The sequence below is a fragment of the Zalophus californianus genome, chromosome 17 (assembly GCF_009762305.2).
Source record: "Zalophus californianus isolate mZalCal1 chromosome 17, mZalCal1.pri.v2, whole genome shotgun sequence".
In the NCBI taxonomy this organism is placed as follows: Eukaryota; Metazoa; Chordata; class Mammalia; order Carnivora; family Otariidae; genus Zalophus; species Zalophus californianus.
Window position 1 is genome coordinate 47,328,269 of NC_045611.1, and position 272,930 is coordinate 47,601,198.

A 272,930-nucleotide genomic window follows, 5' to 3' on the forward strand; every position below is an offset into this window, starting at 1 on the left:
TAGTGCCCCACCCCCACAAGTTTCACCAAGAGGAGTGGGGAGGCAGATTTCTGCAGGCGACCCCTGGGAAGGGAGGTTAAAGTTCTTCAGACCCGTTCTCATTGGTTGGAACTTGCCACCAGTCATCCCTGCTTGCAGAAGCAATATAGGAATGGAATGGATTTTTTTGGGGGGGAGGGGAAAGTTAAAGGTGTTGGGTGGGTAGGTCGGGGAAGCTGGAAGTAGGAAGAGAGGAGGGGCTCACCCAGACCTGGGAAAGGTGTCTCTGGGGAACATGGGCAGGGGACAGTAGATTATCAAAGAGGAACATGATTAGGAAGGGACCATTCTTCCCCCTTCCCCCTCCCGAACCTGCCCCTCTTCCAGGGCCCCCATCTCAGACTGGCCCCACCATAACCCCATCTCCAGGTTCTAGCTCTATGCTTCTTCCTGGATGCCTCTCCCGCTGCCCGCCCCCCCCCCATCATGGACTGTCCACTCCGCTCACACCCACTCTCTTGCCCCGCTTAAGGCCTCTGTCTTGGTACCCTGGGGCTCCAGGGCCTGCTCTTGCAGGACTTTGATCCACATTCACCCAGCAGCCAAGGGCAGCTTCATAAAATACAAACCTGACTGTGCCCCCTCCCCGCCTCTCTCCTGCTCCGCTCCGTGCACAGAACCTCAGAATAAAGCTCAAGCTTTTTACAATGATTCTGCACAGTTTAGCTTCCATGTAACAGCCTCTTGGGGCTGATCACTTCTCCCCTCCGACTTGTTTGCTCCCCAAGCTGGGTCAGGTCGTTCTGTCAGCCCTCTGGGCTTCCTCCTTCAGAGCTACAGTCACTCTGCGTTGTCACTCTCACGGGCCGGGGTGTCTTCCTCGTTGGACTGTGAGATCTGCGAAGCCAAGGTCACCCCTTATAGTCCTCACAGTCCTCACCTGGTCTCTAGCACAGGGCCAGACAAGGACATGAATGAAAACCTTCCACAGAGGCAGAGAGAGACCCTGAACCACCCAGACAAAGCCAGACAGAGGAAGTCACAGAGTTGGGTCTTCTAGAATAATTTGAAGCTCTTGGCTCAAGATTTATTTACTCCTTTCCTCTGTTCTCCATTTCCCAGAATGCTGTCCTCCCGGACAGGATCAGAGCCCTAGTCTCTAGTCGTACTGGTGGGAGGGGTAGGTGTTGTGGCCATCGTACTTATCGGTGGTAAGGCAGCTCAGCATGAAGTGGCCCAGGTCATGTTTGGAGATGACCCTGGAGGGCCCTCGTCCATCCAGGGTCACTGTGTAGGCCCCTGTCAGCGGCTGGTCTCCTGCAAGGTAAGGACACAGGGGATGGGTGAAGCCCATGTCCTTTCCCCTTCCCACAGCGTGTGACCACTCCAGGGTGCTTACAGTGTACCCAGCCCAGAGGGTATAAGAATCAATGATGTATGAAACCCTTACAAATGCAAAGGATGTCAATCTATACCCCTTACTTCATTCATTCGACAAATCCTTACTGATGGCCTATTAGGTGTCAGGTGCTGGGCACCCAACAAGGGACAAAACAGCCAAGAACCCCCTGCCCTTTGCAAGCAGACGTTCCCTGGGAGAAGGCAACAAATAAGAGAGTAAAAGAGACAATATGTTATAGGGAGAGAAATAAAGCAGGGACTAGGCTAGGAATGATTAAATAACTCAATGTTACCCATGGGCAAACTGAATCTGCAAGAAAGTCACTTCCCAGGGTTGCAAAGGGTGACTTCCCAGTGGCAAAGGCTACATTTGCTCTGGGTCCTTCCGTCTGGAGGCATACCTTGGCCATTAGGAGGGCACCTGTTGGCTGCATTATGATAATTAAAAATCTCTGACAGGGATCAACTTAACTGAGGGATCGAATGCAGCCGACCGGTACAGGGGCAACCTGGAATAGTGTGCAGTAAGAAACATACACCCCTCACCCAAGTGACATTCCTGCCAACAATGTTTCATCTGGGCCTGAGAGAAAACAAGCAGAGAAATCCAGAACGTGAGACATGAGATATTCAGAAAGACACCTGGTTTGGTTAATTTTATGAGACATTTTAAAGAAGAGAGATGGAGGATTGTTTCAGATTCAAGGTGACATAGCAACTAAACACAGCCCATGATCCTTGGTCAGATCCTGATTTTGTAGGGAGGGGACATTGAAAAAAAAAATATATATATTTTTAAGGATTTTATTTTTAAGTAACCCAGTGTGGGGCTTGAACCCACAGCCCTGAGATCAAGAGTTGCAGCTCTTCCAACTGAGCCAGGCAGGCACCCCACTATTTCTTGACAATTGAAGAAATCTGAATATTGAATATGGAATAGACACTAAATGATGTGATCGAGTTAACCTCCATTCCCTTGGTGCATTAATGGTACACTGGGCCATTCCCAAAGATTTTTCTTCTTGGGAGACACCTATCAAGGTTCTAGGAGTGGAGTGTGATGATGTCTGCACCTTACTTTCAAATGGTTCAGCCAGAAAAAAAATTTAAAAAAATATATATATATATACACACACACACACAAAGTGAAATAAGTCAAGCAGAGAAAGTCAATTATCATCTGGTTTCACTTATTTGTGGAACATGAGGAATAGCGTGGAGGACATTAGGAGAAGGAAGGGAAAACTGAAGCGGGGGAAATAGAGGGGGAGATGAACCACGAGAGACTATGGACTCTGAGAAACAAACAAGGTTTTAGAGGGGAGGGGGGTGGGGGGTGGGTATTAAGGAGGGCACGTACTGCGTGGAACACTGGTTACTATACGCAAGCAATGAATCATGGAACACTACATCACAAACTAATGATGTACTGTATGGTGACTAACATAATAAAAAAAAATAAATATATATATACACACATGCTATAAAATATATATATACACATGTATTCATATATACACATCAGAGGTATGCATGAAAGATAAAGCAAACGGCAAAATGTTAATTGAATCCAGATGAAGGGTTTATGGATATTCACAAAGCTTTAATTTCTTCAACTTTTCTGGAGGTTTCAAAATTTTTACACACATACCACCAAAAAAAGAAAAAGAAACTGAAGAAAGGTACTCTGTGTTTTTTGTTTTGGGTTTTTGTTTTTGTTTTTTTTTTAGATTTTATTTACTTATTTGAGAGAGAGAGAGCATGAGCAGAGAGGGGCAGAGGGAGAGAGAGAAACAGACTCTCCACTGAGCAGGGAGCCCAACACAGGGCTCGATCCCGGGACCCTGGGATCATGACCTGAGCTGAAGGCAGACGCTTCACTGAGCCACCCAGGCCCCCCTGCCCACCTTTTTTTTTTTTTAGAAAGGTACTTTGTGTTAAATAATTTTTAGGCATGATGTCTCTGGGCTTCACTTCAAACCCAGGAGGTCAAGATACGTACAGATGTTCTGTAATATGTGCTCTGTTCAGAGATGACAAAACCAAGGTTCAGAGGCCGCGGGCCTGAGGTCCCCACGGTGCCAGGGCTGGGATTTTCACCCAGCTCCACCCCCACAGCCTCACTGCCACCGATTCAAAGCTTAGGATTCTGGTCCCAATAGGGCCCTAAACTGAACTCAAACACTGAACCTTATTTGACCCTCTAGAAAGTGTGCAGGCCTCCTCCTGTCAGGGGCCCCAGGAGGCAGAGGGCAAAGTAGAACTGCTCAAAGCAGGGGTGACTGAGTGGCTCAGTGGGTTAAGTAAGTACCTGCCTTCAGCTCAGGTCATGATCTGGGGGTCCTGGGATCGAGCCCTGTGTCTGGTGTCCTGCTCAGCGGGGAATCTGCTTCTCCCTCTCTATTCCCCACCCCGACACCCCCGCTCATGTTCTTTCTCTCTCTCTCTACCCTCTCAAACAAATAAATAAAATCTTAAAAAAACAAAACAAACTGCTCTTTCAGTGAGCAGGCAGATATGAAGGAGATACAAGTGCCTGGCCTTTGGGCCTTTGGGCTTCTGCACCGCTGTTCCCTCATTCCAGTCCTCTCTTCCATGGACATTCATCTGCCTCCTTTCCTCCTTGCGCGAAGCCATCTCTTTAGGGAGTCTATATGAATGGCTCCCCGTTACTCCCTTCTCTGTGCTTTACAGTTTCTCCATTCCCTGCACCATACCTAACAGGAAGAGCATCTAGCTTCCTCGTCTCCCTGCCAGAAATGTGAGCCTCATGAGAGCAGACTGTGTCACCGGGCTCTATAAGGGCACACACTCCGTATGCGAGAGACGTTTGTTGAATCAATGAATGAATGTCTCCCTGTGTCTGTCTCTGTGTGTCTCTCAAGGAGAATTCTAGACCTGGGAGAAGAGGACGTAGGTGTAGTTTACTGATCCTCTCCACAACGCCCCTGGGAAGTGTGGTTCCCCTGGATTAGTTCATCCAACATTAGCTCATATTTACTGAGCATCTACTATATGCTCAGCCCTGTTCTGGGTGCTGGGAACACAGCTGTGATCAAAACACGACAAAATCCATGCCTTCAAGGAGTTGACATTCTAGTGATAGAAACCCACACTAAATAAAGGAATCGGGGCGCCTGGGTGGCTCAGTTGGTTAAGTGGCTGCCTTTGGCTCAGGTCATGATCCCAGGGTCCTGGGATTGAGCCCCGCATCGGGCTCCCTGATCGGCGGGAAACCTACTTCTCCCTCTCCTACTCCCCCTGCTTGTGTTCCCTCTCTCGCTGTCTCTCTCTCTGTGTCAAATAAATAAATAAAATCGTTAAAAAAAAAAAAAAAGAAAGGAATGATATGCTCTGTGTGGTGAAAGGTAAGTCCCCTTCCCTTGAATATGGGCTAGGCCCAGGAACTCACTAATAATAATAATAATAATAATAATAATAATAATAATAATGGTGGTTGTTTTACATTTCTAAATTTGGGGTGGTTGGTTCAACAGAGATAGCCGCAAGGGTGTTAGAAAGCAGATAAAATCAAGCAAGAGAGAGAACAGAAAGTATAAGGGGAAGGTCTGCAATTTTACACTGGCCGGGGAAGGCCTGGCAGATCTCCCCAGCAGATAGGAGGGCGCAGGCTGGTGGCGACCCTGCCGCCAGGTCCCAGCCCCACTCACCTATGTGTGGTGGCATCACGGCCACGTACTTCAGGCCCGATTCCTGCAGCACCTTGTGCATCCGGATGTGGTCATTGGTCACATCCTGCAGTCGTGGGGGCACCTTGGTCGGGTCCCACAGAAGGAAGGCTGGGGGGAGGACACAGGGCACAGTGAGCGAAAGCTTGAGGACAGACTGGCCAGGCCACACAGCCTGCTGGCCTTATGCCAGGAGAAAACCCTACAGGGGCCCTCCACGGCCTTCCAGCTGTCCCAGCCTCCTGTCTTTCTGACGGCCACACAAGGGCTGACCACTTCTCTCCCCACCTGCTCCTGTCCAGTTACCTCCTACCTGGCCCGTGGGAGCAGCCTCCTCTCTGGTCTGCCCATCTCTGTCCCCACACGCAGCCAGATGGGGCCTCTGACCCCAGAGGGTCAGAGCTCATCTGCAGCTCCGTATCACTCGGGGTGAAAGCAGAGTCCCCATCAGAGCCCACGAGGCCCCACCGCATCTGGCGCCATCAGCCCCCTGACCGCGGCGCTCAACACTCTCCCTTTCACACACTCTGCTCCAGCCACGCTCCCACCTCAGAGCCTTCGCAACTGCTGATCCCTCTGCCCTCCCTCAGGTCCCTTCCCTTCCTGGGGAGGATGGAACCCAGAGGCAAGGCATGGAGGCGGTGGAAACCAGCCATGAGCTGTGTGAACTCAGGTCAGCTGGTGGGCCTCCCTGTGCCTCCATCGCCTTGCATAAGAACAGCTACTATTAACTGAGCACCTACTATGTGCTGCTCTCAGCATAAATACTCAGAATTTGGTGAGGATTAAGTGGCATTCATCCTAAGGCACTCAGATGGTGCCTAGCAGACGGTTAAGTGCTCAGTAAATGCTGTTTGCATTAAAGGTTCCGGTTATGAACACTGTACCCTGTGTTTTGGATTATTCGAGGCAACCAGTTATTTAATGTGGCTCTCCTCAAAAATGGGGAGCTCTGTGAGGGCAGAGACCCGGTCTGTGTATGCCTGGCGCTGTCCTTTCCTGCAGGAGGCTCTCCCTGTCCCTCTCTCGGGCTGGGTCAGGTGCCACCTCGGGGCTTCTCCTGTTCTGGCCCTGATCCCTCTGTGTCCCTCCATCTTGGCCCCGACTACTCTGGCCTATCCCTGTGCAATGATGGGTCTATTCACCACTTCCCTCCCATGTACGAGACCCGTGAGTACAGAGCCCAGGGCTGTACTGGTCACCACTGCGTCCCCAGCATCACCCAGCAAGGTTCATGCATACCGTTAGTGCTCAATAAATGCACAGGAACTTGGGATGGCTCCAATGCCACCTTGCAGAAGCCCCTTGGCTGCCTGTCCAGTACCTACCCTCCACCCTTCAGCCCCATCCCTATGACCCCACCACCCACCCGAGGTGCAGGCCACGACCTTGTCCACGCCATGGGCCTTCATGGCCGCCACAATGTTCCGGGCACCCTCGGACATAACTGTGGTAGGACCTTAGAGGGGACAGAGAGTGGCTGTCACTAGCAGGCGGCGGTGGTGGCTGGGGTGGCAGGGGTGGGGCTGGGGGCGGGGGTGGCGCTGGGGGCCGAGGCCCAGGGGTGGGCCGTGGGCAGAGGGGGGGCTCAGTACTGAGGTCATTGCGGGTGCCCAGCAGCACGATGACGGCATCCTGCCCAGCCACGGTCTTGTCTACATCGGCCGCATGCAGAACGTCACCCACTACCACGTGGGCCGGCTTGGGCCCCTCTGGGGGCAGCCTGGAGGCGTCCCGCACCAGCACTGTCACCTCATAACCTGTGGGCAAAGAAAGCAGAGAGGCAGGTCAGTGGGCTTGCGGGCTGGCACCCCCAGGCTCCAGGGGCTGGGTCCTAGAGGGTGCCACGAACCCCCAAATCCACCCCCCAGGTCCCCTGCGGTGGGGCAATACCTTCATTCCAGTTTATAAACAACCTGCCTCCAATGGCCTCCCCGCCCCGTACTCCCCAGACTTCTCCACTCTCCAGCAACTAAAGGGTTAAAGCCTGGCATCACACTGGCCTATGCCCCCCATCCATGCTCCTGGAGGAAAGTGAGGTACAGAGGAAAACATGAGTTGCCCAAAGGTTGCCCAGTGCTGGGATTGGTCCCCGAGGCTTACTTCTGAAGGGCTGGGCCCGGTCTAAGTGGTCATTAAAGATTTTGAACATCATCTTGGTATGTCCCCTCCCAAAGAATTTTGAATGAGTCTGTGTCCCCACACATACACATCCATTTTAAGTTTCACAGCCAACACATTTCTTCCTTTGTTCTAAACACTGGCAAAGGATGTTAATGTTTGGGTGTATGCAAATGATGATATAAAAAAATTATTAATTGTGGTCTCTGTTATGGACTAAATGTTTATCACCGCCCCCCATCAAATTCATATGCTAAAGCCCTAACCTCCAATGTGATGGTATTTGGAGATGGGGCCTTTGGGAGGTAATTAGGTTTTGATGAGTCATGAAGGTGGGGGCCCCATGATGGGGTTAGTGTCCTTACAAGAAGAGGAAGAGGGGCACCTAGTTGGCTTGGTCAGTTAAGCATCTGACTCTTGATTTTGGCTCAGGTCGTGATCTCAGGGTCGTGGGATCGAGCCCCAAGTCGGGCTCTGCGCTCAGCATGGAGTTGACTTGAGACTTTCTCTCTCCCTCTCCCTCTGCCCCTCCCCTTCTACCCCCTCTATCTCAAATAAATAAATAAAATAAAATTTAAAAAAAAGAAGAAGAAGAGAAAGAGACCAGAGCTCTCTCTCCACCAGGTGAGGGCACAGCAAGAAGTCAGCTGTCTGCAATCCAAGAAGAGGGTCCTCACCAGAGGCCAAATCTATTGATACCTTATCTTGGACTTCTCAGTCTCCAGAACTATGAGAAATAAACATCCGTTGTTTAAGCCACCAGTCTATGGTATTTTGTTATAGCAACCCGAGCTGACTGAGACAGCCTCTAAGTATCATTCTTGGGATAAGTGAACCCGAGCTCCTTCGAGAAAGGGCTGATTGCCAGCCTGGGGCAGAGAAAGGACAAGATGAGCCTGGAATATCTTGTGCAGTTGGCTGCTAAGGTAGTGCTTAACGAATGATGCCATTCGTTATTTCGAATACAGATTTAAATGTAGATTTAAATAATGTATCTAAAGGTTTAATGTGGACAGTTGATTTTTGGCAAGTGTGCCAGGACAATTCAAGGGGGAAAGAAAAGTCTTTTCAACAAATGGTTCTGGGGCAAGTGGATATCCATCTGTAAAAAGAATGAAGTTGGATCCCTCTCCCACACCATATATGAAAATTAACTCAAAAATGATCAAAGACCTAAATGTAAGAGCTAAAACCATAAAACGTCTTAGAAAAAAACATAGGTATAAATCTTTGTGACTTTGGATTAGGCAATAGTTTCCTAGCTATGACATAAAAACACAAGCAACAAAAGAAAACATGGACACACTGACATCATCAAAATTAAAAACTTGTGTGCTTCAAGGACACTATTAAGGGGCGCCTGGGTGGCTCAGTCGTTAAGTGTCTGGCTTCGGCTCAGGTTGTGATCCCAGGGTCCTGGGATCGAGCCCCCATCGGGCTCCCTGCTCGGTGGGAAGCCTGCTTCTCCCTCTCCCACTCCCCCTGCTTGTGTTCCTGCTCTCGCTGTGTCTCTCTCTGTCAAATAAATGGAATCTTTAAAAAAAAAAAAAAGACACCATCAAGTAAGTGAAAAGATAATCCATAGAATGGGAGGAAACTTTTGTTAAGTCATACATCCGATAAGGGACTTGTATTCAGAATATATAAAGAACGCCTACAACTCAGAAATAGAAAGATAAATAACCCAATTAAAAATTGGGCAAAAAATCTGAATAGAGACTTCTCCAAGGAAGATACACAAATGGCCAATAGATATGCAAAAGGATACTCAACATCACTCGTCAACAGGGAAATGCAAATCAAAACCACCACGAGGTACAACTTGACACCCACTAGAATGGGTGATAAAAAAGACAGACATTAAATGTTGGCGCCCATGTGGAGAAATTGAAACCCTCATATACTACTGATGGGTGTGTTGAATGATGAAGCTGCTTTGGAAAACAGTCTGGTAGTTCCTCAAAAGGATAAACATGGAGTTTTCATATGACTCAAACTTTCCACTCCTAGGTATGTGACCAAGAGAAATGAAAACATATGTTCACACAAAAACTTGTACATGGAAGTCCACAGGGGCATTATTCATAATAGCCCCAAATGGAAACGATCCAATGTCCCTCAACCTCATGGATAAATAAAATGTGGTCTATCCATACAATGTACATAACAGTACCCAGCAATAGAAAAAAAGGACATATTGATACATGCTACAACACGGACACACCTTGAAAAAATGTTCTTTGCTAAGTGAAAGAAACCAGGCACAAGGAACCATATAGTGTAGGATTCCATTTATGTGAAATGGCCAGAACAGGCAAATCCGTACAAACAGAAAGTAGAGGAGTATTTGCCCCCTGGGGGAGGGGTTGAGAAGAAAAATGGGGAGGGGATGACTCCTAGGGATTTCTTTTGGGGGTGATGAAAATGTTCTAAATTAATTGGGATAATGTCTGCACAACTCTGTGATTAGGCCAAAAAGCACTAAGCTGTATACTTTAAGTGGGTGACTTATATGGGATGTGAATGAAATCTTAACAAAACAAAGCTGTTATAAAAAGTAGGAAACTAAGACAAACAAATGAAAAGTTTGGGGGAGTGCCTGGCACAGGAATGAATCATATATGGGTGCTGGCTGTTACTACTCTTTTTAATCGTCTCAGAATGTTATTTCCTGGGGGCCTGGGTGGCTCAGTTAGTTAAGAGTCTACCTTCAGCTCAGGTCATGATCCCAGGGTGCTGGGATCGAGCCCCACATCGGGCTCCCTGCTCAGTGGGGAGCCTGCTTCTCCCTCTCCCTCTGCTGCTCCCCTGTTTGCACTCTCTCTCTCCCTCTCTGTCAAAGAAATAGATAAAATCTTAAAAAAAAAAAAAAAAAAAAAGACTGTTATTTCCTGTCCTGCTTTAGGCCTCCCTGGGCTCCTGGCCCCTGTGTCAGCCCCTCCCATCCATATTCATGTGGCAGCCAGACAGAGCTTTCCACAGTTATATTGGAGTGCCCTCCTGTTCATAACCCTCCCCTCAGTGCCCTGAGATGAAGTCTATGCTCCTCACGACAGCCTTCCAGTCCCTTGGGGTCTGGCCTCTCCACCTCTCCAGGCTGTGCTGGAACCACTACCCTCTTCACCCACTGCACCTCTTTCAGTTCATCAAATGCATCATGTCGTTTCCTGCCCCCTGGCCTTTGCACGTGCTGCACCCTCTGCCAGGAGCACCCTTTATCCTTTCCCCGGGCCCCCAGGTACTTGGGTGTCCTCTGTCACGGTCCTACTGACACTGCCCTGGAATATATCAGTGGCCCTGCAGGTCTGGGGACATTGTCATATTCGCCACCGTCTCCCTGGTGTTTTATAAACACAAAAGCGCAGGCTTTACTGCTCCATGGACCTGGCTGCCAGCTGTGCCACTTACTGGCTGAGGAACCACAGGAAACACCTTCCCTAATTGGACCCCAGTCTCCTCTCTAGCGTGAAAACGATAAATCCCAGTGTCCCCATCCTGTGTGACCACCTTTCTTCAGGGAATGACACAAAACCTGTGTTGTACTCTCACACATCATGGAGCAGCGGGGGCTTCCAGGGTGCCAATGTGGGCATTGGTTAACTACCAATGGTTAAAACGGACCCTAGTAAATTCTGGGTATTCCAGGGGAGAAACATGTCCTCCTGGAGAGTGAGAGCTTCGACACAGGCTCAGTACAAGGGTGCCCATTAGTGTTCTATTTTTGCTGATTAGTGACATATATTGAGAACCTCTTATAGGCCAAGTGCTGTGCTAAGTTCTTTCTACAGACGAATGGTATTTTTTTTCCAAAAAATTTTTTTTAACACAACCCACATTTAAATGTAAATTTCAATAGCCACATGTGACTAGTAGGCTACCATACCAAACAGTAGTGTTTTAGAACTCACAGATTTTTACCTTTGGAAAAAAGAGCATTTGGAAGGTACTTCCAAACTTCTTCTGTGTTTTTTTTTTTTTTTTACAAATTCCTTACTTTATATTTTTCTCTTAATTTTTTATTTTGTTTTTTTTAAAGATTTTATTTATTTATTTGAGAGACAGAGAATGAGAGAGAGAGAGAGCACATGAGAGGAGGGAGGGTCAGAGGGAGAAGCAGACTCCCTGCTGAGCAGGGAGCCCGATGCGGGACTCGATCCTGGAACTCCAGGATCATGACCTGAGCCGAAGGCAGTCGCTTAACCAACTGAGCCACCCAGGCGCCCTTAATTTTTTATTTTGAAAAAAATTCAGACATCTAGGAAAGTTGCAAGACCGCAATTCTCATGCTTGCTTTTGCTTTATCTTTCTGTGTGTGTATATATAACATATAACATACATAATTATAGATGTGTGTATATAAATACATTTATACATATATAATTTTTTTCCTATTTGAGAGTAAGTTGCAGAGATCATGCCCTTTTTAAGTTTTTTTTATCTCAACCCTCAGTACAAAATGGATTTCAAAGCCTAACCCAGTATATACAAATCCGCACATATATAACTGAAAGAAGGTTCATTAAACCAATATACAATATGCGATACAGTCTTACACCTTTATGACCAATTAAGTATATTTCAAAACTCACTATCACCCACAGTTTGAAAAGCACCAGATTGCAACAACCATGCCCATTTTGAAGATGGAGAAATTGAGGCAATTTTAGACAACTAAGCCAGGATCACACGGCCGAGTTCGCTTAGCCTAGAGAAGGCCCACTGAGCACCAACTATATACCAGATACAATTCTGCACATTTTCCATATATTATCTCATTTAATCATTGCAAGCACCCCAGAGCAAGCGCTACTAGTTTTATTCCCACTTTGCAGGTATCTAGGCACACTGATGACAAGGCATTTGACCATGTTGGTGGTAAGTGGCAGAGCTGGGATTTGAATGTGGGCAGGCCAGCACCAGCCTATAGAATCACCGAGGTAAATAAAATCCCAGCTCAATCAAGCTCTTCTTTTTCTGATGGGGAGAGTGAGGCTCAGGGGCTCACTGTGGCTCTGGAGAAGGCAGAGCCTCCCCTAGGCCTCAGCTCTCAATTCCCTGGGGTGCAGTCCCAACTGTGACCAGCAGGGTGGACAAGCCCAGTTCAGTGGAATTCAGGATTAAGGGTAAGGTAGTCACATGGGAATCCAGATCCTCATGGTGACTCAGCACCTCTCAACTTCTCCCTCTTCCTTCCTCCCCCAGAAATGCTTATCCGCAAATTTCTTCCCCCCCCCCACCCCACAAATCAAGATCCTCACTAGGTCTTCTTGGAGAAGGGGTGAGCAGTGGGCCTGATGAGGAACTGTCAGGCAGAGTCTGCGGAGGGTGGGCTGGGCTACAGGGTATCAGAGAGTGGAATCCTAGCAGCCTCCACCCCTATGGGGCACCCAGATAGTCAATATCGTCAGAGGCACTGAGGCCAGCAAGGGTGGGGTCCTATATCTGGAAGTCCCAGGCCCCGCTGGGGGTTGGTGAAGTCTAGATGGTGGAAACAGGGAGGATGCGGGATGCTTACCCCTTTCTTGAGGCAATTGCGAATTTCCAGCTCTCACCCACTTTCCCACGACCAGCGCCCAAGCCTTCACCTATGTCTCCGCTATCCTCTTTCCATTAGGTGCTCACAGCAACAGGCCCCCCAGCCTTCTCGACTTCCAGCCTTGCCGCCCAGGCCAGGAGCCGGTGGACTTTCGGCAGTTAAGAGCACAGGCTGGGTTCAAATCCCAGCACCACCACTTTCAGCTGTCTGATATTGGGCAAGTCACTCTCTGGGCCTCAGTTTTCTCTTCTGTCAAGTGAGGTGATACTAGTTCTTACCGCACATGAAGAGCTGTAGGTGCTGGGAGGCAAGCCGCTGCCTGGCTGAGTAAGCCCTCGCTACGTGCGCTAACCACCACCACAACTACAGTAACAACGTTTCATAAGAGCACTGTATGTATTTCATAAGAGCAACCTGTCACTGGAGTCCCCCTTGCCTCCCAGGACCAATTCCTAGTCCTTGGACTCACATAAAATTGGACCTCACAGCGTCCCCCACTTCTGTCCCCGTCGCCACCTGCTTTGCCCCTAGGTCACAAACCAAAGCACTGATGGCCCAACCAGCCTCCCCCGGGTCCCAGGAGGCCCCTTCCTAATGTGCTGCATGTGCACCCCGTGACATCCCCCGCCCACCCCAGCTCATGCCTGCTTGCACCGCCTGCGCCAGGGTGGTGAGCCCGGTCCTGCCCGTGGCGCCGAAGATGGCAATCTTCTTGACGGCCATTCTGCGGAGTCGTGGGGGTGCGAGGCCACGGAGTTGCACGACGCGCGGGAACCGACTGGCTGGCTGCTGGGCCGCCCTCTCCGTCCTTCTCCGGTGGGAGGGACGGGGCGGGGCAGGCACGAAAGGCCACGCCTCAGCCTGCCTCTGGGCCCAACAGGCCACGCCTCTAGCTAGGAAGAATGCGGTGGGCGGGACAGTAGGCGGCACGCCCCTCTGCCTGCCGCCCAGCACCGCCCCCTCCGCCTGCCACTTAGACTGGGAGGCGTGGCCTATATGGCCAACTGGGAGGAGCGTGGGTGGACCCGCTTCCCCGCCCCTGCGCTCTAGCAGGGGGCGGGGAGAAACGCGGGCCACGCCCACCGACCTCTTTTGGCTCACGCCCCCTCTCCTAGTGCCTGACGCTGACCTGCGATTCACACTGTACCCCAAGGCCTTCTGGAAGCTACGAGGGAAGAAAGTGAGGGAGGGTGTGACACTGTGTGTGTATATGTGCCCGTGTGACTCTGTGGGACTGTGTGAGTAACCCCAAGGGAGAGCAAGATTGTGGATGACACCATGTGCCATCCCCTGTGTGTAGCGCTATGTTGCAGTAGGGGACTGCGTGTGACACCACGTGTGGCAAGCATTGATGCTGTTCTTTCGTGACCTTGTGGTGCCACTGTGGATGGATGACACTGTGTCCATCTGTGATGCTGTATGCATCCATGAAGCTGGGGGATATGGTGTGGGACATGTGTGAGATGTGTTTTATGGGAGTGTGTGACTGTTAGACAGTGACAGTGTAGGACACCCCACGTGTCATGTAAGGATGTGTGACTGTGACCCTATTTGAGTGTGTGGCTGTGGGTGTTAGCTATTTGTGACCTCTTGTGACTGTATGATGTATGAGTGTGTGACAGTGCAGGATGTGTGACACGTGAGTGTGTGACTGGTGTGACAAGCTTGAGCGTGTAAAAAAGTGTGTGACACTGTGTGATTGTGAAGCTGTGTGTGACCTGTGAGTGTATGACACTCCTTGTGACCCCACGGGAGTGTGCGACAGTGTATGACATACATACACTGTGTGCGTGACACAGCGTGGGTGGTGGTGGCACTATTCAAGTGTGTCACTATGTGTGAGGCTGTCGGGCACTATGCCAGTGTGGGACCCCATGTGAGCGTGTGACTGCGTCTGAGTTTGAGTGTTTGACTCTGTGTGACCCCGTGGGGGGGGTGATACTGTGTGAGTGTGTGGCTGTGGGTCATGTTTGCGAAGCTGTATGTGACCCTGTGTGTGTGTGTGTGCCAGTGTGGGAGTATGTGACCCCGTGAAGGATGCGTGGCTGTGTGTGACGCTACCTCTGGCCCCGTGAGTGCTGTGGCTCGGTGTGTGACCGCGCGTGGGCCAGCGCTGCAGGCGGCCGAGGCGGCGGGGGACGGTGGGCGGGAGGGGGTCCCGGGGGCGCGCCGAGCGCGGCGGCCGCGCGAGCGGGGGAGGCGCGGCGGCGGCGGCGGCGGCGGCGGCGGCGGCGGCGCATGCGGATCTGGTCGAGCGGCGGGGCCGGCGGGGCCCAGCGGAGCCGGGCCGGGCCGGGCCGGGCCCCCGAACGCCGACAGGGAGGGCGGTCGGGCGCCGCGAGCAGCGGGGACAGCGGCACCGGCGGCCGCGGGCCCAGGTGAGCGGCGTGGGGTGAGAGCCCCTCCCTGCAGCATCTCCCCACCTGCCCGAGCATCCCTCCCCCGCGTGCTGTGGGCATGGCCTGAGCCCCTAGGGTCTCCCGGGCTGGAGGAGGGGAAGGGTCCAGGGCGGAAGGAGCCCCCACCCCTCAGCCCAGCCAGCCTCGCGCCGTGCGTGGGTCTTCCACCCAGGCCTTGTCCTTCCCGGGCCCCCTCCTTGCGAGCAGTGACTAGACTGCAGGGACAGAGAGGTGCGGCCTTGGAAGGGTTAAAGCATCGATTCCCACCCCCAGCCTCGAGCCTTTGCTGGGGCCGCAGGACACCTCTCTCCACCTCCCCCATCTCCTTCTCCTCCCTTCCTTTTCTCCATTCAGTCGCGTAATGGCCAGTGCCCTTCCGCGGGCTGACGCTCACCAAGTGCTAAGTGCCTCCCCATCCCCAAGTATCCTCCACTGAGGAAACAGTTATGATCAGCATTTAACAGGGAGGGAAACTGAGGCAGAGAGGCCAAGTTAAAGATGGGTTAAAGACACAGCGGGAATAAAGCAGGGCTTGAACTCATGTCTGTCTGACTTGAGCACAGGCACTTTGATTTGCTACGATATGTGACCAGAGGATGAATAATAATAGCAAGGACCATGTATCAAGGGCTTGCATGTACTAGATACCATGTTCCCTGCATTATTAACTGATTTCATCCACAAACATCCCTAGGAAATGGGCACTGTTATCATTACCATTTTACAGATGAACAAACTGAGGCCTAGAGAGAGGAAGTGACTGGCCAAGGTCACACAGGTGGTAAGTAGCCATATGCCCACTTAGAGCTCTCCGTGGAAGGAGAGAAGAATAACAGTGAATTTTGGAGTGTCCACCAAAAGGGCAGTCTCCACTACACTGACCAAGACCTGGACCCTGCTTTCCTACAATCTGGTGGGTTGTCAACTGTCTGAGTCTTTGAGAAGGACATTGATCTCCCCGCAGTTCCCTCCTTTCTTAGTTTTGGAATCAGGGGGCCGGGAGGGAGGAGGAGACGCATCTGATGTCTCTCACCCCCTTAAATTTCATATTTGCAATCTGGCAGTGTTCTAGAGCCTAGCTCTGGATCAGACAACACGTCAGCTAGCTGTTACCACAATAATGCTACGTAAGGAACCACCCCCAAACTCAGTGTCTTAAAAACACTGAGCGTTTATTTAACCATCAAGTCTGAGGTCAGTGATTTAGGCTGGGCTCAGCTGGGCAGTTTTTGTGGTCTCGACTGGGTTTATTCACATGTTGGGATGTGGGGTTGGGAGCGGTGTTAGCTGATGTAGTTGGCCTTGGCTTCAGTGACTGCGGCCTTAGACGGGGACTATGCTGACAATGTTTTCCTCACCCTCACAATCAAGCACAAGCGAAAACATGCAAAGTCTCTTGAGTTTTAGGCTCAAAATTCACCAGCACTTCCACCTACTTCTGTTAGTCAGAGCTCGTCATGGGGCCAAACCCAGAGTCAGGGTTGCAAGGGGACACTCTTCCAATTTTCCCATCCCTACAGTAGAAGAACGGTCAAGAGTTACATGGCAAAGGATGCGGTTATAAGGGTGAAGAATTGGGGCTGTTTAATGCAATCATTTGATCACAGTACCTGCATTTGAACTCTGGCTACCCACTAGCTTTGTGACCTTGGGCCTCAGTTTCCTCCTCTGTAAAATAGGCCAAATACTAGCCTATCTTTAGGGAATTAAATTTGTGGGAATTAAATAAGATAACACCTATGGAAGTCCCGAGGGCAGCACAAATACTCAAGAAATGTTATTTCTTGTTCTTACTGCATTGTAGAGTTCTCCTGCTAACAGTGTCATCATTCTAACAATAATACAGGGACAGTTTGCCCAGCCCCTACCCTCTGCCAGGTGCTAAGCTGGGTGCTTCACCAACAGCCCTATGAAGTGGCCAGGACGAACATGACTTGTCAGTAGTAGTCTGTGCACTTGAAAGACAGGGAAACTGCGGGTAAGGGAGTCGACAGGACTCACAGCCTGTCCACTGTTAGAAGCGGGACCTCTGAGCTCAGGCCCTGTTTCTAGCCTAATGTGCCTCTGCTTCTCCCCAGGCCTCACCTTCCCCAATGGCGCAGGTACCGGGGGAAGTAGACAACATGGAGGGCCTACCGGCCCCTAACAACAACAATCCCACAACCCGCTGGGAGAGTCCTGATCGGGCCTGGGAACGTGAGCAGCCAGCAGCCTCCACTGCAGCCGCCTCCCTCTTTGAGTGCTCCCGGATCAAGGCCTTGGCAGGTACCTGGAGGAAGGTTGGGGTGGGAGGGGGAAGGGAGGAGGCTGCTGGGGTGGTGTCTGTGTACCTCCGCATTCCAGAACCTTGGTAGCCTGGAGGATGGGAAAGAGACTCACAGACACTTTGCAGGTGAAGCTATAGACCAGCACCGTCCAGTGGAATGTTCCACAGTGACGGGAAAACATTCTCTCTCTGGGATGTCCAATATACTAACCACTAACTACTAGTACTTCCGGCTGTAAGCGCTTGCAATGTGGCCGGTGCTTCTTGAGGGACCGAATTTTTAATTGTATTTCGTTTTAATTAATTTAAATGTAAATAGCCACATGTGGCTGGTGGATACTGGATGGGGCAGTGCTGCCTTAGAACCTTAGAAATGTAGAGTTTCAGAAATGTGGGATTTTATAAGCATATTTTCTTAGAACTGCAAGACACTGAAATATTGGATTTTTGGGCCTTGGAATGTCATGCTCAGAGATTCTTCAAACTTGAGGCCTTTAGAAATGACACTCTTAGAACATAGAACTTTATAAGCACAGACCTTAGAAATTTTAATCATTGATTTCCCCCACCCTCCGCCAGGATCTTAGACCCTTAGAAACCTAAACTCTAATACACATAGATCCTTGGGGCTTTATAACCCTAAACCTTTAGAATTTCAGATTAGAATTGTAGATCCTGAGAATTTTGAGATAGAATGACTACACCTTCCAGCTTTTAGCACTGAAACCCTCAGTCTGGGGCCAACCAGGATGGTGAGCAACCCAACTTTCATGTTTTAGAACAATATAAGCAAAGACGAGAGGGCTGTAGAACTTCAGAAGCATTTGATCATCAGCATTAAAACTATGAGCAAAGGGGCGTCTGGGTGGCCCAGTTGGTTAAGCTTCTGACTCTTGATTTCAGTTCAGGTCACGATCTCAGGGTCATGGGATCAAGCCCTGCCTCAGGCTTCTGCGCTCAGTGTGGAGTCAGCTTGGAATTGTCTCCCTCTACTCCTCCCCCCACCACCATTCGCACTCTCTCTCTCAAATAAATAAGTTTTATGGGGCGCCTGGGTGGCCCAGTCGGTAAGCGTCTGCCTTCAGCTCAGATCATGATCCTGGGGTCCTGGGATCAAGCCCCGCACTGGGCTCCAGCCCCCGCATTGGGCTCCTTGCTCAGCGGGGAGCCTGCTTCTCCCTCTGCCTGCCACTTCCCCTGCTTGTGCTCTCTTTCTCTCTCTGACAAATAAATAAATAAAATCTTTAAAAATAAATAAAATAAAATAAAAAACTTAAGAAAAAAACAACCATGAGCAAAGAGCCTGAGAACCTTCAGAGACAGGTAACTTCATAATCATTAACTTTAAGCCTTTAAAACATTAGACCCTTGGGACCTTTATTATCTTGGGAATGTGGAATGTTAGAAACATAAACTATAGATTGTAGTAATCATGAAATCTTAAAACCCTAAGGTCGGAATCAGTTCCCTGAGAATCTCAAGAATTTTAGTAACTCAACATTTGACAATCATGGGACCTTTGCTACTAAGAGTCTTGGAACTTCATAATTGTAGGATGTTGAACAGTGGTGTCCAACCCAAGGGCCTCTGGGAAGCAGGTGACATGAAGAAAAGAGTAGACTGGGGACCATGGTCAGCTGGAAAGCAGCACCCTGGTCACCAGCTCCAGCCATGGGGAAATGTGGGCCTCAAATTGCTAGCAGTGATGTTTATCCTCAATTTCCCAATTTAAAAAAAAATCTGTATGTGCCACAAAGTATGAACCAATATTAACTCCCAGACTGCCGGCTTCCTCTGATTGAGAAACTACAGCGGTATAAAAATATACTCTTGGAAACTTAAAATCATACTTTCAGACTCTTCAAGCCTTAAAACCTTGGGATCACATCAACTTAGAATTCTAGAATTTATCCACAAAATATTTATTCAGTGCCTGCCCTGTGCCTGCCCTGTGCTGGACAATATGAGGGACATAAGGGTGACTGAGCCAGCCCACGGGGCTCCCAGGCCACTGGGAGAGTTAGATCCAGCCAGAGACTGATGACCCCGAGTGGTCAGGGCCCAGATGGTGAGGCACAGGTGGAGGGCTGGGATGGGGAAGCCCAGGGACTATAGAAGCTCAGATAAGGTACCTGATTCAATCCAGAGGGTCAGGGTGCTTCCTGGAGGAGGAGGTACTGAAGCTGAGCCCAGAAGGATGAATAATAGTGAACCCTGGGGTGGAGAGTGAAAGAGAAGACCTCCAAAAGTTGCAAGTGGCTAGATTGAAGTAGTGAGTAAATGACAATGTGAAAGGAGGCAGTGAGTTAGACCCTATAAGCCACCATGAAGGGTGTGAGGGCACTGGGGAGCTATGGTAAGATTTTAAGCAGAAGTGGGATGTGGTAACATGGGGATCAAGGACTCTTCGCATCTGAGAACCACTGATTCACAGAACATCAGTGCCGAATACCACAGACAGACAAACATCTAGTCCACGGAAATGTAGGGATCCCCTATAAGAAAAAAAAATTCTCATACACTCCCTGTGTCTACTTAAATTATTATATCTATAATTTTCCTAAGTGCAACAAACCGACGATTCTGTTTATATGTCTTATGCCTACAGTTCTCTAGAACTAAAACACGTTATATTGGACTCCAGAACCAAAGTGAAAAACCAGTTAACGTTCAGGTTGGGGTGCCTGGGTGGTTCAGTTGGTTAAACGTCTGCCTTCAGCTCAGGTCATGATCCCAGGGTCCTGGGATCGAGCCCCACATTGGGCTCCCTGCTCAGCGGGGAATCTGCTTCTCTCTCTCCCCCTGCCCCTTCACCCTGCTCGTGCTCACTCTCTCTCAAATAAATAAAATCTTAAAAAAAAAAAAAGATTCCGCTTAACAGTAACTTCAGGATGCTGTTTATACTGTTTAAATGATGTTGCTGCTCGAAATCCTAATGCCGTGACGTAGATCGCTAGGGTGCATTTTCTTTTGCATCCCTTTGCTTACTTCTCTCATGGTTTTTCTTATTCAAACTATAAGGCCAAACCTTTAAGCAGAGTTCTGAGTAACACGCTTTTGTATGAACACGTTTGGGAAAATTATCTGGACTCCATGCTCAAGAGAGTTCCCTTAATCATGCTCCCCGGTTTATGGCTCGCTGTCCTCATCAGTCTGTGAGGACCCTCTCTTCCTCTTTATCTATTCACCTAGTCTCTTTGCTTTTTAACATTTTTTAAAAAGAAATCTTTACGCCCAACGTGGGGCCTGAACGTGAAATCCTGAGATCAAAAATCTCGTGCTCTACCAACTGAGCCAGCCAGGCGCCCCTATTCATTTATTCTCTTTTATTCTCACATCTCGCACCAGTGCCTTCTCTCCTATGGGCAACCATTCTAATTGTTTGTTTGTTTGTTTGTTTGTTTGAAGAACAGGCTATTTGCTTATTTATTTTTATTTTTTTAGAGAGAGAGTGTGCGTGCATGCGCTCTAGTGGGGTTGGGGGAGGGGCCGAGGGAGAGGGAGAGAGAATCCCAAGCCAGCTCCACACTCAACACAGAGACCATCATGGGGCTCGATCCCATCACCCTGTGATGAAGACCTGAGCTGAAATTAAGAGTTGGTCGCTTAATCAACTGAGCCACCCAGGCGATCCCCATTCTGATAGTTTTAATGCAAATTATTATCTTTGCATGCCGATGATTTTGCAAAATGTGCATTGTTAATTACTGTGCATGTATACATGTATTTTAACTGTTTATTAAAGTATTACATGCACACAAAAAGGCAGATAAATCGTGAGTGTCCAGCATTTCCACAGGTGAGCACCCTCTGGTAAACAATCTCCAGATAAGGAAAGAATAGGACCACCCCAGAGAAGTCCCCCTCAGGCTACCTCTCTCACTACATCCCAAGAGTAAACACTATCCTAACTTCTAACAGCACGCACTAGTTTTTTTTTTAATTTTTTATTGTTGTGTTAATCACCATACATTACATCATTCGTTCTTGATGTAGTGTTCCATGAAGCACGCACTAGTTTTGCTGGTGTTTGAACTTCATATAAATAGAATCTTGAAGGGTGTACCCCTTTGTGTCTGGCTTCATTCACTCAACACTGTGCTGATGAGATTCATCCGTGTCTACCTGTCCTTGTAGGATATTCCTGCTCGTTGCTGTATAGTATTCCACAGTGTGAGTATGCCATAGTCTATCCATTCACCTGTTGATGAGCATTTGGGTTACACCTCGTTTAGGGCTATCACAAGCTGACTATTGCAAGCCTGTAATTCCTGGTATTTCAAACTATTACAAACTGTTGCTGCTTTAAACTTTCTAATACAGGTTTTTGGTGGGCGTAAGCACTCATTTCCACCCAGGAGTGAAAGCATTGGGTCATAGTGTAGGTGTATATCTAACTTTAGTGGAAACTGCCGGTTTGTGTCATTTTATATTCCCACCACCTGTGTGTGAGGGCTTCAGTTCCTGTACATCCAACTCTTAGTACGGTCAGTCTTTTTAATTTTAGCCATTCTGTTGGGTGTGCATTCTATTGTGGTTTTAATTTACATTTTCCTGGTGACTAATAACAACTAATGAAATAGAGCACCTTTTCATATGTTTATTCACTATTTGGATAGCTTCCTGTGAAGTGCCCATTCAAGTCCTTTACCTATTTGCATATTAATTTTCTTGCCTTTTTCTGATTGTTTTGTAGGAGTTCTTATATGTCCTGGGTACAGGTCCTTTGTCAGATAGATGTGTTGTGAATATTTTCTCCCACTATGTGGCTTGTCTTCTTGTTCTTTTAGTGTTGCCTCTTGATGAGCAGTATTTCTTTTTTTTTAAGATTTTATTTATATATTTGAGAAAGAGAGAGAGCATGAGCAGGGGGAGGGGCAGAGGGAGAGGGCAGACTCCCCGTTGAGCAGGGTACCTGATGTGGGGCTCCATCCCAGGACCCCGAGATCATGACCCGAGCTGAAGGCGGAGGCTTAACTGACTGAGCCACCCAGGCACCCCAATAAACACTAGTTCTTAACTTAAATGTAGTCTAATTTGATCATTAATAATTATTTCCTGTGTCGCTAACACTTGGTGTCTGAAGAAATCTTCGCGTACTTTAAGGTCTTGGAGATTTTTTTTTTTAAAGATTTTATTTATTTATTTGGGAGAGAGAGAGAGAACATGAGAGGGGGGAGGGTCAGAGGGAGAAGCAGACTCCCTGCTGAGCAGGGAGCCCGATGTGGGACTCGATCCCGGGACTCCAGGATCATGACCTGAGCCGAAGGCAGTTGCTTAACCAACTGAGCCACCCAGGTGCCCTTGGAGATATTTTTTAATGTTTTCTTCTAAAAGTCTTATTTATTCCTTTCACATTTAGATTTATAAGCCAGCTGATATTTACTGTATTTATTACTGTGTACAGTGTGAAATGTCGGTCAGGGTTTTTTTTTTTTTTTTTTTGCCACATGGATATCCAGTTGACTCAGTTCCATTTATTGAGAAGACTTTCTTTTCCCTACTGAACTGCAATTTCACTGTTACAAAGCTGAGAGCTCTATGTATATGGGTTTGTGCATGCAAGCATTGCTCATTGGTGAAGGTTTTAGCATATTCTAGAAGGTGGGTTTTTGTTTTTAAGTAAGCTCTAGGCCCAACACGGGGCTTGAACTCACAATGCTGAGATCAAGAGTCATATGCTTTTCCCACTGAGCCAGCCAGGCGCCCCTAAGATTGCAGTTTTTGCATTGTCTTCCCATTCAGCACTATGCCTTAAGACTCAGCCATGTGGGTGCACCTGGGGGACTCAGTCGGTTAAGCGTCTCACTCTTGATTTCAGCTCGGGTCATGATCTCAGGGTCGCGGAATCGAGCCCCGGGACAGGCTCCCCTTTGGGCATGGAGTCAGCTTGGGATTCTCTCTTCCTTCTCCCTCTGCCTCTCCCCACTTGTGCCCCCCCTTTCTCTCTCAAATAAAATAAAATAACAATCTAAAAAAAAAAAAAGAAAAGAAAAGGCTCAGCCATGTGGCACTGTGCGCATCTACTATATTGCTCCTAACTGCTGCATGGAGTCTATGGTATGAACTCACCATATTCGATTTTCCCAGTGATGGACAATGAGGCTGTCTCGAAGCCCCAACCTGCCCTTATCCACTACCCCCCAACTAGGGGGTATGCCCTAACTTAATTTGACTCCGATCGCTTCCCAGATGGCTGCCCTGGTGTCTAACCCCCACCAACAGGCATGGGGGTTATGATGTACCCAGGTTTCCACCACTACTTGGTATCCACCGGCTTCCTAACTTTTCTCAGACCAGTAGCCAAACATCCTTGACATACTAAGTGTTACTATATCCTTTCCCCTTAATCAACAATGGATAAAAGAGCAGTTAGTTATTCCTCAGCTCTATGAAAGTCTCTGTGTACTAAAGGTATGAATACATTGAGGTCTTATTCTAAGGAAGTGTGTTTTGCTTCTGACTAGTGATTACCACAGCGGAGAATATATAAATGACAACTCATAAGATGCCTGGGTGGTGCAGTTGGTTAAGCGTCTGCCTTCAGCCCAGGTCATAATCCCAGGGTCCTAGGTTCAAGTCCCGAGCTGGCCTCCCTGCTCAGCGGGGAGCCTACTTCTCCCTCTGCTTGCTGTTCCTCCTGCTTGTGCTCTCTCTCTCCTTCTCTCTCTCTCTTTGACAAATAAGTAAATAAAATCTTTTTAAAAAGTCACATAAAGGGGCGCCTGGGTGGCTCAGTCGTTAAGCGTCTGCCTTCGGCTCAGGTCATGATCTCAGGGTCCTGGGATCGAGCCCCGCATCAGGCTCCCTGCTCGGCAGAAAGCCTGCTTCTCCCTCTCCCTCTCCCACTCCCCCTGCTTGTGTTCCCTCTCTCGCTGTGTCTCTCTCTGTCAAATAAATAAATAAAATCTTAAAAAAAAAATAGGCCAGAGTAGCCAACAAAATGTGAGAAATTACTAAGTGATAAGTAGACATTTCAATCAGCTGAACATACTTTCACTGATTGTAACAAGGGCAGTTTGGCTAAAACCTAGAAACTTAAATTGGAAGGTACTAATAACTGTTCATCAGATGTCTATTTTCACACCCACCATATAAGGTAAATGCTAAAAATTAGTGTTACACACATCATTACATAAACATTCTCATGTAGGGTAACTTTTCTACAAATACAAACTTGGCTTTAGCGACAACTAAAATTCAAGAGGCTTTGAATCCCATTTCATGAGAAAAACTAGGCCCCAGTTCTCAAACTGTGGCCCAGGGACTCTGGAAGGTCAAACGTTTCATACTTCAAAGAGCTTAGTCTTTTTTATTCTTCCCTTCTGAGTGTATGGTGGAGTCTTCTGGGGCTGCAATGACTTCTTCACTCTACTGGCTCATCAACTGTGTGCTTGTGTAGACTTGTATTTGAAATTTTTCTTAGTTTTAATTCCTAATATAGTAAATATCAATAAATAAAACCACTATCGAGAAAAAAAAACTTAGGGCGCCTGGGTGGCTCAGTTGGTTAAGCGACTGCCTTCGGCTCAGGTCATGATCCTGGAGTCCTGGGATCGAGTCCCATGTCGGGCTCCCTGCTCGGCGGGGAGTCTGCTTCTCCCTCTGACCCTCTCTCCTCTCATGCTCTCTCTCTCACTCTCTCTCTCAAATAAATAAAATATAAAAAAAATCAAAATATCATTAAAAAAAGAAAAAAATTAAAAAAAATAAAAAGTCACATAAAAAATGACAACTTACTATGAGCACAATGGCAGAGGTAGGACAGTTGTCATTTGGGTTGGAGTCTTGACAACCCAAAGGTATGGGTGCCAGCTAGAGTCACGGCAGGAAGCAGATGGCTCCCCTCAAGGGAGTAAAATTGAGGAGAGCTTAATGAAGGGACTAATTACAGAGGTGTGGCCAGAATTATGGGAACTTACAAGGCCAGTGGACACCCCAGGGACTGGGGCAGGGCAGGGAGTGGTGAGGGGGCAGAGGCCTCCCAAGTTGGGGGTGTAGAGGGAGGAACCAGGTGCTGATGAAAGCTTTCAGTTCAGGCAGGGAGGGAATAAATCTCTCAGCCCTTCCTTTCTCTTTTTTGTTTTTTAAATTTAATTTATTTATTTGAGAAAGAGAGAGAGCGTGCAGAGGGAGGAGCAGAGGGAGAGGGAGAGAGAATCTCAAGCCGACTCTCAGTTGAGCCCGGAGCCCAATGCGGGGCTCGGGGCTCGATCTCAGGACCCTGAGATCATGACCTGAGTGGAAATCAAGAGTCAGATGCTCAGGGCGCCTGGGTGGCTCAGTTGGTTAAGCGACTGCCTTCGGCTCAGGTCATGATCCCGGAGTCCCGGGATCGAGTCCCACATCGGGCTCCCTGCTCAGCAGGGAGTCTGCTTCTCCCTCTGACCCTCCCCCCCTCATGCTCTCTCTCTCTCATTCTCTCTCTCAAATAAATAAAATCTTTAAAATAAATAAATAAATAAATAAATAAAATCTTAAAAAAAAAAGTCAGACGCTCAACCAACTGAGCCACCCAGCACCCCCTCCTTTCTCCTCTAACCTGCTAGCCAAACCCAACCGAAAGTCTGAGGCCTTTGGGGCTTGTGGAGCCCATTCATACAGTCCACACGAGCAGTCTCCCTGGGCCCAGAGCACGTGCAGAACAGTAGGGGCGACACCCCAGGGGCAAACGGAAGGTACCCTACTGGTAGCCAAACATGCTCACCAGCACAGTAAACATTCAGTGTCATCTGAGGTCAGAAGTGGCACTCTGGGACCTATCTGGTTTCACCTCCACTGTGGTTTTTGTTTTGTTTTGTTTTGTTTTTTAAGATTTCTTTATTTAGGGGCACCTGGGTGGCTCAGTCTATGAAGCGTCTGCCTTCGGCTCAGGTCATGATCCCAGGGTCCTGGAATCGAGCCCCGCATCGGGCTCCGTGCTCAGCCGGGAGCCTGCTTCTCTGTCTGCCTCTGCTGCTCCCCCTGCTTGTGCTCTCTCTGTCAAATAAATAAATAAATAAATAAATAAATAAAATCTTAATAAAAGAAAAAGATTTATTTATTCATCTGAGAGAGAGTGCCCATTGCCCTCGAGTGGGGGAGGGGCAGGGAGAGAATCTCAAGCCGACTCCCTGCTGAGCATGGAGCCCAGGATAGGGCTGATCTCACAATTCCTGAGATCAGGACCTGAGCCGAAACCGAGTGCGAAGCTTAAGTGACTGAGCCGGCCAGGTGCCACACCCCCACTGTGTTTTGTTTGTTTGTTTCTTTTTTTTTTTTAAAGATTTTATTTATTTGAGAGAGAGAGAATGAGAGACAGAGAGCACAAGAGGGAAGAGGGTCAGAGGGAGAAGCAGACTCCCCGCTGAGCAGGGAGCCCGACATGGGACTCGATCCTGGGACTCCAGGATCATGACCTGAGCCGAAGGCAGTCGCTGAACCAACTGAGCCACCCAGGCGCCCTAAAAATAGGGAGATTTTTGTCTTTAAAAATCCAGATTTAGGGGGCGCCTGGGTAGCTCAGTCGTTAAGCGTCTGCCTTCAGCTCAGATCATGATCCCAGAGTCCTGGGATCGAGCCTGACACTGGGTTCCCTGCTTGGCAGGAAGCCTGCTTCTCCCTCTCCCACTCCCCCTGCTTGTGTTTCCTCTCTTGCTATCTGTCTCTCTGTCAAATAAATAAATAAAATCTTTTAAAGAACAATCCAGATTTGGGGCTCCTTGTGGAATATCAAATGATATGACAACATTGGGGCTCCGTTCCAAGGAGGCTCTGGTCACAGGGGCTGTGTGGCCGCTGCCCCTGTTCTAGGGCCTCGTTTTCTCAGTTTCGGAGCCTGCCTGGCCCCTGTGAGCATTTCAGTTCTGGGCCCCAATTCCATGCTAACAAGATTGTAGTCACAAAAACCAAAATCTCACGGCATCGTGCTTTATGAAGTCACCAACTGGATGGCCCTGGAGGTGTTTCTACTCATTTTCTTTGGGTATCATCAAAATGAAATTATGAAATAAAAATATATTCTCATGGATCCCTGTCTTCCAAGCATGAGTTCCATTGATCAGAATCCATTGATTTAGTCCAAACCCCTCATTTTGCAAACGGGAAAATGGAGGCCCAAAGGGGAGAAATGTCTGCTTGAAGTCAAACAGCATGTTATCAATAGAGGCAGGACCGAATGCAATTGTCCTCATTCTGGCACCACACTGGGAATGCACAGAAGTCCCACTTTGGCTTCAGCGTTGGCCAAAATCTGGTGTTTGGCTCGGGAACCCGCTATTGGAAGGCAAAATAACCAAATACTCAATTCAATGTCTATTCCGTTACCACTTCCTGGTGTGTGATTGATAATCAGGCGTTCACACAGGGCCTCATCCCTCTCCACACAGCACAAAACGCACATTTTTAAAAAAGATTTTATTTATTTATTTGAGCGTGCGCACAAGTAGGGGGGAGGGGCAGAGGGAGAGGGAGAAGCAGTTTCCCTGCTGAGCAGGGAGCCCGATGCGGGGCTCGATCTCAGGACCCTGGGATCATGACCCGAGCTGAAGGCAGACGCTTAACCGACTGAGCTACCAGGTACCCCCAAAATGCACATTTAAACAAACAAGGTATTTCATGTGGATTTACTATTAATTTCTGCATATTCACTTTCAAATTAGAAGTAAACATTCAAGATCTTGTTTAAAGTAAAAAAAAATACAGGTCAGTGGATATTTTCTAGCAATGTATATATATTTTCACTGCCAGAATCAAGTGCAATATTTAATATTACAAAAGAGGGGCGGGGGCGCCTGGGTGGCTCAGTCGTCGGGCGTCTGCCTTCGGCTCAGGTCACTGTCCCAGGGTCCTGGGATCGAGCCCTGCGTCGGGCTCCGCGGGAAGCCTGCTTCTCCCTCTCCCACTCCCCCTGCTTGTGTTCCCTCTCTCGCTGTGTCTCTCTCTGTCAAATCAATAAAATCTTTAAAAAAAAAAAAAAAGAGGGGCGCCTGGCTGGCTCAGTTGGTGCAGCATGAGACTCTTGATCTTGGGGTCATGAGTTTGAGCCCCACGTTGAGGGTAGAGTTTACTTAATAACAAAAATAATATTATGGGGCACCTGGGTGGCTCAGTCAAGCGTTTGACTCTTTTTTTAAAAAATTTTTTATTGTTATGTTAATCACCATACATCATTAGTTTTGGATGTAGTGTTCCATGATTCATTGTTTGTGCAAGCGTTTGACTCTTGATCTCAGTTCAGGTCATGATCTCGGGGTCATGTGATCGAGCGCCAAGTCTGGTTCCACACTCAGAAGGGAGTCTGCTTGGCCCTCTCCCTCTGTTCCTCCCTGGCTTGTGTTCTCTCTCTTTCTCAAATAAATAAATAGAACCTTAAAAAAAAAAAAAAAAAGACTCACCCGATTTAAAAAAGGACAAGGGATTTGCATAGACATCTCTCCAAGGAAAATACACCAATGGCCAATAAACATAGGAAGATGCTCACCATCATTAGTCACCAGGGAAACGCAAATCAGAACCACATTGGGAGACCACTTCATACCACTAGGATTGCTGTGATCAGATGGGGAATAGCAAGGAGTGGTAAGAATGTGGGGACCCCGGGACCCTTGTACAGCACTGGTGGGAATGGAAAATGGTGCGGCCACTTTGGGAAACAGTCTGGCAGTTTCTCAAAAGGTTAATCGGAGGGGCGCCTGGGTGGCTCAGTCGGTTGAGTGTCTGACTCTCGATTTCGGCTCAGGTCACCATCTCAGGGCCGTGAGATCGAGCCCCACTTGGGGCTCTGCACTGAGCCGGAAGGCTACTTGGGATTCTCTCTCCTTCTCCCTCTGCCCCTCCCCCTGCTTGTGTGCAAGCTTGCTCTCTCTCTCTCTCTCTTTCATAAATAAATTTTTTTAAGATTTTATTTATTTATTTGAGAGAGAGAGAGAATGAGAGACAGAGAGCACGAGAGGGAAGAGGGTCAGAGGGAGAAGCAGACTCCCTGCTGAGCAGGGAGCCTGATGTGGGACTCGATCCCGGGACTCCAGGATCACGACCCGAGCCGAAGGCAGTCGCTTAACCAACTGAGCCACCCAGGCACCCCCATAAATAAATATTTTTTAAAAAGTTTAGTCGTAGAGTTAACATAGAACCCAACCATTTCACTCCCAGGTATATACTCAAGATAGCTGAAAACGTGTGTCCACACAAAGACGTATGTACCCGAATGTTCATAGCTGCATTATTCATAATAGCCACAAAGTGGAAACAATCCCAATGTCCATTCGCTGGTGAATAGATGAGTAAAATGCAGGATATCCACAGAATGGATATTATTTAGCCATAAAAAAGAAAGAAAGTACTGACACATGCCACAACATGGATGAAACTTGAAAACATCATGCTAAACGACAGAAGCCAGACACCGAAAGGTCATCTATTGTATCGTTCCACTGATATGAAATATCCAGAATAGGTAAATCCATAGAGACAGAAAATAGATTAATAGTTTCCTAGGGCTGGGAGAAGGGGGAATGGGGAGTGACTGCTCATGGGCACAGGGTTTTTTCTTGGAGGGATGAAAATGTTCTGATATTAGATGGTGATGCGGGTTGCACCACCCTTGGGAAAATACCAAAAATCACTGAATTTACACTTTAAAAGGGTGAATTTTATAGTATGTGAATTATAGCTCATACTAAAGCTGTTATTTAAAAAAAAAAAAAAGGACGGGCGCCTGGGTGGCTCAGTTGGTTAAGCATCCCACCTTGATCTCAGCTCAGGTCTTGACCTCAGGGTGGTGAGTTCAAGCCCCTCTTTGGGCTTTGGTCGCAGAGCCTGCTTAACCAACTGAGCCAACCAGGCACCCCTTCACCAAGCCTATTTAAAAAAAAAAAAAGAAAGAAAAGCTAGTAGGAGAGGTTCCCAAGCAATGTCTTTGTCAGTGAGACAGCCGTTGAGCAGTTGCACACAATCTTCCGCCCCCACCTGTTGGCAGTCACGTGCCTACTCTGGGCCCCAGGGACGTGGGAAACTCGGGATCCAGCTGGCAGTCCAACTACCACAGGGTGGGGGTGGAGGGGTTCTGGTGTGTGTGTGACATGGTTCCTGCCCTCAGCGGGCATTCCTCCTAGCATATCCCTTCCTCTTCATCCCCCACACCTCGCCAGTGCCAAGTTGTATTTTTTTCACCTGTGACTAACTCTCCAGTATGTCCCCTTCTCCCATTCCCACCTTCTGTCCTGGTCCGCTTGTCATCTCTCTCCAGAGTCGCTTCCCCAGTCTCCGCCCTGAGCTGCCATTCTTGCCTTCTCTGACCTACCCTCCCCACTCTCCACGGCAGCCAGAGGTGGTCCTGAAACACGACTCTCATTCTGCCCCACCCCCTCCTTAACCTTCCAAAGCTCCCTAGTGTATTTTCTGTGCCCCCACTAAACTGAGCTCTGGGAGGGAAGGCCTCTGTCTGTCCTAAGTGCTTAAAACAGTGCGGGGCACACAATAGGTGCTCAAATATTGATAGGATGAACAAGGCCAACTGGGATGAGACTCGGGGAAGGCTTCTTGTGGGAAGTGATATCTCAGGAAAGCTTTAAAGGACCTGTCTCCAGCGGGGCAGGGAAGGGTCTGTGCAAAGCCCTGACTGTTGCAGAGCTGGGCGGAAACAGGATCTGGGCCAGGAGTGGAGGGCTGGGGAGAAAATGCAAGGGCTCCGGAGGTATTGGGGATGCGGGGTATCGTCAGAGCCTGTCTTTCAGATGAGCGCGAGGCCGTGCAGAAGAAGACCTTCACCAAGTGGGTGAACTCGCACCTCGCCCGCGTCGGCTGTCATATCGCGGACCTCTACGCCGACCTCCGCGACGGCTTTGTGCTCACACGGCTCCTGGAAGTGCTGTCCGGGGAGCAGCTGGTGAGGGGACCTGAGGGCCTGGGGGAAGGCGGCGGCCCTGGGATCCCGGGCTGGGTTATCATAGGGTCCCGCTTATGGGTGTGTGGAACGTCCTAGAAGGGCCCGGCGAGTTAGCGGGCCTTTATTCAGGTGGGTGGGGCTATGGCACAGAGGTGGGGCTTGGGTGAGCCTGGGGGCGTGGCTGGGAACGGAAGCCGGGTTCTGTGGACGGTGAGGGCCGCGGTTCCCGCGGACTCTGGGCTTGGGGTGGGGAGGAGCTCTGTTGGAGGGGGTGGGGCTATTGGAGAAGGAAGGGGCTTTATTGGAGGGGGCTGGCCTGGGTAGTGCGGTAGCAAGGCGGAGGGCTATAAAATAGGGACAGGATGCTGTTGCAGGGGGTCGATGGGTGAGGGTGCGTTTGTCATCGGAAGGGGAGGTGTAGGTCATGGAACTCTGGGGCACCAGACAGAACGCTGGTGTGAGTTTGGCTTGTGGTATGGGTTGCAGTTGTATTTCTGGGCTTGGATGAGGCTTCATGGCAAAAGGTGGGATTCTGATGGGAGTTAGAGATTTATTAAAGGAGCTCAGAAATCGTGGGTGGCATGGCTATAGCATGGAAACAAACTAGTGCTATAAACGCGGGGAGACCTGGGGGAATGGGCGTGGCTCTCCGCAAGGGCCTGAAAGGGAGGCAGGGAGGGGTGTGGCCATGGATCTAGTGGCCAGACCAAGGTGGCCTGGAGCAGACATCCAGGGGAAGGGGCGGGAGGAGTAGGGTTATTGGCGAGGTAGCTGAGGCTTCTAGATAAGAGGTGTGGCTGTCAGGTTGGAGGCGGAGCTTCAGTAAAATGGGTTGGAGACGGGAACTAGAATAAGCCAAGAAGGGAACGGGCTCTTAAAAGGGTCTCGTTACGGGAAAGGGCAGGGCTTCTTTTAAAGGAATGGGTCCTGGGCGCCTGGGGGGAAAAAAAAAAAAAGAGGGATTGGGTCCTTGGTCTTTGAAAAGACCGAAGGGGCGTGGCCTGGGCTTGGACATCCAGGGGGCGTGGCTATGGGGGCCGGTCTTCTTTGGAAGGGGTGAGGCCGAGGGCACAGTGTTCTCGGCCAGGCCACCCCCCCAACGCCCCTGCCACCCTAGCCAAAGCCCACGCGCGGTCGCATGAGGATCCACTCGCTGGAAAACGTGGACAAGGCGCTGCAGTTCCTGAAGGAGCAGCGCGTGCACCTGGAAAACGTGGGCTCGCATGACATTGTGGACGGGAACCACCGGCTGACTTTGGGGCTAGTGTGGACCATCATCCTGCGCTTCCAGGTGATCCCCAAGTGACCCCTGCCCGGCCCACCCCCCCAACGTGCGGCCTTAGGAGGGCATCCCCCGCTCACTCCCCGACTTATTCATTCATTCATTCATTCCAAACATTTCCCCAATAGGATCCAGGAAACCTAATCCTGGTGGTGGGGGTAAAAATTAAGATAAAAATCATCATCATCATCACCACCATCACTATGATCATTTACATATTTTTTACTCTGTTCTAGGCACTGTTCTAAGCATTTGGCATTTAATAGCCCAACAACCCCATAAATTTGATACCATTCATTACATTTTACCATAAGGAAAGTGAAGCCCAGAGAGGCAAAGTAATATGTTCAAGGTCACACAGCTGGGGAGTGGAGCTGGAATTCAAATCCAGGCATTTTTGCTCCAGTTCAGAAACAAAATCGACAAATTTTCTGCCTCTATGGAGCTTACATTGTGGTGGGGGAGACAGACAGTAAACAAACCCTTAAATACATAGACAGGAGATGGACGAGAAAAGGATCGGCTCTAGGTAAGAGCTATGCAGAAGAGAATAGATTATGATAAAACAGTAAAAAATACAAAATATCAGGTTGATAGTGTTGAGATTTTAGACTCGGTGGTCAGAGAAGGGCCCTCTGAGAAGCTGATGGCTGCATGACATGAAGATGAAGGGAGAAAGCATTCCAGGCCAGAGACACAGCATCTCCAAAGGCCCTGACTAAGGTGGGAAGGAGCTGGAATGTCGAAGGTATAGAAAGGCCAGTGTGGCTGGAGAATGGGAGGCAAGGGGGAAGCAGGGAGGAGATGAGGTCAGAAGGGTTGACAGGGCCTAGGTGATCTGCAATTAGCGGTTTTGATTTTATTCTGTTTGAGATGGGGAGAAATTAGAGAGTTTTATCAAGAGGGTAGACATAGGGACGCCTGGTTGGCTCAGTTGGTTAAGCATCTGCCTTCGGCTCTGGTCATGATCCCAGGGTCCTGGAATCGAGCCCCACATTGGGCTAAAATCTTAAAAAAAAAAAAAAAAAATCAAGTGGGTTGTTGAAGGCCTCACTGAGAGGTGACAAATGAATCAAGACTTCAAGTTGGGGTGGAGCCATGTGGGCCCCTGAGGGAAGGAACAGGCAGTGCAAAGGCCCTGAGGTGGGAGCACACTGGTGATTTAATGAAGAGGACAGCAGGTCTCTGTGGAGCAGAGTAGGCTGTTGAAGATGAGGTCAGAGACATAACAAGGGGAAGTTTACTTTTGCCCTGAGAGATGGACCCACTGAGGGTCTCAGGGATGGGAGGGAGGCATGCGATCTGATCCGGGTGCTCACAGGGTCCCTCTCTGCTGTGAGAACAGACTAGGGGGGCAGGAGCAGGGAGACCAGCATGCACGTGACTGAGCTAGCCCAGGCCAGAAATGATGGTGGCTTGGATCAGGGAAGTGGGCCAGACTCCCAAGTATGGAGGCTTCCCTGGAAACTGAGACCCTAGTCCACAACCGCCTCCCCCAATTGTAGATGTCCCGGCCCACTCCAGATCCCACTCTCACGCTCCTGAACCCCCAGCCCCAGCCTGAAGCTGCCTCTCCCATCTCTTCTGTCACCTACCACCCTCCCTGGCCATGGGGGACGCCGGTATCTCCCAGGCTCAAGCCTTCCGGGTCCCAGCAGCCATGTTTGGTATCCTCACAGATTCAAGTAATCAAAATCGAGACTGAGGACAACAGAGAGACCCGCTCAGCCAAGGACGCACTGCTTTTGTGGTGTCAGATGAAGACAGCTGGGTAAGCACACCCCCTACCTGGCGCCCCCACCCGGCCAGCGGGGCCCTAACCTAATCTGGAGGGTTCCTTCTGGGACAGGAGTGCAAGGGGCAGCCCAAGTCCTCAGTGTCCAAAGTTACATCTGAAGTTAATGAACTGATAAATAAAGTACGTCCACTCTTCTGACCTTGACAAATAAACCCGTGTAACGATCTGGAAGGCCGGGTTCAAATTCAGAACTCGGGCTCATCAGAGAGCAGTGTTGGAGAGTAGTGGACAGTCCCCTCTGTCCCTGCACCTCGAGAGGCCTCACATGCACCTGTGTGGACATCCCAGTCCTATTCCTGAGCTGTGGCCACCCTGCCACCCTGAAAGCAGCCACCCCTCAGCCTAAGAGGGCCCACCCTGGGGCTCGGGTGGTCCCGAGGAGAAGTTCAGGCTTCTGGGTACCTTCAGTGGGGCTGAGAACGGAGCTGTGCAGGCTCTGCTGGGAAGTCCTCAGGACCCCCAGGGCTCTGCCCTGCGGGAGGGGCGTGGCCTGGACCTCCGGTGCCCTCTGGAGAGCTGCCCCTGGGAGGCAGGGGAGGCATGGATGGAGACTGGGCTTTCTCTGACGCTCAGCCTTCTGGGACTGGCTGCCTGTCTTCCACTGCTGTCTTTCCTGGTGTCTTGGGTTTACCTCCATGTCTGCTTTTCCTTGTTTTCTATCTCTCCCTCCCTCTTCTCTCTCCCCTCCTGTCTCCTCCCCTCCCTCCTTTCTTTCCCCATCTCTGTATCTTGTTTTCTCTCCATCTCTCTCTCTTTCCATCTCCCTGCCTCAATTGATCTATCTAATATCTGTCCACCCACCCATCCAACCATCTCTGTCGATCTCTCTCTCCCTCCCTCCCGACTGTCTCCATCTCTGCCTCTGTCTCTCCGTTCCATGCCGCCAGTTACCCTGAGGTAAACATCCAGAATTTCACCACCAGCTGGCGGGATGGCTTGGCCTTCAATGCGCTCATTCACCGGCACAGGTACCACCCGGCCTGGGGCAGCCTGGCCCCACCCCGCCCCACCCCCTACCTTGCGTCCCGTGGGTACCCGCCTGCACACGTGTGCATGTAGATGGCACATGTAGACTTGAGGACCCATCCCTTCACACGCAAGCCCTTCACACTTACACAAGGCACACACCCCGACGGAACCCTGTCCAGGCCACGTACTCTGTACACACGTGCCCTGACATGGATGTGTATACACACTCACGCTCATGCGCATACACAGCCTGTGTTTGCTGCTTCATTGCCCCCAGGGTGGAGAGCTCACTTCCCCATGGACTGTCCTCTGTGGTGTGTGCACGGCCGCCTCCCCCTCATTAGCAAGTCCTTCCTCTAGGCGAGCCCCAGAGCCCCCCTTCTGCCTCCCTGCACACTCACCTTTCACACCCCTGCGCCTGGCACTGAATTGGCTGAGGGGTGGGCATCCAGACAAAGTCCATGCACATCATGTTTGTACACATGGTAGATTAGGGAAATTGAGGCCCGGAGCCTGGGAAGGACTTGCTCTGGTGTGGTGGGAGCGGAACCCAGCCTCTTCTGCTGTAGACACGTGTTCACTCACAAGCCTTGCCTGTCACACATACACACTCATACACATGGGGAGACCCAGCCCCACCCCCACAGCTAGAAACCCACCAGCTCTACCCAATGGCAACATTTACTGAGTGCTTCCCGTATACACAGCATTGTTCTCAGTGCTTTCCAATAAGTCACTTAATATTCAGTGAGCCCGCGAGGCGGATGCTAGTATTATCCCCATTTTACAGAGGAGAAAACCGAGGCACAGAGACAAAATAGCGAGACAGCCAGGAAGTAGCCAAGCGGGGGTGTGGGCCCGGTGGGCTGGCTGTGTGATACTGTTTAGAAACACACCCAAGTAGACACGTATGCCTAGTGAATTCAGTCGCACACATGCCCTCACGCCATTCTCACAGCCACAGATAAATGCATGGACACGTACCAGCACACACAGCTCTCCCTGGGCCCGGTGGCGCCCCTCCTGCCCCTCGCCGTGGGTGGGGCTCCGACAAGGACGTCTTTCTGCCCCCTTGCACACTGGCCCGGGAGCCTGCCTGCTGCCTGCCCGCTCTGTGCCCCTGCCCAGGCCCGATCTCGTGGACTTCAGCAAACTCACCAAGTCCAATGCCAACTACAACCTGCAGAGAGCCTTCCGCACGGCTGAGCAGCACCTGGGGCTGACGCGTCTGCTGGACCCTGAGGGTGAGCCCTGCACAGCCCCTGCCGGACTTCCTCTTGGGGGGACTTCCGACCCCGATGCCACCCCAAACTCCACTCCATCCTGCTGCAACACCATCCCAAACCCAAGGCCTTCCAAGTCCCAGCTCCCTCCCAGCCCCTCCCCTTCCTCATCTCCAATCCCTCCTCCTCCCTGTCTTCCTGTCCCTTCCTTTGGCATCTCCATCTCCAACCGCAGCCTCATCCCCCTTCCTGTCTCCAGCTGAACCCCCTCTCCTCCCCAACTGCATCCTGAGTCAGCTCCCCCCAAGCCCAGCTCCCTCTCCCTCCCTAACTCCGGTCTCAGCCCCAAAGCCAAGCCCACCCCCAACATGATCCCCATCCCCATGCCCTGACTTCAGCCTCACTCCTAATCCATGATCATGCCAACACCAATCCCCCAATCTCTGGAATAACAGCTGTTCCTTTCCTCTGGTCATCTACTCTGTGCCCAGCACAGGGCTGGGAATTTTATGGAAACTTCTCCCCTTCATCCTCACACTGACCTGGTTGGATAGAACTTACCCATCGTGTTTTAAAGTGATAGAAACGAAGGCTGAGAGATGTGGGGTCACTTGCCCAGCGTCACACGGCAAACCAGCAAACGGGACTCGTGATAGCTGTATTCTTGATCAGTGCCTGGCACATAGTAGGTGTTTAGTGGCTGTCAGTTTCATGAGCTGGTGAAGCGTAAAGGCCAAGTATAATATTGTGCACTCAGTGGGCAAATCAAAATAACAATCGGAATTCGTTGAGTTTCTCCTTTCTGCCAGGCTATTTTTTCTAATACTTACAGTGCTCCCAGGTGGCAGGCACTGTGATTATCCTTCCTGTTACACTGGGGAAACTGAGGCTCAGAGAAGTTAGGTCTATTTCCTAAGGATATACAGTGAATAAGTGGTTGAACAGGGATTTAAGCACATGCTGCCTACAAAGTCCATGTCCTCAGCCTCCAACCTCACATCATTTATGTACTTCATAAATATTTATTGAGTTCCTACTGTATGCTGAGACAGTGGTGAAAAAAGACAGGCATAGGGGCGCCTGGGTGGCTCAGTCAGTCGAGGATCCAACTCTTGATTTCAGCTCAGGTCATGATCTCAGGGTCATGGGACCAAGGCCCACCTAGGGCTCTGCGATCAGCGGGGAGTTTGCGTGAGGATTCTCTTTCCCTCTCCCTCTGCCCCTCTGCCCCTCCCCCCACTCACATTCACTTGCACACATGCTCTTTCTCTCTCTCTCAAATAAATAAATACATCTTAAAAAAAAAAAAAGACAGGCATAGCCTTCGTCTTCATGGAGCTTAAACTCAAGCTAAGGACGTGATCACATAAATGAATATTTAATTGCAAATTGTAAGTTCCAGGAGGCAAGATAAGATGCCGTGAGGAAGACTAACAGGCTGAACAGGGAGGCTTATCTGAGGCAATGTAAGTTGAGTTGAGCCCTGAAGGATGTGTGGGAGTTAGGCCCACATAAGAGGGAACATTGTCCTACATAGTGAAAACAGCACGTGCAAAGGCCCTGAGGTGGAAGGCAGAATGGTGTGAGATAATTATGGTCGTTTCTCCATGGTGGTTTGCATGTGTCAGGTAGTATTTAATCCCATGAGGCAGATCCCCATTTGGCAGATACAAAAATTAAGGAACAGAGAGGTTAGTTATCTTGCCTGAGGTCACACAACTAGTACGAGTGGGTTCTCTCTCCCTCTGCCCAATCCCTGTCAGAATGCTCACCGTCGTGCTCCCCCACTCTCCTTTCCCCCCAGATGTGAACATGGAGGCTCCAGATGAGAAGTCCATCATCACCTATGTGGTTTCGTTCTACCACTATTTCTCCAAGATGAAGGCTCTGGCTGTGGAGGGGAAGAGGATCGGGAAGGTTTGGGGAGCCGAGGGATGGGGTGGGTGGGAGCTTGGGAACCACCTGGAGGCACATCTGGGACGAGGCTGACCCCAGCTTCCTTTGCCGGCTCAGGTCCTGGACCAGGTGTTGGAGGTGGGGAAGATCATTGAGCGCTATGAGGAGCTGGCGGCCGAGCTGCTGGCCTGGATCCACCGCACCGTGGGCCTCATCAGCAACCAGAAGTTTGCCAACTCCTTGAGTGGGGTGCAGCAGCAGCTTCAGGCTTTCACGGCCTATTGCACCCTGGAGAAGCCAGTCAAGTGAGGCCCAGCTCGGGGTGGGGGGCAAGGGGAAGTGTGGAGGCGGGGTTCCTGAGCTCCAGCCCCTTCAGGTTTCAGGAGAAGGGGAACCTGGAGGTGCTGCTCTTCAGCATCCAGAGCAAACTGCGTGCCTGTAATCGTCGCCTCTTTGTGCCTCGGGAGGGCTGTGGCATCTGGGATATCGACAAGGTGAGGTTGAGAATGTTGGGGAGAGGCAAGGTTACTCTGTGCGGGTGTATAGGTTGTGCACCGCTCAAGGGAGCCATCTACATTGTAGACATCATGGACTGGATATTCATCCTGACGGTTTTCCATCAGGGAGGTGCCATGAAAGAGCAATTTTTTTTTTCCCAGTTTACACAAAGGTGCTCTAAATGCTAGGAGTCACCTCAGACAGAGAAGCCAGGGCCATTAAAGTGTGGGGCGTTGTTGGGGTCTGACTGCCGCCTCCTGTCTCCCTAGGCCTGGGGCCAGCTGGAGAAGGCAGAGCACGAACGGGAGGCTGCTCTGCGGGCTGAGCTGATCCGGCAAGAGAAGCTGGAACTACTGGCCCAGAGGTTTGACCATAAGGTGGCCATGAGGGAGAGCTGGCTGAATGAGAACCAGCGCCTGGTCTCCCAGGTACCGCATTCAGAGCTTGGCTCTGGGGGAGATGGAGGGAGGGCGGGGCTGCTGGCCCTGGGACCAGAGAGGGAGACTCGATCTCCTAAGCAACAGAGAAGTGTCGGATTAGTCTCCCAGGTGGCCAATGACGGTGGGAAGGGAGAACTGGTCTCCTAAGTGAGCAGTGGGGGAGGGGAGTGGGCCTGATCTCCAAGGTAACAGGAGAGTGAGGTTGGTCTCCAGGGTAACTAGAGAGGACGGAATTAGTCTCTTCAGAAATAGGGAGAGTATTTAATTAGACTCTTAAGTGACAGAGGAGGTTGTATCTCGTGTCCAGGGTAACTCGGGAGGATAGAATCAGTCTCCTAAGTAACGGTAGGGTAGGCCTCGTCCCCAGTCTCTAGGGCAATGGTAGGATGGGGACTGTTTCCTGAGTGACAAGCTTCAGGCTAGATATGTGATGGAGAAGTGTGGGGCTGGTCTCCAGGGTAACAGAGGAAGATGGGGCTGGTCTCCAGGGTAAGTGGGGATGGTGGGGGCAGGGGCAGGGTGACAAGTGGACAGCTGGGGCAACATGGGTGAGTGTCTGCGGCCTGCCCTGCCCTGCCCTGCCCTGCCCCAGGACAACTTCGGGTATGAGCTGCCGGCAGTGGAGGCCGCCATGAAGAAGCATGAGGCCATCGAGGCTGACATTGCAGCCTACGAGGAGCGGGTGCAGGGCGTGGCCGAGCTGGCCCAAGCACTGGCGGCCGAAGGTTACCACGATGCCCGGCGCGTGGCGGCCCAGCGTGACAGCGTCCTGCGCCAGTGGGCCTTGCTGACCGGGCTGGTGGGGGCACGGCGGACACGGCTCGAGCAGAACCTGGCCCTGCAGAAGGTCTTCCAGGAGATGGTGTACATGGTGGACTGGATGGAGGAGATGCAGGTGGGGCCAGCCCCAGGGCCAAGGGTGGGCACGGTGGGCCGGGAGGGCCAGGGAGGGCTGTCGACACTGAAAGGGTTGTCAGGGAGCTGGAGAAGGATGAAGGGAGAGAGAGACGTTGACAGGGACAAGGAGATTGAGACAGAGATCAGAGGTCAAGAGATGGCTTGGAGGAGCAGAAGAGTAATCCAGGATAGTGCCGGGTGGGGCCGGCCTGAGGGCCAATGCCAAGCATGTGCTCAGTGCTGCCCCCTCTGGTAGGCTCAGCTGCTGTCCCGCGAGTGCGGGCAGCACCTGGTGGAGGCCGAGGACCTGCTGCAGAAGCATGGACTGCTGGAAGGGGACATCGCCGCCCAGAGTGAGCGGGTGGAGGCGCTCAACGCTGCTGCCCTGCGTTTCTCTCAGCTGCAGGGTGAGTTTGGGTTTGGGGTTTGGGGTGGAGACCGTCAGGGCTGGTGCTCACAGAAACTCCTAAGAGACAGTAGGAAGGAGTGAGCTCCCTGTCTTTGGAGGGATCCAAGCACCAAATAGGATCACACTCCACTGGGCATATCATGGGGGAAATTATTGCCTGGAGTGGAGGTTAGACCACATGACTTCTTCCTGCTTTGAGATTCTGCAGTCGTTTTTATCGAGCACTTTTTTTTTTTTTTAAGATTTTTATTTATTTGTTTGACAGAGATAGACATAGCGAGAGAGGGAACACAAGCAGGGGGAGTGGGAGAGGGAGAAGCAGGCTCCCCGCAGAGCAGGGAGTCTGATGCGGGGCTCGATCCCAGGACCCCGGGATCATGACCTGAGCCGAAGGCAGGGGCTTAGCAACTGAGCCACCCAGGCGCCCCTATCGAGCACTTGTTTTATGCTAAGCCCTTCACAGCCAAATGTCAATGAATACCATAAAAAGACTGTGTAAGGTAATATATAGTCAGGGCCTGTTCGGCAGCAAATGAAAGAAATACCAGTTAGCTTAAGGAGAAAAGGGGAGTCACTAAAATGTCCAGAGAGGGGCAAGTTTGGCTTCAGGCACGGCTGGATCCAGGGATTGTCCCATGATGCTTTTAAGACTCCATTTCTCTGACTGTGGTCTCTGTGTTTGTGTCACTGTTGGGCCGTCCCTCCCCTTGCGGTATAAATCTGGGATCATTCAGCCCTGTGTTTACATCCTAGCCACTTAGACCCAGCAGGAGACAAGCCCCTCTCCTCCAATATTTCTGACAAAAGGTTGAAGGAAAGCTTTCATTAGCCCACTGTGGGTTCCCTCCCCTCTGCTCAGCCAAGCATTGTAACCCCCGGCTCTCCAGTGAGCTAACTGGCCACATCTATGTGACATGGCCACCCCAGGGCCAAGTGTAGGGTCAAGCTCTTTCCAAAGACATGAACCAAAGAAGAGGAGGGTGGGAAGCCATTACCAGCAGTAGGGGCGTGGATGCTGATAGGCAAAACCAAGACTGGCTCTGATAAGGTTCTCATTGTACTGATGCCAATTCCCTCCAGTCACAGACCAGCAGGAATCCCCCTGTGGTCAAACCCAGTTGGGTTTGTCGGCTCGTTGCACACACCCTGGGGAACCCTGGGGCCTCTCAGTAGGAGGGTGTCAGGATGGGCTTGTTATAGGATGTAGGCTTGCATTAGGGGATTTGGGCATGATTTGTGCAGTGTGTGTTGCTGCGGGTTGCATACTGTCAGGAGGCAGGAGTAACTAGGTGATCGCTCATCTTAATCATTTGTATCCAGGCTGTGGGAGGAACCGGAAGTGGCAGTGGTCATTCACCTGAGCTGGGTGAGGGGGATGGCTGGCAGTTTCTGTGGCTTGCACAGTGACCTCTATTCTGTGTGCGCTCTGACACGATCATGGAAGGGCCTTGTGTCCATCCCACTCCCTCGTGGTCGCAGAGTGGCCTTGTCTGAAGCTGGTGTCCTGAGAAACGGTATGCTAGTCGCCGATGCTGCCAAGGCTGCTTTTTGCTTTCTTGCAAAAGAAAAGGAAAGGAAAGGAAAGGAAGGCCCAGAGCTGTAGAGCTAAGAGGGTTCCAGGCTGGCCTTTCTCACTCCTGTGTCTGGAACCTCAGCTCTTGGGAATCTTGAAACATCAGTAGAAAATGCAGGGCCTGTCTGGCTTGCAGGATGGTGCGGCGGGGCGGTTCTCACCCTCATGGGCTGGGGCCAATGGGGAAGTCTTCTTCCAAGCCCCATCGGGACCTGGCCGCCCTGGCTCAGCCCCTCTCGCCCACATTCCCACCCCAGGAGACGCTGTTGGGACCCTCTCCTTCCCCTTATGGATGTTTGCCCCAGGAGCCTCCCTCTGTCTTCTCTTTGCGAGATCTTGGCGCCAGGTGGCAGCCGGCGGGCACCACACAAACAGCAAAGAGGCTGGTGTGGGGTCTGTGTTGTCATGGTGACGGGAGGCTGCGCTGCCTGATACGTGGTCCAGAGGTTGGGCCTCCCGGTCTGCCACTTCTTAGCTGATCCTGGGCAAGTGGCTTCCTTCCCCGAACCTCAGTTTCTTCATCTGTAAGATGGGGCTAATAACGATACTGCCCCACAGGGTGGTTGTGAGGATGAAGCGACACTGTGCCAGAGTCAGGTCTGGATACACGGATGCCTGTTGCTGTTGATTATTCAGTTGGATGCCGTGGTATTTGGGTCAATTTCAGCAAATGTCCAGAATTCCAGAAATGGCTCATTCCATCTAGGGCAGCGTCTCTCACAGGGTTTTGACCCAGTAAGAAATACGTTTACCTCCTGACCCAGAGTTCACACGCACGCATGCACACACACACACACACAGGCACAAAGGTTTTATGAAACAATGCCTCCCCTTGCCCCATGTGTTGTGTCCTGATATTTTCTATTCTATTCGTTCTATTCTATTCCATTAAAGAAATGCTGAGCCATTAAGTTAATTTCACAATTCTCTCGTCACAAACCAGAGGCCTAGGAGGAAGGCGAACGAACTATTTGAAGAAAAAGGGAGTTCAGGTCATCCCTGGAGTTAAGAGATAAGGCAACAGAGGATGAGAGGGGGAACCCAGAAAATCACTTAAGAATAGAGACATTTCCCGCTGCCTAGCTGGCTCAGAGGGTAGAGTTCGCAACTCTTGATCTCTGGGTTCGAGATCAAGAGTTGCGAACTCTTAAGTTCGAGCCCCATGTTGGGTGTAGAGATTACTTAAAATAAAATAAAAATAAAAAGAATAGAGATGTTTCATTTGGTCCAGTCCTGAAGGAAACACAATTTACCCTAAAACATACAGATTCTAGGATTCTCTGAATCTCAGCTTCTACCCATCATTCAATCAGTAATAAGTCACCATTTTAATTAGGTACTGCTCTGGGCTCCACCCAGTGCTGGGCAATGGTGGGGACCCAGTGTGACGGAGACAGCCCCAGGCCCTGCCTTCATGGGGCTCCCAGTCCAGTGGGGTCAGGGCCGGGATGGGGGGAGTGGGGCACAGGCTGAGGGCTCAGGGCTGGGATAGGGGAAGCAGAGAAGCCTGGGGGAGCCAGAGAAAGTTGCCTGCTCCGGACAGCGTATCAGGGAAGGCTGCCCGGAGGGGACGCGCAGCCTGGAACCAAGGACCGGGCGGGTAGCCTGCACCTCGCTCTCGGGCGCCCCATGGCCCGTGCCCAACCCGGGATCCTCCCCTTCTTCTGGCCCAGGCTACCAGCCCTGCGACCCGCAGGTCATCTGTAACCGCGTGAACCACGTGCACGGCTGTCTGGCGGAGCTGCAGGAGCAGGCGGCGCGGCGGCGCGCGGAGCTGGAGGCCTCGCGGAGCCTGTGGGCGCTGCTGCAGGAGCTGGAAGAGGCCGAGAGCTGGGCCCGCGACAAGGAGCGCCTCCTCGAGGCGGCGGGCGGCGGCGGCGGCGGCGGCGCGGCGGGCGCGGGGGGCACGGCGGGCGGCGCGCACGACCTGTCCAGCACTGCGCGCCTCCTGGCGCAGCACAAGATCCTGCAGGGCGAGCTGGGCGGGCGGCGGGCGCTGCTGCAGCAGGCCCTGCGGCGCGGCGAGGAGCTGGCTGCGGCCGGCGGCGCCGTGGGGCCGGGCGCCGAGACGGTGCACCTGGCGGGCCTGGCGGAGCGCGCGGCGAGCGCCCGGCGGCGCTGGCAGCGGCTGGAAGAGGCGGCGGCGCGACGCGAGCGGCGGCTGCAGGAGGCGCGGGCGCTGCACCAGTTCGGCGCGGACCTCGACGGGCTCCTGGACTGGCTTCGCGACGCCTACCGCCTCGCAGCCGCGGGCGACTTCGGCCACGACGAGGCGTCCAGCCGCCGCCTGGCCCGCCAGCACCGCGCGCTCACCGGGGAGGTGGAGGCGCATCGCGGGCCCGTGGGCGGCCTGCGGCGTCAGCTGGCGACACTGGGGGGCGCTAGCGGCGCCGGGCCGCTTGTGGTGGCCCTGCAGGTGCGCGTGGTGGAGGCGGAGCAGTTGTTCGCCGAGGTGACCGAGGTGGCAGCGCTGCGGCGCCAGTGGCTGCGAGACGCCCTGGCGGTCTACCGCATGTTTGGCGAAGTGCACGCGTGCGAGCTGTGGATCGGGGAGAAGGAGCAGTGGCTGCTGGCCATGCGCGTGCCCGATTCGCTCGACGACGTCGAGGTGGTGCAGCACCGGTGAGCGCGCCCTTGTGGGACTTCCGGGGGCCCCTTCCTCACGCACGCGGTCTCGCCTGCCTTGGTTCAACAGTTCCCACTTTCGCTCCGTGGGGACCGGGATTCCAGGGGAATGGGAATGATAGTAGTTCCCACCTCACGGGTGACGCGTGAGGAGAGCTTGTAGAACACTTAGCAAATGCCTGGGTACAGGGAGCATTTCAGGAGCGTTTGCTGTTATCTTGAGGCTTGCAGTCACCTGGCGGGAAATTAACGTAAGCTTCTCCAGAGACACCCCAGCCTGGCCCCTCCCCTGGCACTGCCACAGTTCCCGCACAATTGTCACCTCCCTAGCTCATGAAATAGCTCCTGTCACTTCCTCTTCCATCATCCTCACCCTGCTTGACGTTTCTTCATAGCACTTAACCACCTGGTGACACGTGAGATGCTGACTCGTCTGTTGGCTGACTTAGTAATGAGTTGTGAAATTAGTGATGACCCCTTGTATTCATCCATTCATTCGTTCACTTGGTACTTACTGGGCTCTTGCTGCGTTCTAGGGCTTATGCTGGGCATGGCTGACACACCGGCCTGGTCCCTACCCTCGCTGTGTCCACACTTACCCAAGTCACAGCTTTGGGCATTTTTTTAAAAAGGGGAGGACTGTGCCCAGCTTTAAAAAGCCAGCTTTAAAAAGATCTACTTCGCTGCCATGTAGAGGGTGTGTTGGAGGAGTTGAGAATGGTGGCTGGGAGCCCAGAAAGGCAGCTGGAATGGGACCTCAGGTGGGAGGGGACAGGCTAGGAGGCCAAGCGGAGAGGCCATGGGGGTGAGGAGTCTGGGGAGGGGTGTTGTCCAGTACAGGGCCCAGAGCTGTGGCCTAGGGGTTGGTGGGGCTGCCCCTGAGATGGGGACCCAGGGGATAAACAAATTTGGGGGAAGATACCGAGGCCGGTTTGAGTCACAGTGGCTGCAGGGAGCCCTGCAGCGGTGTCCGGCAGCTGCAGAGAGAGATGTGGGGGTCACGAGAACTGAGACTGTGGGGATGGATGGGGTGGCCCAGGCAGGGTGGGAGAGAACGGCGAGGGCGTCCAGGACAGAGGCTTGGGGGATGTAACGTTCAGGGGGCGGGTAGGAGGAGGAGGAGCTGGTCCGGGGTCCCTAAGAGTTAGAAGGAAATGCAGGTCAGAAGGCCAAGAGGTGGGCAGGTCCCCAGGTCCAGGCCTGCCTGAGCACAGCCATCCTCCTTCTACAGATTTGAGAGTCTGGACCAGGAGATGAACAGTCTGATGGGCCGTGTCCTGGATGTGAACCACACGGTCCAGGAGCTGGTGGAAGGAGGCCATCCCAGTTCAGACGAGGTGCGCTCCTGCCAGGACCACCTCAACTGCAGGTAGGCGGGGCCCGGGGCCTCACACCAGTCCTTACCCGTTCTTTCCATCATTCTTTTCCTTATTCACTCAACTGTCAGTAATCAAGAGTGTGCGATTTCGACCCCGAGGTGATAATGGCCACCTAGGAAATCAGCGGAATCTTGGGGGGAAATGGTAATACCCAGTGCTAGTGATGATGTGGTAAAATGAGGATACAATATATTTTAGCGGGTTATTAGTTTACTTGTATAGAAGCGATTGGCTGAGTATCTACTATCTGCCAGGAATTTTTCTAAGCACTTTATGTGCCTGGTTTTATCTTGCAATATCCCAATTTCCATAGTCAAGTTTCCAGAATTCGGAACTCTTTTAAAAATGGTAACAGATTGGGGCACCTGGCTCAGTCATTTGGTGTCTGCCTTCGGCTCGGGTCATGATCCCAGGGTCCTGGGGTCGAGCCCCGCGTCGGGTTCCCTGCTCAATGGGAGACCTGCTTCTCCCTCTCCCGCTCCCCCTGCTTGTGTTCCCTCTCTCACTGTGTCTCTCTCTGTCGAATAAATAAATAAAATCTTTTTTAAAAAATGCTAACAAATTAATATCTTTCCCCCTAGAACACTACCAGCTGTTCTTCCAATGAGGGTAGGGTTCATAGATGAAGACGCAGATCCAGGGAGGTGAAATCCTTAACATGATTACTCAATCCAGTAAGTAGGAGTCAAACCCAGTTCTGTCTGAATTGGAGCTGGGCCTCTTGAGCACTTGTATTGAGTCTTCTCAACAACCCTATGGGGCATAAATTGCCCCATGTTAGAGAGGGGGAAGCTGGGGCTCAGAGATGTGAAGACATTGGCCCAAGGTCACACAGCAAGTTAGGGGGTCAAGCCTGGATGTAAAGTTGAATTTGTCTGACTCCTAAGACTATTTTTAACTGCTGTGCAGTAAGATTCCAGTAACCAGGGATTTTAAAGCCTCTTTAGCCTTGACAGTCTCAAAGCATCAGGGCCTCAAATGATAACAACAATAATGATTTACAGCTTGGTAAGAGTACATGCCAAGAGCTTTAGCCACATGATATCATTAAATACTCATTGAAATGGACATTATTATCCCCATTTTCCAGATGAGGAAACTGTGGATCAGAAGGAAATGATCTGTCCAAGGTCACGTGGTGAATCTGGCCAAAGCAGAACTTGAACTTGGGTCCTTTTTTTTTTTTAAGAGAGAGAGCACAAGAGGTGGGTGGAGGGACAGAGGGAGAGAGGGAAAGAGAGAAGCTTAAGCAGGCTCCATACCCAGCACAGAGCCCAATGCAGGGCTTGATCCATGACCCTGAGATCATGACCTGAGCTGAAATCAAGAGTCAGATGCTTAACCATCTGAGCCACCCAGGCACCCCTGAACTTGGGTCCTTCTGATTTCGGAGTCCTAATCTCTGCCCTGCGGCATGTCCATTCTAGAGGGGACAGAGAGACAGTGAACAAATAAACTAATAAATGAACAAGATCTTTAGAGAATTCTCGTGACCTGGTAGAACATAACCAGAGGGCTGGAGGTGATTTTAGATCTTGTGGTCAGCCATGACATTTTGAGCTGGGCCCTCAAAGGGGTTGAGAAGGAGCCAGCCAAAAGAGCTTGCTATCTTCCCCCAGATTGTCCCCACTCAGTAAGAGCAGCGCACAAGTACTGTTTGACCCACTTCATAAATCATAACTCACTGGACTCTCACAACACCCCTATGAGGTAGGTGCTGTGTTAGACGCTACGATGGCATCCATTTTACTGATGGGGAAACTGAGGCACAGAGAGGGTTACTTGCCAAAGGGCAGACAGATCAGCTTTGACTCCAGGCAGTCCAGTTTGGACCACATACAGCCTATGAAGAGGAAGTGAAGCCTAGAGAAGTATCATCACTTGCCTGAAGGCACAGAGCAATACATAATTTTTTTTCCATTAACTTATTTTGATACAGAACACATTTGCCTTTCCACCATTTGATCCTAGCACCTGGCTCATGGGACATGCTCAGTTTCTATTCGCTGGACCCAACAGAGTATCTAAGGTTGTAAGCCAGCACGTCTTACACTCAACATCCCTCTTAAAAACTGTTAGGGACCCCAAAGAGCTTTTTTTTTTCTTTTGTGAGTTGTATCTATCAATATTTACTACGTTGGAAACTGATACTGAGAAATGTAAAAATATTAAGTCATTTTAAAATCACAATCATAAGCCTGGCTAGATAAGATTTAAGAAACATATGCCTCCCTGAAAAAAATAAAATAAAATCACAGTCATAACCCCAGGAGGTTAACGTCACAACATATTTTTTTTAATGAAAAATAACTACTTTTCAAACACAAAAAATGTAGTGAGAAGAGTGGCCTTGTGTTGCATTTTTGCAGATCTCTTTGCTGCCTGATTGAGGAGAAGGCAGCCGAGTTCCCAGGTCTGTTCCTGCATTCAGGCTTGGTCATGCAGCCTCTGAGAATTACACAGGAGTCTGGGACAGAATAGATAGAAGAGAAAAGGCAAATAGCATCTTAGCGTTATTACAAAGACAGTTTTGACCTCGCTCAGATTGCATTTTGAGAACTGCTGCTGTAAGCAAGTGTGCCTTGTAGGGTTTTATTTTACACAGGCAGAAACTGGGGCTCAGTGTGATAAAGTGACTTTCCAAAGTCACACAGCGGCTGGGTTCTATCCCAGGTCGGTGCCCCGCCCCCCCCCCAGGCCCGGGAGGAGTCTCCGTCCTCCTCAAGCCGCCTTCCTTACCCCCACCCCCAACCCCGGCAGGTGGAACCGCATCGTGGAGCTGGTGGAACAGCGCAAAGAGGAGGTGAGCGCAGTGCTGCTGGTGGAGAACCACGTGCTGGAGGTGGCCGAAGTGCGCTCGCAGGTGCGCGAGAAGCGGAGGGCGGTGGAGAGCGCGCCCCGAGCCGGCGGCGCTCTGCAGTGGCGCCTGAGCGGCCTGGAGGCGGCTCTGCAAGCGCTGGAGCCCCGCCAGGCGGCCCTCCAGGAGGAGGCCGCCCTGCTGGCTGTGCGCTTCCCGGCTGAGGCGGCGCGGCTGCACCAAGGCGCGGAAGAACTGGGCGCCGAGTGGGGCGCGCTGGCAAGCGCCGCTCAGGCCTGTGGCGAGGCGGTGGCCGCGGCCGGGCGCCTGCAGCGCTTCCTGCACGACCTGGACGCTTTCTTGGACTGGTTGGTGCGCGCCCAGGAGGCGGCGGGCGGCGTCGAGGGGCCCCTGCCCGGCAGCCTGGAAGAGGCGGATGCGCTGCTGGCTCGCCACGCCGCGCTCAAGGAGGAAGTGGACCAGCGCGAGGAGGACTACGCGCGCATCGTGGCAGCCAGCGAGGCACTGCTGGCGGCCGACGGCGCCGAGCTGGGCCCGGGCCTGGCGCTCGACGAGTGGCTGCCGCACCTCGAACTTGGCTGGCACAAGCTGCTCGGCTTGTGGGAGGCGCGCAGGGAGGCCCTGGTGCAGGCACACGTCTACCAGCTCTTTCTGCGCGACCTGCGTCAGGCTCTCGCGGTGCTCCGCAACCAGGTGGCCGCCTCGGGGTTCACGCGGTGGGGGTTTGAGGCCGCGGGGTCTCGTGGCGACAGGGAAGTGCATGGAGGAGTGTTTGCAGGGACCACCGGGTTCGTGGCTCATCTGAGGTCAGTGGGATGGGGAGGGTATGTGGTATGGATCGTGGGTTTGTGGATCATCCGCGGTGAACATGTGTGGGCGTGTGCGTAACAGCATTTGAGGATTATGATGGGCGGACTGGTGTTTTATCTAAGGCGGCTGACAGTTTGTGGACTACCCCAAGTGAGTAAGGCACTTGGATATACGTTGCAGTGACTTCCCGGGTTTGTGAATTGTCTGGAAGGAAATAAGAGCGCAAGGTTGATTGGTGATGGTTAATGGAGTTCAAAGATCTTGGGGTGGATGATGGAGGGTAAAGATCATGGAAATAGGTAATTCAGGCCCGGAGGTTATCTGGATCAGCAGTTGTTTGTGGCTTATGTGGTTTTGGGCGCCCAAATGAGCAGATGATCTTATTGGGAATGGCAATTTGCATGCCCTCTGGAGAGGGGCACTGTTTATGGTTTGAGAAATCAAGTGAAGTGCCATGGTTATCTGGGAACAGCTGATCCATTTGGAGGTCATTCGGGGATGGGAAGCAAGTTTGGGGATTTGGACAAGGTAGAACATCCCGTTCTCAGATTGTCCAAGAGTAGCTAGCAAGCTTTAGAGATCATTTTAGAAAGGGTGACCACCTATGCCGGTTATCTTAGAGAAAGCTCACCCGGTTTGAGGATTATCTGGGGGAGGACAGACAGGGAGCCCCTGGAATTCTGAGGCTACTGAATATGGGAGCGGAGGGGGCCTTAAGAGAACCTTTCCGGAACCCCCCCCCCCATTTTACCAGTTAGAAAACTAACCCCAGAGAGGGAAAGAACTTCCTTGAGGTCACCCAGCACCCGGTTCAGGCTTCATGGATTAACGAAATATTTACCGAATGCCTCCTCTGTGCCAGGCACTAGTCTTAGGAAACAAAACACCAAATCCCACCTTCATGCAGCTGCCTTTCGTGTGTGTGTGTGTGTGTGTGTGTGTGTGTGTGTGTGTGTGTGTGTAGAGGGGGAGAAAATGATAAACAAGTAAATGCATACAAAAACAATGTCAGGTATACTCTATGAAAAATAATAAAGCAGGATGAAGGGATATAGCTGGGGGTGGAGGGTGGTATTTTTTGGCAGATGGTCAGAGACCTGAAGAAAGTGAAGGAGCCAAGCACGGGGTTATCTGCGGGGAGGGACTGCCAGGCAGAGGGCCTAGCATGGGCAAAGGCCCAGAGGTGGGATCCTGCCTGGCATGTTCGATGCTAGAGCACAGTGAGCAAGGGGGAGGACAGAGGGAGGCGGCAAGCCCGGGGTGGGGGGGCAGCGTCTCCCAGGTCCTGGAACGGAGCTTGGCTGAGCTGAGCCCCACCCCTCACCCCTCCCTCCCCAGGAGATGGCACTGTCGGGGCCGGAGCTCCCAGGCACAGTGGAGACAGTGGAGGAGGCGTTGAAAAGACACAGGGATTTTCTCACCACGATGGAGCTGAACCAGCAAAAGATGCAGGTGGCCGTGCAGGCTGCCGAGGGCCTGCTGAGGCAGGGCAACGCCTATGGGGAGCAGGCCCAGGAGGCTGTGACCCAGCTGCTGGAGAAGTAGGTCCCTCAGACCCCAGGGGCACAGGGGAGGGATGAAGCGGCCAGGGCTCCTCCCTTTCCATCCCCGATTTCCGCTTCTCCGCCCCTCTCTGGTTTCTCTTTAATTCCATACTGGTTTAGATTTGATTTAACTTGACGTTTCGTGAAAAGGTAACTAACCGGTGGTCGGAAACCCAAAAGATACAGGATATGCAGTGAAGTTTCTCTGCCAGGCCGGCCCTCAGCCTGGGGTAGTTGGACAGGTGGTGAAAATGTTAACTTCATTTCCTCAGTGCCCTGGCTCCGCCCTGCTGTGCTGGTCCCCAGATCCCGCAGCTGAAGGCCAGACACAGGTTCCATTCTAGCTTTCCAGACGGGATGCCGTGCCCTGCCATACTGGGTTTTTGGGTATGGTGAATGAGCCCCTCTGGCAGGCCCCGGCGGCCAGGTTCCCTAGGAAGCTCGCAGAGTGTGTGTGTTCGTGTGTTCCTTTCATGCTTCCCTTGCACATTATCGGCCACCATCTGTCTCTCATCACTACCCTGTCTCTTGTCTGTCCTTGCACTAATTGGGCAAAGACATTGACTGAGTATCCACTGTGTGCCAGGCACTCTTCTAGGCTCCGAACAAAACACTTCCCCCTACCAAAAAATCCCAGCCCTCAAGTAGAGTCTTTCATAGGGGCTCCTCCAGGCTGATTTCTGTCATCGATGTTTCTGTCTCTTGTGGTGAGTCAGTGAGGGCCCAGTGCCCTTCTGTCCTTCCATCCAAAGCATGCCTGGTCACTCCACCACCATCTGCAGCCTGGAGACCCCAGCCCTTCCTCTGTCTGGGGCTCAGGTGTCTTTTTCCCCTAAATTCATCTGGGACAAAGGCTGGAATTTTCTAAGGGAAACTTTCATGGGGATTCTGGTCCTGAGAGTGTAAACTCGTGATTTAGGGCTCCCAGTGCCAGGCCTGGACCTGCCCTTCCTTTACCCCACATTTTTTTTTTTTTTAGATTTTATTTATTTGAGAGAGAAAGAGCACAAGCAGGGGGTAGAGGCAGAGGGAGAGGGAGAAGCAGACTCCCTGATGAGCAGGGCGCCTGATGCGGGGCTCGATCCCAGGACCCCGGGATCATGACACTTAACCAACTGAGCCACCCAGGTGCCCTAGCCCACACTTCTTGAGCACCTGCCGTATGCCAGGCTCTGCAGAATGAAGAGGTGGGGCCTGGGGGACTGCCCATTCTGTGATTTTCCTCTTCCTTTCTTCCTTTCTTTTCTGTCATTTAATTGCTCCTTTCAATCTATCATTTATTCAGCTAATTAAACAGGTACTGGGTCCATGCCCGGTTCCAGGCCCTATGGGGGGCAATGCTGGGCACGCACCAGTGACCAGGACAGTACACGAGAGCTCACGTGAGCTCCATGCGGTCTGACAAGGGCAGCCTGGAAATACGGGGGGTTGAGGGAGCCCCACGGGGGCATCTGCCATAGGCTTGTGCTGGGTGAGGCTGGGAACACACCAGGAACCGAGACCAGTCCCAGTCCCCACCCCGCCTCACCCACAGGCTGCAGTTCATTTGTCTAGGGACAGGTTTCCAACCCGCCAGAAGTCATGAAACATCCATTCGCTGGGGCCTGCAGCTCAGATGCTAGTCCCAGCTCCACCCCTCACCCCAGAGGATGCAGGGCGAGTCACTTAGTTCCTCCGTGTGTCTCACCTCACCTGAAACCTGGACCCTTCCTGTGTGTGTGAACTGCTCTTCTTTGTACTCTAGAGGCTCAGTTAGGGGAACTGACTTACCCAAGGTCACAGCCAGGAAGTGACCCGGCCCGGATATGAAGGATGTGACCTCTGTTGTTTTCTTGCCCTCCGCCCTCGCCCTCCGGGAATGGAGGGATTTTCCTCATTCCTAGGACTGATGTTTGCGAATTGGCTGGTAAAGACCTGGAGGGATTATGTCAGTTCAATTTCAGAGGCATTTCCTATTTCCTGGCTCCTGAGCTGAGTCTGGGCAGAAGGGAATTAGTATTTTGCTTGTTTGTCTCTGAGTTGTCCTGTTCCCCCTTCTAGCCGCGCCCCTGGTTCTCGGTGACTTTTCTCTCCCTCTTTGCCTCCATTTATCTGTGTATCTCTGCGTCTCTGTTTCCTTCTGTGTCTCTCTGTTTTTCTCTCCCTCCATCTGCATTTCTCTGACTCGGTGTTCGCTTCTGCTCCTTTCTCTGTCTTTCCAGAGACTTTACCTTTGTTTCTGTCATCTCTCTTTCTCTCTGCCTTATGTCTCATTCATTCATTTGTTCATTCGTTCATTCAAGAAATGTATATAGAGCACCTGGTGTGTGTGAGGCTCTTTATCTAGGTGTTGGTGATACATCTGTGACCAAACCAGAATTCCTGCCCTCATGGAATGACATCCTAGTGGGGGAGACAGACAAGATAAATAAGTAACATACAGCGTGTTAGATAGTGCTAAGTGGGAGAGAAAATTAAAGAAGAAAAGAAAGCCAGAAAGTGTTGGAGAGCAATCAGGAGGGCCCTCACTAGGAAGGTGGTATTTAAGTAGATGTTGGGGGGCAGGAAGAGCATTCGGGCCAGAGGGAGCTGCCAGTGCCAAGGCCCTGAGGTGGGAATGGCTTGTTCAAGGCAAAGGAAAATGGGATGTCCCCAGCCCTCCTCCACCAGGACTTCTGGGCACTTTGTACTGTGGGCAGGAGGCCAGGCTGCCTGGGGCTGCAGTCCCTGCTGGCTCCGGGGTGGCGGGGCTTGGGTCCAGCCCGGCCGGTTCACTCAGGCCAAAGGTCTGGCCCTGCTTGCCAGTGCACCTGCGTACCCTCTGTGGCTCTAGCCCCATCTTTGCCCACGCCCCACTCTCTTCCCTTTCTCCAGCTCTGCTGCACCCTCCCATGTGGCTAGCTGTGTCTTTTACTGGTATCCTCTTGCCACCTCTCTGCCCTTCCCTCTCCCCATTGTCCCTGCCCCAGCTCTGTCACCTTCCCTCCCTCTGCCTCCTCTCTCTCCTTGTCCACTGCTCTTTGTCTGTCTGTCTGTCTGGCACTACCCTGCTGCATTTCTTTACTTATCTTTCCTTATTTCTTCTCTCCCTGGGTTTCTTTCTCTTTGTCTGTCTGGGGGTCTCTGTCAATCACTTCCTCTTGAGGTCTATTCCTCCCTGTCTCTGGTCTCGTGTCTGTGTGTTTATCTCTCTCTCTCTGTAGGCCTCTGCACCTCTCTCTCTCTTTCTCTCTCTGAGTCTGTCTCCCCCTCCTTTCTCTCTAGATGTCTCCTGATCGCTAAGTTACTGTCTCTCGGTATCTCTACTCTGCAAGTCTCTTATCTCTCTGGACTTGTGTCTCTCTGTCACTCTTTCTTTCTAAGTGTCTGTATTTCTTTCCCGGTCTCTGTCTCTGTCCCTCCCTCTCCCATACTGTCTTGCTCTTTCCCTCTCTTTCTGCCCCTTTCCAGCTCAGCCCTGGCTCTGCCCTCACTGATGTTTCTTTGCCTCTCCCCCCAACCCCACCCTACTTTCTCCTCGTCCTCACTCTTACATATGACCCCGGGTTCCTAGCCCTGCCAAGCCCGATGCCCGCACAGCCCTCCCGCCAGTGTCCCCCTCCCACCCCCCCAGGCTTGCCCCAGCCCCTATCTCCCCATCCCCAGGAGCCAAGAAAACCAACTACGGGCCCAGCAATGGATGCAGAAGTTACACGACCAACTTGAGCTGCAGCACTTCCTCCGAGACTGCCACGAGGTAAGAACTCCAGCTGTGCTGGGCGCGGGGACTTCTTTCCTAGTGAGGGAAGTGCTCCAGGGCTGAGGCGCCATGGGGGCGGGGACGCCCCGTCTAAGTGGGTCGTGGAGCGATGTTCACTCGGAGCCGCCAGGAGGCGCGCGGATTCCAGCCTCAGTGCGCAAGCTCCGCAGCTCCCGCCTCCTGTCGCGCGGGGGGGGGGAGGAGGGAGAGGAGGGAGGGGCCTTGGGCGCCCCTGGCAACGGCGCGCGTTCGCGCCTACGGGTTCCGCGGGGACGCGCGGTGATCTCACCTTTCTCTCAGGAGATTTGTGAGAAGAGCCTTGCTGGCGAGAGTGGTGAGAGACTGGCAGGGACAGGGTGGGGCAGGCGTGGGTAGACCAGCTGCCCAGAACGCAACTTCGGTCAGAGACGGTCCAGAAGCAACATTTCACCCCTTTAAAAGTGTCCAGGAATAAGCTCTACCCCTTTAGAGATGATCTACACATCTGTAAGGATCGCCCCAAATCAGAGATGGTTCAGGATCCCCTCCCCATTAGAGACGGTTCAGGAAGCATGCTACCTCCCCCTCCTTCCCCTGTATTCCATAGAAACTGTTTTGGACCACATAAAAGATCGCCCCATTAGAGATGACCCAAGAAACATTTTCCTAACCCCTAAAGATGATCCCGGCCTCTCCATTTACCCAGGATCATCACCACCCCCCTCCAAAATGATCCAGTGCCTAAGTTTCCCCCAAAGATGGTTCAGGACCCAGGCCCCAATTCCTCCTATTAAAGATGGTTTGACACCCTCCATGGTGACCCGCCACGGGAGATTGTTCTCTCCACATATGACATGGACAAGGGCCTCCATACCTCCCACCTCCACGTAACTCAAGCCCATTAGAGATGGGTCTAGGAACATGCTGTCTCTCTCCTCCCAAATGGAGATTATTCTGGCAGTCCATCTTATAAGTCCATCTGGCAGAACATTTTATGAGATATTCCAGGACCCCTCCTATATCCCCTATCTATATTCCTAAGATAGCCAGGAATCTGAGTCCCTTCTCATTGGAGATGGTTCAGGAGCCCACCCCACCGCCACCCCGTACTTCACAAAGCTGAGGAAGCCCAGGCCCCAGGCCCCCCATCCTGCCCTTCGATTAGGTCCAAGAGCTCCTTCTCCCTGTTGTGAGATTGTTCTGGAGCAAGTAGCAATAATCTGAGGTGGCGCAGAACCACCCCCACCCCCACCCCCCATGCTCCTCAACCCCCCCCCCCAGCTGAGGCCCGGCTAGGAGGCGGGCACGGAGGCAGGCAGGGGGCGCGCGCGGGCGGGCGCGCTGCCGCGGCGCGGGGGCGGGGGCGGGGGCGCGCGTCCGCCAGAGTCTCAGCCGTCGCCACCGCTGCCACGGCCGTCGCAGTGGAGGGGACGAGAGCCCGCCCGCCGCAGGGACGCTCCGCCAACGCCGCCGCCACTTCAGGTCCCCGGGGCGCCCAGGGGAGGGGGCTGACGCGCGTCCCCGCCGAGGCGTGTGGGGGAGGGGGCTCGGGCGCGTGCTCGCCCGCCCTGGCCGCGGGAAGGAGGGGCGCGGGCGGCGCGGGGGCGGGTCGGACCTGCGCCGGGACCCCAGCCCTGGGGAGGGGCAGCGAAGCTGGGAGCTGTCCGCGGTGCTGGTGCGGGCGGGACTGAGGGGCCGGGTCCCAAGGGAGGGAAGCGGAAAAGGGGGGGACTTCTGAGGCTACTCCAGAGGTAGTCTGGATTTGCCCTGGGGTTTAAGGAGGTCTCATTGTCTCTAGGGGGCTCTCCTCTGGGTAACGGGTGATCTGAATTTTGCCCTGGGGCTAGGGGGCTCTACCTTTTGAGGGGTTTCTTCCTTGGTTCTTGCGCCGTCTGTATGAGCTTTACATGATGGGAGCGAATCACTTTTTCAGGGGTCTCCTTTGGGCGATGAGGGACTTGGATTTGTCCTGGGTTTGGGGGCTCTGATTTTGAGGGCCGTTTCCTTGGTTGTTCCGGACTCTAGCTTTGCCCTCGGTGATGGGGGTCAACCACTTTGGGGGGACTTTACCTTGATGACGAAGTACCATCTCATTTCGGGGCTTTGCCTTCACTATGAGCTGTGGCTGCCATTGGCGAGCTCTTCCCTCTGTCAGAAACCTGTGAATTGAGTTGGAGGGTTCAGCATTTGACTTGGCTCTAGTGTGTGTGTGTGTGTGTGTGTGTGTGTGTATGACGGAGTCTGAAGCTGACCTGAACCCCTAGGGAGCACATGCTCCAGGGACACAGGGTGGGGTTTGGCCAGCTCAGGATTTGTCCTTGGCTATGACTTCATTTGACTCCCAGATCGAGCTAGAGTCTTTTTTTTTTTTTTTTTGCAGGAGGCAAGAGGAGGATCTTGTGACTGGGCGGGGGGGGGGGGGGGGGGGGGGAGGAAAAGGGGGAGGAGCAGAATGTCCCAGGTGCCAGGTTTGGTCATGAGTGGGTGGGGAGATTCCGGCTTGGGGGATAAGTCTTATTGGGGGGGCCTTAGAAGGCAGCCTTGTGATTGGTCCTGCTCAGGATAATGAGGGGGGGCTATTCTGTGCTTGCATTTTGGATGACTGGTCTTGCTGGTGAATGGGGGAAATACAACTGGCTTTAGTTTGGGAGGGGGGCTGGCTTAGGAAGGTTCTGTCTGATCCTGTTGAGGAGTCTGGGACTAGATTTTGGGGTAGGCTCATTTTGGGGAGCCAGAAGGTGGCCCTGTTGCTTACATTTGGGAGGTTGGGTTTGGCTGGCGGCTGGAACTAGTCATGGTTTGGGGGAACTGCAGTCCTGGAGTCCCAGGGCTGAATATGGGAAGTCCTGTGGGCTCCTTAGGGAAGCTGGTTCTGGGTTGTGGGGGATGGGTTTACCCCAGATTGGAGGGCTGGTTTGGAGGGAACTAAACTTGGCTGTAGTTGGGAAGTTGTTTAGGGGTTCATCTGGCCATAATGGGAGGTTAGAGCTAGATATGGGCTTCATTGAATACCCTTGGGAATGGCTTGAGAATCTTGAATTGATTCTTACTGGAGGTGGCTAAGACTGAATCAAAGGGTTAAAGTGTTGCTATTGGGAAGATGGTGTGGGAAGCTGGGGCTAAATTAGAAGTTAGCTAAATTAGGTGGAGGTCTAGTTTTGGAGGGTTGATTTGTCCCTGGGTGGGAGGAGGCTGACTGGCCCAGGAGCTGTGCCTTTGGGGGCTTATGAGGAGTTGAGAAGGGCTGCCCTGAGGACAGGGCAACTAAGAGATTGGGCATTCTGGGGGATGCTCATCCATCCTCCACCTCCTAGGAAAGAGTTTGAGCTGTGCTCCCCCCTCCCCCAACAAAGACCTTATTGCAAAGGCTCTTCCATTCCTTCCTCCCTCCCTACCCCTAAATCTAGCAGCCTAGGCTTTGAATCTGGGACTTCCTTGGAGGGGATAGGGGTACTGTGCCAGGTTGGGGGAATCGGCTGAGCTCTTCTCCCTGTCCTGCACAGCTGGATGGCTGGATCCATGAGAAAATGCTAATGGCTCGGGATGGCACTCGGGAAGATGGCCACAAGCTGCATAAGAGATGGCTCCGGCACCAGGCATTCATGGCCGAGCTGGCTCAGAATAAGGAGTGGCTGGAGAAGATTGAGAGGGTGAGGATATAGAAGGTCCCTCTGCTGGTGCCAGGTGCTGGAGGCCTCCAGGGGACCTACGTCTCAGTTCCTGAACCCTCCACTGCCGCCCTGCCATTCCCACCCCTCTGAACCCTTTCAGATCATTTCCACATCTGCTCCTAGCAATGTGGCCATGAGCGATGCTTATAACCTCTTTGAGCTTCGGTTTTGCCATCTGTAAAATGGCTAGCATCTCTTCTGCATGGTGCCCATATCCTCCTGGTTGTTAAATATTTTACCCCTTCTGGCTTTCTTCCATGCCACTTGGAGCATCTAGGCTGGAAGGTCAAGTAGACAGGCTGGAGCAGTCCTGGGAGACCCAGGGTTAACGTGAACTTTGGATTCCTCCAACCCTGGGTTCTGATTGTGTCTACGCCTCTTACTAGTTGTGGGCCTTGGCAAATTGTGCTAACTTCTTTGAGCCACCGTTTGCTCTGCTTTAAAATGAAGGAAATAGGGGTGCCTGGCTGGCTCAGTTGGAAGAGCATTTGACTCTTGATCTCGGGGTCATGAGTAGAGATTACTTAAATAAATAAAACTTTTAAAAAAGAAAATTAAATAAGGAAACAATGAACACTGCTACTTCCCTGGGCTCTTAATGCAGTAAAGTCCTTAATACAAGGCCAGGCACCTAGGAGCATAATTGCTATGGTATTATTTTTAATATGTACTCTACCATATGTAATTCTAGGCCATCAAGGAGCTTGACCTCAGTCTTGGAGGAACCCAGCCTCAACTCCCAAACCTGATCCCTACTCTTGTTGAACCCCTAGACCTACAGCCCTCAGTACCCCTACTCTTCTGATGCAAAGGGGACACCCGGGTCAGCCTTAAACCCACTGATGCCCCATAAATAGTGGCACGGGGCAAAGCCACACTGAGTTTAATGGAGGTTTATTCTTTCTGCTTCTTTTGCTCTCTCTCTATCTCTTCTGTCTCCATCTCTCTCTCTCCCTCTCTCTCTCTCTCTCTCTCTCTCTCGTCTGTCTTTCTTTGGTCCTTTTCCCATGTTTCTGACTTTATGGGCATGTCCCTGTATCCATCCCTCTATGTCTGTCTGTCTTTTGCCTCATCTTTCTCCCCATGCATTGCTTCCTTCCATCTCTGGACCTGTCTCTGCCTCCATGTCTCCCCCTGTGTCCCATTGCCCCCATACTTCTCTGTCTTCTCCCCACCCCGTGCCTCCTCCTGCTCACCTCCTGTCTCCCACCTGTCTGGGGCAGGAGGGCCAACAACTGATGCAGGAGAAGCCAGAGCTGACGGCCTCGGTGCGGAAAAAGCTGGGTGAGATCCGGCAGTGCTGGGCTGAGCTGGAGAGCACCACCCAGGCCAAGGCGCGGCAGCTCTTTGAGGCCAGCAAGGCCGACCAGCTGGTGCAGAGCTTCGCCGAGCTGGACAAGAAACTCCTTCACATGGAAAGCCAGCTGCAAGACGTGGACCCTGGCGGGGACCTGGCCACCGTCAACAGCCAGCTCAAAAAGCTACAGGTATGGCCTGGCTGACCCAGACAGGGTCTCTGTATGCCACCGGGGGCCTGAGTCAGGGTCAGACTCCACTCAAGGTATTGCACACAGAAGGGATGTCATACAGGGGTTTATTTCAGATGTGTTACAAGGGCTGAAGAGCAGAAAGGGAGTACCGAGGGAATCCAGGTAATAGTAACTCACTGCTTCTGGCAACACCAAGAGATTGGTCCCATGATTATCCCCCATTTTACCAATGGGGAAGGTGAGGCACAAAAGGTGAAGACCCTGCCCAAGGACACAGCTAGCCAGCGGCTCCCTTGGGGCACGGGGAGGGCTCAGGGAACAGACGCAGCGTCTGCATTATCTCGGCTCCTAGCTGGCCGCCAGTCAGTGGTCAGGATCTGGTCGTTTGACATGACCGGCTAAAGGCGGGAAAGTGGGCGTTACTTTTCACCTCTCAGGATGTAACAGCTCCTGCCTTCGTGTGCCAGGAACAATGCCAGACCACCACAGGAAACTGAGCCTCCCGGAGGTGAACTTACTGGCCCAGGGGAGCCAGTGAAGAGCCTGGATTCAAATCCAGGACCCTTGACTCTTCACCGCTCCTTTTGATACATCTGCTGCAGAGTTATGCTGCTAAAGGGGGCTTGGCATAGGGTCTGGGGGAAAAAAGAGAAAAAGAAAAAAGTTAGCTAATAATAATAGCATAAAAACGCTGATTAGAATCTATTCATTCATTAATGCAGCACGTCTTTACTGAGCACCAACTGTATGCCAAGTGCTTGTCTTGGTGCTGGAAAGTAGCAGTGGGCAAAAGTGACCCAACCCCGCAGCCTTCATGGGGCTCACGTTCTGGTTGGGGAGACAGACAAAGGAGCAAAGAGATACACAGAGCTGACCCTGATGCCAGTGATGTCATTACTGTATACAAAGCAGCGGCCCTCACATGCCTTGGTCTCCAGGACACCTTTCCACTCTTAGAAATCATGGAGAACCCCCAAGAGATTTGGTTCAGGTGCATTATACCTATCAATATTTACTGCACTAAGAAAACAAAGGATTCACGTAAAAACAACGATAATAATATCAGTTTTTTTATATCAACCCCGGAGCATTCTTTTATGAAGAATAACTCGGGTGCCTGGGTGGCTCAGTCGGTTAAGTGTCTGCTTTCGGCTCAGGTCATGATCCCAGAGTCCTGGGATCGAGTCCCGCATCGGGCTCCCTGCTCTGTGGGGAGCCTGCTTCTCCCTCTCCCACTCCCCCTGCTTGTGTTCCTGCTCTCGCTATCTTTCTCTTTCTGTCAAATAAATAAATAAAATCTTTAAAATAAATAAATAAATAGATAGATAAATAAATAAAATCTTGAAAAGTCAACATATTTAAAAAGAAAAGAAAAGAAATGGGGATCTGTGACTGTCAGGGAGGGCCAGCCAGAAGCAGAAGGCATGCTCCACTGAGGACAGCTTGAAGAAGTTGGTATAATGGTCCAGTGCTCTGCCATTGCTGTCTTGAAATTCTTAATCATATTTGAACGCAGGGCTCTGCATTTCCCTTGTGTACCGGGCCCCACAAATTAGGTAGCTAGTCCTGAGCCGAACCCACCTCGAAGCCAGAAGGCAGGGGAGGCGATTGGGGCGGTCTGTACAGGTCAGCCCCCTGGGCCCCAGAGCAGGGGAGAGAAGCTTAGACTCTGGGTCAGGAGGGGCAAAAGAAGGCAAAGGAAGGCATCCAGTGCATTTCCCCTATTACAGCATTGTTTTTTTTTTTTTTTAAGATTTTTATTTATTTATTGAGAGAGAGAAAGAGAGCATAAGAGGGGGGAGGGTCAGAGGGAGAAGCAGACCCCCTGCTGAGCAGGGAGCCTAATGCGGGACTCGATCCTGGGACTCCAGGATCATGACCTGAGCCGAAGGCAGTTGCTTAATCAACTGAGCCACCCAGGCGCCCCCACTATTGCAGCATTGTTAATGGTCTTACTGTGCTAGGTCACTCGTTACCAGTGGGACTGTGGGAGACAGTGTGGCACCATGGTCAAGGCCCCGGATGTGGGAGCCTGGCTGCCTAGGGTCAAGCCCTGGCTCTCTGACTTACCAACGGGGTGACCTAGAAATTACTTCTCACTTTGGGCCTCAGTTTCTTCTTCCATAACATGGGAATAATGATAGTACTGACCTCATGTGGACGTTGTAAAGATGAAAAGACACAATTTATCTAGTAGTTTCAGAATTGCTGGCTCAACAAATCTGAGTTTCAGTATTTGTTTACAGGTTTTTAACATTTGTATTTTAATGGTCTTCAACGGGAGGGGGTTTATCATCACTGTGCTGTGTTCAAAGTTACTTGGTCAATATTTCCTGACCTTCCTTGTGGTTCTTATTTATGCGAATGTTGTTTCTATTCAGAGCATTACTCCCCCACCACACACACACACTCATTTTGCTGCTTAAAAATGTATTTTGGGGGCGTGTGGGTGGCTCAGTTGGTTAAACGACTGCCTTCGGCTCAGGTCATGATCCCGGAGTCCCGGGATCAAGTCCTGCGTTGGGCTCCCTGCTCGGCGAGGAGCCTGCTTCTCCCTCTGACCCTCCCCCCTCTCATGTACTTTCTCTCTCTCATTCTCGCTCTCTCAAATAAATAAATCTTTTAAAAAATGTATTTTGGGGGGTGATATATGAAATGTTAATATAGTGCCAAAAGTTAGAATGGTCTTCCATTCACGTGATCTTGCCAAATAGCTTGCCCGAAGCCTGCTGCCATTTAATGCTCTCTCCCCAGCAGCCTGTGAGAGTTCCTGTTTCTGCCCATACTCACCAGCACCTGGTATTGTCAGACTTTTTAGATTTTTTTTCCCAGTCTGATGGATGGGTGTTTGCATTTGTATTTTTTCCTGTGACCAGTGAGCTTGAACATCCCTGTCTGTCTTCTGGCCATTTAGGTTTTGGAGGGAGGATTTGGGGCCTCCTGTTCTTCCCACCCCATGGAAGGAAGCACTGTTCAAGCACTGTTCCTGGGAGAGGCCTAGGCCCAGCAGAGACAAGGGTCTGGCTGGGGGGGTTACACAGAGATGGGAGGCAGGGGCGGGCCCCAGCACAGGACTTTCCCCAGCAGAGGGAGCCTGAGGTGGCGGGGAGTGACTCAGTAGGCCACCGCCCCCAGATGGAGCCCAGCTGGGCCCCAGGAGCTGCCTCTGGGGAAGGGAGGGGCTGCCCAAGGCCCCCCGCTGTCCCCTGGGGCTGCCTGAGAGCTCAGACGCTGGGCACAGGCAGGAGGGCGAGCGGCTGCCATCCAGCCGGCAAATTTCCTGGCTGCCGCACCCCTCTGGCCCTGGGGCCAGGCGGGGCTGGAACAGGCTGGTTCAGGCAGAGGGGGTATGGATGTGTGAGCCGTCTGCCCCCTTGGCCTCTCTCTGGGCCTGTCTCTCCGTCCTGCTCCCCGAGAGCCTCTGTGTGGAAACTCTGGGAGTTGCTGTCTCCCGTGTCCATGTCTATATTTCTCTTACTTTCTCACTCTCTTCTCTTTGTGTTTCCGTTCTCCATCTCTGCCTCTGTCCCTTGATCCCTGCATCCGCCTACATCCTCCCCAGCATCCCCTGCTCCAGCCGCTGCAGCAGGCTTCCTGGGAGCCCACCTGAGGTGTAGGCCACGTAACCCCGAGTCCTCTCTCAGAGCCTCCTGCCCAACTGGCCTTCCTGGCCCAGGGACCAGATGGTGGCATTCCAGGCCCCTGCTTGCCAGTCCTCAGGGGCCTGACCAGCTGGTCTGGCTCAGCCACGGGCTCCTGCCTGGGGAAGGTGGGGGTGGCTGGTCTCCTGCCATCTGAGGGGGACCGGCCAGGGGAAAATGCACTGGAGACTTTGCAGTTGCTAGGCTGGGTCCCTGGGGACTCCTTACCACCCACTCCACCCCCGCAAACCCCCCCCCCACACACACACTCCAAGCAAGGCTCTTTCTCTGGCCAAGGAAACCCCCCCCCCATTCTTTGTGTCATATGTCTTCCTGAGCTCAGCATGGCCTAGAGGGAGAGTTGGGATACAGGAGCGGCACAGCCGGGGTTTGAAGCCCCATTCCACTATTGCGAGACTCAGGGCAAGTGACCCCACCTTTCTGAGCCTCCATTCTAGAGAAGCAGAGTGACTGAGAGCCACTGGGATTTTGTGGTCACATGGCCCCGGGGTTCAAATTCCGGCTCTGGCAGTCTTTACTCTGGACCAGGAACTGCTCCTCAAGTCTCAGTTTCCCCGACTGGAAAATGGGAAGGTAGCAAGGTGGATCCAAGTAGGGATGAGAATGATCTGGGGGTCAGGGCTTGTGTGTTACTACCTACCACGTGGCTAGCGCCTGAGGGTTTTTCCCAAGTAGACTCTTCTGGTTTTGATTTTTTTTTTTACATTTGATGTCTTTTTTAAAATTAAGATTTAATTCCATACCATAAAATGCACACTTTTAATGTGCACAAGTCAGTGGTTTTCATGTATTTGCAAATCACCCCCCAAAAAATTCCATTCCCATTAGCTCCCTCTACCAATTTACTCTCTCTGTGAATCTTCTTTTTGACTCTATAGATTTGCCTATTTGGGACATTTCATATAAATGGAATCATACAATATGTGGTCCTTGGTGTCTGGCTTCTTTCACTTAGCACCCTTTTAAAGAGTCATCCTTGTGGTAGACTATACCACAGTACGTCATGGCTCCTCTGGTTTTGATGTGTGAAAAGCTGGTTTGCTTTTTAAAATTCTTCATTTTTAATATGGCGCAGCATACTAGCCTGGTGATCAGTCCAACAAACACAGTTAGCACACATTTACAGAGACCTGCTGTGTGCCAGGCACAGGCCAGACGCTGGGATCCAAGTGTGAACGAAACAAACATCCCCTGGGGCGCCTGGGTGGCTCAGTCGTTAAGCATCTGCCCTTCTGCTCAGGTCATGATCCCAGGGTCCTGGGATCGAGCCCCGCATTGGGCTCCCTGCTCGGCGGGAAGCCTGCTTCTCCTTCTCCCACTCCCCCTACTTGTGTTCCCTCTCTCTCTGTGTCTCTCTCTGTCAAATAAATAAATAAAATCTTTAAAAAAAAAAAAGAAAGGAACAAACATCCCCATCTTCCCCCAACCCCTTATGCTGCAAGGATTACATAAATTAATCCTGGTCTAATGCTAAGAGCAGTGGCTGGTATGGAACAGGCATCAGGATGTGTTGCCTATCATTGTAGTAAGGGTAAGAAGTATAATGTGAAAAGTGAAAAGGCTTTCTTCTCCCTCCACACACCCATGGTCCCACTCCCCGGGGGTGTCACTTTTTTTTAAAGATTTTTATTTATTTATTGAGAGAGAGAGAGAGCACGAGCAGGGACAGAGGCAGAGGGAGAAGCCGGCTTCCTGCGGAGCAGGGAGCCTGAAGCAGAACTGGATCCCACGACCCTGGGATCACGACCTGAGCTGAAGGCAGACGCTTAACCGACTGCCACCCAGGCGCCCCATGGGGGTGACACTCTTGTCACAGTTTCTTCTGAGTCCTGGAAATCTTCCATGCATACACACACATACACATGACATAGAGACAGACCAAACTGAAGCTTGCCCTTTTCATTGGACAGAACACCCCAGGTGTCCTTTCTTGTCCAAGAATGTACAGATATACTGGTTGCATGGTATTCCATGGGGTGATTCAACAATCTATCTTTAACCAGCCCTCTGTTGTGAGACCTCTGGGCTGTTTCTAATCTAATGCTAGTATAAATAGCACCGCAGTAGACATCCCTGTCTATATGCATTTGAGCCTATGTGCAAATATTTCTTTTCTTTTTTTTTAAAGACTTTATTTATTTATTTGACAGAGAGAGACACAGCGAGAGAGGGAAGACAAGCAGGGGGAGTGGGAGAGGGAGAAGCAGGCTTCCCGCCGAGCAGGGAGCCCCATGCGGGGTTCGATCCCAGGACCCTGGGATCATGACCTGAGCCGAAGGCAGACGCCTAATGACTGAGCCACCCAGGCGCCCCTGTGCAAATATTTCTGTAGAAAAGAGTCCTCCAGGGGCGCCTGGGTGGCTGAGTCGGTGAAGCGTCTGCCTTCGTCTCGGGTCATGGTCCCAGGGTCCTGGGATCGAGCCCCGCATCGGGCTCCCTGCTCAGCAGGGAGTCGGCTCCTTCCTCTCCCTCTGCCTCTTCCCCCCGCTTGTGTTCTCAATCTCTCTCAAATAGATAAATAAAATCTAAAAAGAAAAAAAAAGTCCTCCAAGTAACAGTTCTGGGCCAAAAGGTGTACACATTAAAGTTTTTGAGAGATATTGCCAAGTTGTTCCTGTGAAAATGCAGTGGATGCACTTGCACGTGATAGCGCTCTTCTCCCCACGTGGTACCCATGATTAGGTATTATCAAGCTTTCTCACCTCTGCTAATCTGAGAAGTGAAAGATACTGTTTCATAGTTATTTTATTTCTTTAAGATTTTATATATTTGAGAGAGATAGGGAGAGAGAGCATGAGTAGGGGGGCAGGGAGGGGCAGAGGAAGAAGCAGACTTCCCACTGGGCAGGGAGCCTGATGCCTGGCTTGATCCCAGGACCCTGGGATCATGACCCTAGCCAAAGGCAGACGCTTAACTGACTGAGCCACCCAGGTATCCCTGTCTTAGAGTTATTTTAATTTGCATTTCCCTTAATGTTGAAGGAGGCTGAACATCTTTTTGTACATTTAATGACCACTGTACTTCTGTATCCTTTGCTCATGTTTGCAGGGAAGGATCCACATTAAATGGGCGTTCAAAATATGTGGCATTCTTGCAGGAGTAGAAAAGTGTTAGTCCTGGAATTATTCCATCTCAGGTCATATGGCCACTTGGTGGGCAGATTATGGAGAGGTTTTCATCTAGCGGAGAACTGGAATTTATTAGCATTTCAGATTATATTTAAGAGTTTCCAGAATTTGAATGCATTTTGATTTTCTACACATTGCTGCAATGATTTTCCTAGCGAAAAAGGTTTTGGAGTGACTATTTTCTTTGATTTCTGCAGCTTGTGATTGTGCCTTTTGAAATTTCCTTTTATATGCTTTTGGCTTGTTACAACGTTTGATTTTTATCCATTTTCATGACTCCTACAGATTGTGAACTGTATCAGCTGGGACTCTTTGGGGTGCAGTTCATAGTACTTCAACCCACATTGACTTAGGCTGACGGGAGGTTCTTGGCTCACGTTGCTGAAAAACCCAGGGGGTAGGCGGCTTCAGGCATGGCTGGATCAGTTTCTCAAATTATGTCCTCAGCAATCTGTCTCCGTTTCTGGGCCCTGCTTTCCTCTCTGTTGGCCTGCCTCATTGTCGGGAGCAAGTTGGCAAGTTGGTGGCAAGTTGTCCCCCCACCCCCACCCCCACCCCCACCCCAGGCCCATATTCTACCTACTGAGGAACCCCATGGCAGAGTACCCTCCTGAGCTCACATTTTCTGCAGAAGTGGGAAGGGTTTGGGGCGCCTGGGTGGCTCAGTGGGTTACATGTACATCTCTTGATCTCAGCTCAGGTCTTGAGCTCAGGTGGTGAGTGAAAACCCCAGATTGGGCTCCACACTGGGTGTGGAGTCTACTTAAAAAAAAAAAAAAAAAAGAAGAAGTTTAAAAATTGGGAAGGGCTTTCCTTGGCTGATCTTAGGTCACATGCTATCTCTTACCCAATCCCCGTGGTCAGGATGGTTTCAGTGTTCTGATTGGCTAGTTTGGTTCGTGTGACCACCCTTGGAGCTGTTGGTTTTTTTAGTCGCCCAGAGCTCAGGTCTGAGAGGGGCATAGGAGGTGCTGCAGAGAAGGCATGGACGGTGGGCTGTCAAAACTAACAGTTCTGCGCTACAGAACCTTGGAACAACAGTATTCACTTGGTTCTTGGGTTTTGACTATTTGAGTTGCAGTCATTTGCTCTAATCTGTTACCACTTAATTTCATTATTGCAATGTCGTTTGCTTTTATGGCTTTCCCCCATCTGTTTAGAGTCACACAAGTAATACGTAAATATATTCTTTTGGTTAAAGGTCTTACTAACGTAGAAGTCTTAAGTGAAACATAAAGTCTCCCTTAACCGTACCTCCCATTCCCACACCCCGAGAGGAACCTCAGTTATGATTTGGTGTGCATCCTTCTAGACCTCTTTCTGTGCATTTACTAGCTACCTCTGTGGATTTTGAATATTTTTAATTTTTAATGTTTAATATACAAATTTTAAAAATTACATTTTACGGCTCAGACGTCAAACGCTTTATAAAAAAAATCCTATGTGACAGGTCTCTCCTTCACCCCCTCCCCATTCACTGAGTTCTCATCCCCCGCCCATAGGTACCATCTGTGATTAATTTCTTGTTTATTCCAGGGAGTTTTTATGCATGTGCAACCCATGACAAATATATTCAAATGTATGTTCTAAGTTGCTTTTTTCTCTTAACAGCAAGTCTTGGCCATTATTCCATACTGATGTGGATTTGTTTAACCATTTCACTCTTGATGGGCGTCATGTTTGTTTCCAATTGTTTCTCGTTATAAACTCTGCTGCAATGTGATCCTTGGGCGAACATCTTTATGCACATGTGCCAGTATTTCTTTAGTTATATTCCTAGAAGTGGAAGTGCAAGTGCTGGGTCAAAGCATATGAACTTTTTTGCATTTTGATAGGATCTGCCAAATTGCCTTCCAAATAGGCTCTGCTAATTTACACCACCACCGGCCGACAGCGGCTGTCTTTGCCAATAATAGATATTATCCATCTTTTACATAGTTGCCACTCTGGTGCATAAGAAAGGGTACCTTGTTTTAATTTGTATTTTTCTGCTGATTAGTGAGACTAGGCATCTCTTCCATGTGCTTATTTTTATTTCTGTGTGTTGCCTAGTCACTCCAAGAGGTGCCTGTTCACGTAGGGGCAGTCTTTTTCTTTGCCAGTGACATTCATTTGTGCATTGATCAAATCACAACCGAAGACCTATTACATGCCAGACACTGTTCTAGGCGTTCAGGAATACAGAGGTCAAGTGACACAAACCCTGCCCTCATGAAGCTCCCACTCCAGAAGCAGGAGACCAATAAAAAAGCCACAAGTAAAGACAGAATTGGCTGATGGTGGTTAAGTGGAGACAGAGGAAGCTGGATAAAGGAAATTCTTTGATTGTCAAAGAAACTAGCTCCTTGTTCTAATAATATGTGTTATGTTAAATATTTTTTTCAGGCTGTCATTTGCCTTCTAAATACATCTAGAAATTTTGGTTGATGCAAAAAAAGTATTTTATGTGGCCAAATTTATAAATCTTTCCCTTTATGATTTTTTTTTTCTTGGAAAGATTTTCTCCATCCTAAGATTATAAAAGCATTTGCCCAGGTTTTCTTCTGTGCCTTATGGATTTACTTATTCCATTTAAGTCTTTAATCCATCTGGAATTGTTTTCAGCATAAAGAGCAAGGAAGGGATCCAGCTAAATTGGTTAGCCAGTTGGCCCATGACCACTCGTTGAATAATCCATCTTTTCCTTGGGGATTTGAATAGGCATCTATAAAATGTATGAATTCTCCAGTGTATTTGGGTCTGCTTTTGTACTTTCTGTCTGTCCCTATGGCATACCAACTATTTAAATCACTATAAGTTTATATTTATGACATTTGGAAAGGTTGGCTCTTTGGACAAATTACCTAACTTCTCTGGGCCTCGGTTTCCACCTCTGTAAAAGGGGGATATCACCAAATTTGAAGGGTGGTTCTGAGAATGAATGAATGAATGAATGAATGAATGAATGGGCCGCTTTAGCTCAGGGGGCCGGGTAAGCCTCTTTGAGAAGATAATGTTTGAGCTGAAATCTAATTGACAAGGAAGAGCATGGCTTGTAGAGGGAATAACAAAGGCGAAGGCCCTGAGGCAGGAACTAGTTTAATGTACGTGGCGGTATCAGTGAGGAGCCTAGCGCTTCCGGGATTGAGCAGGGGCCGATTAAACCCCTTGGGGAGAGGTTTGGCTATCACCATAAAGGTACTGGGGAGCCACAGCAGGATTAGGAAGGGAGGGTGGAGCCTGTTGACTCTGCCCCTGTCCCCACAGTCGATGGAGTCGCAGGTGGAGGAGTGGTACCGCGAGGTGGGAGAGTTGCAGGCGCAGACCGCCACCCTGCCACTGGAGCCGGCCAGCAAGGAGCTGGTGGGCGAGCGGCAGAACGCGGTGGGCGAGCGCCTGGTGCGCCTGCTCGAGCCGTTGCAGGAGCGCCGCCGCCTGCTGCTCGCCTCTAAGGAGCTGCACCAGGTGGCGCACGACCTCGACGACGAGCTGGTGAGGACCGGCGCGGGGACTGGGGCGGGGCCAGGGTAATGGGGAGGAGATGGTTGCGCGGCTGGGGCGGGACGGGAGGCCACGGGAGAGCCTGCGGGCTGGCGGGGGCGTGGAGGTTGGGAGTGGGGGCGGGGCCGTGGGACCTTGGCGAGTTCAAGGGCGGAGCTGGCTGGGAGACCTTCCCACTGTCCCGCTGCTAGACTCAGTCATCCAGTCCTTCCCTTACTCATTCACTCGTTCACTTATCCACTCATTCACTCCTTCGCTTTTTCGCATTTACTCACTTTCATTCATTCATTGATTTATTCATGAAGCCATTTAGTTATTCATTGACTCATCTTTATTCCTTCCTCCACTGATTTATTGCTATTCGTTTATTCACTCGCCCCTCATTCATTCATTTCCTCATCCAGTCACTCCCTTCCTGATTTGCTCATTCATTCTTTCACTCACTGATTTGCTCATTCGCTTGATCCTTATGGGCCCAGCTCTGTACTTGGATGATGCTGGGGTCACAGGGGGGACCAAGACAGACCCCATTCTTGCCCATAGAGGGCTCAAGAGTCCAAAGGGGAAAACGGACTTATCTCCATTGACAACCCAGGGTGATTAGGGCTGTGATGAGGGAGTTTAGGAGGCTGTGGGAGCCCAGAGGAGGCAACTGGCCAAGGTCCAAAGTCAGGGAGGGTTTCCTGGAGAAGGAGATGTCTTGAGTTGAGACATGAATGAAGAGTCCCCGAGATCCTGCTGAGGGAATTGCAGGACGCAAGACCTGCCCGTGCCAAGGACAGAGGTAAGTAAGCCTGAACCTGGCTTGAGGGCAGAGAGCAAAATAGCAGAGCGAGAGAGGAGGCTGAAGAGGTGACCAGGCTCTTTGGTGAGGAAGGGTCTTAGATGCTATGCAGGTGGCTTACAGTTTAATTGAGATGCACGGGTCCTTGGGTGCATTCTCCCCCTGACTTGCTCCCTGCATCCTCCCCAGGCATGGGTCCAGGAGCGACTGCCACTGGCCATGCAGATGGAGCGAGGCAGTGGTTTGCAGGCTGTCCAGCAGTACATCAAAAAGAACCAGGTGAGCAGAGCTAGGGTGAGGGTGTGGGGTAGGACACATTTGGAGACACATGAGAGAAAACAGCTCAAAGTGGTTAAAGCCAAAATTTGTTGGCTCTTGTGATTGAGAAGAGTGTGGACAGCAGGTATAGATGCATCCAGGTACTTCCATGCTGTCATGAATCTCACAGCTCCATTATGTGTGTGTGTGTTTCTGTTAGCTTTGTTCTCAGGCCAACTCTCTCCTCTCCTGATGGTAAAAGACCTCCAACAGATTCAAGTGTACATCCCACTTGAGAGGAGAGAATTTCTCTCTCTCATTAATTTCAGCAAGTCCCAGGGATAACTCTTATTGGCTCAGCTTGAATCATGTGCCCATCCCTAACTAATGGTGGCCAGGGATTTAGACTGTTCTGTTGGCCTGGTCTGGACTCAGGGCCCACTATTGGAACCTGCAGATGGAGTCAGCCTTCACTTAATTACATGGGCTGAGAAGGGGTACAAGGGGGTTCCCCAGAGGAAAGTCAAGGTGCCGTGAGTAACAGTAAGGAGAATGGCTTACTGGACAAGGAAAAAGAAAAGGAACAAGTAGGAGCTCAAACCACCCATAGGGAGAAAGGACAGAGATGACCAGCGGAAGAGCGTGGACTCCTGATGGTATCCACTCCACTCGTGGTGGGGGAGCTCTTGAGCACCTAAGATCTCTGGATCTCTTCACCTCCTGGGCCTCGGTTCCACCTCTAGACAAGTAGAGCTGCTCTAGAGCAGTGGTTTTCAAATCACTTAGAGGAACTTTCTGGGCAAAGCAACTCCTTCACCGAAGCCCAGTGTAAGACACATGAGAGAGAAATACTATTACTAATTACACGTTGATAAAGACTTACTGTGTGCCAGGTATGGTCATAGGAGGTTGTATGTGGGCTTTTTAAATTTAATCCCCACAATAACCCTATCAGATGAGTATCCTCGTTCCTCCCCTTTACCAAAAAATATGAGTTGGGAGAATGGGCACTGAAGGATGGTGGGGAGGTGGGCTTACAAATGATTCGTCAAAGGTTATTGACCATGCTGCCCTAGCTGGAGTTCTTTAAGAGGCTGGAGGGGATTTTTTAGCTTTCGTTTTTCTCTTCTGATGAAAACACTCTTGACTGTATTTTTTTTAATTTTATGTATGTATTTGAGAGAGAGTGCATGCGCATGCGCATGCGCATGAGCGGGGGGGGGGGGGCGGAGAGGGGCAGAAGAAGAGGGACAAGCAGACTCCTCGCTGAGTATGGACTTGATCCCAGGACCCTGAGGTCATGACCTGAGCGGAAGGCAGATGGTTAACAGACTGAGCCACCAGGCACACCAGAAGACACTCTTGACTGTTGACAGTGTTGGGGACAAGTAGAACTGGCCCATCCTTTTCACGGTTGAGGGAAGCAATCAAGTGCACTTCACCTTAACCCTGGGGGAGCTCCACTGTCCGTGCGCAGGAGCACTGAATGCCCCGGGTGGCCCGGAGCCAGAAGACTAACAGCAGTTACTGTATTATACAATATATTGTATTATATAATATACATATATTATAACATATGTAACTGTATTGTATAATACAGTTACTGTATTATAGTATTGACCGAGCACCTACTACGTGCCATGCACAGTTCTGAGTGCTCCAGGGTACAACAGCCCCACGAGGTGGACATTAAGCATGCCACCCCCGGCCAGGGGAAGTTGGCAAGTTCCCCAACCTCTCCGTGCCTCAGTTTCCCCGTCTGTAAAGTGAGACAGAGAACTGGAGCTGCAGTGAGGACTGGATGAGTGGCCACATCCTGCAAAGCCCTTGCTTAGCCAAGTGCCTGGCAGGTGGCAGGCGCTCAGGGTCACCTATTATCACCTCCATTTGCAAGTCGAAGAAACTGAGGCACAGGAGAAGCTAAGTAAGGTGTGCACCAACTACAGAGCTGGTTGAGGGAACCTTCGGGGCTGATGGAAGTGTTCCATATCCTGCCCTGGGTACGCGGTGTACCCACGTATAAATATGTTGACCTGTACCCGGAAGATGTGCACACCTCAATGCATGTGAGTTCTACACCCACTGCCCACAGCAGTCTGATTCTCAGCCTGTTTCGGCCATTAAGGGGTATCTTACACCGCCAGGCGTCTTGGTTGAGAGTACAGTGTCGGGAGCCTGTGTCCTGTGTGGCCCCCTTACTAAGTGCTTGTTCCCCGGCGATGAACTGCGCCTCTCGGTGCCCGTTTTCCCACCGGCAACATGGGGGTGTGAGTGAGCGAGGAACGGCAAACTGCTTAAGCGGTGCCTAAGGCGGGGCGTAGGGGCGATCTGCGGCGGCTTCTGATTCCCTCGGTGTGCTGTGCGAGTCTCCGAGGCGCTCGCGGCCCCCCGCTGGGCCTCGGAGCGCCCCTCTCCACCCCCACCCCCACCTCTCGCCCCCAGGGCCTGCGGCGGGAGATCCAGGCGCACGGGCCGCGGCTGGAGGAGGTGCTGGAGCGCGCGGGCGCGCTGGCATCGCTGCGCAGCCCCGAGGCGGAGGCCGTGCGCCGCGGCCAGGAGCAGCTGCAGGGCGCTTGGGCCGGACTGCGGGAGGCGGCCGAGCGGCGGCAGCAGGTGCTGGACGCCGCCTTCCAGGTGGAGCAGTACTACTTCGACGTGGCCGAGGTGGAGGCGTGGCTGGGCGAGCAGGAGCTGCTCATGATGAGTGAGGACAAGGGCAAGGTGCGCCCGGGCCGGGGGGTGTGGGGGGCCGGGGGGCGCTGGAGCCCGGGGCCGGCCGCTGCCGCCTCATCGCGGGCGCCGTGTGCCCCCAGGACGAACAGAGCACCCTGCAGCTGCTCAAGAAGCACCTGCAGCTGGAGCAGGGCGTGGAGAACTACGAGGAAAGCATCGCGCAGCTGTCGCGCCAGTGCCGGGCGCTGTTGGAGATGGGGCACCCGGACAGGTGGGCGGGCGGGGGGCGGGGGATTGGGGCCAGGCGGGGGCGGGGCCAGTTCTTAAGGAATGATCCGGAAGGATCTGAAGCTTCACTATTGGAAATTGGGACACAGCCCGAATTGGACATTGGGGTGGGAGGGGCGCTCACTGCCAAGAGCTGGAGCCCTGGGATTTCAGCATGTGGGTGGGGTGGCGAATGGAGGGGCAGTGCCCCAGGGATGGTTGAGAGGGTGGGGCCAGGGGTATTGGGATTTCAGTGTAGGGGTGGGAGGTGATGTCTCAGACTGAGGAGAGAAGGAAGAGCTCAGGACAGGGAAGGGTCCTCTTCCTACCCAGTATCTGGGAAGACAGAAAAGCTCGGAGTGCGGTGATTGGGCATAGCCTGATACCTCCTGGGTGGCCAGGCATGGGGCCTCCCTGAGGCCAGGAGTAGGGGCCATATCTGGGAGTCCTGGGCTAGGGGTGAGACCTGGGAGAGGGCACAGGGCTAGACCTCTGTCCTCCAGAGCCAGGAGATGGCCTGGAGGTGAAATGGGTTGGCTGGAGACCCAAGTAGGGAGTCAGCAGCCCCACTCAGGTCCCTGGAGGGGCAGGGAGAGGGACCACAGAGAGGCTGGGGGAAGAGGGAGCAGTGAACTTGTCAAGCTTAGGGAAGCAAAGTTTTCCCCGGAGTGCTCAGCTGCAGGTATTGGGTTTACTGAATCCAAGCCTTGCAGAAAACAGAGTCCCCCGCAAAGGAGTCTGAGCAGATACTAGTCTGGCTGAAGGTTCAGAGGACACACAGCCTTGCCCCGAGAGGGGGGTGCCAGGGGTCACAGCTCTGTCCTGGAAGTCTCAGGGGGCTCCGTCCCTGCCCCTCCCTGTCCCCATCAGCGAGCAGATCAGCCGGCGGCAGTCTCAAGTGGACCGTCTATACGTGGCGCTCAAAGAACTGGGGGAGGAGCGCAGGGTGGGCCTGGAGCAGCAGTATTGGCTGTACCAGCTCAGCCGCCAGGTGGATGAGCTCGAGCACTGGATTGCGGAGAAGGAGGTGGTGGCTGGCTCGCCTGAGCTCGGCCAGGACTTCGAGCACGTCACGGTGAGCATCATTAGTAATAATATTGGTACCGGTGGCTACTGTGTATGCTACTAAGGTTCTCCGGGCCTCAGTTTCCCTAGCTGTAATGTGAGGATAATAATAGCCCCCACCGCCTGGCTCTTTTGTGAGCCCAAAGATTCGCGCTAGCGTAAAGCGCTTAGGACAATACTCAGCACACACAATGCCTAACAGAGGAAGTGTTAGTTACTATCATCTGGTTGTTTTCTTGTTGCTGTTATTGCTACAGAGTAAAGTGCTCCTGAAGGGTTAGGTATTACTTTTCATCATGACGGTCATCGCCAGCATGATTATTAGTCCTCTTACCTGCTACAAGATGGTGGACTGGAGGGGGCTTGTGTGCGCGGACCTTTGCCCATGCCGTATTCCCGGGGGCAGGTGCTGCAGGAGAAATTCTCAGAGTTCGCCAATGAGACGGGCACCGCAGGGCGGGAGCGGCTGGCGGCAGTGAACCAGATGGTGGATGAACTGATCGAGTGCGGCCACACAGCGGCGGCCACTATGGCTGAGTGGAAGGACGGGCTGAACGAGGCCTGGGCTGAGCTGCTGGAGCTTATGGGCACTCGGGCCCAGCTGCTGGCTGCCTCTAGGGAGCTGCATAAGTTCTTCAGCGATGCCCGAGAGCTTCAGGGACAGATCGAGGAGAAGCGGAGGCGACTGCCCCGCCTGACCGCCCCGCCTGAGCCGAGACCCAGCGCCAGTTCCATGCAGCGGACCCTGCGCGCCTTTGAGCATGACCTGCAGCTCCTCGTGTCCCAGGTGGGCAGGTGGGAGGGTCTGGACGGCGTGGCCAAGGGGTGTTGGGCAGCAGAGCAGGCAAAAATCCGGCTGTAGAGCGGGTGGAAATTAGACAGTGGAGCAGGTGAAAACAGATCAGGAAATAGGCAGAAGCGAGATGATGGGGCAAATAGAAAACCCACTGATTGCATGGTGCCTAGAAGTCAGACAGTGTCCGGAAAAGGTGGCCGAGTGTGTCTGATAGAAATGAGACAGTGTTTCCAGCGGAGCCTGGGCAGGGGTTCTCCTAGAAACTGTGAAGGGAATCTTACCCAAACCCAGATGGAGAGCCTAAAGGAAACTTCAGAGGCTTCAGAGAAATTTGGCGGTGGGGCAGATAGAAATTAGATAGCAGGTCTCTGATGGAAATCATATGATTTTCCTGCAAGAAATTTGATGGGGGGTGGAATGTAATGGACACGGCAACGGAGCTAATAGAAATCAGGCTGTGGGTCTGACAGGAATTGGGAGGCGGATCTGAGAAATCAGATGGAAATGAGGCTGTGGGCGTAATAGAACCCCCACGGCCGAACTGGGGAAATTGGGCTTCGGTCCAGCAGAAGGCAGAAACGGGACAGTCATCTTTAGGTGAACCATCCAGATGACTGTTAGGAATCAGGCAGAGAGATTGATAGTGATTAGGTGGTGGATCTTATAGAAATAGGGCGGCCACTCCAAAAGAAATCAGGCAGTTGAACCAGTAGAGTGAGCAGTGGGGTCTGCTAGAACTCACGTGGCAGAACCAATAGAAATTGAGCAGGAGACCCAATAGGAACTGAGTAGCCATTCTGAAGGAAATTGGGCGGTAGGTAGTGACAAGAGGGACACAGTTGTGGGATCATGAGGGTGCGAGCAACTGGCACCCAGCTAGCTGATGGAAGGAGGGCGGAGCCTGGACCCCATGGAGGGGCCCCGGGGCTGGACCTGGCATCCCCCGCAGGTGCGGCAGCTCCAGGAGGGGGCAGCCCAGCTGCGGACGGTGTACGCTGGGGAGCATGCAGAGGCCATTGCCAGCCGGGAGCAGGAGGTGCTGCAGGGCTGGAAGGAGCTGCTGACCGCCTGTGAGGACGCCCGCCTGCACGTCAGCTCCACGGCTGATGCCCTGCGATTCCACAGCCAGGCCCGTGACCTGCTCTCCTGGATGGATGGCATCGCCAGCCAGATCGGGGCAGCCGACAAGCCCAGGTGCCCCTCTTCCCACCTCGGGCTTCCTACTGGCCACCCCCAGCCCGTGAGCCGCCCCCTTCCCGTGAGAAATCATAATAGCCAATACCTGGGGGGCACCTGGGTGTGAGGCACTGTACTAAATGCTTCACGTGTATTAGGACCCCTTGTCAGGCCTGGCCTTGGTGACTCAGAGCGCAGGGCATCCTCCTGCCTTCTGATCTTCCCCGTTGCCCACCACTGCCCTCCCCGTGGGATGGGCTGCAGCCAGGGTAGGGACAGCGACGTGTGGGACTGTATTTGTGGCTTAACCTAGTGGGTAGCGGGCACTGATGAAGTGATGGTGAGTTGGGTAAAGTTTTGGGGGAAAGGTTTTCCAGGTGGAGGGATAGCAAGTGCAAAGACCCTGAGGTAGACTGTGGTCATGCGTGTTTGAGGAAGAGCCAGACCATCATTATGGCTGGATGGAGTGAGTGAGGTGGGGGATTAGCGGAAGGTCACTCCAGATGCCCTGTGGCAGAGTAAGGAGAGCAAAGTGTAGAAATAGGTGGACCAGGAGGCCACTGCTATAGCCAGGTGAGAGGTAGGGGTGGCTTGGTCTAGTGTGATGGTTGTAGAGATAGGGAGAAGTGATTTATTTTAGGGATTAACATCTTTTCATTATGAAAAATTTCAAATATACAGAGAAGTAGCAGTAACGGTTAGTGACCCCCCCCCAATGTGGAGAGTAAACAGCCATCAACATCTGGCCCAACCTCTTTCATCTGTATGCTCCCCGACTCCCCCACCACCTCTTGCTCAGTTCTTTTTTATTTAAGATTTTATTTATTTATTTGACAGAGAGAGACACAGCGAGAGAGGGAACACAAGCAGGGGGAGTGGGAGAGGGAGAAGCAGGCTTCCCGCCGAGCAAGGAGCCCGATGTGGGGCTCGATCCCAGGACCCCGGGACCATGACCTGAGCCGAAGCAGACGCTTAATGACTGAGCCACCCAGGCGCCCCTCGCTGAGTTCTTTTAAAACAAAATCTCAGGTTTCACATCATCATGCAGGGTGTTTTAAAGTTATAAATGTCCAGTGTGACTGATGGATTAGCTTCAGGGGCTGAGAGGGAAAAAAAGGAGGCGTTATGGATGAATGATGGGTGAATTTACTGAGATGGAGAACTTCAGGGGAGGGCACTTTTAGGAAATAGGAGAGAATCAGAGAGATCATTCTAGACATACCAAGTCTTAGGTAGGCATCATTATGATGCGGGACCTTCAGAAATAAGTTTGGACCAAAAGAAAAGAAAAAAGTTTGGACATATTAAGTCTTATAAAGTGATACTTGCTGACTAGTGGGACCTTCAGAAATTTGGGATTTGTTTCGGACATATGATAGCTGAGAACAGTCCAATGGTTATATAATGCAAGCCATAAATATGAGCCACATAGAGAATTTAAGATTTTCTTGTAACGGCATCAAAAAAAGTACAAAGAAGCAAGTGAAAATTAACTTTAGTAATTCATTTTGTTTAACCCCTTATGCCCCAAATATTATCACTTCAATATGTAGTCAAAATTAAAATTCCTGAGGGGCGCCTGGCCGGCTCAGTCGGTAGAGCATGTGACTCTTGATCTTGGAGTCATGAGTTCAAGCCCCACGTTAGGGGTAGAGTTTACTTTTAAAAAAATTTAAAAATATTTAAAAAAAAATAAAAGTATCAAGATATTTTACTGTCCTCAAAATATGGTGTGTACTTTACATTTCCACACTAGTTCAGACCAGCCACATTTCTAGTGCTGCGTTGCTTACCCATGTCTCATGGCTACCTACCATTTGGATAGCACAGACGTAGAATATTCAGATCACTGACTAGTGGAGCCTTCAGAGGTATAGCTTTAAAAAAAATTAGGGAAAAAAATGGACCTTGAAATCTGAAGCTAGAATCATCAAAGTGTGACATTCTAGCACCTTGAAAAAAGTTGGAATCACTGAGTCAGTGAAGAACCTTGGCCCCTCCGAGCCTGGTCTAAGAAGGTGGGTGTCGTGTCCCAAGGTGCTCAGGGATTGGGGCTCCTCGGGAGTTGCATCTGTCATAGCGGCTACCTGAGACTCAGATTCCCACCCCCGGCCACCACCGTAGGGACGTGTCATCAGTAGAGGTGCTCATGAACTACCACCAGGGCCTGAAGACGGAGCTGGAGGCCCGGGTGCCCGAGCTGACAGCCTGCCAGGAGCTGGGGCGCTCTCTGCTGCTCAACAAGAGTGCCATGGCTGATGAGGTGGGAAGGGGCACTGCCGGGGGTCCCCCTCTGCCCTTGTGCCCATTGCGGTGGGAGCCGCCCTTGACGCGTTTCCTACCCGTGCGCCACTGCCAGATCCAGGCACAGCTGGACAAGCTGGGAACCAGGAAGGAAGAGGTGTCAGACAAGTGGGACCGCCATTGGGAATGGCTGCAGCAGAGTGAGTGCGGGCCCAGACACACAGGGCTCAAGGGCACAGGGACGCGCTCCGGCATGTTTGGAAAGGCCCGGAGGGTGACACAGCATGCAGGGTGCCCTGCAGCAAACATGAAGGCCTGGGAGGGTGGACAGGAAGACTGCCTTGCCATTGCATCCCTGGTGGCAGACACCTAGGGGAGAACCCGCTGCCCTCAGAGATACGCCCAGCCCCCCCTCAGTCCTGCAGAGCCCAGAGTGGTCAGGGCTGGGAGACAGGAAGCCGGAGGGTGTGGAGGGCCAGAGAAAACAGCCAGCACCCTGTGAAGGGCCCGCAGGTGCCGCCCCCATCACTCTTACCCCCAGTGTCTCCCCTCAGTGCTGGAAGTGCACCAGTTTGCCCAGGAGGCGGTGGTGGCCGATGCCTGGCTGACTGCCCAAGAGCCGCTCCTGCAGAGCCGGGAGCTGGGCAGCAGTGTGGACGAGGTGGAGCAGCTTATCCGGAGACACGAGGCCTTCCGCAAAGCGGCTGCCGCCTGGGAAGAAAGGTTCAGCTCCCTGCGGCGCCTGACCACGGTCAGCACCCCAGACCCTGCCCCAGCCAACCCCACACCCAGCCCTCTATGTGAGACAGACAGACTCAGCACTGTGTTGAGACTGATCCTTACTGGGCTCCCAGTCCAGTGGGGGAAGGGGGAACAGCCCTGTCACCAGCCCAGGGCTACGATGAGGGAAACATAAGGGGCTGTGGGGGAGCCCAGAATCGCTTGTCCTGGCTTAGGGGGCCCTGATCTGAGACTTGAAGAACGAGGAGAGAGGTCCTGGGTTGGGGGGACATTCAGGAAGGAGGCAGTGGGGGTCAGAAAGGCACCTAGACAAAGTGATGATTTAGCCGATTCTTAAAAGAACACTAAATGCCAAGGAAAATAGGAATTAAGTTTCCAGCAGGGAAAAGCATGGGCTCAGGACTGCACAGCCTTGCTTTTTCAATAATAGAAACTACTAAACTGAGCGGGGGAGGCAGACAACCCCCACCCACACACACACACACACACACACACACAAACGCCCCTCTACCTGACCCTGGCCCCTCCGTTCCCAGATAGAGAAACTCAAGGCGGAACAGAGCAAGCAGCCCCCCACCCCCCTGCTGGGGCGCAAGTTCTTTGGAGACCCCACGGAACTGGCGGCCAAGGCAGCGCCCCTCCTGCGGCCAGGGGGCTACGAGAGGGGCTTGGAGCCCCTGGCTCGCCGGGCCTCGGACACACTGTCGGCGGAGGTGCGGACCCGGGTGGGGTACGTGCGCCAGGAGCTCAAACCCGAGCGCCTCCAGCCGCGCATCGACCGGCTGCCGGAGATCCCGGGGAGGGTGGAGCCCCCGGCCCCGCCGGCCGCACCAGAGGATGCGGCGGAGACCTCCGGGGCCCTCGCGGCAGCGGAACAAGTCCGGCCGCGGCCGGAGCGCCAGGAGTCAGCTGACCGCACGGAGGAGCTGCCCAGGAGGCGGCGACCGGAGCGGCAGGAATCGGCCGATCAATCCGAGGAGGCTGCGCGGAGGCGGCGGCCAGAGCGGCAGGAGTCTGCGGAGCACGAGGCGGCACATAGCCTCACCCTGGGCCGCTACGAGCAGATGGAGCGGCGGCGCGAGCGGCGCGAGCGGCGGTTGGAGAGGCAGGAGTCCAGCGAACAGGAGACGCCGACCAGAGGGGAGCTGGCCAAGGGGTGAGGCCCCCGTGTGCCCGGGGAGTGAGGGAAAGGGGACGCAAAGAGTTCCTGGAGCCACGCAGGCCCAGTGGGGAGGGCGTCCAGGGCTCAGAACTGCTTAAGGTACTGTCCTGGTATCCGTTTTGCAGAGGGGGTAAGCTGGGGCTGAAAGAAGTTAGGAGAGGTACCTCTTGTCCCACAGCTAGGTGGCCTGGGCAGGAATTTTGTCCCCTCTGCCCCACAGTTTCTCTACTGGGCTAGTGGTGGAACCATCTTCTCCCTGACCAGAGATAAGACCCTTTATCGCAGTGTCAACCTTATAAACAGAAGACTTCTGTCATCTCCATTTTGTGGATGGGGACCCTAAGGCTCAGAAAGGGCAAATCACTCAGTTTGGACGAAGCAGACTGGAACCCAGACCTTGCAGACCTCAGTGTTAACCAGAGTGTGAGGAGCAGATTGATCCAATCAGCTGCATCCCCAGAAAGAGGCCTTTGTTCAAATAGGTTTGGAGACAATGACTTCTTGACTCCTTTTTAATTTTTGTATATCATGAACAGTTGCTGAGTCCCCATTCAGCGTGTGGTTTGTGCTAGGGACAGCAGTGACCAAACCAGCCTCAGCCCTGCTTTGATGGAGATCACAGTCCAGTGGGGGAAACAGACTTGTCACTGGATAGTGATGACCCAGAATGATCAGGGCCGGGATAGGGCAAGTCCAGGGGGCTTGGGAGCTCAGGGGGTGGGTGGAAAAGGGCAGCATAAGGTTCAAAGGCTTGAAGGCACCAGTCTGCATTTTTCTCCGGTTAAAACTCAAAGGAGAGGTTCTGTCCTCCATTCCCCAGACATGTCCCAAGTACCTATGGTGTGTAAGGCATGCATCTCAGAAAGGCAACTGCAGAGGTGGACAGGGGCCTGGCATCTCAGGCTAAGAGGTGGAGGCTCCTCCAGCCAACCTGGCTGGTCCCTGGGAGAGGGCACCCCAGTTCCATTGGGTCTTTCGGCCTCCCCCTCCCAGGAAGGCCACCCTGGCTGACATTGTGGAGCAGCTGCAGGAGAAAGAAGCAGGCCCAGGGCTCCCTGTTGGGGTAAGTCGAGCCTCAGAATGGGTGGGGGTATGGGGAACCCTCTCCTCAGAGCAGGAATCAAGACCCAGAAACACCAATGCCTAACCCTGCTTCCCCCGGATCTGAACCCTGTAGAGATTCTCAGGGGATGATGGAGAGGTCCCCCAGATGCCTCTCACAATCTGAAATTTTCTCCTTTAGAAAGATAAGGCCACCAGCCTAAGGAGACTCCTACCCCCTCTACACACAGACTCCCTACTCTTCACACATCTGTCCTGGGGTCTCAGATATCCTCACAGACAGCCACACACACACACACAGAAGTCCCCGATTCCTGGGACACCAATGTGCCTGCACCGCCACCTCCACAGAGCTAGCGCTTTCCTCCCCAAGATCGAGAGCGATTCCAAACCTAGGAATCCTGACAGTCTCACCCCCAACACCGATGGGGCCCCTAAGAGTTAAGCCTCCAGCCAGCCCTGAGGTCCTCCCATACTCGCCTCCAAGACAGATGGGCCCCCCAGACCCGTGAGTCCCCCAGACAGATGGCCCCAACAGCCCCCCTATGGACAGCACCCCTCTCCCCCCCTCCCTTCACACAGCCGTCGCTGCCTCAGCCTCGCGAGCTTCCCCCAGGCCGCCTGCCCAACGGGCTTGAGCCGCCCGAGCGGACACCTCGGCCAGACCGGCCGCGGGCGCGGGACCGGCCCAAGCCGCGACGGCGGCCGCGGCCCAGAGAGGGTGGTGAGGGCGGGGGAAGCCGGCGCTCGCGCTCCGCCCCGGCTCAGGGCGGCTCCGCCCCCGCGCCTCCGCCACCGCCCACTCACACAGTGCAGCACGAGGGCTTCCTGCTGCGCAAGCGCGAGCTCGACGCTAACCGCAAGTCGTCCAACCGGTGAGCGTGTGGGCGGGGTTTTGGAAGGCGGGTCCCAAGCTCAGAGTATCCAATAAGTGAATAGATGGGGCCTGAGGAGGGGGGTGGTACTAAACTTCAGGGAAATCCAACGGGTGGTGGGAGCAGGCGGGGCCTGAAGAGGGGCGGGGTTTAACGTCAAAGACTCAAATCTATAAACTGGAGGAGCGGGACCTAAACTTAGTGTGTCCAGTGGACGAGAGGGTGGCGCTTAAAGTGGGAGCCGGATCGGAAGAAAATGTTCCGAGTGCAAATAAGTTGCAAATCCAAACTCATAGCAATCAATTCAGGAGTTAACTAGAGCTAAGAGCCAGTCGGATATGAGGTCCGGTCTACAGGGTTCCAGTGGCTTGTGAGGTGCAGCCTGGGGAGGTCATCCAACCAATGAATGGGCTGGGCCCACCCTCCAAGTTTCAAATTGTTGCTGGGGTGGGCGGGAGAGGTCCGAAAAAGGGCAGAGCCCGAGCCTGAGGGCTGAGGTGGGGGGCGCATATAGGGGTCCAAAGAGTGATGTGCTTACTCTTGGAGTGTGGCTCATGGTTGTCCAACTGGTCCAGTTGGGAGGCTGAATCTGAGGAGAGGTGGAGCCAGAAAGGGAAGCGTTGGCCAATGAGCAGAGTGACGCCTGGACCCAAGATGTATGTGAAATGGGCAAAACAGGTTGAGATTTTGCCTTGAGGCAGTCTTTCTTCCTTGCGGTGAGGCCAAGGTGGTAATAAAGGGGCACCTAAGGTGTATTTCACTCTTGAGAGACTTCCTCCTCCACTGAGGCTTTGGCTGAATGGGGAGATAGGAAGACACTGGACCAATAGATCTCCTTTCACGGGATTCCATGGTCGGAGGAGGAGGGGCATGGAACATGCCCAAGCAAAGGCTTATGGAGAAGACAGCTTAAGTCTTGCCTTCAGGAGATTCAGCAAGGGGCGGGGGGATATGGAAGGGCAACCCCAGCGGGCTTGGAACCGAGAGTCTTAAGATTCTCCCCTCAGCTCAGGAACAGCCATAAGGAAGAGCACCCCAGCTTTAGGGCCCAACTAGGACAAAGGCCCAGAGGAAGGAAGGGTCAGGCCTTTTCAGCCATGAAGGGTGTTAATGAAGAGTTCCCAGGCAGAGTGCTGTGACTCTGCCTTGAGCCCCATATCGTCGCCCCAGGTCGTGGGTGAGCCTGTACTGCGTGCTCAGCAAGGGGGAGCTGGGCTTCTACAAGGACGCCAAGGGCCCGGCGTCTGGGGGCACACACGGCGGGGAGCCACTGCTCAGCTTGCACAAGGCCACCAGCGAGGTGGCTAGTGACTACAAGAAAAAGAAGCACGTCTTCAAGCTCCAGTGAGCCCCCCAATGGGCAAGAGGGAGGGATTCTAGGCCCAACTTCCCCCTCCCAGCAATACCCTGCTCCCCTGGAGGCTCGTTGGTGGACGGGTGGGCCGGGCCCCTGCCCCAGATTCCCCAAGTCCTGTGTCCCCTCCTACAGGACCCAGGATGGCAGCGAGTTTTTGCTCCAGGCTAAAGATGAGGTGAGATCTGGTCCTTTCTCTCCCCTGTCCGGACCTCAAGAATTACCTGGCTAGCTGGTTCCTGGCCCAGAGCGGTGGAGCTGTGAGCCAGAAATACAAGCCAGAGTCACCAGGCTGTGATGGGAAAGCCCACTGGCGTGAGATCACAGAGGAAGTTCCTAACCTATGGGGGGGAGGGGCAGGGATCAGGAGGGCTGCCTGGAGGCCCCAGGACAACGTCCAACCTCCCTGCCTTGGCCTCTGAGATGACACTGGAAAGATAAGAGGTGGGAGTTAGCTAAAAAGGGATGATAGAGGCAGAGAGAACTGCCAAGTGCAGAGAACCAGAGGTGTGGAAACGCAAAACATTTAACTGTGCTGGTGGAGGGTTCAAGGAGGAAGGATCCCAGAAAGGTTCCCAGGGGCTGGATCTCAGAGCATTGTGGGCCATTTGGAGGAGGTTGGAGTTTGTCCTAAAGGCACTAGGGAGCCACGGCAGACTTTTGAGCAAGATCGGGGGTGCTGGAGATTACAGCAATGTATAAGAAAGATCCTTTGGCAACAATGTGCAGGGTAGACTGGGGGGAGGGAGAGGGAGGTATGGAGCCCAGGAGGCAACCAGGACAGGGACCCACGTGGGAAAGCACAAGGCTGGACCCCAGCTGGCCTGTGGGAGGAGAGGAGGTGGCTGAGGGTGAACCTTGGGACTGGGGCTAAGGGGAGGGGTCGGGAGGAGAAGCAGGCGTGGTGGTGGTTTAAAGAGATGTTGAAAACAATGCTTGTTATCTCGTTCATCCTTACAAGAGGCTTTGGAGTAGGCCTGTATTCTCTCCGTGCCTTCTTATTTTTAAAATGGGGATAAAAATAGTTTTCCATTCTAGGGTTCTTGTGAGAAGTAAGTAAGTTGATACATATAGAGCCACCTCCGTGGCCTGGTGAATGTCAGTGCTCTATAAATGTCTGCTGATGTTACTGGTTTTTTGTTGTTGTTTATCTCTATAGTGGGAATTTGATATAATTCTATTGCATAGGATTAAGTGAATTAACCCGAAGAAGCACTTAGAACAGAGCCTGGCACATATTAAGGGCTATGTAACTGCATTATTATTATTAACCCATTTAAGATTGGGAAGCTGAACTTCAGAGGGCAGTCCAGTTGCAGGCTCATCTATTACACAGCCTCTCTTCTTCCAAATCCGGACTCTGTGCCCTGTTTCTCTCTCCAGGAGGAGATGAACGGCTGGCTGGAGGCTGTGGCCGCTTCCGTGGGAGAACACGCGGAGATCGCCCGCTGGGGACAGACACTACCCACCACGTCCTCTACAGACGAGGGCAACCCCAAGCGAGAGGCCGGGGAGCGCAGGGCCAGCGGGCGCCGGAAGTGACTTCCCAGCCCCTGGGCCTGACACACATCCCCGCCCCTTCTTTCCGCACTGTGGGCACAAAGACACTTTTTCTTCCGCAGGGGCGGGAGTCCCTGGTTCCACCGCCACTGCGGACGCGCCAAGATGGGCACTGTAAAGGAGGGGACTTCTGCACTCCAGGAAGTGGTGGGGGGATTGCTGCCCCTATAGCCATATCTCGGCCCCTTCCTGCTCGCCACCCCACCCCAGGTGCTGGGGCTCCATTATTTTTATGCAATAACTGAGTTGGGGGGGGCGGGTAAAGGGGCCAGCTGAGCCAAGCCCCCTGCCCGGATCTCCAGATCTTGCCCCAAGAAGCTGGGGTGGTAAGGGGCGATAATTCCTGCCCCCCCTCTCCGCCCTAGGGATGGGCACGGGGCCGCTGGTGAGGTCCCCTGGGCCATCCAGGGTGCTAGGGGGTGGGGAGGGGACGCCTCCTCCCCGCCTTTACCTCACTTCCAATGCTGCCTTGATCTCTGTCTGGGAAGGTGGACTGAGGGGGCCTTGGCCCCTACACTCCGCCGTCTCAGAGCCATGCGGTTAATTCCTGACTTAGTTTATTTTTGCAAAACGTCGACCTCCTCCTCCCCCGCCCCGCATCCGCGAAGGCTTTCAATGGGAGGGGCGTCAAAGCTCAAAACTGTCTTCCTCTCTCCTCCCCCCTCCAGCTGTAAATGACACTTCGTGAGGGGAGGGGCGAGGGGAAGCCCTCCCCCCCTGCATGCTTCTGGCAGGAGCACCTCCCTAGGGAGTGGGGGAACCGGGTTGTGGGCAGCCCCCATGGCCGCCTGGAGGAACCGCTGGGGCCCGGGGATGTGGGGCGGTGTGGCAGGCGCACACTGTATGTACCTATAATAAATCCTTTGGCTTTGACGGTATATGCCTGTTTGCTCGCGTTTCATGGGCTGCGCCGGGGAGGATGTGTGGGGCGGGGTGGAGGGGGCGGCGCAGGGAAAGACTGTGGCTGCAGAGAACATTTAGATGTCCTCTCGGTGTGTACTAATTTCGGGAACTAAACACATGTCCCCGACGAAACACCTGGATTCTGTTCTTAAAATGGGAACCAGAAGGATAGAGGAATGTTTCGCTAGCCCTTGTATTTGAACTTCCTCAAAGGGCAGTACGCCCTTTGCAGTACGCCCCGTCCAGCACAGGAAAGGCTGGTCCCTTTAAGGAGGCGGAGAATTTAACTGCGACGGGTGAGCTCTTTGTCCAATCGCTGGCGGCTCCGGGAGTCTCCAGGCCAATGAGCAGGCGGTGGGGGCGGGGCCCGAGTACAGACCCGGAAGCGGGTGCTGGCCGGCCGGCTCGCCCGGGGACCATGGCAGCCGCGGCTCCTGCTGCCGATGGGGTCCCAGGTCCGGGGCCTCCCGGGGAGGTGATTCATCTGAACGTGGGAGGCAAGAGGTGAGTGTAGGAAATTCCTGAGGCCCCCACCTCGGGGGCGGGGAGCGGAATGGGAGTACCCGCCTCTCCCGGGGGGAATCCTTGTCCATCAAGGATTGCTCCGCCTCCTGTTGAAGGCGCGAGTGCCTGGACTGACGCGGTGGCTAGGGAGCCGCGTTCCTTACCCTTCCTCCAACCCCTCGCGTCTGCTCACTTTCCCCGCTTAGATTCAGTACCTCTCGCCAGACTCTCACCTGGATCCCAGACTCATTCTTCTCCAGGTGATCGGGAGAGCGAGTTTGGGGCGGGCTGTGCGGGGGGGGGGGGGTTCGGGAAGAGACTGTATGGGGAGCCCTAATCCCCCCACTCACCCTCCCCACCCCACCGCCCGCACACACACACCCTGGCCCGTGACACCTGCTCTGTGTCCCCTCCCTGCAGTCTTCTGAGCGGACGCATCTCGACACTGAAAGATGAAACCGGAGCCGTGAGTAGGGCATAGAGCTGAAATGGGGCAGCGGGGTAGGAGGAGGGACAGGATACCCACTCAGCCCCGCTCTTTGCCCCATCTGTCCTCTGCCCCCCTTCCGGCAGATCTTCATCGACAGGGACCCCACCGTCTTCGCCCCCATCCTCAACTTCCTGCGCACCAAAGAGTTGGACCCCAGGTTTGCATGGGGATAAGGGGACCCCACCGTCTTCACCTTCTTCCCCTCAGAATGTTCACTTAAGCTCCTCGATCCTATTTAAATCGTGTCCTTAGAGTTTACCCCAAACACACACACACACACACAAACACACACACACATTTTCATTGCCCATATATATCATTGCTGTGTAGAATCTTGATCCAGTCAAAACTTGCTGCTGCTTGGGATTCTCTGTGCAGTTTTGAAAATTTCCCCCTCAGAATTCTCCACCCACTCCCACTCCCCAGACTCTGACCCTTAATCAATTCTGCTACCCAGGGGTGTCCATGGTTCCAGCCTCCTCCACGAAGCCCAGTTCTATGGGCTCACTCCTCTGGGTAAGTGGGGGCCCCATTAGCATCCTCGTTGCATAGAAAACGAGCTCCAGCTCTCCTGATGCTCCCTCTCCCCCTCTCCTGAAAGAAGTTTGGGTTAGAACTGAGAGCACTGGAATTGGTCCTGGGTCTCAGGGGGAGTGGTGGAGAATGAGCTAGGGGAGGGGGATAGGATCTGCCTCAGTACTCTCCCAAGTCCCAGCTTTCGAGTTATTCTGCCTCAGTTCGACGCCTGCAGCTGCGGGAGGAGTTGGACCGATCTTCTTGTGGAAACGTTCTCTTCAACGGTTACCTGCCTCCGCCAGGTGGGCACAACCAAGGGTTGGAGGGGAGGGAGGGGGGACTGAAGACTACATTTCCCATAAGGTCGCAGCTGTGAGCCCTGAGACACTATGGGAGTTGTAGTCCTATATCAGAGGCCGTCCTGATGGAAAGGAAGTAGGAAACAGCGTTTCCAATGAGGCAATGGGCCAGCTAGCCTCACTGAGGCTCAGAAGTATGCCCTAGAGCCTGAAGGGGGTTTCGGTCCAGGTTTGATTTCCCTGTGGGGAAACTTAGGAAGAACCGGGGTCCTTTGCGTGGAGGGAAGAAATAATAAAGGGGAGATAATCTCCTTGGGACCTTGGATCAGCCACCCCACTGGCCATGGAAAATATGCCCCAGGGGTTATTGGGAACTGTAGTCCACTAGGCTTTGCTGGTGGGTAGAAGGAATAAAATGGGGAAGTTCAATTTATGACTATTTCCCTAATCTCAGTAGGGAAATAGTCATAAATTTCATGAAGTTTGCCAAATATGAAGATCTCTGCTTTTGTTTTCTTAACTTAGTTTTACTGTGTTGTTTTTAAAAAGTCATTTTTTAAAGTTTATTTATTTATTTAAGTAATCTTTACACCCTCACGGGGCTCAGACTCACAACCCTGAAATCAAGAGTCACACGTTCTTCTGACTGAGCCAACCAGGCGCCCAGTACAAAAGTCATTTTGAATAGAAGCTTTATATCACTACCTTTATACCATAAATAAGTGAATATGAAAATAAAACCCCCCAAATACCAATGTTGTGATGCTTCTGCCTGTCAAGGAGATAGATAGATAGACTTCTGTTTCTTAAAACAGAAGATTAGCAAACACTGAAAAGGTAGCATATGAGGGCAGCACCAAACTGATTCGTCCTTTGTGATGGGCTCAAAGGAACTGAAAAGGGAGTAATTTGCTGTGTGATTGCATGTCCTTGAGTGCCATGTCCCCACACCACCTACAATCTTTTCCCCAGGAGACTATGCCCCACATGGGGGGAAATCAGTATCTGGCCTATTTAAAGTGCTTGTGACGTGGCAGTTATTACAATTAATTACAATTATTGTTGCTCTGCTCCTTCTCCCTGCCATAGTGTTCCCAGTAAAGCGGCGGAACCGGCACAGCCTAGTGGGACCCCAGCAGTCAGGGGGGCGTCCAACCCCCGTTCGACGCAGCAACACAATGCCGCCCAACCTGGGCAATGCAGGGCTGCTGGGCCGAATGCTGGATGAGAGAGCCCCTCCCTCCCCATCGGGTACGTTTCTGTCCCCTGGGAGGCTGGGGCACCCAGTGGGGTCCCTGTGACCCCGCCGTGATCCCCGTTCTTCCCACCCCCAAGGGCTACCGGAGGAGCCGGGGATGGTGCGCCTAGTGTGTGGACACCACAACTGGATCGCTGTGGCCTACACCCAGTTCCTCGTTTGCTATAGGTGCTCGGGGCGGGTGGTGGCCAGAGGCCCGAGCCCTGTCGATGGGGAGGGCTCACGGTGAGGGTTGACGATATCCCCCCATCCCCCAGGCTCAAGGAAGCCTCTGGCTGGCAGCTGGTGTTTTCCAGCCCACGCCTGGACTGGCCCATTGAGCGACTGGCACTCACAGCTCGGGTGCTTGGTGGGGCTTTGGGTGAGCATGACAAGATGGTGGCAGCGGCCACGGGCAGCGAGATCCTGCTGTGGGCTCTGCAGGCAGAAGGCGGTGGCTCCGAGATAGGTAGGGTACCAGGACTTTTCCAGAACCTTCCGCCCTTTAGAATTATGCTTCAGCCTATGGTCTGTTAGAATTCTCTACCCCACTGGAATCCTGTGGCCTGTTAGAATAACCCACCCTATACGGTTCTCACGCCCATGAAGATTCTTTGCATTATTAAGATGTTCCAACCCTTTAGAATTCTGTATCCTGTTAGAATTCCTTGGCTTGTAGAAAAATCCACCCACATACAATTCTCCCCTCCGTCAGAATTCCCTGCCCTGTTAGATCTCCATGCCAGTAGAACCCCAGAGCCTGTTAGAATCTGCATTCCCATTAGAAATCTCTGTTTGCCTTGTTGAAAATCTCCACCATGGTAGAATTCCACACCCTGTCAGGAATCTGGCCCATGGAATCCTCTGGCCCTCGGAGGTCTTCCTGCCCCCTCCCTTCTCCCTCATGAAGCAGGGGTCCCGGCTGAGTGCTCATTGCCCTCCACAGGAGTCTTCCATCTGGGGGTGCCCGTGGAGGCCTTATTCTTCGTTGGGAACCAGCTCATCGCCACAAGCCACACGGGGCGCATCGGGGTGTGGAATGCCGTCACCAAGCACTGGCAGGTCAGGGTGCTGGCCAGCCTGGCTGCCTCCTTCCCTGGTGGGGTGTCCAGACCATACAGACCCGGGGCGGGGTTCCTTTCTGCCCTGCCCCACCTACAGAGCGCCAGAGAACCCAACGGTGGACCAGATCCTGGTCGGGGTGCTGGCGCAATAAAGGCCTAAGGGACGTCAGGTCAGGGAGGCCTTCTGGAAGAGGGGCTGCTGGACGGACAGGAAAGATGGTGGGTTTGCAAAGGAGGAGAGAGGAGTCTCCAGGCACTGAATGGGGGGGTGGGGGGAGTGGAGACACTGTAGGAGACAGAAACCCAGAGGGAGACGAGCGAATGTCTGTCATTCCCTCTGCCCTCCCAAGCCCTGTCCAGAATGCAAGGAAAAAGACACCTGCAGTGTTGCTTTCTCCTGTCCCGTGTGTTTGGGAGAGACAGACAGAGACGGAAGGAAACAGACAAATAGAAGTAGAGCAAGTCAGAAAGAGGGGACAGAGCGAGGGAAGGGTGGACAGAGAGAAAGGCAGTGTGGTTACGTGAAGGGATACAGAGAGACAGACAGGACTAGAAAAAGCCAGAAATACAGAGTCAAAGAGAGGCCAAGAGACAGAGGCGCTGACTCAGAGATTTCCAGAGATGGGGAGACACAGATGGAGATAGTCCTGGAGCAGGTGAGGCTGGAGAGAAGCGGACCTAGAAACCTAGGGTGGGTTCTGGAGTTGGGGGGGGGTGCCCTGAGGGGTGCTGTGGAGGTGGAGGCAGGGACGCCTGCCTGTGCCCCAGCCAGTCCCGCCTGCCCCCAGGTCCAGGAGGTACAGCCCATCACCAGCTATGATGCGGCAGGCTCCTTCCTTCTCCTGGGCTGCAGCAATGGCTCCATCTACTATGTGGGTGAGCAGCGGCCAGCACCCCTCATGCCCGAGAACCTTCCCGGGGAAGTGGGAGAAGAGGGGAAAGCCTGGGCACCTCGAACAAGCCCGCTCTACCCTCCCTGCCCACCCCAGATGTGCAGAAGTTTCCCCTGCGCATGAAGGACAACGACCTCCTCGTCAGCGAACTCTACCGGGACCCGGCAGAGGACGGGGTCACGGCCCTCAGCGTCTACCTCACCCCCAAAACCAGTAAGCTCTGATGGGCTCCCCGCCCTGCCATCAGCCCCGGCCCACAGCTGGCTCCCCACCACTTGTGGAGCGTGACCAGTGAGATTTAGGAGGGGCCGGGAGGGGAGATTGAACTCTTGTTCAGTCATTCAACAAACACTCACCGGGCACCACTTGTGCACAAGTACTGTTCCAGGGGCTGCACTGTGGCGGGCCCCTCCAACCAGGGCAGAGCTGGCCCCTAGTACTTCATCTTTGTGTTTCTTTTCCACCCCTGCATTTAGGGCATGACGCCTGCATGCTCATAAAACAAAGAAGGTGCACGTTTTACAGTTCTCTCACTTGGGACAGTTTTTTTGTTTTGGTTTCTTGACTTCAAATGCAGAGCAATAGGCTCCTTTGTGTTTGTTTTTTATTGAGCTGTGATTCACACAGCAGAGCATTCACCATTGGAAAGTGTACAATTTAGTGACTTTTAGGAGATTCACAAGGTTGTGCACGCATCACTACTATGGAGTTCCCGAACAGGATTGTTAGCACCCCAAAAAGGAACCCTGAACTCGTTAGCCATCATACCCTGTTCTCCCTCCTGACAGCCCCTGGAAACCTAATCTACATTCTGCCTCTGTGGATTGGCCGATTCTGGACATTTCATGTAAACAGGACCATAACAATATGCAGCGTTTCGTGTCTGGCTTTTTTCACCTAGCATAATGGCTCTTTTGTAAATTTCTTTTTTCTTTCTTCTTTTTTTTTCATGGGGAGTGCTTTCTGGATCTTAAGATGACCTTGCCTGCTCCCATGTTGTGAAGGTTTTCCCCTGTCCTTTCTCTTAGAGGCTTTGCAGTTTTAGCTTTTTATATACAGGTCTCTGCTGCTTCTCCCATTACTTTTTATGTATGGCGTGAGGTAAGGGCCGCGCTCCATTTTTTTCCCAGCAGCAGTAAATGAGTAACACACCTAACTTCACACCTGTCATCAGCTTTCCTCCCTGGAAGGCCCCTTGCTGATTTCATGTATTTATTCCTTTCTTCCCCACCCCTCTGCCCACCACATGCCTCCACACTGTTATTTCTTCATTTGTTTGTGTCCTTACAAAATGGGTGTTGTCAGCAGGCTTTGGATTCGCAGAAATGCTCCTGGGTGTATATGTCAATTTTCCCCTTAGTTTTGCCCACCCTGCCCTAGGTTTAATGTCTGTCCAGGTGGCTGTGCACAACCCTAATCCATGGCTTTGAGCCTCTGCACAAAATACGAAAACCACGTTTTACCTACCCTCATTCCTTAAGATGGTCCATTAAGTCTCTGACCACTGCAAAATTATCGTGCCCGTCTGGAAAGTTGGCGAGGGTGGGCCGTCCCTCAGACACTGGGTTGCGTTTTCTTGTCTTGCCGTCTGTTTATATGTCTGTTTTTCAGTCTTTTGCTCTGTAACCCCATCTCCTTCTGTGTCTGTCTGTCACTGTATCCCTCTCCGGAGATCCAGTTTCTTGGTACCCTTTGCCTCCCTGTTTCTCTATTTTTCTATCTCTGTCCCCTGTCTTATGAGCTCTGTCTGTCTCTGTCTCTCTCTTGTTTTCTGTCTCTGCTTCTCGCTCTCTCTGTCTCTGATCTGTCCCTCTCTTCATCCTCGGCCCCTCCCCAGGTGACAGTGGGAACTGGATTGAGATCGCGTATGGCACCAGCTCCGGGGGCGTGCGGGTCATCGTCCAGCACCCTGAGACCGTGGGCTCAGGGCCCCAGCTTTTCCAGACCTTCACCGTGCACCGCAGCCCCGTCACCAAGATCATGCTCTCGGAGAAACACCTCATCTCAGGTGGGCCTCGCCGGGCTGCCCCTGCTGCGCGTCTCTCTGCAGGACACTGGCCCAGGTCGGAGTGTGAAACCGGGGGGTGGGGGAGGGAATTTTAACCTGGGACAATAATTGCAGAAGTGTGAGATGGGTCCTGTAAGGGGACCCATCCAGGTGAGAGTAATTCATCAGTTCCCCAAACATGGCTTGAGCACCTGCTGTGTGCCAGGCACAGGGGATAGAGTGACGGACAAGACAGGCCAAGTCCCTACCCCTGCGGAGCTGATGTTCTGCTGGGGATGGCAGATGATAAATACGTCAGAATAGAAATCACCAACAGGCAATGATGAAGACCAGGAATGAAAGCAGAGCTGTGTGAGTGGCTAGAGCTCGGTGGGGTCACTGGGGAAGGATCTTTGAGCAGAAACAAAGGAATGCCCCCCCCCCCCGTGGGGACAGGCATTCCAGCAGAGGGAACAGGCATTGCAAAGGCTCTGAGCTGGGAGGATGAGGGATGGATCTGAGGAGGAGCAGGGAGCCCCTGTGCCTGGAGCGGTGTGGGCGAGGGAGAGGGTGGGGCTTTGTGAGCCATGCAGAAGACCCTGTCCTTGACCTGGCACAGGTGTTCACAGGGTCCCCCTGGCTGTGTGTGGGGCCAGGCTCTGGGGGCAGGACAGGAGCAGGGAGTCCAGGGAGGAGGTGATGGTGAACAGGACCAGGGTGGGGACAGTGGCAGGGTTAGGTGAGGTCAGGCTCTGGAACGATTTTGGAGGCAGGACCAAGAGGATTTTTAACCATTTGGAGTTCTGGGGCAGAGCGAACTCTCTGAAAGGGAAGAATTCAAAGGGGCCCGAATCCTGACACCTTTGCGGGGGTCATCGTGGGGCTCGGGAGGGTGGGGCAGTGGGGATGCAGGCCTGACCTGCCGCCCGCCCCCCCTTGCTCCTCAGTCTGTGCCGACAGCAACCACGTGCGCACGTGGTCCGTGACTCGCTTCCGGGGCATGATTTCCACCCAGCCCGGCTCCACCCCGCTCGCTTCCTTCAAGATCCTGGCACTGGAGTCGGCCGACGGGCATGGCGGCTGCAGCGCCGGCAATGACATTGGTGCCTACTAGCCCCTGGCACCCCCCCCCCCCCCCCGCCCCATGCGCCCTGCCTGACTCCCACTGGCCTCCATTGGCCCCTTACCTGACCTGCCCAGCGGGCCTGGTTGACCTCCATTCACTCCTTGCCACCCCGCATTGAATTCTGTTACCCCATCGAGTCCTCTGCCTGCCACCTGACCCAGGATCCCCACGCTGCATCCGTGAACTCCACTGACTGTTGCTGACCCCCAGCCCTTTCTGAGCTCACCCAATTCCAGAAACCTGGGAATGCAGACCTGGGGTCCTGGGAGGGATTCATCGGTGGGGAAGGAGGCAGAGCCCTGACTCCCCCCTCCCCCGTCCTGGCCCAGGCCCCTACGGCGAGCGGGATGACCAGCAAGTGTTCATTCAGAAGGTGGTGCCCAGCGCCAGTCAGCTCTTTGTGCGCCTTTCATCTACTGGCCAGCGGTGAGGACCGTCCCATCAAATGGGGTTGGGGGGTGGTCGGAGGAGAAGGCAAGATCCCAGCTGGGTCGTGGAGGCCAAAAGAGGGGACACTTGAAGGAATAAAGGCTAAAAGGGAGCACAGGGCCGGGTCCTAGGTTTGGGGGCTGGAGGAATCAAAGGTGTGACGCATGGTTGGCGGTGAAGCTGGAGAAATCCCAGGCACCCCTGCTGGACCTCAGGCAGGTGGCCCAGGGTGGTCAGGGCCCGGGGTGGGGGCAGGAGGCGCGGGCGCAGGTGTCCGGGCCAGGGGGTGGGGTGCGGGCCGCGGGGGAGGTGCTCGCCCCAGCCTGGGAAGGGGGCCTGTGACGGTTTTCTTGAGGAGGGAGCCCTGGGGTTCCCAAGGCTGGAAGTGACCAAATAGGACATCCAATGGGGTGCGCATGGTCCGGGAGCTGGAGCAGTGACCAGGCTGCAGGGGGCCTGTCAATCACGCGTAAGAGCCGAGATTGCCCTGAGTGGGCTGGGGAGCCATGGGGCAGCACAGTGGGGAGCACTGTGGGGGCTGGACTGGAGGTTGGATAGGAGCCCCAGAGCCCAGGGAGGAGGCTGGGACAGGTGCCTGACGGGAGCAGGCAGCACTTGACCAGGGCCAGACAGGAGGGGAGGAGGGGGCCCTGGGAGAGACCCTGGAGGCCGAGGGAACTGGCCTTGGGGAACGATAGGAGGTGAGGGAGGTGCCCAGGATGACTCAGGCCTTCCTTGTGACGGGACCAGGGCAGAGCTTCAGATCTGGGGGAGAATCCCAACATCCCGGGACATGTTGGGGCTGCCGGGCGGGAGCCATCCAGGAGGCAGCTGCACCCAGAAAGAGTGCACTGGGGAAGGATAAGGGGGCTTGGGGTGGTGGTTGCAGAGGCAGGAACAGAAGCCATAACGGTGGGGTCTGAGGCCCGGTGAGAAGACGCGCTAGGGCCAGGGTGACCCCCTCCCCTTCTGTCTTAGGGTGTGCTCCGTGCGCTCGGTGGACGGCTCCCCCACCACTGCCTTCACGGTGCTCGAGTGTGAGGGCTCCCGGCGGCTTGGCTCTCGGCCCCGGCGGTACCTGCTCACCGGCCAGGCCAACGGCAGCCTGGCCATGTGGGACCTGACCACCGCCATGGACGGCCTCGGCCAGGCCCCTGGTACTCCCTGCCCCGCCCCCAGGCCCCTCTCCTCAACCCCCTTCCCCAGTCTCCCTCCCCAAGCCCTTGGCCTCTGACCCCTTCCCTCTGCCTTTGAACCCTACCTTGCCCCTGCTTGTCCACCCCTCTCTCTTAGCATCTGACCCCTGTCCCTGGACCTCTGCATTTTTCCTCCTATCCTGACCTCAGTCCTTGCACACAACGTGTGTCCCTTGCCCAGTGATCCTTGTCTTGCCCCCCGACCTGTTTCCTTGCCCCCCAGCCGGTGGCCTGACAGAGGAAGAGCTGATGGAGCAGCTGGAGCAGTGTGAGCCGACGCCGCTGTCTTCCTCCAGGAGCTCTCTCCCCAGCCCCTCCCCCCGCACCTCTCTCACCAGGTAGGCCTGACCCCACTTCCCCTTTGTGCAGTGGGGGCGGGGGGGGGTTGCTGCTCACCTGCCTCGGATGACCCAGATGACCCGCACTGACCCTCATCACCCCCCCCCACCGCAGTCTTCACTTAGCCTCCAGCAACACCTCCCTGTCTGGCTGGCGCGGGAGCCCAAGCCCCCCACAGGCTGAGGCCCGGCGTCGTGGGGGAGGCAGCTTCGTGGAACGCTGCCAAGAACTGGTCCGGGGTGGGCCAGAGCCCCGACGGCCACCGACACCAGCCCCTCGGCCCCCCGTGGGGCTGGGAGCTCCCCTTGCGCCCCCCAAGGTGAAGCTCAATGAAACTTCCTTCTGAACACAGCTGCCATGGTGCCTTTGGATACCCAGGTCCCCGGGGGGAGGGTCGGGGGGGGGGTTTCTGGTGCCTCCCTGCTTCCTGTCAGAGCCCTGGGTTCAGGGCCAGGGCCTCCTTGGAGTGGTCACTGTTACTAGGCCCCCACTGTACCCCCTTTTCTGGAGCCAAAGTCACCCTCCCCTAATAAAGTTCTCACTGCCAACACCTTGCTGACATTCCTAGAGGGTTTGGGGACCCCCAGGGAAAGGGTCGGAGAGATGTGGGGACTGGCCAGATGTCCGGCTATAGATTCAGGAACATCTGGCTCTCTCTCACTTTAAGCGAAGAAAGAGAACGTAATGGTTTGCCCCTGGCTTCAGGCATAGCTGGATCCAGGGATTCAAAAACTCATCCAGAATGTCTTTCCACCTTTTGGCTTTGCTTGCCTCTGGGATGCATCATTCTCAGTCAGGTTTTCCCCTCTGGGTGCCAAGATGACTCCAGGTACCTCCTTAGCAACTTTTTTTTCTCTCTAGCAGCAGCAGCAAAAAAAAAAAAAAAAGAAAAAAAAATCACACGACTGATTCTTACTGGCTCGAATGTAGTCAGATGGCCACCCCTGAACCAATCACTATGGTGGCCCGTGTGATGGAGGCCTTCCATTGTTCCAAGGGTCCTGTGCCCTCACAAGCCAGGAGGTGAGATCAGCCCAGGCCTCCCCTCCAACCAGAGGAGGAGTCCCTGAAAGGTGAATCAGGGTACTGTTCCCACAAACAGGGATGAATGGCTGCAGGTCAACAGAAACACAGATGTTGGCTATACGATTGCGACATCCTTAGTGTTTGTACCCTAAACCTCGCCACGGCCAACACCTTGCCCACATCCCTGGCTGCCCAGTCTCATCCCTTTCCTGCCCCTACCAGAGAGGTTATGTGGGACAGGTTCTGCTCACTCCAGCTTAATATCCTTGAGGTTTTCCCCCAAATAATACCTATTCCTATGGCAACTTCTGAGGAAAGTTTTCTGCCTCTTTTCCTTGGGCTGATGAAGAGGAGAGGGGGCCAGACTCGGGAGGAGGGATTTTAGAATATGCCAATTTGAGAATTCCGAGTTTCTGGAATGCCACAGTTTCCGTAACATAGTGGAGAAGGGTCCAAAATGTAAGGGAATCTAGAATGCAGGAATATTCTAGAATGCTAGTGGATAAACAGTATTAGGGTTCTCCCCTGCATTTCAGAGAATGCAAACTAGAGGTTTTGTGACAAAAGGACCTGGAAGTCAATGATTCTAGAACAGGGGAGTGTTCTAGAATACATATGAATCTACGGTCGTAGGAATATTTTGTATGCCAGAGTTTCTGGAATGCTAATTATAGGACACAGAAAGCAAATCTGGAGTACTAGAAAATCTAGAGCATAGGGGCATTCCAGAATGTCAGCTCTTCTAGATCACTAGAGGGTTTGTTTGCATTCCAAGAAATCCATAATGGCAGGGGGTTCTGGATTGTCAGAGAATTTAGAATATGATTGGGAGATGAGTGATTCTAAAACATGAGTGTTCTGGAATACCTGTGAATCTCAAACTCTGGAAATGTTTTTACATGCTGGGACATTCAGAACCCTGGGGGGTGTTTGAATGTTAGGAAGTCTAGAACATAGGAGGGGGTTGGGATGCCCGGGAATCTAGAATGTGGGATGCTTTATAATGCTCCCAGATCTAGAATATTGAGATAGTTTTTCCTTGCCAGGGAATCCAGAACACTCGTGTTTCTGGAATGCTGGTGACTCTAGAACTGAGAGAGAGAATCAGAAAATCTGAAATACTAAAGAGATTTGCCTGTCTGTTAATACCAGGGATAATACCCTGCATGTGAGCACATGATGGGAGGAAGCTTCCAGAATGCCACGGCTCTAGCACTCTGAGGGATTCTGAAGGGTTGAGAGCAAATCAGGGTCCAAGGGATGACATAGAAACGACCCTGGGAGATCTGGCACTGACGGGGAGGGATTGGGAGCGGGGGACTCCAAAGTCAGTGGGGATGGGAAGCCAACACCATCCCCGGAAGTTGTAGTGGTGAGCCACAGGCTGTTGCCTAGCAACGAGCATTGAAGATGCCCCGGATCCCAGGCAGAAGGGAGAAATTTCGGCAGCGCCCCCAGCAAATGCTCCAGCCACAGGGTAGGAGGTGAGGAGGAGGGCAACGGGGGTGGGGGTGGGGGTTGTCAGGACACGCCATCCTGCAGGGCCATCTTAACCAGATTGCGGGGGCTTCACAAAAACAGGGACACAGAGCACATTCAGTGGGCAGTCAGGGACTCCATCATCATGCTAGGACTGCCCACGAATGCCCACGAGTTGGGCCTGAGTGTCATCGTTACTGCTCTAAGGGGCTGCGTGTCCCTGGATGGCGGGTGGGCCCAAATTCTTGGTGTCAGTGTGGGATGGAGGCATGGATTGCTGTAGGTGGCAGTAACAGTGTGCGTGTGTCTGCGTGGGTTACCAGGGTGCCTCGCTGTAACGGCGGGGAGGGTGACGGGGTCGCCCGTCCATCCTCCACACTCTCCACTGGAAGAAGGAGCAGGAGTGGGGGGGTGAGGACTAGTCAGCTGGATCGGTTGACATTCTTAGCATAGGGTGGGCCCTATATGGTCAGGGCCCGTGGCCTGGTATCCTGTGGGGTTGGAGCCTGTGATGCACTGGGGGCGGAGCTAAGGATCCAGAACCGGAAATCTTAAGACTCAAACTGCGTGGAGGGATGGGGCCTAGAACCCGGGGGGCGGGGCAAACATGAAAGGGGTGGGGCTTGGGATGCTAAGTATGGGGCTGCGCCCGAATTCACTGTGGGAAGGGCAGTGACCTGAAACTCAGAGGAGAAGGGGCCAAGTGGGGAGCCAGATCTGAAGCTCAGGGGGCGGTGACCTTAGAAGAAGAGAAGTGGGATGTGTAATTGCGAGGAAAAGGGTGGGGCCTTGAATTTATAATGAAGGGCAGGAGCTGAGCTTGAGACCTACTGCTTTGGGAGGCTGTAAGCAAGGCTTGGAGCCTGGAACTCCCTAAAGAGAGTGCAGGTGGGGCCTAAGGCTCCCTGAGGCTTGGGGCTCCTGGACAGACGGTAAAGGACCCTAGGAAGGGAGGGGACTGGAATTCTCTAAAGAGAGAGTCTGCAACTCTCACTTGGGAGGGGTGCTGTTGGGAATCTTTAAAGATTCAGGTTAGGGAAGGGGCGTCTGGTAACCTCTAGGGGCAGCGGTGGAGAGTGGTGTAAGGAGAACAGCTCTCTCGGAGCAAAGTCTGTGGGTCAGGGGCCGAGCCTGGGTCCTCTGAGGGACAGAGGCTACAGCCTTCTGAGGAACAAGCTTTTGCTTGTTGGACCTGGAACCCGTGACGCACAGGGCCTTGAGAAGAGGAAATCCTTTGGGAAGGTACAGAGTGGGCCTGGGACCTCAGAGGGGCCAAACCTGGGGCCTATTGTAGGATTAGCACTCCCCCCCACACCCGAATCCTGAGTCTCTCGCATGGGAAGTGGACAATTCTGGGGGCTTCCAGCATTTACACCAGTCAGGGAGCAAATTCTGATCAAATTTCTCCCACAACTGTGAACGAGGGATGAGGCCCGTGCGTGAGAGTCTAGTTTAAGGGACCCTGCCCACTGCCTACGCATCCCTCCCAGCTGTGGGAGGGGTCCCGGGGTCTCCACTCTTCAGCTTCTCCTTCCCGAGTCGGTACCGGACTCCCGATTTCCCCTCCAGCCCTGGGAACCCCAGGCCCCAGCGCCCCCCGCCCGGCACCTGTCCCTCTAGCCCCTCCCCTGCCGTCTTCCGATTGGCCAAGAGGGCAGCGCCCCCTGGCGGCATCGGGCTCTGATTGGCGGGAAGTTCGCAGCCGCGGCTAGGACTGTGGAGAAAATGAGTTGGCCTCGGGCGGGGGCGGGGGGCGGGGCCGCGCCGAGCCGGACCCGCTGGACAGACGGCCCGCCTGGAGCGGGACTCCACGCCGGACACGATGCGGCGGCCTGGCCCCAGCAGCCGCCGCCCCCTTTTGCTGGTGCTGCTGCTGCCGCTCTTCGCAGCCGCCGCCTCCGCCGCCAGCCCCAGCCCCAGCCCCAGCGAGGCCGTCGAGGTTGCGGGGACCCCGGGCCGCCCGGCTGGGTAAGCCCCGCTGCGACCCTTTCTTCCTTGTGCCCCCTCCGCCCAATAAGTCTGGTGGTCCGGAAGCACCAGAACTTGCGGATTTAGGGGACTAACGAACCCAGTGCTTCGGGGTAGGGATGAAAGAGCCAGAGCCCTTGTATTTATTAGGACCCTCTATTTTGCAGGGCTTAGAAGCGGGGAGTACTGAAATTTGGAGGCGAGGGATTCGCCGCTGGTGTGGTAGATGGACAGTATGGCCCCAGGGAATTCTAGGGCTTTTTTCGGAGAAGGGTCCCAGCTTATATGGGGATGGGGCTTTGAGTCTTCCTACGATGATAGATGGGTGGGGCGCTCCAGCTGGGATGAGGTTCCCCAAGCTTCTTGGGTGCTTAAGGAAGAGGAGTGTCGGAGGTTATGAAGGGATTCTATGGCGGGGTTGAGATGTGCTTGTTTTCTCGGGTTTGGGAACGCCTGGATGAATTAAAAGGGACGCTTGGATTTTCTTAATGACTTAGGAAGACGTGGACTTCGGGCTTGATGGCGGAGGGGCTTGCGGGGGGTTTGTGCGGAGGGGGTTCCTCAGATTTCATGACGGTTGGGGATGCTCCAGTTTCCTAGAATTAGAGGATCCCAGGCTTGAATGAGGGACCAGTGATTTCGCGGCAAGAGATCCAAAATTTCCTGTAGATTTGGGGGTTATAGCCACCCTTCCTGTCTACGGGTGACGAGATCGAAGAAAGCAGTCGGCCCAGCACCCCCACCCCCCGCCCTGCGGCCCAGCGCTCCGTTACAAAGGCCCCGGGCTCCGCTCCCGCCTCGGTCTCTGCGAATGCGTTTAGTAACCCGAGCCGCGCCGGGGGCGGGGCCGGGAAGGGGTTAACCCGGAGAAAAGGCGGGAGGGCTAACGGCAAGATCGGGGGTCCCGGAGGCTCCCATCCGGGCGCTCTCCTCCCTCACTGGGCCCCACCCGTCTGGAAAGAGTCCATACACCCGACGTCCCCTTCACAGCATCTCCCCACGGTCCTTCTCTCGGGGCCTGCGCGCGCGCCCTCGTCCCTCGTCCCCCTTAGCCCGGGGCTAATGGATTTGTCTGGGGGGCCCCCTGGTTGCGACGCACTTGCGCTGGAGCTGAGGACTCCGCTATCCAGAATCTGAGACCCTCTGGGCGCAGAGATTTCTCGAAGAACGACTCCTTCCTCCTGGTCAGGCGGGAAACTGAGGCCCAAAGACCAGGAGATGCTGGCTCCAGGACACAGTGCGTGGAAGGGCAGGAACGGGCTAGAACTCAGGCCTTGGGATTCCCAGTTCTGGGCTGTGGCTCCTTCGGTATCCTCCACCACCTCAGCACCCTGCTGGACCCACAGTCGAAGGAGGACCTCCTTCCCCAGCCGCTGAGGCCTGTGGACGTGGCGCCACCTGCCGGCCATGCTCGGGATGACGACTGGGTCAAGGACAGGGATGTGCGGGGAGGGCGGGGTTCTAGATTCCCAGACAGTCGGGGGGGGGGGTTTGGAAATGCGCTTAGAAATCCTCTTTGCGTCTTTTTAAAGGACCATTTTAAAAAAGACTATCAAATGTCCTTACCAGTAAGACTTTACCACTAAACACTTCAGAAAATAAATAAAAGTAGGGTTGCTGTGACCTTCATCCAGGGAGAGTCTATGCCAATTTGCCTCCCACAGTTCAGATGGGGAAACTGAGGCATCCAGCATAGTGCCTCAGATTGACCAAACATCTATTTCGAGTGCTCTCAAGCCTTCTCTTGGCTTTCCCTCCCCTATCCCCCACTGCCCTCCTTTGGGAGTTTTAGAGGACTAGGGGCCTGAGTGACTTCCACCCCTGTTTATAGTCTTGCTGCTTGTCGGTGCTGCCCAGGCCGATCGCCCAGGAGAAGTCGCTGCCTCAGAGGTGGGTTCTTCTAGGTGGGGTATGGGTAGGAAGTGAAAGGGGGTAAGAGCAGAGGGGTCGGGGCTCCCTTCCCCGCCCTCATCCCAGCTGGAATGCCGGATGCACTTGGTGGAAAGAAAGACTTGGTCCCTTCCTTCTCCATTTAGTCCCTGGCTGTCTCCAAAGCCTCCTGCAGGGTCCAGAGCTGCCCGCCGGAGAAGTGCACAGGCCCTCAGCGGTGCCTGACCCCAGTGCCCCGGGTGTTGCTGAGCCCCAGTCCCAGCGTGAGGAAGAGACAGGTGTCCCTCAACTGGCAGCCACTGACGTGAGTGTGCGGATCCCTCCCCTACCAGAGGCTCAGGAGCTCCCGGCTCCGCCACCATTCCCCGCACACCTTTCTCTCTGCTCCCTGCGTCTCCTCTCCCTTCTCTCTCTCTCTCTCAACTTGTATCACTGTTTCTATTTCTCCTTTTCGTGCCTGCCCCATTCTCTGCATCTTTCAGTCTCCATTTCTCTGGCCCTGTCTCCATGCCCTCTGTCTGTATGTGTTCTTTTCCATTTCTGTCTCTTTCTGTTTCTCCCATCATTGCCTGTCTCTTGTTCTCGGTGTCTCTCTGACTCTGTCTCTCTCTTTCTGCCTCTGTCTTCTCTCCTCTCTTTCTCTCCCTTCCTCATCTCTGTTTCTCCCCAAGCCTGTGAAGAACGCTCACGGTCTGGTCCCCGGAAAGGGATTGGAGGTGCGGGGGGTGGTTGGGGAGAGCTGCTACTGGGAGATCTCCCGGGACGGAAGGCCCCTTCCAGCTGCGGGGGAGGGGGTGTGGGGGAGGAGGGGGTGTCCGTCTAACCTCGTTGGTCTCCTCTGCCCTCTCCTACCCAGGCTGCAGGAGGCCCGAGCTCTGCTGAGACGAAGGCGGCCCCGCGGGCCGGGGGGCCGGGCACTGCTGAGAAGAAGGCCCCCACAGCGCGCCCCTGCCGGCCAGACCCGGGGTAAGAACATCCGCCCTTCCTCTGCCGGGGGGCAGGGGGGTGGGTTCCGGGCCAGATAAAGCCGTCTGGTTCCCACGGTCCAGCAGCCGCCTAGCTGCCCCCCATTGTAGCTCAGCCCCCCAGCCCCCCAGGATACGGACCCTCTAGGGACCCTGGCGTCCGGCCGCGCGAGGTGAGCCCGGGACAGGACCAGACGCTGGCCAAAGGCGCTGACCCGCGGGGGTGGGGCCGGGAAGCCAGGCGTCCGGGCTCCCTGCGGCCGAAGAGGGGGGCGCTGTCCCGGCAGAGAGCGCAGCCGAACTAGCCCAGACAACAAAAGCGATTGTGCGGGTTGGCGCCTGCCCGGTCACCGAATGCCCAAAATTGAGGGGCGGCTGGGAGCCAAAGGCCTCCCCCTGCTTCCCCGACCCTCCCCCTGCCCTCCTCCCACTCCAGCTCTCTGCCCCTGGGCTAGCACACCCCCTAGTCTCAACCACCCTCTAAAGTCCCCCTCCTGCTGTGGCCTTCAGCCCAGATGTGTCCCCTTCTCCCTAAAGTCTTCCAGATGTGGGCGTCCGGCCAGATGTGAGGACCCCCGCCCACAGCCTCAATCCACCGTACGCTCTTATCCATTCTGACTTCTCCTACCAGGTGTGGGGAGTCCTGGCCAGATGTGACCGCATCCTCAAATGTAACCCCCCCACCGTCCTGCCCACAATCCAGACCCCAAATTCCTCCATGTGCCCAGGTGCACCGACCCTTCTTCTCTCCCCCAGATGTGCCACCTGGCTGCCCAGATGTGCCACGACAGCCCCACATCCCGATGAAGCCTCTTTCTCTGTGTCTAGGGCGGAGAATCGGCCTTTACCGGCCTCCCCAAATGTGGCCCCCACTGCTCTTTCCTCTTTATGGATTCAGCCCTGTCTGGGGGGAAACTGGCCCGCCCCCACCTGTTCCCTTCCCCGCCGCTCCCCTGCGGGCCCCATTCACTTGTTGGTGCGAGGCGGGGGCAGACGGGGCGCCCCCCTCCCCCCTGCGAGTCTAGCGCCCAGCCTGCGCGCCTCTGGCTGCGCGCCCAGCCCCACGCGCCCCCGCGCGGCCGCCGGGGAGGGAGTGGTGGGGAGGGGGGGCCTGAGCGGGGGCGCGGCCGCCCTCCCCCGCAGGCGGGCGGGCGCGGCCGGGCCCCTCGGGCGGGCTGGGGCGGCGGCGCGGCGGAGCGCGGCGCTGCAGCCATGGCGGGCGGCGCGCGGGTGTCGCTATTGGTGCTGCTGGCGCTGCTCGGGCCGCAGCCCGTGCTGGGCCGGCCCCGAGAGCGCCTCCGCGTGCGCTTCACCCCGGCCGTGTGCGGCCTGCGCTGCGTCCATGGGCCCACCGGCTCCCGCTGTACCCCGACCTGCGCGCCCCGCAACGCCACCAGCGTGGACAGCGGCGCGCCCGGCGGGGCGGCCCCGGGGGGACCCGGCTTCCGCGCCTGTGAGTGCGGGGTGGTGGTCCCGAGGGAGGGGCTCCCAGGGGGAGGAGGGTCCCCGGGGATGGGAGAGACAGTCCCCCAGGGAGAGGGAGCCCCGATTCGGTGTGCACGAGTGCTGGGGAATCCCTGGGGTATTTAAGGAAGGGGGACTTAAATTCCTGGCGTTTGGGGTTGAGTCCTGAGGGTCCCGATTTTGCAAGCAGTGAGGGTTCTCAGGGACCTGTGGCGTCCCACGTGAGGGGATTGGGGCCGGCTTTCATGCCTCTGAGTCAAAGTGGGAGATACCAGAACTGAGGGGCCTGGAGCTTGGGGGAAGGGGAGCCCAATTCTGAGACTGTAAGGAGTCCCTGGAGACCAAGCGAGAGTTTCGGGGCCCCGAGGGGTGTCCCAGTTTCTGTGTCTTGGGTGGGAGGGATTAGGAAAGTCCAGGATGGGAGTGCCTGGGAAGAGGGGGATTGGGGTGAGGAAAGTTGATCCCAAGGGTTGAGAGGGAAAGGGTCCCTAGAAGGAGGGTCTCTGCAGGGCCCCTGAGTTGCAAAGGTCGCACGTGGGAGAGAAATCCAGATAGGAGGCCTAGGGGAAGGGGCGCCCCCTGGGGGGCAGAGGGGACAGGAGGGTGTGCACCAGGCACCCCTACAGTAGGGAGCCCCCCCCCCCCCGCGGGCTCAGGTGAGGTGGGGAGGGCGGGCCACCTGTTGGCCCCAGGGTGCAGGGATGGACGGGCTCTCGGGGTCGGGGCCTACCTGCCCCCAACCCCAGAGGCCCTCTGGAGTGGGGAGTGGGGGCCCCTGGCTCTGAGAACTCGCCCAGCCTGGCCCCCAGCCAATCCAGCCCTGGCCGGCGTGAGCTCATCTCCCGCCTGAGCCCCCGCCCGCTGCCACTCCCTCCCTCCTCCCCTCCCTCCCTCCCTCCTTCCTACACTCCCTCCCGGCCCAGCCCCAACGCGCCCGTGCCAGGCGCCGTGCCCAGGCGGGTGCCAAGCCCCTGGAGGCACAGGAGGGGCATGTGAAGGGGGGCTGACCCCGGCAGGACCCCGATGTCCTCAGCTCCTTATTCCTTCAGAGGCGTGGGACATGAAGTTGGCCGTGCCCATGTATCGACCCGTCCAGGGTGTGGGAGCCCCAAGGGAGCTGGGTGGGGGGCCGGCATTCAGACTGAAAAAAGGCGGAGGAATACCCAAGGAGGCTGGGAAATGCCCTGAGACCTAGCTGGATTACCGTGACCGCCAGAGAGACCCTTCCTATTTTGGAATCGTGATTCCTAGTTAAGCTTCTCCTGCTGCTCAATTAAGGACCCTTATTAGGGCACTCTGGAGTCCTGGACTGACTCCCTTAAGTAGGGGAGCCCAGAATCTCAGCCTTCAGACCCTAAGCCTCTTCCCCACCCCTATCAACAGACTCCAGAGACCAGCCCCTCCAGTAAAGTTCCCTCCCATTCTTCTGATGTAATCCCCCCAAACTGTGCCCCTCACCAGAGAACTCTGTAGTATTGTCCCTCAGCTACTCCTCCCTACTTCCCGGAGAAACCCCAGATTACAAACCCTATACAGCGATAACTCCACTCCCTAGCTGAATTCTCTTTCCACAAAAGACTACCATTCTCTTGTATTTCCAATTGAGTGCCATCAGATTCCTGATTCCTATCTTTCCAAGCCCTGCTTTTCCCGCTGACCCCCTCCCCAGGAACTTCTGATCTATCTATCTATCTTCAGAGAACCCCAGAGCTGGTCTTGATCAGCTGATTCTCACAAGAAGACTCTCCAGACACTGTGCTCCCCCTACGCAGCCATTAATCCAAAGACTTGGGCACCTAATCCAATAGCTAGGAGGGGATGGAGGATCCACAGTATCTTAGAATCTTCCCAGACAGTTGAGGCTCTGGTGTGCTGGGGACTCCCAGGGAATCCCATTTCTCCATGTAAACCCTATTCTCAGCACCCTCAACTTAGCTGTCCCCTAGAAGGCACTAGAGTCCTGTTTTCTAGGTAACTCTCCCCAAAAGAATTTAACAGATTTCTAATGGAAGGGAGCTTTGGTTTCCTCTGAGCTAGGCTCTTTCCATTCTAGAAACCTTGAGCCATCTTTGAATCCCAGAGTACTGCACTCTATCTGATCTCTTTCCAGGAGTCCAGTCTCTTTACCCTTCTCAATAGAAGGGGCTCCCTCTATGTTTTCCCTCTCTCCAGTGTGTGGCTCAGAATCCCACACACGCCTTCCTGGACGGCCCCAGCCCCAGCCGCCTGCCCCCTTCCTCCCTCCGCACAGCTGTCTCCAGCTGTTCTCTGCAGCCCCGGGGGAGAAAGGGAGGGGGTGCCCTCGCAGGATACGTCCGGCCTTCTTTGGCTCAGAGGGCTCGGGGCTCCCCAAGGATCCGGAATGCGGAGCCGCCGCCCTACCCCCGCCGCACCCCTCTCTTTGTTTACCCCGCCGCACAGCTGGCAGTGCCCCGCCCAGAGGTGGCCAGGGGCCCAGCGAGGGCGCGCAGAGGGGAGAGGAGGCGCGTCCCCGTCGCGGCCCCGCCCCGGGGCTACAGGAGGCGGGAAGGCAGAGCTAGAACTCTGCTGCCGGGGCCGGAGGGGACGTGGGCGGAGACAAAGCGCTGTGGGTGGGGCTAGGACGCCCAGATAGCCAAGGAGGTGGGGCGGGAGGAGCGTGAGCCAGAGAGCCGGAGGAAATCGGCGGGAGGGAAGGAAGGTGGGCGGGGCTACAGGCAGCCGGTTAAACACCTTGACAGGCGAGGTTTAGAATCCGGCGGATAACAGTTCATGTGGGCGAGTAGCTTAGCAGGGCACGCACAACCAGTGGACGGAGCTTGAGTGTCGTGGACCCGGCCAGACGGGATGTGCGTGTGCCTAGAATGGTAGAGAGACAGAGTTGAGAGAGCGGAGTGGTGCCAGGCGGGGTGGCCAAAACGTCGATTTAGTCAATGGAAGAGACCAGCGCCGGGTCTGCGTGGCTAAAGACCCAGCCGGATGATCAGATGGGCGGGGCTAACTGCTAAGGAAAGAGCGAGAGTGGTCGGGGCCGAGCCAATGGGCGGGAACAGCGCTGTCTGGGTGGGGCTGGAACGCCTGGACTCGGCCTCTAAAAGTGGGACTGGAGAGGAAGGGCGGAGTGACCTGAGAGTGAATGAAGAGCCGGAGGCGTAGTGAGCTGACCCAGTGGGCGGAGCTATAGCAGAGGGCTGTACTACTGGACCCAGCTGGTGCAGGTGGCCAGGGTTGGTGGGGGGTGACACAAGACAGATCAAGGCTGAGCGACTTACAACGAGGTGATACTTTGAGTATCACATTAGGGTCTGACCTAGCCTCTCTCTCCCCCCAGTCCTGTGTCCCTTGATCTGTCACAACGGCGGTGTGTGCGTGAAGCCTGACCGCTGCCTCTGTCCCCCGGACTTCGCTGGCAAGTTCTGCCAGCTGCATTCCTCGGGCGCCCGGCCACCGGCCCCGGCCATGCCGGGCCTCACCCGCTCGGTGTACACCATGCCACTGGCCAACCACCGCGACGATGAGCATGGTGAGGAGAGTGAGGCCGGGGACCCCTCTGACCCATCTGTCCAGTCTCGCCGCTTCTCTGACCCTCATCTTTCCTGCCTTGTCCTGAGTACCTTTCTCCAGCGTGCCCTTCCCCCCATTCCTAGTCCCAGTCCGTAAGAACCCGGGGAGACACCCCTTTGCCCCGCTGTGCCTCCCTCCAGGCGTGGCGTCCATGGTGAGCGTGCACGTGGAGCACCCGCAGGAGGCGTCCGTGGTGGTGCACCAGGTGGAGCGTGTGTCCGGCTCTTGGGAAGAGGCGGACGCCGAGGCAGTGGCGCGGGCAGAGGCGGCGGCGCGGGCGGAGGCGGCGGCTCCCTACACCGTGCTGGCACAGAGTGCGCCGCGCGAGGACAGCTATTCCGATGCCTCCGGCTTCGGTTACTGCTTTCGGGAGCTCCGCGGAGGCGAAGTGAGACGAGGCGGGTCGGGAGGGGCCCGGAGCGTGACACCACGCGGGTGCGCGCTCACCCGACACTTTTCCGCAGTGTGCGTCCCCGCTGCCCGGGCTCCGGACTCAAGAGGTGTGCTGCAGAGGGGCAGGCTTGGCCTGGGGCGTTCACGACTGTCAGTCATGCTCGGAGCACCTGGGTAAGCCCCAGGACGTCCCTGAGGTGCTCGGAGCTGGGGAGAGGTGATAACCCCGTGGCTCCTGGTACCCTGCCCATAGACAAATCGTGTTCACAAAATCTAGCCACACACCTACCCGGTTGTGGGGATCATTTCCAGTCTAGATCTATCCAAACCGCTCTGAGACCATCCACTCCACCTTCTGACTTTGGCTACTCTGTTCTCACCCCACCTTTATGCCACGGCCCCATTCATGCATTTCTGGAACCTCCCACGTTGCCTCCCGTCCCACCGCCTACCTAAGGCTCACCCTGCACTCAAGCCACACCCAACATCTTTTAATCCCGCCCATCCCTCTTTTGTCTCCGCCCACCTATTTTCGCTCCGCCCGCCCCTGGCGCACCCCTCTCTTCTCTCCACAGGGATTTCCGACCGAGTAGGCACCCCAGATGGACCGTGTCCAACCGGCTTTGAAAGGGTTAATGGGTCCTGCCAAGGTGAGCGGGGGAGGGGTGGGGGGGCAGGAGTGGGAAGGGCTTGGCACTATGAGCCCGGTTGGCAGGGAGCTCATCCCTGACGCCCCTGAGACTACTGCATTCCTCGCAGATGTGGATGAGTGCGCGACCAGTGGGCGCTGCCAGCACGGGGAGTGTGCGAACACGCACGGCGGGTACACGTGCGTGTGCCCCGACGGCTTCCTGCACGACTCATCCCGCAGCAGCTGCATCTGTAAGCCACCCAGAGGGGGCTGAGGCTGGATCCCACGTCTGTCCTCCCAGCCATCTGTCCTCCCAGCCATCTGTCCTCCCAGCCCTCAGACCCTTTCCAGAGCATCCCTCGGCCTTAATTCCTTTAGACTCCCCCAGATCCTCCCAGACTCCCCCCGGTCACTCTTATTAGACTCCCCTCAGAACGTCTCAGACTCTTACACATCCTCAGACTCCCTAGACCTTCAGCACCTCTAAGAACCCTTCAAACCTTTAGGTCTATATACTTTCAGATCTTCAGACTTTCTTCAGCTCTTCTCAGGCCCCGAATCCCTTCATCTCTCTCGACCACCAGACCTTCTGCAGACCCCGATATCCTTCTCAGATTCCCTCATTCCCTCCTCCGGCCCCAAACCTTTCTCAGACCTCCAGACCCCTCACCTCTCCTTCAGACCCTCTCAGACCTCTTCTGAATGGCCTTTACACCCACCAGAGCCTCCCGGGGACCATTCTCCTGTCTCCCAGATGCCCTACTTCCTGTACACTCCCAAGCCCGCCCTGAATAATTTTCTCCCCAACACCCAGCCCAGCACGTGATCTCAGAGGCCAAAGGGCCCTGCTTCCGCGTGCTCCGCGACGGTGGCTGCTCGCTGCCCATTCTGCGCAACATCACCAAGCAGATCTGCTGCTGTAGCCGCGTGGGCAAAGCCTGGGGTCGAGGCTGCCAGCTCTGCCCACCCTTCGGCTCAGGTGAGCGCCTCCCGCCTGGCCTATCTCTAGGCTTGACTCACAGGGTGCCCACCCTAGGCCCCGCCCCCGGGCCCTGGGACTCAAAGCCCTCCATCCGGATTGGGCCCTAGCCTTGGCCACGCCCCCCAGTCCCTGAGATCCTCAGACTGGACTCCGGCCGGGCCCCACCCCACCTTTGGCCACACCCATCCCTGAGACTCTTCCCCGGAGTGACGACCCGCCTTGACTACTCCTAGCCCTTTAGATATGCTGCTTGTCCAACCTTGTCCCCAAGCTTTGACCAAGTCCGGAGTTCCTGAGACCCTGCCCTCAGCCTAAGCTCCTTCTTGGGCCCCATCCCAGACACCCCCTTTCTTCCCCGGCAGTCTAGCTTCTGCCTAAAACCAGACCCTTCAACAGACTAAACCAGATCCCATCCTCAACCCTTGTCCCTGTCCCTATCCCAAGTAAGGAAAAACACTCTTGGTCCCACCTTTAGCCTCTGAGATGTCGCATTTCTTTGGCCAGGGTACTACCCGAAACCAGCATCCAACCCAAACCCCTGACCCACACCCAAAGCCCAGCCCTGCCCCCAGTCAAGGCCAGATTCTAGACTCCTCTTGTCTCGTTTCCTCCTGCTTTCACGTTCTCTCTGCCTCTCTCCCTCCCTTTCTTGTTCCCAGAGGGTTTTCGGGAGATCTGCCCTGCTGGCCCTGGCTACCACTACTCGGCCTCTGACCTCCGCTACAACACCAGACCCCTGGGCCAGGAGCCACCCCGAGTGTCCCTGAGCCACCGGGCTCCACCCTCCACTCCTAGGCCACCCACAGGTGAGCTGGCTTCTGGAGGAGGAGATGCCATCTCCAAGGGGCTGCCCCAGCCTCATAAGGAAAAGAGGAGAGAGAGGAGGGGGGACACCCAAATCCAGGTCTCCATTCACTGGTACCCCTTCTTTGTCAGGCTTTCTGCCCACCCACCGTCCAGAACCCCCACCTGAGCCCAGGCTGGGCCCTGAGCTTCCCCTGCCCAGCATCCCTGCCTGGTCTGGTCCTGAGATCCCTGAATCAGGTACAGCAGAGGGAATCGAGGACACTGATGGGGGTATTACAGGTGGGGAGTCTAGGGGGGAGCTCCAAGGTGAAGATCTCTAGGGATGTTACAGCCAGGGGAGTTCAGGAATGGGTGGGAAGAGAGAAAGGTTTGGAGAGTCAAGTACTGGGTAACATTAGGAGCTCGTGTTGGACAGACCTAGGTTCAAGTTCTCTGTCAATTGGGCAAGTCACTTAACATCTCTGAGCCTCAGTTTCCTCATCTGTAAAGTGAGGATCATTGTGAGGATTCATTGAACTGTCTCTGAAGAGTCTGCCACATAGTAAGTGCTCAGTTAACGTTAGGCAATTACTTTTCACGCAGAGGGCACTAAGAACCTATCTCGGGCAGAGGATTGGAAAGCAAAATATTCAGAAGTGGAGACTTGGGGTGGCAATAAAGAGAATTCAGGCAGAGGATCTGATGAGAACGTCCCATAGTAAAGGAGAGGAGGATCAGAAGCGGAAGACTGGGCTTGGGGAGGGACATCCATGAGGGTGTCTTAGGCAGAGGATCTGAGGGGATTGTACTGGGATGAAGGGGACTCGGAGATGGGGGAACCCTGGCTGTCTGGACCCCGCAGGTCCCTCTGCGGGCGTGTGTCAGCGCAATCCCCAGGTCTGCGGCCCGGGACGGTGCATCCCGCGGCCCAGTGGCTACACCTGCGCCTGCGACTCCGGTTTCCGGCTCAGCCCGCAGGGCACACACTGCATCGGTGAGCCTGGCAGTGGGTGTGGACGGAGGTGGGGCGGGGGCTCTGCCAGTCGCCTCCTGACCGGCCCCCTCCGTGCCCTCAGATGTGGACGAGTGTCGCCGCATGCCCCCGCCCTGTGCCCCCGGGCGCTGTGAAAACACGCCAGGCAGCTTCCATTGCGTATGCGGCCAGGGCTACCGAGCGGGCCCGCGGGCGGCGGAGTGCCTGGGTGAGAAATCCGCCCCGCCCAGCTCCAGGCCCCACCTCTGGCCCGGTCGCCCTCCAGCAGTTCCCGCCCTCCCGCGCTTCCCCACACCCCTGCTCCCGCCCCCTGATGCTCCCGCTCTCCCTTCGGCCCCACCACTGCCCCTTCGGCGCCCAGCGGGCTCTGCCCGTCTGGGCCGGTCCCTGCTGTACGACTGCCGGGCTTCTCTCCGGGACCAGGTCCGGCTCCGCTCCTCCCCTGGCCCCGCCCCCTCCATATTCCGGACCAGCTCCCGCCCTCCCCCAGGCCCCGCCCCAGTCCTACCTCGGCCTCAACCTCTCACCTGACCACGACCCCCGATTCCCACCCTGCCGCACCCGTGCCCCGTCCTCACCCCGCACCGCCCCTTCCCTCTCTCCTGCCTCCCCTTTGTTCGGTCCCCATAGCTGCCCTTCCCGCCCTGGTCCTGCCCTCCCCAAATTGTCCCCCTCGCGGTTCTTCTCTCCGTCTCTGCCCTGGCCGGGTCCCCAGTCGTCGTCTGGTCCTCCCCTCTCACCTGCCCTCCTCCCTCCCTCCCCGCCTACGCCTTAAACCTACCCACTCCGGGCTCTCTTACTGCCCCTGGCTCCCGCCCCAGTGTGGCCCCGGCCCAAGTTTGGCTCCGCCCCTGCCCTCCCCACCTCCCATCCTCCCTGAGCCGTCTGAGGGCGGGCGTGGGGGCGAGTGAGGGGGAGTGTCTGCCTCAGTCCCAACCTCCGGGTTGGTGCCTGCAGACGTGGACGAGTGCCACCGCGTGCCGCCGCCGTGTGACCGCGGGCGCTGCGAGAACACACCAGGCAGCTTCCTGTGCGTGTGCCCCGCTGGGTACCAGGCTGCTCCCCACGGAGCCAGCTGCCAGGGTGAGGAACTGGGAGGGACAGAGGGGAAGGGGGTGTGGGGGGAACGGTAGAGCGGCAGTGTCATGAGGGATGGAGAAACTGAGCAATGAGGCAGAGGGAGGCTGATTGCTGGGAGCGGGGGGAGGGGCGCAGGTTCTAAGAGCCAGGCAGGCAGCCTGATGGCTGTAGAGACAGAGGGACATGGGAATGGAGAGGCCAAGTGATCGGAAACAGAAAAGCTGAGTCATGGATAATGGAGAAGCAGAGGGATGGAGGATGGAGATGTCAGTTATGGGGGAAGGGGGTTAGAGTTAGGGAGAACAGTGCAGAAAGAGGGCAATTGATGGGGACTAGAGTTCTAGGAGGCCAACTGGAAGCTTAGGGATTGAGAAGGTAGAGGGATGGAGGATGGAGAATTTGAATAATGGGGAAGAGGAGCGTAGAATGAGACAGACAAGGAAGCCGAGTGATGGGGACCGGGAAGCAGAATGTTGGAGAGGGGAAAGGGAAAGTGATGGAGGTCAGGGAGGCAGAGCGGAGCGTAGGGGCGTTGGGGGGGCATAAAGGTGTGACTCTGGGCCCCTTGCCCCGGGCAGATGTGGACGAGTGCACGCAGAGCCCGGGCCTTTGTGGCAGAGGGGTCTGTGAGAACCTGCCCGGCTCTTTCCGCTGTGTTTGCCCGGCTGGCTTCCGGGGCTCAGCGTGTGAAGAAGATGTGGACGAGTGTGCCCAAGAGCCACCGCCCTGCGGGCCAGGCCGCTGTGACAACACGGCGGGCTCTTTCCACTGTGCCTGCCCTGCTGGCTTCCGCTCCCGAGGGCCAGGGGCCCCGTGCCAAGGTGAAGGGGCTGAGTCCAATCCATTCCACCCGCATTGGCTGTGGGGACTGGAGAGAGACATGGTTGGGGGGCAGAGAAACAGGGTGATGGGGCTTGGTGAGGGAGAACAGGGGCAGAGAGGAGTGGAGGTACTGAGAGGGTGGGGAGGTTTTGACTCCAGAGTCTTCTCCCTTTTCTCCAAATATGAGGGTGCTCTCCATTCCTCCTCCCTTTTGGAATGATACTCTTGTGCTTGTGGAAACCCTGGGGAGGAGACCACCCTGAGGTGGGGAGGGCAACACGCGGGAAGTGGTGCCCTAGCTTCACTGTGGCAGCTGGAGAGACCGTTAATGGGCACCAGGGAAGGAGTCTGTCCTCCTGGGAGGTGGGATGAGCCTGGGCAAAGCCCAGGAGACTGCCTCCAGACTGGAATCTTGGGGTAGACGGTGATAGCAATGGGGATGATTGGGTCCAGGCCCCTTTCTCAGCCCCACTGGTCCCTCTGCCCCAGATGTGGATGAGTGTGCCCGCAGCCCTCCGCCCTGCGCCTATGGCCGGTGTGAGAACACAGAAGGTGGCTTCCAGTGCGTCTGTCCCACGGGCTTCCAACCTAACACGGCCGGCTCCGAGTGCGAGGGTGAGGCCGGGGAGGGAGGGAGGAGTGTGGATGGGTGAGGGGGGCTCTGGGCTGCTCCTTCAAGGCCACCTTCTCCCCTGTCCCCCAGATGTGGATGAGTGTGAGAATCACCTGGCCTGTCCTGGGCAGGAGTGTGTGAACTCACCCGGCTCCTTCCAGTGCAGGGCCTGTCCTCCTGGCCACCACCTGCACCATGGCCGATGCACTGGTGAGACCAAGCCCCGGCTATGACCTTAGACCTGCATCATGACCCCTGACGTGGCCCATAACCTCCTGACCTGGACCTTAGTCCCCTGGACCATGAACCCCAGAGTCTGACTGTGACTCTTGACCTAGGTTATGGGCCCCTGACCCATATTGCAGTTCCTGATCTGGACCATGAACCTTGAACCTGAATGTGACTTCTGGTTCTGTGATCCATGAACCCTCAACTAGACTGTGACATTTGACCCTAACCATACCCCCGCTGATAAACCCTCACTATAACCCTGTTAGCAGTTGTAACGTTTTGATCCTGACTGTCCCTTGACCCTGAATGTGACCTGTGACCCCTGAACCTGACTGTGACATTTGACCTAGCCATAACTCCTGCCATAACCGCTGACTCTCTGTGGCCTTTGATCCTGTCTCTCGCTGCCCCTGCCCATTCTCAGAATACCTTCCCTGGGGCCTCATTGGGTGCATGATCCCTCACCTGACCCCTGACTAGGAGCCGAATTCTGGACCCTGACTCCTACCCCTGATCCAAATTGGTCTCGGATGACAATCACTGACTCTGACCCCTGCTTTGGCAGAATGCCATCCAGTCAGTGATCCTGGCTTATAATACCTGGCCTCTTACCCTAATTAATTTCTGACTCCAGTTCTAGTCCAGAGTCCCTCACTGACTCCAGGATCCTAGCACAGGGAGTTCCCAGAAATCCAGATCCACAGGACACCCAGTTATGGTCCCTAGATTCAGGGAATCCTGGTCTCCCCCACACATTTCTGCCACGGAGCCTTCACTTCATATCCAACCCGAGACACTACCCACCAACTTCTCCAGACCCCTCGGCCCCAAGGGGATCCTTCCAGAGTCCCTAGACCAGACCCCTTCTGAAAGCCGCGTCCCCACAGATGTGGACGAGTGCAGTTCGGGTGCCTCCTGCGGCCCCCACGGCCACTGCACCAACACCAACGGCTCCTTCCGCTGCAGCTGCGAGCCGGGCTACCGTGCTCCCTCGGGTCGGCCTGGGCCCTGCGCAGGTGGGCAGAGGGGAGAGAGGGCGGGGAGAGAGAGACGGGAGAGCCTGGGAGTAGGGTCTGGGTTCCTGGGCAAAGCCTGTTGGGGAGGTGGAAGCTGGACTAACAGGCTGAGGGTGGGGCTTGCGGGCGGAGTTGCTCCTCCCTAAGCCCCATCTCTCCCGTATGCTAGACGTGAACGAGTGCCTAGAGGGCGACTTCTGTTTCCCCCACGGCGAGTGCCTCAACACCGACGGCTCCTTTGCCTGCACTTGCGCCCCCGGCTACCGGCCCGGACCCCGCGGAGCCTCTTGCCTTGGTCCGTACCCAGGCTGGGCCTGGACCGGGAAAGGGTGGGCTTACACCAAGAAAATCAGGGCTAGGAGAGGGCGGAAGGCGGAGTCTGAATTTTTGGACTGAGTTCTCAAAGCGTCAAAGCCAAAGCCGGGATTGTGGAGCCTCCTGGCGGCGGCCAGAGAGGGGCAGGGTTTGGAGGGGAAAGGGCGGAGTCGGGGTAAGTTGCGCCGTGACTGGACAGGGCGGGGCCTGAAGCCGTCGGAGGGGTGTGGCTTGCAGGGAAAGGAGGAGCCTAAGAAGGGCGGGAAAAAGAGTGGGAGGTGTCAGCTAGAGGGACGGGGCAAGGGCGGCGGAGGGGCTTGGCCTGCGATGCTAAGCCGCGGAGGTGGGCCGCGGTTTCGGACACCGTCCCGCAGACGTGGACGAGTGCAGCGAGGAGGACCTCTGCCAGAGCGGCATCTGTACCAACACCGACGGCTCCTTCGAGTGCGTCTGTCCTCCCGGACATCGCGCCGGCCCAGACCTCGCCTCCTGCCTCGGTGAGAGGCGCCTCCCCCGCCGATCTCTGCCCTTCTGCCTCCCCTTCTCTCCCATTCGTCCCTCCTCCGCTGCTTCCTCCCTTCCCCCGTTCTGACTCTCCACTCCCTTCCTTAACTCCCTCACCTGTTCTCCTTTGCTTTCCACCCTCCCCTGCTTCCCCCATTTGACTGCTCTGCCTCTTTCCTCAGATGTGGACGAATGTCGTGAGCGGGGCCCGGCCCTGTGCGGGTCCCAGCGTTGTGAGAATTCTCCGGGCTCCTACCGCTGTGTCCGAGACTGCGACCCCGGCTACCACGCGGGCCCTGAGGGCACCTGTGACGGTGAGACTACTCTCCTCCCCCACCCCTGCCCCTAGGACAAGTTGCTGGAGTCCGCTCCCTTGGGGACTGAGGAGGAGCACCCTGCCTTCTGGACTTGAGGGGAGGGAAGGAGCCCCCAACCAATGCACTTAACTGTGTCCCTATCTCTATGGTCGAAATAAGCCACCAGTGTGCCCTTGCATTTTCTCGTGGAGGTGAGGTGGGAGGATTTGGGGAGCAAATGAAATGACTGTGGGCCGGCTATCTTGGGCTCTCTGGCTGCCAGACCTGTGATCCATGGAAGCCTAGTTTCAGGGGACCTCATTCATTAATTATGCAAGAACTCAATAAGCACTTACTGTGGGTCGGACACTGGGGGTGCAACAGGCAATGAGTCAAACAAAGTCCCTGCCCTCATGGTGCTGGTGAGGGGATAGAGAGGGGGTGGGGAGAGATAGACAGTAAATATGCAAATAGATTCAAGGTTCATTCAGCAAACAGTTTGGGGACACCTACTGTGTATCAGGCACAGTTCTACACCCTGGGGCTACAGGGGGGAATAAGACAGACACAAGTCCCTGCATTGTGGAGTTTGTAGTCTAGGGAGGTGACAGTTGGCATGCTAACAGATGCATGGATAATATAATATTAGGTTTAAGAAGGAAAATAAAGCAGGATAAATGGGCAGAGATGACAGGGCGGTGGGGGAAGGGGCGCTAGGAGGGCTTGATCTCACTTGAGTGAAGTGAGAGAGGGAACCGTGCAGATAGCCAGGGGAAAAGTGTTCCTGACAGAGGGAAGAGCAAGTGCAAAGGCCCTGAGGTGGGGCCATATTTGGATTATGTGAGAAATGGCAGTGAGACCTTAAGAGTCTCAACACTTTAGAAACTCAGACTCCTAGAATACCAGATTTATAGAGCCTTCTCAGTCATGGGAACTGGGAGCAGCATCAGGAACTTGTGAATCCAGTCCTGTGACTCTCCCCCCCACTCCCCACCGCACTCTTTTTTGCAGATGTGGATGAGTGCCAAGAATATGGCTCAGCGATCTGTGGAGCCCAGCGCTGTGAGAACACCCCTGGCTCCTACCGCTGCACACCGGCCTGTGACCCTGGCTATCAGCCCACGCCAGGGGGCGGATGCCAGGGTAGGTGCCCGTCCGGCTTTGGGTGAGATGTGGAGTGGGGGGAAGGTCCAGCAAGGGCCTGACTGTCTGGTGGTTGCAGATATGGACGAATGCCGGAATCGGTCCTTCTGCGGGGCCCACGCCGTGTGCCAGAACCTGCCCGGCTCCTTCCAGTGCCTCTGTGACCAGGGATACGAGGGGGCCAGGGACGGGCGTCACTGCGTGGGTACGGGGCTCCAGGGGGTGGGTGGGTCGGGGTGGAGTGGGGAAGAGGTTGGTCAGGCCCTGCTCCTCTCCACGGACGTGAACAGATGTGAGTTCACGTGTGCTGTGAACAAATACGAACATACACATTGGGCCTGTGGACCTTAGACCTTGGACTATACATCATGTCCATATCAGTCAGGACCCCTTTGGTTGCAAGCAACAGAAACCCTATCCATTCAGATCTTGTTTTGGGAAGGCTTAAAAAAAAAATACATGCATAAAGTATGTGAAATGCACACTAATCTTTTTTTAATGCACACGAATCTTAAGTGCATATAAACATTTTCTTTTTTCCCAACGTTTTGTGAGGAAAATATCTAAAGGTAAAGAAAATTGAAAGACCTATAGAATGAACGTCCACACGCCCATGATCTATATTCCATTATCATTCTTTTATTATACTTCTTGTTTCACCTATCTGTCTGTAATCCACCTTATCTCTGGGTTTAAAATTAAATCGCAGGCATCAGTGCTTTTCTCCCTAAATTCTTCAGTATGCATAGCATTAGCCAGAGTCTAGTAGATGTTTCCAGATATTTTCATTTGAGGTTCAATTTACATACAGTGAACTGCATGAATCTTAGTTATATCTTTTTTTTTTTTTTTAAGTAGGCTCCATGCCCAGTGTGGAGCCCAACATGGGGCCTGAACTCATGACCCTGAGATCAAGACCTGAGCTGAGATCAAGAGTCAGACGCTTAACCAGCTGAGCCACCCAGGAGCCCCAGTTATATAATCTTTAAATTTTGACAAATGCAAACACAACAGGCTTTATCTCTTTGAAAAGAATTAAAATAGTGGGGGTGCCTGGGTGGCTCAGTCATTGAGTGTCTGCCTTCGGCTCAGGTATTGGTCCCAGGGTCCTGGGATCGAGCCCCACATCGGGCTCCCTGCTCAGCGGGAAGCCTGCTTCTCCCTCTCCCACTCCCCCTGCTTGTGTTCCCTCTCTCGCTGTCTCTCTGTCAAATAAAAAAATCTTTTTTAAAAAAATTAAAATGGTGGAGTCCTAGAAAATGTTTGAACTTGAGGCACACTTGGATTCAGGGATTCTAACAAGGCTAGCTGTCTCCCCCTCTCAGCTCTGCTTTCCTCTGTTGTATTTATTTTCAGGCAGACTCTTCACAATCACAAAGAAGGCCCTAGCACCTCCAGGCTAACATCCTCAGCTTGGCAACCCTAGAACTAAAGAGGGGGTCTCTTTCTTGATATTTCTAGCAAAAGTCCCAGGACTGGCATTGACTGGCCTAGCTTGGTCACCACCCATTTCTCTGAACCAGAGAAATGCAGTAATCTGGTTGGCCATGCCTGGAACTTGTGTCTACTTGGAGTAGATTTAACCCTACTCAAAAATACATGAGTTGAAAATGGAGGAACAGAGGGCTCCCAAGGGAAATTCAGGGTTTGTCTCCAAAAGATAAGTGAATGATGGGGTCTGGGTGATTAAAAATACCCATTATATTTGGGTATTTCAGACTTTTAGAGCTTTGGAATCACAGACATTTACAACCATTGACTCTCCCTCCCCTTTGTCTCTTGCTCACAGATGTGAATGAGTGTGAAACGCTACAGGGTGTGTGTGGAGCTGCCCTATGTGAGAATGTTGAAGGCTCCTTCCTCTGTGTCTGTCCCACCAGCCCTGAGGAGTTTGACCCCATGACTGGACGTTGTGTTCCCCCACGAACTTCTGCTGGTAAGACTGATGTGTCTGTTTAACTGATGGCTGCAGGGCTCACAGAAAAACGATGTGATCTAACCATTCCAGGCATGGACAGCTGCCATCAGTTAAATGTTGTTTTAAATAACAATAAAAAATTCGGAACACATGGGTTAACATGGGTGGTGGGACTCCGTGTCAGCCCTGTCCCTGACTCTACCAGATTCCTTCATTCAACAAATGTTCACAGGGCATCCACTGTGTTTAGGCCTTATCCTAGGTCCCAGGGACACAGTAGTGACCAGGAGAGACCACTCTGTCTTTAAGGGGCTCACAGTCCAGAGGGGGCAGGCAGAGATATCAGCAGATAGTGACAACCAGAGAAATCAGGGCTGGAAGGAGGAAGCCCAGGTCAGAGGGAACAAGGCTGTGATGGGGCAAGGCTAGGGAATTGTGGGAATCCAGAGGAGGTGCCTACTCCAGCCTGAGAAAGTTAGAGAGAGCTTCCTACAGGGAGGGAGGTCTGAACTAGAACAGTAGGATGAGTAGAAATAAGCCAGGTGAGGTGGGTGAGGGAGGGCATCCTGGACAGAGGATACAGCAAAAGCAAAGGCCTGGCAAGGCAAGAGAGGACCTGACATGTTTGAGGAACAAAAGTAAGTTCAGGGTGGCAAGCTGTACAAAGCAAGGGAAGGGGTGGGGAGAAACGAGGCCACAGAAGGATGCAGTGCCAGATGGCACTGATTTATCATCTTCAGGAGGTTTCCCTTTCCTGAGGGCACTGTGGCACCATGGAAGGGTTTTGAGTGGGAGAGAGGTATAATCAGATTTAAAAACCTCCCTCCAGCTGCCCTGTGAAGGTGGACTGGAGTGGGTGACACTCCCAGGGACATTCCCCGGGCACATTCCCGGGCTCACAGCCCCAGGCCACCGGGGACTGGGAGCCTAGGGAGGAAGCTGGGGCAGGGACCCGGGCAGGAGAGGACAAGACTGGACCAAGGCAGCAGTCATGGGAAAGGAGGGGAGGGTGAATGGCAGAGGGCAAGAAGCCAGTGGTCAGGCTGCGGGCTGCCTGGTGGAGGGGGGGAGAAGTGTCCAGGCCCAAGACTAGGTTTGGGAAGACTCTGAGGCCAGTTTAGGATGCCCTGGATGTGAGGTTCCAGGAAGTATCCAGGAAGCCAGAGAACACTCCCCCCGCACCCCCCCCCCCCCCCGCCGCATCCCAAACTGCAGCTGGGACGATGGGCCAGACACCTGGGAGGGTATGAATTGGGGAGGCAAGAGATGGAGAGACGACAGCAGGTGAGAATGGGGGAGATGAGGACAGATGGGGAGAGGTGTGGAGTCTGGTTCTGCCTCAGTTTCCTCATCTATAACACAGGGGTGGGAGGCTCAGCCCACACTGGGCTAAATTAGCCCCTTGCTTCCCCAGGCACATTCCCGGGCTCACAGCCCCAGGCACCTGCCAGCCCAGGTCTGCCGGCCCGGCCACCTCCGCCATCCCCACCCCGCTGGCCCAGCCCGCCCAGGCAGGGCCCTGCGGGCAGCGGGCGCCGGGAGTGCTACTTTGACACGGCGGCTCCGGATGCCTGTGACAACATCCTGGCGCGGAATGTGACGTGGCAAGAGTGCTGCTGTACCGTGGGTGAGGGCTGGGGCAGTGGCTGCCGCATCCAGCAGTGCCCCAGCACCGAGACAGGTGGGAAGGGGTTACGGGGTGGTTGGAGGGCTGAGGGTTTGGGCAGAGAGAGGGGGGCATGGGACTGGGACAGCAGACACATCTGGACATGGGCTGGGGTACTGGGAACTGCAAAGGCAAGGGTGAGCTGCCAGCCAGGTGGGCATGAGGCTGAGAGGTGAGCACAAAGGCAGGGGGCCTGAAAACTTGGGTGATGAAGGGTGGTGGTGAGGGGAGCAAGAGTTAAGCCCAGGGCCCAGGGCAGGCACCGGGTTGAGGGTGTCTGGGCTCAGCCTTGTGTCTGTGTGTGCAGCTGAGTACCAGTCACTGTGCCCCCATGGCCGGGGCTACCTGGCACCGAGCGGAGACCTGAGCCTCCGGAGGGGTAAGGCTAGACTTCAAGCCCCACTCCCCCTCAGCCCCCAGGCCCAGCTCCGTCTCACCCTCTGGGTCTGTTTACCTCTATCTCTCCCTGTTTCTCTGTCTCCCCCACCCCGCTCTCTCTACCTCCACCTTTCCCTATCTCTCTACCTCTGGGTCTCTGTCGCCACCTTTCTGTCCCTCTCTTCCCTGGTCAAGCCTCGGAGCCACACATTTACCCCCCCCATCCAGCCGCGCCACACCCTGGCCCGCCCCCCTCTCGCTTGGTGTGGGGCGCGCCTCTGACCATCCTTTCCGCAGACGTGGATGAGTGCCAGCTCTTCCGAGACCAGGTGTGCAAGAGCGGCGTGTGCGTGAACACGGCCCCAGGCTACTCATGTTACTGCAGCAACGGCTACTACTACCATACCCAGCGACTGGAGTGCATTGGTACGCCCCCCCCAACCCTCTACCCCACCAGCCTCTCTCTGGAATGTGGCCACCGCCAGCAGGAAGTCCTTCCTGGAGTCTAGACTCCATCTATCACTGTCAACGCCCGGGGGAAGTGGGTAAGGATAGAGGGCTGCTTCCTAACCACCTCCTCCACGCCTCCCTAGATAATGACGAGTGCGCGGACGAGGAGCCGGCGTGTGAGGGCGGCAGCTGCGTCAACACTGTGGGTTCTTACCACTGCACGTGCGAGCCCCCGCTGGTGCTGGACGGCTCCCGGCGCCGCTGCGTCTCCAACGAGAGCCAGAGCCTCGGTAGCCCCGCCCCCGGATCCGCCCGCCCCGCCCTTCGTCCCCGCCCCGGGCCCCGCCCCCGCGCTCGACCACGCCCCCTCTCGCCCCATTTCGTCGCGGTGTCTGACGCTCCCATGGGCCGCCTGGTGTCCGAGGTTCTCCCGAAAGCAAAGGTTCCAGAGGAGCCTGCCGCTTGCTGGCCGTGTGTACCTGCACGTTGCTCATCGCCTCGGGGCCCAGGCTTCTTTTGTGCACACTGAGTGCGCTGGCGATTGCCTCTACCTTAGCGGGTGGCTGTAGGGAAGTTTATTTCAGGACCGTTACGCGACCTGGTCTTTCTAAGTGCTGAAGCCGCACTTCCTGTTATGATTTCCCTGTGTGTCTCTGTCTCTTTCCACCTCTCTGGGCTTTCTGGAATTTCTGCCACTCTCTGGGTCTCTCTAGGTCTGTTTTTTTTTTTTTCGTCTCTCTCTGCATCTTTGCTTTCCTGTTTTTCTTGGGGTCTCTGACCCTTGGGATGTGTTTGTCTCTATCTCTTTGGGTCCTTTCTTTTTGCCCACTGACCTAAACTCTATTCTCCTTCCACTTCCTGTTCTTACATCCCTCCCCCCCCAAACACGCACACCCTGAGACTTCATTCAAACGATGCTCAGAGATGAAAAGGAACTGCCCTTCAGAGGCTGGGCTTGGAGAGAACCCTCTCAGACCCTATCTCTCAGCCATTGGATCCCCTTCTGCTTTCTCCTATATGACTGCCTCATTTCAGACCAAGCGCACACTCGCCTGGAGCTACCTCAGAGGGCCTCTGGGAGGCAGATCACAGCTGAGAAGTATCTGGTGTTAGGCGCCGGGTGGCTGGGCTGCTGCAAGCATTTGGGAGGACACGACCCCACCTGTCCCACCCTGATGCATGCTGTCTCGGCCCTCAGATGACAACCTGGGAGTGTGCTGGCAGGAAGTGGGAGCTGACCTCGTGTGTAGTCGCCCTCGGCTGGACCGCCAGGCCACCTACACAGAGTGCTGCTGCCTCTATGGCGAAGCCTGGGGCATGGACTGTGCCCTCTGCCCCGCCCAGGACTCAGGTACTGCCACCTGCCTGGGCCACACTCAGAGGCCGAGACAGCCTATGAGACCCCCTCCTCCCAAATCCTGTACCCTTAGACCTCAAATACCAGTTGCTCAGACCCCACCAGCCTGGCCCATAGACCTCCAAGTCCCAGTGTATTGGACACTCACTTCCAGGTACCTAAGACCCCAGCACACAACCCCAGACATCCCCAAAGCTTGGCTCTTAGAACCCCCGAGACTCCTGATCTTTAGCTCTTGGAAACTCAACCCCAGGTCCCAAACCCTGGTCCTTGGTCCTCAGACCTCCAGGTCCCCTGGCTCAGATCCCCTCCAAAGCATCCTGGGCCCTTAGGCCCCCAGTAGCACCTGGGACTCCCCAGCTCTGGTCCCTAAAACACCCCCCATCTTATTTCTCTAGGCCCCTAGTCCAGGAGCCCCTGGACCACTAGGCCCCTAGTCCAAGATCCCATTCCAGCACTTGGACCCTGATTCCTAGCAGCAGTACTTAGTACTCTTGACCCCAGCACCTTGGAATCCCAGTCTCAGCCCTCAGCCCAGCAATCCTGGCTCCAGAACCCCTGATCCTGACCCTGCCACCCCAGCCCCTCTCCTTGGGAGCCACATGAATGGTGGGTGCTGAGGCAAGCTGAGGCAAGCAAGGACTAACCGTGAGGCTTGGCTCCTGTTCACAGATGACTTTGAGGCCCTGTGCAATGTGCTGCGCCCCCCTGCATACGGTCCCCCGCGGCCAGGTGGCTTTGGACTCCCTTACGAATATGGCCCTGACCTAGGGCCACCCTACCAGGGCCTTCCCTATGGGCCCGAATTGTACCCGCCCCCCGTGCTACCCTACGACCCCTACCCACCACCCCCTGGGCCCTTCGCCCGCCGGGAGGCCCCGTACGGAGCGCCACCCTTCGACATGCCCGACTTTGAGGACGACGGCGGCCCCTACAGTGAATCTGAGGCTGCGGCGCCACCTGGCCCAGGCAGCCGCTGGCGCTATCGGTCCCGCGACACCCGTGGCTCCTTCCCAGAGCCTGAGGAGTCCCCTGAAGGTGGAGGCCATCCTGGTGAGCACTGCAGGGCAAGGGATGGAGACTGAGAGTTGGGGTGCAGAGAGATGGAGCCAGGGAAGGCGGAGAGAAAGAGGCAGATCACAGCTGAGGAGAAGCATCTGGTGTTAGGCGCCGCGTGGCTGGGCTGCTGCAAGCATTTGGGAGGACACGACCCCACCTGTCCCACCCTGATGCATGCTGTCTCTGCCCTCAGATGACAACCTGGGAGTGTGCTGGCAGGAAGGGAGAGCTGACCTCGTGTGTAGTCTAGATCTAGAAACAAAGAGAAGCCGGCGGGTGGGGGTGGGGGGGATTGGCTCAGAGAGATGGGAAAACACAGCTACAGTGGGAGAGGGCGACGGAGAGCAGTGATGAAGAGGGACCGAAACACACTTGCAGACCAAGAGATGAGGACAGACAGACAGCAGAGCGAGGGACACCGGGCCCCACAGTGCCCCCCACAGCCCCGGAGCTGGACGCACAGTTTAGAAGAGGATACCCGGCCAGGGGTGCGGCCCCAGGTCGGGGTTCAAGGGATGGAAGGCAGAGACCCCGAACCACAATCACCGAGTCCCCGCCTTCTCCGCAGGGGCCCTGTCCGGGCCCTACGAGGGACTGGAGGCGGAGGAGTGCGGGATCCTGGACGGCTGCGCCCACGGCCGCTGTGTGCGCGTCCCCGAGGGCTTCACCTGCGACTGCTTCAGTGGCTACCGCTTGGACATGACCCGCATGGCCTGCGTCGGTGAGGGGCGGCCAGGGCCAGCCCGCACCGGGAGAGGGTGGACCCCTGACTAGAGTCGGGGGGTGGAAGGTGGGGGTGGGGGGAGTCAGGGACGTCAAGGGGTCGGGCCAGACCAGAGGGAGCAGGAAGGAACTCCTGCACAGGGATGGGGCTTGCTAGCAGGTGAGGTCAGGCTGCGAGGACCTCGGGGACCCCAGCTAGGCTTGAAGCAGGATCGAGGAACCCTGTAGAATCCTGCAGGTGTGATGTCTAAGGACTCCCAGTGCTAGCTGGGGCAATTTGCTTGACCCTTTTGGAGAGCTTCCATCTTCTCGTCTGTAGAATGGGAATATGAATCACAGCTGCCTAGTTTAGACAGCAGTAAAGCAAAGTGGTTACAGTCAAGGACGCCGGGGGAGTCGGACACACCTCAGGCTCGGTCTGGCAACTTGCTATACGACCCTGGGCAGGTCAATGGCCCTTTAGTTTTTCTCATCCGAAAAAGGAGCATAGTGGTAGAACCCATTTCATAGAGTTGTGACCATCATCAATACTGATTTACAATGACACTGGGGCCTATGTGTAAACCAAGGCTCAGAAAAGAGGACTGAGTTTCCCAAGGACTCACAGCCAAGAAATAGCAGGGGCCTGGGCACTCAGAGACTCTTGAAAGCTGGTCTGAGAGCTCGCTGGGCTGAATGGGGGCTTGTGTGATATTGCGCAGGGAGCTTCCCCAGGCTGGGCCTCAGTTTGCCCGTATGTAAACGGGATCATGATACCTACCTCATAGGGTTATTAGGAGGATAAATACACATAATGTGCTTTATACAATGTCTGGTATAGAGTAAGCATTGGTTGTTGTGATATCATTATCAGTATTATTTTCCTAACAAAAACCTAGTGAGCCATCTCACAGAACAGAAAGCTGAGGAGGCACAGAGAGGTTAAGCCACCTGCCCAGGCTCACACAGCCAGCAGGTGGTAGTGGCTGGATTCGACTCCAAGCAGGAGGCTCAGCATTCGCACCCCTTTGCCCCAGGAGCCCCAGGGGCCAGGCAAGCGGGCTCCGGGGTCGCCAGGCCTGAGCAGCGCTCCTTGTGCCCCCTTCTGCAGACATCAACGAGTGTGACGAGGCCGAGGCGGCCTCCCCGCTCTGCGTCAACGCACGCTGCATCAACACCGATGGCTCCTTCCGCTGTGTCTGCCGCCCAGGATTCGCACCCTCGCACCAGCCGCACCACTGCACGCCCGCCAGGCCGCGGGCCTGAGCCTCCGCGGCCCAGGCCCTTTGCTCCGCGCCTGCGCACGCGGGTCCCTGCCGCGCACCCTCCCGCCCGCTTGCGCGCATGAGCAGGACGTGCCTGACGGGCGGCGGCCGGAGGGGCGGGGATGCACGAAGCGCTAACCGATGGAAGGAGGGATGCCCTTCCCTGCTCCTGCCACCCTCAGCCTCTCCTACCGACGCTGCGGGACCCCGGGACTAGCCCATGGGCCCCTTCACGTTCCCTCGCCTTTTTATAAAAATTTTCGATTAAAAAACACCTATTTTGTACCTTCTGCCTCTGTCTGCCTATGTATCTCAAAGTCCGGCTCCAGAGTTTATTCTTTGAGCCACTAAATTACATCCTCTCCCCGTCCTTGACTCCATGTCTTCCTCTTCCTTTCCGTTGCCTCTGGCGCTTAGTCTGTTTCTTGGGTTTCTGCCTTTCTCCTCCTATGTCTGTTTCTCTGTCTCTCTGTTTTCTCCGTCTCTTGTCTTTCTGCTTCGTCTTCTCTGCCCCCACAGGGACATAGTCTCTGTGTCTATGTCTTTATTTTTTTTTCCTCTCTAATCTCGGGAGAGATCCCCTCCCACCCCGGGTGGGGCCGTGCTCAGGGTGCTCCCTTTTAGCTAGAGGGGACCCTAGATTTCCCTACTCCCCAAAGTCAAAAGCTATTCTGGGACAAGTGGGACTTGGGGAGGTGGTGGAGGCAGGAGTCCCTGGAGGGATGAACGGAAACCTGGGCCTCCAGCTAGGAGCTGGCTGTGGCTGAGCTGGGAGTGGCAGTCCTGGTGGGTGGCCTGTGCAGGGACGTGCGGAAGCGACCATGAGCTGTGTGTGCGATGCTGAAGTGTCGAGCACAAACCTTCCTACCCCAGTGACCCCTGCCTACTTCCTGGCCGTGGTGATGGTGGTGGTGGTGGTGGTCGGGGGAATCCAAAATTCTCCTCCCCACAAAGAGAGCAAAAAACAGCCTGGGAAAGCATAAGCTTAGGGTACAGGGAATGGTTGGGAGTGGAAGGGCTCATTGGCACCGAAACAAAACAGAACAAAAGTCTCTCTGCTTGTCATTTGTCACCCACCTACTAGTGTTAGCGGCTTATTTATTATTTATTTATTTATTTTTAAGATTTTACTTATTTGGGGCAGAGAGAGAGAGGTGGGGAGGGGGCAGAAGGAGAAGCAGACTCTGCACTGAGCACAGAGCCCGATGCGGGGCTCAATCCCAGAACCCCGGGATCATGACCCAAGTCGAAGGCAGCCGCTTAACCGACTGAGCCACGCGGCCGCCCCGACAATCCATTCTGGAATAGTGGGAGCACCAGTAGAGGGGTTAGGACCCAGATGGGGAAGATCAGAGGCTGTGGATGTCCAGAGAAGGCACCTGACCCAGTCTGAGAGAACATCGGGGAAGGGTTCCTGGAGGAAGAGACAGGGTTCCAAACAGTCTGTGTTTGGGGTTGTAGGTCCCTTTGAGAATCTGTTGAAACTCTGGACATTCACAGAAGAAAAACACACAAACAACCGTAGGCAATTCCCATATTCTCATTCCCTCAAGCACCTCCGCCTGGAAGCCCATGCTCATCCCATTTCCTCCCATGACCACCTTGCGGTATAAATGTCCCAGGAATGGGGATCGGGGTTGCCAACAATGCTGGAAAACTTTGAGGTCGAATTCCAGCTTCCCTCTCATCCTACCCCCTGGGGCCTGGAAGGTGTACCTTATCCTGCCTACATCCCCCCACTAATCCTCAGCCCCGGCGCTATGAGGTCCTTGGCACAAATCGGGAACCAACGCATTCTCGTCTGGAATGTCCAGAGGGAAACAGTCCAGGTGGTCGCCGCGCTCACGGGACGAGCGCCACCGCGCCTCCTGACGGTCACTGCGCGCCGGCTCATCCCAAGCCGCTCGTGCCCCCTGGTGGCCGGTGCTCACTCCGGTGTTCATCCGTGAACACTCACCGTCAGTTCCAGCCTTTGGTCTGCAAGGATTACTACTAAAAAAATACAAAAGATGCATAAATTGCAAACTAGTGGAGGGAAGAGAAAGAGTAAAAAAATGTAAGACAAAACCAAGCCAAAGATGCAGCTAGCCACTTCAAAGAAGCCTACATGAGAGGGGATGGAATGCATAGCAAAAATGGGGACAACGGAATCACAAAAAAAGATGGTAGAAGTCAATAAAATATATCCCTAATCACATACACAAAAGTGTATTCTGAGTATAAACACTTCCGGCTGCCTCCACTGCTTCTACCCACTCATCCCCCCACCACCACCTCCTCCACCCCCCACTCCCAACCCCACCCTGGGCTTCCCCCTCCTGCCCCCGCCCCTGGGCTCTCTTCCCTCACACAGTTAATGGAACTCTGAATACCCAAGTCAGATCAGGTCCCTCCCCTGCTCAGAAACTTCTCTTGGCTCCATTTCACTCAGAGTAAAAGCTAGACTCACCACTGTGGCCCCTAAGACTCTGCATCATCTGCTTCTTTCTCCCTGTCTGACCTCATTTCCCCCCCAATCCCCCACCCCCACCCCCACCCCCCGCTTGCTTCTCTCTAGCCACATGGATCTCCTTGTTGTTCCTCTAAAATACCAGACATGTTCTCACCTCAGGACCTTTGCACTGACTGTTCCGTCCGCCTGGAGGACTCTTTCCACTTGGCTCCCTCCCTCATTACCAACGGAGAGTGGATAAATAAACTGGGTACAGTCACACAAGGGAATCCGCAGTGAGAATGACTATAACTACCCGTGACCGCTAACTACCCACACTAATGAGACTGAATTTCACAGTGTGTTGAGTGGAAAAAGCCAGACACTAAAGAGAATGTATTTTCTGATTCCATTTACATAAAACGCAAGGCAGGAAAAACCCATCTATGCAGTCAGATGTCAGAATGATGGTGACCTTGAGGGGAGGGGGCATGGACTGAAAAGAGCCACAAGGGTACTTCTGGGGGACTGGAAATGTTTTTTGGTCTGGGAGCTTGGTGGCACAGGTGTGCTCAGTTGGTGAAAATTCACTCCGCTGTACACTTAAGGTTTGTACTGTTTTGCACTACTTCAATAGACAGTTAAAAAAAAAAATGAAATGAACCTCTGCCTTCCCACCGCTCAGGGTAGGAAGCAGGCCATTTCCAGCTCTCAGGCCCTTCTCTCCCACTACAGGTGCTTTTATATCCACATGCCTGCTGCCGCCTCAGTTCCCCCCCACCTTTGCTAAGCCCATCTCCCCGCACTTTCCAGGCAGGCTCCCCCCCTCAGAACTCAGGCGGCAGGTGGGGGCGGGGCCCAACTCTCGGCACTGGGGGTGCGAAAGGGAGGGATGGAGGAAGCCAGGGCCCGGGAGGTAATGCCCTTGTCCTAAGTCCTGGGGTGGGGGGGCCTTAGAGGGCACCCCCGCAAGTGCTTAGAGCCCAGCGTCTGGAAGATAAGACTCAGCTCTGAACCTTTCCTATAAAGTAGCCATTGGAAATGCAACCTGCTTCTTTGCATGCATTCTCTCTCTCTCTCTCTCACTCTCGTCTCTGTCTGTGTTTCTGTCTCCCTCCCAATCTCGCTCTCCTCAAGAAGAAAAAAAAAACTCACAATTATTTACATAAAGCTTTATTACACCAGACTGTAACCAAAGGACCCAAGTTCAAACTTTGACTCTTGCCATAAACTTTGAATAAATAAGTGGTTTTTTTTTTCTTTTTTGTACTGTAGTGTTTATTTTTAAATTCTTTTTTACTGGCATGATTTTATATATATGGGGTTCAAGAAAAGAAAATGTTCACTCTGCATTTTTTGTGTGGCCATTAATATTGTTCGTTTCATTTTGTGATTATTACTGGAAATAGTTTTGTCATATAAGGAAGGCATGAGGGCACTTGGCAGGCCTCTGTGATATCCTGTTGGATCCGGAAGGGTGTGGTGTGATTTAGGAATAGGGGAAAGGGGGAGTGGGTTCCAGGGGAAACAAGGGGAGGCTAGAGGCCAGGCCGGGACCCAGGTGGGACCGGCCCTGGGGTCACCGCCACTGAGAGTCTCATTAACAGTGGAAACTACAGAACACAGTGTCTGGTTGGCTTGGGGAGAGAGAAGGGAAAGGCCAAGGAGTGCTGGCTGCACTGGGCAGGCCTTGCGTCTGGACCAGATGACTCAGTCTAGGGGGTTGTGAATAAAGAAGTAAAGGCAGGTCAGACCGACCCCCTGCTGTTACTGAGAGCTTCCTGAGCACCTTCCTAACTCACTTGGTCCTCAGAGCACCCACCTTATTGATGGGAAACTGAGGCCCAGAGAGAGGAGGCCCCAAGCTGGAGAGAGTGGGACTGGAGCTCCGGTCTCCTGCCTAACCTCCTGCTTGGAAATCTTGTTAAGTAAGTTCAGGGCTTAAATCACCTCTGATTATCGCTTTCTCTTCCATTAGGAGAAAAAAAGAACAGAAACATAAGAACCAAACACACATGACTACAAAGCCCAGTGGCATTTTTGGAGTGTGGTAGAAGTCTCATGAATCCTGCTTCTGATGGTCATTAACATGACTCTACTTCTGTCCAAACTCAAAGAACTGTACACACACACACACACACACACACACACACACACTCAACTTTTCACTGTTTGTAAATAAGAATATTAAAAACCAAGAACAGGGCGCCTGGGTGGCTCAGTTGGTTAAGCGACTGCCTTCAGCTCAGGTCATGATCCCGGAGTCCCGGGATCGAGTCCCGCATTGGGCTCCCTGCTCAGCAGGGAGTCTGCTTCTCCCTCTGACCCTCCCCCCTCTCATGCTCTCTCTCTCTCATTCTTTCTCTCAGATAAATAAATAAAATATTAAAAACAAAAACAAGAACAGAGGTGTGACTCTTGATCTTGGGGTCCTGAGTTCAGGCCCCACCTTGGGAGGGGCCCTGGCGGGCCGAGGTCACATGACCCTGCCAGATCTAGTCACATGCCCATCTCACAATCAAGAACAAATACAATGAATGTAGCCAGAATCAGGACTGGCTATAAGAAATATATTGGGAGAGTTGGAAGAGCAAGCTACTTCTTGATCATGGGATCCTGTGTTTGAGCCCCACTTTAGGGGTAGAGATTACTAAAAGAAAATAAATAAACTTAAAAAAAGAAAATATGTTAATTTTGTTAGGTGTGATTAGGCATTGTAATTATGTAAGGAAATATACCCCCCCTTTCTGATGCTTATTCTATCATTTAAATGAATGTGATGTCTGGCTCTTGTATTTTTTCTTTTTAATATTGGAAACAATGGGGAGGGGAAAGAGGATGAAATGTCAGAATGTTGATGGTTCTTGAAGCTGGGGGATGGGCCCATGTGGGTTTACTGTCCCTCTGTTTTTTTTTTTTTTTTTTTTTATATGGAAATGTTCATGATCTCAGTTACAATTTTTGAAAATAAAAAAGAGTTTTGGGGCACCTGGCTGGCTCAGTCGGTGGAGAGGATCTTGGGGTTGTGAGTTAGAGCCCCATGTTGAGTGTAGAGATTACTTAAAAAATCTTTGGGGTGCCTGGGTGGCTCAGTTGGTTAAGTGATGGCCTTCGGCTCAGGTTATGATCCCAGGGTCCTGAGATCAAGCCCCACATTGGGCTCCCTGTTTAGTGGGGAGTCTACCTCTCCTCTCCCACTCCCCTGCTTGTGCATGCACTCTCCCTCTCTGTGTCAAATAAATAAATAAAATCTTTCAAAAATAAATAAAATCTTAAAAAATAATAATAGTTAACATTTCTTTAAAAAGTTTGCTGTCCATTAAGCATAGTTTGGAAAATATAGAAAACTAGAAAGACAAAGATACTTTGCCTGCAAATCCCACATCACTACTGTAGTTAACATTTTGATGTATTTCCATTGAGTCCTTTCTATTTTATTCAGGCTTTAAGAAAATGTGTGTGTGTATCTGTGTTTTACATAACTATGTGAGCGAATTGTTTATACAGCCCTACTTTTTCCCTTCTCAAAACGTAAGCTGTTCCCGTTAAAACATCTTTGTGTAAACACAATTTCTAATGTTTGCACGCTGTTTACTCAACGAGGCAGCGTTGCCAGACATTGAAGCTGTTTCCAATTTCCTCCCATTATAAATAATGCTGCGATCCACATCCTTGTACATCCCAGAAGCGGGATTCCTGGGCCAAAGGGTGCGGACTCTGGCAGCTCAGTCAAAATCTCCGCAGAGTTTCTGCCTGACCCGAAGCTGAAATGACCTCATTCGGTTAAAGTGAGATCTCACTGCTATTTGTTATTTCCTAAAGGTTTGATTCATGACTCAGGTTCATGAAAGGATGTCTTTTTTTCCACTTGCAGGAAACAGAAATCCATTCACACTAGCTTATGTCAAAAGGGGGTTGCATCAGTCAGCAAGTAAAGCGAACATTCAGCCTGGACTATCTCGATAGGTCGATTGCTGAGATACAAAATATTTGTTTTGGTTGGTAAATCATGCTGCCTTGAGGCTCGCAAATGTCCCTCACCATGACCACTCCAACTGCCCTGGTCCGTCCCCCAGAGCTTCCCAGACCTCCCCACAATGCAGCAAGAAAAGTGTCACTGTCTTGCACAGCAGTGAACCATACTGACTACTCAGTGCCCAAAGTACTGGTTGTTAAATATTTTGATTAGTCTCATGCAAGTAACAGGAAAGCTGACTCAAATGGCTTACGCTATAAAGGGAATTTGTAACTGGAAAATCCACCCCTTGGGCTGGCTACAGCTAAAGTTGAGACAAGAGTTCAGCAATGTCACCAAAGACCCTATTTCTTCTCATCCCTCTGCCCCTATCTTTTCCTGCGACAGCTCCCAAGATGGCTGCCAGCAGCCTTCCAGCCACTGGGAACCTCGTTCCTATTCCGAAGGTAAAGGGAGCACCTCTGGCTCAGATTGCCCTGCCCAAGTAATAAGGCTGACTCTGACTGGCTGGCCGAGGTCACATGACCCTGCCAGATCTAGTCACATGCCCATCTCACAGCCAATCGCTGTGGCCTGGGAGGCGGGGAGCGGAACGCCCAGACTGGCTGAGCCAAGTCACATGTTCCTCACTGGCAAGGTGAGTGGTTAACCCCAGCTGCTGAAGCTACCGCCGGGTTTCAAATTCCCTTTTTTAGCCAATTCCCGCTGTTTTCTGTGCCCTGTTTCCCATCTGTGAAACGGAGATAATAATGAGGTTCTCCTCCTAGGGTTGTTGTGCAGATTAAATTAGTTGGTTAATGCCAAGCACTTAAAATGGTGCTCAGACACAGAAAGCACTTAAATGTTATCTGCTGTTGCTGTCATTATATGATCATTTTCTGCTCTGGAGGCTGCAATTCTCTGCAAGCTACTTATTTTCTGCACTCCACCCTCTTTCTAGTTACTATTGCTGGGTAACAAATCACTCCAAAAACATAATGGCTTAAAACAATAGCCTATTATCTCTCACCATGTCTGTGGTCAGATTTGGGGGAAGGATCCAGCTGGGCAGTTCTGGCTTGGGATCTCATATGGTTGTAATCAGTTGGTGGCTGAAGCTGGGACAGAGAAGCAGCTGGGGGCCAGGTGGGCGACTCTCTCTCCCCAAGTTGTTTCAGGACTTCTCCACGTGGTCTCTCCGCAGGGATGGGTTTGGGCTTCCTCACAAGGTAGTGGCCCCAGGGCATTTGGAATTCTGACTCAGCATCTCAGGCCCCGAGGGTGAGTGTTTCACAAAAGAGTCAGAAGAGAGGGCATACAAACCTCACTTCTCAATGAGAGGGGTGTCGGGGTTCTAGGGAAATATGCCCGATGGGAAACCTCGTTTCAGCCATCTTTGGAAATTACAATTTGGCTCATCTTGGTGCCAACTTAAAACCCACCTCTGTCCCACAGTGCCCAGTACCGTCCACTGGGGTCATGGCCTCCTCGTCCCAATTCTACATGGAAATAGTTTATTGAGAAGTCTCAATGCCTGGGGATCAAAACATGACAGTTTCCTTTTGTTTTGTTTTAAGATTTTGTTTGTTTATTTGACAGAGACACAGCGAGAGAGGGAACACAAGCAGGGGGAGTGGGAGAGGGAGAAGCGGGCTTCCTGCGGAGCAGGGAGCCCCATGCGAGGCTCGATGGGATCATGACCTGAGCCGAAGGCAGACGCTTAACAACTGAGCCACCCAGGTGCCACCTCCTTTTGTTTTTAGTTACTGCCCCCACCTACTCTCCATGTTAATTTCTTTTTTTCCTGCCGGATAAAGGCTGTAGGAAACCTTAATGACAATTTCACCAGAGTACTGTTTCTTTCATTTCCGTTCATTTCTTATTTATAAAGTTTTCCTTGAGTATGGTTGACACACAATGTTCCATTAGCCTCAGGTGTACAACATAGTGATTCAGCTCTATAGGTTACACTGTGCTCACAAGCTTAGCTGCCTTCTGTCACCCCGCAACGTTATTACAGTATCATTGACTACATTCCCCATGTTGTATCTTTTATCCCCATGACTTACTCATTCCCTAACTGGAAGTCTGTACTTCCCACTCCCCTTCACCCATTTGCCCATCCCTCCACCCCCCCTCCCCCTGGCAACCATCAGTTTGTTCTTTGTATTTATAGGTATGAGTCTGCTTTTTGTTTCTTTGTTCATTTGTTTTTTAGATTTCACGAATGCGTGAAATCATATGGTATTTGTCTTTATCAGTCTGATTTATTTCATTTTCATTCATTTTGAAACAGAGCCTGGGATACTACATCTTTGTATGGAATGATCGCTCAGGGTTTTGGGTTTGAAAATGGTATTGTCATTCTGGGAGGGAATATGCTTGTTCTTAGAGAATACATAAAGTCTTTAGGAGCCGACTCGGGATGGTTCAGCAAAGATCGTGTGTTTGTGAGCATGTGTGGGTATTGAGAGGGAGAGAGAGGAAACAAATAGTGTGGAATGTTAGCAACTGCGGATTCTAGGTGGAGGATATGTGGGAGTTTGTGTACTATTTTCTCAACTTTTCCATAGATTTAAAATTTTTTTTAAAGATTTATTTATTTTAGAGAGAGAGGAGAGAGGAGGGTCAGAGGGAGAGAGAGAGAGAGAGAATCTTCAGCAGACTCCCCACCAAGCATGGAGCCTGAAGCGGGGCTCGATCCCATGACCCTGAGATCATGACCTGAGCCAAAACCAAGAGTCAGCCACTTAACTGACTGAGCCCCTAAATTTTTTCATAACAGGCGCCCCTAAATTTTTTCATAACAAATATTTGAGTGAAAAAAAAAACTGCTGAAACCTGATTCAGAGTTCATGAGGGGAGAGAAAGGTCTTGTTACTCGAGGGAAATCGGCCTTTTCCTTTCCCTCCAAACAGGCTGGCACTTTCTTACTCTGCTCCATCTTTTTTGTGGGGGGAGGGGGTTTTGCTGGAAGTTGGGCCAGTCTTGTGTCCGCTCAGTGAATTCTTTGGGTACGTGGCGGGTTCCAATTGTGGAAACCTTGAACTTAAGCTAATGGGGTAGTTGGCCACTTTGGGACTTAGTAGCAATTCTGGTGGTCCTGGAAAGATCCAGTTCAACATCCTCTTACAGAAGTAAGAGGAAGAAGGACAGAGACTCCAGTTGATTCTCTGTAGCCAACGGCTGTGATTCTCACCCAAGGGCAGTGGCTGGGCAAAATTTGGAAATTTGTGGAATTATTTTGTGACTGTCACAGTGACTTGGGAAAGATTTGCTGTGGGCAGCTGTTCTGGAACTTTCTCATCTCAGGATCCTTTTCTTACAGGTATTGAGGATGCCAAAGAGCTTTTATTTACATAGGCTACAACTACCGATAGTTACTGTATTAGAACTTAAAACAGAGAATTTTTTTTAAAGATTTTTATTTATTTACTTGACAGAGCAGGAGTGAGCACAAGTAGGGAGAGCGGCAGAGTGGGAGAAGCAGGCTCCTGCCTGAGCAGGGAGCCCGATGATGCCGATGCAGGGCTCGATCCCAGGACCCTGGCATTATGACCTGAGCCGAAGGCAGATGCTTAACCGACTGAGCCACCCAGGCGCCCCCAAACAGAGAATTTTAAATATAAGAACCTGGGGCGCCCGGCTGGCTCAGTCGGTAGAGCATGCAACTCTTGATCTCAGGCTCATGAGTTAAGCCCCATACTCCACATTAGAGATTGCTTTAAAAAAATAGATAAATAAAAATAAAATGAAATCCTACTTCTAAATAAATAAATAAATAAATAAATAAATAAATAAATAAAATACAAGAAACCACAAGTACACATTCCATGAGTGAAATAAGCTAAAAAACATATTGATATTTTTATGGAAATAGTTTGAACTTTGTGAATATGGTGTCTCGGACCTCCCCAGGGGACCCTGAACCAAACTCTGAGACCTGCTCTAAAGGTCTTTAGATACCTGGGATGGCTAGGAATGCTGAATGGGCTGCAGTGTGTGGGACAGTGCTGTCCCAAGGTCAAAGGTGCTCCTTTGGATGGTGTCCCTTTGGTCCAGTTACCTGTGGCCTTGGTCCCTTATGTACAAACAGAACTGGGGAGGGGGCTCCCTGAACACCCTGTCTAAAATCACACCCCATAGGGCACCTGGGTGGCTCAGTTGGCTGGGCGACTGCCTTCGGCTCAGGTCATGGTCCCGGAGTCCCGGGATCGAGTCCCACATGGGGCTCCCTGCTGGGTGGGGAGTCTGCTTCTCCCTCTGACCCTCCCCCCTCTCATGCTCTCTCTCTCTCTCAAATAAATAAAAGTCTTTAAAAAAATCACACCCCATCACTTTTTTAAAAAAGATTTATTTATTTTAGAGAGAAAGAATGCAAGAGCAAGGGGGGTAGGTAAGGTCAGAGGGGGAGGGAGAGATTTTTTTTTTCTTTTAAGATTTTATTTATTGGGGCGCCTGTTAAGTGTCTGCCTTCAGCGGGTCATGATCCCAGGGTCCTGGGATGGAGCCCCGCATCGGGCTCCCTGCTCGGCGGGAAGCCTGCTTCTCCCTCTCCCACTCCCCCTGCTTGTGTTCCCTCTCTCGCTGTCTCGCTCTGTCAAATAAGTAAAAATCTAAAAAAAAAAAAAAGATTTTATTCATTTGAGAGTGAACGAGAGAGTGCGCGCGCGCACGCACACACACACGCGCGCGCGCGCGCATGAGCCCAGGGGGGAGGGGCAGAGGGAGAGGGAGAAGCAGACTTCTGCTGAGCAGGGAGCCCTGGTGCCAAAGCTCAGATGTGGGGCTCACTCCCAGGACCCTGAGATCACAACCTGAGCTGCAACCAAGAGTCCGATGCTTAACTGATTGAGCCCCCCAGGCGCCCCTCACCCCATCACTTTCTATCCCTTCCACTGGTTTACTTCTTTTCATAACACTTCAGAACGTTCAACCAGCCATTGTATCACACATCTACTTGTTTATTTATTTTTTATCCTCTCATTAAAATATCAACTCCAGCAGAGCAGGATTTTTGTTCTCCCCCCGCCCCCCACTGCTCTATCCCTAGATCCTAGGGTAGTACCTGGCACTTGGAAGGCACTCAATAAACATTAAATAGTTTTGAATGAATGAATGAGCACATGGACATATTTTCCCATTAGCCATTGCCCCAGCCAGACTTTAGCTCCCCTGAGGGCAGAGCCTGTGTGTGTCATTGTGTATTCTCAGCACCTAATATCTGATGGAAGCAATTATTCAGCAAATGCATGTAAAATGAAGAAAAAGATACATACGTCAGGGAAAGGAGATCAATGGCTGCCTGGGGCTGGGTGTGGGAATGGGGAGTGACTGCAGATGGGCCCAAGAATCTTTTTAGGATGATGGAAATGTTCTAAAATTGGAGTGTGGTGATGGCTGTACAGCTCTGTAAAGTCAACCCCAAATCATGAAAGCACTTAAAACGGGTGAAATTTTTGATATGTAGATTATTCTTCAATAGAACTATTTTTAAGTATTTTATTTAATTAAAAAAAAATTTTTTTTAATTTGAGAGAGAGTAGGAGAGCATGAGCAGTGGGGAGAGTCAGGAGGAGAGGGAGAAGCAGACCCCCTTCTCCCTTCCCCCCCTGAGCAGGAAGCTGGATGTGGGGCTCCATCCCAGGACCCCAGGATCATGACCTGAGCCGAAGGCAGACTGAGCCACCCAGGCGCCCCTCAATAAAGCTATTAAATCAAAACAAAGCAAAATGTGTGTTGAGGGAGTAAGTGAATGCTCCCTAGGAGGTGCCTTGCTGGTCATCTGAGGCTTACTCTGTGCCCTGATTGTGGAGGCCCGGTGGTGACCCAGACAGCCCTGTCCTTGCCTTCACAGGCAGACAGTGACAGCCCCCGGGGGGGGGGGGGCGCTGTAGAGAGCAAAATGGAGTCTCTCATGTCAAGCAGCGGCCTGTGTCAAGCCATGACACAAGCAGTTAAGGTGCCGCAGCTAGGAGATATCGCGGGGACCAGCATCAGCTGGCACCCCAGAACCGATAAGAAGCAGAACCAGAGCAGGTCTGCAGAGACCCAAAACCGATTAAATCCCTTTTGGCAGCAAACTGTCAGACTCTTCAGACCTGACCCCTCTATGTTTGACCACTTAAAAGAGGCATCTGATTGATCTCCGGACAGAACCGAGACCCTTCATGGCTTGAACATCGGAAGCAGTAAGTGCCAAGAGCCGACCTGGGCCAGACAGAGGCCTTATCTCAGCTGCGCGCCCACAGACTGACTTTGCCTTTGGTTCGTTCACTTCCTGCACCCCTCTGTGATCTTATTTGTTGTGCGGGCTTGTCTTCTGTCCTGCTCTGTGTGCTGTGTCAGAAGCCAAATTTAATCACATGGTGAATTGTCATTGAGTTTGGAATCCTGAACCTGCTCCATAATTGTGATTTTACTTTGCTTTATGATTGAATAGAGCTGACACTGTGGAAAGGCACACCTCGTGTGTGCGCCTTCGTAGGTGCTCATGATAGGGGGCCAGGCCGGGGAGGCACCGGCAGGGTGGTCAAGGAGGAGCTGGAGGAATGGATGATGGGGGAGGAGTCAGGGAGCACTTACTAAAGGAGCAAACGGCTGATCCAGAGCCTGCAGAATGTTGTTCATGACTGCGACGCCAATTTTTTTTATGCATGCATGCATGCATGCATGTCTGCATGTCTGTATGCATTTTAACACCTTTTCTGCCTTAGCATCGGTCCTGCGTGTCTCTCCTTCCGAGCCCGGGATCGGGCTTGCCGCGAGTTCCCGAGGACAGGGCCACAAGGGGGAGCTGCTCTCCCGCGCTCGCGCAGATCCCCGCGGCCTTGCGGGAGCCGGAGATCTGGCGGGGGCTCTGGAGGGCGGGGGTTGCTTGTGTGCGCGGGAGGGGGGGCTTTCCTCCCCAAGAGGCGCGGAGGGGAGCCGCAGGGCGCCGGCGCGGTGGGGTCTGTTCCCCCGGCTCGGGGGCGGGGCGCCCCTCGGCAGCGGCGCAGGGCGGAGCCTTCCAAAGAGTCCCGGGGAAAGGGGCGGGGCGCTAGGCACTAGCGCTCGTGGAACGTTCCAAAAGAGCCCTCGCTACCCCCCGGTGCCTGAAGAGAAGGCATCGCGAGGGGAGGAACCCTCCAGAAAGCACGGGGAGGGGCACACATACATGGCCTATTCCCCGAGGGGCGCGCGGCGGGGCGCGGGGAGCCGCTGTGAGGGTGGGCCGGCCTTTCCAGACAGAACTGGAAAGGGGGCGCTGAACCAGCCTGGGCCGGATGATCCCCGCAAAGTGACCTTGGTGGCAGTGGGGTGGGGATGCCGCACGCGGCCTTAGGTGGGAGGAGGTTCCCAGATAGGGCGGGGGCGTTAACTCTGCATCTCTAGATCTATTCTGAGAGAGCCCAAGCTTGGGGGAAGTGAAGAGTGGGAGGTTAACCCCAGATCTATGGTCTCTGTGGAGAGAGAAGCACCATGAAGAGCCAGTCTCCATCGGGTGTGGGAAGATGGGGAAATGGGCTGAGAGGAGCCTGTGCAAGGTGCTCGGGAGATAACGGGCCCGTGGAGCCCCGGGGGACCAGAACATCTGCATCTCCGGGGACTGTTGGGGCGGGGGCAGCTGAGAAAGACTGCTCTGGGCACAGGAAAGCACGGTTTTGGGTAAAGATCAGCCTGTGACAGGGAAGACAGTTTTGACTCTGTCCCTGATTTTCTGTGTGCTGCGTGGCCTCAGTTTCCCCATCAGTCCAAACGCTCTAATCATCTCTGTCCGAGTCCTAGGCCCTTCCTGCCCCTCTCTCTAGTCAGCAGATTGCAGAGTTGAGTTGCTGAGATTGCCCCTTCTGGGCCCGGCCCTGTGCTGTAGCATTGAAGTGACTGAGAGAGACCCACACTCACAGCCCAGTGGGGGCCCAGATAGCGACAGCCCAGAATGGGGCAGGGCTAGGACTGAATTAGCTCCAGGAAGGGGGAGCAGGGGGCCCAAGTGGGGAAGGGTGCTCCTGACTCAGCCTGAAGGGGCAAACTTTGAAAGGATTTGTCTAAACTTTACAAGGATTGGAGGGGGGGAGCAATGGAAGAGGCTTCCTTTCTAAGAAGAGGTGATATTTGAACAGAGGCCTAAACAATGAGTAGTAGCACTCTCTAGGCAAAGGTGCTGTCAGGAAAGGTGTTGTAGGCAGAGGGACTGGCATCTGCAAAGCTCGGAGATGAGAAAGCATGGGTCATTTCCAGCAGAGTCCTTTGCTCCCTCCCTGGGGAGCCCTGGGTGCCCTGGCAGAACCATCTGGCATAGGTCTCAGAGTCCAGGGTCCACACCTGCTTGATGGGCTGGAAACTCTTAAGGGCGGACCTTAAGCTTATTCCCTTGCAGCCTGGTGGTTTAATGATTGGCCTTGAGGTTGGCCAGGAGCTGGGTTCATCACAGCTTCCCCCCCGCGGACCAGGTGTGTGGCCTTGGGCAAGTGACTGAACTTCCCAGTCCATCAGCTGGGGATATAATACTGGGTTTCACAAAATCAGACACCTCATTTTCAAGAGCTATAAGGAATTAAACATAAATTTGTATGTTACCTATTTTAAAATATATAACTTGTAGATGATATCAAGGGACCCAAGGAACAAGAGACTTAAAAAGCAACATGCTGCCATGTCAGATGACACTTTGGCCTAAATTACAGAAAATGCACTTGACCAAACAAGAATTTTCCAGCTCAGTCAAAGATCTATTCCAAACCTGGTTATTGAAAATTTCCATACTGGACTAAAAAAAACAAAACAAAACAAAACAAAAACATTTCAATACTGAACTGATTAGAAGCAGGTTATATTTTTTTGAATTCCTTGGTTCAAAATCTGTAAGAATTAGAAATTGGGGTGATTAATTTTGGGTCCCCTTTAATACCCATCTCTCAAATGCTGGGTCAACATTCCCTGCTACCATGTTATGACTCAGAGGTTATGGTGCAGGGAGACCCTTTTTACTCCCTCTTGTTTTAGGAGATGGCTCAGGAGATAAGGCTCTGCCACCACACCATTCCCCCCCAACCCCGACACACACCCCGCTGTCCCGAGGGGCATCATTATATTCTTCCTTTATTGGCTGTCCTTGTATAATACAAATCTGTAAGTTTAGATACAAAAAAATCTGGAAATAAAAGATAGAAAAGTACCCGCCAGGCACCCCCCCCATTCGTCCCGGACCCCTCCCCAGCGGGCACTGACGTGAGGTAACTGAGCATCTCCTTCCCCTTCCTCCTACCCCGCCTCCTGGGCCCCCAACTTGGCCCCCGCCCTCATGAGACCTTGGCCAAGGAAGATGTGGGCCCCCCCAGTGGGGGAGAGGGGTGACAGGGGTGAGCACAGCATTGGCAGTGAATGCAGCAGGTGGGCAGAGGGAAGCCCTTTGCTTGTGCTGTGTATGGGAGGGGATGACCAGACTTGGGGTGGGCCCTCGTGTGGGGCCCAGAAGAGCCCCAAAGTGGGCATCCCTTTTCCATCCCACCCAACACTGGAAGGTGGAAGGTCAACAGAAACTGGGACATGTCACTTGAACTGAGGGCACTCAGTGGGACTGTGGCCATCCCATTGTGTCTGGGGTGGGAGTGGAGGGGCGGGGGAAGGGCATTGCCAGCTTAAGTCTGGCAGTGAAATGGGTCCCTTAGCCAGGCCGGGTCCATCCCTGAATTCCATCCTGTCGCAATCTGGGCGTACAATGTCGGTTCTGTAGTGGTTGTGGGGGGTGATCAAGAGAAGGGGCTAGAGGGGGTGTTGGGGGGGCGCAGCCCCAGGGAGCGGGACTAGGGAGAGGTTGGGCCTCCACGCCCAGGTGTGGGGCACCCGGAGATGCTGGGGCGGGCAGGGTGGCATGGGCTACAGTTCAATCTCGAAGGTCTTCTGCAGGTCGCCCGAGAAGGGGTTGGAAGGCTTCTCTACAGCCGGTTTGCCTTCTAATGCTGCCCACTGGGCCTCAAAGGGGTCCAACTCAGGGGCCGGGGCAGGGGCCGGCTCCGGGGGCCAGGGTGCCCCAATGGGGCGTGGGCGGGCCTGGCCCCCAGGGGCAGTGGGCATGGCCGGGGGCGGGAAGGCTCCAGCTTTCCCGAGCAGGGTGGCAGGCTGGGGCTGGAGCTGGGCAGCTGAGCAGAAGGCGTTGGCCACCATCTGTGAAGGTGTGATGCCCACCACGGGCACCCGGGGCATGGGCGGGTAGCCCAAGCCCGGGTAAGCGGGCACAAAAGGGGGCTGCATGTGTGGGGGCGGCAGGAACACGGCCACCTGGGTGGGCGCGCCATCGAAGGGCCCCACGGGGGCAGGGAAGGGCTGCAGGGCAGGGGCCACGGGGGGCACGGAGGCCGCTTGCTGCTGCTGTGCCTTGGCCACCTGGGACACCTCCTCTAGCCACCTCTCGGCCTCCGAAGGGGTCCGCTTGTGCCCGGGCTGGAAGGCCGCTGCAGGGGGCACGGAGGACTCACCCCAGGCGGAAGTTCCTAGAGAGAGGAGAGGGGACAGTTGAGAGAACCCTAGGCTGGGGGTTGGATCCTGCAGCTGTGTGCCTTGCATCCAGCTCCGCTCCTCACTAGCTGTGTCGACTTCAGGGCAAACAGCTTAACCACCCTGCACCGTGGAATGATTCCGAAGTGCTCAGAAAATACGGTTCTGGGATTCTCAGGTCCTAAGATGGAAGAGTACCTGCGAGACTGACAATCACCAGCCCAGCTTCCCTTCTGATTGGTCAGTGCCAAACTTGTTACTAAATATTTTTACTAGCACCCTTAGTTCTGATTATTTTGACAATGTATCGTTTTGGGAGGCTAGGATTCTAAGATTGCATGGATCTTTCTCAGAGTATACTCTACTGTTCCAACATAGTGAGCGAGGTTCGGGGGTTTTAAGGTTGTGCTTTTGAAGATTCTAGAGTTCTCAATTTATACTGCAGTTCCAAGTGCTTCCGTGGTTCTAGGATAAGCTCTTGGTTCTAGGGTGATTCCAAGGTTTCATGGTTCCCAATCTGGAGGTTCTAATATCCTGTGATTCTAAAGCTGTAGGTTTCTAAATTTTATGGTTCTGAGACAGGAAGGTTTAAAATTGATCCCGTGGTTCTAAGCTGACCCCGTGATTCTCATGTTACCTCATGGTTCTAGGATGAACCCATGGCTCTGAGACCCTGGGATTCTAAGATGATCCAAGGCTCAAAACGGACTCCATGGTGCTAGGATGGGCCCATAGCCCTTAGATGATCCATGGTTCTAAGCTCGTGGGATTCCCAGGTTCCCGGCGTCCGGGAGGTAGCCCTGAATGGGGCTGCAGGTGGGGCACTGTGGGGTGGCTGCTGCAGGAGATGGGCTCGCTTACCTGCTGAGGCCGGTGGTGGCCCGGGTGCTGGGGCTCCGGTGCTGGCGAAGGACGAGCTGATCTGTGTGCACAGAGCATTGATGCTGTCACTGTCACTGGCACCAGGAGGCTCCATCTCGGGCACTGGGAAGCCAGGGAAGGGTGGAGGTCAGCGAAGAGGCCCAGGCCCTGCCCTCAACCCTGTGTGCGCTCAGGTGGCCCCCTCTGACGACCTGGGATCGTGGGGTGTGTGGGTCATGGGTCCACTCTGCAGGAACCAAACGGCTGTGGCCATAAATAGGCTAACTCTGTGCAGATGTTATATCTGAGTGACACAACAGCCAAGTGGTATGGGACATGTGCTGGCTAAGAGTCACAGGGACCCCACAAACCAAGGAGGACCTCGAGATCTGGGTATAGCTACAAACCAGAAGAAATATTTTAAATGTTTACCAATATATATTAATTAAAAATATGTCCAACCACATAGATGGCAAGAGGACTGACTTGTCAGGATGGATGTTGGCCACACTGTTGTGCACCGGCTGGGGATCATTTGTCCGACTTTGGGTGGAGAAGCAGGGCCCTGTCCACCACACCTGGCCTGGCCAAGAGCATTCATCATGAGGGCAGAGATGCACCTGTTCCAGCCAGCCAGGAAAACCTGAGTGGGTATGGTGGCCTCACAAGGGCTTGGGATGAACAAAGGTGTCATCCGGATAAACAACAGAGGGGCGCCTGGGTGGCTCAGTCGGTTAAGGTCTGCCTTCGGCTCAGGTCATGATCCCACAGTCCTGGGATCGAGCCCTGCATCAGGCTCCCTGCTCAGTGGGGAGTCTGCCTCTCCCTCTCCCTCTGCTTCTCCCCCCACTTGTGCTCTCTCTCAAATAAATAAAATCTTAAAAAAATAAAATAAACAGTGTCATAAATGCAGAATATTAAAAAAAAAAAAACACACCAAACAAACAATGGAGAAATGCCAGTGTGGTGTGATATCTCAGCAAGTGGTTGTCTCCAAGGGAACCTGTATGATGCTCTGATGAGCATCAGAAAGAAATCGGCTGTAGGGCTCCGAGGTGTGACGTGGGGGTGCCCAGGTGGGAAGGGCAGCGGTTTCCAGGTCAATTCTAGGACGACCAGTTTAGTCCAAATAGGTGTGCAGCTTTTTGAGGGTGTGACATCTCAGTGTGACCAAAACCCAGGCGTGTGGCATCTTGCTTGTGCTTCCCAAGCGTGGGCCAATCCAGCCACCCCCGTGTGACACACGAATGTTTTTGCAATCGTGCGTGAATCTGAGATGTGACTTTCGAGTTTGTGTGAATCCGGGTGTGTGGTTTGTGAGTGTGTGTACATCCTCGTGGGCTATCTGGATACGTGCCCAAGTGTGTGTTAATGGAAACATCGGCTTCTGTGACTTCCGAGGGTGTGTGACTTCTGAGTCACAGTGAGTGTGTGACTTCTGTGTGTGGCACCCGTGACTCCTATGGATCTGAAAGTTCTGGGGGGCAGGTCACACCAAGCAAGTGTGCCACTGGTTCCAGGCGCATGAAGCCTCCAAATCAGGGGGAGCCAGGGAGTGTGCTCGCGTCAGGCTGTATTAGGACAGCAAGTGCGAGGGTGTGTGACTGCCGAGGGACACAGCAGGACAGGGAGCCATTGTGCGTCACTCTCGACCAGCACTGGCATCTGCTCAGCAGTCACCTTTGGGGGCAGCCCAGCCTTCCGGACACAGATCAACACCTCCCACGCCAGTCCCCGAGGCCATAAGAGGTGGGCGTCTCCGATCTGGCATATGGAAGCAGGAGAGCGGACCAGACCCTGTGACTTCACGGACAGCTGGGAGGAAAGGCAGCCCTCTTGTCTGTCTCCCTCGGGCAGAACACGGCACTGGGCCACCTCTCTTCCCCCTTTCCCACGCAGAGGTGGCTTTTAGATCATGACCTATGCCACCTCTCTCTCCTTTTTCTAGCCTGTGGCAGACATGAGTAATCGAACACGATGCTTTTTCCCCACTGAACTCTGCTCGCCTTCCCCCTCACCTGGCCAGACCTCATGGCTAAGAGAGAGTGCTGGTCCTTGCAATTCCATCTCCCCTCTAAGAAAAACGGAACAGCTCCATTGCCTCTCCTAGCTAGCAGCACCCAGGGCAGACATGGCTAATCGATGATGATGTGTCACCTCTTTCTTCAGCACTGTCCCTGGAAGACATGGCTGGTCAACGATGATGGGTGCTGCCTCTGCCTGATCCTTTGCCTGCCAGTGACATTGCAAACCCGGCACTATGCTCCTTGACCCCTGACCCCCATGCTCATGTGTGCTCTTCACCTCCTGTCTCCACTGGCCAAATTCTGGGAGCCCCCCTCCTTGAGCTAACATAACTTCTGCTGCTCTCTCTTCTCCCTTATCCATGGCAACCTTCATTAATTAATCATATGGTGTGCCACCTCGCTCCTTTTTCTTGCTCATGGCAGACCCTGTCAGGAGATCGTACCATATGCTGTCATTCTATTCTCCCTGCCCCAGGCAGACATTGTTAACCCATCACAATCCTCCCTTCGTCTGAGCCTGTATCCTTCATCTAGCTAGATCTTATGGCTCCAGTGGCCAAATGCTTGGAGTCTCAGCCTCCTCCAGAGCAAACAATGGCATCTAGGCAGCTTCTCCCCTCTCCGGAGCCCTGGCAGACTCTGCTAATCAATTGTTGTGAAAGCCACCTCTCTCATGTCCCTAACCACAACAGACATTACGAATCGATCAGAGGCTTGTGCCATCCTTCTGCGGTTCCTTGCCAATGGTAGACATTGCTAATCGATCATGATTTATACTCCCGCTCTCTCCCTTGCTGGCGGCAGATGCTGCTAATCGCCAATCGACCACGATGTGTTCCACCTCTCTTTCCTTTCCCCTGGCGGACAGTGCTAATCGATCAAGGTGTATACCACCTCTTCCCTCTCTGGTGCTTACTGCGGACGGCGGTATGGTATTGATCCTGATGTTCCTTCCCGCCGAGCCCCCGGGCTCACCTGTGCCCTTCACCTGGAAGTCAGTGCGGCGCTGCAGTGTGGATGGCAGCTCATTCAGCCGTAGGCTCAGCTGCCGTTTGAAAGGTGAGTTCTTCTGGCTGAGTGCCGGGAACCCACGGAAGGAGCCCTGGCGAACCAGCTGTTCCAGGGGGGCGTGGCGTCGGGGGATGGCGGCCGCACTGGTGCCTGCAGCCACTGGGGTGCCCGCCTCACCCTTCTCACCGGGGGATGTGGTGGCCGGGGTCGGGGACACGTGCCCAGGCTGGGCAGGGCCGGGCGCCGCAGTTGGGGCAGCTGCTGCCTCTGCTGGAGACATGGGGGAGACAGGTGGTTAGATACCCCACCTAGGTATTTGCTCCTCTCCCACCAAGTCCCCTTGGATCGTCTTCCAGTGCTGCCTTCCTCACCCACTATGTCCTGCCTGTCCTCATGACAGGCTGGTCAGAGCCCTGAAATGTCTCTCATCCCCACCACGCCAGTACCGCCTGCCCCAGGAGGCCCTCGGGGATTCCTCCTCCAACCTGACCTTCTGGGTCTCTCTCGCTTTCTGTCCCCAGTCTGGCTTTCTTTGCTGCTTCCGCTGTTTTCCCTTCTGAGACCTTCTGTCTCCCTTTCTGATTAATTTAACAAACACGTATTTGGTGCACGATGCACGTCTCAGGCATTGTTCCAAGTGCCCTGCAAGTATGGAGTCATTCGGTTCTCGCAACTACCCAGTGAGGCTGATATGAGCAATATCCCCATTTTACAGATGCGGACACCAAGGCCCAGCAATGGTGACTGCTGAAGCCACGGTGCTAGGAAGGGACAGGCTGACTCCAGTCTGTGTCCTAAACGAATACCCTAATCCTGCCTCTCCCTCTGGCCTACTCTCTCCACATCATGCTATGTTCCTGTCATTCTGTCTTCAGTTCTCTCTTTCTCTCCACTTTCCACCATTCTTCGCACCTCAGGTACTCTGCCCCTTCCTCCAGTTGCTACTTAGCATTCTAGACCCAGCTTGGCACACTTCTTCCTCTGGGGAGTTTTCCAGATTATTGCAGCCCCTCCCTATTTCGTGGAAAGCGCACTGCTCCATCACTCCTAAACTGGAAGGAGCTCCTTGTCGAAGGGCAAGCACGGTGCCTCGAGGCTGTAAATCAGCGCATCTACAGTGAAATGCTGGGTGGTATGTTCAGCAAATCACACCACACTCCGTAAACTCGCACTTTGCTGTGTAAGCTGTGAAGTGCCTTCTACATTGCAAAGTACCTAGAAATGATCACATCCTTTGGAAACAGCAAAACCCTTTGCAAACTCTAAAGCGAATGCACGTTCTTTGTAAATGCCAACAGCCTCTATAAACAGTAAAGAAATATCTGTCAACACTGTGAAGAACCATGTCATAAACACTAAAACATCATATACTCGATCAGGCCCTCTGTTAACTTCATTTTGTCATCTGCTTGGCAGATAGTAAAATACTTTACAAATTCAAATAGATGATGTAAACAGTAAAATACTTTGTAACCTATGAAGAACTTGTAAATTTGTCAAGAGGTATGTAAATGGTCATGTAATTTATACAAAGAAATATACTCTGGATGCTCTAATAGTCTAGTGATAAAAACTTCTGTTTTCCTAACTTTTTGGTTAGAAATATTTTATTTTATTTTTTTTTTTTTTATTTTTTTTTTATTTTTTATTTTTTTTAATTTTTTTATAGAAATATTTTATTTTTATTTTATTTTTTTATTTGCATTTTTATTTTATTTTTATTTTTTTAAAGTTTTTATTTATTTATTTGACAGAGAGAGACATAGCGAGAGAGGGAACACAAGCAGGGGGAGTGGGAGAGGAGAAGCAGGCTCCCGCCTGAGCAGGGAGCCTGATGTGGGGCTCGATCCCAGGACCCTGGGATCATGACCTGAGCCGAAGGCAGACGCTTAACGACTGAGCCACCCAGGTGCCCCATTTTATTTTTATTTTTTACTTTGTTTTGTTAGAAATATTTTAAACTTACAAACAAAATGTAATCATGGACTACTGAGCCCACATGTTCTCCTAACCTATGCTCCCCACAGTTAACTCATTTGATCTCTCTTCCCTTCTACAATTTTTTTTCTGTACCGTTTAAGTGCAAATTGTAGGCAACGTCCTTCACTCTAAAACCTCCAGCATATACCTCCTAAGAACAAAGACGGCCTCCTCCAGAACCACAGTACAATTAAGTCTAACATGGGTATAAGACGATGAGCTAATCTGTGGTCCGTGTTCCAATGTCCCCAACTGCCCCGATCATGTCCCTTAGAGATGTTCTTTACAGATGGAGATCATCTAAGATCCAATTCAGGATCACACGCTGCATTTATTACTACTTGTCAAATCTCTTTAGCCTCCTTTAATCTGGGTCAGTTCCCCACTGTAAGTTCTTTGTAAATTTTAAAGCAGTGTTTTCCAAAAATTTATAAACTAGAATCCACAGTAAAAAAAAAAAATACTGTGACTCAGAACACAGTATACTTATATTTTAAAAAACACACTGTTTGGGGCGCCTGGGTGGCTCGGTTGGTTAAGCGACTGCCTTCGGCTCAGGTCATGATCCTGGAGTCCTGGGATCGAGTCCCGCATCGGGCTCCCTGCTCAGCAGGGAGTCTGCTTCTCCCTCTGACCCTCCCCCCTCTCATGTGCTCTCTCTCTCCCTCTCTCTCATTGTCGCTCTCATAAATAAATAAATAAAATCTTTAAAAAAAAAAAAACACACTGTTTTAGGGGTGCCTGAGTGGTTAGTTGGTTAAGTGACTGACTCTTGATTTTGGCTCAGGTCATGATCTCAGGTTGTGAGACTGAGCCCAGTGGAGCCTGCTTGGGGTTCTTTTTTTCTTTTCCTTCCTAAGATTTTGAGAGAGGGGCACCTGGGTGGCTCAGTTGGTTAAGCGTCTGCCTTCAGCTCAGGTCTGATCCCAGGGTCCCGAGATCAAGTCCCGAATCGGGCTCCCTGCTCAGCAGGGTGTCTGCTTCTCCCTCTCCCTGTGCTTCTCCCCTCCCCCCCAGCTTGTGCTTTCTCTCTATCAAATAAATAAATAAAATCTTAAAAAAAAAAGATCTTTTATGAAGCACCTAGAATTTTTCAATTAAAAGAATATATTCTCTGGGTTCTGCTATGGCCCAGACAGTGTTAAAAAAATTTTTTTTTATTTGAAAGAGCACAAGCAAGAATGAGTGGGGGGAGGGGCAGAGGGAGAGGGAGAAGCAGGCTTCCCGCTGAGCAGGGAGCTTGATGCGGGACTCGATCCCAGGACCCTGGGATCACGACCTGAGCCGAAGGCAGACACTTAACCAACTGAGCTACCCAGGCACCCCCTGCTTGGGATTCTGTCTCCTTCTCTGTCTACCCCTGCTCACACTCTCTCTTCCAAGAAAATAATAAAAACCACACTGTTTTAGAATTTACAGAATATTTGCCACTTGCCTAGAATGTTAGAGATTACCAGATATTTTTCTTGATGGCAACCCAGAATAAGAAAAACCTTTCACACAGTAACCTGTCTCACACACAGACACACACACACACAAAGACATACACTGAAATATGTATATGTCTACAAATATGTGTATGTCTACAAAATAAAAGTATCATTGAACTACACTTACCTTAATACATTCAGCTAATCTGATATTTTCTATTCTTTTCTATTTGTTTTTTCCAGTGCCAGCCAGCCACAATCCACCAAGCTGACTTCACAAGCCATTAACTGGCCTTGATACACAATTTGAAATGCCTCTGAGCCTCCCTGACTTAGCAGATAATGGAGCGCTGGTGAGTTCTGCCGGGATCTGTGGCCTGCACAATATTGCCCAAATAAGTAAGCTCTATAAACTGTAACCAAACCCTGTGGTTGGTGCTGTGCTTTGTAAAGGGCAGACTCCCTGTGCTTCTGCCGCTCTGCCCCCAAACTGGATCCCCTCTGGGCAGCACCCACCTTTCTTTTTCTCGGGGGCTTCTCGCTCATTGGGCCGCCCGCCGCCTGAGAGGCGGAAGGAGCCCTCGCGGGCAAAGCTGGTACGGCTGGCGTCGAAGGCGGCCGTGACCCCGCATTCCTTCTCCCGCCGCTGTTTCCGCTCTAGGCAGGCTGCAAAGGCACAGCCCACGGCGTGGCTCAGCCTCTCGCCCTGTGGGAAGACAGGTCAGGCCGGGTGTGGAGGCGGTGTTGTGCAGGCTGGATGCCAAAGCCCTGGGTGCCACCCGCTCGGCGTGTCGGGTGATCCTGGACAAGTCCCCCGCCCCCACCTCGGGCCTCAGTGTGCATCTGCACCAGGAGGGACACAGATGACAGCTCCCGGTGAAAACAGCCAGAAACAAGAGTGCAGTGCTGTATGGCTCCCTTTATATGAAGTTCTAGAACCAGCAAAACTAATCTTGGTGAAAAAAGTCCGAAGCGTGGCTATTCCTTAGGGGGTAGGGGTCGGGGTGGGAACTCACTGGGAAGGGGCAGGAGGCGTTGGCTGGAGTGGAGGAATGTTCTAGGTCTTGATGGGGGCTTGGGTTGCACAAGTATATGTAGTCGTTAACATACTTGGGTCTGTGCACAGCATATATTTGACTTTAAAAGAAAATGAGCAGGAAATGAATGAATTCTACTTCATGGTATGCATGCTGGAAGTGTGTGGGGGGGAAGTATTCTGATGTCTGCAACTTTGAAATGCATCAGAAATGGGATGGACAGATGAGTGATAGAGTAAGCACAGACAGACCTAATGGCAGGATCTGGGTGGTGGGTGTACAGGGGACTGGTTACAAGTCTTTCGGCTTCCCTGCGTGCTTGAAAACATTTTGTCATAAAACCTTGGGGGTGAAAACAACAGCCCCTGTTGAGTGCCTACTTGAGAGGCTCCAAGGCCACAATGATGCTGGCTTCCTGCTTTCCAGCTGTGTGTTCTCAAGAGATCCACGTCACCTCTTGGTGCCCAAGCCTCCTTGTTAGGGCCCTAAGGGCACTCACTTAACAGGGTTGTTGCAAGACTTATCTATGAACTAATATATGCAAGGCATACAGCACAGGGAGCCAGCCCAAGAGCCAGGCACAGGGAAACACCACATAGGTGTCCCAGTAAATCTGTCCATCCTTTGTTGGAATCCTCACAATCTGCCAGGAGGTGGATATGCTTATGAACCCATTTTATAGACAAAGAAACTGAACCTTAGTCAACACACCCATTACAATAAGTGAGTGGCAGAATTAGGATGAGAATGAGATTGATCTGACTTCTGTTTCCTAACCAAGATGCTCAGCCACCTTTTAAAGATAAACTTGGGGACAAAAATCCTCAACAAAATACGAGCAAGCTGAACTCACCAGCACAGGAAAAGGGTTATGCACCATGATCAAATGAGATTTATCCCAGGAATGCAAGGTTGGTTCAACATATGAAGATCAATCAGTGTAATACACCACATTAACAGAAAGATGGAAAAAAGCCACACGATCATCTCCATGAATGCCGAGAAAGTATTTGACAAAATCCAGCCCCTTTTCATGATAAAAAAAAAAGTTGAAATAATTTGGAATAGAAGGAAACTTCCTCAACCTGATATAAAGTCACAGCTAACATCATACTCAATGGTGAAAGAGTGAAAGCTTTTCCCTAAGAACAGGAACAAGACAAGGATACCCATTTTCTTTTTTTTTTTTCCCAAAGATTTATCTATTTGAGAGAGCGAGAATGAGAGAGAGAGAGAGAGAATACATGAGAGGGAGGAGGGTCAGAGGGAGAAGCAGGCTCCTTTGCTGAGCAGGGAGCCTGATGTGGGACACGATCCCGGGACTCCAGGATCATGACCTGAGCCGAAGGCAGTCCCCCAACCAACTGAGCCACCCAGGCGCCCAAGGATGCCCATTTTCATCACTTCTATTCAACACTGTACCAGAAGTTCTAGCTAGAGTAATCAGACAAGAAAAAGAAATAAAGGCATCCAAATTGGAAAGGGAGAAATAACATTAGCTCTATTTACAAATGACATAATCTTATATATAGAAAATCGTAGAGAATCCACAAAGGAACTATTAGTGGTAATAAATGAATTTGGCAAAGCTGCAGGAAACAAGATCAACACACAAAAATCAGTTATACGTACCTACACTAACAGCGAACAATCCAAAAATGAAGTTACAACAATCCCGCTTACAACAGCATCTAAAATAATAAAATGGGGGCGCCTGTGTGGCTCAGTTGGTTAAGCATCCCACTCTTGATTTCGGCTCAGATCATGATCTCAGGGTCGTGAGATGGAGCCCTGTGTCAGGCTCTGTGCTGGGTGTGGAGCCTGCTTAAGATTTTTTCTCTCTCTCTCTCCCTCTGCCCCTCCCCCCCATGTGCATGCTCTCTCTCTCTCTCAAAAAATAAAATAAAATAAAATAAAATAAAATAAAATAAAATAAAATAAAATAAAATAATGGTTAGGAATAAATTTAACCAAAGAAGTCAAAGACATGTATGCTGAAAACAAACACTGCTGAAAGAAATTAAAGAAGACCTAAATAAATGGAAATACATCCCATGCTCATGGATTGGGAGATTTAATATTGTTAACAATAGCAGTATTTCCAAAGTAGTCTATAGATTCAATGCAATACCCACTGAAATCCCAATAGATTCTTGTAGAAATAGAAAAGCTGACCCTAAAATTCACATGGAATTGCAAAGGACCCAGAACAGCCAAAGTAATTTTGAAAAAGAACAAAATAAAAGAACTCACACTCCCTGATTTAAATAGCACTCCAGGGCGCCTGGGTGGCTCAGTTGGTTAAGCGACTGCCTTCAGCTCAGGTCATGATCCTGGAGTCCCGGGATCGAGTCCCATATCAGGCTCCCTGCTCAGCGGGGAGTCTGCTTCTCCCTCTGACCCTCTTCCCTCTTGTGCTCTCTGTCTCTCTCTCAAAAAAATAAATAAAATCTTTAAAAAAAAAAATAAATAGCACTCCAAAGCTACTGTAATCAAAATAATGTGATACTGCCGTAAGGATAACATATAGATCAATGAAATAGAATTGGGAGCCAGATAATTGACCTACACATCTATGGTCAATTGATTTTCAGTAAGGGTACCAAAACTTCAATGGAGAAAGAACAGTCTTATTAACAAATGGTGCTAGGACAACTGGATATCCATATGGAAAAAATAAAGTTGGACCCCTACTTCACACCATTTACAAAAATTAACTCAAAATGGACCAAAGGCCTAAATGTAAGAGCTAAAACTATAAAGCTTTTAGAATAAAACATGGAGTAAATCTTCATGACCTTAGATTTGGCAATGGATTCTTAGATATGACACCAAATACACAAATGACAAAAGAAAAGAAGATAAATTGAACTTCATCAAAATTAAAAACATTTGTACATCAAAGGACACTATCAAGAAAGTGAAAAGAAACCACAGAATGGGGGGAAATTTTTGCAAATCATATAACTGATAAGTATCTAGTATCCAGAATATATAAAAAGTTCTTACAACTCAACAATAAAAAGACAAACAACTCAATTTTAAAAATATTGGTAAAGGATTTGAATAGACATTTCTCCGAAGATATACAAATGGTGAATAAACACATAAAAAGAGTCTCAACATCATTAGTCAGTTGAGAAATGCAAATCAAAACCACAATGAGATACCACTTCACACCTACTAGGGTGGCTGTAATTTTTTTTTGTGTGTGTATTTATTTGACAGAGAAAGTACAAGCAGGGGGAGCGGCAGGCAGAGGGAGAGGGAGAGGGAGAAGCAAGCTCCTGGCTGAGCAGGGAGCCCAATGCAGAGCTCGATCCCAGGACCCTGGGAGCCGAAGGCAGAGGCTTAACCAACTGACGCACACAGGTGCCCCTAGGGTGGCTATAATTAAAAAAAAAAAAAAAAGGAAAGTATTAAGTGCTGGCCAGGGAGTGGAAAAATTGGAACCCTTGTACTTTGCTAGTGGGAATGTAAAACTGTGTAGCCTCTGTGGAAAACAGTTTGGCAATTCCTCAAAAATTTAAACATAGATCTAGCATATGATCTAGCAATCCAGCTTCTAGATATAGACCCCAAAAGTATTAAAAACAGGTATTCAAACAAATACTTGTGCACCAATGTCCATAGCAGCACTATTCACAATATCCAAAAGGTAGAAACCACCCGAATGTCCATCAATGGATGAAAAGATAAACAACATGTAATATATCCACACAATGGAATATTACTCAGCCATAAAAAAGTACTGACATGCTACAATGAGGATGAACTTCAAAAACATGATGCTAAGAGAAAGAAGCCAGTCGCGAAAGACCACATACCATATGACTCAGTTTGTATGAACTATCTAGAAGAGGTAACTCCACAGAGACAGAAAGACTAGCCGTTGCCAGGCTTAGGGAGGAGGGTGTGGGGCAAAGGGAGCAATGGCTTAATGGGTCTGAGGTGCCTTTTAGGAGCGATGAGAATATTGGCAACTAGAGAGAGGTGATGAACGAACAAAGTTGAGAGCGTACTAAATGCCACTGAAGTGTACGTTTCAATCTGATGAATTTCATGTGAATTGCACCTCAAAAAATAAAGTTACACTTGGGGAATCCTGGGAGTTCTGCTGCTTAAGGCTTCAAACCCAAGGCTCAGAAGTGGAAGGGAATGCAGAGAAGGTCACGTTCTTTACCCAGAGGAGATGGTCTTGCTCTTTTCTTGCTTTGATTCTTTCCCCCAAGTACTTTTCAAGATTTTATTTTATTTGAGACAGAGTGAGAGAGAGAGACAAAGAACACAAGGAGGGGGATGGGCAAAAGGAGAGGGAGAAGTAGACTCCCCACTGAGCAAGAAGCCGGATGCGGGACTCGATCCCAGGACTCTGAGATCATGACCTGAGCTGAAGGCAGATGCTTAACTGACTGAACTACCCGGACGCCCCCCATCCCAAGTACTTTTCAAATGACAGCAACTATTCCTAGTGACTGAACACGTGTTATGGGACTCTGAGTAGAACTTTCTGGGTGTGATCCTAACGAATGCTTCCCCAAGACACCTGTGAGCAGCCACTGCTAACACCCCCATTTCACGGAGGAAGAGACTGAGTCCCTGAGAGGAAAGTCACTCGGGCTTCATGTCCCACAGCTAGGTGGTGTGACACTGAATCCACACTAATCATGTGGTCACGTGTTTTCCAAAAATAGCCACAGCAAAATTCTGGCAACTTCCAGAATTTTGTCACTCCCCTATCAGAGGTGGAGTCTGTGTTCTCCCCGCTTAGCCTGGGAAGACCTCTGCGAACGTCTGGACAAACAGAATCCCACAGAAGCAAGGCTGTGTGGTTTCCAAGACCAAGACCAAGACCAAGCAGGTGCAAGCTCTCTCATTCTCTCTACTCACTTTGGAGCCCTGTGTCACCATGTAAGAAGTCCAGCTCTCCTGACCCCCCCTGCCAGAGAGTCCTTGTGGAGAAGTCCTGAGATATGTGAAGAGTAGGGATATCCAGCTGGACTCCTGGGGTTACAGCTCCAAACACCATCAGATTGTAGCAGCAATAAGAGACCCTGCACCCAGCCCCACCCAGCTGAGCCTCGTCCAAATCCCTGACCTATAAAACCCCTGAGAGATAATAAATGACTGTCACTTTAAGCCACTAAACGTTGGAGCAATTTGTTACGCAGCAACAGATAGCCAATACAGCTTAGCCTGCTATGCTCAGGAAATATGCAGTTGCTCGAGGCTCTGGTTTCTGAGATCTCCATGCTAGCCCCTGGCAGGCACTCACCAGTACTGACTAATCCATCCCGACACTCTCACGTTGGTTTTCCACATCCGGTTTGAGGTCTGAGAGTGTGTGTATGAGTGAGGAAGTTGGGGGTACTGACCAGTTTTGGGAGTTCGGAGCTCTTGGGGCGGGGATTTCTGAAATACGAAGGAATCCCGTGAAAATCTGAGAGGGGTACGTGTTGTTTTACTTGCCCAGTATCCATTCCCCTTGCTTTTGATAACAGCACCCCAAACTCCCTTTGGGGAGCTCCTCCTCCATGTTGGATAAGTCAGTCTGTGTGCTCCACTCTCCCTGGACCAAGGGGAGGCCTGACCCAAGCCAGGCCAATCCCATACCTTCTTGTCAGAATTTTAACCTGGGACACTGGGAAGCTGGATTTATCTCTGCAGCAGTGCAGTGGAAGGAACCTCCCTCCTTTATGTGGCTGGAATGAAGATGCAAAGGCTGGAGCATATGCACCCATTTTGGATCACACACTCCTCCGGTGCCACAACAAGATAAAGGAGCTGTAGCCCTTGATGGGCAGAGAGGAGCCACACCAATCGTGCACTGCCTGCCTCTGGATGTCTTTCACATGAACCAGGGACAAACTTCTATCTCACTGAAATGACTGGCAGCTGGGGGTTTTCTGTCACAGCCTCAGAAACCTAACTAAGAGAATGTTTCTGAGAAGACAGTCCATTTGTGGCTTCCATCAGATTCTCGGCGGGGACCTTGACGCAGACACAGTGAATCGAGGCTAAAAGAAGAGTGGGTACCCTGGGGGTGTCATTGAGAAGGGCCCGAGGGACCAGCTGGGGGCAGGAAACTCTCTAAAACTTGGCCTGGCTGGGGTTTTTATGTAAACACAAGTTTATGGAGCCCTGCCCAGACCACCTGTGCATGTTACTATATGCATACGACCCTCATAAAAAACAAAAATAAGAGAAACATGCAGAACTATGGATAATGAGAAAGATGATAATGTTTTCCTGGGCGCTTCTGATGTGCCAACCGTCATTCCAAATACTTTGTATTAACCCCCTCCAGCCTCCCCATACTCCTCAAAGTTAGGAGCTGTGAGGACACAGGGCACAGAGAGGAGGGGTGAGTGGCTGGCCCGACGCCACAGGAGAGGAGTCAGCCAGCTTCCTCCCGGCTTTGGTGATACTCACAGAGTCCTTGAGCGCCAGGAAACAGTGGCAGATCCAGCGGCGGGTGGTCCCATCCCGGCAGATGTAGGAGAAAGCCTTGTCCAGGTTGCGGTCAGGGGCACAAAAGGAGACCTTTTCGATGGTCTGGTCTACCAGCAGGTCCTGGACGGTGGTCGGGGAAACCAGGAGAGGAACTTGAACTATCTTTCATGTATTCATTCAGCACTCCCTTAGTGTCTGCTCTTTGTCCTGTCCTGAACGGGGTGGGGGACGCCACACTCACTGAAACAGAGGTGGGCCCTGCTTGAATGGGGCTCCCCCGTTAGTGTGGGACTCAGGCCCATCACCAGAGAGAGACACAGGCGAGGCGTCAGGGCCGGGATGGGGGCCACGAGGAGGGACTGGTGGGAGCCACGAGGAGGTGCCCAACTCAGCTTGCTAAGGAGACGGGCCGAGCTTCCTGGAAGAGGTATTAACTAGGCAAAAAGGCAGGGAACGGTCTTTCTGCACTCAGGAACCGCCTGTGCAAAGGCATCAATCCTGTTTAGTTGTTAACCTAACTCTTGTCATGTGCTGCTGCCTCCTTGGGCAGTCTCTGGGCCGAGAAATCAACAGTGAGCAAACATACTCAGATCCTGGCCGCATGCACTGACAATAAACCCAGAACAGCTGACATCCACTGATCTGAGCACAAATACTGCACCAGGCACCGTTTTACGCTGCGTGCACCTACCTTCTCATTTAGGGCAGGCTCCATGTTTATCCTCATTTCACAGATGAGGCAACTGAGGCCCGGAGGGGTTAAATCTCATACTCTGGGTCACCCAGCAGATACGTGGGTGAGCTGGGATCCGAGCTAAGACGGCTGTTCCCTGTCTGTGCCAGCTTATAATAACTGCAGGACTCAGTCCTGAATTACGACTACGAGGTGTGCCAAGATGTTGCGGGAGCACATGGTCTAGAAGGCCCCGGAGGGAGGGACCATCCTGGAGGTGGGTGGGAAGGCGTCCTAAGCCCCGATTCAAGCCGGGGGGAGGCGAGGGGCCCACCGGTGCCCCCTACCGCCCCCACAAGCCTCCTACCTTGGTCTTGTCATCCACCACTCGGAGCCCGTCGGCTGACACCCAAAGGACAGACTTCACGGACTTCCGGCCCATCTGGGGCGGGGGAGGAGGATAAAGGGCCTGGTCAGGGCTGCCTCCTGGGGTCTGAGCTGGCCCCCTCCCGGCTCCACCCCTCACTTACCGCCTTCAGCTTCTTCACGGCATCTTCACACACATGCATCCCCCGGGACTCTTCCACCTCCACATGGCCCAGGTACTTGGCAGGGAGGAGATGGGAGCATGGAAATCAGCACAGTAATACCTTCCCAGTGTCCCCTGAGCAGCTGCGATGCAAGGTCCCTCGCCCATCATACATATGAATCCACTCTGCACCTCAGCCCTGTGAGGCGGGTACTCTGCTCCCATCCCAGATAATACAGATGCTGAAGCAGGCGTCCTGATTCCCACCTTGCCTCTATTCCCAGGCCTTAACACATTACCCTCTTCCTTCTGGGCGCCAATGTCTGCATCTCTGGGCCTCAGGACTGGCCCACTGATGACCGATGGGAGCTGGGGTATGCTCACCCCAGCGCCCTCACCCTGTGGCCGGGATGGCTCTATTTCCCAGCATTCTTCCCCAGGGGTACTGGGGTGCCCACAGCTGCAGGTTAGTGATACACCCTTTACAGGCTGCCTACCCTTCCTCAGCCCCACCAGCATCACCAGCATCTCCCACACCTCCAGATGGACCCCTCACACTCCATGACTGCTTCTGGGGGAAGGGAAACACAGTGGTTGTGACCACAGCCGATGGGGGCGGAGTTGGGATTTGAACCTGAATCCTGCTGTCTCCCTCACAGAAGCGCAGTGTGTGTTGTGAAGAGTCATCCAGTGCCTTGTGGAAATTGTGAGCTCCCACAGAATAGGGTGACTCCAGGAAGAAGTTATACCCCCACCCCGGCCCCCGCTCCCCAGATAATACCTTCCCGGTACAAGAGAATATGTGTTGGGTTTTGATCCCGTCTTTGAGGGGCCCAGACCTTGGGGTCGTGCTCCAGCAGGCTCCACAACTCTTTGGGAATGTGACCTCTCTTCTGTACAGGACGGGGCCTCAGCCATCCCGCCCAGCGCCAGGGACCTGCGAGCTCACAGCTTCTGCCGGCGGCCCGCCCACATCCCCGCCCACATCCCCGCCCGCGCCCCGCCCACATCCCCGCCCGCGCCCCGCCCACTCACCCTGACCGGGAAGCTGCACGTGCCCTTGCGCACCGCGTCCTCGTCGGCTTGCCACTGGTGGGGGCGCGACGCCTCGGGCACGTAGGCTGGTTTCCGCCGCCGCAGGCTCTGTCGTAACTTATTCATGGTGCCCGCGCCTTCTGGTGACACAGGACAGGGGCACGCAGGTTAAGGGCGGGGCCGGAGGCATGGGCTCCAGGGGGATGGATACAGTGCTCAGGAAACATGGGGTCAGATGACGTGGGATTTGGGTTACAGGGTTGGGGGGGATCACTGGGTCAAAGAACATGGCATTCAGGGAACATGCATCAGCAACAGTCAGGGGACAGGGGAAGGCAGGGGAATGCCAGAGTCAGCAGTGGGGCTGCAGAAGAAAAACTTGGGGCCAAAGTACATGGAGGCCTGGGATGGATGGGGTCATGAATCACAGCTTTTAGCAGTCTGGAGATTAGGGATGTGAGACAGTCAGGAGGTATGAGGATCCAAACTATTAGGGAGTCAAGACATTGGAGGGCACAGGGGTTAGAAGGCGTAGCGGCCATGGGTCATGAGGCCAGGAGTTTTAGGGGTAGGAGGTCAGGGGATGAGATGGTCAGAGGGCATGAGAGTTGCGAGTTGCATGCATGCGTTCGATGTGGGGAGACTCAGAAAGTCCAAGGATTGAGGTCCAGAACCCAAGCTCTGGCAGAGGGTGTGGGGGCTGGGGGCTTATCTCTGTCCCTCTGAGATCCGCCCCTCTGTCAACTGTGTCTAGTCAAAGGCAGGAGCCCCCCGGGGGGGTGTGCACCTGTGAGCATCAGATGAAGGTGGGGGAGTGGAGGTGGTCACAGTGGAGGTGGGGACAGTCTTCACTGACTGATAAGCCATCCTGACAGTCCCAGGAGGAGCATGAGGGGCCAACCACGACAGAGCACCACCAGCAGATGGGGTGTGTGTGTGTGTGTGTGTGTGTGTGTGTGTGTGCGCAAGCAAGTGTGCAACTGGTGTATTCCTGAACAGTGTCTAGATCTGAGCATGCAGCGATAATCTATGAATGTATTTCTGAAGACTGTATGTACAGAAGGACACAGGTCTGAGAATGGTTGTCTGTGAAAGTGTGTCTGGGAGTGCTGTCTGTGAGGGGGTCAGTGTCCAAGAGTGTGGTTGTTGTCCGTAAGTGAAGGTCCTGGAAGGTTGTTGCTGAAGGGTATTTAACTGTGAGAGTGGTCATGGACTGTGTGTCAGGGAACATGCCTGTGAGCATGTGTCTGAGCACGAAGTTGTTGTCTTCGAAAGGGTGTGTCCATGACTGTTGCTTTTGAAGCTGTGTGTCTGTGTGCGGGTGTGGCTATTGTCTTTGATAGCTGTCACCTAGGACAGTGTGTGACTGAGTTATCAGAGAGTCCGTGTCTCTGGCCAAGAATGCCGCTGTTGGTGGTGAGGCCGTGTGTCTGTGGCTTTTGTTTGGGAGGGTGTGTGTGTCAGAGTGTGTAGCTGTTGTAGTGAGTGTGGGTTCATGCATGTTGTTCTGAGGGTGTGTCTCGGCCACCGAGTATCTGGGTAGATGTGTGAGAACAGGAGGTTGTTGTCTGAGAGTGTGTTCATGAGTGTTATTTGTGAGGGTGTGATTGACGGTCACTGAGTGTGCAGGGAAGACATTCGAAGGTGTCCACTCATGAGTGTGATTAAGCCCGTGTGAGCACAGGGACAGTTCCCCCGGTTGTGCGAGGCAGACCCATGCACTCACTCAGCCCTTGCCCTGGCCCCAGCTGGTCACTCACCTGGCTCCGTCCTGGAGGTTTCGGGGGGCCCCGGGGCCCCACAGGGGGCTGGGGGCAGATGCGGCTCAGGCCTCCTGGGTCCGCCCTGCCCAAGGAAGGGAGGAGAAGGTGAGAAACTGGCTTGGGTTGGGGCTCAGTCCCCTACCTGACCCCCTCTGACAACAGCCAAACCCCCCCCCTCCATCTCAGGCTCCCTGATGAGAGCCCCGGTTGTCATAGCAACTGTTACTAGGGAGACCAGGCACCTGGTAGCAATGGCCCGGGAATGAGTAGGTGTGTTTCGGGGGCGGGGCATGTGTTGGGGATGTCCTGGCCTCAGGAGGCCCTCAGTACCCAAGGGGATGGTGTGAGGAGGGAGTGGCCTTGACCCCTAGACACATGTCCAGGCTACACATAAACATACTGTCACATGCGTGCACGCATGCAACTCAGGTCTACAGTTGTCCCCAGCCCCTGGGCACAGAAACCACACAGCCGCACACGCCGCATCACATAGACACACGTAAACGGCGTCAGCCACTATCACTGGCTGGTCACATATCTGTGTTCACAGACACAGACGTTTGTCCATGTGAATAGCAAGCCCCAGCCTGCCCAGGCGCTGCCACGAACATCTGGTCACATCAACTACTGGATGTTTGGTCGCTTCTTGTTTTCTCAGCCACATATGGAGAGCCAGGCCCGGGCACACGCACCGGAGCAGGACTCACTCCCAGTGACATCTCCTCAGGCCCCCGCCCGACACACTCGTGTTGCAGCACCTACAGTCACACCGGTCAGAGGTCGCCCATCAGCACAGAGTCACGCACGGACATGGTCCCAGCCACACACACCTGTCACACGTGGCTCCACTGCTGCCCAATGACGTGGTCATGGGTGCACGCAGACACACCGACACACATTCGGTCCCACCCCGCCACAGCCACAGGTGCTTCACGGTCACACACCCAGTCACAGGGACACACGTGTGGTCACAGCATCAGCCACACCTAACATGGAGAGTCCTCCCCAGCCAACCACACACAGAGACACGGGCGGCCCTAGCCTGTGCGGGATAGAGGACCAGGCACGCACACTGAAGACATGCACAGAACCACCCAGAAACGACTGTCCCTTGGGATGGCCATGCTCAGGTACGGCCAGACAGTTCCAGCCATATGCATTTCAGAAATGACCATGTGTGCCAAGCCACACAGCATCAGTGTCCATGTTACCCAGCCATACACCCTGGCCATGACACAGTCCCCCAGTGTCCCATCCCCGGCTGCACATGTCACCCCATCACAAACACACAGCCTCTCTTAACGCAAACACACAGGTCACAGGGTGAAGCCTGTGGCCACATACAGTCACAGCGCCATGTGGACAGACGCACAGTATCTCACACAGAGAGACATCAGCACACAATTTCTACATCACACGTCATAAGCACACAGTGATGAAGAGACAGAACTCAGAAATGCGGTGACCCGGACATAGGGCTTATAGCTGCGTCTACACAGAAGGCACAGTTCCTGGTAGAGCCATGTACGCGGTCAGGAGAGTCACCCGGTTACCAAATCACCTAGATGGAAACCCATGTGGTCCAGCACGCACACAGGGACACACACACACACCAGACAGCCACATGGCTATAGACACGCGTACTGTCTCAGGCCATGACATACACTTAAGTACATAGAATCACCCAGGGTCGCAGACATGCAGGTCACACACAAATTTAGAAGCCGCAATCACCTATACCCCCCCCACACACAGTATCTGGTGCCACCACACACAGACACAACTAGAACTTGAGTCACACACGATGAAATAACCCTCTATTAATACTCAGTCAGGGGTTCAGACCCCTACTCCAATCTTTCACCCAAATCACACGCAGACACAACTATAAATGCACACAGTCACTTAGTATCAACACACAGAGCTAGATGGAGACATAGATGTGACCGTGAACACACAACCATTGTCCTACACGTCACAGGGCCATCACACAACCGGGCACAATGTGTCTTCATATATAATGGCAGTCACATACCCAGAGTTGCAGGAACAGTTGTGTGTCACATAGACATATGTGTGACCCACATATACGATCCGTTATAGATGCAACCGCAAACATTCACAAATCACTGGGAGAGTGGCACATGGCCATGGAGTCATAGACACAACTCCACGTACACAGTCCCAACTCCACCCACAGCTTGTCGGCCACACACTTGCCCAACCCCAGACCCAACACACACACTGTCACAGCCCAGTTATAGTTACCAAAGCACACACCCAGGGTCACAAAAGATGTAATCACAGACACAACCACATAGTCACAACCATGCACACGCACACTCAAACACAGACTAAAAAGTACAGGGTTCTGCACAAGGAGTAGCTGTCACACACACAGAGTCACACAAATGCTGGGGTCACACACAGACACCATCGTACACATTACTAGACACAACCACAAGCACAAAACACAGACACAGGCACAGGATTCCTCAGAGTCACCAGCTCCAGTGCACACACACACACAGCCACAGTCACACAAACACCGGGTCACACTCTTAGCCACCTCCCTATCGCTTGCATCCCCCCTTCCCCCCAGGTACCACACACAAAGCCGCCCGTCACCCGCAGACGCTGCAGACAGACAGGGCTGCACTGGGTCCCTGGGGAGCCGCCCCCCCCCCCCCCCCCCCCCGCCCCTAGCCTGAATCTTGGAGCCTGGGGGGCCATACCCAGGAGAGGGAGGCAGCACATTGTATGCGGGTGGGGCCACTCCCAGGCCCCTGGGCAGCCCCAGGGACCCTTGACCAAGCCTTTGGGGGTTGCCTGAAATTTCCCTATTTTATTCAGGCTGGGTGGGGGGGTGGAGTCCCAGGCAAAGGGACCTTGTTTTGAGAAGGGGCTATTCCTGGGACGCCGCCCAAGGATTGGGAGGGATGCTATGCTCAGGACGTCTCTGAGGCCTGGGTACAGACTGTGCCTGGAATCCCCCCCAGGCCTTGGCTTGGTGGGGAAGCTGTGCCCAGGGACCCCCATCCTCAACACCTTGTCTAGAGGGTTGTGCTCAGAGACCACCTCAGGCAGGGAGGGGTAAGGATTGCGTCTGCTCTGGAACGGCCTCCTGGAGGCCTTGGCCTGATGTGGGGTTGTGTCCTGGACCCCATCCCCAAAACCTTGCCCAGGGAGTTGTACCTAGAATTTGTCCCCCGTCCTTGATTTTTTTTTTTGAGGGGCAGGTCTATGTCCAAGATCCCTATTTCCAGGGCCTTGGCAAGAGAGGGCCTGTGCCCCAGACCCCAGTCTCTCAAGCTTTGGCTTGGAGGGGGCCTGTTCTGGACCCCCACCCAGACCCACCCTCCCCAGCCTTGGCACCCTCTCTCCATCCGGGCGCCGCGGCCGCCTCCCACCCTCCGCCACATCAGCAGCGGCGCCGCCCCCCACCCCAGTCCCCCTCTCCCGCCCTTCTCACGCTGGCCGCCGCGCTGCGGGACATCCAGGGCCCGGGCGCCCCCGCCTCCCGCGGCCCCGGCTGGGCCCGGATCCCCGAGCGCTGCTGCTCCTGAGGCGGCGGCGACGGCGGCGGCGGCAGCTCGGTCTGACGCCGGCCGGGGCCGGGGGCCGGGGGATGGTGCGGGATGCACGCGCGCGAGCCTGCTCCGCTCCCCGGGAGGATTCCGTTCCGGGGGCGGGGGAGCGCCCCTCCTGCCTCGGCTCCCCGCCCCAGCCCCGCCCATTGGCCCGCCGCCTGCGGTATATGCAAGAAAACCCCGCCCCGGCCCGGCGCCTGGCCGGCTCAAGCCCCACCCCCTGGCCTGCAGGCCACGCCTGTACGCAGATATGACCCCGCCTCCTCTGGTGCGGCCACCGCCCCGCCACGCCCATTGGCCAGTCCCTGGCTGAGCCAGCATGTGAGCCTCGCTGAGACCTTCCCCCAGGCCCGTCCAGGCGTGGGCTCTCTTCCCCTCTGTGACCCTTGACCTCAGGTCCCCTTCTGTTCCATGTCCGTAAAAGAGCTGCATCAGGAAGCCCTTTGCCGCCGCCCCACATACCCAAATCTTCCAGCTAACCCCACGGTTCTCCCAGCCCAGCGGGGGCGGGCAGAAGCGGTGACGAGGCACTTTTTGCAAGGAAGGGGAGGGGGAATGAAGAGACCCCGGCGTCCTAGTGCGTGAGCGCTTCGGCTTCGGGGGCGGGGGCGCCGGGGTGGGACCAGGGCGCGGTTCTGGCCAATACTGCACACCCCGCTCCCACTCAGTCCTGTGGGTTTGGCAAAGCAGCTGGCAGGGGCATTACGGCCCATTAGCAAAGGCGAGGTTGCCGGGAGCCGAGGGGAGGGAGCGGGGAGCCTGGGAGGTGGGGGGGGCAGGCCTTCTCAGCTGCCACAGCCTTTCGAGCAGGTGGTCAGCACGTGCGGGAGGGGTGGCGGGTGGGAGGGAATGGGTAGAAGGAGGTTCCCGGCAACAGATGGCCCAGGCTGGGTTGGGGCTTTCAGACCAGAGGATGGGAGGGTGATTGGCCATCTGCACCTGGAGTCAGGCTGAGAGCTCCTCCCCCCCAACCCCCCCTCCCCCCAGCGCAGAGAAAAGAGCCGGGAAGGGGAGCCGCTTTTATTCCCGTCTGAAGTTTCAAATACCCTCCCCTACCCCCTCCCCAACACATAGAAAAGATGGAGCCAGGGAGAACGGGGAGAACGCAGCTGGTGGAGGGGTGAGGGCAGCAAAAGTGAGGGCTGCCTCCACCAACCACCGCCCCTCCCCTTTCACTGGCCAGATCCGTGGAAGACCTGAGGCAGAATTGAGGGGCTCCCCATCTACATGAGTCTGGATCTGCATGCTGGTGGGCAGGGGGCCTAAGGCTCTTAAATGTTGGCAAAAATAAGTTAATCCCTGGCGCAGAGTTCCTGGACGCCCACTTTGGAGTGGGGAGAGCAAGATATGGGGGTGTGAAGCTGGGAGTTCCCTAGCCCAAGGGTTCCCCAGATCCCCAGGAAGGGAGTTAGGCAAGACTGGGAAGCCCAAGGTGGGGGGGGGGGGGTCCCCGACCTGCAGGAGAATGGAAAGGAGGCATCACAGCCGGGGATGGCCTGCTTTGGGGCCAGAATCCTGGGATGCTGTCTAACGGGTCTGACCAGACGTCCCTTTTGGTCAGGAGGCTACTGGCAAAACAGGCCACGGGCAGTGGCTACACCTGGCGACTGGCCCAGTAGCGGTGGTAGGTGTCCTGGAAGAGGTCCCGGCAGGCGATGTGGGCGCGGAGGCGGGCGCAGGCCAGGAAAGCCCCTGCCAGCTTGCGGTGCAGGGCGTAGGTCTCCTCGGGCGGTGGGCGCAGCCGGTGCTGCAGCAGCACAGGGATGAGGCCCTGCACTCGGCGGGCAGTGTCACCTGCCCCGAAGTCGTAGGGGCCCGGGGTGGCGAAGGGCTCCCCCAGGATCATCACTGCTTCCACGTGGGCATCCGAGAATGCCTATGGATGGGGGAGAGCAAGAGGCACGCAGCATGGAGGTACAGCTCTCCACTTAACCTAGAAGGGATGAGCACCCTCGTCTGCCACATACCCTCAAGTATAAACGCAGGCCCCCTACTCCCTCAGGAGTCATAAGCAGCCTCCACTCCTTCCAGAGCCCCCAGACCTCCCCAAAATGGCTCTTTACTTCCTCTCAGAGCCTCCAGTAGACCAGTAGCCTTCACTCTAGAACAGGGAAACAGCTTCCACTTCTCCACCCCCAGTACCCACTAGCAGCCCCCCACTCCCTCCCTCTAGAAAAGATAAATGGGGCCCATTTCCCCATAGTTTGTGAGTAGCCAAGCAGCCTCCATTCCCCCCCACCCCTCCCCAGAGCCCCCCAGGAGAGATAAGCAGCCCCCCAACCCCCGCAGTGTTTTCCACCTTGGTTTCAAAGCCTGTGAGGAATCTGAGGTCCTGGGATTTCTGCAGGACCCGGTCTCTGTCTCCACTGGCTGCTGCCATCACCACCTGGGAAATTGAGTGTTTGGCAGAGGTCAGAGGCCAAGGGAGTGGGGTTCAAGGAGGGGTCTTGAAAACTGGCCTGGCCCTCCCTACATTCTGGTCTACTTAAGTTCTCTCCCCTAGAAGCCTCTCCCTCCTCACCTTGCCCCTGTCTATATCTCCCTCAGGACTGTTCCAAGGCTGGGGGTGGGGGGATGGTGGGGGGTAAGGGGCCTAGAATGCAGAGTCTGCCTGGAGGAAAATAAATGTCAAGTGCTATTCATGGGTCCAAATACTCAACTGGACAAGGATGTGACCATGGCCCAGAACTCCATCTGAGGTTGCCACTGGGCCATCTCTGTCACTGCCTGGTTCATGTCTGTCTACTACACCGGGCTTGGAGCCACAGGAGAGCAGGGCTGCTGGCTGGCTTTAGTCCCAACTGGACTTGCAGCTCAAGGTCTGGTGTTCGGGAGGCCCTTGGTGAACCTCTGTTTGGCAAATGAGCGTGGGGAGAGCAGGAGTTGAGTTGAAGGTGCGGACTGAAGCAAGAGCCAGCCTGCTGGGGCTCCATCCCAGCTCTGCCACTTGCCGGCTGAGAGATTCTGGGCAAGGCGCTTTGCCTTCGGGCCTCCGCTTTCTCATCTGTGAAGCGGGGATGATGAAGGGATCTTCCTCACGGGTGGCTGTTGGGAGGCAGGAGGAGGTATCTGCGGAGTGTGTAGCACCGGGCCTGCATGTGGGATCCGCCACAACCGGGGAGGAGCTACCATTATTAGGATGCGAAAGTCTGTACTTCGTGGAACAACAGCAAGGCCAGGCGGGAAAACCTTAACCACTTTCTCGGGAGGAAGGGAAATACAGGATTCAATCTGGCAGTTCTAGTCTGTCTCAGCTCCCCCTGCCCGAGCCTGTCTGGCCATCTGTCAGGACTGTGGTCCTCAGGGACTAGTGTGGCGGGGCTTTTTTTAAACTGGAAAAGGCTGGGGAGACCGGAGGAGAGCCATGCCAAATAGGCCTGGGGGCGAGGGGGAGGTTAGGGGGACACACAAGATGTCCCACCTACCCAGAGAGAGAGGCCTTGGCTTTGTGCCTCAAGTGGCCTGGAGAGAGGGCCCAAGGAGCCTGGGGGAGGGAGCGGGGGGGGGGGGGGGTTTGCCAGCTCGTCCTTCCTGCCCTATGTCAGCGGTGGCCCCACCATCCCCAGTTCCCAAGCCAGAGCCCTGGGCCGTCTTTTCCCAGCCCCCAGTCTCAAAGGCTACCTGCTCTCCTGAGGGAGTTTTCTACTTCTCTGTCCCGCCCCTGCTCAGATCTCTTCTGTGGATCCCCACAGCACCTGGATAGAGTACAAGGTGCAGAGCATGGCTTTTCAGACTCAGAGTGGTTCCTGCTCCACCCCTCACCTGCTGGCCCAAGTCAGAAATGAACTTCCTTTTGGTCCTCCAGGACTGACTACTCAAAGTGTGGTCCCTGTACCAGTTGCTTTGGCATTACCTGGGAGTGTGTTAGAAACGCAGCATCTTATGCTGGACTCCAGATCATGATCTGCATTTAATAGGCTCATGTCGGTAGTGGGGGTGGGTGGGTGTCTCACAGACACTAAGTTTGAGAAGCGTTGCTCTAATGGGAATATGCCTTCTCTCCTCTTGGCCTTTGTATGTTTATCAGTCTGGAATACCCTCCTTGCCTCTTCCTGGTTGGTCTCCTCATCCCTCAGGTCTCAACTCTTGATGCCTCTTCCTCCAGGAAGCTCTCCCTGACCCCCTAGGCTGGCCCAGGCTCCTCCTCTGGGCTCCCATAATCTCCTGTGCTCCCCCATTCCAGCCCTGACCACTCTGGGTTCTTACCGTCTATCCCTGTCCCAGTCTGTGAGCTCCGTGAAGGTGGAGACTGGGCTGGATTAGTCACTGGGTTGGTATTGCCCACAACAGGGCTGGGCACAGGGGGTTGTCAGAGAATGTTGGAATTGATGAGTAAATGAGTAGAAGACCCACATCAAATAGTCAATCTCAACAAATTAATGAGATGCCTTAGGTAGGTGGGTGGGAAGGACGGACAACAGATGTTCCTGAGGAGAGAGCTGCCCCCAGGGAGCATCCAGCCAGGGAGGTATGTGAGTGGAAGGCTGCATACCAAGGCCTGGGACCGCCTGGGGTGTGGGGAGGGGGCAGGATGGCCACTATGGGCCATGGGGGTTGGTCAGGATTTGGGAGCTAGGCTCCCTGAATCTGAATCCCAGGTCTGCTGTGACCTAGAGCAAGTGACTTAACTTCTCTGAGCTCTAGTAACTTCATCTGTAAAGTGGGACTAAAAAATGGTCCTAACCTGGGGCGCCTGGGTGGCTCAGTTGGTTAAGCATCTGCCTTCAGCTCAGGTCATGATCTCAGGGTCCTGGGATTGGGCCCCTGTGTTGGGATCCTTGCTCAGCAGGGAGTGTGCTTCTCCCTCTGCCCCTCCCCCCACTTGTGTGTGTGCATGTGCGCGCGCACTCTCTCTCTCTCAAATAAATAAAACTTTAAAAAAATGCTTAAAAATGGTCCTGACCCCATACAGTTGCTCTGTGGTTTAGATCAGTTACCACATGGACAGTATCTCAAACAGGACCTGACATCATATTAAGGGCTTTTTATTTATTAGTTATTACTATTACTCTTATATATGATTTCTTGGTTCCAGATACTATATTTTTCCTTCTCACCCTTGCCTCAGTATCAGGCTTGAGGCCCTTCAAAGACCCCAGGGTTGGGGGGACTCACCTCGATGTAATGGTCTGTGAATTCGGTCCCAAATTCCCAGCTTGCACCAAAGTCCAACAGGGTCACCTGGGACAAGAGATAGTGAAAGGGATGCTGGGAGTCCGCTACCACTCCCCACTGTCTGAGGTGGCGGGGGGGAACCCAGGTCCATTCTCACACCGTGCCCCTTGTCAGAGTCCCTGCCGTGCTGCCTTCCGTCTCCACACTTCCTATCCACCCCCATATGAAACTGAAGGGACCTGGCTTTTATATTGGGTCCTATTTTTTATAATAATATGTTTTAGGCATAGAAAAAAACCTAAATAATAATAAAATATGTGGAAAAATAAAATGAACACCTACAAATCCCAGCAGCCCGCTTAAAATATTAAAAATTACCAATCCAGGTGGAGCCCCCCATGGACCCCGGCCTTATCCAACCTCCCCTTTCCTCTCTTCCAGGGTCACCACTTTCCCGAGATTATCATTACTAAACTATTATTTGCTGAAATTCCCATGTGTGCATTTCCACATTCTCTACATATGTGTGCACCTGTGAACAATAAATAGGCATGCTTTGCGTGTTTTAAAACTTCATATAAATGGTATTTATGATAGTTATCCTGCGGCTTGTTCTTTGTGCCCAACATGGTTTTGCAACTTATCCGCATTGCTATGTTCAGCTCTAGCTCATTCATTTTTTTTCACTGCTGTGTAAGGACTTCATCGTGTAAATATATCACAGTGCATTTATCTGGCCGATGGACACTGTGGTTGTTTCTGGGTTCTGCTATTAAAAACAGTGCCCAGTGGGCACATGTATAAGAGTTTCTCTAGGGCAGTGGAGTTCACACTATTGGTCACAACCCACAGCAAGAAATACAGATTGTATTTGGGTACCAGTACCCAGGCACACCCAACTATAAGGTCAAACAAAAGCATCCCGAAATAATATGGATCCCTCCCATCTGCGACACACTGGTACCTTCTATTCTATGGCTTTAAAACAAAAAATGCTGTTGAGACCCAATAAATTGATGTCAGGACTCCTATCACTGCCCCTCTCACCCTGAGTTAGAAAAATACTTCCCTGTGGTGTGGTGTGAGCCTAGCAGGGACACAAACTATCTGTGCACTTGGCAGGGAGGGGGTGGCAAGGGACTGAGGCTGGAAACTCAGCGGGTCCACACTGCACTCAGCAAAGGGCTCAGACGTGATCCTGAGGTGGCTGGGGAGCTATGGAAGGGACAATTTGGCCAGATTTGTGTTTTCAAAAGATCCCTCTGGGGACGGAATGGGTACAGACCACTTTAGAGAGCCATTTGGCAGCCACACTCACTGAGTCTTTCAGTCCGAACACTTACCCCAGGCCTTTGGCTACCCTGTGTTGTCTGCTGGGAATGCTCTCTCTTTCCTGCTCTTCAGGTGGCTGTCCCCTTCTCATCTCTCTGGTTTCAGCTTTAAGGGCACTTCTTTCGAGAAGCCTTCCTTGACCTCACGTACCCGGTGCTGGGTCAGTCACTTTCCCTGGCTCCCCACGGCCCCCTATGCCTCCCCCGTTACTGACCACTCTGGCCTGTGCTTCCCCATCACAGTACTAACTACTCAGTCATCACTGTCTGGTCCTGCGTCCCTCCACTGGACTGGGAACTCTGAGAAGGCGAGGATCAGGGTTGTCTTGGCATCACTGTCAAGAGGCAGTAGATGCTTAGTGTGTTAAATGAATGACGGGTGTGGCAGTGATGACCAACTGCCTTCCAAACACTGTGCCCCTAGGGAACCACTGTCTAGTGGAGATTCCATTTCCCAGCGTCCCTTGCACCTCGACCAGTTCTTATCAATGTGTGACCAGTTCTTATCAATGGAATGGTACAGGAAACAATGTGTCACTTCTGGCCAAAGCAATTAGGCAGGGCGCTACCCTCTTAACCTCTTTCCCCTTTCACTGGAAGGAGAGCATTGCAAGCCTTAGGGGATGGCACAATCACAGAAGGGAAGGAGCCTGGGTCCCTGCGTCACTATGTGGAGGAGGGCCACTGCGGCCTGTCATGTGGGTAATAACTACTATTGTGTCGAGCTACTGAAACATAGGGAACTATCTGTTAAAGCAGCTAATGTACCATGATCCAGATCATAAGGAACCAACCTGGTGGCTGGAGGCATCATACAGGAAGTTGGCCCAGTTGGGGTCTGTCTGCATGAATCGGAACTCAAACAGCTCCCGCAGACACAGCCTCAGGAGCTGGAAGCAGATCTGGAGTGGGGAGGAGTAACAGACATCTCAGAGTCATCCGCCCCTATAGAGCCCTCTCTGTGGGTCTGGCCAGCCCTACCGGCCCTGCCCCTGCTGCCCCCCTCGAGACCCCGTACCTGGTTCCGGATGTCTTGGCTCAAGCTCTGGCACTGGTCCAGGGGGACCCCTCTGGCCAGCTCCATGCCCAGCACCCGCGTTGTGCACAGCTCCTTAATCACAGCAGGCACCCGGAAGAAGGGGTCATCTTCCAACAACTGCCTGGGGCAGAAGGGAGGGGGAGGGGCAGGGCCTCATGCTTCAGGCCCCTGTGGCCCAGCTCAGGCCTCCTCCTCTTCCTCTGCGGAGGGCTCCAGGAACAGTCTATGCCTTGCCTTCCCTCCTCATGCCTGTCTGTCCTGAGCAATGGCCAACTCCTGGCCGGACTGACATTCATTCAGACATTTCATTCATTCACCCATTCACTCATTCATCAAATATCTCCGTAGTGCCTACTCTGTGCCTACCCCTAAGCTGGGTGCTGCTGGAGCCCCAGTTACCACTTTCCTCCCGGAAATACCTCTGTGACTTCCGGTTGCCCCAGGATAGAGCTCGATGTATTAAGCTTGATGAGCATTACTTTTTCATCAATTTATTAATTAATCCGTCCAAAAAAAGTTGCTGATATACAAATCTCCAAGTCCACAGTGATATTCAATGGCCACTCCTTGGAGTCATTACTCTGAACACCGGTTAGTACTGACTCCTTCTTGGTGTCATCGTCCACTGTGTGGGACTATGCTGGGGGACAGAGCAGTGGATGAGTTCTGGGCCTGCCCCTCAGACACCAGAGACCACACTCTTAACAAATATACAAACAGACCAATAATAGATTGAGTTAAGTGTGTCAGTGTAAGACTTGGGAGGCAAAGAATTGCACAAGATCCCTGGTTGAGACCTGTGGGATGGCTGGGGCTGGGGGCAGGGAGATGGGCGGGCCAGTGGAATGATCTGGGTTTTATTCTAAAGGCACTGGGAAATCCTGGAGGGAAGGGGGCTTCCAGATCCCATACAGGAGTGCCCTGGCCCAGCCCGCTTCATACTCTTCTCTTCAGGGTCCCACTTCAGGGCTTGTTATTTTTGTCCTTGTTTGAACTGCTCCTCCTGGGCCAGGCCCTGTGCCAAGCATTTAATTAACACAATCCCCTTTTTGCCCCCTCACTCCCCTAAGAGGAGGTTGCTCTCCCGAGGGTGTGGATCCAGGCCACCCAGCCAGTTAAGGGCTGACCTGGGACTGGATCCCACATCTGAGGCCAGGGCCCATGCCTGGAACCACTGCCCTCTGCTGCTGCCCTTCTCTTGCTCCGTATCTACCCACCTTGGCCCAGGACACCCGTGGGCCATGCAGTAGAGGACCTCACTGGGTGTAATTAACTCCTGCACACCACGATGCTTCTAAGATGCAACCACGTTGTTCCCCTGTAGCTGAGTTCATTCATTTTCGCTGCTGTATGATATTCCACTGGTGAATATATCGTCATTTATTTATCTACCTTGCTGGGTGAATTTGATAGATTTCAGTTGTGTCCGGTTTGGGGCGATTGCTGCTCTGAGCATTCCGGAAAAGGCTGACAGTGTATACCGGCCTAAATGTCCCTACAGCATTTGTTTAGCAAGGAGGGCGGTTATCGGGTTGTATGAGAATACTGGGCCTTGATGAAGCCAGACTGTTCTCCAAAACGCTGATCTCAAAGCCTCCTCCTGCCCACAGTGGATAAGGGCATAAGGGATGACCTGGAGCCCTGTTCTCTCCCACCCATGACTGTGTCAGACTGTTAGTGCTTTGCCCATCCAGCGGTGTGGTGGTATCTCATGGCGTGACTAAGTGCCTGTTGACAAGTCCATCTCCCCCACCAGACTGTAGTGGTCGTGCATCCCATTTGACAGATGAGAAAACTGACAGGGAGAGGAAGTGACATGCCCAAGCTCACAGAGGACAGGGGTTCAGTCAAGTCAGGAGTGAATGGAGGGAGGGGTGAGCAAACGAGGAGAAAAAAAGAGTTTGCTGGCTCCACCCCAGGCCTCCAGCCCCCGGAGTCTCTGCAGGCATCCACTTCCCGCTCATCCTGGGAGGGGGGCCTGGGGGGCCTGAGGGGGGCTCAGCTCACCTGAAGTTCTGGGCACAAGCTGCCTCACGACGGTAGTCACACTCCCAAGCCAGCTCCTGCTGCAAGGCCTGCAGGCTCTGCTCAGCAAACAGGCCTGAGGGGGCAGCCGTGTCAGGCAGGGAAGGCCACAGCCTGGCCCCATCATGACAGCCACCCCCCAGGCTTTCCACTCAGGGCTGTCTTCTCTTGCCAGTCATGTCTCTCGCTGTCTTGTCTGTCACAGCCCCTCACACCTGCTCCCTGCCTTTTACCACATCATCTGTCCACACACACCTCCCCTCCGGCCTTCACACAGCCGCGGCTTCTCCTGAAGTCTCCCTCCTGGGGCGTGCGTGCCAGGCCCCAGGCATCTCTTTCATGGTCACACGTGCCACCTACCCTGTCTCTTTTTCATAGTCTCTCACACTCTCCTCAGGGCCTCAAAATCTTACTTCCAAGCACCACACACACACACACACACACACGAGGTCCGGCTTATGCTCCACACACACACACACACACACACACACACACACACACCCACGAGGTCCGGCTTATGCTCCCTCCCCCACACACACACACGAGGTCCAGCTTATGCTCCTTTCCTGCTTCTGTGGCTCTTTTCCAGACCTCCAGGCCCTCTCTGGGCAACCTGTGTGTCTGTTTCCAAATGTGAGTGTGGGCTTCTGGCTCTGGGTCTGTCAGAATCTCTAAGTTTGCCTTTTCTCACATGTTCAGACTCTCTGGGCTCTCCCTGCCTCGGTGTCCCTTCTTTCTGTCGCAAACACACGGACTTGCACAGTCGCCCACGCTCACACACACAACACACACACACACACACACACACACACACACACACACACACACGGGCATACCCTGCCCCGAGCTGACCTCCCTCTGTCCGTCCAGCCCCACTTTCTCCCTTCGAGGCATCCCTCCCACGGTCAGGGGTGGAGTGGCACCTCACCCTCGGGCAGGGCCACGCTCATCTTGAGCACCGCCAGCAGGTTCTGGATATCACTCTGGATGCTCTGGGCCACGCCTGGGTACTGTGAGCAGGGAGGGACGGAGGGCTGGAGTCATGCCTCTGGGACAGCAAGATGTCCACTCCCACCCCTGACCCGCCTCCCCCCGCCCCTGCCTCACCTGGATCTTCACAGCCACCTCTGTCCCATCCCTCAGCATGCCCTGGTGCACCTGTCCGATTGAGGCAGCAGCAAAGGGCACCTCCTCCAAAGAGGCCACCTTGGCCTGCCAGTCCCTGCCGAGCTCCTCTTCAAGAACTTTCTGGGGACAGTGGTTGAAACAATCATCGTTGCAGTTATGGGCAGCTGAGTTCACTCCCTGTGCTGAGCTTTATATGTGAGTAATTCCATTCACCACATGCTGGGCTCGGGGCTATGCTCCTGGCCACTACCCAACTTCACAGATGAGGAGACTGAGGCTCACAGAGAAATCTCTTGGCCGAGATGACAAGCCAGGTGCTGGTAGACTGGGAGGCCCAGCCTTAGCCTGCACTCCCAAGGCTGTGTGGGCCAATTTGGGGACTGCTATTATGTACAGTCAAGACTGATAATCCTTCATTATACTCCTAGATTGTATTATCAACTCGAAGTTAATGTGATGAAGAGCTAACATTTACAGAGGGCTTCCTGTGGGCCGGGACCTGTCCAGAGTGGCTCGGAGAGGGGTACTAATGATGCAGGGCCACAGGGCAAGTGAGCAGAGCAGAGATCAGAAGGCAGGCAGCTGGATCGGGATTCCACACCCTTACCCAGCCACTAGAAGAACAAACAGTTCATGTCTTGGGCACTTACTCAGTGCGAGGTGCTGTGCCAACCTATTTACAGACACGATCTCCTTTAATTAAGAAAAACTAGTACTGGGGCGCCTGGGTGGCTCCGTCGGTGAAACGTCTGACTCTTGATTTCAGCTCAGGTCATGATCTCGGGGTTGTGAGATGGAGCCCCGCTTCGGCACTCGGTGTAGAGTCTGCTTGAGAGTCTCTCTCTTCTGCCCCTCCCCCACTGCCCCCACTCACACACGCGTGCTCTCTCTCAAGTAAATAAATCTTAAAAAAAAAAAAATCTAGAGGCGCCTGGGTGGCTCGGTCGTTAAGCGTCTGCCTTTGGCTCAGGTCATGATCCCAGGGTCCTGGGATCGAGCCCCGCATCGGGCTCCCTGCTCCGCGGGAAGCCTGCTTCTCCCTCTCCCACTCCCCCTGCTTGTGTTCCCTCTCTCGCTGTGTCTCTCTCTGTCAAATAAATGAAATCTTTAAAAAAATAAAAATAAAAAAAATCTAGTACTAATAACAGCTAGAACTCGCATGTCACTCATGGTGTGTCACGGGCCCTTTCGAAGTGCTTTACGTATCCTAATTTACGTAACCCTGTGATGTGGGTGTTGCTATCACTATGACCAGTTACAGATGAGGTAACTGAGGCACAGAGAGGTCAGGCGACATGTCTGAGATCACACAGGCAGTATCCGGCAGACCCGGGATTTGAACTCACAAAGTCTGGTCCCCTAACCACTGCACTCCCAGCCTCTTCAGTAGCCGTGACAAAGCCCTGAGCCTGCCAGGGACTGGTCTAAGCACTCCGCACCATTCTCTCATGTCATTATCTCAACAACTCTCCGAGATGTGTGCTTTAGTGATCCCCATTTTACAGATGGGGAGACTGAGGCTACAGCAATGAAGCCAGGGGGCTCAGGCAGGTGGAGCCCGCCTCCCTTCCCGGCCAGGGCACTCACCAGCATCTGCCAGCGAGGCATGAAGTCGGCGCTCTGGCGGACACGCTCGAAGATGCGCTGCAGCTGAGGGCTGATGAGGCTGTTGTCTGGGGAGACAGGGGGACAAGGGAAGCAGTGAGGGGGGGGGGGGCGAGGAGGGGCCCCTGTGGGGATATCTGCAGTCGGCGCTGGCGGGTGGGTGGGGGTGAGGAAGGAGTGAGGTCAAGGGTCAGGAGTCGAGGGTCATGCTGTACCCTGGATGCTGAGCATTTGGCCAACCTTGAGGGCGGCCCCCCGAACTGTACACAAGGTCTGGACAATCCGCTCGGCATTGGCCTCTGACAGGAAAGGGCTGGAGCCTGACCGGGAGCTGCTCTCTGGGGTGGCGAGAATAATCATTAGTATTACGACCACACAAAACTTCATTATAGCACCGCTGCATAACCCCCAGGATGGCTAAAATGAAACCGACAATACCAAGTGTTGACAAGGATGTGGGGCAGCCTAAACACCCATATTGCTGATGACTGTAATGACACAAGCCCTCTGGGAAGTTTCCAGTAGCGCACACACCTATGGCCAACGTAATTTCTCTCCTAGGTATATACCCAGGAAAAGGCATATGTGTGTCCATTGACAGTTGTTCCAAGATGATTCACAGCAGCACTATTCACAACGGTCCCCAACTGGAAATAACCCAATGACTGTCAATAGGATGAACAAAGGCATGCTGGAACAGTCACACAGTGACTCCTACAGCACTGAGTAAACCACCTCCATCTACCCGCAACAACATGGCGGCATCCTGCAGACAGAACGTTGAGCAAAAGCAGCCAGACATGTATGAGGACACGCTGTCTGATTACATTGGCGTAAAGAGCAAAACCAGTCAAAACTAATCTTGGTGGTCAGAAGCCAAGACAGTGGTTTCCCTTGGTGGGATGAGTAGCCAAGACGGGGCAGATAGAAGCTTTTGGAGAATGAGGGTAGTGATTCTCAAAGTGTGGTTCCGGGAACCCTGAGGGTCCCTGAGACCCTTCAGGAGGCTCTGTGAGATCAAAACTATTTTCATAATCATATTAATGTCATTTGCCCCTTTTTACTCTCATTCTCCCATAAATGCTCAGTGGAGTTTTCCAGAAACTCCATGACCTGTGATGATACCATTGCTCTGACAGCTGACGGAATGCACGTGTGTGTGCGTATTCTTGCGTTCTGAAAATTTGTTTTCTCCTGAAACTAATATTACACTATATGTTAACCAATTAGAATTTAAATAAAACTTGAAACATAAAAAAAATCGTTTTAATCTCTAATGCAGTAAATATCCACAAATATAACCCCCAAATATAATCCACAAGCAGGTTCTTTGGGGTCCTCATTCTATTTTTTATTGAGATATAATTCATAAATCGTGTAACTCACCCATTTAAGGTATACAGTTCAATGGTTTCTAGTACATTCAGAGTTGTACATCACCATAAGCCATTTTGAAACATTTTCACAGCCCAAAAAGAAACCCCATACCTATTAGCAGTCACCCCCCATTTCTCCCAACTTTTCACCTTCGGCCTCACCTGCATAATTTATCTATGTGTATGTGCCCAAACACTCGCCCTTATTTTTTGCAGACCCATTTGCATGTAGTTACACACAACCTGTGCTAAAAATAAGGATATTCCCCTACTCAATCACAGTGCCATCATTGTGCCTATGAATATGAACACGAATTCTCTCCTATCTGCTCTTCAGTCCAAATTCAGATGTTCCCAGGTGTCCCCAAAGTCTTTGAGAGTTATTTTTCTCAGGCTGACATTCAATCATGGGTCACACATTCCATTTTTCAGTTACTATGGCCTTAGTCTCTTTTTCATCCAAAATATCCAGCCCCATCTTTGCTTCCGGACATGGGCTTGTTGGGGAATCTTAGCCACCAGTGCTCATCTCCACACGTCTTTCCATCTCTGTTGTCCAGACACTCCCCCAACACTCCTATTCTGTTTTCCTCTCCTGCTCAGAGTTTTAGGAACTCAACTCCAATTATTTTTCTCACACGATAGGCTTCTGCCCATCACAACCATGAGAGGGGGGTACACGATCGTCCGTTTTCCGGATGAGAAAACTGGTCTTGGGGAGGTGAAGCCACTCAGCCTAGGTCACATAGCAAAGCCAGGGTCTGAACCCAGGTAGTGTGACACACCCACTCACCTGATGGTAGACGTCCTCCCAGCAGAGACTTCTTGGCTACCTCAGCCAGCGCTCCCAGCCCCAAGCCCACAGCCAGTCCTGGGGAGTGAGAGAGGAGTCTGGGTGCCTGCCTGCCCCCAGGCCTTGTCCCCTGACCCCCTGTCTGCTCTCAGCCTCTCCCTAAGCAACCTGTCTCCCAGCTCTCTGTTGGCAACTCTCTGCTTCTCTCTGTCCCCAACTCCATCTCTTACTCACTCTCTCCCTGCTTGGGGTTCCCTTTGAGGTGCGGCTCCCTCTTTCTCCATCACTCTGTTCATGTCTGTCTCCCACGTCAGCGGTTCTCACCCCTGGCTGCACATCTGAGTCATGTGAGGAGCTTTGATAAATAAGAGCCTGAGGTTCTATGGTCTGAGATGAGCCTTGGCATTTACATACATATTTCAAGCATCCCGGATGATTCTAGTGTGCAGCTAGGGGATCCCCCTGGGTCTCTGTCTTCCTATGACTCCCCTTTCTCTGTCCACACTTCGTCTTCTTCATGCTCACCTCTCCTTGTCTAAGTTGGTTTTTCTCCATCTCTCCCCCTCTCCCTCCCCCCATCTGGCACATCAGTTCAGGCCTCTTTCTTTCTGTCCCTCCTTTTGATGTTATCTTTTGGCTTTGATTTCCCCTCCCTCCTCCGTCCCCTTGTCGCTAAAGACATCTTGAGTCTCTCTGCCTCTTCCACCGTCGCCTTCTCTGCAAATCATTGTATGGACATTTTCTGGGTGCTTGCTACACGCCAGGAACCATTACTGGTGCCTTATATGCATCAACTCATTTCGTCCTCACAGAAGAGAAAAGGAAATTGAGGCTCAGAGAAGTTAAGTAACTCGTCCAGGGTCACAAAGTGAGAATGTGGCAGAATCACCCCTTCAACCCTGGGCAGCCTGGTATCAAAGCTCTTACCAGTGCAGTTAACTCCCTCTTTATACTGTGATTCGGTACCTTTAAAATTTGAACCACCATCCACCCTAAAGATGACATATGCATTATAACAGTAGATATATATATATATACATTTCATGAAACAAGAATTTCCTTTATTCTACATGTGCACCCATATTTTCCATTCTATTCTTTTTTTATTTTTAAGATTTTTATTTATTTGAGAGAGAGCGAGCACAAGCAGGGGGAGGGGCAGAGGGAGAGGGAGAAGCAGACTCCCAGCTGAGCCTGGGGCTCTATCCAAGGACCCTGAGATCATGACCTGAGCCAAAGTCAGACGCTTAACCGACTGAGCCACCCAGGCGTCCCCCATTCTATTCTTTTTAATGCTGGTTGCAACCCCCTGAATTATTTCATGCAGGCTGTGACGTGAAAGTTTGAACAATTCTGCTGCATAACCTGGGGTCCAGTCACTTCGCTTCCCTTTGCCTCCATTTCCTCATTTATAGAGTAGAAATTAACATGCATCAATTCAGTGCAGAGAGATCGAGTGTACATGGGGCCTTGCACATTCCAAGCGCTCAATAAATGTTACCTTCCTCTATTTCTCTTGGCTTTGCAGGCCTTTGCCTTCCTTCTCTTTTCCATCTCTCACTCCTCTCCCTGTCTCTGATTCACCCTCTCCCCCTTGCTTCATTCTGTAAATGTGGCCTCCTCTGAACTAGGTCACAATCTCCCACGGTCACACCTACCCCCAAAGTTGGCCAAGCGGCTGATGCGGGAAGCGGGCACCTTGCGTTCTCGAGAGCGATCGCTCAGCTGGGAAATGGGGAAAAGGTCTGAGGGTGGGAAGGTGAACATAGCACCCAGGGAGTCCAACCAACCTGCCCACATACCCTTCCCCAAGCTTGGGAGGCCAGCTGCCTTCAGGGGGTGCTGCTGGGTGGGTGGGAGACAATGATACCTGGGGCCGGGGTGTCTTCCTGATCCGGGCCTCCCGTATCCTGCGAATGTCCTCCTCACCCAGGCCTCTGCCAGGGCCATCCTTATGAAACATTTGGGCCTGAAAACCCCCACATGGCCCCTGCAAGAAAAGCAGATATTGGTAAGGAGTGGAGGACATGGGATCTGCCTGGCCCTTTTGGACCCCTCCCTGTCATTTTATACCCTAAAACCTCCCTCAGCCTCTCCCCCTTGGAGATCCCTCTCCAGCCTCTTACCCACCAGTGGGGCCCTGGCCCCAGGGCCCCACAAGGCAAACCAACAGTCCGGCCCAGCTGTCCACAGGTCCCCCGCAGTAAGCACCCCACCTCCAGCCACATAGCCTGGGGGAGAAGGGGAGGGATTACTCGGGTAGGAGCTGGCACTGACCTCCCTGCTTTGCCCTTGTCTTTGCTAAGCCCTCACATTCCTCTGTGTCCACCCTAAGATTCCCACCCACCACTGACTTCCTTTCCTCTTTAATAGTTCCCCCAGTTTCTCCTGGTTCCCTCTGTGGTTGCTAGGAACCCATAGCTCTTCCTGCTCACCTCCCAAAACCCCCTTTCGCCCTGTCCCACTCCCCGCCGTTGCTAGGGTCCTCCCCCGTTGCTAGACACCCACAGATACTCCAGGGCTACCTCTCCACTCTTCTGAGCCCCCCTCGTTGCTAGGCACCGCCTTCCTCTCTGTTGCTAGGCACCCACAATGCCCCCCCCCCCCCCGCCTGTTACTGGGCACCTCCCCCCGTTGCTAAGCACCCACTGTTCCCAGGATCCGGGTCCGCTACGAGCCGGAGCCTCTTGCGCTTCCGGGAGTCTCTGCACGCTCGCCCCCTCCGGTTAGCTAGCCAATGGCGGAGTAGCAGCTCACGGACTGGAGCATAGCACGCCCCGCTGTGCGTGAGGGGCGGGACTAGGGGCGGGGCCTAAGAGTGGGCGTTGAGGCCTGATGGGATTGTTGGGGCGCCGCGGGAGCCGCGCACGTGCGGTTTTATGCTCTTAGTGGCCGACCTTTCTTTTTGCACACCGCCTTTTTTGCAAACATCCCTTACAAACTCCGCATCTCTTTTCTGCACGAACATCTTGCCAGCCTGCTTTCTTATTTCTCTCCCCACCCGACTGTCCGGACCTCTCTCCTTTGAACACACATCTTCCCAGCAAACATTTCCCTTGCCCTGGGAGCCCCTTTGCACATCAGCCCTCTGCTTCAAACACCCACATCCTGGCACACAGCTTCTTCCCTTGCACGTATAAACCCCCATGCCTTGTTTGCCAACTGTCTCCCTCTCATACTCTCAACTCTTCCGTGTACATAAACCTCCTCACACTCAGCCCCTTGCACACTGGGTCCCTGTTCTCTCATACACCCTGCTCTCTCTCCGTTCTCCGCCCACCTGCGGGATGGTGTGAGTGGGAGCCCTCTGTTTCCTGTAGGCCTGACATTTCCCAGAACACACTCAGCCAAGATTCCCAGTGCTGAGTCAGGAGCCCTGGCATCCCAGAAAACCAGCTCCCAGCCCATCTGGGTGTGTGTTTGGGGGCCGGGGGGAGGGCAGGCAAGCCTAAACCCTGCTCCCCCCACAACAGGCTGACTCACCCCTCCTCACAGTCTGGAATAGAAGCAGCTGGCTGGGGCATCTCTCCCACCGCTGGGAGAAGGAGGGATGTGACGCTTTCCTTACAGAACCTCCCCCCTCCCCTCACTGTCTAACCCCTTTTGTTGGAAATCAGACCTCTCTGTCTCTGTCCCAGTGCTATGACCTCAAAAGAGCCCCAACTCTCTGTACTTCCCAGCCTGTATGATTTGTTAGGGGGCTCTTGCTATGATTTCTCACTGGTTTGTGAAGAGATGACTCACTTTAGAGCCCTGGGGCTGTGCCCAATGCCCCACCCCCAGATGACTCAATTTCGGGACAAAACACCCCCCTGTCACCCTCCAGACGTAAGGGTTTGACTCAGGAGCTGGGTGACAGCTCACCCTTGGGGGCAAAGCTATATAAAAAGCACCTATGACGATAATTAACCCTACAAGACTGTGGCTGATAGTGCCAAGCCCGGTGCCACATGCTTCCCCTTTACGAGGTCAGATCAAAGGCTACAAGCAAAGGCTAGAGGCTGGCAGATTTCTGAGCCTCAGTATTCCATCTGTAAAATGGGGCTGTGGCATCCTGTCTTGCTCAGTGTTAGTGAGAGAAAGAGGTGCAGTGAAATAGTGTCTGTACATCAAAAACTAATGATGTAATATATGGTGATTAACATAACAAAAAAAAATAAAAAAAAGAAAGAAAGAAATAGTGTCTGTAATGAGCTTGGCACAGGACCCGGTACAGAACAAGAGCTCTATACATGAGAGAAATTTCTTATGGAAAAGTCATTCTTCCCAAATTTCCTACTAAGCACTTATCATGTACTTTTCTAAGCTTTTCTAGGGGACACAGCAAGGAGTAATCCAGGCAAAAATATTCCTCTCTTGGTGCTGGCTTCCAATGAGGGGCAAAATAAACAAAATAAATAAGTATATTTAATAAGGCGACATGTGTTAAAGAGAAAAATAAACCAGGGAAGGGGGGGCAAGGAGTAGAGAGATTTTGAGTTTAAACAGATTTTGAGTGGTCAGGGAAGACCTCGCTGAGGCGGTAGCTGAGGAGGTAACATTTGAACAAACACCTGAAAGAGGCAAGGGAGGGAGCTATTGGAGTATCGGAAGAAAAAACATTCCAGGCAGAGAGAACAACCAGTGCAAAGGCCCTGTGGTGGAAAATATCTCAGAGAAATAGCAAAGAGGCCGATGGGCATAGTGAGTGAGGGGGGAAAGACAGAGAGGAGATCTGGGATGTAACTAGAGGCAGATCACTTAGGGGATAGTGAGTCACAGAGAAGACTATGGCTTTTACTCTGTGGGATGGGACCCGTGGCAGTTTCTTTCTTTATTTTTTTAAGTTTTTTTTTTTTTTTTTTTGACAGAGAGAGACACGGCGAGAGAGGGAACACAAGCAGAGGGAGTGGGAGAGGGAGAAGCAGGCTTCCCGCTGAGCAGGGAGTCCGATGCGGGGCTCAATCCCAGGACTCTGGGATCACGACCTGAGCTGAAGGCAGACACCTAACGACTGAGCCACCCAGGCGCCCCAACCATGGAGGGTTCTGAGCAGAGGAGGACATGATCCGATTTAGAGAAAATACTCTCAACTTCTGGCTCCTTCTCTCACACCCCCAGCCTCAAAAGCAAGTTATATCATCCTGTAGGGACAAAAAGCCCAAACTTAGATTAATTGGGCCTGCGTTCAAATCTATACAACTTAGATTTATGATCTTGGACTTACTGCTTTGTCTTTCTGTGCCTGTTTTTCTGTTTGTGCAAGGGAATGATGATGATCCCTACCTCACAAGAGTTGGGGTATAACCTGGTAAGTACAGCACCTGACACAAAGCAAGTACACAAATGTAAATGCTGTTGCAAATTAATAAAGACTCCCATAACGGTCCTGTGAGGAAATTATCCCCCACTATCCCCTTTTTTATAGATGAGAAAACAGAGGCTCAGAGGAGACAAGTCTGCAGGGAAAGAGCATCCTAGAAGTGAGTGCTGGAGCCAACATTTTAAGCCAGCCATCCTAGCTTCAGAGTTAAGTTCCTGGCTTGCCCCTCATCTAACCTCACTTTGCCTTTAGACAAATTCTTTCACGGCTCTGGGCCTCAATATCCCTGTTGGTAAAAATGCTTGGCTCTTGTGGCATCGAACACACATTTTCTGAAACAATAAAATGACATTATGTATCCTCATTTTGCAGGTGAGAAAATTGAGCCTGGGGCTGGAGCAGGAGGGAGGGAAGGTAAGTCACACAATGCAGGTAACACTGCGAGTAAGTGGTAGAGGCGGGTCTTGGAGCCAGGTCGGGAGGATTTCCAAGTCTTTGAAAGTCAGTCCCTGCTCCGTCTGAAGAACGAGCGCGCTGCTGGACTCGTCATCGAGGACTTATAGGGAGGCTAAACTGGTCACTCGAGGGTGTAGGAAGGTCGGATTAATTGCGGGAGGGTCTAGGAAAGGGCCCTACTGGCCCGCAGCCAGGACACCGGAGGCTTGTACACCCAACCCGGACCAGCTTCGAGAGCTCGGAGCCCACCTCCTCCAACAGATGCGCACGGGACCAGGCAAGGCCCATCCCCCTTGCGTCACGTCCGGGGCGGGGCTTTGGGGCTTTCCCGGTTGGGGGGGCAGGCAGAGTATCGATTAACCCCTGCGTGGCCGGGAGGGCAGGACTCCGCGGGCCGGAACCCGCAAGTCGGGGCTCCCCAGCCACACCCCTCGCGGGATTTAAAGGGGCAGGAGGGGACGGGTCGGATCGAAGCCCGGACCTAGGGAGCGGGCATGAGGCGCTGCCCGTGCCGGGGGAGCCTGAGCGAGGCAGAGGCCGGGGCGCTGCCGGGAGCGGCCCGCATGGGGCTGGAGGCGCCGCGAGGGGGGCGGCGGCGGCAGCCAGGGCAGCAGCGACCTGGGCCCGGCGCAGGGGGCCCGGCGGGGCGGCCGGACGGGGGCGGGCCCCGGGCCCGGCCCGAGGGGTCCAGCCTCCACACCGAGCCCGAGAGGGTCGGCCTCGGGCCTGAGCCGGGGACAAACGGACAGGTTGAGCCTGAAGCAGCTGGCCTCGGAGCGGAGACAGAGCGGCCCGGCCAAAAGACGGAGCCAGACATATCCAGCCTCCGGACAGGTCCAGAAAAGAGCAGCCACTGGTCAGAGCTGGAGACAGCCGGTCCCTGGACGGAAACTGGGACGGATGGCTTTTGGACTGGTCCATACAGGTCTGACCTCCAGTCTCAGCCAGAGAGGGCCGACCTCCGGACGCAGCCCGGAGTTGATGGGCCCTGGACAGAGATAGAAATACATGGGTCACAGACCCAACCAGAGAGGACCACGACCTGGGCTGATAACCTCTGGACCCATAAGAACAGGTCCAGCCTCCGGACTCAGCCAGAGGGGGCCGGTTCCTCAACAGAGCCAAGTGCTGATGGCTCTCAGATACAACAGGATACGAAAACAGCCTGGGAACAGGTTTGCACTGATGGTTTCCCAACATGGCAAGATACTGTTGGCTCCTGGACACGGCCTGGCACTGATGGTCCCCAGGCACAAGATACTCATGGACCCCAGACAGAACCTGGGACAGACTGTTTTTTGGGGGAGTCCCAGCAGGATGGCCCGTTAGAGGAACCAGAAGCAGGGGAGTTGGGGACTCACCTATACTCTCACCTGGAGTGTAGCTCCCTGACCCCTGTGCCCCGCCTCATCATCACTCCTGAAACACCTGAGCCTGAGGCTCAGCCAATGGAGATGGGACCCCCCTCCCGGGCTGAGGGGGGCAGTGGCGGCTTCTCCTCTGCCTCTTCTTTCGACGAGTCTGAGGATGATGTGGTGGCCGGGGGCAGAGGTGCCAGCGACCCCGAAGACAGGTCTGGGGTGAGTGGGAACCGTCCTGCCCTTGAGCCACATCCCCGCAGGCCCCTTATCCCATTCCCCCTGCCTTTGGTTTGAGAAGTTCTCTAGCACTACCAACAGTTTCATCTCCAGGTACCTCTTCCATCTGCCGACCTCCTCCCTCTGACAGCCAGGTTACCAACCCATTCCTGGCACCCTCCTAATCCTTCCCTTTTCTCCTCCCTGACTGCCTCCGGTCGTGGGGTCCAAAATAGACAGCAACTGGCTCACTTAATGGTGCCCAGGAACTCCTGAAATTGGGTGATCGTGTGAGTCTGTGGGCATATACACATATATTTTTGCAGTGAGTGTGTCTGACTTCTGTCGGATCTTCTAGAAAGTATGTAACCTCAGAATCTGGAGAGCTCTGGTATAGGAGAACAGAAAGGGTGCACTTTTTACCCCCAGTTTTTAGCCTAGGGCCTGTGGCTGTCTTCAGGGGTCATGAACCTTTACCACCCTTTAGCCATTCACTTTTGTAGGGAGTGAGCCCCCCAGCTTTTATCAGATTCTCAAAGGGCTGTGTGAACCCAAAATGCTAAGGACCCCCAGCTTGGCCAGGGACCTTCTGGTCTCCCCATTGCCCCCCGGCTCTCCAGGGGGCCCCCTGCAGACTCTTGTTTACATCCTGTACCCTCAACCCCAGCTTGGGTGCGGTTCTTCCCTGGTGAATCAGGAGGGCTGGGCAGGGCAGGTTCAGGGAGGGTCAGCACCCAGGCAGGTGTGAGAGCCTCGAGTGGGTTGGCCTCCTGGGTCCTCCCATTCTCCTGGGGCCTCTGGCCGGAGTCAGCCCTGAGCCCCCTTCACCCTACATGGCTCCCTTAGGAACATGCTTACACATGTGGCCACAGGTAGAGGCAGACCTGCCTCAACCTGCCTGTGCCAGAGCGAAGGAGCTGACCCTCTGGTCTTTCTGCCTTAGCTGTTTGCTCCACCTACTCTCTCACATTCTTGGCATCTCAGAACAGCTGATCTGGAAGGGAATGGAAAAAAAAATAGCAGCTTATACCCAGCTCTGTACTAAGCTCCTCGCTCATATTAACTCATTTAATCCTCATGGCAGCCCTATGAGGTAGATACTATTATTATTCCCATTTTATAGATGAGGAAACTGAGACCCAGACAGGTCATGACACTTGTCCAAGGTCACGCACTTTGGAAGACACAGAGCTGGGATTCAAACCCTTGGAATAGTAGTAGGCACTTTTCTAAGTGTCGTATATGTGTTAACCCTGAATCCTCATAACAGCACTATGAGATTGGGATTTTTATCATGTCCATTTTATAGAGGAGGAAACCGGTTTAGAGAGGTTCGGTCACTTGCTTAGGGTCGGTCAAGCCTGGTCGGAGCCAGGATTCTAACTCCGTTCTGGCTGAGTTTAAAACCCAGTTACTTCAACCTCAGGGGTGTATGGGTGGATCCGTCCCTCACTTGCTTTCCTCCCAGACCTCCCTGTCTCCAGTTTTTCTTCATCCTTCCAGAATCTGCCTCCAAGACCCACTTCTGATCAACTTTTGAAACTTCCCTGCCTTCAGTGCGTCCCATGGCTCCCCAGGGCCTTCCAGATAGCCACCAGAAATTCAGTCCAGTGTTCAGAGCTTCCTGTCTCCAGGCTGCTTCCCATGTTCAGCTTCCCTGCTCCCCTCCTGACCACCTCCGTCGCCATGAAGCCCAAGGGCACACCATCCTGCCTCCCCTCGTTGTTCCTGCTGCCCAGAAAACAAACCCTTGCTTCCTTCTCGCTTAATTTTGAAATCCCATCTGACCTTAAAGTCCTCCTACTTTCTTCCTTTCCTCCCCCTTTCCCTTCCATCTTGTCCTCCTAATCAGACAACCAACAGTCCCTGAGCCTCTATTATGTGTCCCACCCTGTGTTGGCTTTTCTGGGGGCACAGCAGTGACTGAGACATTGTCCTCATGGGGCTCCCAGGCCAATAGAGAAGACAGACCCATTAACATACAGAGAGGTCAGGGCTGGTATGGGGGAAACCAAGTGTTGTAGGAGACCATGGTGGGGGTGAAGGTGTGTGTGATTGGCCGCACCTGGGGTATCAGAGAGGGCTTCCTGGAGGAGGGGGCATGGGAGAGGAGACCATCATGAAACCATCTAAGAAAGCCCAGATTAACCATCAGGTCTAGGAAAGAGACAAGATACTGAATCTCCTTAATGATAAAAGACCGTTACAACTAACCTTCTTCAATCCAAGCAATGTTTTTGGCGCAGCTATGGTGTGCTAGGCCATGGGCTGGGGACACAGGCATAACCATGATAACCCCAATCCCTGCCTTCAGAGTTCATAGTCCAGCAGGGGGTATAGCATGTAGGCCCAGGGCGGTGGGTTCCGAGTTAGAACCCTAGCACTGTGCTGTGTGACTTAGGCAAGTGACTTCATCTCTCTGAGCCTCTGTTTCCTCTGTAACACAGAGGCAACAATCCTCCTGGGGTTGTGTGTTTAGGATTAAGTAGGTTATGCCTCACCGAGTCTTTGTCATTGTGCCTGGAATGTTCCAGGTGCTTAGTAAACAGGAACCTTTATTAATCACCTCCTCTCCCCGCCTGGCAGCTGGAGGGTGGAAGGAATAGGCTTTCCTGAATCCTGCAGTCCCAACACCCTGTGTCTGCTTGACCTTCCCACCATCAATTAGATGTCTGCTAGGTAGCTGGGCTCTGAGCACGTGGGAGAGAACATGGCTTTGACCCCAGGGTAGTGGGGGGATGGGCCACACAACTTCCTTCTCTGGAGAGGACCCCTTCTCCTAATACCTGCCTAAGGGCCCACCATGTGCTTGGAGCAGAGAATGTATTCGTGTGTGTGCACGCGTGCTGTGCATGTGAATCAGACGCTGACCTGGTCTCAAGAACCTCTTGACTGAGTCAACCTGCTACACCTAAATCTTTGTTTTCAGTTTGCTTTACTGGTTTTCTGTCGCTTGTTCTCTCTCTTTCTTTGCTTCTACTTATCTTTTTCTTTCCTGGCATTACTTTGAATCTGTGTCTCCCTTTCTGTCTTTCTATTATTTTCTTTCTTTGTCTTTTGGTAACCCTGTCTCTGTCTTAGTCAGGCTAGGTCAGGGTTTGCTGTAGTAACAAACAACCCCCAAACTTAGTGACTTGGAACAACACGTGATTATTTTTGTTCATACTGCACATGGACCATGAGCCACTGGTGGGTGAGGGAGCTCTGCTTCATGCTGTCTTCACTCAAGGCCCAGACTGAAGAAGCTTCTATTTCTTTTTCCACACTCCCCACCCCCTCCTACAGCAGGGCAAAGGACACAGAGAATCACGCACTGGCTTTCACGCTTCTGCTCACGTTTCACTGGCCAAAGCAAGTCAGTAACCTGAGGTCAAGATGGCAGGGATGTCCCTGGAACAGGGAGGGGCTGGAGCCATTTGGTGAGCAGCTCTCATGACCGTCCCAGTCTCCATCTCCTGTGCCCATCTCTCTGTCACTGTCGTCACCTTGTCATCTGCTTCTGTTTCTGTCTTACTCTGTGGTTCAGCCCCCGCTCATCAACTCCTACCTCTGTCACCTTCTCCAGAAGGTCTGACTTGGTTTTGGGACGGAAGTGAGGTTTCCAGGTGTTTGGTGTGTGCCTGTGGAGGGGAAGACCTGGGGGGCTGCTTGTTACTGCAGCAAGACCTGGCCTATTTTTCCTCCTTTGAGAAGGACAGAGAAAAATGGACAGACTCTTCCCCACCTTTGCTGGGGCCTTTGGGGGATCTCGACATGGCTGAAGTAGTGGGCTTTGCTCACCCTGTGAGCTTGGGAGCAGCGATCCCAGGAAGCCCCCTGGCCCTGGAAAGACCCCTAGTCCACCTGGTTCCCCTCAGTGCAACACCCCCCCCCTTCCCTCCCCAGCCTTGGCACTGACCCCACCCTGCTCTGCCTCACACAGAACAAACCATGGAAGAAGCTGAAGACGGTTCTGAAATATTCGCCCTTTGTGGTCTCCTTCCGAAAACACTACCCTTGGGTCCAGCTGTCGGGACACGCTGGTGAGAGCAGGGCTGCGGGGGACAGCAGGGGGCAGACAGGCTGGGCAGACACCTGGGCTGGGGAAAGAAAGCCCCAGAGACATTCTCTGTAGTTCAGGTTGCCCCATCTGTCAGATGGGCTTGAGGACAGTCTCCACCTCATGAGGCTGTTAGGGGACATGCTCAGGCCTTGGCCGGGCCATCTGTACATCAGGGCTGAGGGCTGTTCCCTATTGTCTCAGTGCCGGGGGAGGGGGGAATGGGGAGCAAATCCTCAACCCTGGGCAAAAAATGGTCCTGGGCTCAAATCCTCATTCTGCACTTTCTTTATGGGGGATCCTGGGCCAGTTACTTTCTCTCACTGGGCCTTGGTTTTCTCATCTGTAATATGGAGATAATCATACCTCCCTTGCAGGCTTAACCGAAGGGTTAAAATAAAAATGTATATGAATGGGGCTACCTGGCTGGCTCAGTCGGTAGAGCATGCGCCCTTTAATCTCAGGGTTGTGAGTTCAAGCCCCACATTAGGCGTGGAGCCTGCTTAAAATAAAAATAAAATAAAATATTTAAAAAAATAATGATAAACCAAAATGTCTATGAAGATTGAGACACGGGCCCCTCATTAATGGAAATAATCATTCCTTGTTCTCTCCTCGTGTCCAGAGTATAGTAGGCCCTCAAACAGCAGCTCTAATGGTTTTCCCCAGGCCCTCCTTGCATGATGTCTGTGGCACATGGTAGCACAATGCCCAGCACATAGCATTTTCTGTAAAGGGCCAGATAATAAACATTTTAGGTTTTGTGGGCTGTATGGTCCCTGTCACAACTACTCAACTCTGTTGTTCTAGCATGAAAGCAGCCATAGACAATACATAAACACGCGAGTGTGTCTATATTCCAATAAAACTTTATTTGCGGGGCACCTGGGTGGCTCAGTCATTGGGCGCCTGCCTCCGGCTCAGGTCGTGATCCCAGGGTGCTGGGATCGAGCCCCGCGTCGGGCTCCCTGCTCAGTGGGAAGCCTGCTTCTCCCTCTCCTACTTCCCCTGCTTGTGTTCCCTCTCTCATTGTCTCTTTCTCTGTCAGATAAATAAATAAAATCTTAAAAAAAAATTTATTTACAAAAAAGGCTACTGGTGGGGACTAGACAAATTAGGTGGGTCCACTGGCAAAAGACGACAAGAAGGGAACTTACTTACCTTGTTCATCCCTAGATCTGAGTCATTGAAAAGCCAGGCCCCCCGCCCCAGGGCTTCCATCTCTGTGCGTTCTCATTACTCTAGCTGAGTTAAAATACCAAAAAAACCTTCAAAAATTAGTGGTGGTTAAAAGAAAACTTAGCGGAATAAAAGGACCATTTTATTACACTCACAGGTTTGGGGTCAAGAATCCAGACAGGGCATGGCAGGGATGCGCCATGGTATCTGGGAACTCAGCTAGGACAACTCTTTTGAACGCGGCAAGGTGGAAACTTCTGAGATTCATTCACTCGCGTGCCTCGCGATCAATTCTTGGCAGGCTCTCGGCCGGGGCTGCCTCTGTGTGGCCTCTCTGACCCTGCTTGGGCTTCCTCACAGTATGGTGGCCTCAGACTAGTCTGCTTTCTTCCGGGGCTGCTCAGGACTGCAAAGGCACGTATCTCTGCCAACACAGTGGAAATCACATCTCCTCTTGTGACCTAGACTCTAAAGCCCCAGTGTTGCTTCTGTCATCAGCCCTCCCAGATTCAAGGGGAGAAGAAGAATTGGATTCCACTTCTTGATGGGGAATGGTGAAATTCTAGAAGAACCCGTGGGGCAGGAGCTATTGTTGCAGCCATCTTTGGAGAATATAATCTGAAAATACAATTTGCCCCAATAAGAATTCGTAATTCTAATCTACACAGTCTGCAGGTCCAGGAAATGCCAGTTTTGTCAGTTAACTTAAATTGGCTCCAGGCGTTAGCACTGTGGGACTCCAGGCAGAAGCAAATGCAAATTTTTTTTTTAAGATTTTATTTATTTATTGGAGAGAGACAGAGATAGCAAGAGAGAGAGAGCAGGAGCAGGGAGGAGAGGGAGAAGCAGATTCGCTGCTGAGCAGGGAGCCCGATGTGGGGCTCGATCCCAGGACCCTGAGATCATGACCCGAGCCGAAGGCAGACGCTTCACTGACTGAGCCACCTTGGCGCCCCAAATCAAATGCAAATCTGCTCTGGAGCATCATGCTCTCAACTCAGGTCGCACAAAAATTCCCACAGCCGATCATGAGCTCACAATCTAAAATGATAAGACAAAGGAGGACACAACGTGCTATGAGCAGGACTCTGGACAAGGAGCAGCAGCAGGTCCTGCCCTCTCCATATCGTGGCCAAGACTGTGAGAGTTGCAGGGAGGGAGAGAAAGCCTTTCAGAAGGGTCAGGCAAGATGAGGGCAGCCAGGATCTGATGCATCTGGGAGATGAGACGATTCTCTGGCTGACCCTCTTGTTGACTGTGCTGCTCGTAGGGAACTTCCAGGCAGGAGAGGATGGTCGCATCCTAAAGCGCTTCTGTCAGTGTGAGCAGCACAGCCTGGAGCAGCTGATGAGTGACCCCCTGCGGCCTTTCGTGCCCACCTACTATGGCATGGTGCAGCGGGATGGCCAGGCCTTCAACCAGATGGAAGATCTCCTGGCAGATTTCGAGGGCCCCTCCATCATGGACTGCAAGATGGGCAGCAGGTAGGTTGAGGGGCAGCGGTGAAGGGTCAGGGGATGCTCAACCCACTGGGCCAGCCAGGCGTCCCTCATTTCACTCTCTTAATAGTTTTCTTTTGACAAACAGAAGCACTTTTTTTTTTTTTTTATTCATTTGAGACACAGAGACAGAGAGAGAGAGCATGAGCAGGGAGAGAGGCAGAGGGAGAAGCAGGCTCCCCACTGAGCCAGGAGCCCGATGTGGGGCTCGATCCCAGGACCCTGGGATCATGACCTGAGCCGAAGGCAGACGCTCAACCATCTGAGCCACCCAGGCGCCCCTACAGAAGCACTTTTGATTTAGGCCAGTGTGTCATTTTTCATTCTGATTAGTGGCTTTGTGTTTAAGAAATCTGCCTACTCCAAGATTGTGTGATCTCCTATGTTTTCTTCTGCAAGCTTTATTGGTTTAATTTTCACATCTAGATTTGCAATCCATCTAGAATTAATTTTTATACATGGTGTGAGGTAGGGATGGAAGCCACCCCCCCACCTCAATACGGCAGTCCTTTTATTGAGAAGACTTCCCTTTACGCACTGAATTGTTGGGCCTTCTCTGTCATAGTTTGGGTGAGTGTACACACGTGTGTCTGTTTTTAGACTCTGTTCCGGTCCATAGATCTAATTGTCTATTCTTGTGCCATGTTGTGGGTTTATAACTTGTCTTGATATCAGAGAGTATGTCCTCCATCTTTGTTCTTCATAGTTTTCTTTGTCACGTCCTCTGTGTCCCAGGACCTACCTGGAGGAGGAGCTAGTGAAGGCCCGAGAAAGGCCCCGGCCCCGGAAGGACATGTATGAGAAGATGGTGGCTGTGGACCCCAGGGCCCCCACCCCTGAGGAACATGCTCAGGGTGCTGTCACCAAGCCCCGCTACATGCAGTGGAGGGAGACTGTGAGCTCGACCTCCACCCTGGGCTTCCGGATTGAGGGCATCAAGGTGAGGGCCAGGAGCTGCTAGCCTGTTGCCAGAGGGCTGAGCGCTAGATCAGAGGCAGGGCCTCTTGGGGAACATGGGTGTCAGGGAAAACTGGGAAGAAGCAGGTTGTGGAGAAAGAGCAGGAGACTGTGGAAGATGACCAGACAGGGGCTCGGGGAAGTCCTGCTTCTTTCTCACCCCTATCAGTGACCAAGTTTTGTTTATCTGTCTCCCTGAGTAGCTCCCGATTCTGTCTGCTCCCCTCCCTACGGCGCTGCCCTAGTCCGCACATCTCTCCTGCCCTAGCCTCCCTGGGCTCCTGGGTCCTTGTCACACCCCCTCTGATCCTCATCCAACATAGCAGCTGGAAGGATCCTTTTTCCCCCATATGGGGAAAGATTTTCATTTTTTCTTTCTCTCCATCCTTCTTTCTCTCCTTTTTTTGCAAAGTAAACCTAATTGGTTGAAGAGGTATTCACACAGTTCAAACATCAAAATAATATAAAAGGGTATAGAGGGGAAATCTCACTCCTAAACCTGCTGCTGTCCTTCCCTCCACCCCTGCCAGCTCCTGGAGAACCACCTTATGGTTTTTCTGTTTCTTCCTGCAAATACAAACAAATGCAATTGCATATCCTAAATTTTCCTCCTCCCACTCCTACACAAAAGGAAGCATAGCCCTGGAGAGTTTTCCATATCATTCCATAGAAAGCTGCCTGCCTTCCTTCCTTGCTCTTCCTTCCTCCCTTCCTCCCTTCCTGTCTTTCTCTGGATGTAATAGCTCTCTCTGGGAGAGACACAGTCCCCTACAGATGGCCGCCTGGGTTTCCACTTTTTGCGATTGTAAACAGTGCCTCAGTGAGTCACTCTGTGCACAAGACCCTTTGCCAGTGGGTAGGTTTGCTGTAGACGAGGTTCTACAGCAGGAGGACAGTGTCGAAGATGAGACGCCCTGGGGATTTTGCTAGAGGTTGTCAAACTCCTTTCCCAGGAGTGGGACCCTCATGCACCCCACCAACGATACATGAGAGCACCCATTTCCCCACGGCCTTGCCTGAGCTGTCTTATTTGTACATCTGACTGTCATTCTCCTATTCAAAACCCTTCCACGGCTCCCTAGTCCTCTCGAGAGAATTTCCCTGGCCTAGAGGGCCCTCCAGGGTCTAGTCTCATCTCTCCCCACTCTCTTCCTCCGTGTCTACCTTTAGACCACAGTGAAGCACTTTCATTTGCTTGAAAGAGTCCTGCTCTTTCCTGCCACAGGACCTCTGCACATGCTCTTCCCCCTACTTCCCCCTGATTGACTCCCAGTTGTTTTCCTGTCTCCTTTTATTTTATTTATTTATTTAATTCATTTGAGAGAGAGAGGGAGAGAGCATGGCGGGGAGGCGCAGAGAGAGAGGGAGAAGCAGGCCCCCCGCGGAGCAGGGAGCCTGATACGGGGCTTGATCCCAGGACCCAGAGATCATGACCTGAGCCGAAGGCAGATGCTTAACCATCTGAGTCACCCAGGCACCCCTATTTTTTATTTTTAAGGATTTTATTTATTTATTTGAGATAGAGTGAGAGAGAGAGAGATCACGAGCCAGGGGGAGGGGTAGAGGAAGAAGCAGAGTCCCCACTGAGCAGGGAGCCCGATGCGGGGCTGGATCCTAGAACTCTGGAATCATGACCCCAGCAGAATTTCAGACGCTCAATAGACTGAGCCACCCAGGCGCCCCTCCTGTCTCCTTTTACATTTCACTTCCTCCAGGAAGCCCACCTTGATTTCTATCCTGCCAGATCAGGGCCCTCTCTTTACTTCCTCATTATTCTTATTTCCCTTTGTGATGATCTTATTCCATACCTGCCTCCCTCACCCGACTGTGTGTCTGTCCTGTTACCTCCGTGTTATCAGCGCCCATGGCACCTGGTGCAGTGTGGCAGAATGACTCAGGTGGCTTCTCTGTGCCCCTCTCAGACATAAAAAAAAAATGACATTAGTCTCATTTATGGAGTGCATCCTTAACTGCGTGCCAGGCACTGTGCCATGCATCCTACAAATCCAGTCTCCTCTAATCCTTATACCAGCTTTAGGTGGTAAATATCAACACAACCCCAATTTTCCAGATGTGGGAACTGAGGCTGAGGCCGGGAAAGCGGCTTAAGGCCGCCAGCTAGGAAGTGGCGGAGTCACTGTTCAAAGCCAGACTCACCCCTCTACAAAGTCCACTTGGCTAGACTGGCTCAACCAGGGGGTTCTTCAAGGTTAGCCTGGGAAGGACCGGTGGCCCAGGAGTGTGCCGTGGGGCTGGGTGGAGCTGGGCTGGCAGGTGGGCTGGCTCCTCCTCCTGAACAGGCAGGGGCTTGGGGACAAGCAGGTGGTCCCAGGAGGTGCCTGAGGCTGCTTGGGGTCAGGCACGTGAAGGAAAAGGTATGACACTGTGCCTTTGCCCTGCAGAAGGCCAGTGGGACCTGCAACACCAATTTCAAGAAGACCCAGGAGCTGGAGCAGGTGACAAAGGTGTTGGAGGACTTTGTGGATGGGAACCGTGGAGTCCTGGTGAGTGGGACACCCATGCCCCGAATTTAGCAGCTTAAGACCATTGCCGTCATCATTGCTCCAAGGCAATGGTCTTCTGCTGTAGGCCCAGGCTGGCCGATACTGGCCTGTGTTGCTTACCATCTGTGGTCAGCTGGTGGCTTGGCCGGAGCTGGCTGGACCAGGAGGGTCCTGCTCAAATGTCTGGTGATGGGCTTACTGTCTCAGCTCACGACTTGGCCACTTGTCTTTCACGCTTCAGGAGGCGAGCCTGGGCGCGTTCTTGGGTGGAAGCAGGTAGCCCAGAGAACAAGTGAAAATGCAAGATGTCTCGATGGCCCGGAATGGCCACCATCATTTCTGCCCCGTTTTATTGGCCAGAGCAAGTCCTCTGACCAAGCCGAGGTTAAAGGGACTCAGACTCCACCTCTTGGTTGGAGTTGCTGCTAGGAATTGTAGATATTCATGTAATGTCCCAACCATACTCTGCTCTGTGCCACCCAGAGGCATGCAAGCCTCTGCCCACCTCCCATTTTCCCTGCGGCTCACCTGATCCCATCCTGGCAGGGTTCTGCCCGCTCCTTTGTGGGTATAGGATGTCCGTTCTCGAGGCGGGGAAGGACCCAAAGAGTCCCTGTGCTAACCAAGAAGTGCTCCCTCTCACACAGAGAAAGTATGTGGCTCGCCTGGAAGAACTCCGAGAGGCTCTGGAGAACTCCCCCTTCTTCAAGACCCATGAGGTGCGAGCCCTAGCTGCCGTGGGAGTGGAGGGCCCTGTGTGGGGGTGGGGTGGGGTGGGGGGTGTCAGCATCCGGGTGGCACCGAAGAGAAACCGCTGACAGAGTTACAGGGCAAAGCTATTAAGAGGAACCCCATGTTTTGGGGTTTGCTTTTTAGGGTAGGCAGCAGAGTGGGTTTTAGGGAGATGGGTTAATCCAGAACATGGGCTCGAGCCAGGGGGTCTGCAATGAAGGCTGTTCGTCACTGGGCATGCGACTTACCCTCTAGGGCCTCAGCTTCCTCCTAACACAGGTAAAAACAATGTTTTTTTATTTATTTATTTGAGAGAGAGAGAGCATGAGCAGGGGGAGCGGCAGGCAGAGGGAGAGGGAGAAGCGGTCTTCTCGCTGAGCAGGGAGCCCGAAGTGGGGCTCGATCCCAGGACCCTGGGATCACAACCTGAGCCGAAGGCAGACACCTAACCAACCGAGCCACCCAGGTGCCCTAACTTCTTGCTCTTAAGATTACTTTGTAATTATAATTATTTCCAGTTACCCGTGTCTGCCTTCCTGTTTGGTGGCTCTCACCCCGTCTGCAGCCTGTGTCTCTTTGGAAACATTCATTTCTCTGGGCTGTCGCAGGAAGTCTGTGAATGGTGACCTCACTGCATGTGGGTGTCCTCTCCTTCCTCTCTCCAAGCTCTTCCACCACCCCCGCTCAGGTCCCCCTCACTTCTTTTTTCCGGCGTCCCCGACTTCCCGTAGATCCCTGATCTGGGAGTTGGGCCTCCGGGTTCGAACCCGGGTCTGCACTCCCCAGCCCCCTGAGCCTGGGACCTGTCTCCCAACAGGCAGGATGGGCTAGCAGAGCCCCTGCCTCCTGGGTGGGGTGAGGATAAGGCGGGTTAATACACGGAAGGCCCATACATGGCGGCCCATGGTCCACCCTCAGTATGCCCCAGCCGGGACTATACTGTTCATTACCATTAAATGGCACCCTCATGGTCCTCGTCTCTGCCCTTGGGCTCTACGCGCCAAGTCCCGAAGAGGAGGCCCGGGGACCTCATCTCTTCTGTGCTCCGGTTCGGTTTCACCCACCCGGTGACTTAGCATTTTAAAAAATGAGTTGCCAGCACCTAAAACATAAGACTTGACACCCGAGTCGGGACATCCAGTTTCCCGGGCCCACTGGGAGACGTGGCCCCCGCTGGGCTGCTCGCCGTACGCCAACAGCCAAATGGAGTGGGGCAGCGACTGCCTCTCCTGACAGCCACCTGCTCACCTGCCCAGTCACCTGGGTTCTCTGGGAGCAGTGGGGTTTGAAACCCGACTAGAAAAGGGGAGGGCCTTGCACACCTGGAGTTCCATGAAGGCAACGAAAGTACTATTTCTAATTTTAACCACCCCCCCCCCCCACCAGCATCTACCGAGGGCTGTGTGTCCAGCACCGCAAGGCACTTCGAGAGCATGTGTGGGTCGTGGAATGCTGCCAATGACCTTAGCAGCTGGGGGAGGGGGGCTCTTAGCATCATCACCAGCAGCAGTCTGCGGGGGCTGAGCGCTTCTTCCACGGGGGTAGGCATCGGGCGCTCTTGACCCATGCGAGATCCTGCAGGCACCTGAGTTTGTACCCTAGTGTGAAAAAGGGTAAAAAGGCAGAGTCAGGATTTGAACCCAGACAGCCCGGCTCCGGAGTTCATGCTGTCAAGCCCCCTGCTCAGCTGCCTGTTGGGGAGGGGGCCTGAGCCGATGCCCGCTCTCCTGCTAACCTCCGACCTCTTTCCCTGCAGGTGGTAGGCAGCTCCCTCCTCTTCGTGCATGACCACACTGGCCTGGCCAGGGTCTGGATGATTGACTTCGGCAAGACAGTGGCCCTCCCTGACCACCAGACGCTCAGCCACCGGCTGCCCTGGGCCGAGGGCAACCGCGAGGATGGGTACCTCTGGGGTCTGGACAACCTGATCCACCTCCTTCAGGGGCTGGCCCAGGGTTGACCCACTTGCCCACTACCAGGTTTATTTATTGGATGGTGCCCGTCCGGCTGGCGGTGCCCTGAGATTGGCCACGGGGGGAGGGGGGTGCTGATCGCGGGGATGGGAGAGGTTGTGTTGTACACCACGTGAGACCAGAGTGGAAGGTCCGAAGGGCCTCGGAGACCAGGTAGCGTCCGGCCCTTTCATGATAGGGAGGTTTTAAAGACTGGAGCAGGGGTGTGACATGGCTGCATCCCACGGTGAATCAGAACCAGACTGGATCCTCCGACGAGCCAGGAAAGTTTCCGAGGGGCTGCTGGAGACCATAACTAAACCGTGAGCCCTGACAGAACACAATTCAGATGCCACCGGGCACAGGCGTGACATGGTGCCTCTCGCCATAGGAATGACTGTAATCACGGCCTCTGTCAGCCTCCTCCCGGCTGCAGGCTGGCTCCTGGAAGCCAGGGGAAGGTCAGCTTCATCACTGGTGCGCCGGTGAACTAGCCCTCACCCGTGCACAAAGGCAGAAGCCACCTGTCTGCCTGGGAGAGTTCTGGCCCCATCCGTTCATCCGGGAGCCATTCCAGCGCTGACACTCCAGGGAGGGTGTGACACCATGGGGCTGGGCTGAGAGCTGCTGCCGTTGGGCAGGACCCAGTTCTCCCTGTCCTGCCCTCCCCTGGCCCCATGGGATCCTCCCCGCTCCTGAAGGAACTCCGCTGACCCCCTGCAGAGCCAGACCACAGCCACGTCCCGTGCCCGGCACTGTGACCTGCACCACCTCGTTCCTCAGGCACCAGCCTCAGTCTTGGGACTTCCTCCTCCCACCCCTTACCCTCTTTCCCTTGTTCCTAGCCGGCTGGTGGCGGGAAGGGCTTTCAGCCATGGAAAAGCAGGTTTGGGAAGCAGAGCTGCCTTCCTCCAGGGGTGCAGGGTAGGTGGGGCCACTGGCTGTGGCCCTGGGGCTTGCAGCCTGGTCCAAACCAAAGACCCTAGCACCGCCACGTATGGGTGATGCCCCTCCATCCCCCTCCTCCTGCACCTGTACGTCTAGCTTCTTAGCTTCAGAGGCTGGGAACCAGGCACCTCCCTCTTCCCTAAGCTGAAGCTTGAATGTGTCTTCCAGGCCTGAGGAGGTGGGCTCCTTTTCTACTGACCACCTTTTTACTTATTTATCTGAGAGAGGTAGTTGTTAGGTGGGGCAGCGCTCCGAACAGGAGGCAGAATCGCTTCATGTGCTTTCCCCTCCATGACGACGCCCCAATAAATCGCACAGTCGGTCAACTTTATGAACTTTTTTCTTTTGCTTCTGGGGTGTGTGGGCTCAAAGCTCCCAGTTTCACCATTAGTGCTGCGTGGGGGCATGGGATCATGAGTGGCTTGGGATGCAAAGCAAGCCGGTTCATCCAGTCAGCATCCACCCAGCAGCTGCTCTTGTGCCTGGCTCTGTGTTGGACAATTTGGGGAACAGACTAGTGACCCAGACAGCTCCCAGCTGCACTCTCAGGGCCTCCCAGGACAGTGCGCCAGGCAGCACCAACCAGGGTGTCAGGGATGGGATGCTCCGGTGCAGAGGGGCCAGGGCGGGGGTGCTCCTCTTTGGGGGGGGGACACCACACTGTACAGCATCTCTAAATAAGACCCTTTGCCCGGCACTGGGTACACAGGTGACCAAGACAGACCTGTTCCTCCCTTTCAGAGTGGAAGCAACAGGTCCTCATTCAATCAATAACCTCTTTTTCCACCCACATCTGTATAGCTACTAACTGCCGGGTTTGAATCCTGGCCCTGCCACTTGCCAGCCATGTGACCTCAGGCCCATGACCACACTTCTCCAGGCCGCAGTCTCTCCATCTGTAAAATGGAGGAAGATCTAGTCCCTTCCTTACATGGCTGGAGAATTTGACGAGTTAAAATGAGCAAAGGGGTTGGCACATAGAAACACATTCGGTTCTAAATCAGAACAGGCGGTGGGGGAGGGCTGTGCCTGGGGCTAGGGAGTCTTCCTGAGGAAGATGAGCCAAAATAGAGAATTAAGTAGTTATTGTTAGCAGAGGGTTGGGTGCAGGGGAATAGGGCACTCTAGCGACCTGGAAGGCCAGTGTGGCTAGCGGCAGAAAGCATGATGAGCTGGGGCCGGGAGAGTTTAATCCCTATCCTGTGAGCAACTAGGAGCTGCTGGAAGCTTCTCTGGAGGCGAGTGATTCAGACCCGGTTTGCATTTTGAAAGGCAAGGCTTCCTAGGCTCCGTGGGAACAGAGGCTGGGGGGCAGCAAGGGGTCTGGTGAGGCTCCTCAGGTGTCCAGAAAGAGGCTGGTGCTTTATTTATTTATTTATTTTTAAGCTTTTATTTATTTATTCGAGAGAGAGAGAATGAGAGATAGAGAGCACGAGAGGGAAGAGGGTCAGAGGGAGAAGCAGACTCCCCGCTGAGCAAGGAGCCCGATGCGGGACTCGATCCAGGGACTCCAGGATCATGACCCGAGCTGAAGGCAGTCGCTTAACCAACTGAGCCACCCAGGCGCCCGAGGCGGGTGCTTTAAGGGAGGCTGGTCACCAGTGAGAAATGGCTGGATGCAACACTGAGGTGGGGCAGACAGGCAGGACCTGAGGGCCGAGCTGTGGCCAAATCTCTTCCCTGGAGAGGGAGCCTGTCTGGTTGGCTCCTGGCTTGAACCCCAGCCACACATCAGGAGCCCAATACTGGGGGGAGTGGGCATGGGAGAAGGGGCCTGGGACCGGACGGACGGGTGGGAGGGGGCCTCCGCGCAGAGGGTCTCTGGCTGGAGGTCTTCAGGAACACAGCCTACACTTGGCGGGCTCTTGCAAAGGGAGAAACCGGAGCACTCTTCACACAGTGACAGACCCCAAGCTGTGGCCGGGGGCCCTGTCAGCCGGCCTCAGGGCTGCAGCAGGCTAGTGGCTGGAGTCCCCGGGTCTGAGGAGCAGGGCCTGGCCACAGAGGCCGGCCCGCACCCCGCCTGCAGGCACCACGTATACCTGGCCGTCCGTGGCCCGTGACGGCGAGAAGTCCGTCAGCTGTAGATTGCTGTCCCGGACCTGGTCGTAGTCCCACAGCTGGTAATGCCAACTCTTGCCCTGCTTGGAGAGAAGGTAGACGGCTCCTGGGGAGCCTTCCTCTGGCAGGGCTGGTGGCTGGCGGGGCGTGTTGGGCACTGGGTGGAACAGACCTGGCAGCTCGGGGTCCTCAGAGTAGCCGAGGCTTGGCACGGCCCGCACACCCAGCAGGACCCCTGGGAGGAGAGGGGAGGCTGTGAGCGGGAGCGAGCGCGGACTCGGTACCGGGGCTTCACCAAGCTCCCCCCACGGCCCTTCAGGGTAGCAGTCGGTGCGGCAGCAGGCACACAGCTGAGCTGGGACTGGACCCAGGGTGTCTGGCTCCAGGGCTGCGGGCTTTTAAGCCTTGCCTCCTACAGCCCGGTAGCACAGGGAGGGGAGGTGCTGTTCAATAGAGCAGGCATCATCACCCAGTGGTTTCCTGCTGTCTAGTAGAAGAATGCTCAGAGAAGCCCTCAAGGCCACGGACCCAGCATGGGGGAGCCTCCAGGCCACCTAACATGCAAATTAGCCTTCTTGCAGGCAGGCGGAATGAGGCCCAAAGCTGCGCCGGTCAGGCTTTCATATGCTTTGCCCACTGTCACCCCGATTTCCAGACGGAGGAAGGGAAGCCCAGAGTCACAGAGCCCGGAAGTGGCTGGAGCATGTCTGGAGCCCAAACTGTTTGATCCTAAAGTCCGTGTTCTGAGCTTCTGTTTGTGGAAACCCCGACTGGCAGATACTGAGGCACCTACCACCTGCCGGGTCCCTACTAAGCATCCTGTAGGGATGGGGACAGCCCAGCCCTGGTCCCCACCTTGAGTACGGGAGAAGTGCCAGTGTCAGGCTGAAAGTGCGGCAGCTGATGAGGGGGATGGGGACAAACAGGGTGAGCATACCGGAGTATGGAAGGGGAGACCCACCTGTGCTCACCGCCCAGTGGGCCTTGTGGCCCTTCCTCTGACATGGCTCGTGGTTGAAGTCCTCGTCGTAGCTGGTGTGGGGGGCGGGGTTAAGGCCAAAGCTGCGGTGTGGTCCTGGGACCCACCCTTCTCCATCCCCACCCAGCTCCCTTCTGGGCCCTGGGATACGGGATGAGCAGGGGATGTCCGGAGACAAGGTGCTGCAGGACAGGGGCTCTGTTGGGACCGCCCAGGCCACCATGGAGCTGCTCAGCCTGGCAGCCCAGTGCCTCCCGGGCCAGCTTGCCCATGTCGGCCACTGCAGGGGTGACAGAGACAGAAGGATCACTGTGTGCCTGGCTGCAAGCCATGGGCTAACTGGGGATCGGCACCTCGAATCATCACTGCAACTGCCACCTCTTTGTACAAATGCAGAAAATGAGGCACAGAGAGGGTAAGCTGCTTGTCCCCAGCCACCCAGCAGGAAGGGGCAGAGCTGGGCTGGGAAGGAAGACAACCTGCCTCCAGAAGGGGCTGAGGATTCGAACAGGGTCCCCTCACAGGACTGGCTTGAGACCCTTCTGCACCCAACTCACCGGAGAACATCTCTCCCTGGGCTGTGTAGCCTCTCTCCATGGCCATCTGCTCAAGTCTCTCCAGGGGGATGCCGCTGGGCGGTGCCAGCAGTGTGCCTGCCATCCACAAGGCCACCAGCCCGCACCTGGGGAGAGACAGGCCCAGTCCCTCAACCCCTAAGTCATGTCTTTACTGAGCCCCCTCTGCCCTAGAAGCTGGAGTGTTAGGAACAGGTCGGCTCTGCTGGGGGAGTTTCCCTTTTGCCAGGCCTGGTGGGCTGCAGGGAGGGTGAGAAGGTGGGGAGAGGTCACCTGGGCTTCCAGGAGAAGGAGATGCCGAAGTAGAGTCAGAGATGAAGACTGTTCACTTGCTTACTCACTTGCTCATCCATTCCAACGGTTTACTGCGCATGCACCTGGGACCCCACCCTCCCCTTTCCCTCCCCTCTGCCTCTTCCCAAGGGAGAGATCTTGGGGAGAGCCCACACCTCCCACCCTACAGATCGGTCCTCAGGAAGCACAGCAAAGGCAGAGAGGGGTCGGAGTCCCAGATCAGTCAGGGCACCTACTGAGGGCCTTCCTGGATGAGGGAGGGCAGGTCGGCACAGAAGAGGATCCATTGCAAGTCACTTCTGAAACTGAATCAGAGCATGCTCAGGTCACATGGGAACCAGCTCCTAGATCCCCCCTTGAGGTCTGACTGGGAGTGGAGTGTTGAGGGATGGGGCTAAGGAACCCGGGTCTGGCTGTCCTAAGGCGGAGGGCAGCTCCAGGCCCTGACGCTGACTTCCCTCCCCCTGCTGAGGCGTGTCTCCCTGCCCGAGCCTCCGCGTCCTCATCCGCTCAGCGGTAATCATCTTTCCACCTGCTCCTTCTCTCGGTCATCGAAAGGAAGAACAGATGTGCAAAATGTTTGCAACTCAGAGCCAGAAAAATGGACTTACTAGAGGAAATTTCTCGAAGGGGGGGGGTGTCTCTAGACCCAAACCCTTCCTGTGATTTTTCCCTTCTCAAGCCTGTTCATTAGGGATGAAAATCCCTTAACTCAGCCTAGAGTAGAACCAGGTAAGAGCATGCTCCACAGGCCGAAGAGATCACCTGGATAGTGAGCTCTTGCAGGCCTGCCCAGCCCCACCCTTGGGGAAGTCACTCAGAAAAGTTTGATCTGGATGAGGCCCCGGGCTGAGGAGGGGCTGGGCAACAAGCGTATCCAGTATTTCCGTTCCAAGGCCAGTGAAAGAGTTAAGGCTGGGGAGAAAACCCAAAGCTCCTGGTCCCCAGTTTGGAGCACCGTCCTGACGGAAGATGATAGCACAGTGCTTAAAAGCATGAAGGCCTGCTGCCAGAATGCAAACTGGGCTCTTCTAAGTGCTGTGGCTAAGGGACTTCAGCTCTGTGAGCCTCGGTTTCCTCATCTGGAATATGACATAATAGTTAATATCCTACAGAATCACTGAAAGGATGAAATAAATACCTAAACACACTTAGAATAGTGCCTGACAAATGTCCTAACCAAACAGATTAGAAACTTGTCTAGAGAGCTGGAAGTTTCTTCCCTGAGTCTGGGCAATTCACTCATTGTTACACCGGGTCACCACAGCCCCAGCGTGGGTCTAGCCCCCTCCCGCCTGGATCTCTGGGTGCTCCAGCTTCCTCCTGGACCCCTTGACTGTCTCACCACCTCCAGTACCCACAGGTAGCCTCCCTCTCTGTGCAAAGCCCTTCCGAAGCTCCCCAGTGCCCTCAGGATAGTGATAGTCCACCTTCCTCTACGTGGCACCCATGCCCTGTGTGATCTGGGCTCCTACTTGTTGAAACCCCATGTCTGGGGCGCCCGGGTGGCTCAGTCGTTAAGCGTCCGCCTGCCTTTGGCTCAGGTCATGATCCCAGGGTCCTGGGATCGAGCCCTGCATCTGGCTCCCTGCTCTGTGGGGAGTCTGCTTCTCCCTCTCCCATTCCCCCTGCTTGTGTTCCCTCTCTCGCTGTATCTCTGTCAAATAAATAATCTTAAAAAAAAAAAACCCCATGTTTACCACCTCCCCTGTCCTGTTACAGAAATATTTGCAGATCCTTGAAAAGAAGACTTCATTTCAGCCTGCAACTCTGCACAGGCTGTTCATTCTCATCACACCCTGGACAGTTCTCAGGCCCCCTTAAGCCCCAGCCTTGGCCAGGCCCGCCCTGGGGGCTCCCTCATTATAGCTCTGACCACTGTGGGCTGTCACTGGTGAGGGAGGGATGTGTCTCTGCCACTGGACTAGGTGCCTTGAGGGCAGGATCTCTCTTCTTTGGTGAAGGCGTGCCCTGAATGGATCTAAGTAGGGAGCTGAGGCATTCAGGCTCTTTGACCTTGAGGAAATGGGAAACCCCAAGAGGAGATGGCTGAAGTGACCTGGAGACAGGTGGTTCGGTGAGACCCTACCGGTCCTTGTGCAGCTTCAGGAGCCTCTTCACGTCATCTCTGCTCCTGGGGACTGGGCCGGCCTTCTCTAAGGCCTCCTTCAGGAGCTGACTCTTCTCTAGGCCGAAGACGTGAGGGGGAGCCAGTCCCCTCACAGCGGGTGGAGGTGGCAGTGGGGGTGGTGGTGGGGGGATAGGGGCCTGGAGACTGGAGGGGGGTGAAAAAGCTACATTGGGGACATTTGGGGGTACAGGAAGTGGAGTGATGGGGGCTTGGGGAACAGGGGTTTGTGGAGAGGCTGGGGGCTCTACCGGAGGAGAGCACGGAGAAATCATCTTGGGGTCTATGGCACGCAAGGGCCGGAAGGTCAAGAATGGGGGCGGGATGGATGCTCTAAAATGAGTTAGTCACAGGGATGGGCGTTCTGAAGGTTTTAGCGCGGAGTTCCAGGACTTGTGTGCTGAGTAGTGGGCCTGAAAGGACCAGGACTGACATTTGGAACCATGGAAGCAGGGGGTTAACAGGGCGGGTCCTTTATCCGGAACGAGATTTGTAGTTTGGGGCTGGGTTGCAAGGCTCAAGAAGGGGGATTTAGTTAAGGGTTACTGTATAACCCGGGAAAGGTTTGTAAAACTCCGGAGTCAATTCTGGGAAAACGAATGCTCAGATCTGGGGTGGGGAGCCTAAAGGGTGGGATTTGGGGGACCCAGGGCTAAAAACTAGGGAATTTTGGCTCTGTGACCCCTCACGTCCCAGGCCCGAGTTCGGAACCTTGGAGCTGACCTTTGAATCAGAGGTCAAGAGATCAAAAGGACACCTGGCAGGGAGAATGGCTTAGTCGTGGAGAAGGTCCTGGAATCAGAGCGCAAAAGGAAAAGTCCTCTGGGTCGGGGAAGTCTCAGAGATCGGAGGACGCTGAAAGCCGCGACACCGCCGGTATAGGTAATGGAGCCAGAGAGTAAAACGCACCTCCCCTTCCACCAAAATGGCGGCCGCAACACACCTTTTTCCCATATCACGTGGCGGGACTCGCGACTCGTGCCCGCCCCCATAGCGTCACGTGATGAGAGAAGGCGGGACCGTGGGGGGAGGAGGGTCCTTTTAAAGGACCGCCCCCCGGAAGAGACTGAAGCACGAGCGGCTTCTCCATTGCCTTGAAGCGCGTGAGGGGCCGCGGCCTTCGCTGATTGGTCCGTAGGCCCTCAGTGCCGGGTCGGGCGGGGTTTTTCGGCCGAGGCGGGAACCCAAATGTCGTTTTTGATTGGCAAGGTTTGGGCCCAGGGGCGTGACTGACTCTGATTGGTCAAGCTACTGAGTGTACGCGCGGGATTGGCTTGCAGGAAGACAAAGGCGGGACCAGGAGAGGAAGCTTTGGTAGTCGACTCTCAGAAACGTAGGAGGCGGCTCTTGCGGGAGCTGCGGCTCTGTTGGTGAGTAATCTCGGGCAACGGCGGCCATCGACGCCGGGCGAGCGGAGCGCTTGCCGCCTGGGCCTTCTCGCGCCTCGTGTGGGGAAACTGCCTTCCCGCTGCGCGAGATTAGGGCGCCTTAGAGTCGTGTCTTTCCTTAACTGACTCCTACTCCGGGGTTTTTTCTCTTGGGCCGTCCTTTGAGCTCGTGGGCCAATGGGGTTCGCCACTTAGGACGCTCCGCCTACTGGGTCGCATAGAGCATCTTGGGACCCGTAGTAAACCTCTCGAGATCTCCCTTTACCACGCGGGGGAGCGGAGGCGGTCCTCCTTTCGCTTTGTTTTCCAAGCTGTGCCTCCTTCCCGCCTCTCCTGACTTCCTCCTGGAAGGAAGATCCCTGAGCAGTCCGCTAAGCCCGCTTTGGGGCAGAGGATTTGGAGAAACCCAGGGCTGAAGTTACCTTTTTTCCTTCTTTCAGCTCTACCTCGGCATCTCTCTCCATGGCAGTTCCCGAGACCCGCCCCAACCACACTATTTATATCAACAATCTCAACGAGAAGATCAAGAAGGATGGTGAGTTCTGGGGATAGTCCAGACTCCAGGTTACCTCGCACGAGCCGGCCCCCTCTTCCGTCCCCCCGCATTCACTTCTCTTCCTTCGCTTTCTCAAGCCAAACCGTCAGTTAATCCTTCAGCCTTTGCACACACTGCTTCCTGTGTCTTTAACGCGCCTCCAGTCCATCTTGTACTCTGGCCATTAGCCTGGTCACTGTTGTTCGTCTTTGAAGGTTTCAGCTCTCAGGACTCCTCCAGAACCCTTCGGCGTCCCCTTACCCCTCAGGTGCCTGCCTCTGACTTCCCAGAGGCCCTGGACATGTCCCGCTCAAGCCCTGATGGTTCTGGGCTGTTACAGGGTTGTCTGCACTGGTGTGTGAGCTCCATGAGAGTAAGTGCTGGGATGGTCTTGGTCACCGTCATGTACTCAGTGATCAGCCCACGATGGAGGTGTTTGATTTCAAAAAGGAAATGAAATAATAGTAAGATGGCTAACACCATCATCAGGTACTGATATATGTACATCTTTATCAAGTTAAATTCTCACAACAGTCCTTCAGGAAGGAGCTGCTACTTCTCTCTCAGATTAGGAATCAGACTCAGGTGATGTGACTTGCCCAGGGTCACACAACAAGGTCAAGTGGTTGAGGCCACCAGTGTGGAATTCTGCTTGAGAACTCGATTCTTGACATTGGACGTATTTTTCCATTTTCTGTATCACCTTTATTGAATTTCATTTTCTATATTTGAAAATTGAACAAAGCCCTGGTACTTTCTTTGCGTGGATGTTACATGGATTACATTAGCCAAACATCCATGCAGTGCTTCCTTTTATGGTATCCAGTCGTTAGTAAGGGCTGGATAAAATTTATCTCTTACTATCCCCTTAAGAAAATTCTTGGGGTGGGGGTGCCTGGGTGGCTCAGTCGGTGAAGCGTCTGCCTTCGGCTCAGGTCATGATCCCAGAGTCCTGGGATTGAGCCCCGCATCAGGCTCCTTGCTCAGTGGGGAGCCTGCTTCTCCCTCTCCCTCTGCCTGCCGTTCCCCCTGCTTGTACACTCTCTCTCTGTCAAATAAATAAATAAAATCTTAAAAAAAAAAAAAAGAAAATTCTGGGGGGGCTGGAGAAAATTCTCGGGGAGAACCAAAGGAGTTTGCTGGAATTAAGTTTGAGCTGTTGAAGAAAACCAGACAAGCCATGTAAAGCCCCTTGTGCTTTTTTTTTAAGATTTTATTTATTTATTTGGCAGAGATAGAGCAGGAGCACAAGCAGGGGGAGTGGGAGAGGGAGAAGCAGGCTCTCCGTGGAGCAGGGAACCCGATGTGGGACTTGATCCCAGGACCTTGGGATCATGACCTGAGCCGAAGGCAGACGCTTAACCATCTGAGCCACCCAGGCGCGCGCGCCCCCCCCCCCCCCCCCCCCGCCTTGTGCTTTTAGAGTATCGTGCCCAGCCAGTACTCTATGGTGCTGGGGAAACACTGGTGACAAACAGTCCTGGTCCCGCCTTCATGGGGCCACAGTCCGGTGGGGAAGGCAGACCTGCTTCCAGACAGCGGTAGCCCAGAGTAGCCAGGGCCGTGACTGGGGAAGCATAAGCAGAGTGGTCAGGACTGGGATGGGGCATCCCGACAGAGGGGTTTGTTCTCTCTCATAGAAGAGGAGACATTTCAGAGAAGCCTTCCAGGTAGGGGAAGCACAGCGTATATGTCGTGGTGAGGGAGAAGAGTGTTCCGAACATGGGCCAACATGTGCAGATGTCAAGCGGCAAAAGAGAACCCCGGGCCATTCTGGAAACGACAAGCAGTTTTGTGTGACTGAGGCTTGTGACACAGGGAGAACCTTTCAGTGAGCAGTGCACTGATGGTTCGTGGGATCTTGTGGGCGGGTGGGCCGTTAGACTTTGTCCTGAGGCCATCAGGGAGCCAGGTGAGGGACACAGTCTGGTGTGAGGACAACGTATGGAGGGTGAACTTGAGTGGGCAAGAAGGGAGAGAGGCCCAGAGTCCAGGGGAATGACCGAGGCCCAAACTGGGTTCATGGGGGTGGAGAAACGCCAGAAATGGCATCAGGAGAATTTCTGGCAAATTTTGCCAAAACACCTTTTGCTTCCCTCTTTACCCCACTATTTTCTTTTCTTCCCTCACCTAGTCTTTCAGCAGGTGTCTTCAGCTCAGATGCCTCCTTTGTCTTTTTTTGCTGTTGTTGTTGTTTTAAGGATTTTATTTGTCAGAGAGCAGAAGCAGGGGGAGGGGCAGGCAGAGAGAGAGGGAGAAGCAGGCTCCCCGCTGAGCAGGGAGCCTGATATGGGGCTCAATCCCAGACCCTGGGAACATGATCTGAGCCAAAGGTAGACCCCCAGCTGACTGAGCCCTGCAGGCGTCCCTCAGATGCCTTCTTTGCATAAGATTGTTTTTTTTCTGTCAGGTGTGGTGGTTTATTTGTGAGATACGGTGGCATGGGGTTCAGATGGACTTGGGTCCCGGTCCCGGGTCCCGGCTCCCGGCTCTGTAGCTTCTTCGCAGTAACTTCAGGGCACTCCTGAGCCAGCAACAAATCCTCTGAGTGCCTGTTTTCCTGTTCATAAAATTGAGACCGTTCTGGTCACTGTCTCACGAAGTGGTGGTGAGAACTTAGTGAAGTTTTTTCCGTAAAACATTTAGTGGTCTCTTTTCTTCATGCAAATGTTTTCGGTGAAGCATGGGTGCTAGAGTCTGCACTGAGCCTGGGGCCACTGCAGAAAGCCAATTGGAGGGGTTTGTAGTTAAGGATAGCCAAACAAGGAAGCCACTGTGATGTCAGGAGGTGGGAAATACCGCGAAGGAAAAGCAAGTAGGGTGCCAGGAGTGGGGAGAGTGACAACGGGGCACCTTTATTAAGACAGGATGGTCGGGGGAGGCCTCTGAAGTGGGAACACTTTTTCTGAGACCTGGGTGACTAGAAGGAGGCAGCATTCATGCATCAGGAGAAAGGTCCTTGTGGTGGAGGCAGCAGCCAGGGCAAAGGTCCTGAGGCAGCATCCGTGTACCAGCCCAGGAAAGGGCTGTGAGGCCAGTGTGACTGGAGATAGGGGCGGTGGGGTGGCAGGTGGGGCGACCAGGTTGGGGAGGTTGGCCAGGGCCACCTCACACAGGCCTGGGTCAAGGTGCTGGTGACAGGGAAAAGCACACTCACGTTTATCGGGCATTTGTTATGTGGGCCTCCTGTTCTTCAGCAGGAGGTACGGGTACCCTCCGTGCTCTCAGAGGAGCCCCCACAACCCGCCCCTGCTGCTGTTGCTGGCCCTCGAGGGGTTCCCGACCTGTGGCAGCATGTCAGGTGGCTGATGGTTTCCCTCCTGGGCCTCGCTCGGCTCTGAAAAAAGAACTCAGCCCCCAGTACAAGGTACCGAGACCGCCAGTCACCCATGGGGCTCTTCCCTTCCTCCCCCTGCAGAGCTGAAGAAGTCCCTCTACGCCATCTTCTCCCAGTTTGGCCAGATCCTGGATATCCTGGTTTCCCGAAGCCTGAAGATGAGGGGCCAGGCGTTTGTCATTTTCAAGGAGGTCAGCAGCGCCACCAATGCCCTGCGCTCCATGCAGGGTTTCCCCTTCTACGACAAGCCCATGGTGAGTGCCGTGGCAGACTGGGTGGGTCTGGACCCCCTGTCACTTGTAGTCCGGTCCCCTAAAGTCGGGAATCTCTCTGGCTGTTGGTCAGCGTTCCCTGTTCTTTGTATTAGGGCGGGTGGGGGGGGCACCCAGTGACCGAGGGAGCCCCCAGCCCTGCCCTTTCAGACCCCAGACGGTGACCCAGAGGGGCCAGGGCTGGGCTAGGGGAAGTGCGCAGATCTTGGGGGGCTTAGGAGAGGCACTTCACCCAGTCTGGGGGTTCAGAGAAGGCTTTCTGGATGTGAGGCTCAAAGAAGAGGGACTAGCTGGGGGAGGCGGGGGAGAGAGTGTTACATGACCGGGAGCATTTGTAGTTGAGGCAGTGGGTCAAGTCGGTTTGGCTGGAGCGAAGGGTGGGTGTGGGCTGGGGGTGCTTGGGAGCCATGGAAGGGTTTAGGGAGATGCCTCTGGCTGTTGGGGAGAGTGAATCAGAGGTGGGAGGTTAGGGGAGGCTGGGTGTGAGGGAGCCCCGGCCAGGACCAGGGTGGGGGCCATGAATGGGTAGAAACGGGTGGGTTGCAAGGGTTCAAGAGACCCCAGTGGACAGCCAGTGGGGCTGCATTCTGGGCAGTGGGGAGTGGCTTACAGTTCCCACCCTGAGCTAGCATTCCTGCCGTGTCACTGGCAGCCATCTCTGGTTCTTGGGGCCTTTTTCCTTACCCCTCTATCGGTGGAGTTTCACCTGGTGGGACTATGCCTCCTGGAACAAACTCCCTTGGGGAGGCCACAGCCAAATGCTGGTGTGTCCAGGTGCCAGGTGGGTCACCTCCCGTGGAAGACAGTGGGCCCCGGGAGCCGTGGGGTAGCCTGGAACCCTACCGTCCATGTGGAGGGGGCACTGACGTGCCTGCTGTCGCCTCGGGGTGTGAGCCCAGACTTAGCGCGTCTTCCATTGCTTTTCTGGAACAGCTGGGAACTTGCACTTGAAGTATAAAGATCATAGTGTTACCGTGTTGGTCCTCCTCCCCCGCGCCCCAGATCACCACGCGGAGCACTGCAGACGCTCACGCGTGAGGGAGTCTGTCAGGCCTGCCTTCGGAACCTCTGCCCCTGCCTGCTTCTTCCTCCTCCCCTGTGGCTCTCCTGGTCTCTGCTTGGACCCCTGCTCCCCACAGGCTCTTCTCCATGTGCGGCCCCAGGGCTGCTTCCAGCACACCCGGGAAATCTCCTCACTCCCTGCTTGGGACACTCCATGGCTCCCAGCTTTTCCCAGGGAAAAAACCCAAAGTCCTCCCTCCTCATCCCCGTTGATCTTGAACATGCTGCACACCTTGTCTACTGTTCCCTTTGCTAGAACGCTTTTTTCCTCGATCTTCCTCTCTGTCTCTACACCGGCGTCGCTTCACGGAGGCCTCTCTTAGCCACACTCTGAAATTTTTGATTCTTACCTTTTTTTTTTTTTTTTTTTTTTTAAGTAGGCTCCACGCCCAGCCTGGGGCTTGAACTCGCAACCCTGAGATTGAGAGTCGCATGCTCTGAGTCAGCCACTTCTTAATCTTTTTCATCGTGTCTTTTTCATTGTGTCTTTCTCAGAGTACAGCATGAAGGTAGGGGCCTTTGTGGGCTCATTGCTGTACCCCCAGAATAGAGGTTCTCCATAGACCACTGAGCATGAGCCTGGGGGTCTGAACTCTTGTGTGATTGGAACCCCCCTGCATGGTGTTCCTTTCCTGGCCCTGTTTTCTTGGGCTTCTGCCTTTGGCCCGATGCTCAGGACTGTCCCGTCGTCCCTTCAAAATCCCAGCAACCCACTGACCAGCGACTATTCCAAGCGCTTAAGCTCATTTAGTCCTTACAGTCATCCTTTCGAGTGGGAAATCTCCACAATCCCCATTTTACAGATGAGGATGTTGAGGCCAAGGGATTTCCATAACCTTACTCACCGAGCCTCTGGTACAGGTCTGCTTTTGCACCCAGGCAGTTTGGCTTTGAGATCGACGCTCTTCACCCTTCTGCTCTCTGTTTGGCAGCGCATTCAGTATGCCAAGACTGACTCGGATATCATTGCCAAGATGAAGGGCACCTTCGTGGAGCGGGACCGTAAGCGGGAGAAGAGGAAGCCCAAGAGCCAGGAGACTCCAGCGGCCAAGAAGGCCGTACAGGGTGGGGCAGCCGCCCCCGTGGTGGGGGCTGTCCAGGGGCCTGTCCCGGTAAGCCAGGGCCCAGAGATGATGCCCTCTCCCCATCAGGCCTGCCTTAGCCTTGTGGCCTGGCTTGTGGGCACAATGGGTGGGGGAGGTGTCTCCTTGGGCTTCTGGCCCCCTCCCTTTCCATTTCCTTCCAGAACTTGTGCGTCTCTCTCTGAGGGATTGCGCACTTGGGTGATGGACTCTGCACTTGGAAACGCCTCTGTGCTTCCCCGACTGTTTTTCAGGAGCTTTCTCTCCCTGTGTCTCTGTCCCTTGGTTTCTTTCTCCCCTTGTCCTTAGTCTTGTTGTCTTAATGTCTATGCAGAAAATCCAGAGCAAGCCATGAACCAACTTTTTTGGATTAATTAGTGAGTTTAATTTATCAGGCTCACCAGAGAGAAGGTCAGTGTGGAAGAAGTCAGTTTTATTTCTTAGTGCTTGCAACAGACAAGTAGACTCTAAATTTAAAAATAGCTCAGGATTAAATCCAACGAAAGGTGTGCAAAAACCACCTACTAAAAGTACAGAACATTCACTGAGAGAAATGGGAGGTGAATTCAGCAAATGGACAGGCGACTCAAAACTTGTTAAGATGCCAGTCCTCCAGATTGGTCTAACACTCAGCACAGTTCAGTCCAAAGTGCCAGCAGGAATTTTGGGGACATTGGCGGTCCGTTTGCGCAGGGCTGTGACAAGGCAAGGCAGGTAAGGAGAATGAAGCTGGGGGGCCCGCTGTAGGCGTCAGGATAATGTGACATTGGCCTCCGGGGATGGAGATGGACCAGGTGGCAGAAGAGAGTCCAGAAATAGGTCCACACAGGCATGGTTTCCCAGCTGGTGAAGGCTCCACCGAGGTCCAGTGGTGAAAGGACTTTTTTTTTTTTTTTTTTGCTAATAAATGGATGAATTGAATGTCTGTGAGGCAAAGAATTAGTCTTACCTCAGTTATATAAATTAATTTGAGGTGAATCGTAGACCTCGGTGTGACAGCCAAAACAATAAAGCTTCTAGAAAGAAACAGGAAAATCTCTTCATGACCTTTGTGAGGGCCCGGGAAGTAGAAACGCCCTGTTTTCTAAATAGAATCGAGAAAGCACGAAGTACTTCAGAAAAGCTAGACGAATTGTGTCTGCTCCTTACTTCTGGGTCTCCACATTGGCTTTTCTGCCCAGGTCACACACTGTTTGTCCGGCCTTCACCAGTGCCAGTTCACTTTCTGTCTGGCGTCAGCAGCAGGCCCGGGGTTCCTGCCCAGCTTCCCCCTTTCTTACCCACTCCCCTCTTCTGCACCCAGCTTTTTGTCTACCTTTGAGTCCTCAGCTGTGGTTCCCGTGCCACCGGCAGCCCCGTCTCCCCTGGGGGCATGAGCTGTGTGCCTTTGGGCTGGCTCCCTTCCATTTCTCTCTACATCTGCCCTGTCCAGCCCTGTCCATCTCTGGCTTACACTGTCTGTTCCTCTTTTCTCTGTAGGTCTCTTTTCTTCCCCCCCCTTCCCAAGGAAAGTATAACTGCTCATTACAGTGTTTACTTCCACTTCTTTTGTTAACAGTCATTAGCATTTTCCAGTCTTTTTTTTTTTTTTCCTCCTATAGTGATGAGCGGTTGGGTCACGTTGGCTAGTGTTTCTACGTTAAAAAAAATTTTTTTTTAAGTTTCTAGTTTGATATCCGCCCTGAGCCTGGGTCAGTTTTGCTCCATCCATTTTCCTTCGGGTGACCGTTGTCTCCATGGGTGCCTTGGGCTCTCTCCGCTGTGTCTTTCACACCCTGGATCTCCTGACACCCTCTGGTCCTCTCTGCCTCCTGCTGACACCAAACCCGCCCCACTCAGCCCTGCCCTCCCTCTCTCCACAGGGCATGCCCCCGATGACCCAGGCGCCCCGCATCATGCACCACATGCCTGGCCAGCCTCCCTACATGCCGCCTCCTGGCATGATCCCACCTCCAGGCCTGGCTCCTGGCCAGATCCCGCCAGGGGCCATGCCCCCGCAGCAGCTTATGCCGGGGCAGATGCCGCCTGCTCAGCCTGTAAGTGTCTCCTTCTCCTGGGGTCTCATAAACAGCTAGAACATGGGAATAGAAAGGGACGGGTGGGGGTTCTGTTGTAGGGAAAGAGAAGGATTGTTGGAGGAGCTTCGGTGAGGGTGAGGCTGGAGCGGCGACCAGAACCTAGTTTGATTCGGTGAATTTCTGTGGAGCACCCGCTGATGGATACAGCAGTGCTCTTAGTGGCTTGTAGGCTGGTGGGGGCAAGGTGGTGTAGACAGGCAACATCAGCGATGTCAGGTGAAGGGGGCAGAAAGAATTCAAGCGGGGTGGGGGTGGGAAATAGGAAGGCACTAGGTCCTGCACTAGACTCATGGGCTCTGTCACTTCCTTGCAGCTTTCAGAAAATCCACCAAATCACATCTTATTCCTCACCAACTTGCCCGAGGAGACCAACGAGCTCATGCTGTCCATGCTCTTCAACCAGTAAGTGGGGCCAGTAGCTTTGCAGGGGCCAGAGGGCAGTGGCCAGGAGATGGCACCATGAGGGGGGCCAGGCCTCAGAGTTCTGCTGTGGAGCCTTGAGCCTGCTTAGAGTTTGTAGGCAGGACAGTGACTAGAGGCCTAAAAGGTGGAAACTGAGGCCAGGCCCACAGCCTGAGGAGGTATGGTAGTGGCAAGCCTAGGGTATAGCAGTGCGGAACCTTCCTCGACTTTGTGAGGGGTGGGAGAGTCCCTGGGCCTCCTCTTTCCAGCCTCTAAATCAGAAAAGTGCTTGGTGTGTATAAAATAACGGCAAGGTGGCATCGAGCACTGGCTAGAGGCCCGAATTGTCTGCAAAATCAAACTGCGTTGGTGGGGGATGGGGATGATTGAAACCTCATGTGCTGGTAATGGGGTGTAACCACTGTGGCTGTTGCGTTCAGTGAAGCAAGGGGAATGTGCTCACCTGGTGACCCTGCTTCTGATCTTAATATCCTAAAGATATTCTCAAGGCGAGTCCCAAGGGATATGGATGGACCTCATTCCTCCGGGTGGTGGGGAGTTGGAGCCAGCCTGGGGAAGAGGGAGAGGTCAGACGCGCTACTCGCTGTGGCCTGCTCTGGGGCAGTTGGAAGAATAGAGCAGCACGGATAGTTCTTTGTAACACAACAAGGAATTTTGAGAAACTCCGTAAAACAGAAAAAAACGATATTGCACGTATATCCTTCTGTAAACCAGTATGTACTTTGTAAGAACAGCGGCAGAAGAAAGTGTACCCAGCAAGCAGGAGGATGGTTGCCCAATGGGGAAGGAAGTTAGGGAAGAGAAGGGGGAAATGAGAGAAACAGCGGATCAGAAAGTCAGGGTAGTGTTTATTTCTGGAACGGAGTGGGTGGGTTATGATTGGGGAAGGACATGGGGGCAGTGTTCTGTTTTTTTTATTTTTTTGTTTTTCAAAGATTTTATTAGAGCGCCCAGGCAGTGGGAGGGGCAGAGGGAGAGGAAGAAGCAGACTCCCCGCTGAGCAGGGAGCCCAATCCGGGGCTTGATCCCAGGACCCTGAGATCATCACCTGAGCCGAAGGCAGATGCTTTGCCGACTGAGCCACCCAGGCCCTCTGTGTCCTGTTTCTTGATCTAAGTTGTGGTTGCGTAGGCATAGGTGCTCATGTTAAAATATTTCCTTAAATGACACGTTTACATTGTGTGTACTTGTTTAGGTTAGGGTTCCTCAGCTTCACACTGTGTGCATTTGGGGCTGGATAATCCTTTCTTACTGTGCATTGTAGGATGTGGAGCGGTGTCCCTGGTCTCTAGGCTCCCGATGCCAGAACATTTCGGGGGAGATGCCAAGTCTGGATCCCTGAGGTTTTCTTCCCTTCTTTCAGGTTCCCTGGCTTCAAGGAGGTCCGACTGGTCCCTGGGCGGCACGACATTGCCTTTGTGGAGTTTGACAATGAGGTACAGGCAGGGGCTGCTCGTGACGCACTGCAGGGCTTCAAGATCACCCAGAACAATGCCATGAAGATCTCCTTTGCCAAGAAGTAGCACCTTTTCCCCCTGCCTGCCCCTGCCCCCTGTTCTGGGGCCACCCCTTCCCCCCCTTGGCTCAACCCCCTGAAGGTAAGTCCCCCTCGGGGGCCTTCTCAGAGCCGTGTGTGAGTGAGTGGTCGCCACACAGCATTGTACCCAGAGTCTGTCCCCAGACATTGCACCTGGCGCTGTTAGGTTGGAATTAAAATGGTTTTTTTGAGGTTCGGTTTTTCACAACCATTTGTCATTTTTATTTTCTTGTTCTCTGTGCCGCCTTTTCTTGCACATCAGAATATTCTGGGTGTTTGGACCTCTTAGCAGGCTGGGGTTTGCAGCCTTGGGAGAAAACAGAATAATGTAGTAACTTTGTCTAAGCTTCAGGCATCTTTACTAGTTTGGAAAAATTTCTGTTTTGTCTACATCAGCATTCAGAGCAGGAAATTGAAACCCAGGCTGCCATGTGCAGTTGGGCAGGTTGTGTACTACACAAGGATGCCACCCACCTTTAAGGGGACACTATTTGTAGATTCGTATGTTTTTTCCTAACCTGTTAGAGTGTTAAGAAAGGTTTTTCTTCGCCTTTTTTGAATCTTCACAAAAATGCCTTCTGTCATAGCAACAATCCCCAGAAATCACGCTAGATACTTCAGGAAGAAAAGGAAGGGAACTGGGTGCTCAGGAATTCATTGGAAGGATAGGAGGAGTGGTAGCCTGGGTTTGAGACACTTGAGTTGAAGTTTGCAATCTCTGATTGAGCTGCAGTCTGGACTTCAGGAAGGCGCCAGTGCTGCTGATGGAAGTGCCCGGCCCACATGGGAAGCCACCGACCAGGGACAAAGGATGTGGCCACTTCAAACACCGCTAATCTTCCCTGCTGGCCACCCGCCAGCCAGGATCCTCGGGCAGGTTCCTGAACCACGTCCTGCAGTCCTCTGGCTGCAGGGGAATCTAGGAAATGGAGTTTCTGATTGGACGGTCATGTAATCTACCTGAAGCTATGGATAAGATGGGAGATCAAAGGAGGGACCTTCTTTAGCAGTCTCTTAACAAACCTGATTCTGGAAAAAAAAATTTTTTTTTTTCAAAGATTTTATTTATTTATTTGAGAGAGAGAATGTGGAGGGGGGGCAGAGGAAGAGGGACAAGCAGACTCCCTGCTGAGTAGGGAGCCTGACAGGGTACTCGATCCCAGGACCCTGAGATCATGACCTGAGCTGAAGTCAGACGCTGGACCAACTGAGCCAGCCAGGCGCCCCTGGAAATTTTTTTAATTGACTCAAAAATACATATATTGCTTAAGACCCTTTCTCAGGTCATGTACATAGAAAACTGAGATCATTTGCCAGAAGCAGAAAATTGACCACAGAAATAAATGTTAGAAGAGCGTTAAATTCTGTCTGGTCATCTTCCATAAAGGCTCTAAGCCCAAGCCTGCTCCTGCTATGCTCTTTTCTGTTAAAGAGGAACATCATCCACGTTTGCAGTGATACTTAGAGCACCAAATACAATCTTTCTCCTTGTAGGATCTGAAAGACTGAAAGGAGAAAGGGATTGTTGTCTGCTAAGAGGCAGGCCTTATTGCCGATGGCAAGTGGAAACGCCTCGCCCACCACACTGGCAACCACAGGTTCTGTGGTCAATAGATCCTGGTTTTTATTGTCTGCCTGGTGGACCCCCTAGCTGTTTCCCATGAGCAGCTGATGTCCGGACTCCGAGCTTCATTTTCTTCCCGTGTAAGGGAAGAATTCCTGTATGGTAGTACTGTGGTATTCATGGTTGACACACGCCACCACCACCAACACACACCCACTGTCAGGCCCCCAGGAGGCACTATAAACTCAGCAAATACTTGCCGAGTACCTGTCGTGCTAAATACTCTTCTTGGCACAGGATGCGCAGTGGTAAATGAAATCGACGAGCTAACTGCAAATACCGTGTTCTGATAAAACAACTGGGGTGAAAAAAAAAACAAAACGGGTGATGGGGCTGGGGAACAGTCCCGGGTGATCAAGGAAAGCCTATCATCAGACGTGACTGGAGCAGGGCTGTTTCTCCCATCCATGGTGGCGGTGCTGAGTATTGGGTGCGTGGAAATGGCTGAGGTCCAGGCTTTGCCCCTGATGAAATCTTCCCCACCCTCAAGCCCATGTGCGCCCAATCCACTTCCCCCTCACAAAAGTTTGGACTTGAGGCCATAGGTGAGAATGCCCGAGGCCGGGAGATGGCCACCCAGGAGAATGACTTTGGGCACGGGGATCATTGGAGACGCAGTTTTAGAGGTTGAGACTTGAGTTCAAATCCCCCCTCAGTTTTCTCCTGACCTTCAGCAGCAGACAACTCCACGCTCAGTGAGTGACGGGTGTGAGCCTGGAGCCAAATCTGGCCCCTCCGTTCCCCGGCTCTAACCTTGGGCAAGTTTCTGAAGGCTGTCCCCTGCCATTTCCATGGCGAGTGGGGTTATAACAGCCCTCTTAAGGTGATGCAGAGTGTCCCTTTGAGTTAAGATAAAATTTAGTGCTGAGTGCTCTATTAAATAACTGTTAGCTTTCCTGGTCCCTATTTTAGTAAGGGGAGGCTCTTAGAAATCGCTCAGCCCAGGTCACCCAGTCAGGAAGTGGCTTGTGAAGATAAATAAGGATTATGGTAGACCATTGCTAGCCGTAAGCCCCAGCATAAAATACTTGGTTCTTGAGAGTGGGGGCTGTGCCTGGCGATCAAAAGGCTGCCTTGTTCTGTCCTTGAGCACAGGAAATTCCAAGGTAGTTTCTGTACTAGCTCCCTGTTTTCTGTTCTTGGAGGGGGCAGCGGAGGGGCCCAGGTACCCAAGCAGCCTCAAGAGAAGATGGGATTAAATGTCTCAACCTGCCTGTCTGGGCCTCTGATTGTTGAGGAGGTGGGGGGGGGGGTGGCTGTCACTTGGAGTGGCCTGGGCTGCTTTGGGCCTATCTGGGCGTTTCCTTGGGCAGGCAGCCCTCACCCTGTCCTTGAAATGGTTCTGGCTGGGTAGCAGCCTCTAGGTGTTGTGGGCGAAATTTGGGACTGGTTAAGGGCGGAGACAGGACCAAGAACACAGGTTTCCTTGTGTTGCTGGAGAGAGGGAGGGCAGAAGGAAATTGGAGACCCCATTTCCCCCTTGGTCACTCTCTTGCTTGGAGTCCATGATGGCTGGGTTGCCAGTGTTCCTCGGTGTCGTTTTGCTGTCTGCCTTCCCGGGGCCTAGTGTCGGGGGCCGTGCCATGCCCAAGCTGGCTGACCGCAAGCTCTGTGCCGATGAGGAATGCAGCTGTAAGAGTTGGGGGTTGGGGGGCCTGGGGGCTTGGGCTGCCAGCCCATCTGGAGGGTGCTGTCATTCCCTTCTATTCCTTCCCCAGACCCCATCTCCATGGCCGTGGCCCTTCAGGACTACGTGGCCCCTGACTGCCGTTTCCTGACCATACACAGGGGCCAAGTCGTGTATGTCTTCTCCAAGCTGAAGGGCCGAGGGCGGCTCTTCTGGGGAGGCAGTGTGAGTCTTGGGAGAACAAAAGAGGAAAGGATGTGGGGCTGGGGTGGGAGTACACCCTAATTTTCCACCCAAAGGGAAAATTTGAGGGGGTGGACTGAAATAGTTTGGTGTGGGGGTGGAGCCAGGGGTATTGTGATCTACTTGGTTTTTACCTTGTTGAGCCATTATGGGGCACCCACTCTAGTACCAGGCCCTGTTCCAGACCCTGAAGATACAACAGCGAATGATCCCTTTTATTCTAAAGGAAGGAGACGAGCCATCAAAAGGTATCAGCAAATACGTGCTCCTCTGAGAATTAATACACACTGACTGGGTGGCTACTTCCAAGTGGTCAGGGAGGGCCTCCCTGCGGTGACTGTAGGCTGAGATCTGAGTGACAAGGATGGAGCCAGCCATCTGGGGATCAGGAAGAAGAAAAGTGCTATGATCTTCAGCAGGAACAAGTTTGTCATCTTCCCAGACCCAGGCTTTGCATTCTTCCTCTCCAGGTTCAGGGAGATTACTATGGAGATTTAGCTGCTCGCCTGGGCTATTTCCCCAGTAGTGTTGTACGTGAGGACCAGACCCTGAAACCTGGCAAAATCGATGTGAAGACAGATGTGAGTGTCTTGGGGGCTGGCAGGGATCCAGAGGGAGGACCCTGGGGTTGTGATGATGGACAAAGATACTTCTGCTTTTGGCTCCCTGGCAGCGTAGCTGTGTGCGCTAGGACAAATTCCCAGCCTCAGTTTTCTTATCTGTAAAATGGGGAGTGATTTTTAAGTCCCTGTCAGATTGAGAGGTGCAAAGATCAGGGGGCTCTGGGCTAATTTGCATAGCACGTGTTTGGCCAAACCTGGCCCCTGCCGCTTACAGCCTTTGCTAAAACTACTAGATCCTTTGTGGTGCGACCGCTGGTTTTCTCCCCATTGTTTTCCCTTTCTCTTTTTCAGAAATGGGATTTCTACTGCCAGTGAACACAGCATACCACTGTCCCTGCTGTTTTTTTCTTCAAGGCTTTATGCAAATATATCAGCCAAGTGCAAAATGCGGGTCTCTGTGATCTTTCGGGGGGAGCGGAAGGAGGTGTAACAAAGGAAATGTTTCCCCAGGTTCCTGAATTTAGCCAGTCAGCCCCCTGACTGTGGTAACGTCAGTGGTTGCTAGGCAGAGTTCCACAGACTAAAAGCTCTTTGCTCCATGCTGGGTACCGGAGGTGGGCTCCTAAGCTTAGATATCACACACAAGCAAATGAGAAGGCGGAATAACCCGAACAGCCCGGTTGCAGGTTTTAGTGTCCTCTCTAGACCTCCCTCCTACTCTCCAGTGGGAGGGAGTTGAACTATTGGGAATGAGCCAACCGGACCATGAGGAAGACATAAATCACAGAATAGAGGTTTTCGTGGAAGATCATCTGCAAAGGGAGGTGGAAGGTGAGCCTGCGCGTATCGCCCCCACCCCCGAGTTTTCGTCTTTTTTGCCTTTGAGGTCAGAAAGAGCGCTCGCCAGCTCAATGTCCGCTCTTCTTCAGGGTCTTTCTGTCAATCCTGTCCATGCCCCCTTTGCAGCCATGTCCCCGCCCCCAGGTCCGCTCCTACCCAATCCAGAGTCTCGACTCTTCACCCGTACTCCTGACCAAATCCGTTTCTCAGCTCTGCTAAACATCTCTGTACGGTCCATTCCCACTTGCTCCGCCAATCGCTCGTCTTGGTCCCTCCCCCACTAGCCCGTCCCCTCTCACGCCGCCAATCTGCGCCTTTTGTCCCGCCTCCTGGCCGTCGAGCTCGCCAATCCTTGCCTTAGGGAAGCGTGGCCTGGTATCCCTCAGCCCTAGCGGGTCGCGCCGTAGGGGGGTGGAGGCGGAAGTGGCGGCGCCGGCCCCGGGAGTAGGAAGGAGCCGGGGCTGCAGCCGGAGTGGAGCGGCTGCCAGCCGAGGAGCAGGCGCGGCCGCGGCGCCATATTGCGGCCCCAAGCGGCCGCGACCGAGTCATGGCCGAGACTTACGGTGAGGGTGGTGGGCCGAAGTCGGGGTCTGGGGTCTGGGCCCAGGGAGGATGCGGCCTTTGGGGAGTGGGGCGGGGCCTTATGTGCCAGGGGGCGGGGTCTGGCATGGGGCAGGGCCTAGTGGATGCTGGGAGGGGTTTAGTGGGTCCGAGGCTGAGCTCCATCGATTTGGGCGGAGCCTGAGGGTCTGGTGTGTGGGTTAAATAGATCTGGGGCGGGATTTGAGGCAGCCGGCCTTGATGGACCTGCTCAGGCCTGGAGGGAAAGGGTGAGTCTTAATGTGTCGGGGCGGAGCCTGAGTGGATGGGGTGGGGCTGACTGTGTGAATGGCAGGGCTTGAGGATGGTGGGCTGGGAGAACCCTGAGGGGATGCTTGTGGACCCCGGGACTGCTCTGGCTTGAGAGGTCTGCAGTGGGGTTGGGGATGAGTTGTCCTTGAATTAGGTGGTGGGAGGGACTAGTGGCAAGGGGTGGGGCTTAAACTTAAAAACGGGCAGTACCTTGGGTAGAGGGAGGGACGGAGGAACCGAGAATTGGAAAATCTGGATGGATGGATGAAGAGGAGGTGGGAGGACAGGGTGCGGTAGAAGCAGCAGTAGTTTAAGAGTAAGGAGCTACATTCCTTCAACAAGTAGAGAAAAGCCGAGGGAACAAGTGTAAAGATCCTGAGGTGGGAACCAGCTTGCAATTTTCAGGGAGTAGACTGAAGTCCAGGGTGGTAGGAGGTGAAGTCATGAGGGGCAAGGGCAAGGCTGTAGTCCTCGATAAGATGGCTCTCAAGAGGCTTTGACAAGGTAATAGCTAAGCTTTTGAAGTCTGGAGCCAGTTGACTTGGGTTCGAATCCCAGCCCTGCCCAGCTATGGGATCTTGGGCAAGCCAGTTAACCTTTCTGGCCTCAGTTTCCTCATCTGGAAGATGGGGATACTTATTACTATACCTCCCTCTTAGAGTTTTTCTGAGGAATAAGTGAGCTTGCTGTAGTAAAGAACTTTAGAACTGTGCCTGTTACATGGTAAGCACTGTATAAGAATTGTCTGTTATTGTTACTGTTGCTCTGTTTCTGCCTGTGTCTGTTTGTCCCCTTGTAACTACGATGGTCTCTCGGTTTCCATGTTTTGCCCTGTATCATTCTCTCCATATGGGTTTCCCTGATCTTGGCTCCATCTGCTCAGACTTCCTCTTCAAATTCCTGGTGATTGGCAGTGCGGGAACTGGCAAATCATGTCTCCTTCATCAGTTCATTGAGAATAAGTGTGAGTTTCTGGGAGTGGTCCCGGGAGCACTGAACTGTGGGCGTGGGCATGGCGGGGGCAGGGGCAGGGCTGGCTGCCTGGCCCTCGCCTTTGCTAGATCCTTCTTGATCCTCAGTCACCCCAGCAACGAGAATGGTTTTGTACAGGCTGAGGAGGCCTGGGAGGACAGGGAATCTTCTGAGCCCCTGCACTGCCTCTTCTCTCCCTCCCACTCGCAGTCAAACAGGACTCCAACCACACAATCGGCGTGGAGTTTGGATCTCGGGTGGTCAACGTGGGTGGGAAGACTGTGAAGCTCCAGATTTGGGACACAGCCGGCCAGGAGCGGTTTCGGTAGGTGGGCTGGGCCCCCAGGGGAGAGGGGCAGAGGAGAGAGGAGAGAAAAAGAGAGGGAGACAGGGAGTCACAGAGCTGTGTGCAGTCACTTGGAGATCTGACAGGAGCACAGAGACATTGAGAGGGCAGGCAAGGCCGAGGGAGAGAGACAGAGACTGAGTGCAGGTGCCTATAGCCAGAGAGAGCAGGCGTTCTGGAGAGAGAGCAGGGGTCCTGGAGAGAGAGCAGGGGTAGCGAGGGAAAATGAGGTTGAGAAAGAAGCATAACGAAGGGAGAGACCCACAGACCCTGGAGAGACTGCAGTAGACTGACCCATATAGCTGGAGGGATGGAGACTTGTGCCTGGGGAGAGGTGTTTGGGATGAGGGCAGGGGACAGAGGTGGAAAGAGAGAGATTGAAAGAGAGGGAAACTAGAAAAGAGATACACTCAGAAAGAGACAAAGAAGGACAGAGACTGGAAAGAAGAGCAAGGGAAGGTTGATAAAGAGACACAGAGAAAGAGGTCAGAGCTAGAGACCGGGAGGGTGGGACAGGCAGAGCCAGAGAGATGGAGAAATGGGTGTGTGTGGCGGAGGGGAGAGAACCATGTGGGGCTCAGCATGCAGTATGTCTTCAGGAAATGGCTGCAGACAAGGTGGTAGATGCGTGGAAACCCCGAGTCTGAGAAACAGAGACAGCGAGAAGAGGGACATGAGGAACTCAAGTCCATGGAGAGGTGTGGGCCTGGGCCAGCACGTAGAAGCTGCTAAGTTAATATTGGTGTGTCGATCTGCTGTGTGAGCGAGACAGGGCGAAGGGTAATGCGGCGTGTCCTGGGTTTGCAGTACGTGCTCAGTGAATGCTTGTGGAATGATTGCCCGAGTTCGAGGAGGACCCAGACAGGTGGCACGGAGATGCAGGCTGTCGGCCACCCTGGGAAGGGTGCCTCCCTGAGACATGGCAGGAGAGGGACTAGCAGATGTCATCAGAGCACTTGGCCAGGACTGGGCAAAGGGGAGATGGCAGGAAATGAGGAAGGAGCGAATGCATGAGAAATCAAGAGTGAGGATGAGAGAACCAGAGCCAGAGCGACAGACAGACCGACCTAGGGAATGAGAGAGACACACATAAGAGAGACAGACAGAAAGACACAGACCAATAAAGAGATACAGAAAGACAGGGACACACAGAGAGTCAAAGACAGGGAGAGACTCTGACAGAGGCAGACAGACAGCTAAGGGAGACAGAGATTGAGGGAGACAGAGAGAGACCAGCAGAGAAGGAAATTGTGAGACCAGACTGCCGACAGCTTTTGGGGGGATGGGCCAGCAGTAAAGGGGGGGCCTCCGAACCACAAGTCTCTCTCCGCAGAGGGGGGCAATCTCAGGGCAGTTGGGGGTGACTGGGTCCCCCTGGCCCCACAGGTCGGTGACACGGAGTTACTACCGAGGGGCAGCTGGAGCCCTGCTGGTGTACGACATCACCAGGTGGGTGCACTGAGAGGGTGGGGCAGGGCCTGGGCGGGGCCCCTATCCTGTGCCTGCCTCCCTCCCTCCTCTCTCCCTTCTCCATAGCCGGGAGACGTACAACTCACTGGCTGCCTGGCTGACGGACGCCCGCACGCTGGCTAGCCCCAACATCGTGGTCATCCTCTGTGGCAACAAGAAAGACCTGGACCCTGAGCGTGAGGTCACTTTCCTGGAGGCCTCCCGCTTTGCCCAGGAGAATGGTGAGGACCCTGTGGTGGGCCAGTGGGGGAGGGGCCTCAGCAGAGGGGCGGGGGCTGTTCACTGCGGCCTGTGGGCCACCGGGCTGTCTGTGGCTGTGCCTAGCCAGGGAATGTGGAGATTGAGGGTCTGGGTTCAAATTCAAGTGTTGCCACCTGTGAGCTGTGTGACCATTCTGGTCCTGTTTCCTCATCAGGGAAGTGGGAATCACAATGCTTCTGCCTCACGTAGCACGGGCTGGTTAAGGGGGTCAGGCACTGGAGAGCCCTCCGCACTGCCTGGATGCTTGATTAATGTTGGCTGCTAAGAAGGTTTTGACCAGTGCAGGCTGTTGGCGTAACGTGGAGGTTGCAAACTCCGATGGCCCGAGAGGACAGGCCTGTTTTGTGAATAAGGGAGATGGGACAGGGTAGACCCCAAGTTAGCAGGCACTAGCCTTAGGGGCATGGACAGGACCGACAGCCACATCAAAAGGTGTGTGAGTATAAACTCATTTGAAAACTTCGTGTTGGCCAAACACCTACTAGCTCAGGGTTTGTCCGTGCCCCACCAGTTGGTAACCTCCAGATTTGGAGGATGTTTTGCCAATCCGAAAGATGTGGGCTTGAGTCCTGTCTCTTACTTTCTGTGAGGCCTTGTCATGTGGCTAAAGGGTGGACTGTGGTGGGCCTGGGCCTGTCCTAGATGGTGCTGGGGACATAGCATTAAAAACACCCTGGGCCCAGCTCTCGCGGGCTCACAGTCCAGTGGGTGGGGAAGGGAGACAGGACCCTTTCCAGATAGTGACAGCCCCGAGAGGTCAGGGCTGGGATAGGGGAGGCACAGGGGGCTGTGGAAGCCCAGGGGGCGGGGAGGGCACCTGATCCATGCGGGGAGGTCAGGGAGAACTTTCTGGAGGAGGAGGTGTGTAGGTGGGAACCGCCTGGGGAAGGGGCCCCTCCATGGCAGGGCAGCAGCCTGGGCGAGGGCCTGGAGTGAGGGCAGAGGTGGAAGCCTTGAGGAGCAGAATGAGACGTGGCAGGTCAGGGTCAAGGGGCGGGTGGGGACTGACCCGAGGCCTTGCCCCCAGAGCTGATGTTCCTGGAGACTAGCGCCCTCACGGGTGAGAACGTGGAAGAGGCTTTCCTGAAGTGTGCCCGCACCATCCTGAACAAGATCGACTCAGGTGAGGCCCCTGACTGCCCAGAGTGGGAGCGGGAGCGGAAGGCAGGGCCCAGAGGTCCCCAGGGGACCAGTCCTGACCTCTCCCCTGCCGCCCCCCTGCCCCCAGGCGAGCTCGACCCCGAGAGGATGGGCTCAGGCATTCAGTACGGGGACGCCTCCCTCCGCCAGCTGCGGCAGCCTCGGAGCGCCCAGGCCGTGGCCCCTCAGCCCTGTGGCTGCTGAGACGTGTGTGCGGAGCCAGGTGGGAGCCTGGGGCCCGGGGACGGCAGGGGTGGGGGTCCTGGCAAGGGGGACTACGGAGCAGAGACAGAGACATAGAGAAGGAGAGGCGATGAGAGAAAGCGTGAGAAAGATGCAAAGACAGTCGAGTGAAAGGAGCCATCGTCCTGGCCTCGGGGACGTCCTTTCCATCTTGCCACCAGCTTGCGGCCCTGGATCTCTGACCCGGCCGTTCATAATTCAGCAAATATTTATCGAGTGTCCGCTGTGAGCCAGGTCCCGTTCAAGCGGTGGGCCAAACAGACAACCCCTGCCCTCGTGGAGCCAACATGCTCTTGGGAGGAGACAGGCCACAAATAAGACATATGAGAAAACGACATGGCGGTTAAGAAGATAAGAGCCATGGAGAAAAATAAAGGCAAAGCGGGGGTAGGGAGGTGAGGAGTGGAGATTTTTGATGATGAGGGAAACCCTCCCTGAAAAGGTGACATTTGAGCAAAGACCTTAAGGAAGGGAATGGGGAAGGGGGGGGGGTTCATATGGGTCCCTGGGGGACGAGTGTTCTAGGCAGAGAGAACAGCCAGTGCAAAGGCCCTGAGATAGGGGCATGCCTGGCCTGGATGAGGAAGTCCATGGAGGCCAGTGTGGCTGGAGTGGAGTATGTGTGTGCACTGGGAGGCGGGGGAGGTGAGAAGGAGTTGAGGTCAGGGGTGGGGGGAAGCAGATGGGATAGGGCCTTGTCCATAGGAGGTTCTGGGTTATGCCATGGGTCGGATGGGAGCCATGGGAGGGCTTTGAGCAGAGAAGGGACAGGACCTGCTTCAGGTGTTCCCAGGATCCCTCTGGCTGCATAGAGGGGAGAGGAGGGGGTGGGCAGGAGTGGTTGCTGAGAGACCAGTGAGAGACTACTGCAGAGTCAGGCTGAGAGACAGTGGTGGACAGTGTGTGGGGGGGGTGTTGGCGGGCAGAAGAGGGACTGAGACGTGGCTAGGTTTGTATCCTCCCTGGTCTCTGTCTCCAGTCTTGTCCCCTCTTGATGTAGCCACTGGGTCTTTCTCAAGCACAAATCTGATCCTGTCCTTCCCCCGTTTAAGACCACCCATGGCTCCCAGGGTCCATGGGACAGAGCCGAAGCTCCTAGCCTGGTGTTTGCCCTTGCTAGCCTCACCTGCCTCAACTCACACCTCTCCCCACCACTCAGGCCGCTGCAGATACTCTGAAGTTCTTCCCATTTCTCTGGGTCTTTGTTCATGCTGTTCCCTCTGCAAGGAACACTGTTCCTTTCCTCTCTTCCCTCCTCCCTCTCCTCCAGGAGGCCTTGCTTCCCCTATGCTTGGTCCACACTCCTTGCTGGGCTTGCAAGGTCCTACAGGATGAGGTCCCATCCCAAACTCTTCGAGAGTGTGTATGTCTTGCCAATTCTCCCCTGTGCTTTACGCCCCTGCCCCCCTCCACTGCTTCTAGCCATTGGCGGCTCCAGGGTGGCTGTGGGGAAAGGTGCTCAGACCTTGGATATACTTTGAACATGATTTCCTGATGAATGGATATGGCATTTGAGAGAGAGGAGTCAAGGGTGAGTGTTTTGGGCAGCCCTGTTTCCTTCATGCATCTGCATCTGCTGTGCCTCAGCTGGACGTGCTGGTCCTCCAACCTCCTTTCTTCTGCCAACTGCCCCTCATTATCTGGTCTTTGCCAAAATGACTCTTCCTGCAGGATACCTTTATTGGCGTCCCACATGGGGTCCCTACCTCTAGCCGGGTGGTCTCACAGCTGCCCCCTACTTTTTAAAGCATTCAGCTCTGAACGCTTGATCAGTATTGTGTTTCTTCCCCATCTGAGAAGGGAAGGAGGTGACAGGTCAGAGATTCCAGAGCCGGGCTGCCTGGGTTTCAACTCTGATTCTGTCATTTCCTATCTGCGTGACTCTGGGCAAATTATTTAACCACTCTGTGTTCTTGGTTTCCTCACCTGTAAAATGGGGCTAGTAATAGTACCTACCTCCTCTGGGTGTTGAGAAGATTAATTACATTAATTCATGTAAAGTCCTTAGCACAGGGCCTGACACTTAGTAAAGACCTGATAAATGAGGGCTGTTTGTTATTTTTCTTTTTACTATCCATTTTAAAGAGTCTGGGCTTTGTAGAAATGGATGGGTATGTATTCTTCACCGGAGGGCTTAGTATAGCATCCATTTCAGAGTTTGCCCTCAGTGAATCAAATGGAGTAAGACAGCGCTTTTTCAAACGTTGTTGACTGCAATCTGCAGGAGAAAATACATTTTATATGTCTCGATCTGATACAGTTACACACACATAAAGCTGAAACATATTTTCCTAGCACTAATATTCTTTTGTTGTTGTTGTTGTTGTTTTTATTGAGGTGAAATTCACATGGCGTACATTAGCCATGAAAATGTTCCAAAACATTTTCGTTGCCCTAAGGAAACCCCATACTCATTAAGCAGTCACTCTCCATTCCGCCCCTGCCCCCAGCCTCTGACACCCACCAGTCTGCTTGCCGTCTCTATGGACCAATACTCTTATTACATATGATGCCCCTCTGATATTTTCTATTCTATTTTACTCTATTTCATTGAAAAATTGCCCGAGGCAATTTTTTGGCAAACTGATTTCCCAACCCACTAATGCAGTGCTGCACGTTGAAATCACCTGGAGAGCTTTAAAAGAGTTTGATGCCTGGGCCTCACCCCAGAGATTCTGAAGTGATTTCCAGATTTCTAGAAGCTCCCAGGTAATGCTATATGTAGCTGAAGCAACAACCACTAACTGAAGGTGTCTCCTCAGTTTGGAAAACACTGGAATGAGCCAGGGCAATCCAGGAGCATAGAGGGACACAGAGATGCCAAGGTGGGGACATGAAATTTAGATACTAAGATATCCCTCTGCAGACTTAAGGGGTCAGCTCTCTGAGACAAACAGGGAGATGCAAGGCCCTCAGAGACAGCCCCAAATTACCTGCAGACGAGAAACAGAAAATCAGACAATGTAGAAAGTCTGGAAGAAAGAGAAAGGTATGGACAGACACACAGGAGGGCAGGAAGATACCCAGAAATGAGACAGAGACACCAGCCAGGCAGACCCAGGGTCCCTTTAGTTCACCACACACTTTTCTTTCAGCTCACCCGTTCTCCAGGACCTGCCCTGCCCTTCTGGCTGGGGCCCAGATCCAGGCCCTGGGAGGCCGAGCCCCTCACCTGTCCTGGCCCCAGAGAAGCTGCCCCGCCACCTGTCCCCCTTCCCTGGCCTGGTGGGGCCTGGCTGAGGGGCAAGACTGAGCCACCAGGGAAGGGGGAGTCCATACCTGCTGCTGCTTCCTCTGTCTTGGCTAACCCCTGTCCCCCTGGAACCCTTAACCATATTCAAAGAGTTCCCAAAGCCTGAGACCAAGGCATTTGGCCCCAGCTCCCCGCCATTGCGAGTACGTGTTATTTATTGCCTGGAGGCCTGTCCAGTCCCCACTCCACCCCCATAAAGCATTGTTTACACCTGTGTCTTGGCTTCTGTTATTTTGGGGGGATGGGGAGGGAGGGGAGACAGAAGAGGTCCCTGATGGAAGAAGAACCACGTGTCATGGTGTGTGGGGGTCATGTTTCTGGATTGGCTGTGGTGTGAGGGGACACCATGACTCAGGTGGTGTTGTGGACGGAGGCTGTAACCTCACCGTGTTGTGACAAGGCATGCTGGGGGCCCGCCTGTGTAGCACTGATGTGCTGTGCTTGTGACGTGTGTGTGACGGCATCTGTAGGAATATGTCCTCATTGTGTGTGTGACACTGTTGCTCGTGACTACTTTGTGTCCTTGGTGATTGTACCCATGAGGCTGGTATTTGGGACCAAGTCCAGGGAATGAAAATTCAGGCCTATAGGTGATCTCCATGCATCTTTGGTGCTTGAAGGTCCCAGGCAGTGTCTGATTGTTGCGTGTGTGACTGTGCGTTTATGTCCCTGAGGTGTGTGTGTGTCTTGTGTGAATTTGGCACCCCTGATACAGCTGCGTGTGACCATGAACCCCGAGTATGCCCCTAAGGACCTTGTGGGCCTTTGTGCAACCCTGACCTGTGCATACTTGAGACCGGTGTGTATCTCTTTTGTGTCGTGATGAACTGACGAAACTCGCAAGTGCTCTGCCAGGGACAGGTGCAGCCCCCTCAGGGCACTCCCAACTTCTCTGCCATCCCCAAGTCAGCAGTAGCCTACCCACAGGGTAGGCCTGAGCCCTTGAGCCCCCCCAAGACCCCCCGCCGCCCTGTAGGTGGTGGAGGGGGCGGGGCATTTAAATGACCTCATCTGCATAGTCCTTCCAGGCCGGGTGGCCCAAAATGTTCTTAGACCCGAGGCTGTTAGACAAATGTCTTCTCTGCGTACTCTGCGTAGCTTTCCTAGATTGCTTTATTCGGGTTCCCACAATTGTCCCGAAAGGGCAGGGTGGAGCGGCTTATACTGTGGCATCCTTCCCAGTCTAGTCTTCCTCTCTCAGGGATGTTCCGCACTTTTTTCCCTCCGTTACAGAAAGTACTTAAGTAAATTACTTAACTAATGTGCGTATTTACATACATTTCTCAACTAACTGCGCAGACATTTATCGCAGCCCTATTCTTGGGCTGCGAGGAGGAGGAGCTGTCCATGTAAATAACGTCATTTGCATGCCACTGTCCCGCCCCGCTGAGCGTCATTCTCCGGCGCTCGGGACTCTAGGGGTGGGCCGGCCTATGCAAATAGCCATATTTGCATGCCCCTCCCACGCTGCTTGGCCTAACCGCGGAACTCCCCCCGCCCTTCCCTGATCCTGCCCTTTCTAACAGCCTTCCTCCTCTCTCCCATAAGGGGCGGAGTGAAGTATGCAAATGAGCCTCCTGTTGGCGACCGACCCATTTCCCCTATCTTGGGGGGCGGTGTTCTGAACTTCCTTGCTCCGCCCCGCACGGCTCGCGCTTGCGCACGCACCGTCTCCTACGCGGGCGCGGTCACGTGCCCACCGGGCGAGGCGGGGGCGGAGCGTCGCGGGAGGTGGGGGCGGGGTATGGCGCGCTGTGCGGCGCTGGGCGGCTGGCACAAACGACGGCGCCGGGGCCGGAGGAAAAAGCTCGGTGAGGAGAGCTCGGGGAGGGAAGAGAACGAGGCAAAAAGGGCGCTCGAGCCGGGGCGCCGGCGCGAGCCGGGCGGGGTGTGGGGCCGCGCACCAGCCCGGCGTGGCGGAGCGCGGCGACCCCGGGTAGAGGAGGGTGGGGGTAGGGCGTGGGGGAGGGAACGCGCCGGGCACGTTGAGTGCCGGCCGTTGGGGGGTTGGGGTGGGGGAGCGCGCGCCGATGGGGGAAGGGAGAGGGAGGGGGTTCGGGGTCCGAGCGGTCCCTAGGCTCGGCCTCCGTCGCCTGCAGCGCCCCGAGCGGGGAGGCCCGCACCGAAGGGGCTTGGGAGGAGCCGCCTTCTCCCGTCCTGTCCCCCAGTGCGTGAACCCTCCCCCGCCCTTCCCCCCGTTGCCGTGGACCCTCCTCCCGCGGCTGCCTTCCGTCTGTCTGTCTGTCTTAGGCCCTCCCTTCCGTCTGGGTGTGTGTCAGTCGCCGGCGGGCTTCCTCCCGTTGGGCTTAGGTTGACCCCTCCGCCCCGTTCTGTCCGGCTGTCTCAGGCCCGCCCTCCCAGCTTCTACCCGCTCGGCTTTTCCGTCTCTGGGCCCCCCATTCTCTTTGTCTCTGGGCTCCCCGGTTTGCTCTGTTGGTGGAGCACCCCGTTCCCGCCGTGTGTCTCTGGAATCCCCAGGCAGATCTCCCGCTCCCCACTGCTCTAACATTCCTTTTCTACTTCAGGCCCTCTCCGTCCTTTCTCTTTGCTCTGAGGATGCTCTCCCACAGCCCCCACCGCAGTCCTGTGTCTTTGGGTCATCTCCCCAGCCTCGCTCCTCTGGCTGCCTCCTTCACTGCATCTTCTCTCCTTGTCCCCCCCCCCCCCCCCCAGATTCCCATGGTCTTCTCCCCAATGTGGCCTCGGATTTTGGGGGACCGTGTGGCCAAATCTGACTTCTTACTGCCCCTGCCACCCTTCACCTCCACTCCGAGTGCCTGTAGCTCTTCTCACATTCCTTTTTTTCTCTCTCCCCCTTCAGCCACCCTAACGGGTCCTTTCCCAAGCCCCTAGGGGCAGCAGAGGACTTGGGGACCAGCGAGCACCCCCAGGGCGTGAGAAGAGCCTCTGCTGCCTGCCCTGCCTCACCCTGCCCTACGCCAGGCTCAGCTGCCCCGGCCCCCGGCTGCATCAAGTGGAGGAGGCGGAGGCGGAGGCGGAGTAGGGTGGCACCATGGGCCCGGGCCGTGCCCTCCATGCCCGGGGGATGAAGACGCTGCTGCCATGGACAGCCCGTGCCAGCCGCAGCCCCTGAGTCAGGCTCTCCCTCAGTTGCCGGGTTCTGTGTCAGAGCCCTTGGAGCCTAGTCGGGCCAGGATGGGGGTGGAGAGTTACCTGCCCTGTCCCCTGCTACCTTCCTACCACCGCCCGGGAGCACCTGGTGAGGCCTCAGCGGGGAGTGGGACCCCCAGGGCCACAGCCACCTCCACGATAGCCAGCCCCCTTCGGGAGGGCTTCGGCGGGCAGGATGGTGGTGAGCTGCGCCCACTGCAGAGTGAGGGCGCTGCAGCACTGGTCACCAAGGGGTGCCAGCGACTGGCGGCCCAGGGCGCCCGGCCTGAGGCCCCCAAACGGAAGTGGGCAGAGGATGGTGGGGACGCCCCAGCACCCAGCAAGCGGTCCTGGGCCAGGCAGGAGAACCAGGAGGCGGAGGCTGAAGGGGAGGGCAGCATGGGCTGCGGCAGTGGCAATGGCGAGGCCAGTGCGGGGCCAAGGGAGGAGGTGCTGCCCACCGCGCCTGAGCGCCTGGCCCTGGACTATATCGTGCCCTGCATGCGGTACTACGGCATCTGTGTCAAGGACAGCTTCCTGGGGGCGGCACTGGGTGGCTGCGTGCTGGCCGAGGTGGAAGCCCTGAAGCGGAGCGGGCGCCTGCGTGACGGGCAGCTGGTGAGCCAGCGGGCTATCCCGCCGCGCAGCATTCGTGGGGACCAGATTGCCTGGGTGGAAGGCCATGAGCCGGGCTGCCGAAGCATCGGGGTCCTCATGGCCCACGTGGACGCTGTGATCCGCCATTGCGCTGGGCGCCTGGGTGGCTACGTCATCAACGGGCGCACCAAGGTAAGGCAGTGAGGGCCTTGTGTGGAGGGAGCCCCCCCAGCACCTGCTTGGCGGGCACCTGGTGCTCTGAGTATCGGCGCCCTTGGAGTTGGGCTTCTGGCATTACAAAAGGATTTAGGCAGCTCCAGTGGAGTGAGTGTTGGTGCTAGAGTTTGGGGCTCTCCCTCCCTGTGGGGGCTTTGGGGGTCTGTGCACTTTCTCTTTCCCCATTCGCCTCTCTTTTCATCCATCCCTGTGTCGTCTGTCCTTTCAGTCGCCTGCCTCTGGCCTGTCCTCTGGTGTGTCCCTTCTGTCTCCCAGGCAGGAGAACCAGAAGGCAGAGTGGGGAGGGTGGCTGTGGGGAGGCCCGTGCCAGGCTGAGGGAGGAGGTGCTGCCCACTGCACTTGGCGCTGGACTGCGTTGTACCCCCTGTGCCATACTGTGGCATCTGGGGCCAGGACAGCTTCCTGGGTGCCTGTGCGCTGGCCTTGCGGGAGGGGGTTCTATCCTACATCTTCTCTTTGCGTCCTCATCCTAATGCCTGCCCTGTATCTTGTCTGTCCATCACTGTGTTCTTGTCGGTTCTGATCTGTTCCCTCGATTCTCTGTTCTGTGTCTTTTCTTGTTTTACAGTAGTTGTTATACATATATATATTAATTTTTTTGAGGGGGGGAACCTGGGCTTTTTTGAGAATGCTGAAACCACAGACCCTCTTTCAAGAAAAATGCTCATTTGTCTAGTTTATGGGCAGTCATCAGTGCCTCCTGAGCCTCCAGCTACCCATTTGAGAACCTAGGGTCGGGAGCTCTGCACAAGACAGTGGTCTGTTGGGCCTTTCTGGCCTTCTGACACAATACTTTTCTTCATAGAGGGGTGAGAGAGCTCTTGCCTTGAGTCCAAGGCTAGTGTCATTTGGCCAAGGCTCCATAGGGAGTGCCTACTGCACACCAGTGATGCCTGGCTGATGGCAGGGCTGTTTGCTTCCCTGCGGGCATAAGGCTGTGCTCCTAATGTCTCCTCCCTCCTCCCTCTGATCCCATCTTGGGTTCTGCTTCTGTGCAGCTTCTGTCTCCAGCTGGAGCTGGCTCAGGGACCCAGGCTCCCTAGGGCCGAGGTCAGCATCCTCTCCACCCAGGTCAGGCTTGTCATACTTCCCCCTTCCCTCCTGTTACTTGATAGCTGGAGAGTCAGAGGACGCCCTTTCCTGGGCTCTGCTCCTGTGCAGGCAGGAGAGATGAGAGGGAGTCTCCTGGCCACAAGGTGCTCAGCATCTTCACCCCAGGTCACCCGTCCTCGCAGGAGGGAGTTTGAGGGGAGACCGTGAGAACTGAATGGCCCAGGGCAGCACACTTTCCTTAGCCTCAGTTTGCTTATCCACAGGATAGGAAAATTAGTTAAGTCCCCAGCTAGTCTTTGGCAGTTTTAGGAGGGGAGGGCAAAGTAGAGTGAGCAGGTATCTTTCCCCTTCGGTGCCTTGGTTGTGGTTGGGGCCAGGGCCCTGGCTAAGATTGGGGGCTGGGGGGGTTGGGACTATTTTAGCTCCGGGTGACTTCTCTTGTCCTGGGAGGTTAAGAACAAACCTGGCTAGACTGAGCAGGGCGGGGGGAACCAACCGCCAACCCAGTCACTGAAGTTCCTCTCAGACACCCCCCCCCCGCCCCGGCTCTGGTGAGACGCCCACTCCAGGCTTCCCCACCTTCAATGTGCAACCTCTGGACTCCCTCCTCAGGCTCTGAAATAAGAGTGTGGGGTGCCAAGGTGGGGGGGGGCACAGATCACCAGTGTGGCTAGGGCCCGCAACAGCCTGCCTGTTGTTGGTCGTTCCTGAATGGAGTTCCTATGTTCTGTTCTTCCAGCTGTCTCTAATCCTTCTCCTCAGCTGGCCTGCAGGTGGGAGAGAGTTGACTCCCACGGGCATCCCTTGACCCCAACCAGAGGGGACCACAGGGAGGGCCTCGCTGGCTTGGTTGCCCCTTTAAGAGCAGCGTAGAGGTGGGGCCTGCTGTCATTGGCTTAGTCGTGTGTGTGTGGGGGGGGGGGGGGGCTTTTGGCACACTGTCACCAATAGCCTTTAATTCTTTGTGTGTGTGTGTGTGTGTGTGTGTGTGTGTGTGTGTGTGTGTGTGTGTTGGGGCCTTTGGCACGTTGTCACCAATAGACTTTAATTCTTCAGTCTCCTGGTCTGATACTGGCTGCCCCTTCCCTGAGATGGGAGGGTGAGGAGCAGGCTTTCAGGTCCTTCTTCTTGTCCCTTTCCTTTGTGGGAGCAGGAAGTAGGTGCTTCTCTGGGGCCAGAGGATGCTCCCCCTCCACCAACGTGTGTATGTGGGAGGATTGGTGGAAGTTTAAAGGGCCTCTTCCTGTGCCTAGCCTTCATGCACGACTCCCCTTCCACTCCAGAATACAGGCGCTGTCCCTGCCTGCATGGTGGCAGACCCTGTGTGAGGGTGTGCAGGGCAGGACGCAGCGGAGTCCCTGAGACCCAGAGGAGTGCTTTCTGTAAGCAGCTACTGCCTGGGCACTAGGGAGACAAGCCTGGCCCCAGGGGCTTCCCCAGGACTTGCCCATTGGGCCAGTACTAGGTAAACAAGTACCTGGACTGATCTCACACTGAGAGGGGTGGATGGAAAATCAGCCTTCAGCCGGAGTACTCAAGTGCCTTTTGATCTGAGATGTGAATAACAAGGAGCACCAGGGGAGGTGTGTTCCAGGCAGGGGCAGAGGCTCTGTGGATGAGCTTGGCCTGGTCAGAGAGCAGTTAGGAGGCCTGAGGGGCTGGAGCAGAGTGAAGGCAGTAGCAGTTGAGATTGGTGGCCTTGGAGGCTGAGGCTGTGCAAATACGAAATTGATGTTTTGTATTTTCTCCGGATGTGATGGGGGTCTTGAGGGATTTGAGTGATGAGCTGGAGGAAAGGGTCTCTGGCTGCTGTGTGGAGATGGATGTGGGAAAGAGGCTGCAGCCCTGGACCCCTCTCCCCACCCCATCCTTGTGCAGAACCAGCAAAATCTTTGCTTGGATTCTATATGGGGAGGGGTTGCCAGTCCTTCCTCAGTGATTCACTGATTGCAGGCCACCCGGGCTTAGCTACGTTCTTTTCTCCCAATGAGGTGGTTGCTCAGAGCACTGACCCATTTGCAGGGAGTGAACAGCGCAAAGAGTCTCCTGAACCTCCGGGGGTGTGGGGGCCAAGGTCTTGCCCCGGTGCCGCCAGAGAGAAGCATGGCTCTCCACTGCTGGGTGGCCTTGCCCAGCTGCAGCCCTCCTGGCCTCCGTCTCAGGGCGGGTGCTGCGGCCTTCGGGTACGCGCACGTTTAACGCATGGCTATGGGCTGCATGTCCTGGTTGAGCCTTGGGAGTAACGTGTTGGAAGAAGGCTGAGGATTGAGTTGACCTGGCCTGCCCTGGAGTGCTAGGCCAGCCTCCTGTTTGGGCAGCAGATGCCCATCTTTTTGATCAGGAATGTTTATCCTAGGGCTGTTTTTCGGCGCTGTGGCCCACAGGCCTAGCCGAGCTCGAGTGGGGAGCAGCCGGCAGCGGTCTCTGGGCTGGAATGAGCATGGCTCAGGGTGTCAAGACAGATGGTCCAGGGAGCTGGAGGGTCTGCACACCAGTACTCCCGTTTGCCTTATGCAGCCCTCCCAAGTGGCTTTAGGCAAAGGGTAGGACAGGGACTTCTTTTTTTTTTTCTTAATGTCACTTCAGCCTGTGCTTTGGCTTTCCATCACGTGGCAGGCACTCTGCTTGGTGCCTTCCCAAACATCTGTCTGACTCAATTCCCACAACTGCCCATGGAGTAGTTTATCAGTTCCATTTCACGGATGAGGAACCTGAGACAGGAAACGAAGTCTCCCGCCTGATACTACAGCTGGTGTGGCAGCACTGGGCCTTGAACCTGGGAGTTAGGTCTGAAGGAACACTGGGGCCCTCCCCTCGCTCCACATCCGCTTTTCTGTGGGCTCCCTGTTGAGAAGCAGGCCCGAGCAGCTGGGGCCGAGGCCTCGGGATGGCAGCCACCAGGGAGAGGTCAGAACCCTATGGCTAGACCTGTACACATGGAAGCCAGGGTCTGGGGGCGTGAGGAATCGCCCGGTCTGTAAACAGAGGAGGTGTTTATTAGTCTGTTTAACGGATGAGGCTGTGATGGGACTGTCAAGGGCTACCCTGCAGTTTATCCTTGGAGTGGGGGCTAGAGCTCAGGTTCTGGTCACACTCGGGGTTTTGGTACTTGTTCATACGTATAGAAAATACATTTATTTAGTGGAGGTTCTTCGTAGTCAAGGGCAGCAGTTCTCAACCTTGCTGTACATTAGAATTACCTGGGGAACCTTTAAATATTCCAGGCTCCACCTTAGACCAAGGATTTCCGAACCTCTGAGATGGGCCTGGGCATCAGCATCCCAGGTGATTCCATGCTGAAGCCAAGGTCAGGAACCCCTGGTGCAGGGCTGTGAGGCCACATCCTCCATACCAGAAAACATGTAAATTGGTTTTATTCTGGAAGGTCTGGTGGGGGGTGGGGTCAGGTTATCTTTAAAAAACAAGATCCTCAGTTACTCATCGAGCCCTGTCTGGGTGCCCGGCTCTGGGCACATGTGTGGGGAGTGGGCTCTGGAGGCCCAAGAGCTGTGGCTTGGCTGACCAAGAAGTAAGTCTGGGGGCTGGAGCCCTTGGAAGAGTCTGGAGAGAGACAAGGGGCCAGGAAGGGTGAGAAAGGGGAGGTAATGGCCGCTTCCCCAAGTATCTCTGCCTTGCCCTCTAAGCCCACTCCCATCTGTCTCTGCCAGGCCATGGTGGCGTGTTACCCAGGCAACGGGCTGGGGTACGTGAGGCATGTCGACAATCCCCACGGCGATGGGCGCTGCATCACCTGTATCTATTACCTGAATCAGAACTGGGATGTCAAGGTAGGGGTTGGGGGGTCAGGGTGGGGGCGGGAGTGAGGGTGAGGCAGCTGCATCAACTCCATTTTGTGCTCCCAGCTCAGCTTCTGGCATTCTCCATGGCGGGGCAGTGCAGTGTCGGCTTGCTGGCTGGCTCTTCCTGGGAAATGGCACCTCCTTGTCTCCAGCTGACCGGGTGGTGGCAGCACCACCCTTTCCCATTTCCTGTCTTTAGTAGTTTCCTGCCTGGCTCCATGGTGACGCAGACTCTGGGCTGTCATTCACTCTGAGAGCCTGAGTGGTGAGAGGGAGTGATGTGTGCGACTGCCCCGTTCAGAGCCCAGGGCGGTGCAAGGCAGAGGCTCCAGGCTGGACCCGCCAGCCTCCTGCCTCATCCTCTGGCCTGCCCCTAGGTGCATGGCGGCCTGCTGCAGATCTTCCCTGAGGGCCGGCCTGTGGTTGCCAACATTGAGCCCCTCTTTGATCGGTTGCTCATTTTCTGGTCTGATCGGCGGAACCCCCATGAGGTGAAACCAGCCTATGCCACCAGGTATGACCGATACTTGTGGGGATGTGCTCAGGTGTCCTGCTCTGTGCCAACAAAGTCTTGTCAGACCCCAGGAGTGGCTAGGAAGTGAAGCGCTGAGAGGGGCCTAGGTGGAACAGAACCAGGCCCAGAAGGGTGGACTGCAGTGTCATTGTGGATGTGGTGGCTGGGATTGAAGAAAAGTGATGCTCACTGCCCTTCGGGGCTGCTCTGGTCCCCAGGTACGCCATCACCGTCTGGTATTTTGATGCTAAGGAGCGGGCAGCAGCCAAAGACAAGTATCAGCTAGGTACCTGCTTCCCAAATGGCATCCCGTCCCTCAGGCCCTTCCTATTCCATGTACCTCGCAAGGCCTCAAGTCCCCTTATCCACGTCATCAGTCTCTTCCTAAAGTTTGCAGCTCCTTTTTTCTCCCCTCTGCCCATTTTCCCTAGGCAGCCCTCTCTCCTGGCACCCCCAGCATGCGGTCCTCTCCTCCATCTTCCCACAGTCTTCTTGACCTCTTGTGTCCCTTCCCTGGTGACCCCCTGTCTCCTCTTACCTCACCCCTAGCGTCCGGACAGAAAGGTGTCCAAGTACCTGTGTCACAGCCGACTACGCCCACCTAGTGGCCAGCCCCAGAGCTGCATGGACAGACAGCCTCCCCTGACTTGGGGAGAGCCTTTGGCCCTGTGCTGCTGGCCCAGCCCCCCGCCAGTCTCGGTGCCTGCTCCTTTGCTGCCACCACCGCTGCTTCCGGCTTTGCCTCCGGCCCGCCTGGTGTGGAGAGCTCCGTCTGACGCTGAGGACCAGGGAGGAGAGACCTCTGCTGGCCTGTGATGGGGGCTGGGGCTGTGACCTGGGCAGGGGCCAGTGTCGGGAGCTACCATCACTGGCGCTGGGGCCTGGTGGCTTGCCCTGCCCAGTTGTGCTCCTTTCAGACGGGGAGAGCTGGAAGGAGCCATTGCCACCTCCCACCAGGCTGCAGGATCGGGGGTTGGGGATGTCATGGCCTCTTGCTGGCAGAGGTTCGTTGGGGGGACAGTATCCCCAATCCCCCCACTCCTCCAGCCTGGAATGTGAAGTGACCCCCAACCCCTATGGCCATGGCACCTTCTGGACTAGGCTGCCCCTGCGTGGGCAGGAGAAAAGGTGCTGGGAGGAGCATGGGCGTGAAGAGTCCTGTCAGCCAAGAAAGAAATAAAGTTTACCTCAGAGCTGCAAACGTCTGATTCTCCTGCTCCCTCTTATTGGTAAGGAGACCCGTCCATCTGCAGTTCGGGGCCTTTATTGATCAAAGGGGGTTAGGAGGTCCGGGAGCCGGTGAGCAGAGGGCAGCTGAGCCCGACCTCAGCGGGCTACCAGGTGGAGCTGGAAGGCTGGGGGGATGTTGCCCAGGCCAGTGTACTGTGGGGTGAGGTCGATGTTGGTGGGGCTCTCCACAGGGAGCAGGCAGAATCGCTGCAGGATGGCAGTGAAGAAGAGGAAGATCTCTGATAGCGCTAGGCTTGCGCCCAGGCACATCCGCTTTCCTGAGGAGACAGGGATGCAGGGTGGGAACCGTGCACCCCCGGGGCCTGCCAGCCTCGTCCCCTCCCTTCCTGGCCCAGACCTGGGGCAAAGGGCATGAAGGCATCATTGCTCTGGAAGTTGCCCTTGTCGTCCAGGAAGTTGGTGGGGTTGAAGCAGTCTGGGTCTTTGAACTGGATGGGGTCCCGGTGTGAAGACACGAGCAGAGGAATCACAAAGGTGCCCTGGGGGGGGGTGGGGTGCACAGGGGTTACCTCGTGCACTTGGTTAGTCATCCAAGACCCCATTTAAAAGCCAGTGGGAAGGTGGGCCTTCCTTCCTGCTCCCAGGGCACATGCTCAGGGCTGATGGTTTCGGTTACAGGTGCTCCCAGGCCCGCACAGAATCCCCATGCTTGGTGGGCACCTTGGGCAGAAAGTAGCCGCGCAGGTGGGTGTCACGGGTGAGGGCACGTGGCAGCCCCAATGGCAGCACGCTGATGAACCGCTGGATCTCGTGCAGCACGGCGTTCGTGTAGGGCAGGCGCTCCCGGTCCTCCAGCCTTGGGGTGTGCATCCGCCCAACCACAGCGTCCAGCTCGGCCTGCACTTTGGCTGGTGTGGGCAGAGGATGTGAGCTGCACACGCCCTGGCTGCCAGCCATCCCCAAGCCCTAGCCTCCTCACCCCAGGCTTTCCAGCTCCCGGACCTGCCACCTCTGGGTACTTAAGCAGAATGAGGAGCCCATAGCGCAGAGTGGTGCTCGTGGTCTCGGTGCCGCCGAAGAAAAGGTTATGCGTCGTCATCACCAATGTCTCCTCCTGGAAATGGCTCTCTGGGTCTTCCTGTTCCTGTGGACAGAGATGGGTGTGGCGGCATGCCTGGCACCTCCTGGTAGGCGGCAAGGGGAGAGTTTTACGGTAGTAGGGGCATGCACCTTATCCATCTGATCCAGGAAGCAATCGATGAAATCACGGGGCTCCCCAGGCTGCCGCATCTGCTGGTGCCGCTGGATTTGCCCAGAGATAAAGACCCGAAGTTCCGCGAAGTTTTGAAACATTCGGTGGTGCGGGCCGGGGAGCCAGTCAAGGAGGGAGGGGAAAATGTTGTACATCTAGGGGGACAAGACCGCAGCAGGACCTCGAACAAGTCCAGTAGTTCCCCTGCGGGGAGACTGCACCAGGACTTTGATGTTCTAAGTTCTAGAACTCTCCCCTTCCAAGATTTTTTTTTTTTAAAGATTTTATTTGAGAGAGAATGAGAGAGCATGAGAGGGAAGAGGGTCAGAGGGAGAAGCAGACTCCCCGCTGAGCAGGGAGCCCGATGCGGGACTCGATCCCGGGACTCCAGGGTCATGACCTGAGCCGAAGGCAGTCGCTTAACCGACTGAGCCACCCAGGCGCCTCCCTTCCAAGATTCTAAGACTCGACCTAATGATCCAAGGTCGGCAGGTCTATGTACCCCGGGTTTGGCATAGGTTAGGCACAGGAGGGAGGGTCTGAGGCTGGCCCTCCCACCTCGCTCCATCTGGAACTCATAATGCGGCAGTTGTCATGGAAGAGGTCCAGAAGTCTCAGGAACTCCGGGTCCTCATAGTCATAGCGGTTCCCGAAGGCCACCGAACAGATAACGTTAGACACAGCGTTATCTAGTAGCCGCCGGGGGTCGAATGGCGTTCCTGGGAGTCGGGACCGGACAGGGTCTTTTCGCTGTGGCTCCGCTTACTAACTTCGTTCCACTACAAATGCCTTCCCGCGCCCCCACCCCCCGCTTTTTAAATATTTTACTTTTAGGTAATAGCTACACCAAACCTGTGGCTGGAACCTACAAGCCTGATGGAGAATCGCTTGCTCTACCGACTGAGCTAGCCAGACACCCCGCCCTACCCCTTCTTGATCATTGGCCACATCCCGACCAGGCCGCACCAATGGTGGCTTGAAATTCGCCGAGCAGACAAGCCGCCTCCTCCAGGATGCGCTCCTCTATGGTCCGCGTTCCCATCCCGAACTCCTTTAGTGCTCTCAGCGCAAAATTGCGCAGCGTCCGCCAGCGCCGCCCGTTCGAAAACGCGATGCCTGGGGGTGGGGCAGAGAAGGGGCGGGCCGGGAAGTGGGCCACGCCCCATCCTGGAAGCGTCCAGTTGTGGAGCCGGCTTCCTCGCAACGCTTCAATTCTGCTGCTTTCCAGACCTCTTGGTTGCCACCCCAGCCTTCTCGGCCCTGTCCGCACCTTGGCCCCACCACTGCTGGTCTCGATCCCTCACCAGTGCTTGCTTTCTTTGGCTTTGACTCTTCGGCTCGTCTCTTCTAGTGGCTGCACCAGAAACCAGCGCCCCCCCGCCATTCGGCCCCTACACTTTAGCTCCGCCCCGCCTTCTCGCTGTTTGCCTTCACTGGCCTTCTCCCGATCTCCCCGGCCCCGCCCTTTATCGCTCAAACTGGGTGAGCGATTCCAAACGCACTTCCGCCGCCTGGGACTCACCGTTTCCGCGGGTGAAGCGTTCGATAACAGCCATGGTCCCGCGGCCGGAGAAGGCATCCGCTTGCAGCACTAATGCGTCCCGCAGGGCTGAGTAGCCGCACAGCACCACTGCAGGGCGCGGGCCCAGCCGCACTGTGAACACTGGGCCCCAGCGGCCAGAGAGCTACGCGGAGCGGGTGCTCAGCGCGTCCCGGTCCGGACTCCTGACCCCCTCCTCCACCCCAGAGCCCCCGCCCCCAGCTCCCTCTTCCTTCCGACCCAGGAGTCCCCATCTCATCCCCTCATTACTGGCGGAGGAGGTCAGATCCCCACCTCCTTCCTTTCTCATCCGCAGGAGTCCAGGCCCCCAGCTCCCTCTTCCCTCGGGATCTACAAGACCAGGGCCCGAGCCCTCTGCACCCTCAGAACTAGCCGTCTGGGCCCTCGGTACTCTCCTCCCCGCCTTGAACCAGGAGAACAGACCCCTCGGCACCCCTTCCCGCCGCCCCCCGACCTGCCTTCTCACTCTAGGCTCCTCCTCCCCCAGGACCCAGGAGTTGGGGGGGCGGGGAGGGAGAGGGGGATCCCAGGGCGACTCTGCCAGGAACCACGAGCTCGGGCCCACTGTCCCTCTCCTCTCTCAAGCAGATGTCCAGGCTCCCGGCTTCCACCCCTAGTCTCCTTCTTTCCTGGAACACAGGACTCCGGGCCCCTTAACCCTCCTCAGGACTCATGGGGTCAGAGCCCTCAACTGTCTTCATTCAGAGAACCAGGACTTCCAGCCCCCCAGCCCACTATCGGCGCTACCTCCATGAGTGCACGGTCCAGGCGTCCGGACTCCAGCTGCAGCAGGTTCCCCAGCAGTGGCAGTGCCGTAGGCCCCGGGGGTAGGGCCTCCTGAGTCTGGGCGCCCTGGGCACCCCAACCCCACCTGGCTAGGGCCAGCAGCAGGAGGAGCAGCGGCACTGTGATGCCTATGAGCATCATGCCCTCTAACCTCCCTGTCTCCCCGCCTTAGCCTTTATTTGATTCCCTTTGGGTCTTGGGTGGAGCCCCGGCCGGATATCCGGATACTCGGAGTGGGAGTGGTGGGAGAGGTGGGCGTCTCCAGGCTGCTCATATTGCAGATTCCCCCACCCAAGGGCTCCACCCAGCTCTGTCACTGATGTGCCAGGCGCCGCTTGCCCTACTGGGCAGCTTTGTTGCGCTAGCATTCCATGTCAATACACCTGACCGACAGGTGCACCCTACTGAGCCTTTGGGTTCTTGGGGTCCATCTTCCTTGACCCGTAGGTGTGCATTTCTGAATCCCCTGGCCACCTTTGGGGCCGTGACCCCCTGAATGCTGTACCCTATACTTCTGATTACTAAATACATTTTTGACTTCCAAATACACTTCTAAAAGCAACCCTGGTGACATACCCATTAGCCTGGCACTCCTGTGCCCTGTGCTTGTGATTCCTAGGGACAGGGGCCTGAGCCCCTGTCACTTCCATGCCCTTGCTCTTGGAACCGTGTATACTGTACCCGTACAGTGTTCAGGAAGGCGACCCACCCTTCCGCAGGCCCCTGCCTGGCCAGATCCAGCCTTCCGCCAGGTGCCTGGCACAGGGCCCAGACCTGGGGAGAGAGTGGGGACGGCACAGCCTCTGGGACTGGCCTTGTCTCTGGGAGTGTCTCTCAGGGTCTCTGTCTCTGTTTATCTTTGTTTCAGCTCTCAGCGTCTTCTTCTCTCTTTGTTCATCTCTCTCTCTCTCTCTTTCCGCCTGTTTTACTCTGTCTGCTTCTGTTCCTGTCGGTATCCCTCTCAGTTCTCTTTTCCCTTCATCTCCCCCTTCCCCGTCTCCCTGCCTCTGTCTCTGCCCTGGGTCTCCTGACCTGTCAGGCTTTCTCCGTCCAGGAACCCTGGTGAGCCGCCCTCTCTGGGTCTCTTCAAGAGCAGGCGTTTGTCCTGTTCGCTTCTGTATCCCAGGCACTAAAACAGTGCTCAGCACACAGTGGGCGCTCAGTAAATGTTTGTAGAGCCAATGCATGACTCTCTTCATCCCGATTTCTGTCTGTCTCTGTCTTTACCTTGGACTCTATTTTCCATCTCTGTCTTTTGCCAGATCCTTGTGACTGTCTCTCCCCTTGTCTGTCTCTGTGTCTTATCTTTTACGGCTCCTGTCTCTAGTTCCCTTTTCCTTCTGCTCTCAGGTCTCTGTCTCTCTTCATGTCTGTTCCTCTCAATTTCTAGCTCTGCTTTAGAATCTCCTTGTCTTCCTTCTCTCTGGGCATGTCTCTCCCTTCCTGTCTGTTCCTCCCTGTCTCTCTGTGTCACTCCTACTCTTTGGTTTTCAGGATCTCTCCTGTCTGTCTCTCTGCATCTCTCTTTCTCTCTCCATCTCTTTTTTAGTACTTCCATGTGTTTCTCTTTGCTGTCTCTCTTTTTTTGTATTTAATTTTAATTTTTTTTAGATTTTATTTATTTATTTGAGACAGAATGAGAGAGAGAGAGAGAGCACCTGAGAGGGGGGAGGGTCCGAGGGAGAAGCAGACTCCCCGCCGAGCAGGGAGCCCGATGCGGGACTCGATCCCGGGACTCCAGGATCATGACCTGAGCCGAAGGCAGTCGCCCAACCAACTGAGCCACCCAGGCGCCCTGCCCTCTCTTTGCTGTCTCTTCATCTTTCTTCCTCAAGACCTCAGAGTCTCTCCCTCTCTCTCTCCCCCTCCGTGTCTCTGCCTGGGCCCTTGGGGCAGACTCTGTAGTTGGCCTGTGGTGAGAACAGCATGGGGATTAAGGAGCCGATGCCTGGTGTGGGGACTGCCTATAAGTCTCAGCAGAGCATGTCCCAGTCTCTGGATGGCCTTGGGGAGACCCCGTTTAGGGTAGGGTCATCCAGGCCACCTCCGCCCATGGCTGGGGGGCCACCACCGCTCTGCCTCACTCTGACTCCACGGAACTGAAGACACCCATCTGTTGAGAAATGCTTCTGTCAGCAGGATGTCAGGCTGACAAATCCAGTCCCAGGTCAGGAGGGCCCGTGCCCCCCGGGACTGCTATCCCCACCCCAAAGGGAGGAATTGCAAGACAAAGGAATAGTCTGAGTAGTCTTCCAGTGTCTTACTTCTCCCCTTCATAGCTCTTCCTCTCTGGCCTTCTCTGGCCATTTCTGTTTCTTTCTTTATCTCTCTCTCTGCTCTCTGTCTCCCCATTTCTCCATCCGTGTACCCCTCTGCTTTCCTCTGTGTCTCCGACTTGTGATGTGGAAGGGAGCAGTGTTGGAGTCTGAGTTTTGTCCCCAGCCCTGCCTGCTTCTGGCTATGTGATCTTGGCCAAGTCATTTCACCTCTCCGGAGTCTCTAAAAGTGTATAATGTGGGACGCTTGGGTGGCTCAACTGGTTGAGCGTCTGCCTTCGGCTCAGGTCATGATCCCGGGGTCCTAGGATGGAGCCCTGCATCGGACTCCCTGCTCAGTGGGGAGTTTGCTTCTCCCTCTCCTCCTTGCTCGTGTTTTCTCTCACTGTCTCTCTCAAATAAATAAAATCTTTTAAAAAGTGTGTAATGCTTCTTTGTCTTATAGGGAGATTTTAGAGTGAATAGGAAACACTGTGTAAGTATTAGTGTTATTTCTCGGTCTCTGTGTCTCTGTCTCCCGGTCTGTCAAGTTCTCCCTTCTTCCGTTTCCATCTCCATCTTGTATGGCACCCTGCATCTCTTGCAGACCCGTCCTGTGTATCTCTGGGCTTCTGTCTTTTTCTCTGCCTTGGTTTCTCTGTCTCTCTGTCGTCAGGCTGTCGTCCGGCCCTTACCCCGGGACACAATTTCTCCCAATTTCTAGCCACTCTAAGGATGAAGGTAGAACTAGTCAGTTCGGTGTCTCCTTTGAGCCAGACCTCCCTTCTCCCCAACCTAGGGGGGCTGCCCTCCTCCCTGTAATTCAGCTCAGGCAGGTTTGAATCTTTTATAAAGATACTTTATTAGAAAATGATGAAAACAGCCTCCAAAAGGGCGCGCAATAGAACGAGGCAAGCTCTTCTCCTTCCCCTTGCGTTTCTCTGCCTCTGGGGGCGCAGACCAGGTCAAGATGGGGGTTGGGGGTTGGGGGCTGGGGAGGCGAGCGTGAGGGCGATGGGATGGGGGCACAGCGGAACGAGCCGGGGACGGGGGCACCTCCCGGCCGGCCTCCCCGCTCACTCGCGAAGCTGGAAGGGCCGTGGCGTCAGCGCATGCGCAGGCACAGCTGGAAAGGCCGCGGTAAGTTGCCCAGCCCGGAGCTGAGCGGCGTCAGGTCGATGTCCTCGGGCGCCCCCAGCGGCTGCAGCGAGAAGCTCTGCAGGATGGCGCTGAGGTAGAGGAAGAGCTCCATGCGCGCCAGCGACTCGCCCAGGCACAGTCGGCGACCTGCGGGGGTGGGAGGGTGCGGAGGGGCGGCGAGATAAGATGGGGGTGGGGGGCTCCAGTCGCAAATTCTCGAAGAACATACGAAGCTAATGACTGGAGACGTCACAGAGCCACCCTTCTAAAGGTCTGGGAAAGACGCATTAAGTAAATCCGGGGCCAAAAAGGATCCGGCCGATACAAGGACAAGTTCATGGGTTCGAACTCTGACACTGCCATTACTAGTTCTGTGCTCTTGGGCAAGCCAGTTTCTGGGTATTTAAAATGGGGATGATAAAAATAAAATAAAATAAAATAAATGATAGTGGTGCTTCATTAGGTTGTTGTGAATGCTAAATGCAGGTAAAGAAATGAGAATATAATGCCAGGTAGGTCATACTGCGTGTCACATGTTACTCTAGGCACTATACTGATATTAATTAATTTAATCCTAACAATTCCAAGAGGTGGGCCTTGGAATTCTATCTATCATTCTCCATTTTATAGATGTGGAAGTTGAGGCACAGAGAGGTGAAGTAACATATTCAAGGCCATCATAGCTAGGAGATGACAGAGCTGGGGGTCTGGCTGGAAAACCTAACTCTTAGCCACCACTCTAATAGCTCTTCTTAAAAGTAGCGCCTGGCACACGGTAGGCAATATGGTAGGTGGCTTATTATTATTATTCCTCCCTCCTCCTTTTTATTTCTGCCACTGGGTTAAACAGGAAAGGTTTTTTTCAGCAGGATAAAGACCAAAGCCGAGGAAACTAGAACTGCTCACCTGCGCCACCCAGTGGGGAGACTGACGGTGACTGCTTCCAAGTTGAATTAATATCCTACTTCCCCCTCCTCCCTTCACAAGGATTTTAGCCGTTATCTGCCTATAGGAGCAGAGTTGGGAGGGAGAACAAACGTCTCCGCACATCCAAAGCTGAGGATGCGGTGGGATGAAGAAACGAGAGGGTTTGGAGAGTGGAATGAGGAACGAGGAATGTAGGTAGGAATATAGGACCCAAAAGACCCTGACTCTTGTCCCCATGGCTCTCACCAGCTGAGAAAGGCATGAAGGCAGGGTTCTTCTTGAAGGACTGATTGGCATCCAGAAAATGCTCAGGGTTGAATTCCTGGGGCGTCAGGAACTGGCTGGGATCATAGTGGACGGTGTTAAGGAGGGTGATGATATCCGTGCCCTGTGTGGGTGGGGAGGCAGAATCAGTGGGGGCAGAAGGTCTGGGAGATTCTCAAGCTGAAATTTCACTCCACAGGGCTGGAGGCCCCCGGAACTTGATAAAGGGTCATGGAGCCTAGGACTGCCAACAGGGATTCAGGAAATGCATGTCGCTGTCTGGAGTTACAAGTGATGGGTGCTGGAAACTGTGTTGACAGGGATGGGGGATACCTCCCCTTGTCAGAGCAGATTTGGGGTTTCTGGGAAGAGGGAGAGTTCTCTCAGAACAGTGTTTAGGCACAGCGGGTCCCCAGGATGAAGTCTTAGACCCTGGAGATGCTGGAGAGGGGTCCTAGGAAGGGGAGCTGTATTGGGGAAGGGGTCTGAGGTTCAGGTCAGGGTCAGTCCATTATAGTACTGAATAGGTCCTGGGAAGGGGCTGAGGTTCTGGATTTAAGAGCTTCAGATGTCTGTTGCTAGGGCTTGGGATGCCAGTCACTAAGGCCCGGGGTACTGATGGCTAGGGCCTGGGAGCCTCCTTGCTAGAGACCCGGATGCCATTCCCAAGTCTGGGATGCCTCTTCCTAGTGTGCCAGACGTCCATTGCCAGGTGCCCAGCACACCTTGGGTATCAGGAAGCCGCGAAAGGCCGTGTCCCGAGTGACGCGGTGGGGCAAGTTCATGGGGATGATGTCTGCGAAGCGCTGCACCTCGTGGATCACCGCGTCTGTATAAGGCATGGCCGCTCGGTCCTCCAGCGCCGGCAGCCGCGCGCGACCCACCACGCGGTCGATCTCCTCCTGTACGCGGGCTGGAGGTGGAGGGGGGAGCGTTAGTCAAGGGTACCAGTGGGCTCGACTGGGCTCCCAGTTGTGTGCATGTGTGCATGTGTGTGTGGGGGTCCAGCCTACGCTTCCCAGTAGGGACGCCGCTACAGAGATGCCTGTGATGGTTAGCAGGAGCCTCGAAGGGAAGGGTTGGTTTGGGAGACGTAGGTGAGAGTGAAAATTAGGTTGGTGCCAGGGCTCCTAGGGGCGGGGTTGTGCGGGCGGGGCTTAGGGGCTGCCTGGAGTCCAAGTCCCGGATGGGACAGCGGGCGGGGTTCGAGGACCAGGCCGGAGGGAGGGTGGGTCGAGTGGGTAGGCTGTACGAAAGCCCGGAGAGATCGGGGGTGGGGCAGGCGGTATGGACCGTAATAGACTCAGTGCCGGACGCCAGGGTTTCGGGATCCGCCCAGAGGCGGGGTTTGGAGCGGTGGGGTCCCAGACCGTGCTGTGTGGGCGGGTGGTCAGACAGGGAGGGTCAGACTGATGGTTCCTGGCTGGCCCTGTGGCTGAGGCTCGGGGCCAGGCTCTAGCCGACTGTGAGATAGGGGCGCTGAGGCCGGACGCGTGCTGTGTGGTCAGGGTCAGGGGTGGGCCGCAAAGCAAGACCACGAGGGCGGCGTCCGGGTTCCGGCCGACTGTGTGGACCGCGGGAGCCTATGGATGGGGTGGGCTTCCGTGTGGATTTGTGGGTTTGGCTGGGGGTCTCAGGCGTAAACTGGAGGCCTGGGCTCTCTGGCATGCTGGGCGGGGCCGTGCCCATTGGTTGTGGGCGGGGCTTAGAGGTAGGCGAGTTGAGGCTCGTGGGGCCCGAGTGCCGAGCAGGTATGCCCCGCGGCGCTGTGTGCAGGATCTCCCGGCCAGGCTTGGGGCGCACGCACCTTGCACTTTTGGGTACTTCATGAGCACTAGGAAGGAGTGGCGCAGTGTGGTGCCCACGGTCTCGGTGCCGCCAAAGAGCAGGTTATGTGTGGTCATCAGCAGGGTATCCATGTGGAAGTGGCTGTGCGGGTCCTGCTTCTCCTGCGGGGGTTGAGGGGTGGGGATATGAGCCCGGGCCGGATCACTGACCACAGGCTCGGAGTCTGTGCGACCCGCTCCCCACAGATCTGCACGACTCCTGCTGGGTGTGTCCGTTCAATCCCTCCCCTGTTTAACTTTCTTTCCTCGGGGAAGCTGGGGAGCGCGGAAGGACCGGGTAGAGAAAATCTCAGCCGCAGGGCCCACGATTAACAGATCCTTAAGGACTTCTTAATGAGCTGTTAATTGGCGGTGGGCCCCCGAGTGGCCAGGTGTTCCAACTTCACTCCCCAGATGTAGGGAGACCGGTCTCAAACCCGCTCAACCCGGGATCCTCGTTGGTTTGAGGCTGAGGGAAGCAGGTCAGACTAGAAATGCGACTTCCAGGCCAGGCTTACTTGTGCCATCTTGTTGAGAAAGCAATCGATGAAATCCCGGGGAGAGCTGGGGTCGAGGGAGTCCTGGTGGTCGCGGACGCTGCGGGCGATGAGGTCCTTCATGCACCTGTAGTTCTGGAAAAGGCGTCGGTGCGGCCCGGGTACCCAGTCCAGGAGACTCGGAAAGATGTTGTACAACTGGGGATGAGGGAGAGTCGGAGGGGTTTGAAGGATCAGGGAGGGCGCGCACGCGCGCGTGTGTGTTTGTGTGGAGGGGTTGTCAGTGAGGTCAGGGTGGAGCAGATAGGCACGGGCGGGGTTTTGTGGGTCAGCTGGGTTCTGGTGAGACCGAGGTGGGGCGGGGGCCCTGCGTGTCTGTGGCAACTCGGTGCGGAGACTGACCTTGGCTAGACAGCTTAGGGCGATGCGGGGGCGGAACCAGACGGGAAGGGGCGGGGCCAAGGAGAGTCCAACGCATCCTCTCCCCGCACACTGTTTCCCCGTTTCCCAGGACTGGATGAACCCCAACCCTGTCCCGCCCAACCTGGGCCTCCTGACCTCTCCCCAAGGGCCGCTCATGATTTGGAAGTTGTCATTGATGAGGCGGATTATGGTGAGCAGACGCTCATCGTCGTAGTCAAAGCGGCTGCCGAAGATCACAGAGCAGATAATGTTGGACACGGAGCGGCTGAGCACAAACGTGGGGTCGAAGGGCTTGCCTGAGAGTGAGGGGCGGAGTGGGTCAGGGGGCGCGTTGTGCAACACCCCAGACCCCGGGCGGCACTAGAGCGCACGACATCCAACCCAACCATTCCAGTGTGACTCGCAGCACAGAGCAAATGGTCTTGGCCACCTGACCTTCAGCGGAACACCCCGAGTCCTTGGCAACACACCAGGAAGGACAGAACCCACAACATCCTTCGGCACAATGACAACACACCAAACAACGGAACAGGCCATTCTTCACGATACAACACACAGCACACACCACACAAAACAACATACATACAATACACAACACCATACAATCGCACAGTCAGTGCCTGACAACACTACGACCTCACCCAGCAATGGCAGAGCAACACGACACCCGACACCCAATGATCCCATGACTGAACAGATCACAGACAATAACACATTAGCCATCACAACAACAGCATGGCCCAGGAAACTGAGTCTGGAGTTAGATCGACATAGTTTGGATTTTGGCTTGGCCGCTCAGTTTCCGTGTGGCGGCTGGACCCCTCACTTGTACATCAGCTCCAACTCCTGCCGCAGCAGTAGCTGCTTCTCGTGGATGAGCTGGAACCAGTCCACCATGAGGGTGTCCTCGGAGGCATCTGCAGAGAGGGGGCGCCGGGATGAACCGACTTCCCTTCTCTGAGCCTTGGTTTTCTCGTCTGTAAAATGGGCTTGATGACAGTCTTCTCCTCATGGAGCTGTTGTAAGGAGTCAGTAAAAGTGTGACTGGCTAAGGGCCTGGCCCATCCTGAGCCTGTATGAACCACGGTGGTGTGGTAGGCTGAATAGTTGCCCCCCAAAATGTCCATGTCCTCCTCTCTAAGAGCCTGTGAACACGAGATTAAGTTAAGGATTTTGAGATGCGGCGATTATTCTGGTTTATCCACATGGGCCTAATGTAATCACAAGGGAGGCAGAAGGGTCTGAGTAAGGAAAGGGACGCATTGGTGGAGAGAGAGGGAGAAAGAGAGAGAAGAGAGGGAGAGGTTTTGGAAGATGCTATGTTGCTGGCTTTGAGGGTAGGGGAAAGTGTCACAAGGCAAGGATGCAGGGCGCCTCTAGAGGCTGGAAAAGGCAAGGAAATGGATTGTGCCCTAGAGCTTCCAGAAGGAGCCTGCCCTGCCAACCCGTTTTAGTTTTATGGACTTCCAGAACTGTAAGAGAATAAATTTGTGTTGCTTTAAGTCACTAAGTTTGTGGGGTTTTTTGTTTTAAATAGCAGCCATAGGAAACTAACTCAGGCAGTCATTATTGCTTTATTTACATCATATCATTTAATCCCTGAAGCATCACTGGCCACATTTCCCCCCTCAAAAGCCAGCAAGATTTGGAGATCAGGGTAGAGGGCTGTTTACTTCTCCGCTTCAGTTACTTCTCCTGTAAATTGGGGTTTATAATAGGATCTCCTTCACAAAGTTCTTGGAACAGTGCTGCTATATGGTAGGCACCATGTAAGTGCTGGTTACTTTTATTTTTATTTTTTAAGTAGGCTCCATGCCCAGCATGGAGCCCAATGCAGGGCTTGAACTCACGACCCTGAGATCAAGACCTGAGCTGAGGGGCGCCTGGGTGGCTCAATTGGTTAAACGTCTGCCATCGGCTCAGGTCATGATCCCAGGGACCTGGGATCAAGCCCCACGTCGGGCTCCCTGCCCAATGGGGAGCCTGCTTCTCCCTCTCCCTCTGCTGACCCCCTACTTGTGTTCTCTCTCTCTGTCAAATAAATAAATAAAATCTTTAAAAAAAAAAAAAAGACCCGAGCTGAGATCAAGAGTCAGATGCCTAACCAACTGAGCTACTCAGGTGCCCCAAGTGTTGGTTATTTTTAATTTTTTTTCATGGGTGCACAGCTTTGACCTGGGTTCACGTCCAGCTTTGCCACTTCCTGGGCACGTAAGAAATCTTTCTGGGCCTCAGGTTTATCGCTTGTAATAACTTCCCAGGGTTTCAGGGGAGGTGAGATGGGTCTCCAGGTCCCCAGGAAGCACTCAGTAAATGGGCATTAGTGTGTTGAGTGTGGACCTTAGACACAGGTTTAAATCTTGGCTCCTCCACTGACTAGCTTTATTATTTCAAGCCAGTTAGTTGACCTTTCTGTGCCTCTGTTTCCTCATCTGCAAAATGGATCGTTCAGAGGCTTAAGGGGCTTATGAGTGAAAGTGTGTTTAACACAGGGCCCCACAAGTAGTGCGTTCTCAAGAGTGTCATCATCTTCCACCACAATTATACAAACTGCATTCAAAATACCACACGGAGGGGTGCCTGGGTGCCTCAGTCGGTTAAATGTCTACCTTCTGCTCAGGTCACGGTCCCGGAGTCCCCCTGATCGAGTCCCACGTGGGGCTCCTCGCTCAGCAGGGAGTCTGCTTCTCCCTCTGCCCCTCCCCCTCTCATGTTCTCTCTCTCTCTCTCTCTCTCTCTCTCTCAAATACATAGATAAAATCTTTTTTTTTTTTTTTGACACAGAGAGACAGCGAGGGAGGGAACACAAGCAGGGGGAGTGGGAGAGGGAGAAGCAGGCTTCCCGTGGAGCAAGGAGCCCAATGCGGGGCTCGATCCCAGGACCCTGGGATCATGACCTGAGCCGAAGGCAGCCCCTTAACGACTGGGCCACCCAGGCGCCCCTACATAAATAAAATCTTTTAAAAAATAAATAAAAAATAAAAATCTTTCCTTTAAAAAAATACCACACAGAGGGGGTGTCTGGGTGGCTCCGTGGGTTAAGTGGTGGACTCCTGTTTTCTGCTCAGGTCATGATCTCAAGGTCAGGAGATCAAGCCCCGTGTGTGTCACCGCACTCAGCAGGGAGCCGGCTTGAAGATTCTCTCCTTCTCCCCTCCCTGCCCACTCTCTCTCCCTCCCTCCCTCTCTCTCTCTGATAAATAAATCTTAAAAAAACAAAAAACAAAAACCACCCAGAGACAGCAACAGAGAGGCCGCCCCATAACTTATCCGGTCACCATTACCTCAAGGAACACAGCACCAGAAGCCGATCCACCTCCAGGGGGCGCCACTCTTACTGCAGGCCAAGTGAGGAGCCTCCAGGGGTTTTGAGCTGGTGCCCACACTATCTGGCCAGTCCTGACTACTAAGTAGGATGGGTGTGAGTTAGGGAGTATCTACTGCGTTTGGGGACCCCGACCTTCAGTTTTCTTTAGCTCTGCCAGCAGGAAGCTGCTTTCCTCCTGGATCCGCTCCTCAATGCTCCTCTTTCCCATCCCGAAGTTCCGCAGAATCTGGACAGAGAACCTCCTCAGGACCTTCCACCGGTCCCCGTTGGAGAAGGCGATACCTGGAGAGAGGAGAGGGGCCAGCTCAACTGATGCACTTGTCCCCAAGACTACTGCTATCCGAGTCCCCTTTCCTGGTGTTTGCTGGGAGAGAGGCTGAGAATTTGGAATCTACCCGCTCCTGGGAAGTCCTACCTAACCCTCCAGGCTAGGTCAGGTGCCACCTCTGAGCTTCCATAGGGCTCTGGGCTTCCTCACCATAGTCCTTATCACTCTGCCTCTGTTTCCCTCAACACAGACCTGATCACTGTGGATTATCACAGTCTGGCCATCGGGCTATCTCCTTTTCTAAGCTGTGAAGGTGGGGTGGGAGTGGAAGGAGGGAGGGGCTGTCTTGGTCACCACTATGTCCCCAGCTTTGCCCTCACAGAGCTTACCACATGGGAGATGTTGGTGAATGCTTATTATTTAATGAAAGCACAAATAAGGGAGAAAGGAGAAATAAACACTGAGACATTGGGACCTCATCCAGGAACAAGACAGACCCTGTTCTCTTCTTTCCCTGGACTCAGGGTCTTTGCCCAGGCTGGTCCTTCTTCCAGAACACTCTTCACCTTCTGTCTGCTCCTGACTGGTGATCTTCATCTTTTAGGTCTCAACTTAGAGGTCCCTTCCTCCAGGAAGCCCTTGCTGGCCCTCCCTCCCTGCCTGGCTCATGTGCTTCCTCTGGGCTCCCAAAGTTTCCCTGCATCCCCATCCCAGCCCTGACCACTGTAGGTGGTCATAGTCTGTTGATGGGACTACAGTGGGATAAGGTCTCCGATGTGTTTATCTCTGATTTCCCTGGAGCAAGCAGAGAACTAGATGCTAAAGAAGAAAAAAATCTCAGTGATTGCCTTGTATTTTCTGCATTATCTCATTGACTTGTAACAACTTTCTCATGCTAGCTGACTCAGGGTCAGAGAGAGGAAGCCACTTGTCCAGTGGTACATAGCCAGTAAGCAGCAGAACCCTGTTGTTTGTTACCCTCTGTACTATGTATTGAAGAATTAGATGGTAGCTATTTTTAGTAACAGATAATGTATGTATCCAGATGTTCTCTGTGAGAAAGTAGCAAGGTGACTTTCTCAATTGCTCTGTGTCCCCCTCCTTGCATTTGGTGTACGTGGACTGGTGAGGTCATAAGATCAAGCCCAGGAAGGGGACATGAAAGTAGAAAGTGTATTCAATACACAATAGTGGGTTTTTGCTTTTAAACAGAGCTCTTTACGTCCAAATTCTGGAGCAGCTGGGACTCATCTAGTCAAGGGGACAGGGGGAGCCCTAGGGCTTCTTTAGGGGGAGAAGAATAGTCCAAGGTGCAAGCCTCCAGGATCTCCTTTTCAATCAGAGCAACTTTCTGCCAACTTACTCTCTCTCTCTCCTTTGTCATTTATTGGGCCCCGTCATACATGGCTTCTTTTGAATAAATGACTAATGTTAAAAAAAAAAAAAAGAAAACCCACAAGACTAGGTGATTTCCAAACCTAAGGAGGACAGGATATTGAGATAGAAGAGGTTTGAAGTTGATGTAAGTGGCTGGGTGGGTGGATTTGGGTTTGGCTTTGGATGGGGATGACAATGGGCAATGGGGGGCGGTTATGGGACTCATGATAAAATTGGGTTTGAGGTTGCCAGTGGGAATGGAGTTGTGTAGAATGGGGAGGACTGGTAGATTGGGGTTGAGATTGAGCTTGGGCTTGGGTAGATATGGGCCAGGGTTGGTTTTGGTGATGGTAGTTTGATTAGGGTTGAAAATAGAACTGGGGACTGAAAACTTCAATAGGTGATTGAGAGAAGATAGGGTGGGGAAGAAAAATGGTGGTAGAGTTCAGTTTGACTAAAGGGTTAGGATGGGGTTGATAACAGATTTTTTTTAAAGATTTTATTTATTTATTTGAGAGAGAGAGAATGAGAGATAGAGAGCATGAGAGGGAAGAGGGTCAGAGGGAGAAGCAGATTCCCCGCCGAGCAGGGAGCCCGATGTGGGACTCGATCCCGGGACTCCAGGGTCATGACCTGAGCCGAAGGCAGTCGCTGAACCAACTGAGCCACCCAGGCGCCCTTGATAACAGATTTTAAAGTGGAGACTGGGAGAGGGTTCATAATGGAAATGGAGGAAGGGAGAAGAATCAGCGTTGCAGATACAGATGAAGTTGATTTTGGAATGGGGAACACGGAGGTAGGGTTGATGAGGACTGAGTTGAGGTGGGCAATGTGGGCTGGGCCAGATAATTTGGCCACCTGACTGAGATGGAAACTTGATGATGCGGTTAGGCTAGAGGTAGGGATTGGGATGAGAATGGGGTTGGAGTTGGATGGAGGTGGGGATTGGTGTGGAAGTGCATTTCAAGATGGTGGTGGGATGTGGGGATAGGGAAGGTGAAACAGACTACCTGGACTAGCCCTGTCTGGCGCCATCCTGGCTGGTGTAATTGGTGAGATCAGTGGCCCTGAGTGTCACTAAAATTGGGAGGACAGTCCCCCACCCTTACCCCCTCCCTGGGTGTGGAATGAGTTGGGGTGGAGAAGACGGGGGGCGGGCAGGCTTACCGTTGCCCTTAGTGAAGTTGAAAAAGACAGGGTAGTCGCCACGGCCACTGAAATCCTCCCCTTGGTCCACAAGGGCCTCCTTCACAGCTTGGTACCCGCTGAGGACAACCACGCGCCTGGGCCCCAGGTGCACTGTGTACACTGAGCCATACTCCTTGCTCAGCTGGGAGTAGGAAGACAGACATCACAGGGGGGTCTGGGGCCCTGAGACCCCTCCCCTAGTTACTCCCCCCTCCTCCAAGCCTAGGTCCTTGCACCTTGGTGAGAGAAGTCAGCATGTCTTGGGAGCGCAGCTGCAGCAGGTTTCCCAAGAATGGGAGGGGCCTGGGGCCTGGAGGCAGCCGGCCCTTGCCCCTGGATGTGAGGATCAGGAACAGACTGGTGAGAGCCAGGAGCCCGAGCAAGACGGCTATGCTCAGACTGTCCATGGTGAAAGCATCTGCAAGCATCTGGGGGGCAGAGGGGAAAAGGGCAGGACCGGGAAGGGAGTGGGATCCCTTCACTCCGCATCTCCTGGGACTTGCCTTCCCCAGGCCCTAGAAGTAAGGGCAGGTGAAGAGAAGAAAGGAGGTAGGGAGAGTCAGGGACAGGGAAAGGCCAGGGATTGAGGGAAGAGAAGTGGAGAGGAGGGGAGGGAGAGAGAGAGAGGACACGGAGACAGGCAGACAATAGAGGCAGAGACAGTCAAAATACAACGAGACCGCCAGTAAGACAGACAGCAACAGAGACAGACGGAGAGACAGAGAGAGACACATGGAGATAATGAGGGATATGGAAAAACCAAGTGAGATATCTGAGTACCTGTAGATGTCCGCCTATCATCTGTCTGTCTGTCTATCATCATCTATCATGAGACCGAATCTCTCACAGAGACAGTGATAAGAGATAGAGAGACACGGGTAGAGACAGACAAATGAAGACACAGAGCTAGAGAAAGACAGAAGACAGAGATGGAGAGACAGAGAGACACATACTTCCTGAGAGACATACAGACGGACATGGAAAGAGAAAGGGCAGGACAGAGAGACAGAGCTAAACAGAGACTGAGGGGGAGAAAGAGAGAGTGACAGAAAGGAGAGATGCACTGAGACAGACACACAGACACACACACGGAACATTAGACAGAGACACGCAGAGACAGAGACCAAGGCAGACCGGAGACAGGGAAGGGGGCAGAAGCAGAAGCGGAAGTGGAGGGAAAAGAACCAGGGGTTCTGACCCCAGGGGCTCAGTCCACAGAGAGATGCCACCTTCTGGGTAAAGCACCAGTACCGAGGTCCTGGTGCCCAGCTCCCCTGCAGGCTCTAAAACACGTGTCAAGGGAATGAACACAGAGCCAGAGAAATCCCCAGAAAGACAAGCCCAGGGGCCTTGAGAACCCTTGGAGGAGGTGACAAGGGAGAGCCCCGCCAGTCTTAGCGACAGATGGAGCCGGTGACCCCTCTCTTGAAAGTCATCCTCCTCTGTGACCTGCACCTGGTCCTTTACCTGCTGAGTGGAGGTGTGATCTGCTCCAGTTCTGTGCCGGGCAGCTCTGGGTATGCCTGAGGGGTGGGGGCTGCCCTTAAATCATCTCTGTCCACACCCCCTGCCCTCCCCTGCGCCGTTTTCACAGTGACTTTTAATCCCTTCTCTTTTCCTGCCTTACCTTGCGAATGGCAGCCAGCTGGAGTGATGCCTCGGGTGGGCACCCTCCAGTGGCCTCTTTGAGGCTGACCTCAGCTCTCCTTACTGTGGCCAGGAGTGGCCATTTGCCCTGCAGTAGCAAAATCTTTTCCATTCTTTTCTTCAAAGATTTTATTTATTTATTTGAGAGAGAGAGAGAGAGAGAGAGAGGGTGTGAGCGGGGAGAAGGGGAGGGAGAAGGGGTATCTGAAGCGGGCTCCATGACCAGAGTGTGCTTGACACCGGGCTCCATCTCATGACCCTGAGATCATGACCTGAGCTGAAATCAAGAATCAGAGGCTTAACTAACTGAGCCACCCAGGTGCCCCCAAATTTTCCTTTTTTTTTTTTTTTTTTTGCCATTTGGGGTCCTGGGTCTGGTTTTGGGTCTGATCTGGGGTTTCGGGGCTTGGCAAAATGAGCCAGGGATTGGGGCAGGTCTTTTTGGTGTGTGGGGCACTTGGCTGTACTTCTCTGGGTTCAAGTGCATTTCTGCCCCTGACTGGTCACATGACCCCAGGCAAGTTCCTTTCTGTTCTGGGCTGGAGTCTCCCATTCTCTGTCTCTCGTGGTTTGTCTCTGAAATTGTGTGTGTCTCACTTTGCTTCTGCCTCTGTCTCTCTCGTCCTCCCGCCCTCTGCATCTCTGGGTCTCTCATCTCTGTCCTGTCTCTAATTCTCTCTGGGCTTTTTCTCTTTCTCTCTGCCTCCTTCTCCCTGTAAGTCTTCCTCAGTCATCGCCTCTTCCCGACTCTCTGGGAGTCTCTCTCTTTCTGTCTCTCACGCCTCCATGAGTCAGACTACAGTGAAGTGGGCTGAGATTGAGGGAGGATTTGGGGGCAGTGCAGGAGAATGGACCTCAGGTTTGTGTTTGTGTGTGTGGTTTTTTTTTAAGATTTTATTTTATTTTAGAGAGAGGGCAGAGAGAGCGTGAGTGGGGCAGGGAGGGGCAGAGGGAGAGGGAGAAAAAGAATCCCAAGCAGGCTCCACACTCTGCGTGGAGCCCGATGTGGGGCTCGATCTCACGGCCCTGAGATCATGATCTGAGCCGAAATCAAGAGTCAGATGCTTAACTGACCCAGCCACCCAGGCGCCCCTAAAGATTTTATTTTTAAGTAATCTCTATACTCAACGTGGAGCTTGAACTCATAACCCCGAGATCAAAAGTCTCATGCTCTCCCAATCGAGCCATCCGGCACCCCTGGACCTCAGATTTGAATGACTCCCCTGCTGCCTTCTGCCTACACAGTCTTCCCTCTGCTCTCCTCAGCCCCCACCAACTGTATCTGCTCTGGGTTCCTGCCCCAGACACTGGCCAGGTCAGAAGGGCAGGTTGCAAAAGCATGGATCTAGGCTAGGACTCCAGTGCTAGGAGTTAGGGTAGGGGAGAGAGCCCCTGAGGTCAAGGGTCAGGGAGGCTAGATGGAAGTGTGGGTGCTCCCACAGGTCTGTGGTTATACACCGTGTTTGCCTTTCCCATGGAGGCGAGGGAGGAAGTGCTTGAAAATCCTGGGAAACTTGACACCCCAAGTCCCAGGCACATGGCAGGATGGAGGTGGGGCTCCTGCTCTTGTGTAAGTCCCAGAGAAGCTGGTTAGGGGTGCGTCCTGGAAGAGGAGTGAAGGCTTGATTACGGGATTATATATCTCAACTTTCCCTTGGCATCTATTCCTACTTCTGGGGGAGGGGCCAGGACTGGATCCATCCGAAGCCTGTAAGTTACTTTTCAGTGACCCTAGAATTAGGTAGAGAGGGTCCTGATGGGGCTGCCTCACTGGGGAGCTGGCATTCATGAGAAGGGTTTTTTTTTTTTTAAAGATTTTATTTATTTATTTAATTGACACACACACACACAGAGAGAGAGAGAGAGAGAGAGAGAGAGAGAGAGAGACAGCGTGAGAGGGAACACAAGCAGGCGGAGTGGGAGAGGGAGAAGCAGGCTTCTGGCCGAGCAGGGAGCCCAATGCAGGGCTTGATCCCAGGACCCCGGGATCATGACCTGAGCTGAAGGCAGTCGCTTAACCAACTGAGCCACCCAGGCACCCCATGAGAAGGGGTTTTAGGGGGCTTTGAGTTCTTCTTATAGTCTGACTTGCTCTCCTGCTACAGAGAAAATGTTGGGTAGGGAGGGCTGTGTTGTAGGGTTTCTCAACCTTGGTACTATTGATGTTAGGGCTGGGTAATTCTTTGTGTGTGTGTGTGGGGGGCTGTCCTGCGCATGGTAGGATGTTTAGCTGTATGTCGGGTCTCTACCCATCTCTCTGATGCCAAAACTGAAATTAGAATTTGACCTAGATGCAAGCTAGATGGTTCTAAAAGGTTCCAGAAGTGGTCTCGCATTTTTGCCTATAAGCCATTCTACAGTGAAGGGGGCACAGGGGAAGGTTACTATATGGTCAATAAATATGACACCAAAGAGCTAGGGTTTAGGGTAATTAATGAGGGAAATGATGTTAAAGAGTTTCAGAAGTCCCTTTTATTATCTAATTAAAAGCTTTCATGCAGTGGAAAGATACTAAGGAAGATTAAAAATGGCAAATATTTGTTTTTTTATTTTTTATTTTTTTTAAAGATTTTATTTATTTGAGAGAGAGAATGAGATAGAGAGCATGAGAGGGGAGAGGGTCAGAGGGAGAAGCAGACTCCCTGCTGAGCAGGGAGCCCGATGCAAGACTCGATCCCGGGACTCCTGGATCATGACCTGAGCTGAAGGCAGTCGCTTAACTAACTGAGCCACCCAGGCGCCCCAAAATGGCAAGTAGTTGAAGAGTCTTAACAAATTATAAATTTTGAAATACTTTGTGAAGTGTAGAGAAGTTGTGGAGTACAGAGAGGTTTTGGTTATCCTTCACCTAGCTTTCTCTCATGAGGACATCTTGCAAAATCATGGTATGATGAGCAAAACTAAGAAATTAGCATTGGTACAACACTACTGACTACAGACTTTATTTAGATTTATCAATTCTTCCATGAATGTCCTTTATCTATTCCAAGATGTCATCTAGAATCTCACATTGTGTTTAGTTTTTGTGTCTTCTAAGGCTCCTCCAATTTATGAATATTTGTAAATTCCCCATTGTATATTCTTTTTTATTTTTATATTTTTTTATTTAAAAAATTTTTTAGATTTTTAAAATTTATTCGAGAGAGAGAGACAGAGATAATGAGAGAGAGAGAGCACAAGTGGGGAGGAGAGGGAGAAGCAGGCTCCCCATAGAGCAGGGAGCCTAATGCAGGACTCGATCCCAGGACCCTGGGATCATGACCCGAGCTGAAGGCAGACGCCCAACCGCCTGAGCCACCCAGGCACCCCCCATTGTATATTCTTAGAATGCAGGTTTTTTTGAAGTTCATTTATTTAAGTAATCTCTATACCCAGTGTGGGGCTCTTGAACTCCTGACCCTGAGATCAAGAGTCACATGCTACACCTCCCTTCCGACCGAGCCAGACAGGCAGCTCTTAGAATGCAAATTTTTAAAAATTTTGTTTTGGGGGCCTGGGTGACTCAGTCAGTTAAGTGTCTGACTCTTGATCTCATCCCAGGTCTTGATCTCAGGGTCGTGGTTTCAAGTCCGCATTGAAAGCGTTTATCTCATACCCAAATCCTCCCAACTTCTGATTCCTTTGAAAATCCAGAGCTGTGTTCTTTGGGGTCCCCCATCCTCACTCCCTAACACACAGCATCCAGTATGGATGGCATACTGGATGGCATTCATGTCAATTCCTCAACCTTTCATGACCCTGAAACTTTAAAAAGGTTATCAGTCAATTAATTTGCTGAATGTGCCACCCATTCTCTCAGGAAGAGCGGGGGGAGATGTTGGGCAGCCTCAAATCTACAAAGTCATGAACTGGAGAGAAAAGAAACTGAAGGGCAGACAGAGGAGAGGTAAAGAACAGGACTAAAAGTTTTAGTAGGAAAAGTTTTTGCAACTGCTTGGCATGGGCACTGACCAGCAGCCTTTGATAGTAAGTATGACTGTGCCAGAACCTAGTGGGTGATTGCCAGTGTTAGAGCTGCTGATTTTTTAAATGATTTTATTTATTTTTTTATTTGACAGAGAGAGAGAGCACAGCAGGGGGAGTGGCAGAGGGAGAAGGAGAGGGAGAGGGAGAAGCAGATTCCCTGCGGAACAGGGAACCCAACGTGGGACTCGGTCCCAGGACCCCAGGATCATGACCCGAGCCGAAGGCAGACACTTAAATGACTGAGACACCCAGGCATCCCTAGAGCTGCTGATTGATTAAACAAATGAAATGAATTTCCCGTCATATGCTTTCTAAGTACCTCTAGCTTGGAGGTCAAGGAATAAGGAGAGTTTGGGGAGAGACGTCCAGGCACAGGCTTTATCATCATGCCGTGGAAGGGAACTCCTTATAGGCTTCAAGTTCCTCTGCACGGTCAATGAGACTTTTTTTCAGAACCTCTAACATGGACAGCACCCTTCAGTGTTGGAAGGCTAGTGAACTGTTCTGCACAGAAGCCATACTGGATGCTATGTGTTGGGGAGTGAGGATGGGGGACACTAAGGGACACAGGTCTGGATTTTCAAGGGAATCAGAAGTTGGGAGGATTTGGTTAGGAGATAAGCCTTGTCTAATACCATGTGAAACAAGATTTTTACAAATCTACCTTCTAAGAATATACAATGTGAAAAGACAGTCTTCAATAAATGGTGCTGGGTTCCCAACTACTGGACAGCTACATGCAAACAAATGAAACTGGACCACTTTCTTACACCATACACAAAAATAAACTCAAAATGGATTAAGACCTGAACTTAAGACCTGAAATCATAAAACTCCTGAAAGGAAACATAGGCAGTAATCTCTTTGATATCTGCTTTAGCAATATTTTCCTAGATATATCTCCTAAGACAAGGGAAACAAAAGCAAAAATAAACTATTGAGACTATACCAAAATAAAGAACTTTTGCACAGCGAAGAAAACCAACAAAACAGCGCAGAAAATCAACAAAGCAAAAAGGCAACCTACTGTATAGGAAAAGATATTTGCAAATGATATATCTGATAAGGGGTTAATATCCAAAATGTATAAAGTACTTACACAACTGAACACCAAAAAAAGCAAACAATCTGATAAAAAAAAATGGGCAGGGGGCTCGAACAGACATTTTTCCAAAGAAGACATCCAGATGACCAATAGACACATGAAAAGAGGCTCATCATCACTCGTCGTCAGGGAAATGCAAATCAAAACCACACTGATGGGGCCCTGACCGGCTCAGCTAGAAGAACACGTGACTCTTGATCTTAGGGTTGTGAGTTCGAGCCCCATGTTGGGTGTAGAGATTACTTAAATAAATAAAACTTAAAAAAAAAAAAGACCCATAAACACAGAGAACGGATGGTTCCCAGAGCAGGGAGGGAGAAGAGCTAAATGGATGAAGGGGGGCGGGTAGAGCCTTCCAGTTATAAGTCATGGGAATGAAAGGTACAGCAAAGGGAATATAGTGAATGGTATCATAATAGCATAATAGCTTTGTTTGGTGACAGATGGGAGCTACGCTTGTGGTGAACGTAGCATAACATATAGAATTGTCCAATCGCTATGTGGTACCCCTAAACTAATGTCACATTGTGTGCCAACTACACTTCAATTAAAAAAATAATCTGCATGGGGCACCTGGGTGGCTCAGTCAGTTAAGCATCTGCTGTAAGCTCAGGTCATGATCTCAGTGTCCTGGGATCGAGTCCCATGTCGGTCTCCCGGCTCAGCGGGGAGACTGCTTCTTCCTCTCCCTCTTCCTGCCTCTCCTCCTGCTTGTACTCTCTCTGTCGCTCTCTCGAATAAATAAAATCTCAAAAAAAAAAAAATAAAATAAAACCCCAGTCTTCAAGTTAAAAAAAAAATCTGCATGTTGGGTTTAGCTCCACAGATTGCCTTCTCTGTTCTTCAAACTCATCTGCATGGCTCACTCCTTCATTCAGATCTCTAATCAAATTCTCTTCCTCACAGAAGCCTTTCTGATCATCTTATGGGAAATAGGCACCTTATATCCCTCTGCAGCCATGAATTGCTGTGTCTTCTTGAGGCGCTCACTGCTCCGACCTTTAGAATATATGTGTGTTTATCTATTTACAGCTTCTGTCCTCCTGGAAAGTGACAAGAGTGTCCACAGTGCTTGACTCATAGTAGGTGCTCAAGGAATGTTTAGTGAACCAACAGACATTAGAGAGGCATGGACTCTGGAATCAGACAGACTTGGACATGAATACCAGCTCTACCTTGTCCTTTCTGTGTGTCCTGGATAAGTGAGCCATAGTGACCTCATCTGACAAATAGGGTATTGGTCTCTGCACCACCAGGCTGTTGACAGAAATCTGTGAACTTAAGCATGTCATGCTTGGCAGAGCTCCTGACAGTGTAAAAACCTGGTATCTGAGAACTAACTGTTCTTAGTGTCCTTCCTGGACTTCCCAAAGCCCAGGTAAAGGCACCCAGATATCTCCTTCCCAGGTGGGGCACTGATGAAAAGCGGGGGGGGTGGCAAGAATCCCAAACAAGAGGCTGAGGTGGTTTGTGGCAGTATTGGCTTACAGCTGGCTTGTGCCCCAGTCCTGACCCTTTCCTGAGTTAGTGGCAGGTGACAGCAGGGGCAGCGGTGCAGCAAAATGAAAGTTCCTGTTCTACCCAGGGTCAATCCAGCTCCGAGAGCTCCTGGCCATCCCAGGAGAGGTTAAGAGGGGGTTTAAATCATTACATTTTAGAACCTGAGAATCCCAAACCCACTCAATTAACATGAATACCTGGATTCCTGCAGAAAAAGAAGCAATTGCTCCCACATCCACCAAATCCTTTGCTGAGATTACTTCTTATCCGTCTGCATGGTGGAATGCTTGGTGGTACTCTCTCCTCCTCCTCTGTTCCTGGGCACAAGGAGCTCCCCGCAGAAAAGAACAGTCACATCCCTCCAGAGCCTTCTCCATTTCAACCCTGGGGACTCACAGACACTCCCGCTCATTATCCCTTCAGCTTCCCTTTGGCATGCAAAGGGTCAAAGGCAGTGGGAACGTGGCTTCCTTATTCAGTCCCAGACCTGGAGAGTTGACCCAGGGGGGTTCGGGGTTTGAAGCAAAGATGGGGGAGCTGAGGAAGTAAAGACAGACTTAAGGAACTAGGGATTTGAGTGGAGCAGAAGGGGATGAACCCTCTCTCCTCCCACAGGCACATCAATGCAGGTGAGAACACAGCATTAACCCGTTCCCCTAGAAAGAGCCATTAGTGGAGAATAAGTAAGAGATTGGAGAATAAGCCAAGGAGAAACATGTGGAAGAAGGTTACAGGCAGAATCAAACAACCACAGATATTCCCTATCAGTGGGACAGATAACACTGGGGGGAGAAACCTTGAAGGACTTGGAGGAGGGGCTGGCTTTATGAGAAGACACCGAGAAGCTGCAAGCACAGGAGCTCTGGAGAAGAGCTGCCTAGGAAGAAGGGGCAAGAATCAGAGAAGCACAACTGGAAGACACTGGGAGGGGAGTTCTCACACGGGATGGGGTGTGGGGGGCAGGCAAAGACAGACTCCCAGGGGAGGAAGATCCCAGAGGTCAGAGTGATGGACAGACAGAGCAGGTTGGGAGGACTGTCCTATTGTCTGCTGGGCTGATGGTGGCTGCCCACTTTAGATGGGGCAGTCCCCTCCCAGCCCAAATCTCTTGCTGGTGACCTGGGGGCATTTGAGTGTAGGGGACAGTAGGTATTAAAGGGCATTGAATGCCAGGCTGAGGAGCTCAGACTTTGTTTCCTAGGTCCTGGAACACGGTTGCTGAGTGATGAGCCCCATTGCACCCAGTGCTTGACTCCCAGTTTACTAAAGACGAGCATAAGGACCTCCTGGCTGAGAGCTGAGGCAGAGACCCCCAGGCTGTCCGTGATCAGAGGAGGAAGGAGATGAGTTTACCAGGGAATAACTGAGTGGTGCAATTGGGACAATCACTCCATCTGAACTGGCCTCCATAAGAGAGGATACTGTCATTTTCCCACTGTATCATTGTACATCCCTCTTCCTGCCTCTAGTCGGTCCTCACCTTCTCGATGGAGCCAGAGTAATCTCTCTCAAAATCACCACGTCTTTAGTTCATTCATTAAGTGAGTCAACAAATATTAATCGAACATCAACTAAGTATAGGCACTGGAGATAGGGCAAAGAATAAAACGGACAAAAATGCCCCGCTCTCACGGAGTTGACATTTTAGCTGGGTTACCTCCCATTTTAGCTGTGAGTGTTTCCCTAGGGTCGATGGCTAGAGCCGGGATTGCTGGCTTGGATTTGGCATTGCCAAATTGCTCTGCAAATCAGCTGAACTAATTTATATTCCCACCAACAGTATATAAAGAAAGATTCCTGTGTTGTCATTCAATCCTCGATCCTGTCAGTTATAAAATTTTGCTAATCCAATGAGTGTGAAATTCTATCCCGCTTTCATTTACTTTTCTCCAATTGGCTAGCTGCCGAGTTGAGTGTGGGTGTTGGCCATTCAGTTTCCTACCCTGAGGACTGCCTCTGCATATCTTTTTTTTTTCCTTATTGGTTTATAGGAGTTTATTCTTAGTCTGATTACTAATTCTTGGTTGGAAGGCCCCAGCCCCTTTGGAGAGCTCAGCCCCTGGCTGGGTCAGGCCCTCCTGGGACGATCTTATTTTATGATTAACGTCAAGATCAGTGGATTTGGTACTCTAATTACAACTGGAAAATCCCTTTTGTCATATAATATAACAGAGTCATGGGAGTGACATACTATCCTATTCACAGGTCCCACCCATACCCAAGGGAAAGAGATTATATGAAGGTGTGGGTCCTTGGGGGATCATTTTTAGAATTCTGCTTACCACACTTATTACAAGAAGTTAAATGATTTTTTTCTTCTTAAAGGAGGAGTGTTTGATTTCATAGATTCTCTCTACTGTTTTTGTTGTTGTTTTGTGCTTCATTCATTGCTGCTATTATGTTTATTATTTCTTTCCCTTTCCCTTTTAGAACAGATTTCTCTGTTATTTTTTAATTTTCCTATATTGGATGCTAAACTCAATTTGCAGTTTTCCTATTTTCACACATAAGCACTTCTCTTGGAAGTCTGCTTTACCTGCCTCCTCTAAGTGTTGAGATGTAGATTCAGCTGTAAACATTTTAAATTTCCAATGTGATTTCTACTTGGTTCATCCATTATAGAGCAGTATGCTTCAACATT

General features: G+C 53.7%; 14 protein-coding genes across 36 annotated transcripts; 8 read left to right on the forward strand and 6 right to left on the reverse strand.

The window, feature by feature from the left end:
* Window positions 1-1,031: 1,031 nt before the first annotated feature.
* BLVRB (biliverdin reductase B) lies at window positions 1,032-13,540 on the reverse strand. Its single transcript, XM_027619510.1, has 5 exons — window positions 13,371-13,540; window positions 6,665-6,829; window positions 6,439-6,528; window positions 5,052-5,180; window positions 1,032-1,296 (listed from the first exon to the last, which is right to left on the reverse strand). The coding sequence occupies exons 1-5, from the start codon at window positions 13,447-13,449 to the stop codon at window positions 1,139-1,141; spliced, it is 621 nt and encodes a 206-aa protein (XP_027475311.1). The 5' UTR covers window positions 13,450-13,540; the 3' UTR covers window positions 1,032-1,138.
* A 1,448-nt stretch (window positions 13,541-14,988) lies between these two features.
* Window positions 14,989-87,435, forward strand: SPTBN4 (spectrin beta, non-erythrocytic 4). 7 transcript variants are annotated; one of them, XM_027619090.1, is made up of 36 exons: window positions 14,989-15,104; window positions 17,204-17,390; window positions 31,107-31,258; window positions 32,376-32,549; window positions 34,220-34,311; window positions 35,226-35,306; window positions 36,436-36,551; window positions 38,335-38,447; window positions 38,544-38,731; window positions 38,803-38,920; window positions 39,194-39,352; window positions 39,957-40,259; window positions 40,518-40,668; window positions 43,917-44,865; window positions 46,100-46,237; window positions 49,008-49,758; window positions 51,214-51,416; window positions 55,044-55,134; window positions 58,620-58,766; window positions 60,011-60,274; window positions 70,314-70,538; window positions 71,521-71,610; window positions 74,032-74,310; window positions 74,403-74,533; window positions 75,400-75,604; window positions 76,001-76,381; window positions 77,340-77,584; window positions 79,691-79,829; window positions 79,926-80,010; window positions 80,365-80,561; window positions 81,088-81,707; window positions 82,707-82,776; window positions 83,358-83,650; window positions 84,821-84,994; window positions 85,140-85,182; window positions 86,388-86,546. In XM_027619090.1, the coding sequence occupies exons 2-36, from the start codon at window positions 17,219-17,221 to the stop codon at window positions 86,544-86,546; spliced, it is 7,698 nt and encodes a 2,565-aa protein (XP_027474891.1). In that variant the 5' UTR covers window positions 14,989-15,104; window positions 17,204-17,218. The 7 variants fall into 7 exon arrangements, 6 of the variants coding, with proteins under 6 accessions (XP_027474891.1, XP_027474893.1, XP_027474892.1 ...); XR_003524202.1 differs by lacking the exons at window positions 14,989-15,104; window positions 83,358-83,650 and having other exon boundaries at window positions 17,219-17,390; window positions 86,388-86,542; XM_027619092.1 differs by lacking the exons at window positions 14,989-15,104; window positions 83,358-83,650; window positions 84,821-84,994 and having other exon boundaries at window positions 17,219-17,390; window positions 86,388-86,524.
* Window positions 87,436-87,857: 422 nt separating this feature from the next.
* SHKBP1 (SH3KBP1 binding protein 1) lies at window positions 87,858-98,097 on the forward strand. Its single transcript, XM_027620276.2, has 18 exons — window positions 87,858-87,971; window positions 88,178-88,231; window positions 88,392-88,437; window positions 88,545-88,618; window positions 88,919-88,977; window positions 89,199-89,279; window positions 90,366-90,527; window positions 90,612-90,702; window positions 90,792-90,982; window positions 91,460-91,575; window positions 92,366-92,453; window positions 92,567-92,683; window positions 94,308-94,478; window positions 95,405-95,560; window positions 95,913-96,009; window positions 96,991-97,169; window positions 97,432-97,546; window positions 97,662-98,097. Exons 1-18 carry the CDS (start codon window positions 87,886-87,888, stop codon window positions 97,891-97,893), a joined length of 2,115 nt encoding a protein of 704 aa, XP_027476077.1. The 5' UTR covers window positions 87,858-87,885; the 3' UTR covers window positions 97,894-98,097.
* A 3,777-nt stretch (window positions 98,098-101,874) lies between these two features.
* Window positions 101,875-128,773, forward strand: LTBP4 (latent transforming growth factor beta binding protein 4). 2 transcript variants are annotated; one of them, XM_027619836.2, is made up of 33 exons: window positions 101,875-102,020; window positions 103,852-103,910; window positions 104,076-104,214; window positions 104,767-104,876; window positions 109,650-109,841; window positions 110,023-110,270; window positions 110,347-110,449; window positions 110,851-110,925; window positions 111,035-111,157; window positions 111,721-111,885; window positions 112,548-112,694; window positions 112,825-112,932; window positions 113,537-113,668; window positions 113,751-113,876; window positions 114,626-114,751; window positions 115,327-115,569; window positions 116,060-116,185; window positions 116,274-116,393; window positions 117,302-117,430; window positions 117,600-117,725; window positions 118,120-118,242; window positions 118,432-118,563; window positions 119,557-119,688; window positions 119,768-119,893; window positions 121,478-121,624; window positions 123,021-123,287; window positions 123,580-123,651; window positions 123,948-124,076; window positions 124,244-124,390; window positions 125,299-125,451; window positions 126,130-126,510; window positions 127,085-127,237; window positions 128,330-128,773. In XM_027619836.2, the coding sequence occupies exons 1-33, from the start codon at window positions 101,875-101,877 to the stop codon at window positions 128,482-128,484; spliced, it is 4,860 nt and encodes a 1,619-aa protein (XP_027475637.2). In that variant the 3' UTR covers window positions 128,485-128,773. The 2 variants fall into 2 exon arrangements, with proteins under 2 accessions (XP_027475637.2, XP_027475638.2); XM_027619837.2 differs by lacking the exons at window positions 101,875-102,020; window positions 103,852-103,910; window positions 104,076-104,214; window positions 104,767-104,876 and adding an exon at window positions 106,040-106,328.
* A 14,892-nt stretch (window positions 128,774-143,665) lies between these two features.
* On the reverse strand, window positions 143,666-167,831 carry NUMBL (NUMB like endocytic adaptor protein). 3 transcript variants are annotated; one of them, XM_027620132.2, is made up of 10 exons: window positions 167,617-167,831; window positions 164,142-164,226; window positions 162,382-162,518; window positions 161,348-161,422; window positions 161,185-161,259; window positions 160,124-160,264; window positions 153,171-153,360; window positions 149,209-149,514; window positions 146,207-146,329; window positions 143,666-145,341 (listed from the first exon to the last, which is right to left on the reverse strand). In XM_027620132.2, the coding sequence occupies exons 1-10, from the start codon at window positions 167,638-167,640 to the stop codon at window positions 144,728-144,730; spliced, it is 1,770 nt and encodes a 589-aa protein (XP_027475933.1). In that variant the 5' UTR covers window positions 167,641-167,831; the 3' UTR covers window positions 143,666-144,727. The 3 variants fall into 3 exon arrangements, with proteins under 3 accessions (XP_027475933.1, XP_027475934.1, XP_027475932.1); XM_027620133.2 differs by having other exon boundaries at window positions 149,209-149,511; window positions 162,382-162,521; XM_027620131.2 differs by having other exon boundaries at window positions 162,382-162,521.
* Window positions 167,832-168,747: 916 nt separating this feature from the next.
* On the reverse strand, window positions 168,748-185,764 carry COQ8B (coenzyme Q8B). Of its 5 annotated transcripts, none has more exons than XM_027617020.2 (15): window positions 185,630-185,764; window positions 184,273-184,377; window positions 184,017-184,136; window positions 183,805-183,871; window positions 182,147-182,224; window positions 180,193-180,315; window positions 179,960-180,045; window positions 178,352-178,492; window positions 178,173-178,254; window positions 177,227-177,320; window positions 175,199-175,340; window positions 174,975-175,082; window positions 172,850-172,915; window positions 170,034-170,120; window positions 168,748-169,610 (listed from the first exon to the last, which is right to left on the reverse strand). In XM_027617020.2, exons 2-15 carry the CDS (start codon window positions 184,372-184,374, stop codon window positions 169,329-169,331), a joined length of 1,578 nt encoding a protein of 525 aa, XP_027472821.2. In that variant the 5' UTR covers window positions 184,375-184,377; window positions 185,630-185,764; the 3' UTR covers window positions 168,748-169,328. The 5 variants fall into 5 exon arrangements, with proteins under 5 accessions (XP_027472821.2, XP_027472820.2, XP_027472823.2 ...); XM_027617019.2 differs by lacking the exon at window positions 185,630-185,764 and adding an exon at window positions 184,796-184,881; XM_027617022.2 differs by lacking the exon at window positions 185,630-185,764 and adding an exon at window positions 184,792-184,839.
* A 2,462-nt stretch (window positions 185,765-188,226) lies between these two features.
* ITPKC (inositol-trisphosphate 3-kinase C) lies at window positions 188,227-203,617 on the forward strand. Of its 2 annotated transcripts, XM_027619922.2 has the most exons (7): window positions 188,228-189,484; window positions 193,404-193,503; window positions 195,970-196,183; window positions 196,934-197,138; window positions 199,558-199,659; window positions 200,307-200,378; window positions 202,148-203,617. In XM_027619922.2, exons 1-7 carry the CDS (start codon window positions 188,399-188,401, stop codon window positions 202,349-202,351), a joined length of 1,983 nt encoding a protein of 660 aa, XP_027475723.1. In that variant the 5' UTR covers window positions 188,228-188,398; the 3' UTR covers window positions 202,352-203,617. The 2 variants fall into 2 exon arrangements, with proteins under 2 accessions (XP_027475724.1, XP_027475723.1); XM_027619923.2 differs by lacking the exon at window positions 200,307-200,378 and having other exon boundaries at window positions 188,227-189,484.
* A 1,126-nt stretch (window positions 203,618-204,743) lies between these two features.
* Window positions 204,744-210,269, reverse strand: C17H19orf54 (chromosome 17 C19orf54 homolog). 5 transcript variants are annotated; one of them, XM_027620333.2, is made up of 7 exons: window positions 210,052-210,269; window positions 209,260-209,475; window positions 207,437-207,505; window positions 206,889-207,013; window positions 206,482-206,611; window positions 206,314-206,384; window positions 204,744-205,587 (listed from the first exon to the last, which is right to left on the reverse strand). In XM_027620333.2, the coding sequence occupies exons 4-7, from the start codon at window positions 206,989-206,991 to the stop codon at window positions 205,250-205,252; spliced, it is 642 nt and encodes a 213-aa protein (XP_027476134.1). In that variant the 5' UTR covers window positions 206,992-207,013; window positions 207,437-207,505; window positions 209,260-209,475; window positions 210,052-210,269; the 3' UTR covers window positions 204,744-205,249. The 5 variants fall into 5 exon arrangements, with proteins under 5 accessions (XP_027476134.1, XP_027476137.1, XP_027476132.1 ...); XM_027620336.2 differs by lacking the exon at window positions 209,260-209,475; XM_027620331.2 differs by having other exon boundaries at window positions 209,290-210,269.
* A 301-nt stretch (window positions 210,270-210,570) lies between these two features.
* On the forward strand, window positions 210,571-221,250 carry SNRPA (small nuclear ribonucleoprotein polypeptide A). The gene is made up of 7 exons (XM_027620328.2): window positions 210,571-210,698; window positions 211,157-211,251; window positions 214,670-214,842; window positions 216,855-217,034; window positions 218,867-219,040; window positions 219,396-219,484; window positions 220,869-221,250. The coding sequence occupies exons 2-7, from the start codon at window positions 211,179-211,181 to the stop codon at window positions 221,026-221,028; spliced, it is 849 nt and encodes a 282-aa protein (XP_027476129.1). The 5' UTR covers window positions 210,571-210,698; window positions 211,157-211,178; the 3' UTR covers window positions 221,029-221,250.
* Window positions 221,251-222,230: 980 nt separating this feature from the next.
* Window positions 222,231-225,716, forward strand: MIA (MIA SH3 domain containing). 2 transcript variants are annotated; one of them, XM_027619269.2, is made up of 4 exons: window positions 222,231-224,298; window positions 224,385-224,518; window positions 225,007-225,117; window positions 225,451-225,716. In XM_027619269.2, the coding sequence occupies exons 1-4, from the start codon at window positions 224,172-224,174 to the stop codon at window positions 225,472-225,474; spliced, it is 396 nt and encodes a 131-aa protein (XP_027475070.1). In that variant the 5' UTR covers window positions 222,231-224,171; the 3' UTR covers window positions 225,475-225,716. The 2 variants fall into 2 exon arrangements, with proteins under 2 accessions (XP_027475070.1, XP_035581123.1); XM_035725230.1 differs by lacking the exon at window positions 225,451-225,716 and adding an exon at window positions 224,703-224,784 and having other exon boundaries at window positions 225,007-225,096.
* Window positions 225,717-226,319: 603 nt separating this feature from the next.
* On the forward strand, window positions 226,320-234,692 carry RAB4B (RAB4B, member RAS oncogene family). 3 transcript variants are annotated; one of them, XM_027620036.2, is made up of 8 exons: window positions 226,320-226,502; window positions 227,675-227,755; window positions 227,974-228,088; window positions 229,496-229,558; window positions 229,646-229,800; window positions 230,868-230,963; window positions 231,069-231,203; window positions 234,319-234,692. In XM_027620036.2, the coding sequence occupies exons 1-7, from the start codon at window positions 226,487-226,489 to the stop codon at window positions 231,182-231,184; spliced, it is 642 nt and encodes a 213-aa protein (XP_027475837.1). In that variant the 5' UTR covers window positions 226,320-226,486; the 3' UTR covers window positions 231,185-231,203; window positions 234,319-234,692. The 3 variants fall into 3 exon arrangements, with proteins under 3 accessions (XP_027475837.1, XP_027475835.1, XP_027475836.1); XM_027620034.1 differs by lacking the exon at window positions 226,320-226,502 and having other exon boundaries at window positions 227,626-227,755; XM_027620035.2 differs by lacking the exons at window positions 226,320-226,502; window positions 234,319-234,692 and adding an exon at window positions 232,275-234,309 and having other exon boundaries at window positions 227,626-227,755.
* Window positions 234,693-236,170: 1,478 nt separating this feature from the next.
* Window positions 236,171-244,989, forward strand: EGLN2 (egl-9 family hypoxia inducible factor 2). Of its 2 annotated transcripts, XM_035725083.1 has the most exons (6): window positions 236,171-236,287; window positions 237,298-238,376; window positions 243,143-243,262; window positions 243,652-243,788; window positions 244,007-244,074; window positions 244,338-244,989. In XM_035725083.1, the coding sequence occupies exons 2-6, from the start codon at window positions 237,540-237,542 to the stop codon at window positions 244,391-244,393; spliced, it is 1,218 nt and encodes a 405-aa protein (XP_035580976.1). In that variant the 5' UTR covers window positions 236,171-236,287; window positions 237,298-237,539; the 3' UTR covers window positions 244,394-244,989. The 2 variants fall into 2 exon arrangements, with proteins under 2 accessions (XP_035580976.1, XP_035580977.1); XM_035725084.1 differs by lacking the exon at window positions 244,007-244,074.
* Window positions 244,990-245,036: 47 nt separating this feature from the next.
* LOC113935976 (cytochrome P450 2F2-like) lies at window positions 245,037-248,762 on the reverse strand. Its single transcript, XM_027618720.2, has 9 exons — window positions 248,540-248,762; window positions 247,754-247,916; window positions 247,198-247,347; window positions 246,790-246,950; window positions 246,210-246,386; window positions 245,982-246,123; window positions 245,700-245,887; window positions 245,377-245,518; window positions 245,037-245,296 (listed from the first exon to the last, which is right to left on the reverse strand). Exons 1-9 carry the CDS (start codon window positions 248,717-248,719, stop codon window positions 245,115-245,117), a joined length of 1,485 nt encoding a protein of 494 aa, XP_027474521.2. The 5' UTR covers window positions 248,720-248,762; the 3' UTR covers window positions 245,037-245,114.
* A 2,788-nt stretch (window positions 248,763-251,550) lies between these two features.
* Window positions 251,551-263,617, reverse strand: LOC113936018 (cytochrome P450 2F5). Its single transcript, XM_027618839.1, has 10 exons — window positions 263,539-263,617; window positions 262,308-262,499; window positions 262,051-262,213; window positions 259,371-259,520; window positions 256,046-256,206; window positions 255,509-255,685; window positions 254,972-255,113; window positions 253,890-254,077; window positions 253,147-253,288; window positions 251,551-252,120 (listed from the first exon to the last, which is right to left on the reverse strand). Exons 2-10 carry the CDS (start codon window positions 262,497-262,499, stop codon window positions 251,939-251,941), a joined length of 1,497 nt encoding a protein of 498 aa, XP_027474640.1. The 5' UTR covers window positions 263,539-263,617; the 3' UTR covers window positions 251,551-251,938.
* Window positions 263,618-272,930: the final 9,313 nt, after the last annotated feature.

What these genes read in the sequence shown, in the direction of transcription:
- EGLN2 (XM_035725083.1), top strand. Translation starts at nt 237,540, where the DNA reads ATGGACAGCCCGTGCCAGCCGCAGCCCCTGAGTCAGGCTCTCCCTCAG. An exon ending in TCATCAACGGGCGCACCAAG is followed by an intron (nt 238,377 to 243,142) that starts GTAAGGCAGTGA and finishes TGTCTCTGCCAG; the next exon opens with GCCATGGTGGCGTGTTACCC. An exon ending in ATCAGAACTGGGATGTCAAG is followed by an intron (nt 243,263 to 243,651) that starts GTAGGGGTTGGG and finishes GCCTGCCCCTAG; the next exon opens with GTGCATGGCGGCCTGCTGCA.
- LOC113935976 (XM_027618720.2), bottom strand. Translation starts at nt 248,719, where the DNA reads ATGATGCTCATAGGCATCACAGTGCCGCTGCTCCTCCTGCTGCTGGCC. An exon ending in CGAATTTCAAGCCACCATTG is followed by an intron (nt 246,951 to 247,197) that starts GTGCGGCCTGGT and finishes CCCGACTCCCAG; the next exon opens with GAACGCCATTCGACCCCCGG. An exon ending in GCGGCTACTTTCTGCCCAAG is followed by an intron (nt 245,519 to 245,699) that starts GTGCCCACCAAG and finishes ACCCCCCCCCAG; the next exon opens with GGCACCTTTGTGATTCCTCT.
- MIA (XM_035725230.1), top strand. Translation starts at nt 224,172, where the DNA reads ATGATGGCTGGGTTGCCAGTGTTCCTCGGTGTCGTTTTGCTGTCTGCC. An exon ending in TGCCGATGAGGAATGCAGCT is followed by an intron (nt 224,299 to 224,384) that starts GTAAGAGTTGGG and finishes TTCCTTCCCCAG; the next exon opens with ACCCCATCTCCATGGCCGTG. An exon ending in AGGAGACGAGCCATCAAAAG is followed by an intron (nt 224,785 to 225,006) that starts GTATCAGCAAAT and finishes CTTCCTCTCCAG; the next exon opens with GTTCAGGGAGATTACTATGG.
- SPTBN4 (XM_027619090.1), top strand. Translation starts at nt 17,219, where the DNA reads ATGGCGCAGGTACCGGGGGAAGTAGACAACATGGAGGGCCTACCGGCC. An exon ending in GGCTGGAGAAGATTGAGAGG is followed by an intron (nt 58,767 to 60,010) that starts GTGAGGATATAG and finishes TGTCTGGGGCAG; the next exon opens with GAGGGCCAACAACTGATGCA. An exon ending in TTGGGAATGGCTGCAGCAGA is followed by an intron (nt 80,011 to 80,364) that starts GTGAGTGCGGGC and finishes GTCTCCCCTCAG; the next exon opens with TGCTGGAAGTGCACCAGTTT.
- SHKBP1 (XM_027620276.2), top strand. Translation starts at nt 87,886, where the DNA reads ATGGCAGCCGCGGCTCCTGCTGCCGATGGGGTCCCAGGTCCGGGGCCT. An exon ending in CAGCGCCGGCAATGACATTG is followed by an intron (nt 95,561 to 95,912) that starts GTGCCTACTAGC and finishes GTCCTGGCCCAG; the next exon opens with GCCCCTACGGCGAGCGGGAT. An exon ending in CCCCGCACCTCTCTCACCAG is followed by an intron (nt 97,547 to 97,661) that starts GTAGGCCTGACC and finishes CCCCCACCGCAG; the next exon opens with TCTTCACTTAGCCTCCAGCA.
- BLVRB (XM_027619510.1), bottom strand. Translation starts at nt 13,449, where the DNA reads ATGGCCGTCAAGAAGATTGCCATCTTCGGCGCCACGGGCAGGACCGGG. An exon ending in GGCGCAGGCGGTGCAAGCAG is followed by an intron (nt 6,830 to 13,370) that starts GCATGAGCTGGG and finishes CTTTGCCCACAG; the next exon opens with GTTATGAGGTGACAGTGCTG. An exon ending in GGTCGTGGCCTGCACCTCGG is followed by an intron (nt 5,181 to 6,438) that starts GTGGGTGGTGGG and finishes TCCTCCCCCCAG; the next exon opens with CCTTCCTTCTGTGGGACCCG.
- COQ8B (XM_027617020.2), bottom strand. Translation starts at nt 184,374, where the DNA reads ATGTGGCTGGAGGTGGGGTGCTTACTGCGGGGGACCTGTGGACAGCTG. An exon ending in TGCCTCGCTGGCAGATGCTG is followed by an intron (nt 178,493 to 179,959) that starts GTGAGTGCCCTG and finishes CACTGTCCCCAG; the next exon opens with AAAGTTCTTGAAGAGGAGCT. An exon ending in GCTTGTGCCCAGAACTTCAG is followed by an intron (nt 175,341 to 177,226) that starts GTGAGCTGAGCC and finishes CTTCTGCCCCAG; the next exon opens with GCAGTTGTTGGAAGATGACC.
- LOC113936018 (XM_027618839.1), bottom strand. Translation starts at nt 262,499, where the DNA reads ATGCTTGCAGATGCTTTCACCATGGACAGTCTGAGCATAGCCGTCTTG. An exon ending in TGCTGACTTCTCTCACCAAG is followed by an intron (nt 262,214 to 262,307) that starts GTGCAAGGACCT and finishes TCCTACTCCCAG; the next exon opens with CTGAGCAAGGAGTATGGCTC. An exon ending in AGAGCTAAAGAAAACTGAAG is followed by an intron (nt 256,207 to 259,370) that starts GTCGGGGTCCCC and finishes CCTCACTCTCAG; the next exon opens with GCAAGCCCTTCGACCCCACG.
- SNRPA (XM_027620328.2), top strand. Translation starts at nt 211,179, where the DNA reads ATGGCAGTTCCCGAGACCCGCCCCAACCACACTATTTATATCAACAAT. An exon ending in CGAGAAGATCAAGAAGGATG is followed by an intron (nt 211,252 to 214,669) that starts GTGAGTTCTGGG and finishes CTCCCCCTGCAG; the next exon opens with AGCTGAAGAAGTCCCTCTAC. An exon ending in AGATGCCGCCTGCTCAGCCT is followed by an intron (nt 219,041 to 219,395) that starts GTAAGTGTCTCC and finishes ACTTCCTTGCAG; the next exon opens with CTTTCAGAAAATCCACCAAA.
- ITPKC (XM_027619922.2), top strand. Translation starts at nt 188,399, where the DNA reads ATGAGGCGCTGCCCGTGCCGGGGGAGCCTGAGCGAGGCAGAGGCCGGG. An exon ending in CCAGCTGTCGGGACACGCTG is followed by an intron (nt 193,504 to 195,969) that starts GTGAGAGCAGGG and finishes TGCTGCTCGTAG; the next exon opens with GGAACTTCCAGGCAGGAGAG. An exon ending in CCTTCTTCAAGACCCATGAG is followed by an intron (nt 200,379 to 202,147) that starts GTGCGAGCCCTA and finishes CTTTCCCTGCAG; the next exon opens with GTGGTAGGCAGCTCCCTCCT.
- C17H19orf54 (XM_027620331.2), bottom strand. Translation starts at nt 209,603, where the DNA reads ATGATTTCTCCGTGCTCTCCTCCGGTAGAGCCCCCAGCCTCTCCACAA. An exon ending in CCAGGGAGAGATGTTCTCCG is followed by an intron (nt 206,612 to 206,888) that starts GTGAGTTGGGTG and finishes TCACCCCTGCAG; the next exon opens with TGGCCGACATGGGCAAGCTG. An exon ending in CCACTGGGCGGTGAGCACAG is followed by an intron (nt 205,588 to 206,313) that starts GTGGGTCTCCCC and finishes CTCTCCTCCCAG; the next exon opens with GGGTCCTGCTGGGTGTGCGG.
- RAB4B (XM_027620034.1), top strand. Translation starts at nt 227,641, where the DNA reads ATGGGTTTCCCTGATCTTGGCTCCATCTGCTCAGACTTCCTCTTCAAA. An exon ending in TCAGTTCATTGAGAATAAGT is followed by an intron (nt 227,756 to 227,973) that starts GTGAGTTTCTGG and finishes TCCCACTCGCAG; the next exon opens with TCAAACAGGACTCCAACCAC. An exon ending in CTGGTGTACGACATCACCAG is followed by an intron (nt 229,559 to 229,645) that starts GTGGGTGCACTG and finishes CCTTCTCCATAG; the next exon opens with CCGGGAGACGTACAACTCAC.
- LTBP4 (XM_027619836.2), top strand. Translation starts at nt 101,875, where the DNA reads ATGCGGCGGCCTGGCCCCAGCAGCCGCCGCCCCCTTTTGCTGGTGCTG. An exon ending in GCAGGGCACACACTGCATCG is followed by an intron (nt 113,669 to 113,750) that starts GTGAGCCTGGCA and finishes CCGTGCCCTCAG; the next exon opens with ATGTGGACGAGTGTCGCCGC. An exon ending in AGACCTCGCCTCCTGCCTCG is followed by an intron (nt 118,243 to 118,431) that starts GTGAGAGGCGCC and finishes CTCTTTCCTCAG; the next exon opens with ATGTGGACGAATGTCGTGAG.
- NUMBL (XM_027620131.2), bottom strand. Translation starts at nt 167,640, where the DNA reads ATGTCCCGCAGCGCGGCGGCCAGC. An exon ending in CGTGCAGCTTCCCGGTCAGG is followed by an intron (nt 161,423 to 162,381) that starts GTGAGTGGGCGG and finishes CTCCCTGCCAAG; the next exon opens with TACCTGGGCCATGTGGAGGT. An exon ending in GCCACCACCGGCCTCAGCAG is followed by an intron (nt 145,342 to 146,206) that starts GTAAGCGAGCCC and finishes TCCTCTCTCTAG; the next exon opens with GAACTTCCGCCTGGGGTGAG.